This window comes from Corvus moneduloides, chromosome 5 (genome assembly GCF_009650955.1).
Source record: "Corvus moneduloides isolate bCorMon1 chromosome 5, bCorMon1.pri, whole genome shotgun sequence".
NCBI lineage: Eukaryota > Metazoa > Chordata > Aves > Passeriformes > Corvidae > Corvus > Corvus moneduloides.
In genome coordinates, this window is record NC_045480.1 from 41804650 (window position 1) to 42040244 (window position 235595).

Consider the following 235595-nt stretch of genomic DNA (forward strand, 5'->3'; position numbering starts at 1 on the left):
CAAACTTAATTTGTAGGTAGGAGTCTGCTGAAACTGACAGTAATATGTAGTCATATGCAGACATAACACCACACCAGAGAAAATCTTCATGACTGGGCTGGTATAAGAAGTATAAATTGATGGAAATAACCCTGCAGTTAGAGAATTCAGCTGTCTTCCTCTTAGAAATAATTCTTCTGGCTGTAGGCCTCAATATACCTAACACTGTCTTAAGCTGCAACTAGTCAGAGATCAGCACCATGCTCACCATTCCCCTTGTTGTTCCCATCGTTGTCCTGTACAGGTCAGTATCACTGTCTCAAAAGCTGTGATGGCAGCACCATAGCTCAGGAAAAACCTGTGTTCAAGAGTAAACTAGTTGAGCTCAGTAGCAAAGGCTCAGTTGGGTCCAACTAAAAGCACAGACCCAGCAGACTCAGCCTCACCATCAGCAGGCAGAGATGAAAGTGCAGCCACCATGACAAACAACTTGCACCACACGAAGCAGTCCATTAAAACCGCCACAATCCTCACCAAGTCTTATCCTCCCTTAAACTGAGATCTAACAACACAACTCCTGCACTACCTTCCATCCCCATCTTCTCAGCAACCTGTCCTAGATGGTTTCCTTCCAGCCTTGCATGGATCACCCTACACATAGCACCACGGCCACCAGAGGAGAGCCCAGGTTTCGCCCTGGCCACTGCAAGCCTCCGTGCATGCCGTGCGCGTGACCAACGCTTCAGCAAGGGCTCCTTGTGGAGCAGGGCCTCTTGCTTCTGGATTCTGCTGAAGGCTTTTCTTTCTTTGACTAGTAGAAGCCTGCCTGTTGTTTGGTTTAAAATCTGAGTAGAGCAAATAATGTTCTTCCTTTTAGGACTCATTTCCTCAGTGCTGGATCTCAGAATGTAAATAACTGGGCTGTCACAATCCATTTTGTCCCTCATCCTGACACCCAGGACAACCCCCTAATTTTGTTTTGTTTTTACTGGAATGAGAGTTCCAAGTTCCATTTAAATTATTTTTATATTTAAATACATTTATATTTAATGATTGTTTTTCTTTTCATGAATTCCTATTTCCACAGCGAAGATCCTTGCAGTTAAGAACTGTAAATCATCCCGACTGCATCCAACCACATTACCGAACCCATTTTTTAGGAAGCAGCAATTATTACTGCCATGGAAAAATAGTCAGATGCGGTGTTTCTACATGTTTTATCTTTGACATATTGCATCCTCCATTATAAGATATCTCATTTGTGTTCATCCTGCTCACAGTTCAAGACTACTGACACTGTAGTGCTGCATCCCTTGCACCCAAAAATACAGTACTGGAATAAGGTATTGTCCAGATACCTGTCATTTAAAGGAATAAAATCCAAAGGTTAAAAATGAGCAGCAAGGAACAACAGGAGGTATTCCAGGCTCTCTTCCTGATGCACATGTACCCTGACATGATTGGATCTATTCCAGATTTTCCCAGTGTCTGTGTAGCTAGATGTTTCCTCTGTGTGATAGGCCACACCAAGTAAGAAATTCACCAAAACCAGCCACATGTTGGCAGAAGTGACTGAAAAAAAACCCTGAAACATTAATAATAATAATAATAATTATAATAATAATCAGAAGAAGAAGAAGAAGAAGAAGAAGAAGAAGAAGAATCATCTACCTGTGTAATGATAGAAACAGGAACAGCTCAGAGGGTTCAGTTTTCCAAGCAATTCAGCTGGACACAGTCCCTGCAGTATGCAAAATCTTTCCAGAAGTAGTTCCCTCACTGAAGTCCAGCCTCCTGCAATTAGCGGTTTGTGGTTGATTGCAAACTGTGAAGGTTTTGTCACACTAGGACATCTATAAAGACTGCCTCTGCATGAATTTTCCTTCCTCTAATACTGCTTGAATTCATTCTGCAGCCTTGCCTTCAGTTCAGGCAGTCTCTTTATTTTGGACACCCATATTACTGAAACTGGTACATAGCAAATTCACATTTGAGATCTTTAAAACCTTCGACAAGTTTCTCTAAAATCAGCCGAAAAACATAAAAGTTCAGGTATGGAAGGTGAACTCAGGAGTCTAGGTGAGCAAGAAGCACACATCTATGCACAAAGTGGTTTGAAAAGGTTTGCTTCCTTTGAAAACTTATTTCAAAAGGTACTTTCAGTTTTTCTGTAATCCTATTTTGTAGGGAAACACCGGCTCCTTGTGGTGGGTCTGGCCTTTCTTTTTAACTTCGAAGATGCCACCTTGACTGATGTCTCCTGACTAAATTTGGCGGCCAGTGCAGCAGTGAGCTGAAGCATTTGCAGTGTCTCCCATGGGCTGCTTGTTTTGATTTTTTTAGTTTTTGTTTTACTCTACTCTGCGCCACTCCAAAAAATAAATACATGGCACAATATTGTGGAGGTGGTAATCATGCCACACCAGAACACCTGATCGCTAGGGGATACCTCCTAGGTGCCTTTCATCTCTGAGAGGCTTTTCTCCACAGGGTGAGCTGGGCACACTCTTGCACCAAACCCCAACACTCTTGCACAGCTAGAAAGGTTAGACTTCCTCCTCGTTTCCTCCCCACACCCAGGCAGCCTCGGCGGCAGAGGGCTCTCCCCGCGGCTGGCGGGGCGATGCCGGGGTGCGTGGGGGTGTGAGTTTAGCGGAGGATATGGGTGGGGCCCAGCGGGCAGCGGAGCCCCGCGGCCGCAGCAGGCGGGGAGGCCTCCGCGCTTCCGTGCCGGCGGCGGCCGGGACAGGACCCTCGGGCAGGGACAGCGCCCTCGGGCCGGGATTTTGGTGGCTGGGATTTTGGTGGCCGGGACTGCGCGGGCGGCGGAGCCATGAGCCCGGCAGGTCGGTGCGAGGCGGGTTGCGAGGGCGGGGAGGTTCCCACAGGGTGCTGTGTCCGGCGTGGTGTTGGGGAGTGGAGACCCTGCCCTTGAAAGTAGCCCTCAAGTGCAGGCGGTGTCTAATGCATCTCTTACGGTCTCGCAGTACCAACGTAAATTTGCTGAAGAGGAGGAGATGTACCACCAAAAGTTAGGAAATGTAAGAAGAAAAGTTATACGAGCAATATTAATTCGGTCCTACATGTGTATCGACTTAATACATCGATACTATCGATAGTCTTAATTGGCTGATCACATGTTGTGTTATTAATTAGAAATTGATCATCCTCTTGCAGTCTCTCAGCTTTCCATATGGGATCCAGCCTGTAGTGTACCACAAAACTGTGCTAGACTTTGCACAGGAATATTATTCCTTGTTTATGCTTTTATTGGTGTTTGTTGCTATACCTGTGTGCCTCAAAACTGTTCGTGTGTATTTTGTTACTCCCTCGGTAGTGTTGGAATGCATTGTCCCATTGACTGGTGGAAAAATTTGATGAAAAGTTAAAATTACTTACAAAGGCCTCATGTAAATCAGAGGCAGTCCTTAATCTGAACCAGAAACGTGTGACTCCGTGTCCCTGTGCGCATTCTTCCCAGTTGTGTTCCCTAATTCACAGAAATACTGTCTATTTACTGCTCCCATTTTCTTCATGTGTCTTTGCAAGGCTCAGCAACACTTAAATCAAGCCCAGTGACTGCCAAGCTGGGCACTCAATAAAAAAGAAATGAATGACATGTAGCCCGATACCAGAGGTTTGACTTATTTGCTTGCAGGGAGCTTAGCTTTATTTTTGTGATTCTTTTATTAGGTGGGAAAATATTTTATTCTCATTTTCTGAATGAGGAATTGAGAAACAGAAGTCTGAGGGCCTGAGTCTGCAGAGGTGCCTCAATGCTTTGTTTTTCTGTTCTGATTCAGCATTTTAAATGACTGCTTCAGATGTCAAGACATGTTTTTTTACCAAGTACTTTTATGTTTTGCATCATTTTATAACATCAGAGTTACCACATTAGTTATTTAATTATCAAGTGCAGCTTTGTAATGACATTAGCATTGCAAGCCATCTTTACCTACTTCTGTCATTAAACAAATAAAAAACACCAGGAAAGAAAGGCAAAGTGACTTTTCCAGCTGTTTTATAATAAGTTAGTTGTAGATGAAATATCAAAACTCAGTACTGCTTTGCTTTCTACTTAGGGCTGGTGGTGAAATGGGTATGGTTATTTTACTGGTTATTTTCTATCTAGACCCAACTTCCAGTATTGTGAGCTTCTTTAAAGGAAGAAGTCACATATATGAGCAAAACTACATTTAATAGTATTTCCAAATATGCCTGTGCTATCCCAGTTATTAGGCAAACTGATATTTGTAGATGGGAACAGTCGGCAGGGCAGTATTCTGATAATCATAGACGTATGCTCAGTGATCATTCTGTATCAATGACAGGATACAACTCTGCATGACCTGGGGGCATATAGTTTACAGTCTGGATCTTGGTGAATAAAGGCAGTCAAATCCTGAGTATGCACATGAAATAGCTGGAGTAATTGCTGAGTCAATATGTAAGAACACCAAAGAGGGATGGCTGCTTTCCCAGCTGCTTGCAGCCAGTTCCACACGTTGGCAGGGGAACAAGTAACAGTAGGCTTAGCCAGCAGAGGATGTGCTGGCCTTCTACTCCATCATCATTTGCCTCTGTCATTTTTTAATGTATTGCTTTGCCTAAGCCTCATCCACCTACAACCTCCACGCACAGACCTCTCTCCTGCAGGTTTGCCACAGCATCAAAGCTTTCTTTCTACAGTGTATAGAGGTCTGTTTTCTGCTGATGGAACAGTATCTGTGATGTACTGAGGTTGCTTTAGGTGGATTGCCCAAGGCGAGTCTAGCTCAAATCTGAAAGCTGTTTGGGATGCTTGGTGAGACAGACAGGCTTGTAACTGGTCAGTACTTTGTAGAAGACCCTAGATGAACTTCTTTATGTAAATTCCATTAAAGATGCTGTAGCTAGTAGAGCTAAAACATCTGTAGTGTGGGATCTTTGATGACATCTGCCTTCACCTGAGGCAGGAGGCACTGACAGGATAACTTCATTGTTATGCCATGTTGGAGTTATCACTCCTCTTTGCACTCGGGAATGTAATTATCTTCATCGAGATCTTTCACTGTCAGTCCTTTATTTACACAATGTACATTTCTGTGTCTCCAACTGTTTCTGGGTTGATGTTTATGTAAGAGATGTTCTGGGAGGGAATCTAGACAGTGAATAGACACAAGTAATACTTGATTCTTGTTTTTCTCATGAATTAGGGAGTGCTTGAGTTTTTAGTCGTCAATAATTTTTCAGCTTCCTTCACTTTTAGGGAAAAAGAGATCTCAGAAAATTATTTGATTCAAAATGCAAGAGGTCTAGTGGTGGAGTTTTGAAGCAGATTCAGTAATAAAATGATAATAAAAATCGTAATATTCATATTCAATATTAATTATTAAGTAATATTCAAATTATTAATGATTTTTTAGTTATTGGAGTATCAAAGAAGCCAGAACTGAAGTACCTCAAAGCTATCATTTGTCTTCAGAAGTGTTGGGATGCTCATTCAGATTCAAAAGTTGATCCTAACTAGCTGTGTTCCTTACTCTAATCCTCTCCCTGTTGCAAGCAGCAGTTACTGAAGTTTGCATAGAGGCAATTGACCATCCACATTTAAAAAATTGTCTCAGTGGTATCACTGATGATATGATAAATATGAAAGAAAACCGCAATCTCAGTTTCTTAAATGGAAGAACATTTTTGTCCAGGGACTCAAAACCAACAGTGTGACTCTTTCCCTGTCTATATAGTTCTTGAAACTGGTCTTTGAGCATTTGGTTAGCTTATATACTTCTTTATTTGCTTGTAGGTAATAAAGAATGTTTTTATCTCCTCTAACAAGCTTAAGTGCCCCAACGCAAACAGCAGCAATAGGTTGTGATATAATTATAACCCCATGGGAGGTCCAGTGCTCTCTGGCTGTTGTTAAAAAAATAAAGTTGTCCTGATGTTTTGTATAAATCAAAATCAGCCTATTGCATTGTGAACTGTGGAAAAAAAAAAAAAACAAAACCCCTAGGTTATATTAAATGTAAACAAAGTAATAAATTCAGAATGGTATTTAAAATAATTTTTGAAATGACTGTGAAGATAGGAAAGGAGTCATGAATACCAAGATTTAAATTTTAAACTGGAATCTATTTCATGTAATACTGTTGATGTTCATTTCGTGTTTATTGGCTCCCTGCATTGTAAGAAAGCAAGGCTTTGTATTAAGCCACAGTGTATAATTTATGCTATCACAGACCTGACAGTTAAAGCAAATTGGTTTTACCAGCCCCATCATTTCTTTGTTTTTCAATGTTTCTGTGAGTTTTTTTGTACAGATAGGTAAGAAGAGTCTTACACGTTTGACATTGAGACAGTTCAAGCAGAGGTACGGCTGAGTTTGGAAAGCACCCATTTGCATTCAGATCACATGCTTAACAGCTGGAAAGGACTTGAAACTTTACACAGGTGATTATAAATAGCTGCAGTCTGTGGCTAAGGTTCACTGCTTCTTGGGTGGCAAACAGTCATTTTTGTATGACCAGTTGACAACTAAGGAGTTTTCTTTATTGCCAAATACTATATACTATTAAAAACAAATTTACAACAGTAAGTACAGTTCCTCTTAGTAGTATCTTGAAATCGCTTCTGTGCTAAATGAGAACTCTGAACATATCTCTAGGAACTACAGTTACTGTCTGAGTATAGCCTATTTGGAATATCAGTATTCAGTGATACTCAGTTACTACTTTCATCAGAAATCAGTGTTTTACTGGTTTTACTAGTGTGCCATCTGGACATTGATTCAGGGCATTCAAGCTCTGAAGTACACAGTAACATATATAGGGATTAGAAAAGGAAAGCAAACCACTCTCTCCCTTGTTTTTAACTGGGAACAAAACTAATTTCAAAGCCTGTTCAACTTTTTTTTTCAGTCTTTCTGAGCTCTGTGCAGAATTTGGACATAGTGGTGTTTGCAATATGCAATGCAGGGCTTAGCTTTCCTGTCCAGAGAAGTTCTTAAGGATGATAAAGGAGATGGTTTTACAAGCATATGTTCCATGTTTCCCATGGTTAGTGAAGTAGTGGATTCCTCAAAACATGCTAAGAGTACTGGGTTTTTATGAGAAATGCTCTCTAGCATATCCAGCTGTCTTATGTACTGCCCTATGGCTTTTTATTTCTACAGTTGAGATGTATGTTTGTATAAAGTCCAGATTCATTGTGCAAAATTTCATTGTTATTATTGATATCTACAACAGTTAAACCTGGAAATCAAAAAAGAAAAGCAAGTCAAAGAAAACATTTGAAAAATTGGTAAAATTTACTGGTGATCTGTTGGCATTTTAAATATTTCCTTTGCATGTGGTATGATGTGCTTTTGTTTGTGAAAGTGTGTATTTATATACCTAACAATGTTCTTTAGAAAAGGAAATGTGAATTTTCACAACTGCTGTTGCCTCTGTTTAAGGAATAGAGAATTCATGTAAGACTGTGAAGCTGAAATGCAATACCTTTGTCAAGTTTCACAGTTTTTTCTCTGTACCTACTTGTAAACTTACTTCAAGTGAGTTGCTGAAACTTGCAGGTTTTCATAGCTGAAAGAAATGTATGGCTGTGTCTGGTCTTTCTGCTGGAGTGTACCACAGCTTCTGTCCAGCCCTGCATCCTTGGGTTTCCTTTCTGTGGAAACCAACATCAGAAGAGAGGCTTTCCTGGGTGACCAGGTTTTGCCCTCACACCAAGTTAAGGTGCAACTATAGAGCAGCTGGATCTGAGAGCTAATGCCTGATCCTAGATCCCCTACTCCAGACATGCCTAAAAGAGTTTTCTTACAAGAAATAATGTCAGATAAACAACCCCCTGTCCCCAAACCTGACTGAGACCCTGTCATATACAGTTCAATTCATGCCCAAATGTGCTTTATCCTCCACATTTTTCAGTGTTGGGGACATGCATGTATTGTGTCTCTCAAATAAAGCAAGGTATTTTCCTGTCAAAATGTAATGAAGTAATGATATTTTCACTCACTGTTTATTGTTATACTTGTTTCCAGTTAAAAAGAAAAAACAAAACCCAACCCCAAAAAGAAATATTGTTTTTTAGTTGTTCTCTCTACAAGGTGAGTGTTAAGTTGTGAAGAATAAATAATTCCAGTTTGTTTACTGTAGTCAGTAAAAAGTGGTGTTAATATCAGATTAGAAGTACAATAGAAATAGTAAGCATTTCTTTTCTAGTGGAAAATATCAAAAATTCTAGAAGCCTTGGGAAAAATGGAACAATTAATAGAATGACATTTATGAATTAAACTTTTAAGAAATAAGGTAATATATGCTAAACATATTTTCATATAGTATACCCTTCCGTTTTTCATAATTTTCATTTATTTGTGAAACATTTACAGATTAAATCGCTGAAAGGAAAAAGTTATAGTATGCCTGGAATGAATTGAACATGGACAATTTTTAGTCATTTGAAGACTGAAAATAAAAACCTTCATGTTAAGTAGTGCTGTGTCCTCTGTAAAAAGGAAAGGCTAAATACAGAACTTACAGGCTTCAAAGCAGTTTAATGCTAATATGATCGTGAGCACCAAATGAAAACAAGGAGTACTTTAATCAGAAGCCACAAGTGTGGTGTTCCTCTGATTTATTAAAATTTGTGATAGAAAAGACCTGGGCACTTGCTCTTTGTTGAATTATAATATGCATGGGTGACAGAAATAAATTTCTTAAATTAACAAGAGTATATGAACAGCAGAAACCAGATATCTTCTGAGTTTGATTAGCTTCCCTTTAAAAACATGAAATACAGTGGGAACTGGAAAATATGCAGTATTCAGTATAAACCCCTTCAAGAAGAAGTGATTTTCCTAAGGAATTTTGTTATTAAGAATTTTTTGCCATGTTTGCAGTAGCATTCCTGTGATTCAGTTGTGACCGAAGTCTGTAGTGCTGGCCAGGAGTGTATGCTTGAGCTGGTGTAAAAACTCCCAAGAAGGTGGCCAGTGTATCTCACGTTGTACAAGCAGACTGTATCTACCTAGAACAACTTGTTCCCATTATAAAGTCAGTTTAGAGGAGCATTTTAAGAGGGGGGGAAAAAAAAAGTCCTCTGAAAAATGACTATTTGATCATTATTTTTCAAATGCCTTTTGTTTGAGGGAGCTGAAATAAACAATCCACGTGAGTTATAGTCTCAATTCAAGTTCACTTCAAAGTGAGAGGAAAGCTAATGTCTTTACAAACCATTCTGTGGGAGGTGAAGGTATGGGTGTTAACGGGTTAATGGTGTTGAAACGGGTCTTAATGTCTCTACTAACTCTGGGCAGTAGGTTTGTTGCAGAGCCCACGCAGCTTAGCTCCTGAAACAAGTAAATACGTGTATCAAGCCTGAACTTCTGAACTTTGGGGTAAAATAGTAGGTTCACGGGGGGAATATGTGGTAGGCGGTGCGGGAAGGCTGTACCTTCCCGGTACCTCAGCCAGTGGGGAAAGGAAGAGGGGAATGCGGCCGGGAGTTGGGGATAAAAGTAGGCTGCGCCCTCCAAAACCTCGAGGGAGAGCACCCTGCAGGCGTGTGCCCCAGTGGGCTGTCTCCCTTTACTCGAATTAAATTGCAGGGCTCCTCTGTCCCCTTTTTGGACATAAACCTCTGACGTTTGTGGATTTTCCTGACAAAAGCAAGGCCTTCAAGTAAGCCAGATAGACCACAACATCTTTACGGGTATCTAAATGATTCTCGCCTGTCCAGAAAGTAAACTCTAGCAGCTTAATCTTACTTTTATTATCTAAGAGTAATTTGCATTTCAAATTCATCTGAATCTTTTAAAAAGTATTTTTTAAAGGTAGGCTCATATTATGAGAAAATGTTATAAAGATTTAACCAAATGATAGAAGTGGTCGTGCTTGGAAAGGATGTTCTGTAGTATCTGGAAAATCTAATAAAAATGCACAAAACTCAATATACCTTATTTCCTCCACCCCCCTGAGATGTCTTTTAGTAGATATTTCACTGAGTCTCCGGTTGCTGTAGACTTCCTACCTGTAAACATGGAAAGCTAATTCCCCAGCCTAGTGTGTCTCAGAATAGCTCTATTTAATCAACAAAGCCTTGTTGCCGTGCACTATCAAAGGAAATTTTGCTAGTGTTTTTAATCAAAACTTTAAGGTTCTTATACACGCATTCTGGTTTTGTAACACAATAATCTTATCATGAAAACTTTCAAATGTGTTTCTCTCCCTTATACATTCTGTTCCCTGTTCAAGACTAGCTATTTTAGAGGAGGCCAAATCTAATTTGGCCTTGAATGAAACAGTCTGCAATGATTGAATTGGGGAAAATGTATTTCCAGTGAAAGTTGAGGCCAGATCCTACATTTAGCAGTTTGGAAACACAAGAATTTTCTGCTTAAAGGGTACATTCAGGACAGTTTCATTTTAATTTTCTGCTAGTGTTCTTGCCAAGCTATTGTCAGTTGGTTTTCTAAGAGAGTTTAAAAACAGCTATGTTTCATTGGCAAACTTACAGCCTGTATTTCAGCACTGATGCTTATAGAATTCATTGAAATGGCAAGCCATGTTTCTATATCTTAGCTTGCAAATACATAATGTATACCATAGTTTTTGTACTCCCACATGCTGTTAAGTCCATGCTCATTTTGAATGGCATATGTAATAATGCATAGCATTCGTTTTGAACACAACCATGCCTTAAATAACATCATTAAAAGGCAGAACTGTCCTCTCGAACTGTGGCAACTCATTCATTGGATGCAACACTTTGGATACTTTTGTGAAAAGCTAGTCCTTTTTGTCAGAAATCAAGGGTTGAACATTAACTTAAAATACTTAAAATATTGTGAAAGTCAATTATGCTATTTAATTTCTCTCACCACAATTATGTCACAGATGAGCATTGTAACATTTGAATTTCCAAATGTACATGCTCTACCCAAAACAATCTGTTTTGCTTAATAAGTGAAGTTTTCACTCTTGTGTAACAAAAAACCAGTCCAGTACTGGATAAATTATAGTTCAGAATCTAAGTCTTTATTAAAGTTGTAGTGTTTAGAGGAGTGTTTCCAAACTTAAGTTCCTCTGCTTTTATAGGTTTTTATTTCTTACTGCAAGATCAGAGTGGTTAGAAGTCTCTCAAGAGGTTTAAGCAACTGTCATTTTTTGAAATTGACTCTTGAACATGTTGTTTTGTTTGTGTATATTTCACTTCTTGGTATATTGCTAAAATCTGGATCACTGAATTTTGATATCATAATAGCATTTAATTTAAGAAATGTTTCATTTTATTGTGGTTTGCCTGTGGACCACAACAGGCCAGGTACCTGTAAGTGCATTGAACACTACAGGAGCGTATGGCATTGCAGCCTGTACCAGCTATAGATTCAGTAAAAGTGGCCATGTTCAAAAGTTTCTCTTGAGGCACCAGCTTTGGTACAAGTGTGCCTGAGATAGTGGGAGCTCAGCTTCATGCTCATGTTAGTGTATTTTAGCATTGAGTGGTTGTGGTCAGGGAGCACTGTATAAAGACTTAGTTTCCTAATGCTGCAAGGCTACTTCCACACTGGTAAGTAGTGTTCCCTACTAAACAGGATGTGCAGAGGTCAGCAGTAGGGCCTGAGAGCCATGCAGGGTACACTGAAGAGAGTATTTTGGACTTGCTCTTGTCTGGTCCTATGGCCTTCACAGGCAGTGTGCATGAAGTGTGATTCTGAAGATTTAAGATGTTTGTGCAGTTATAACACTAATCTGCAGTAAATGGAAAATGGAACGTGGGCAGAATAAACTCCAGGGGAGGAAAATTAAAACTGTACATTGTGTTTCATACCTTTACCAAATGTGCTAGCAGTTATTGCTGAGCAGCTGGCACTCGGTAGCATGTTAAACTGTGGGATTTTGAGGACTCTTACATTAGACACTAATAAAATACAAGTATAGTGATGATGGTGATAGATCTATGACAGCATCAGCCTGTTTTCTTTGAAGATTTTTCTTTTTCTGAATGTTCAAGAGGAAAGTAAAAACTTAGTTACATAGATTTAGTCAAACAATGAGGGACTTGATGTAAAAAGCAAGATGCTTCATAGTTCTTTTGTCCTGGCCTGTCCACCCCAAGCTTCTGAGTTTTACTGTATTTGAACTACACAGGGTCTCTGACTGTAGTGAGATAAGGTTTAATTTGGTCTCAAGAACTGTTCAGGAAAGATTTGTTTTCACTTTCTTTTCTGTACCTTTCTAACTAGAAATGGAGAATAGTGTGCTTGAAAAGGTAGAAGGACTGGTGAGATACTTTTCTTCCAGAGTACTTAATTCCTCTAGACATAGTTTCCCTGTTTCTATCCCACAGTGAGGCTATACCACAGTGACCACAATGTATGGCAGGTATGTATGTATTGTATGGCAAATCTGTTCACAAGAACCTGAACATACAGAACTGGTTTATTTCCAGGAAGCGTCCCATGTGGTCTAAAGCAGTAGTAGTTACACAAAATCTTTCTGTGAGGGCTCCCCACTAGAGGAGGACCCAAAATTTTTACCCAGGTAACTCTCCAAGTTGTTCTTATATTAGGACCAGTAATAATTTTGGGAATTTATTTTGCAGGGGGGAAAGATAACTGCATGTGTTAAAATCATACCGAAGACATAGCTTATTGGAAAAATGTCTTTTGAATCTCATGCAAGCTAGTGGTATTTGGGCATCATTTGCAGGCCTGTGGTTGAATTTGTGAAGGCAGGTTGGAATTCATTTAACTAAGTTGTTTTCTTTATCTGATGGACAGAAATAAAAGTAGTTTGTTATATAGGTAATTTGTGGAATCTTTGTCTTAAGGCAGTAGAGAGGAAGCAGAGGTGGGTTTAATATAGAGAAGTCAGCCTTCCACTGAGGTTGTTCCTGAGTGTTTTATTTAGCTTGGTTTCTAACTCACTGTTAGCTCTGTCATTGCTCATTTCATGAAGCTGCATTTATGTAATGATTTTCTACTTCATTTACTTCTTTCTGTGTGCAACATTAGCATGAATGCTGTTTAAAAGGTCAAAACAAAAATATAAAGTGGTTGTCCAGCACTGATGAGAGATTTGTCTTGGGTTGTTTTGTTGTTACTGTTTGGGGGTCTTTTAGTGACTGTCATGTATTTGTCAGAAAAGGAGGAAAGAAATGAGCTGAAACTGGAGGACAATTTCTTCTACACCCTCATAACTTTGACATGTTATACATCAAACAAAAACTGCTTCTCACATTTACTTAAATTTCTGGATGAATGCTCAAGTAAATGAGATGCATTAAAAAATGGATTTAAAATCAGCCTGCAAAAGAAGGAGAAGATTGAGCCATCTAATTTGTGGGATCTCAGAAGCCCTCCCTCAGTACTGTGCTGACTTGTGGCAAAGAAGCTGTAGGTTTAGAAACCTAAGAAGCGTAGATGATACACTGGAACAGGTTGCCCAGAGAAGCTGTCGATGCCCCATAAAAGGAAGCATTCAAGGCCAGGTTGGATGGGGCTCTGAACAATCTGGTCTAGCGGAAGGTGTCCCTGCCCATGGCAGGGGGTAGAAATGAGATGGTCTTAAAGGGTCCCTTCCAACCCAAACCATTCTATGACTGCTCTGAGAGAGTTCTACCAGATTTCTACAGATTTCTAGTGTCAATGGTAATCTGTAATTTAGGAATTGTTGGGATGTCATCTATGGTTAATTCAGTGTATTTGATTGCATTAGAAATGCAGGGAACACAGAAATATCTGAGCATGAATTGCAATAAATGGTGCTATTTTTTGATAAACATTGCCTGATGATCAGTGTCTGCCATGTCTTACACATTAAGTAGTCTAATATGTACACTGCCAGGTGTACAAATTAGACTACTTAATGTGTAAGACACTTTTTTTGTTTTGTACATCAGTGTTACAGTGTGACCTTCCCAGACCATAGCAGCTGGAATCACAGCAACTTACCCAAAATGTTACTGTTTGCAAGACCAGTGGTTTTTGTTTCGTTGTATAAGCACTATTTTCTGAGATATATTCTCTTGTGATAGAGGTGAATGTACTGAATTTCATGAGAATGTTTTCCCTATATAATATCTGCAGAATGTGTATTCCATTCTTTGTTTCTTATTTTAAAGAAATTAAAGTTAAGAATTTGTGAGAAACTGAAGTAACAATGGAATCAAAGGGGACAGAGGAAAAAAGTGAGAGAAGGCAAAAGAAATAGCAAAGAAGTTAAATTTAAGTGAGCAGAGTTCAAGTGTGATCATAGATCCAAAATTGCCTGCACTAGGTCAGGATGGGGACATCTAAAGAGATCCTGGTAAAAGAAGCACTGGCAATTAAAAATAATAAAGTAAAGAAGAGGACACTTTGGTCTACCCTAACAGGACACTTTGAAATTAGATTTTTTTTTTAATATTTCATGTTTATACAACCATAGTTATAGTGATAGTGTAAGGGGAATCGTCAGGTGGTGGTTGTTTCTCGTAGCAATAGTATCTGTTAATGCAGACTTGATACAGCTTGCTCAGGTTTTCCTGTGACTTTAAAGATTTGTTCAGGTTTTGATGTGACCTGAAAGACTTGTTCCATAGTAATCATAAAAAAAGTGGTGTATTATTCCAGCTCTTCATGCTGTCATTATGATATATTTTTCTCTTCATGATTTGTTCGTGTCTAAAGCATTTCTGAATTACCTGGTTGTTTTGCTCTAAAATCTACTGAAGGTGCGATTTGCTCTCAAGGAAGTGACTGTAATGACATGAAATTTTGCCTCATTGCAATTGTGATAAAGGAGGAGGTCTCCTTTGAAACAGAGAAACGAGTTCTGACCTCTATATCCCATGTTTGTGTTTAGCCTTGCTCATTAGAAACAAGAGCACCTGTCCATCAGTAGATATGCAGCTGTAAGGATTCATAGGACAGATCAGAGACAAAGGCTTAAACCAGGAAATAAGGCCATATAACTTCATGAGAAAGAGCTTTTTGGGCATGATGTTAGCTTTGTCATGTTTGATAGTCAGGTATCTTTCTGGTCTACCTGTGCCAGGTCCATGCTGTGGAAAGATACCCCAGGAATTTATTTGGTTCTGTGTTCCGTTGTTACTGTAGGGAACATCAATGGAATTTCTTTACATGGAAAACCAACTAGGTCAAGCCTAAACCAATCTCATTTGTATAAAAATGGTTACTCTCTAGAACCTAATTTTGCCCACTCCAGACCTCACTAAGCTTAGTAAGAAGAAGGGTGAAGACATAAGGCTTGATTTTATACAGGTAGAACAAGTATTTGTTTTCACATACAGTTTAGCAATTAGCAGCAGAAGGTACATAAACGATGAAAGTGTTCTTATTACATGCTAGTTAAATAGGCATTTGAGAATAGAAGTGCAGCCACTGCTGGCTGATACAATGAGGGCAGGAATGGCCTGTGTTTTAGGATAATTCCTTTCATTGAAGCAGGTGTGCCATATCACTGCAGCAATTTTGCTACTTTGTGATCTCACTCTAAAGTTTGCAAGTGGCTTCTTATAATTTTCATTTCCTTTACTGGAACATCTCAGAGAAGCAACATAAACTGCCTTGAAAACATTTTCCATTATCTGCAAGTAGTTCTAAAGTTCTGTCTGCTGTCCTTCCCACGATGAATGCATTTTGGTTTGCTTCAGGGGATTTGCCTTGCAGAATTCCAGCAACCAAGAGCTAGAGTTGCATTTTGAGACACATTTACTGGATGTGTGTGAGGTGTGCTGACTGGGAAAATCAATGCTTTCTAGGTGGGTGAGGGGCAGTTTGTTATGCTAAGGCCACTCATTAGTGCTGAATTAAATGTTCTCATTCTGTTTCCAAATGTTAGATTGCAGGGATTGTTTGAAGTCCTAGTGAAACTTTTTCCAGTTTTTATCATATCACTGTTAGTGATCAGGGCAAGCAATGTGAAGACATGAATGGTTGAATCTTTGTAGAAGATTGCCAAGGGGCCAAGAGATTAAAGATCTTCAGATTCTGAAGTCTTATTTGGACTAGTAGGTATGCTTGTCATTCTCATCCTACATACAGCCCAGATGGAAATGAATCTTCTGGAGATTAGAAGAAAAGTTTTGACAATCTCCAAGCAAGGATGGGAGTTTGGGTTACTTTTCACTACCTATCTTTCTCATTCTCCCATTTTTTGTCATTGTGTCATGACCCTTAACTATATCTGCAGTTTTATCCTATAGGGTGAAGTAGAGTGCAGTCAACTTGTAATAGCTCTATCCTGGCACTGCTTGCCTGGAAAAAAATACTGCTGCTTTTTGTGTAAGTTTTTAGCATGAAAAGATACTCATGGTAATCTTGGAGAGTGTAGTCTGCTATTCACAAAAGAATGAAAGATGCAATGGATGTCATTCCGTATCACTTATGTTGCCCAGATTTTTCATCAATATATTATGAGAAAGTGAGCAAGAACTTCTTGACTTTATACTTCTCCTTTGAGATATTTAGCTACTGTACTTATTTTAACAAATTTTTGCTGATGGACAGTAGTTCATTGCATACTGACAGGGTTCATACATTTCTTTCTCAAATGTCTTTCCTTTTAAGTCTGGTATTTTAAAAAAATCAGCCAACCTTCCCTTCCCCAAGTGAGGACATCTGAGACAGGAAGAAATAAAAGGGACAAATTTTATGCTTTCTCTAGCAGTTGATCCTGTCCTTTCTCAACACAATGGTGAAGAATTTGAGAGGGTGTTTTCTTCACACGGTTATCAAAGGCTGTTGGGATTGAGGTGAGGATTGTAAACAGAATTGCATTACCTTTTTCTTAGGGTTGACTGTGGCAGGCTTGGTATGTGGTTATAGGAGTTCATGGGCAGCTCAGTGAACAACAGGGAATGCCGTTGTTAGGCTGCAGTACCCAAACTGGAAAAGACTCTGGACAACCCTGAGAAACAAGGTGATCCATCTTTTCACTAAAACTTGGGTAAATGTTGGTGTTCAAATCTCACTTTTTTTTCACCAAAGCATCCTAAGGTAGTGGAAGTTTAGAGCCAATTTTTAAACCCTACCCTAATTGTAATCAGCCTTACTTAAGTCAAATGAAGTATGTTAGTGCTGAATTTTTGGAAATAACTGTAGTAAAATGCAGTTCAAAGATATTTAGAAGTAAAGAACATCATCTACAAGCCTTTACAAACCCCTACGAACCTAAAATGCCATTAAAAGGTAGGGAATGAGTTGATACCTGTGCAGTGTTATTCTCAAAGATGAGGGTTACCAAGTGCTTCTTGATTATTTCTAAGCACACAGAAATTATCTTTTACAAGATTGCAAGATTCACTAACTGAGGTATCTGTTAAAGAGCCCCCAGTTTTTGGTTTGTTTCCTTTGTCTTCCTGGTGCGTTTGGTGCGTTGAAGAGTTCTTGAGGTTTCCTTTAGCTCTCTAGTAGACTTGCTTTTTTTTCACCCCTCTTCTCCTACTATATACTGTATCCTACTATATAATTCTTGCCGTAAAAGACATGTTCTTTTGCCCTATGTAACACAAATTCTTGATTCCTGCTTGGTCACTGTAGTCTCATAGGATCTGGCAGATTTTTTCAAAGAGCCCTTCAGATGACATGAGATGTGCATGCTTGGGCTGAGATGTGCTTTCTTGGGCAACCACGCACAAGTAACTAGAGAAGAGTGTTGCTTGTCAGAAGAACCCCTTTCAGGTTATGGATGACTGCATAAATTCTCTTACTGTTTCTCATTGCTCAAGTAATAATACATTTTATTTCTACCTTTGAGTCAGTTTCCAAATAGGAGCAGATGAAGCACAGCTTAATTTTGTCAGGATATGATAGTTTCTATTACATTAACTTTCAAGGGAACAAAATTAATCTCAACTTACATTATATTCCAAGTGCAGTAAATTCAAAGAATTATTCCGTAAGAGATGAAAATAATGAAGGGGAAAAAACTCTGGTTGAAAAGTTAAGCATTGTTACTGTACATTCAGTACTGGGTAGTGTTGCATTAAAGCTAGACTTGAGCTTTTTTGTTGTTTCAGGTTAAAATAATACAGTTCTGAAGGCAGAGTTTTGGTGGGCTTTAATTTTCAAGTAAGCTGCCTTCAAGCATATGCATTTTAGTAAAATCTCTAAAGGCAAAAACATTGTATAACAGGAAAAAGCTACTAGTACATAGAGTAGATTTTTGTTAGGGGACATCATAGCTGTTTGTAGGGTAAACTCTAACTCTGCATTTCAAGTCAGGCAAACATTTCAAAATAGTGATACTTTACCTTTTGATACAATTTGGAGTAAGTAAGATGCAAGCCTTACATTCCTGCTTAATATTGAAGTTAACTCTTAGTATAGAAGGAAGATTAATATCCAAAAAAAAAATGCAAGTTTATAATTCAAAACATACCCACACTTGGTTTCCCATAGGTAACTTGATAGCACTTGCTGCTTGCTTCTTTAAACATTGCACCAAACTCCAGTATGAAAGCCCTTGCTCAACAGCATGGCTCTTCCCTCTGTACTTAGATAGAAAAGACAAAATATATAGGGCAACCATATTGAATTAGAGCTTTATGAGATGTGTGTTGCAGAGCCTTTCTTCTATCAAGTGTGCTGTTAGATATATTTCACTCCCCTTTGTTACACAAATGAAGCTTTCTTTCTCATATATAAAAATCAATATAGTTAAGAAAAAATGCAGTTGAGCCTTCAATAAACATTGTAAAACCCCTTTCTCATTCCTGCTTAGCTAAGATCAGAGCTGCAGACAGGTGCAGATATACCATATGGAAGTGAAGAAGACTTTTATGTCTTCTTTTATCCTTTCAATGCACATTTCTTACTTTTATCTTTATAATTTCCTGAGTACTCAAGCCTTGTACTGTTTGTTTGCACAGGGGTGAAGTTTATACCCTGTGTATATTTTTATTACGGTTATTGTATAACTCTTTAGGTCAGCTCAGTAAGAAGAGTCTTACTCTTCCATGTCCAGCACACAGGGAGCTCTTCAACTGTCGGAATGGTTGGTTCCAGCACTTCTTTCCTGCTCCAGTCTGCACAGGGATGAGATGTGCACCATTCCTTACCAATGCTCTCCTTCTACAGGGAAAGGATACTTGGGCTCTTTGCCAAGTGGGTGCTGTGTAAGACACCAGCAGATGCTGTTTCTGCACAATCAGGACACCAAAATTCTGTCAAGCTATAAAATAATGTGTTTCCCATTCAATTTAAATACGCCTTTTTAATCCCTCCCTGCAATTCCACTTAGTTGTCCTTAACCCAAGTCTGTGAGAGATTGGTTACGTGAAAAGGGACATACAGATTCGGGATATACAGATTCTTTGCAGCTTACTGATCTGAGAAGCTGGCTACGTTAGAATGCACCGTTAGGAATATGCATAAAGCCTATTATTGTTAGTATATAAGGAGTTCTGGTACAATCAATAAATCGGATTCCTGCTGATCACTCATATTGAGCGTCTGGGTTTCCCCTCTATCGCGACACAAGTCCATCATAATAGAAGGCAACACAGCTGAGCATGAGCTTAAAATGAGACCTTTAAACTTAAACAGTGAATGTGAAATTCAGTGTTTATGAGTCCATGTGCATATCTAAAGAAATTTTTTTCTTCCTATCAAGGAACCCCTACCCTGTATGCAGTTCTGGTTTTCTCAAAAAGTATTTTGAAAAAGCAGGAGAATTCACTAAAGTGCAGAAAAAAAAATAGGAAGAGTTCTACAATGCCTCTCTTGTGGTGGGAAGAATATTAATCCCAGTTTACAAACTGTAATGAAGGCAAGGCTGAGAGTCGCTTCATGGGAATCTGAAGACCTTAGGGGACAGATTTCTGAGAGCAGAAGAAGAGATGCTGCTTAAGGATTGCAGAAATATATGAAATCATATTATGGCTGGAAGTTAGAACTAAGTAAATTCAAATAAAGTGTAAGGAATGAATTCTTAAATTTTCTTTGTGGTGTAAGTGTTGTGTTTATATCCATATTTTTAAAGAACCACTACAGTGCTGTTAATTAATGGGGACTGAAAATAGAAGGTACTTGGTGATTCCATTTTGGTGATAGGAAACAGCATGGCCAGACTGAAAGAGCTTGTGGCTTTACAGCACTGTTAATGCAGTTTCTTCTTTTGAAACTCTGCAGCAATTCATAGTTTTTTATTTCTACATTGTGCACATCTGTCTATGAGTGTTATGGAAAATCAAATGAGATTCTGGAAACAACATTGCAGCAAGTAGATTTTTTTATCCCAGCACCATAAACTAAACAATTTTTTCTGAGTTAAATGAGAAATCCACTGCTATTTCTCTTATTATTAACCTTCAGCATTTCATCAGAAACAGGTATTTTTCAGATTGTTTTTACCATGGGATATACAGTAGTCACCTATCCAGATACAGAGATATTACTCTGCTCTAATGTACTGGTAAGTTTAGTTATCTTGAAATATCATCACCTGTTCCAATGTGGAGCATGGCCCTTTATGATTTCCTGTGACAGAAAACTTTGTGAAAGGGTGAGCATTCACAAATCTTGAAAAGATGACAGCTGTCCTCCAAGCAGTTTGTAGACATACAATGAGCTCAAGAGACTAAACGACAGTGTCCCTATTCTACAAGTTTCAATCAGCCTTTGCTGGATAGACTTTGTTTCAAGTATCTCCTGAGTAAAGAATGAATGAACAAAATGTAGAAATAATTTCTTCTAAGAGGAAGGGAAGTCCAATAATTAAAGCATTAATCCTGGACTGGAAGTACAGGTTCAGTTTCTTATTTTGTGCAGGGACTTATGTGGGATCCTTGACAAGTTTTTTATTCTCCTTAGCTACATCTGTACTCTGTATCCCACTGTCCACATCCTTTGTGTGCCCAAGAAACATTTTAACTCTGTGTACACCCCCTGTTTCCGTATCTCCTGATCCTCACAGTGCAACAGCAGCTTAGGCACTCAGAGGAGCTGTGGTGCACTGCAGGCAGGTGTCAGTCACCAGGCAGACGCCGTGAAGCGCAGTGCAGGTAAAGCACAGCAGCTGTATCTATTCCTCAGCTTCACATTGTTGCTCCACAGGGCTGTGATTGTGAACTACTCCAGGGCTGTTAGGCTACCCTGACTTGACGTATATTGTTATTGTATTGTTGCTCATCAAATCACAGTTTTTGATGGTTTCACCCAACCCCAAAATGACTGAGGTTGGATGGGACATCTGGAAGCTCTCTTGTACACCTAGAGCCAGGACCATATCCAGGCACCTTTTGAGTAGCTCCAAGGAAACAGATTCCACGCCCTCTCCAGACAGCCTGTGCCAGTGCTCCCACGGTATTTCCTGATGCTCAGTGGCAGCCTCCTGTCTTTCACTTTGTGCCTGTTGCCTCTGTCTTGAACTGTCACCCTAGTAACGCTGTGGAAGAGTATTAGTTGTCTTGCTAGCATCATGTTCTACATCTTAAAGGGAAAGAGAACTGAAAAAATACAGTTCTAGGTTTATTTTTGTCAGGTCTCAAGTAATTTTCTTAAAATAATGACAGTAAAGAAAGATCAGGAATAACTATCCTAACACCATGCTGACAAAATACCCTAAACATACCAATTCATTTTCTAATGAAGTCGGATCATGTTTGTGTGTTCAAATATATATTCTTTCCTTCTGTCATTAAAAGCTAAGTGTTCCATTTTTAATACTACTGCCTATTTGTCAAGACTCTAGGAGTGAGCAGAATGTGTGAATGTGCTCTGCTTCCTACATTGCAATTTCAGTATTTATTCTGAAATACTAGTTATTCTAAACATAATATCCTGAGCTATTTTTCCAGTATTTCTGTGGATGATCTTTGTGCCTTGGTCTTAGAAATAAGGGGATGGTTGTCATTTCAAGGTGATGAGCTGTGATTTCTGCTGAAGGTAGTTTCTTCAGCACTTCAAGTTTTTATTAGGGGGAAAACAAACAATCTGACGTCTGATATTTATAGCTTATTCAAAATGAATTTGAAAATATTTTTTTTAAAATGTTTTCTTCTCTCTAGAAAACATGAAGGATATCCTCGTGATATATGAACAAGAAGCAGAAGAGTGGGCTCTGTATTTAAAATCTCTTTTTGGACTCATAGTTAATGAAGAAGGAATCTTACTCTACGATCTAGAGAATTCATCTTGCAAGCACCAGGAGCTACTCGGTTTACTGTCTTATAAATGTAAACTCCTGATACTCTCATGTGGACTTCTTAACTGCCTGAATCAAAAGAGAAGTTATTTTCTGGAACAAGTTCTAAAACCTCCGGATAATGTGGTAATTCTGCTTTGTGGGGTGGAGAATTCAGAAATTCTTTCTGAGATACTGACCTTAGATGGAGAGAGCAAAGAGATTTCTACTGATCAGAAACCTGAGGAATATATTTTGGTTGTTAAAGGAATTATTCAACCAGGTAATATACTACTGCTTGTTTGTAGTCCTTAGGTCTCTTACCTCCTCTCAGCTCTTGCTATTTAGCCAAGATTTTGTCTACCAAGCAGAATATTGTGCTTCTCTCTTTGTCGCATGCAAGGTGCCATTTTATTGGCATGGGAGCTTGTGCTTGAGAAGGACATCTGGCAGTTCAGGATTTTTACTCAGAGCTTAACCTAGTGTTTGATGCACAAAAACCAAGAATAATCTTTTGAACACTGGTATAGAGAGACCCCATCTGAATCAGAGTGACCTAGCTGGATGTCCCTGATGCCTTGTGCTAAGCAGGTAAGCTTAAGTATACTATAGGGCTTTAAAACCTGCTCAGAATATGTCTACCCATAGTCTGCCTATATCAGATCAGTGTTTTCAAAAGAACATTTTAGACTCCCCCTCCCCAACCATCTTCTTTTCCGTATTGAATAATCTTTTCCTCAGTGTATCTCTCAGAATTTGGGCTCATTATGGTTGTCTGTTTTGGTTTCAGAAGGTAATGTTTGCAGTTCCTGATTGCGTCCAATATGTAGCTTCAGACTGAAGCTTCTTGGCAGTTTTTTAATGGGATGAAAACAGTGGGTTTATACTCTGTGTGTGTGTATATAGGAAGTAACTGTGGTTAGAGACCATCAGTTGACACAGGCACAGGAAATTGCAAACTTTTCCGCAGCGATAAACAGTTTCCTAGAAGACACAGGATGGTTCTTTGCTTAGGTATATGCATTCCCAAAAATACTTACAACCTGTGCCCTTGGGACTTAAGTTACAGTGTAATGCCAGATGTTTAACAGGTGTTCAAATGATCTTTTCTTTGACAGTGATCAGTATCAGCAATTTCAGAGATTAGTGGAAAGCTGAATTAATGAATAATTGAAGGCCTCAGTCTCAGTGAGTACATTTTTACTGAGGATGCATAGACCATGGCTGGGATCAGATAAATTCAGTGGACTGAGCTAGATCCAGGACTTTAAGTGATGATGATGCCTGGTGCTTCAGGGCGTAAGCCCTCCTCCACACTCGTACGTTAGAACTGCTCTGGCCCTGTTTTTTCTGTACTGGTGTGCCCTGGCCATCAGCCAGGCCGGCTTAGATCAATGCTTGATAGGAGACCTCTGCTCTGCTCTCTGTTACACAGTGAAAGGGTTCCAACTAAGAGATGTGCTTTCATCTGAGTGTTAATTTAAGCTCTGAGGAATGAAGATGTGCGTGGTTTGTCATTATTTACCTTTGCTTAAAGATAATGGTGTCTGTATTTATGATACTCTTTTGTAGAATCCTGTTAAGCTCTTAGCTTTTGTGGTATCTGTGACAGAGATTTTGACAGATTGCACATCTGGGAAAAAAGATTTTCCCCTTGTATTTAAAATTATTTGCTAAGGGGTTGTTGAGTATATACAAGGATTATTTTTCCTTTGGAGCATGTTCTTTTGCCTTCCTTCAGGACCAGACACAGAAGACATCCCACTTCTCTTCATATGGATCATTGTCTTCAATCACTTTTATTTTCAGTGCTCATCCCTAGTCCCTTATATTTTTGACCCTTTTAGAGATAGTGATGAAAACAGTTCTGTGTGTATTCATGGCTTTCAGTTCCTTTTTTTCCCCCTGAACTGTTCATTGCTATTAACTTGTTCTTCCAAGCATTTGTACCTTTTTGTCTCCTCAGTATTGAGAAGAGCTGTCACTCTACCAGTCTAAAAACATAATAATGGGCTTTAATTATAATGGCCCCACCACATGTCTTCCACTGCGACTAAATTCTGTTAATCCCTTAGGACAGCAGGCCATCGAGATCCTAGGACTAAAGGATGCCAGGGCTCAGGAGTGGCCTGCAGGTAGTTAGAGCAGCTGAAGATGGATGCTCAATCAGGTTATCTCACAGTCCTGGAGAATGTTAACAATGGCATAGCATAGGTGCTAGTAGTCACCACTACAGATTTCCCCATACTCAGGAAAGCTCATAGGCAAGGTAAGTTCTTAGCTGTCTCCTCTCTCCTAGGTGCTATTCTCTTTGCACTATCCCTACAACCTGAGATGGAAAAAATGTAAAATAAGTCTCATTTTATATGCCCCCACAATTATTTCCCCTACCAGATGGTGCCAGTTTCAGCGTGTTGGAGCAGACAGGGCTTTATCTGTTAAAACTTCCTTCTGGCTCTAAAGGAGTATATATGCCAAAAATTATAGGCAAAAACCAAAACTAATTAAAATGCTGAGTAAAACTAAATAAAACAGAAGATGCAGGGGGGTTTGTACTCAGCAGAGAGCTTGTTTGTCTGTAACGTGCTTCAAACATGAAATCGGAACAGTTTGTCATGCCTGTTTGAACATGTTCTTGGAGGAGTAAAGGGAGAACTAAGACACTGAGACTAGCCTTTCTAACATATATATTTCCAGGATGCTGACAGACTTTATTGTATTCATCTTCTGCATGAACAGGAGCACAAGTATTTTTACTGTTGTGAAGATTCCTTTTGCAGGACTTGTTTGTAAAATATTTCACTGTTTGAAAATGCCACATTCAGATTCAGAGCTGGTTTTGAATTTTGTGGATTCTATGCCTATTGCTATAAGAAAGATAATCCACAGGGAAAGAGGAGAACACTCAGAAATTTTATTATTCTCTGTTAGCATCTAAGATGGCCCAGTGAGACTCTAGAATTCTGACTTTTCTTTATCACCTTTTCCCAATATTTTTGAAAGTAGAATCAGGAGATATATTTTGATTTCATCTGTCTTTTCCTTCTCCTGTGTCTTTCTACTACTTGTCCTTGGTCTTCTGAACTGTGTACCTTCTTTTTTAGATTAAATTGACATATTTTCAATGTATTAATTCAGTATCCTGGGGTACTAAATGTAGCTGGGGTTTTTCTGTTTAGTTCTGAAAGACTTCCACTTCAAATTGAAGCAAGCATGTGTTTATGCCAGGGATTTGTAGATACAGATAGATGTTTGCATCTGTAGGTAGTTAACTTAGATCTTTAAGTGTCCTCAATTTCTCCTGTAGTTGTCCTCATGATTGATGATGCGAAAAGAGAACAGGTCTTATCTAATACAAATAATTTTCTGTGACAGTGTTTCTAAAGTGTGCTGACACTTTTATTAGACTTTCGGTGGGACTTCTTGGTACAGCTCAGGAGTCATAAGTATCCATTAGTCTGCTTGCTGTTTTATTAGGTTTCATTTTTTAAAGCTCAACAAAAGCAGCTCATGTCGCTTCCAATTCCAGCCTTTTCCCTAAGCAGTGGTATCCATTTCTTTTCTTTTAATGCCAAAACATGATGAGAATTTACTTCTACAAAATTTGATAGTTGAGAACAGCTCATCAAACCTACATGTATCGATTCATTATCTGCTATTGTATTAAAATGTGAGAGGTACATAAAGTAACATAACCCAACTAGAAAATGGTATCCAGAGTCTTTGACAGCCCAGGAGAGGTTCTCAGAAAAAATTTGTAACTTCTACCTGAGACAGCAGTATGCCATTAATTTCTGATTGTTTACCTAAAAGGTATTCCATGTATCTGCACATACAATTTTAATGACCAAGAGTAATGTTAAGAAAACTACTTTTGCAGCTAATAGTAGGGTACAGATGTGGACAAATGAGATACCAGCATAGGGTGTTTTTCTCTGATAAGTAAATGTGAGAAAAGCAGGCTGGGAGTCAAAATAGGCCTTAACTCATGCAGATCTTCAAGCCACTTCAGATATTGGGGGGCTATTTTCCATTGTGCAGACCACAGAAAAGAGAAAGGAATAATTATACTTTTACCATAACTTTTATGGTGTCTGTTTCCTGTTTCATTTCTAGTACAGTGGCATCAATTTTATTGGAATTTGGTATTATTACCGCAGGCCTGGTTCCTACGGTATATCACCGTGTCCCGCAGCCATAGGGAGGAGGAGGAGAGAAGATCCAGCAGGCAGGAATTGTGCAGCAAGATTGATTTATCTAATTATTTTGCAAACTCTTTTATAGACTTTTTTCTTCATAGTCTAATTGGACAAAGGACCAGCCACCCCTTGGGGGTGATTGGCCAAAATCCTAAAACATCCATTGTCAAAATATTTTTCTACTATACCATAAACAAGACTTTTCAAGGTTGTAGGTGGCTTGGTTGCTTACATTCCCTGCTACCTCTTCTGTGAGAGAGAAAAGTCTCTCACGGACTTAGAAAATAACAAGAAAATCCTCGCTAACAGCATTTTTGTACCTACATGGTGTAACATAGAATACTGAAGTAATGCTTCACGTTTTGAACCCACTGCTTTTCTTGTTCTCCTGTAAAATCCTCTTCACACTGGTATTCAAATATGAGTAACCAATGCCAGTGGATTTTCTTAGGCTGTGATCAAGACTTATGCTGGTGAGCTAAAACCTTTAATTTAAGCGGGAACATTACCAGCACTTGCTTCAGTGGGCAAGTGCTGCACCTAAACTTTGACACTAACTTGGAGTCTACAAGAAAACGCAGCTAAAGTGCTGAAAAGAGCCAATGTTGAAGAAGAAACTAACTGGCTAGAACTTTTGGTCTTGTTTGTTTGTGAATACTAGTGTGTGTGTGTGTGTGTGTGTGTGCGTGTGCATGTGACCTAAAGTCTTGGTTGTGAAGGTTTCTCCCCTGAACATGCAAGATTGAGTAAATAGAAGAAAGTAGGTGGGTGGTTGTGGCCTCGTTCACTGCCAGGGAGGTTTCAATAGTGAGACCACACGGTTGTGCCTCTGTTTACTCCTTCCCCAGTGTGTTTACATTCAGACAGTGCATACTACTGTTGGTGTTTTAAGGCAGTGATGTCATCTGCTTATTGCAGAGCACCTCAAATGCCAATTAACTTTTTCTTTATTAAAATGAAAATAATCTGTATGACTGTATCATAAGCACAAATGCAGAAGGGACATTTTGTTAGCTGATGTGTGCTGTAGTATAGCTCTCATTTCCATTTTGCCAATGAGTCTTTGAACTGCTCTGCAGGGACTGCAAAAATTACCAGAGTAATACATCTTCCTGAGATGCTGTGCTTCTCCATTCCGCACAGAGGGACGCCAGTGCAGTGATGGGGGTTGGTAATGACTGTCACCAAAAAACTCCTTTGTGTCACTGATTTCTTTCATCTGACATGAGATTCTGGCTGTTTCAAAGCAGAAAAGAAACTGAAGTGACTGTCTGGAGCTGGCAACTACAGTAGGATGTTGGGGCTGTCATCCCCTGCTGCTTAAACTGTTTGACTTCTTTGCTATTTCTTCTCTTTATTTCTGCAAAACCCAGAGAAGACTTTACATGTTAGGGTTAATTGTGAGGTTTGTTAGATTGCTTAGCAGCTCATGTTCTAATCTATGTAGCTAGTCATGGTAACCTGTATCCTTAGATTGTGAAGTACGTGTCACGTAGGTGATTCTTTTTCCTCTTATTTTCTCTTTCAAGGTTTGAAATGGACATTATCCAAATTTATGTATTTTTTATGGCCCAGTCATCAGTCAGTATTTAATTGCAGTTAGGGGCTATTTCTAAAGCTGAAAAATAATTTAAGATTTCTAGCAAGTATTTTTGCAGGTAGTGTTGTAAAATGGCTGTGTGAATCTGTAGTCTTATATGTCCTTCATGTAGTGTATTATTGAGTCTGACTGAGTCTTGCACTATGGTTGCCAGTCACAATTACTGAAAAGTTATCTCTGGAAGGCATCTAGAGAAGAGCACTGTAAAGGTACCCCTTATATATTTTTGTGTACACAACTGTTTTTATAACAAAATTGCTATTTGTAATTTCACCATGATGTATTTCTGTTAAATTAGTGCCATCTTCTTGAAAATGGGATAAAATAAAGGTTGTTTTGCAGTCCAGACTAAAGAAATTGTCACTTATCCCTGAAAAAATGAAGTATAACATCTATTTAAGTTCATACTAGAAAAACAGAATCAGATTTTGCTCTTGGTAGGGTCTCTGTGTACTTTCTCAAAAGGCTGTGAGTCCAGAACTTGGTCCTGGAACTATTAATACAGTATCTTATGGGAGCACAGGCTGAGAGAGTTGGACTCAAGAGGAGACAGCTGAGAACGGACCTCATCAATGTCTGTCAGTGTCTGAAGGGAGGGTGTCAAGGGGATGGAGCCAGGCTCAGTAATGCCAAGCCACAGGACAAGAAGCAACGAGCAGAAACTGAAGTTCCACCTAAATGTGAGGAAGAAGTTCTTTACTGCACGGGTGACTGAAAACTGGAACAGATTGCCAGAGAGGTTGTGAAGTCTCCCTCTCTGGAGATATTCAAGAGCTGTCTGGATGCAATGCTGTGCCATGTGTTTCAGGATGACCCTGTTTGAGCAGGGATGTTTGAATCTCAGTGTCTTAGATGAGGCACAATGATCCCTTCCAAACAGACCCATTCAGGGATTCTGTGTTGGATGCTGTTTAACATCTTTTTTGGTGGCATTGAGTGCACCCCTAGCAAATTTGCTGGTGACACCAAGCTGTGTGGTCCAGTCCACATGCTGGAGGGAAGGGATACTGTTTGGAGGGAACCTTTACAGGCTTAAGAGGTGAGCTCACACGAACCTGATGAAGGCCAGCAAGGCCAAGTGCAAGGTCCTGCACATGTTGGGGCAATCCTAAGCACAAATACAGGCTGGGTGGAGAATGGATTGATTGCAGCCCTGAGGACTTAGAGGTGTTGGTTGATGAGAAGATCAACATGTGCGTTTGCAGCCCAGAAAGCCAACCGCATCCTGGGCTGCATCCAAAGCAGTGTGGGCAGCAGGGCAAGGGAGGGGATTCTGCCCCTCTGCTCTGCTCTGCTCTGGTGAGACCCCACCTGCAGTGCTGCATCCAACTCTGGGAGCTCCCAGTGTATGAACAACATGGACCTGTTTGAGCAAGTCCAGAGAAGGCTGTGAAGATGCTCAGAGTACTGGGGCACCTCTCCTGCAGACAGGCTGAGAGAGCTGGGGCTGTTCAGCCCAGGAGAAGAGAAAGCTCTGGGGACAGGGCAAGGGGGAATGGCTTTGAACTGGAAGAGGGTAGGTTTAGGTTTGATATAAGGAAGAAATTCCTTACAACAAGGGTGGTGAGGTCCTGGAATAGATTGCTCAGAGCAGTTGTGGATGCCCCGTTCTGGAAGTGTTCAAGGCCAAGTTGGATGGGGTTTGAGCAATCTGGTCTAGTGGAAGGTGTCTCTGCCCATGGCTAAGGGCTTGGAGCCTGATGTTCTTTAGGGTCCTTTCCAACCCAAACCACTCTCTGATTCCATGATACTGTCTGTAACCAGATCTATTGTATTATCAAACAGAGCACTGAACAGTTTTCTCTTCCAAACTGCAATGTCTGCATCCATTTCAGTTTCTCACTTTACTGTGCATGATTCTGTTATCTTTCCTCATGCCCAGCTCCTCTCCCATTGTTTGCTGTGTTGGCTTGCAGGTAAACTTCTTCCTCAAGTACACATTTCTTACCATCTGTGGTAAATTGAAAAAAAATCTGTCAAAGCGACGTTTACTGAAATGGGATAAATACAGTTCCATCTAAAGATGTCTCTAGGCTTGTTCCTCTGCACTAGCCCTTGGATTTGTTCTATGATTTACTTCTTCTATCTGAAAAACAATAGCTTTAAAATAGCTTTATCATGAAATAAAAATACATATAGATTTTCATCTAAAGAAAGTGGAAATCAGTGTGATGATATTATCTTCTTTCTTACTTCTTTTTTTTTCCTAGATAAACCACTGGATGAAAATCCTGGAGACTCTGTGTCTTACATCTATGAAGCAGTTCTTGCAGAGGGTGAGTTGAATTCCCCTTGCATTTCACAGGATAAAGCCAGTACTCTTCAGAAAATTAAATTTGTTCTCTTACATCTTGTTAGACATGAAAGGCAGTAAACCAACGCTACCATAGCACACAGTTGTGTAGAGGAACGTGCCTTGTTCTCAAACATCCACCCACACATCCATACTCACACATTCTTGTGAGGAGTGTGAGAAGGGGAGGAGATACAACAGGGTTGGCTTTTTTACTCTGATTTCAGTGTAGAGAAAAAGGAAGGCGTGGAAGGCTTTCCATTCCAGTTCCCAGCATGAGGAGTTTTGCTTGTAAGAAAGAGCTGATTTAAAATTTCATGTACATCAGTCCTACTCATATCACATTTGCAGCATCATTCACTGACAGACAGTGGCTCGGAGAAGACTGCATCACAGCTGCAACCACTGTTGACATTCGCCATGTTGGTTTATTTATAGTTGTGAGAGTTTATAAAGAGTTTTAGTAGGGATAGCAGATTGGCAAAATCTTAACTTGCTTTTAGTAAAGAGCTACATAGCATGTTTCCTGTCCTTGATTCTTAGTTAGAGAAGTTTATTTCTGGGTGACAATGTTGCAAAGTAATTGGCTTAATAGCGCCAGCATGCTTACCAATGGAAAGGAAAATTATTCCAGAATTCCTGGCATAGCAGTTATGTGCTGCTGGACTCTAAGGTTAGTGGCTCTCACTCCTATTCCACCCCCATCCATATTCTGAAAAGGGTGTCTTTGTGAGTCTCTCAGCATCTTGGAAATAATGGTGTGATCTCAAGCAGAAAGCTGCTGTAAAGGTTTATCCCTACAGACCTATTGTCAAGGTTTCTATGGATGTCTCTTTGGGTCCTGTGTTGAATGTGCCACTGTGTTGTCAGTTCATTGAAGAGGTTTTTTGGTATAGAGAAGGCTTTTGGGCTCATCATCCAGGGGCTGAATAAGCTGGCACCACTGTTTCTCTCATTCATGAGTGTTATGTCCAAAAAATGAGACAGTAAAATAGGGAATGATTAGAGGAAACAGAGTCCCAAGAAAAGAAAGGACTGAGGAGGTGGTCCACCAAGCTACTTCTGTTTTCTTATGGCTGGTTGAAGAGCAGCTTTAAGTCCAGGTTTACCGTCAGCTGAATGGTTGATTTGGGGATTTTTCAGCTACGAAAGTCTTGCATTAAAGGCAAAAATTTCACTTGAAATCATTGCAGAAGTTTCCTGAACAGCCATTCTTAATCAGCTTTTGGCAGTCATCCTGGTAGCACTGATTGTCTGTGGCCTTTGCTGGTTATAGTGATGATGATACCTAGTTATTGCTGTGAAGACTAAAGAGATTCTCCATTGCTGTGATGAGTGAATGAGCCAGTTAGAAATGAGGGATTCCCAGTAATTGTATGCTGTATGTGAGGTTATGGCTGGCTCCCAAGTGCGTGTAAGGAAATGTGTGGTCAACATTCCTTCTGTAGTGATGCAGCAGGGAACAGTTATCTGATATCACTGCAGAGATTTGGAGGGAAAAGTAGCCCAAGAAGTGAAACGGTTGGAATTTCCAAGATTCAGTGTGTCAGTCTTTACAAAGCCAAGAAAGATAAGATGGCAGCTGCAAATTAGTCAGTAATTGTGCCCTCCAGAAAGTAGGTGAATCTTAAGGTAAGCAGACAGGGTTTGACTATGGATGAATTGTGGAAAAGTGTTTCCAGGGACTGCCTCTTCTCTCTGCTTCTTCCTAATAAGAAGTAAGTGTGTGCAGTGCTAAATTGTATGAAAGACACAGAACAGAAGTGTGAGGAGAAATTATAAACCAGGAAAGGGTTTTTGCTAGAACCCTATAAATACCCAAAAGAATGGCGCTTTAGGTGAGATCTGAAGTGGAGAGTGGCATGCTGAAAGCTGAAGTTTGTTTTATATATAAAAGCATTGTACAAAAGAAAGGATAAGCTGAAAGAAGATGGAATTTTAGCTTGGACTGGAATGAAAGTTGAACAAAACAGAAGAATAAATCTAAATGAGAAATCTAAAGCAACAAGGGTGGAAAGAACAGTGAGTGGATGACAGGACATATTAAAAATAAGATCACTAAAAAAATAACCCTATATTCATTAAAGCAAAGATAAAGGGGGATTGAGCAGGCGCTAACAATCAATAAGAGGCGATTGACTAAAGTGAATTGTGCAAGGCCGTGAGGGAAAAGGTCACACAGTACATTGGAAAATGGAAAAACAGTATGATCAATGAAATCCTTTGGGGAAATACGAGCTACAAGCAGATGCAAAAATAATTGATTTGCTGCTGAGTGGGGGAAAAGATCCAGTTGTGGAATGATAATGACCATAATATGAATATATGAGGACTCAGTCCTGTAGGTGATAACAGTATAAATCAGCTCTTCAGCCACTCATGAATGTTGTTATGTGTTTACTTTATTTTGGGTTTCTGTGTAAGAAGAGAGGACTTGTTATAATTACTAGGGAGCTATATTTTGAGAAATTCCCTTGTGGTTCCTCAGGAGATTTTCTGTTCCCCAAACAATCACTATTTATAATTTTTACTAAGGTAGAAAAGTGAAGCAATTGTACTAGGAACTGAGTATACAGCCTTGTCACCACACAGATAAAATATGAATTCATTGTGGAACTGGAAAATAGAGCTAAACTCAGATTTAGGTACCCATTAGGTGATACTCAGCTTCAGAAAAGTCTCTTCCCCTTCTGTGAAACAGCTTAACATTTGCCACTAAAGTTTGTGTCTTAGCACTCATTAACGAAGCAATTAGGGGTGGGCAAGTGGAGCACAAAAGATGATTTTAAAGGGTGATAGCTGTCTGCCTATTAGGTTTAACAGCAGACATGTTTTGGTCCTGCCCAGAGGTCTCATCAAACTAAGATGTATGTGCATACATGTGTATCTGTATCCTTTATCAAACTAAACTGGAGAAAGGCCAGCACTTTTTAGCAAAATAAGTGGCATCCCCTCTACAGATAAAGAGCTCTAAGAGTACCTCTGCTATGCTGTTCTTTTCCTATAATGCTATGTAAAGTCCTGTTTTAATAAAATGTCTTTTCTGTTGGATTAAAGGACATTGTCTTAAAAGATGAAGACCTCAGATTACCTTCTGATTCATAACTCCAACAAAGGAAAATAATCAGGAGTTAGAAAACAGGCATGGTTTTCAGATGTGTCCAAAAATATCACTCTTAATTGTGTTCCCAAGAAAGCAGTGTACCTTTTAGCCCACTTTAAGGGTCAATAGATTTTAGCTATTTTGAACTAAAGGTGGGAGTAAATTGCAAAGCAGCCTGTCCCCAGTGAGTCAGTCCTGCTGACAACTCTTTTTTTTTTCCTTCTTTAATACCAAATGTGTCTGGTGTGAGTCTTTCTGCTGACAGCAGCTGTGGCAGCATGGTACAGGAAGACATGTGGTCTCTTAGACAGACAAATCCCATGTAATTTAGAGCTGTACAGATCAAGAAAAGCATCATAAATTTAATCCAGACATTGATAAGAGCCCTGTGCAGGTATTGAAGCTCTGCTGTCATCCTCCGAGTAAGACACTCTCTTTGGTAGATGACCTGCTGCAGTCCAAGCTAGCTTCTGTTACCAGATTGATTTAAAGGATTCTGTATCATGGAGTATATTGTCTTGTGTCAGTACACATTTTGATGTTATTAATGAGTAGGGTGAAGGCTGAGAATGCCAGCTACCGGTGTCTCTCCCCCCAGCCTCTCCCAATGCAGTTGTTAAAGGACTTTTCAGGTATGTTAAACTTCATGACCTTCCATCCATGTCTTTTTTTTGATGACTCTAAAAAATAGTCTTCATAAAGAGAATAGCTTCAAACATGGCCAAGAGGGGAAAGTCTGGCTACTCATTCCTGGAGGAATTTCCTCTTTCTTTGGGGGTGATACCTGTAAAAACTTAAACAACTATTAATCTTGAATTTGGTGCCTCCCTGAAGTATGTTTTGATTCTCAGGCACTCCTCTCTATCTTTGTTCTTTCATATGTGTGTATTTCTAAATGTAGCAGTGTGCCACTTCTGTGTCCAAGCACAGTGTGGCATTTGAGCCAGCCCAGTTATGAGAGGCTTGAATAGTAGTTTAGAGATAAAGGAGCCACTAGGCAGCTGCAGCTGGTCCCTTTGCAATAATAAGGATTTTGCAGGAGCATTTTATCAGGCTAACAAGTTTTGGAGGTCTTCTTACAACCTGGATGCCTCTGCTATCAGTCCTTTTGTCTTCAGTGGTACTTGGAGTCAGTAGCAGGAGGATAGCCTGCTCAGCTCAGTTGCAGCAGCACATCTCAGATTTTGGGCAATGTTCACTCTAACAGAGGTGAGAGGTGTGTGTGCTGATAGCACAGAGAAATGGAACAAAACCACCAAAGTTTTCTTACTGCGGTAGAACTCCAGTAACTCTGAAGTGGATGGAAGGACTCTTTAATAAAACATTAGGCTTCAGTAACTGAGAACTGGTACACACAGAGGGGTAGACTTCAGTTTGCTTCTCCCTGGAGAAGTATGCAGAATGCAGAAACTGGAAATAGCAGGCTTAGGCTCCATCAACAGCTCTGCTCAATACCCAGATGACCTCAGGCAGGTAGTTGTTACTTCCAAATAATCGGTATACCTAACAGAAACTTTTTGGGACAGTCTTGCTATGTGTCTAAAACTCATCAGGGTAGTCATGCTCCTAGTGCTGCTGGTAAAGCTGAAAGTCGTGGATTTCATTGCAGAAAAAATAATAACATGAATTGATATGCAGTAAAAGATAAAAGTAGTCCTAAAAAGCATCTAAATATATCCATCTTAGCTAAAGCACTGATGAAGTCAAATCTTTCTTCCAAATTACAGGCCAGTAAGGAACTAGTTAATTGTTGTAACTTTAGATTGCCTCTAAATATAGAGTTACAATCATATGAAAGTATATGTAAAAAGAAATGCCTACATTTTCATGCAAGTTATTTCTCAAAGATTATCGATAAACTCATGGTAAATACCATTTTGCAGTTTGGGGGATTATTTGAAGGCAGGATCTTTTGTTTTTACTATCAGATCCAAAAACCCTACACTTAATAAGACTTTCATATTCTCTTTAGATGCATTCATGATGAGTCCATTAGGCTACAGTTATATCAGGGTGATAAACTGTTGTGTACAAAAACATACCTGATAATAAAAGAACAGGTGGGCGTGTACCTCCACAGTAAATCAATCTTTGCCTGCATGTATATAGTAACTCAGAAAAAAATAGATGTGGGGGGTTTCAGGGATTGCTGTTATGGGAGAGAAGTAGATGTTAATGAAAATTGCAGCACCACTGGTTGCTAAGATGACATAAACACCAACTTTATATATAATACTCAGAAAAGGAAAAACTGTTCTTCATAGCTTTTAAAGGAACTGTCAGTTTGGTGCTTATTTGCAAGAAAAGTTTTACACCATAAATAATGTAATAGAAATATTTTGGAGACATGGACAAAATAGGCCAACTTACAGAAAGCTGCTCTTTCTGATAGAAGAACTCAACCATGCAGGAGAAACTGGGGCTGAGAATGCTTTTGAGAAAAACAAAGATAACTGTCAGTGTATTTGCAAAAGATAGTTGGTTCAACATAGAGAGAAACATTATTTAAAACTTGTTCACTAATAAATATGTTTATCTTGGTTTGGAATTTGTGTCATAGAAAACAAATGAAAGAAATTAAAACTGAAGTCCGATGTTTCTGTGTTTGAGTACGTATTAATAATTTTCTGTGATTTTTGGAAACACTTTTCATTCCTAAGCCCTCTCTTGCCATTAATAAAAGAAAACTTCAGCAGAGCAGAAATGGGGATTTGCTTTGAAATATCTTAGAAAGTGCCTGTGGTAAGAATGAGTAAATCTCACGTTCATGCAGAGCACAGGCCCTTTGAAGGAAGCACAGTGTGGTGGATGTTTTCTGCCTCCCTGTTTCTCACAGCCTTTCTCAGGTAATTTATAGAGCGATTTGTGAAGTTAGAGGCTCCCTTTCAATCCCACTCTGCTGCACTCTCTGCTGAGCTCATACAGCATTTACAGATACCCACACTTTAACAGGATTATCTTTCATAAATGTCTATAATAAACTTAGGGTGGATTGCAAGAAGAACATGATGTGCATATGTCTTTTTTTCCTGATTTTTTTCCGCATTACAGAAGGGTACTTTGTTTTTTTCTGTATGGTTCTTCTTTAATCCATATTTCTGCTGGCCACTCACATACATGTTTGACCGCAGGTTTCTGAATTGCAAGGAAGTCTCTTACACATGGGAACCTTTTCAGTGATACCTCAATAAACCCAGTGGCACCACCTCTGCCTTTACCTCATGGTGTGCTGGAGAGTGGGCCTACCGTATTACACTGGATGCCTCCTGCACTTAAATGATCTGCTGTAATCCTCTTCATTTTAATCTTTGACACTGGAACACCCTGACATTTCTTTCATGTGGCAAGGTGGCCACGTGCTAAATTACCTTCCCATTCCTTGTCATCTGCCTAGCTTGATTTACCCATATTTTTCATCCTCTTGTATGATATGTGATCTAGGGATAATTGAGGGCCTCTTTTGTACCACAGTTTCAGTTCTTCAGCTGGCATTGCTTTAGCAAAACTTGAGGAAGAACTGAAATTTGTATAGCTAGCAGGCATTTTGCTTTTGTAAAACCAGCTTAATTTTGACTGAGAGATTCATTTCATGGGTAGCCTTAGAAAACACATAAATCTTTCATAAGTTTGTTTTCTGCTATTTTTAATGCCCTAAATCTGTCGCATACATTGTTGACTCAAAACGTGTAGCAAGTACCAAGTAATTGGAGAACACTTCTCATCCTCATGTAGGCTGCAGTAAGGCTAGCTAGAGACTGTATTTGAAAGGTTAGAATTTAGGGGTGAGGGGGAAGTTGGGTATGGCAGGAGAGTTGTTTAGAAGCCATGGTGAAGCATTAGTTGTTGAATACACACGAGACTTGAGATGCTTTATTAAAATTTCTCAGTTTATGTAAAGGAATACAATTTCAAAGTCATGTCATGAATTTAGTTCAAAATGTTAAATTGAAAGCTATAGTGTGTTCCAAAGGGTCTTATATAAAATATACCAAGTTGATGTATTGAAGTTACATGAATTAGGAGAGAACATTGAAGTGAAGCTGAAAACATCAGCACTGTCCCCAGTAAAGTTACAGTAAGTGTGTGTTATATTTTACTATTTAAAATGAACGTAAATTTAAGATCAGTCTTCTCAATGTGACTGTCAGCAGCATATTTGTCAAAAGCAAGCCAACAAAAGTAACCTGATGGAAATGAAGCATTACCCTCTCTAATAGATCCTAATTCCCGGTAGTACTGCCCTGATTACTCAGGGGAAGATGATCATACATTTTTCCTTTCTTTTTAGCTTCTGGCTGATAGTGTTGTCTATGTATCATTAGATATAGTTAATAATTTCTTATACTTTGATCCTACAAGAAAGGTTCTGGTTTTATTCATCAATTATTTTAATTGCTACTGCTACATTTTAAAAACCTCACGAATAGGTCACCATTATATAAAATGATAAAAGAACATATTCACTAAGCAACAAATACCCTTTAATAAGTCCTCCCTCTTACATATTCCAGAATAATGATGATGTTCCTTTTATGTTTCTTTTAAGATAATCTTCGCCCTCAGTTGTAAATTCTGAATTTTTCTGAAAGCCTCATGAATTGGTGGAGCTCCTTAGCCATTGCTTTCAGGTTAAAACCAAGAATGTAAAGAGGACAAATAATGAAGATGTCTAAAATTTAAGTGTTCAAAAGACTTGAACATCTGTCAACACCTTCTGCCTATGTAAAACAAATACAGTCTATCCTTGCTCCATTTGTGTTACTGCAGTCTCATTACTGTAGTATTAATACCTTTATGAGCTACTTTGTTTCAGTTAATGCCAACAAACCAAGGCTTGCTTAATCTCTGGTGCATTCCTTGTTCAGCATTGCAAATAACATTTCATGTGGTTGTTTCATGTTCCACAATTTAGGACAGATCGTGTGCAACTGCTTGTAGGGATTTGAGTGCTGGAGATGGTGGCTCCAAAGTTTGGTGACTGTACTGTAGTGGTAATATTGATCCCTGTGGTTCTTGGACTGTTGTACAGAGTTCATTGATTGTCAGGTAGACCTGACATTTACTGAAGGAGGTCTTGCTGGATGGTTTTTAGCTAGTAAATTGATAGCCACTTTCAGAGTCAGTAGGGGAATCCCTAATCCTCGTAAATATCCAAGTCTTTGATGCAAGAGCCACATTTCTTAATTGTCTGTTATTGGGATAGCTGTGCTATCAGAGTAGTGACTGGGTTGAAGTTCTGATATTGTATTTAGATATCACTAGGCATAATAAAAATATTAAAATGAAATAATTAACAGGGAGGAAAATGTTATCTTAATTGAAACCAACTTGTTAGCAATAGCATTAATGTTCTCAGGAGATGAATTATTGACATTAAAAGGTGAAAGTGACTACTATCATCTTTGATAAGTAGAGTGCAGACTGTAGAAATAAAGTTGTCATGAACTTTACATAGATTAGAATGCATCTACATGATCCTTGAAGAACAATCACTGACAGATGGCTGACATCTGAGAATCCAGTGCCTTCCAGATTTGTTATTCATTCCTTTCATTTTGTCAATCTGATAACGAAATGTTTCTTGTCTCTGTGAGACTCCTTTGCCTGAAGTGGCAGAAAAAAATTCAGAAGCAGCATGTACCTCATATGAGTTATCTTCTGAAGTGAATTCTGTGTACGTAAGTGTAAGATTTATGAGCAACTTAACATGTGAATACATTCCCAAAATATGTGCTCTGGGCATATATAATCACAGAATCATAGAGAGGTTTGAGTTGGACAGGACCTTAAAGACCATCTAGTTCCAGTCCCCTGGCCGTAAGCATGGACACCTTCCACTAGACCAGGTTGCTCAGAGCCCCATCCAACCTGGCCTTGAACACTGCCAGGGATGGGGCATCCGCAGCTGCTCTGGGCAACCTGTGCCGGTGTCTCACCATCCTCACTGTAAGGCATTGCTTCTTAACACATCTAATCTAAACCCACCCTCTTTGAGTTTGAAGCCATTCCCTCTTGTCCTATCCCTACACGCCCTTGTAAAAAGTCCCTCTCCACATTTTTTTTAGGCTCTGTTTAGGTACTTGAGGCTGCTGTAAAATACCCTAACTGTTTTCCTCAGCAAGAGTTCAGGCCTTCCTTTTCCTGAAGGGCAGTGCTAAATAAAGTCTAGTCTTCACAATGATAATCAGAGAAATTACTGTGCTTATATTCTGAGCTGGATTAGTTAAACTGCATTGAACTGTGTGTGGGTTCTCATTAAGAATCAGAATAACCTTTGTTCAGTGTAGCCTATTTAATTTCTCAAGTAAATTAAAGGAGATGGAATTAATGCTACTTCAGTAAAATACATCTGCACGTAGGTTCATTGAAATTTTAGAAATCTACGCTGAATTCACAGCTTAAGTTCAGAATTATTTAGCCTTAAAGGCATGAGAATATAAGCAGGAGTAGGCTGGGCAGATTTTACTGGCTACTGGTGGTCATCAAACCAGCCTAATTTAGATGTTCAAGGAAACTTCAGCTTCCTCAAGGAACTATGGACAATTGACGCTTCTTTTTTCTTTTTTTCTTTTTTTTTTTTTGGTGTGTATATGTGTATGTCTGTACTTTTTATGAGATCTCTCCTAACAATCAAAGTGTTTGCCTGGGTAAAAAAGATTCTACATCTGACATAGAATACCATGGCATAATTTTATTTAGCAGGCACATTTATTACAGAGGTACTTTATTAAATCTATACCTTAAGCAAGGCAAGATTGGTAAGGAAAAGAAACATTCTGTATCAGATGAACTGGTGCATATGGGGGAAGTAAAGGCAGGCAAGAAGTGAGAAAACTAATTCCAAATTGCCAGTACTGACACTAACAGGAAAGGTTTCTGTACCACTTCGGGGCACTGTATGGTTTGTGTACCTCAGTCTTTTCAAAAAAACTCAAGAGGGCTGTGGTACTTCTTTGAGCAAAGCCAAATTGCTGCTGTTCTGTATTCTGCCCATTGCTAATTTACTTTAATATTCTATATCCATTTAAGAGGAGAAGATGTGCATCAAAAGTTCTTTGTATCCTTGAATGTAATTGACTATGAGTCTTTCATAATTTACAGTAATACAAGGTAGTGTGGATGTCTCTCAGGACATTGCCTCACCAGCCAGTCAAGATTTTTTAACTGTGAACTGCATGAAATGATATCAGTAACCTAACTGCAGTATACTGAGTAATCCTCCATGATGAAGAGCTGCTGCAGTCCTTTGAGATGGGTGCCAGGAGTGTTTTGCACAGGGTAATAGAGTGTCTGGAAAGGAGGAGTAATGGTACAGCTGAGACATAGCAGGTAAAGGATACCTTTGCTAAAACACAGGCTTAGTCAGAGCTCTGCAGATTCAGTTTTCAGTTCTATTTCATGATTAAAATTCTGTGAAGCGATGAAGGATTCACTATATTCACTAGAGGCTCTTGGGCGTTTTCTGGTGCAGCAAAACAGAAAAGAAACTGATTGCAAGCTACCTGTATAACTGGCATAGCGTTTCCAAACACAGATTATCCTACTAAAAAATGTATGCCTTCCATCCATCATTTAGTCCATTAAGGCAGGCAAATACTATGGAATTTGTGTCAAAGAAATCTGTGCTTACTGTCATAGTACCATGTTACAGGTATCACTGCCCTCGTGTAAGCCCTTCCTGTAGACAGGTGGGTTGATGTTGTACATTCAGCGTGTGCTTCTTTACATACAGAGAAAGGAAGAGTGGTAAAAATCCCATTTCATCCAGTGTATGAGAGTTCTGAGACTACAAAACAACGATTTCTGTCTAAAAGTTATGTCCCTTTTTGTTTTAGGAAGACAAAGCATATGTGCAGAGCCTGTTCATGTAAATCAAGGCTGCAGGATCAAAACTTCAGGGGGAAGCTCTTTATCAAAGGACGCCCCCTCATTACATTTATATTAAAGGAATTTTGCCAGGCTTTCATGCGCTGTCCTTAAGGTGACTCCAAATGCCATATGAGTAATACATTGGAAACCACATCATTGCCATGTTTTGTTGATTTAGGATTATTAACAATGTTCTCATTTCACATTATTTATTTCAGATCACCAGACTATCTCTGATATTAACTTGTCAGATGTCAGGAGAGCATCAGAAGAAACAAACCTCACTTTTAAAACAGAGGTACTCTCTGAAAGATTAGAAAGTAATGAGCAGTCAATATTGGTGCTTCCGAGAAGATTATCATGTGAGGTAAGACTTCTAAAATCTTTGGGATAACAGTCATTGTACTTCTTCTCTTCCTGCTGCAATCTCATTCATACTATATCTGCTATTCGTTTCCAAAAATTGTCAAGGGACCAAAATGAGAGTACATCAAGACTGCAGTGGGATTAATTTTGCCTTTGTGTTGCATCCACACTGCAGTCAAAAGATTTGCAAGTAGTTTGGAGACAGCTCTATTAGAGTTATTTAGCAGCTTGAGTCGAAGTATTACTGTCATTTGGGCCTTATACTTTAGAGGGAGCAAGTAATCAGGCAGTTCTTGAGAGATACGGAGTTTGTCTCGTCAAGAATCCAGGATGGGTGTATGTATACATGCATATGTGCCCATACCATGAATTACACAGGGCTTGTGTGAGTGATGCCTGAGGTTTTAACTTTTATATTTTTCAAATTCTGTACTGCTTAATGTGTAACTCTGAAGTTTCTTGTAGCCTGTAAACTTCTGCTCTCTCATGCTATGTAGACATAACAAAGCCTCTCCGGGCCTGCTCTTCAAGGACACCCAGACCGTCCTAGGCCCAAAAAGTATAAACCAGAAGCCTTTGAAAGGGGGTCAGGCTGAGGGGAATTACATCATTAAACTGAAGCTTTAATTGGACAATTAACCCTGATATGCAAATGAACCAAACCTATAAAAGTGTGAAGAACTTGTGACCTGTTGTCCATCTTGGGGTCCATCTTGGCAGTAGCCTCTGGCTCCCCAGGGTGTACCTTTGAAGGCCTTTCAAATAAATACCTACCTTTACTCCTTTACTCCTGTCTAGTCTCTGTTTCTAGGAGGCCTCTTAAGGCATCATGAGTATGGACCTAGGCTGAGTTTAAATTAAGTCAGAAGTATTTATATGTATGTATATGTATGTATCTGCATGCATATGAAGTGGACATAAATGTTCATGTGTGTTTTTAGTCAGCGTGGCTGTGAGAAATATGTGACAGCATAAACAGAGGAAGTACGAAATACAGTGCTGCATTCCTTTATATAAGTGAGTGGCCACTTATATATGTATGGAAGTTGCATTGTACCTGGAATCTCACAGATTTTATTGCTGTCTTTTAAAGATGACTTGCAAACATTATTTCATTGTTGAGATCAGTACAGTTCTAGGGGAATGATTTTCCCCCTGATTCAGGAGGTAGTAGAGGGCTATTGTCTCACATCACCTGCTGCTTCTGTCTACTGTCACCTCACTGTAAGAGGTTAAGTGTGTCTAAAGTATTTTAGATTATTCTTACTAGGATGGATGTCATTCTTCCAGACTATAAAGTAGAGGGGCCTTAGAAAATGTAACAATTCACCTACATATGCATTTAAAATACTGTTTTGAAATATTCTTATGTAAGCCGAATTTAAAATCCTACATTACTTGTGTCATTTATGTAAGTAAAAGATTAAAGGAAGCAGTGAGATACCATCATATTTTGGTAGTATGATTTTTTTTTTGCATGAAGCTGTTGGTAAAGGAAAGTTCTTCCAATACACTTTCAATATAATGTTACACTTCCAGTATAATTTTCTGAAGGACTAATGAGAACACATTTTAATTTTGTAGAACCCTGGTGAAATATTCATTCTGTTGAAAGATGAAATAGATGAAGAAACTCTAGAAATTGAATTCGTAGCAGATAATCAACGAATTAGAACACAGACAGCCTCTTGGAACAAGAAGGTCAAATACGTGAAAGCCCTAGGTACGAAAAATATTCTTTACCTTTAAGAAAAACTGAGAAGTTTCAACTCCCTTCACTTTTTCTGACAAGTAGTTTCCCTTTCTGCTATTTTGTGGGTGTTTCCTGTACATGAGTTTTGCACACATAACTTTTAATGATGCCGAGAAGCAAGACCTTGTGATTTATGGGAACCTAGGCTCTATTAGATTGGTTTTGTGTGGTTAAATGGCAGGTGGCAGTCTTAAAATGCCATTGATTAGTTACAGATTAACATTCTTCAAAATTACATCCATAAAATGCAAACCTAATATTCTTTTCTTATTACTCCATTACTAAATGTTTCATTTTATATTTAATGCAGTAAATCTGGTGATATTCCTCTCCATAATTCTTACGGATGCAGGAAATAATTTCTTTTCTCTCTTCACATTCATGCCATTTCTCTGTATCACTGGTCTTTGCTAGTTCCCAATGATTTTTTCTGGTGCTCCATCCGTAACTAGTTGATAACAGTTTCAACTATTTAACAACAGTTTCTCTTAGAAGATTTGTGCAGATTTAAGGGCCACACCTATCCCCACTCTTGATGTGAGTTAAGAATTAAAACATTTCTCACTTGTGTATTCATAGTTTGCTATTGGGCTGCATGCTGTGAATTCCCAGAGGAGCTTACGTAATATTTTATTCCAAAATGATTGCAGTATAACCTTGGATAGGAGGAAATACATGCACATAGGCTACAATTTCCCACTGTGGCTTCTTGGAGCTATGTTTTGGTAATTCTGTGACCTGATGATTTCTGTGACTTGGCACTGGTGAGACTTGCACCAGTCAAGTGCTGTGTCCAGTTCTGGGCCCCATGCTTTAAGAAGGACACTGAGGTGCTGGATTGTGTCCAGAGAAGTGCAGTGGAGCTGGAGTTATTAGAGAATAACTCACATGAGGAGTGGCTGAGGGAGCTGACGTTGTTCAGCCTGGAGAAAAGGCTTGTCACTCTCTACAACCTACCTGAATGGAGGCTGTGCTAAGTGGGGTTTGGTCTCTTCTCCCAGGCAACCAGTGACAGGGCAAGAGGACCTGGCCTCAAGCTGTGCCAGGAGAGGTTCAGGTTGGACATCAGAAAGAATTTCTTCACAGAAGGGTTTGTTAAATATAGAAATGGGTTTCCCAGGGAGGTGGAGGAGTCACATCCTTGGAGGTGTTCAAGAAATGACTGCATGTGGCACATGTGCCATGATCTTGTTGACAGCTTGGTGGTTGGTCAGAAGTTGAACTCAATGATCTTGGAGGTCTTTTCCAGCCTAATTGATTCTGTAATTTTCATCCTGAACACTGTCCTGAGACGATGGCTATGTATGGCCTGAGTTCTTTATCAGATGGTGCAGAGAGTTTGTTTTTAGAAACCTGACTGGAAAGAACGTAATGAACAGGGAACTTCCATCTGTAACTGGATTTCAGAGAGCAAAAGCTGCACTCCTCATGCACAGATCTTAAAAGATTCTTCCAATTTTTTTTTTTTTTGTGAGAACACTGTTGATCACAAGAAGGTTTCTGTAGTGGGTGAAGAAATAAAATGTGAAAAGTAAATGAAATATGAAAAAATTGGCAGAGAGCTGTAGCCCAAGTTTAACTGTGTTTCTTATATAATTTGTGTTCAATGTTTCTTTCTGTTTCAAAACCTGGAAAAGTGGAAATTTGGAAGTATCCTTTGTCGGTCCACCTGATGTGATGTTATAGGAAAAATGTTGTATTTTGTTGTTTTTTTTTTTTTTTTTTTTTAAACCCACATTTGGGCAGTTTCCATTTAAGTGATTTAATGTGATGTACTATTAGTCTAGTTTCTCTGTCCCTATTACTCTTCTCCATTTTCAGAATTGCCCCTTTTTTGACCGTTTTGTGAGCAGGATTAGTATTTTAAGAACACTGTGCTAGTATGGTCCAGCAGAATGGCTGGCTCAACAAATACTAATGGATTGGGAAATGTGCTCATAAAGTAGGCTTGTGCTGCATGCACAGAGCGAGTCCTACTTAAGTAACAGACTACAAGTGCCTCTCTCCTTGGCTTTTACGAGGTAAACAACTGGAATGGATTAATTATACTGCAATTTCTGCAGCCTAGCTCAAATACGATTTTGAGAACCTTGACTGCAGTTAAGGAAAATGTTTCATAAGATGAATAGCAATTGCACTATTTGTGATAAATTAACTTTTCCTTAGCATGTAGGCATAAGGGAGCTGATTATAGGTCATCAGTCTATCAAAGGGCCGTTGGAAATTTTAAGCATTCTGTTTTCATCTCCTTTCTAATGTGAAGCAATAGAATAGCTTTTCTTTATACAGATTTAAAGATATGTATTTTCTTTTGTCAGCTTTGTGATGTTAGACTGAAAGACCTGAATAAATAAACTGACTACACTGAATCATCTGTGAAATGCAAATCCAGTCAGTTCATCAACTCTGTTTTTTCTGTGATACTCTCTGTTCTTTTACTCATTCCCCAAGATCTCTGGTCTGGGACTGTAAAATGTTTTCAGCTACTGTTCTGATTTGTGTTTTATAAGATTTTCCTGCTGGCCCTGTATATGTAAATGTCTACTGTGGGGGAGTCATTAAGACGACAGCACAGATTGAGTACTATACTGCACTAGAGGAAATTGAACCCATTTTAAAGAAAGTGGCTGACCCAATAGCTTTCACTTGTCAGGTAAGTTGACTTCTCAAATTTTAATTAAAGAAAAATAGAATGTAAGTGCCTGAATGAATTAAGAGATAGTATGCAGTCTTTTGATTGCACAGTAATTTCTAATGGCTCAGTAGTAGATTAAGGATTAAGAGGCCTGTTTCTTAGATGTCTAGTTGCAAGCAAGTCAGGCAAGAGAAAAAAAATTTTCCATTTTCTTGTTTTGTTAAGAGAGTGATGTAAACATCCTTTGTGCTGTATATGCCCATTGAGCAACATGCTGCATTCCAAAGGTTGAAAATGAGAACACATATTAGTAAAGTCCCTCTCCATTTAAAGTGTTATTTTTCTGTATGTTCTGAAACCAATAGAAACAAGTAATCTTAAACCACATTGCATTTGGAGGGTTATTATTCGCTCACCATCAAACCAAATTTTTCTGGCATAGCTTGTATGGGAGGCAGTAGGTTGCTCTTCATGTAGAGTCCATTTACAGCTGCTGAATTATCATTCATGTGATTTGCTGGTTGCCATGCAGATTCTTTGCATATATTTAGAAAAAATCAGGTTTTGAGCTGTGTTTCAGATCAGCACGGCAGACTGCAGTGCTCTGCAGCCTGTTCTTTGCCAGTGGCACATGAAAAATAACAGGAAAAGAAAGCATATATTAAGAAAGGATGGAATCTCGTTTGTTTGTATCACTGTATTATTTGCTGAATGGTCGGTAGCCCAAGCAGACCTTTCATGATCTCTATATTGTAATTGCAAAGCCAGAACAGAAATAATAGTCTGTGTTTCCAGTGCAGACAGTCTCATTTTCCTGTGACAAATATACCTTATCTGCCACCTAAGGCATTACACTCATAACAAAAGCATTAATAAAATATGATATATTACATTATTAGTGTTCTATTAAGGATGAGGCTAGATTCCTTCCGAGTATGAGTTACTTCTGTTCTAGGAAAACAGGCCATTGCACAAGGAAAACAGTGCAACTCAAAGAACAAATGTATTCTTAAATTCTTTATGGTATCCATCATTTTTTAGCCTGTGTTTTGAAGTATATCAAAGTAAGCTTCTAACAGGTCTCATTTAAACTTGTATGCATAAGAAATGTGCCATAATGATTTAAAAAATTTTCACTAACATGGTAACCTAGATACCTACAACACACAAGGTATTTCCACTGGAGAGTTATTTGTGTTATTCAAGAGTTTGGCCCTTCATTTAACCAGCATGACTTATATATAGTAAAGCACATGCAATTCAAATCACATTCAAATGCAAAAATAATTCTGTGCAGAGCAGTAGTGCACACCAGGAAATGCAGCTGTAATGTTATGACCCCGAAGTATGTTTAACAATTCCTCACCTTTACTCATCTGAATAATAAGCAAGGGTTTAAATGTGGTGACACTGCTATATGCTGTTATTTTTATGGTTTTGGTAACTGAAAAACGAACGTTGAGAAAATGTTTTCAACTGGGTAAGCTTTACGGTCCACACAGTGTCACAGCTACTCTGTGGCAAAGTATACGGATGGTAATTCTTTTTTAAGTGTACTATATGTTGGAAGATTTGTCTCATTTAATGGTACCTGCTGGGCCACAGGGGGAGGTACACTAACTAGCTAGGTAGCTAAAATTTTTCTGCAAACTTTTAAAATGGGCTCCTGATTTAATGTCAACAAGCTACATCATAAAGATGCGATTTACAGAACATAATTTAATTTAATCTTTAAAATATGTTCACAAAAGGAAAAACAAAACAGGCTTGATACTAATTAGAATTCCCATCAAGTAGCAAGAGTAGTAGTAACTTCTCTTTAACCAGGATAATTAAAACCTTTGAGACTATCAACTTATTTGCAGAAGTATCCTGGGGCAACAGTCGTTTATCTATGCAAAGTAACAATCAAACACAATGGAAAACAAAACTGATATAAAACAGAAAAGCTTACAGCAATTATTGATCAAAGCAGTATCACTCTGTGGTTCGAAGGAAAGTTCAAGATTTTCACAAGTACTTGCAATCTGAGAAGTATCTCCTTATTAAAATTCTGTGATGAAAGCAAATGGCTGCATTAGTTCATACCAAAGACACAGTGCTTTGGTAAAATGCTTACACTGTATTCCGTATTGTCTTGCCAACCTTTCCAGCTCCTTTGAGATGCTCCACTTTGTCCCCCAGTAGAGCCAAAGAGATAGACAAAACCCAGCAAATAGGATTACAGAGATCCATTTTTTTTAGTGATGGTCAGGTGAATTCATGTATCTTAGTGGGAGACTATCAAAATATGGTACCACGGCATTTATGAATCTGTTTGTAGAGAGCAATTAAAGACTGACATTAGCTAAGGTTTTGATTAATCATAATCTAAGATTTTACAAATCATGGTCTTGGATAAAATTCTTCACTCTATCTGATGGATTGCAATTTTCTGTTCCAAATCTTTCTGAATTTAAAAAGCATTTACCAACATCAGCAAGATATTTTAAACAATCAAATAAATATTTCAAGTGTAATTGAAGAAATAAATAAAATTAAATAAGTTTCTTTGCATGAGTTTTGAAAGAAAAAAATTGAAATGTTAAAGTAGGAAGACTTGGGATCATAATAACTGAATCATAATGCTGAATGGATTTGCTATGAGAATAAGAGTTGGCTAAAGGTCATGATTCTTGGTTCTCTCACATAATTCTGCATTCAAGAAACTCTCTTAGGGAGTTTATGTTGTTACAGTAGCCTAATGTACTGACTGATTTTAAGGTTTTTATAATTCATAATTAAACTTTTTCATATTTCATGTTTTACTTTACATCAACTAATCTTTTCAGCATTCTGCTTGATTTATATGCTGTATTGATTTTTCTCTCAGAGTTCCTACCAAATGGAATTATTGATTCAAACATTTAGTGTTGGGGTTTCCTGGCACAGATTTATTAGGTTTAAAAAAAAAAAAAAAATTGAGACTAAGGTCATATCCTTATTACTGAAGTTGCTGAGTCCATGTTAGTTTGAGTGACTTAGAATATCTAGAAAGATTGAAGAAGTCTTCATGACAAACTTTGGTTGAATAATACTCCTATGATTCTGAGATGCTTGGTATATTAAAAGGATGTTTTTATCATGGCCATTAAACAGGATTCCAGTTACAGTGGATATTGGAAAAAAAGAATGAAAATAAACTGCAGCCTTCTCTCTGAAAACATGTAAAATAGCTGTATGACTTATGTGGTGGTATGCATCTCTACCTGATTCCCAGAGATACTTCCTTTGAAACTGTATTTAATATTTCCATCTTCTCAGCCACATCAACAGCTGTTATTTTAAAATGTTTCTTTCTTTTCCTCTAGGTATGAAAGCTGTCCATATTCTATCACTGGCTAAAATTGTCAGAAATGCTTGAGTGATTTTTAAACTTAGCCCATTCTTTTTGGCAGAAGCAATCGAGATGTGGAAGTGCATATAAAGTAGTGTCTAATATGTAAGAACTACTGAAGAAGTTCATCTTTATGTAAATGTAGCCTTGTTAGTGCTGCCAAAGCCTGTGTAGAATATTAATTTACTGGCTGTGGATGCTGTGTTTCAGTGGCACACTTTTTCAGGGCTTGGTTAGCAGTTTTTAAAGAATTTAAGTAATCTTGTTCACAAAAGTAGCAAAATATGTACTTGGTGGTCTCCTCTTTCAAGGATGTTTTTGGAAGCCCAGGTGTGATGGTCAGCACTTGGGGCTTTTCTGTTCACAGCTGTGTCCCGTTGCTCTGAGAAGCGTTGAGGGAATAGAGATAGTGCCTGTGGCTGGGAAGATGGGATTGGGACAAGCAGTAGTGCTTGCTGAAGGACTTGGAGTACTGGAGCAGAGAACAGTTGGCTGTGCTTCAGAGAGTATGGGAAGAATTGCCTACAAACGCACTAGCTTAATTCTGAGGGGCTGCAAGGACGTAGGGGGAAACTAGCACTGTTGCCTATTTTCTCCAGTGTTGTAAATCTTTATTTGGATAAAATGTGGGCTTTCTCAAACTCCTGAGTGGCTCAGAGTTGTCTGCAGGCTGCTTAATGTTAAGTACAACTTTAAATACAGTTCTGCTTCTGTTGGCTTTGGTGAAGCTTCAGCATGAACTTCAGGTTTGTAATGTTGGTGAGATTTCTTGGGAAGATTTCATGGGCCTATAGAGATCTGTATAGGGTGCATTAAAATACGTAAACACAGCATACTTTGAGTCTGCGCATGCTGTGGGGCAGGAATGGGCAGTAAAGTAAAGGTCTCTCAACAGAATTGTTTCTTGGGGAGGTGACATTTATGATATGGAGCTGGGTAATGCAGAGCAGCCCTATTCCTAGTTCTGTTTTGCTGTTGTTTTAGCTGTTATCTTCGCATAAATGCTGGAACAGGCCCTCCTGTATGTGAGATAAAAGACATAGCTGCCTTTTTTTTTTTCCTCTTGATTAACTAATCCTTTTATTTCCTTTTGTATCTTTGTTGAAGAGCAGCAAAACAAAGCTCCTCGTTCCAGTTTAGTTAACAACATAGCTGGTTAAATCATTGCTTAAGCCTTCAGATTTTACGTCCCAGGAGTAAGATGAAAACCAGAAATTGAGGTGGAAAACTTGAAGCAAATTGCACTGATAACTTTATATAAGAAGTGTATTGTTCTTGACTTGTAAATCATAGAAATGGATAAGCTGGTCATTGGAGTGTGAGAAATTTTGCTGCGAGTTCTCTGTTCAAGAACTTGTTCCATCTCAGGTTGTGAAACATTGTTTTATTCCATGTAAATTTGGTTGTCTCAGAGTGAAGTAAGAGCTATGCATTCATAAGGTATTCCTTCCATAGATTTCTGACTGACTAAAATGGATAAGGAAGGGTTTTGGTCTCAGCTCATATTAAAAAGTAGAGGAGATTTGTAGGCAAGATTTCCCGGAATGATTGCTGAAAAGAGACTATGGAGTGCTTATTTATCTTGGATATACAATACAGTCTGAAATGGATTCTGTCTGAAATTGCTCCTCTGGAATTTCAAGACAGAAAATAAGAGGCAGGTGTTGTCAGGGTGGATTTTGTTTGTTTGTTCATTTTCTTTTGAACAGAGAGGGTTAGATAGGTAGCACAGCGTGTAAGGGGTATCCCTCCTATTTTAAATGGAGATAAAAAAATATTACTTCAAGTTTAGTTTGTCTAGAAGCCCACTTAAATTCTTATTCTCTGCACAATGTGATATCTACTATACAGTTGCTTCAGTGAGTACCAGTGGTTTTGAGCCTCTTTTTTCAAGACACAGGATCTGCCACATACACTCATCTGAGCTAGTTCCTGTGTTGTTACTTGGTTTTGTCCTACTCTAGATCGAACTCTATTAAGGTAGTGTAATGATAACATATCTAAGAAGACCTACTTGGAATAAGACAGAATAGTATGGTTTCCTAACTGAATTTTGATTTTAGTCCTCTTAATAACTTGTAAACATAGTGTTGTTGTTCACGTTAATAGTTTGGAGGTTTTATAGATACTTGGGAGGTTTTGCATGTGCTTTCTGAATTCATACTAAATTTTGTACTTTGGTTAGATCCTTATTCTAGAACAAGCCTCAAAGATCTTTTTTTCCTAGGTGGAGTCTTTTTTTAATGCTTATTACTTTGCTTATTGAAGATTAATGTATGTATTCATAATTATTGAATAAAAGTACAGAGAATATAATGTGGTAGCACAGAAAGGGAGTGAATTATGAAAAGAAATGCAACGGTTTTTATCTGTCTTAATATTGGAAGGGCCAGGGTTAATTATGGGAAAAATAAACAATCATATTGTTAGCTTCCTACCTGCATAAACTTATCTTCTAATTCTTGGTAGGAGTTGGATGAAATTATATCCTGCCTCTGCATTCAACATTTTCTGATCATGTCATACTTACTTTTCTTACTCCCTTTTAACAGTCTTGGGAATTAAACTTCAGGTTTCATAAGTAGACCCCTCTGTCCTTTTCTCCTCAGCATTTCACTCATAGACATGTTTTTTTTTTTCCAAGTTCATATGCTAAGCATGTCTGCAGATATTCCCTTTTAGTGATCCCAGAATTGTCTTGGCCAGCAACAATCCAGCTTTCGGAAGGCAAACTCAGGGCTGCTGGCCCTGAGCAGAGTAAAGCAACTCCCCCTGAGCTCTTCTCTGCTGTGGCTGAGCTCCTTTTGGTGCCCGGTGCAGCAGACTGGACTAGAGCTGTAGTACTTGGTGTAAAATATTCTTACTCTTCAAATCTCCGTAGTCAGGCTGCTCTTGTCAGGCCAGGCAAATAAATGTTTAGTTATGGCTACCTTGAAAGTTGTTAGGCATAGATCTTGACCTTCTGTCCAGAAAGAGGCACTCAAAAATCTCCTGGCAATCAGTGAGAATTTCCCTTGTCTAAAGACTACCTGTTTAGTAGGAAGCCGATCTATCTGGTTGATATCAGTTTCTTGTTCTGTCAACAAAGTTATGTGTTGGCTGATGAAACTGAAACTGTTTCCTACCTAAGCAAGTCCACAATCTTAATGTACAAGTTTTGGGTAACAGAGTGCTACTATAATCTTTAAACTCACCCTGAATTACTGCTGTAGTAAAACAAAAATCTTCCTGTCCTTACACTTCATCCAGAAGTTTTTAAGTCATGGCTGGACTTCATACGTTATAATATGTGTTTATGTGCAGTTGGGTCATATTGACATGATTCTTTTGTATTAAAATTTCTCTTCTATAGTTCTCAAAAATTGAGTTGCTCTTACTAAGAGAGAGTTTGCCATAATACTGTTTTGAGTAATTTGATTCACCAGCACTCTGAGTATAAAGTTAAAAATACATATGCAACAAATGCCCTAACATTTTTTTCTGGTTTTTCTTTCTTTTAAGCAGGCATTGAAATTTTCTTCTGTAGAGAAGGTGGACAATGTTCTGACTTCATTATTGAAAAGCAAGATATCTAGTTATGAATTCAGCCCGTTCCAAAGTGAAGAAGAGCACCATCAACAAGCTAGTGAGTCACTTGTTCTATGTATTGATTTTTATTACTGATGCTATGGTTATTACTTATAAATGTTAATAAGACAATCTTTAAGTATTGAAAGCTTCTCATGAAATGGAAGAATGCACAATAAAGACGACATAAGAAGGAAAAATGGGAGAAAGAATTCTGTAAATCATTACTTCGTGACTCAGTACTTTGTATTTTTACAGTACTTTTTATTCTCTGGATTTTTGATCAGCTGCAAATTGACAGCTTTACAGCTGAGCAAAATTTTACTTACAGAGAAAATGGGTAATAAGAGTCATGTGGAGATGCCTGTACATGATATGTTTTTTAATAATTGTTCTTCTGCAATGCAGGTTAGACTTCACTTTTTCCAAGTCTGGAGAAAATCGGGGAGATTTCTCTATCTGAAGAGCATGGATGGCTTTTGATCTTAGAACAGTACTAAACTTCTACAGTCACTTTTAGTACCTATGCACTTAATAGTTTTCATTAATTCTGGCAAAAGGATAATTTTATTATTTTTAATTTTTAAAAGAAGGCATCCCAGTGAGTTAGAATTGGATTTCTCTATAAAGTGGACACATTATATGCACAATTCAGTCATGCATCAACAGAAGCTACTGTTAATACCGAATGGAGGGCCCTGGTTAGGAATTAACTTACTAGGGATTCAGATTGGTTTGCAATATACCAAGAGTGCAGTTATTTAGCTTGTGTTTTGAAAGCATTATTATGATGTTATTTCAAATATGTATTAAACCTCAGCTTTCCTAAGAAACTTTTGGGGAAAAACAATACTCAAGAAAATGTGTTTCCCTTCTAAAATACTTGAGGAAGATATGTTCAGGATCCTGCTTGACCTCTGCTTTGTGCAGCTGGACTGTGGTTTTGAAAGAAAAATAAGCTCTCTACAATCCGTACAACATACCACTTCTCATAACTAAATACAAACAAGTTTTGAAGGTAGCTCTGCTGGGATTACCATCATCTTTCCTTTCCTTTTTTTGTTGATGCAGTTCACTCCTCTGTATTAGATAAACATGATTCAACTTGTAGTGTAAAAATGAGCTTAAATGTCAAAGTTAGTGGAAGCAAATAAATGAGGCACCTGTCCTTGGCATTTTCCTGTGCAAGACTGCAGGATGGGGGTGGATAAGACACATTCAAGAGTCTTTCCCAATGTGAAATGTTAATTGATGAGCAAAAGATTTTTCACTTCTCTAGTAACTGTTAGATCTGCTGATGTTTTTTGCATATTGAGAATAATGCTAACCAACCTGCTATGGCCCCAAAAAAGGCCTGTGTGGTTGAAGAGCAAGTTGACTGCTTGAGCCAAGTAGTGACCTTAAAATGAACTGGTTTGATGTATGGCCTGAAAAGTAGGTGCAAAGTTAGATGCCCAGATTCTTCATGAAAGAAAGATGCGTTTGCAGAGCTGGAAGCACTCAGAATGTGGGAGACTTAGACTCTGATCCCTCTTCTGCCTGAAAGTTATATAAACCTGTGTCTTTGCCTCCCATGAAAGCCTCCCAAACAGGCACTAGAGATGTCCAGTAGCAAATGAGAGGAGGTCAAGCTTTCAGCATGAGGCATAGATAAGAGAAACCTTCCTCTGTATTGTTCTACATGGATGTTTTATTTGAACGTTCTCGCTGGCACATCAGGGTACAGCTGATAAATTGCTGCACTTGAAAGATCTCAATATGACCTCAAAACAAACCAAGAATGAAGACCTTATGATTAATTTATTGGATAACTAATGAATTGCATGGTTTGACTTCTCACAAAGTGTTCATCTGTGTGATTAAAAACTTGGGAGTGTAAAAGTAAATATAAAAGGCATGTGATGTAATTAAATTAAAATGCAGTGTGATGCTTTCCCATACAGACAGTGGTTTGGGTCAAAACATCATGAGATGCATGTTTGCTTATGTAATTTTTTAGGAGCCATTCCCATCCCCAAAATGACTGTTCAGTATTTTTTTAGCATGATAATGCAGTACTTGTGAGCAGTCAGCGTGTAGGTTGGTAAAGTCAAGATGGGTGGCAAAGGTGCAAAAGGTTAACTGTGATACAGATGAGAAAGCTGAATGCAGACTGAATAGAAATCACTTGAAAATATTGTGTTTAACAAACAGAATTAACTGAGAGACAGAGCCAAGGCTTGTCTGGGAGTTTTAGTGGTGGTGTCATCCCTTGTGGAAGGATGTAACTAAAGGTGGAAGTACTGTGTAAAATATTGTACATTCTGTACTGAATTGATTTCAGAGTATATTGTATGTAAATTATTCCTTTATATTCTGGTAATAGAATCCAGTCAAAGCATACTAACAAATCCAAACTCATATTTCAAAAAACTTCTTGAGAAATATTTTTCTTCTAGGAAAGCCCTGATTCTGCTCATGAATCCTCAGATTTGGGAATTCTTGTTGCATTGATTCCTGTCCAAGAAATAACAATTTACTTGAGGAAAACCTGTTTCATTTTCCACTATTAATTAATTTTCATTTTTTACAAGTTAGCTGTTACTATTTCTCTGATTAAACTCAACTATTGATGCTTATGGAAAGTCCTGAACCTGCTTTGTAGAAAACAGTGCTTTTTGTCACCTAAAACCGGTAGCAACATAGCAAATCCTATTCTGATTTCTGTAATTTTTTTTTCAAGTTGAAACATCTCTCCTAAAAAAAGAAATTGAGTCTGGGTTTTCCGCTGCTAGCAAAATAATGGGGGGGGGAGGGGAAGGTAGTGGTATTAGTGCTGTAGAAGTCATCTTAGGTGGCTATTTAAATTGCTCAAAAAACAGAACGTGTCCTGTTTCAATAATTTGGGAAATAAAAGAAGTATGTCTTACAAGATGTGCAGAAATATCACTGTAGGTTGCTCTGTTTCCTTACTGCAGTTTTATGAAAATTCCCGCAGGTTAAGACAATGCTACAATACAGTAATATTAGATTTTATGCTGTTTTATAGCTGAGATTTTCCAGAGTTCTCTGCAGAGAAGAGACAGGATTATGACAGGACAAAACATACAAAAAAACCCCAGCAACTCCCTCTACAGCCTGTGTATGTCAACTAGAACTTTAATTAAAAGCAAGCACTGGCCTCCATGTTAGTTGAAAGTTGAAGGAGCCACCTTAAAGCACTTAATGTGCCACTTGAGTACTTTGTCTTTAACCTTTCCTTCCAGCTTGTGATCATCAGCTAGCTAGTTCTCACTGTCGGTGCCAAACAGCCACAACTTTTCTCTGTTAACATTCTCCATTAAAGGACTGATACTGAGTACAAGCTGTTCACTTCCAGTTACCCTAATAACTATTACTTTTGTTCAGTTCTGTATAGTTAGCTGAAGTGTACCAGTTGTTCCAGTTTCACAGCTGACGGAATTTCCAGCAATTTTCACCAATTCAGTGTGACAAACTTGCAAGTTCAAGAATGGTATTTTCTGCCTGAAGCACGTGGGCTTTCAAATAATTACAGCCTCTTCCTAATGTGTATAGTACAAGACTTCATTTAAAGCAGTTAAACATGGTATTGGATGGAATTTTCTTTACAGCAGAACATCTGTCTTAAGAGTTCACTCAATTTTGAGAATTGGCAATTAAGGAACAGTTACAATTTAAAAAACAAAAAAGCCACAAATAGATCTTGCAGTGGGCTTTTCTTATTTTGACAGTGGTACCCATAGTCATCATTGATTTCTGCTATAGAACCTGGTGGAAAGAGAGAAGTTCTTCACCTTTTCTTAGTGACTTGGGAGGGGTTCATACAGCTAGTGGTGTCTCTTTTCAGAATGAGGGTAAAAAACAAAGACCAGGAGGCTTCAATCATCTCTTTTGAGGTCGTTAACCTTACCATATTTCTTAATTAAGTATGTATTTGGGGGAGAAATTTCTGTGAGGCCAAGTCCAAGGAGACTTCCCCTCACTTCATGAGAGGCAAAGCTATTAGCTTATATTATTAGCTAATTATTGTTAGCTATTATGAGCAGAGAGTGACTGCTGGTACCGCAGCTGCGTACAGAAATGGTCATTGAAATGTTGCTGAGGTTGCTGAAACAACAGCAGCCATCTCCACTGTCTGTATAGCATTTACCAAGACAGCAGTCGTGCCAAGGTGGCCTCAAGAAGTTCAATGCTTTGGGGGGTTTTGTCAGCAATACTGGGAAAGCTTGGCTGTTGAAGATTGCATCCTACTTTGTGTGAGTGCAGGGTGCTGCCAGTTGAGTGCCTGAAAATCAGGGTATTGAAAGCTGTCTTAAGTTAGTGGAGCTAACTTAAGAGGGTCCTCACAATGATTTTTTGCCTTTTGTCACAACTTCATGCCACCAGGCTTCAGGTTCATGAGTGGAAGAGACTAAAACTGTCCATTTCAACCACTTATTTCCTTTTTTAGTATTATGTAAAATATCTCTCTACACCACCAGTATCGCTTTTAAAGTTCTCATGTGTGACAACAACCTCTTTTTTTCTGCTTACTACAAGGAGCGATATAAAAAAGGTTTGTTCTAGGAAATTGATTTATTAATTTAATTTTTTTTTTTTTACCATCCTTCATGGCTGGCTGAGGTATTTAATTTGTTAATGATGTAGTTTCCTAGTGTTCAAAGTATATAAGTGTAGGAGTCCTGCCTGAATGTCAAACTCAGCTAGGGAGGAGTTGAGTGGTGACCAGAAAAAACAGCTCAAGTGCAAGGAGCTGAAGGGGTTTTGGAATACCTGTTTTGTGTTACTTTAAGAATGCAGGTATGTATTCTAGGCAGGTATATGCCTGCCTAGAGCAGGCTTATGAGTATCATCTACTCCTCTTTCTATTGGTGAAGAAATCGTAGCATCCAGTCCCTTGGTAATATGGACTTGATTGCCCTTTCAGATTTGTGACCAGTTGTTTTGGGTTTCATTAGTATGAGTGGAAATTCACTTGGAGCATGTTATTAGTACTGTGTTAAGGCTCTTCTTACTAACTATATTTGACCTTCCAGTGTCTCCTAACAGGGTGCAAACTATTGAGTAAAGTTCATAAAATTTACTCTTCTTTAAAATCACTGCTCAATGCCTATTGCATTGGTGGACATCTAAAAAAATAAATAGCAAGTACTAAGAAAAGCAGTTTGATGATTTGTGGAAGTTTTTCTAAATATTAGCTCAGGTTTGAACACTTTTTTAAAGAGAATCCTTTTTTCTCCTACATTTAGAAAAGTCTAGACAGAAATAAGAAGTCAAATGCATATACTCTGCACTAAAATTGATAGTTCTTCAAATGACAGAATCAAACCCAGTTTGTGAGACTTTAAAATATTGAGCAATATTGAGTAGAGAAGTTGTGTAGCATCTACTTGTCTAAAAAACCTTAGCTGCTATGCAGTTTTAAGATTGCCTGTTGTAGCCCAAAGGATTTTAAAGCACACTGCAAATACAGGGGAATATAAGCTATAACACATACCCTTGTTGATGGAAGCTCAACCTGCCAAGGCTTCTAAAACAAGTGACTTGATTTACACAGGTGGTGTGTATTTACATTTTCTTGATTAGATTTTTCTTTGCCTGATGGAAATAAAAGTCAGGCAACACTCAATTTGTTTAAAAATCAGTTTTAGGGTTGTTAATGGGACTTTTGACTAAAATGTAGCCCACTCAAATACCTTGTGTCAAACTAATATTGGACGGGATAGTGGTGGAATATTCTTTGTCCAAAATGCAGTCAAGAATTGTCCTAACGTTGTTTTTCTCAGTTAGTACTTAGCTATGCCTATTCCAAGAACCGCTCTTGTCCCTTATATTTAATGATGGGGTGCGATTTTACTCCCTCACATATTATATTCTGCAGGAGCAAAAAGGGTGGACAGGAGGGTACACAAATTTGTCACTGCTGAGCCAAATTTCACTTTGTAGAGGAATGTAAAAATTAGGAACTTTGTTAAAGACCAGCAGCTAAGAGATTTTCCAAAGGACTCATAACTTTTTCCAGCACGCTATGGGCTGAAAATGTGCTGGCTAACCTGTAGGACAGCTGATGACAGGGATATAAAATGAAACTCAAGAAGGCTAGAAGAAACTGTGTAAATTCCCAAGCTGTAGTCCCGGATGGGCGACACATTAAGAAACATTGAGACTGTCTGGAGTTGAAGGAATCAGGAAGCTATTGCAAAAAAGGGCAGGTTGAACACAAATTACCAGGACTATCTGGCATTCATTAAGAGCTCTGAGGAAATTTTAAAGTGGAATAGCTAGGTTTCTAACAATGCAGTTTTTCAGTTTTGTAGTACCAGGAGGTGTGACTCTGATGCCAAAATCCAGTTTCTCGGGTGACATTGTGACCTAGAAGCAGGTTAATGTGTTATCTCTACTGGACAAACTAATAGAGATGTTAATAAGATAAGTTTTCTGTAATGTGAAGTCTGGCTTTATGATTTTCTTGTAGTTTTTTGTAAGAGTCAGCAAACCTGGTTAAGTCAGTAACTGATTAGGTATGGATGAATAACTGATCAAAACGAGGAGGCAGGCAATTAGGAAAAATCTTTCTTTGCTAGTGATACAAAGTATTCAGGATAGTATGGAAAAGGGCTAATGGGGGGCGGGGAACGAGAGATTTAATAATTATGCAGTAAAATGTCAGATGATATTCAGTAGAGGTAAAACCAAAGTGATGCAAGTGGAAAAAAGCAGTCCTATGTTATCATCCAAAATGAGAGGATTTGAGCAGGCTGTTAGTGCTAAGGAGTAAGACTGCACAGTTCCATGATAACATCAACTTGTTGCTAGGCAGCAGATCAAAAAGCTAAGGAAATACTAGGAATTGTTAGAAAAGGAATAGAGAACAAAACAGGACATAATTATGGCAATGCATAAATTACATGGCTCATCCAAAAGTTGAGTATCATGTGCAGCTCTTCTCGTGTCATCTCAAAATAGTTACATTAGAGCTGGAAAAGGTTGAGGAGAGAGCAGTGTGTGTGGCAGAGCTGGTTCTCTATGGGGCCCAATTAACTAGACTGGAGCTCTTCAAGAAAGAAATTCTGGGAATGAGTAAATCACTCGAAGTGCATAGAGGGCAGACAGGGATGGAGAATAAGATGAATTAGGGACTGTCAGTTGAACCTAGCAGGAGCCAGGCTCAAAGCAACCTAGGGGAAGCATTCCTTCATGCACTGGGTTGGAAAGACCCTCAGAGTGCAAAAGGTTGATGGTGCCTGGGGCAGGCTGGATGCATGCTTGGAGAAGAGATACACTACATGCTGATTTATAGACGAATTGGTAGACAGCAAACTATAAGTGATCAGAAAGTAGAGTATGAATGCAGAGAGAAGTATTGTTTGTGCTTGAAGTCTTTTTCTTTGTTGTTGTTGTATGTAACTTGTGGTCACTCGTAGAGTTAAAATACAGGAAGATGCTGAAATGATAAACTGAATGTCCCAGTTCTCCAACATAAAAATAGTTTGTGATAGAAATTAATATCATATTATTTCAGATACATCCTAAAAGCTGTTACCTAATACACTCGTCTTTAAATTCTCTGATTTTCATTACAGGGATAAGCAAATTTTTGCAAGTCTCTGGTAGTCATGTGAATTTTCAGAAATGATTTTTAATATCAAAACATAGCATCATAACCCTATAAAAATGTCCCACTCAAAAATATTCAACCTAAGCAAAAGCATGTCTTGGCTGTAGAATTTTTGCACTTTTTAAGAAAGCTTACTTCTCAATAGAACTAAAGTGCTTTGGAATCTGTCAGGATAAAAATGAGATTTTTCAGTTACACCAAAAGCTCCTTCATTGATATATGTATAGGAACTGTAAAACAGTTAATTGGAGAAATAATTCTTTGGGTGTTAGTTCAATATTGGCAGCTTGATGACTGTGATTCCATAGGACTAATATTCAGAAGACTTTTATAGAAGAAGGTGTTCTAGAAAAGCAAAACTTTTGTTTATTAAGACTTTGTTTCCATTATACAGATAGCCATTTGGAAGAATTTCCTACCCTACTTCACTGTGCAGCCAGATTTGGCTTGAAGAACCTTGCAACATTTCTACTCAGTTGTCCGGAGGCCACACAGGCTTGCAAAATAACCAATAAATATGGAGATGATCCAGAAAGTATCGCGAAGAAGCACGGGCACAAGGAGCTAAGAAAATTAATCAAAGAATTGTCAGTAAGTCCCTATGCTTTCCATATGTCATCTTCAGCTGGGGGGCTATGATAATGTACTACTGAGATTCCACAGTATCACTTCTTGTAAAGACTAATATGCTGTAGTCCTTCTGTCTGAAAATATTGTTGTACCCCAGTCTCAGAAGGAGGGGTCAAAATGGGGTACAGCCACTTTCTTTGTGCACTGTCATAGTGAAGATCAGAGGCTTTGCACTGCTTGAATTTTAGGCATGTAAGGGAAGGAACAGTGAGCCAGAAGTACCTTATGTGGCATGGTTAGATTGGTGCTTTCAGCACCCTAACAATGGTTATATTGTAAGTAGTCTAGACCAGCTGTCTAGAGTAGCAGATAAAGACTTCTTTAAAGGTCACTTTAAAAGGGACTATGAACTCTCTTAGCATTGCCATTTTTCACCATTCAGAAAAGAGTTGTTTCCCTGCCTTGGGAAAACTGTTCATGCCACTGTGAAGGAAGGGTAAGTTTTATCACCCTTAGATGGAGTAAATCTTTCTTCAGCTGGGTATGCAGGAGGGGTTTGGGGCAATAGTTGCCTTTTCACATGAAAGGTAGTAGTAAAATAAGGGTCTTTGCATAGTTCTACCATGCAAATTATTGCAAATAAAACCTAACAAAATTGCAGTAAAAAAGCTATGTAGTATAGTGACATTTGAGAGCTTTGACCTACTTTAACTCTTTTTGTGCTGTTATATGTGCAGATATGATAATTCTACAGTTTTCTATACTGCAGTTGAGATCAAATTTAACTGAAGAAAATACCATCCAGCATAAAGCTGTCCACAAAACTGTGCTGTCTTCCTGGATCACCATGTTAGTAATTTCACATTTAACAATTTCTAACTGCTGTAATTGTCTCACAGTCATCCTTACACTGGTCAGAAATCTCCTGCCAGTAGCAGTCTGATGTGTAAGGTCAGGCTTTTCAGTTCTTGGAGTTTACCAGTTTGGCTTGAAGAGACTAGGACTGTATTCCCTAACCTCCCCTGCCTGTGTATCTGGCTAGGTTCTGTCTTTGCATGGTCAGAAACTCCCAGTAAAGCTGTAGGCAGAATATAAATAAGGTGATATCTAAGTCTTGGTGACATACCTTGATTTCTTTTCTAAGACAGTCATAGGAGTTGAAGGGTTGAAACATGGATGAAAAACCATTTTGGGAACATGGTTTCTGTTGATAATTTTTCATGTTTAATGATAATGATTAGTTCCATAGGACATTTATTTTTTACACTAGTGTTGTAGAAACTCAGCTTCTGATGTGTCTTTGTTGTGCATTCCACATGGAACTGGAAGCTTTGGAAAATGGGTCATTTTGTTTTTATCCTAATGCACTCATGTGGTTTGGGGCTTCTGCAAGGAGAGACAAGTAAGCATGGTACAGACTCAGCTGATACACGGAGAGTTGTATTGCATTTCTACAGTCTTTTCACATTTTAATAAACTTCATCAGTGATGGAAGGCAGTGCTTGTGAGGGTGATCTATTTCACTCTAAAAAGCGTGTAAAATGTGTGCATACCTTTGGTTAGCTTTTCTGTATTAGTAAGATTATTAATTGTCCTAATGAAGTCTAAGTATAAATTTGTCAGTCTAAAACATGTATTTAAAATGGCAACTGAGCTCTACTGTGTAATTTTTCATTAAAACACTTCTCTCACGGCACATACCTGCTACTGTTTGCACATAAACAGTTAACAATAATTGTTCTGTGCTTTCCCAAGTCTAAATACTTAATACCAGCACTGAAGTAAAAACTAATCTATGGACACTGTAAATGTGTGTAGTGTGGATAGGACGTGCAGTTGTACTACCTGTTTTCAGTTGATTCAAATGGTGTGGCTTAGTAATGCAACACAAGTAAAAATCTGAGCATGCTTCAAATCTGCCAAATGTGTAATATGATATTTTAGAAATGGTACCTCCAGCCACTGGAAGAAAAATGGCTTATTTGTGTCCCCTGTAATAGTGCACTTAGGCACAAAAACACTTACTGTACCTCTGTAATTGATGGGAATGTGGAAAAGAAATATTTGCATGGCTCTGAGCCAAGAAGAATTTAACCATGTTCCTGTAACTTCCCGTTACAGCTATAGTATTGAAATTGCTTATTTGTTACAATAGAAGTACTTTTTCGTTTGGCATACCTCTTACTGTTTTAAAAGCGTTACTTGTGTTTGGCTGTTCCTTTAAGGAGTAGCCCCAAAAGGCACACAGTAATTCATTGCCTCTATCCTAAAGAGCAAAAGGGTTCCAAAAAAATGAATGCATTAAAACATACATTCAGTTGGTCGGAAATCCTGCAAAATGTCTTTCATTTGCTGGAAAAAGACCAAAAAAACCCAAAAGTGTCAATTTGGGCTGGAGAATTCTTGGGGAGTAAGAATTCCCTGAGATGATTAGAGAGAGAGCATCAAAAGATGAAGCGGTAACAACTCAGCTACTATTTCTGCCTTCAAGCCCCAGGGGGCTGTGCAGGCCTTTGTGGTGTCTGCTGGGCAGATCAGCGCTCGGGTTTCTTCGTTGCTGCTGCTTTGCTGGTGAGGCCCTCCAGCTTCCCTGTCCAGCAGGCTTAGTGGAAAGGTGCTCAGGGCTCTGTTGGCAAAGGTGAGCCATACGAGCTGGCTGGCTTGGACACTTGGTCATCTGAATGACACAAGTTCCTTATCCTTGTTTAAAGGGAAAACCTCTTTCCTGGAGCCGGACGCTGACAGTGTCGGTGTGTGGAGTGTTACAGCCACAGAAGACAGATCTGGAGTGCCTGGTGGGAATGCTGGGAGCTGATGTGTGAAAGCAAAGCATAGGGGAAGGATCCCACATCATGAGACATGCTCCTCAGCTACGTGAATGAGGAGGGAAGAGATTTTTATGCTTTTAGTACCAGAGTTAAGTGCAGGGTTGTTAAATGCTAAAACCTCCCACCCATTAGGATCCTCTATATATCTGTGCTTCCACCATGGTAGGATCTGCTTTCTCTGTCAGAGATCCTGCATTTCAAACGCTCCTTGAAAATGTCTTCTCTGGTGAGGGAACACTACAATACTTGCATGACTTGCATTAAAGGTACTAAATTGGTGAAACTGAGTCTAAAAGAGTCTTTAGTGAGGATTTTTAGTGAAACTCAGTTTCAAATATGCCAGCAGTTTATTAAGCAAATAGATTTTTTTTGCATTTTAGCACAAAGTCACCTCAATGGGCATTCCTTTCTAATTTCTGCATGTTTCATTATAGTTTAGATGAAGTAATTCCCTCTTCTGTAGCATAAAAGAGGGACATCACTTAACATTCTGTGATAACACCCTGAATTTAGTCTTTTGATTTTTATTGCTCTATACCTTCAAATATTTGAATGTTTTCCACAATTGCTTTCAGGCTGAATTGCTTGAATCAAGTGTGTCAATTTAAAACTAATAAGAGACATTTGGTAGGAATACTGTCAGGAATCCTTGTCTCAGTGTATCTGAGCCTTTTGAGGCTCAGTTGATCCAGCTGAGGCTCAAATGCCAGTAAGAAATGCTTTCCATTAGCCTCAGGCCAAAACATATCTGCAGTCAGCTGTTATGGTACCTGTGACAGGTAGTACCTTGTTAAGTGACAGTAGTTTTCTGGGATATCAGGAGTCTATTTCAGATGTTTGCCTTCCGCATATGCTCTGTCTCTGAAAGCTGCTATGACGTGAGCTTGTTCTTCTGGCCACCAGCTGTGGCTTTGTAAGTCTATGTAAAAATTCTACCTCCGGGTTATAAAGAAATCATTTAAATTATGTTCTTATCCAGCGCACAAAGGAAGAACTTAAAAAATAATGCTTAGAAATGTTCTCTCATCTAGGTGAGTAATGAGGGGAGTCTGTTCAATTTGTGACCTGATTATTTAAAATTGGAGGTCACACTGGTAGCCAGTTTAGGCATTTGTGCTTTGGCATGGGCGTAATTCTTTGTTCCAGTGCTTTGGGTTTCTAGTTTCTCCCTTCTTTTAATAAGAGCTGTGTAGCTGCATGTGTCATAGTCAGGAAGATTACTGTGTACCACTGTAGTATACATCACAGGTTCTAAAAAAAACACAATTCAGAAAGTGTTTTATTGGTTGGTTAATGCAGATACTTCCTGGTTGCTGGCTTCAGCCTTTAAAATATGTTCCTAGGGTTGGCATAACTAATATTTAAGTATAAAAATTGAAACGTCATTTCATGTTGTCACCACACAGTTGAGACAGCACGAATTAATTTTTGTTTTTAAAATACCTTCTGACATTTCAGAATTGGTTACCAGAAGTGTAAGGCAGAAAATGCAGGTTAATTGAACTTTTTTTAACCTGCCCTGTAGCCAGGCCTGTAAGTCTGCAGCAGGACAGGAGACTGATAGCAGAATCTTCTTCCTCTGCCACTAGCAAAACTCTGTCTGGATTTCTTGTTTAACGTAATTTTCTGTCTGCCTGCTTGAGGCATCCCTTAGGCAGCTGTTGAAAATATAATAGGTATTTAATTCTGTACATATTGGTGGAAATTCCTGTAGAATGGCATAGACTGAGACTGCCCTGCATGGCTGTTCAGAAGAAGCTTGTTTTCTTTCCAGAATGCTTTCAGATTCTTTCTAACGCTTTTGAGGTACATCCTGCACAGTCTAGGTCCTCAGTTACTGAGTTCACTGCTCTTAGAAGTTCCCTCAGTAGCAGAAAGAAACACAGTCTTACAGCTGATCATAATTGTCACTCAGAGCCTGTTTTATGGAAGATACATGTTTTAGATAGCGGGGGATAGAGGAAAGAAATTTTTCTTCCTGAAAAGCCAAGCTTGTTTTTATAAATCATAGCAAACTTAAAGGATGGGCAGAAATGTAGGTTGAGAAGTAATTCATCATTGTACACCTCACCTCTTTCATCTCTTACTTTGAAGTCCATGGTTGAACCAGAATGCAGAATCTCTTGAAGTATCTTCAACTTTATGAAATAGAAAACAGTCTACAAAAACAGGCTATTAATGACAGGAAATCTTTAGATTGCAGGATTCTCATAATTTGCTAGGGAGTTATAGAAGCTCATCAGGAATCAGCATTTTCTGGACACAAAAGTATTATTCTTCCATTTATGTTTAGCTTTGTGTTTCTGTAAAATGCTACATAATGTGGCAGAGCTCCTCAGCAAGAAACAGATTTTTACATCTGGTTGCAACATCTTCCTGAGCTATTAATTTTCTGCTGGGAAAGGATCACATGTAGAAAGATGAAGAATCTTAAATGAATCTGATTGCTGTCAGTATTTCTCTAATTACTTTAAATGCTATCGCAGTATTGCACTGGCCCATAGCTCATTACTTTCACATATCTGGTAGAGTATGTGACACAGAAGAGGATTAGTCTGGTTTCTGAAATTCCTTCTAATCCACCAGTGAGTCCTTGGTGAAGCCTGCTGGGATTTAATTCTTGTCACAATATTTTAGTGCTCAGAAATGTCAATTACATGCATTCTTTGGTACACTGGAAGTTACCTCACTGAAATGAATAAGTGACTGACTGTGTTCTTTGATACTCTTCCGTGACTGGATAGTCAAAAACCAAGTTCTTAAAGAGAGGCTTCCTATTGTCAGGTCTTGGTGTTTCATGTTTAAGATTTGGTTTGGGGAATTTATTTTACTAGGTGACAAGATTTCCCTCTTTTCTTTTTCATGTGTTCTCAGAGGATGTGCTACATGTAATAATAACGTGCTAGCATATACTGCCTTTTGAGGTCAGGCAATTTATGCTTTAGTGAAGAGATAAGGTATAGACTGAGTACAGAAAATTTTGGCTTCAAGTAGGAAAGGCTTGATTTTTCATATTTAGAAAACCAGCCATTACACTAAACACATTTTTTAAGTTTCTGTGTTGACTTTTATTCAGGCTAGAACCTTGCACCTTAGCTGTGATTACATCTCCTGTCAATAAGTATGCAATTGAGTGCAACCTTCTTGCAAAAAGAATGATAAGTGGAACTGCAGATTTGGAAACCTTACTTTTGTATAAGATGCCTATTGAAATTTGTGTGTAATTTAGAATGAATGAGAATTTTTTTCCAAAGAATTGTCTGGTATTTTGTCTCATCTTTTGATAGTCTGTAACTATAGCAGTGACACAGTGGAAGTCAGTTATTTGCAATTCACTATTTCTAAAAGCTTTTACAGTTTTTAATGGAAACTTGAATACTAATGAAATTTCATGTAAAAAGCTTGTGAATTAGAAGTAGGGAAAATGCAAAAGTATTCTGTGATGATACCTCTGTTCTGAAAAGTATTTAGGATTGTAAATGCTAAAATACAGATTTTCACAGGTTTTTCTGACTGTTTGTTGACAGGGTGACATCAGCAAGGATACTTGGCTAAGGGACCATTTTGGAAGGCGGGATGTGGAGTATCCCATTTTTCAGAAGTACTATATAGGCTGAAAAGAACCATTCTTATCATTTACCTGCATTATTAAGCTCTGAATTTGTTTGAACTCCTGAAAAACATTTGGCTAAGCTGTTTATGTTAATGAAAAATGCAAATACAATACTTTATAGGACAGAGAGAAAATAAGTGACCATGTTATGTTGTTGTAGAAATCAGTGGCATGCCTATGTCAAATCTGGCCTCTGCATCTATGAATACGTGTGGAAATGACAAGCTGAGGTAGATAAAGACTCTGCATTAGCTTGAGGACATGTTAGAAGGCATATGGTAATGATATGTAGAATAATGTCTGTTTTCAGAGAAAATGAGCTGCTTCTGCTTAATCTCTGTCATGGAAAGTGAACAAATTGGACATGAAATACTGTTGTGTGTAAGGTGTCATTTTTCTATTCAGCTTGTTAAGAAACTGCTGAAGCTAGAAGCATAGGAAGTTTGCAAAAGGCTAGAGATTTTTGTAGGTGTTGAGAACTTTTAGTCACTATGTAGTGTGTTTTCATAGTGAGGGCATGAGTCCTCTACCCAAGTTACAAACCAGTCGCATGAAGTTAAGCAAGAAATTTTCCCAGGGAGAGAATGCCCCACAGTTTTCCATTTTAACAAATGTTCCTTGCACCTTTCAGTCAACCTTCCTGCACTGACAATATCAATAACTGTATTATTAGGTGTGGAGGTCTTCTTCCTTAAATACAGACATCTCAGAAGCCCTTAAAATGCAAAGAAAAAAATTTAATTATATAAAATTGCCTGCTAGCTGGTTTACTGCAGAAGGAAGGATTGCTGAGGCATTCCAATGGGAAGTCTAGAAGCAAGTTTTAGGTCTTGTCTCTGTCAGCTGAAGCAATTTGAAGTTATATGCATAGCTGTCAAGAAGCAGTTTTACCTTTACGTAGCATGTGCTGCCAGCCTGATTATCTGGAATATGCCCTTTGGCTCGCTCCCAGTGATCTGTGAAGAATCAAACATTGTCGTATCTTGCAAGTTGTTGAGCGCAAAGAAAGTATATCAACAGTGCCTTTCTCCAGCCCCTCAGAAGGGGGAAAACCAGGATTTTAAAAAATACAAATGAAAAAAGACCACCACAGAGAAAAAAACAGTAATAAGGGGTTTTCGGCTTCATGGGGAAAATGAAGGAAAAGTAGGAGAGGTAAGGAGCTGTTAAAATTATTGTGGTAAGTATAGTCTGTGAGCCAAAACCACCTACATTTTGAGTGACATTGTGAGATCTGAGGGAAGCATTTTGATCTCAGAGCCCTAAGAAAAACTAGGTGGAGATGCAAGAATTAATGAGTAAAGTTAGGTAAGAGGCTTGCTGAGTCCTTAGCAATCTGAAGTTTCAGTGCTCCTTACAGATCTAATAGTGACTTACCAGGCTTTGCTACAGCTGTAATTTATTGCTTAATTAGAAAAATTGTCTTTGGGCTTTACATCAATAGAATGACCATTAGGGAAAGGCATTTCTCAAAGCTACCAAGCCTATTATATGGAAACTACTTAAGAAAATGCACTTCTGTCCTGCACAGTGCTAGTTCTGTTTAACACAGCCCTCCAAGGTCTCAATTTATAATTCTGTCTGAGGACCCTGCACAGAAGGCACACTCTTTATTTTGCCTTCGATTCTTTCTGCCCCCGTATGTTCTACAATAAATGATTCAGTATTTCATTGCCAGAACTATAGGGTGTCTAGTAATACTCATTTTCATTTCTTCTGTTTGATGAGAGCTTAAAAATGTTTTTTGAGTTCCCACGCTCTACCAAACTCAAAAGAACACGCAGCAGTTGACACAGAGATGTCTGCTTTTGTGGTATAAAAGCCAATGTAACTGCTAATAGATTGCTTTGTAATACATGTTAAGTAACCATCACTGCAGTTGAAATTTATGCTGTGTATGTAGCAGAGATGGGCAGACCTCCTCAATCCCATGAGTCACATGCCAGAATCTTCATCTTCACATGTCGGAGGTTTGGGAGTTATTCTTGGGCAGTTGTTAAAGGCTCCCCACACCCCTTACTGTGAATATGAGGCACATAACTGGATCTTAGCACTCTCTGCTGATGCCAGCCTTCAGAGCCATGTTGGCTTGATTTTACTTGCTCCTGAAATTTCAAGTTATTTTGCTGCCTTGTGATAGCCTTGGGACGTGACCTGGGAGCCATCCTTGAAATATTAGAGAACTGCTTAGGACCTGCCACCCATGGCCTTCTGAATTCCAACTGAGTTCGTCTGCTGTTAATAAATACAGCTTTCTAAGAAGCCCAAGAATAAGAGTAGGCAGAGATTGCTCCTGCTGTATGGAAGACACTAGCAAGTTCCCCTTGGGCTACTGAGGAAAACAGAAATCAGCATCTGTACCACCATGGAAGTAATAGACTATGTGTGATTCCTAATTGGATCACTCAATCAAACCTTCAAAGATCTTTTTTTAATGAGATGTATTTTTTAAAAATGCTCCTGTTGATAGCATGTACTGTCTTACATAAATGGGTCAAAGGATTGAACAAAAGTTTCCATGGTGACTTTATATGTCTGCAAAGTGCTTTCCAAATTAATTGAAGTCTTGTGTTGCAAGGAAAAGAGGTTGAAAGGTGACAAAATCCAGTACTGGTATATAGATCTGCAGTCAGTTCTGGCCACTGTGTCCTAGGGACACCAGTCATCACTGACAGCACCATCAGGGAAGTCTTAACTGTAAAAACTAGTGAATTTCATAGCTTTCTTCTCTTCATAACAGTTAAACAAGACAGACCCAGGTGCAAGCCTGAGTAAATCATGCATATACAGAGCAAGACAAAAACCCTTCTTATGGAAAATCCAGAACACATAATTTCAGAATTTTGGGGAGCAGTCATGATTAGTGAGAACTGTTCACATGATTTTTTCTAGATTATTAATTAAAGAGTAGGGTATTCATTTTTAACTTTTTTCTTTTGTGCATATTAAATGCACCGATGTAATGCAGAGAGATTATATTTCTTACTAGTTTTTTAGTAAATAAAATGACAAAGAAGCGAGTTTGCATATACAGTACATTGGAGCAGCATTGTGTTCATTATGATTCAGTTAACATTGAAATGTTAATTGAATACTGCTTATTTGTTTAGATAGTAACTGTAGATTAATCCATAGATTTTTCTAATTGGAGGAAGTTTCATGTTAGATTGGTACACAAGTTGTTGTAATGTATTATCAGTGGGTTTGATTGGTATTGGTACTACACCAAGCTCATAACATGATAGTATATAGGATAGAAATGTGGTTTAGAATGGCCTCTGAGTGAGTTGGAGAGTAAGTATTTCCATGGTTACTGATGTCTTCAATTTTTGATCTCAGCATTGAGAGAAGATACATGTGGACATCCCTATATCTGAATTAGTGTCAGTAGTGTGATTTAACAAAGTTTTCCTGGTCTTTGGCTCATAACATTTACAATTCTGTTTTTTAGCAAAGCACTTTGTAATTTTAAAGATGTTCTTCTTTTTATCCTTTGAGTGTTGCTTTAGATGTAATATTCACATATCAGTGTAGCTTATATGTAAAAGTACATGGTGATCAGTGTCAGATACACTAAACTTTATGCATTAAAATGTGATATTATGAATAACAACTAGAATTGTCTCACATTACACAAATCTGCCAGTATTTGTCATCCTGTACATCAGTGGATAATTGCTGAACTGTATACTAAATTTTTATCCCAGCTTCTGCCTCTTCTAAGCATTGCATGCTCAGAGTATACTAATTTTTATAAGATTAAAGTTTGAAGTTTATTTGGTAAATACACAAATTAGACAGATGTGTATTAGACAGAACACCCTCTGTTCCTGTCACCTTGAATAGTCTGCAGAAATGGCTGGAAATCTAAGTTCAGAAATCCCAACAAAATTATTGCCCCTGACCCATTAAGATCGTTTATTATGTCTGTGTACAGAAGACGAATAGAGACAAATTATTTTAATCACAAATTTAAGACATGTTATTCCACATTTTTTGCTGCCTATAGATACTGAGAGGAGTGAATGTCAGAGCAGTGCCTATGGGGCCATTTATTCATAAGAAAAGGATCTATAGAAACTTGACCTTTCTGATATTTGCAGAATACCAGAGTATTCTCTGAGTCTGGATCTGGCTCTCTGTTACTCCCATCGTAGCTAATCTCTGAAACAGGGCAGAGCCATGAGGATCTAACATACCTGCCTCAATAAAACGTCAGATTCCAATTGTGCTTTTTAATCTATTTCTAATTATAATCACATTTTTTGATATGCTGCTGATTAGGGGTGAGATGTGGTTTCAGCGTAGGTTTTTCCCATTAACATTAGCGTAGTGTTTATTTTAACATCATCTGTAAGAACTTTATTCTACCCAAAAAAACCCAATACCAACAATACTCAAAATAATAATGGTGGTGGGCAGCTTTTGAATAGTGTTTGCAGAAACACAAAATCCTGTGTCTCTGTTCTGATGGTGGATCCTCTTTCTCTTTTTCAGTCTATATGTGATGATTAGACATTATTGCTAATTGAGGTTGCTTAGTCTGAGATGGAAGAGGGCTAAATGTTGTTCAGGAGAAGTCTTTATGTTCTGGGAGAAGTCTTTAATAGGTGTAATTCTAGGTAACATGATATTTTGTTGAGAACCCATTTATGTGAAAAAGCTAAACTTTTCCTCAGAGTGACTCTTGAAGGCACTTGTTTTATTTTTTGTCAGTTCTCTTCTTCTGTCTTTTTACAATTACTTTAACTTCATGCACTGGAAGCTGCTGAAAAAATTGTTAATGTGTCAGGCATCTTTAAACCATCCTCTGTATCAGCTTAGTCTTGCACTGTGCTTTGCACTCTGGCTCTGGCTGACTTAATCAGTCTTTGAGACTACTCAGCGAATGGAGTTTTAGGACCTCTGAACAATCACTGATTCAGTGAATGCCACTAGGCCTTCAGAATGGAGAAAATCTCCTTCAGAAAAGTTCTTCAGTCCTCCTTCAGAAAAAACTTCTTTTCCTAACCCTTTTATATGAAAAGGACCGGAGTAAGTAAAACAAAATGAAATTAAGGCAAAGAAATGATTAGGTGAGAGTCCTAAGATTATTTGCAAGGGATAGGACAGTGCTGAGCAGAAGGCAAAATGTAAACATGACACCAATCCATGGGCTGTGCCAGGACCCACGGGAGGAGGAGGAATCACTGCAGAAATCTAATATTTACTGATTTCTATGCTATCAACCAGTTCTGCTTCACAGAAATTATGTATGTAAAATTTAGGTTGGTAATTGACCATTTTGTTTTGTCTTCCCCACACCAAGATTACTGATTCTTTATCTGCTAATGGAATAGAGATGGATTTGTGAGCATCTACCCAATTCTTTATAATTTTGGCGAGTGACGCGGTGCTACAATTTGCCTGTGAGTTTATGTTCTTTGGGCTGGGCAAGTAGATTATTCTGTCCCAGGAAACCTGGTAGATAAAGAATCAAACCCCCAGTTGAATACAAAGTTATCAAAGCAACTGAGTATTTTTTTTGTTAGACCTTGTTGCTATTTTCATTGTGAACAATTGTTTTGGTTTTTTTAAAAGATCTATTCAGTTTATCAATTTATTCACAACTACTGCATTTTGTTATGACTTTGTTCCATAGTTCCAAACCCTCGACAAAAATTCAGGTGCTTTCACTGTCGTTTCTTCTTTGTCACTTCTTGTCTCAGTCAAAATTATGTTCATTTTTCTCTTGATTAGGGTAGTGCAACACTTATTAAGAAAAGGATGAACACCTTTGGGGCTGTTAGATTTTATTTTCTACACAGAAGTAAAGGAGGGTGTTTTCTAGAATTTGAGAAAAATAAGCGGAGTAGAAGTCTGGAACTTTGTTGTATGTATACATATAGATTTTTATGTATGTAAGTTTTTTGTTTAGTGCTACCTAAATTATGTATGGTAATAAAATGATGGTGTTTGTATAAGATGCTGTTGTATTAATTATGTATGATGTGGATATGTTAAGAAGGTGTAGAGCTATTTTAGTCTACTGTTAATTTTTTCTGACTTAGTAGTGCTGACTGGTGGAATTGGAACATGACAGAGCTGTTGTTCAGCCTTGCATGTTCTTATTCCACATTGAGAAATGCTTTATACCTTTACATCAGCAGAGTCTCTTTTAGTTTGAGATACGGGTCCTGACTTCTCTTTCTCTTCCCCTTTGTAACTCCACTTAATGCCCTCAGTAGGGTTCACAGTACATCTAAAAGATAATACCCTTGGAAAGTGCCCCTGAAATAGCTTCTAGGTCTGGAAAACAGGCAGCAAATCTACCCTTTTGAAATGATGGGTTACCCTGTCCAATACTGCTTGTGTTGATTTTCAGCACACAAAAAGTGGAAAAGCAGAGATTGGAACATAGCTTCACCTGACATTTTCAGTGACAGCAAGCCACAGTGATCTGCTCCTAGAACAACTGAATTTCTATTTGCCACACCTCGAGGAATATCAAGGTAGCTAGGGATTTGATGTTCCGATCACAGAGACCTGATAATTTTTGAACACAGAGCGCTTGGCCTAGGCAGTTAGCTAATTGGAGGGTAATGCTGGTTAGAGCATTATTTCTGAAGAGAAGGAGTCTGTTAGTATGACACATGCCATCTATGTCTGTCTGTGGAGAGAAAAGCAGATAATGCTCTGGGAAAACAATGCAGCTAGCCTAGAAAATGGGGAAAAAAAATAAAAGGAGGGATTCTGAGGTTAATAGTGGTGGACAGAGAGGGATAAGAGCATTTTGTTGTGGTTTTGTATGCTAATGTGGGTGTTGTCAAAAATTTGCAACTGAATGCATTCTCCAAGTGAATAAATGTGTTGTTCAAGAAAACAACTGGAAAGATTAACCAACCTCATAGCAAAGGAGACATAACTGCTAAATTCAGAATTAAAATTCAAGTCTTTCTTTCTTGTGAGTTCACGGAAAAAGTAGCCTTTTTACCCGAAATTCTTCTTCCTTGTTGTAGACGCACTTTTTTGATCATACTGATCTTCTGAGTTAAAGACGTTATTCTCTATGTGAACAGCAGCTGTTCCACATACAGGTCTTGTGATTAAACTTCTGTATCTTCATATCCTCACTTAGCTAAATAAACATAATATCCTCAAGAAATTATCTCTGGCATGTTGTAGCTGGCAGTGCAAGGTGTTCCTGTGTCTGTATATGTGTATCCTGTACATGTCCTTTAAAGAAACTTGAGCACTTATATGACAACATGGAAAATTAATTTTAAGCACTATAGGTAAATCTGCAGTATTAAAAGATGGCAGACAGGAAGACATTATTTGACAATCAGTATTTTTTAGGTGCTTCCAAATCTTAGTCCTGCTGTAAGTCTAGTAGTAGATTGGAGATGGACAGCTAGAGATGAATACAGCTAAAATTACTTATGTAAGCCTCTGTTTGCAGATCAAATATATTCAAAAATGATACCTGTGCGGGTGGGCTCAGAGATATGAAAAGTTTCAAACTTCTAAGTGTGAAAGACTGAGGGAGTAAAAACTGTTTTTACAGAAGTAAAATTTGTTTTGTAACTTAAGAAGTCTAGATAGACTTTCCTGTTTGTTTTGGTGTGTTTTGCCTGGTGCAATTTCTCTTTGTGCTTTTCTCTCCCACAAAGTCTGTGGGACATGTAAGTGGTTTAAGGACCTATAGAATGAGGTACCACTGTTTAGTACAATGATAGTTTGAAAACATTTTTTAGATTAATAGTATTAAGTGTACAAAATTTGCAACTTTATTACAGGAACAGAGTAACTTCAGCGACAACTGAGCTATGTTATCTATTTGCTTACAATTAGATGATTCGTTATATATTCTGTAATGTGCTGTGGCTTTATCTAGAAGCAAAGAGTAGCTAGATCTAGGTGATGAAAAACAGTAGCAATCTATGTACAAAATACCAGAAGGAAGTACTTCTGAACAAAATTAGTCCTGGAAGCTGTATTTTGCATCTGGTGGAAACAGCATGACAGGGCTCCTCCTTGGTTTTTGTACTGCCATGACCAATAAAATGTAGTCAGTAGAGAAAAATTTGCACCTTTTTTGGCTTCTGAGTCGTGTCCAAAATTGATTTGCACGTTACCTCACCTCTTGTTTTCATAAGGAACTGTAGGCTTTCTTCACAAAACTGGAGGAAGTGGCTGGTGTGTTGCCAAGTATACAGTGAGGTGGCAGGGGTTTTTGAGAGGTCAGACTGCATTTGAGGAGAGGTTATCACTCTCCAATCTCTGTTCTACAAACTACTTGCCTATGAGGGAAAAAGTAAGGCAAAGGAAAGGAGTTGCTTTCCCCGCCACTTTTTCTGCGTTGCCGCACTTCTCTTCCTTCTCTGGATGGTTTTGAAGGATCCAGAAAGCAGCAGATTGTGCAAGTCTATTTCCATGTTTGCAATTCCCAAATCTTGCAGTATTACCAAGATGTTTTGATTGGGACTTTCTAAATGGTGTTTACTGTAGCTGATGATTCAGTCGCAGCTGTTTCAGTAACTGTTACTGTATCGTTTATACATTTCATACTAAACAGACAAGTTTGGCAGGGACTCATGCAGTAGGAGCTGAAGGTTTGTAACTGGTGCGGGAGCCCCTCTGTCTCTCTGGTGAAACTGCAGGATAAAGAAGGGGGTTTGACTTCAAGGAGCACTGTGGTTTTAATTTCTGATATTGTGGATCTGCCATGTCTCCTACCAATGGAGCAGTGGAGGGAAGAGTGTCCCTGCCCTTTTCCTGGTTCAGTGTAAGGGGAGGAATGATATGCTATAGATCTGTGCACAGCTGTCCAGACCAGGTTCCCTTATGTTGTAGCATATGCTCAGAACATCCTTCTTGTCTAGGATCATGGGAAAAGGCCAGCATTCAAACATTGAGAGAAATTTAAGAATGCTTGCAAGTAGGCCAGCAGAATTTTTACCACCCTCTTTTGATGCTGATAAATTGCATAACTGAATTTGTGATTTTTATACTGCAGCAGTTTGGAAACTTAGACTGATACACATGTTTACTGAGGATTTTGGAGTATTATCATGGGATTTGTTAGTATCAGAATTGCTGGGGCTTGTGCAGAAGGCTCTTTCTGGCTCCATTTTTGCATGGTAGTATGTGTATTTTTAATCTAGTCTAGATACCAGTGCCTATCTGAATTTGCTAATCTGATGTTTGTTAATCCATATTTGGGGGTTGGGATTCCCCATTCTGTTCTGGGTTACTCATTCCACGAACAGAGATGAGTCATACTCTTCTTGTGAGACTATTAAGACTCTTGGCACTAGAAATGGAACTAAATCACACAGGAGGTTCTGCAGAATCATATGATAAGGAGAATGCATACTAGTTGTCACTGATTCAGTTGCTGAGGGGAATAGCTACATCACTTAATGGTTCAGAATTGAGGAGGCTGAGAGAAAAAGAAGCTTGACAGATGTGAATTTAAATTCAAATTACTGGGTTTTAGCCTAACAGTAAAAATTACTGGGGTTTCTGAACCCACAATGATTTTAACTAATATACCACCATATTATGCCCATTCATTGCTAATATACTCTAACATTAGTGATGGTGATAATGTATTATCCTTATGCTTTATTATTCATCAAATTAATCCCTTAGATACTTCTTTTAATTTCATTTCCCTTACTCCTGGACTTAGTCTCTCTTTAGCCCATTGCATGCAGGAGATCTACCTACCTGTAGCAAATTTTACTGATTTCTCAGTTACAAGGAATTAGGTTTTGCTTTTCCAGAAAGGCCTATGTATTAGTAGAGAACTTCCTCTTTAGAAGACACTTTTTAAGGGAGCTGAAATGTTAGACATACAAACCTGCTACAGATACATCTCTGAAAACAAAAAAACCCCAGTATTTAGGAAGAAAAAAATTGACTGTGGTTCTTTATGAAGTGTTTTGTGTTTTCTCCTTTTTTAATTTTTCTTTTCTGTGAGTATTGCAGAAAATGCTTAAACACCAGAAATAGCTAGAACTTCATGCAAGCAGAGTAAGGCTTTCACAGGGTGAAATATCCCATTATGGAGTCACCAACATTATTTGCTACGGCCCCTTCATGGCAGATTTTAGTAGTGACTCTGGTTTACACCCGTGTAAGAGATTACAACCAAGGCAAGCAGGCTGGTAAGGAGTGTCTTCTCTGTAAAGCCCTGTTATCTCTCTCTACTGTATAACAATATTTAACAAAATAGCCTTTCTCTGGATACTTTAATAATTGCTAGTTGAAAAACTTCACTCGCAGGTGTTGTATATTTGTTCATTGGGGCTTTTCTCCTATTCCTTTATTTGTCTTAAGCTGTGAGCAAAACTATGCAGAGCTTCAGTAAAGACAATGCAAAAATGACACTGAACTTGTAAGGAATAGGGGAGCTCTTGGAGAATATGAGGGTGTTCTAATTTTAAAGGTATTTGGCATTTTTTAAATACCATTACTCATTAGGGCCTAGTTCCTTATTTAAGATGTTCTATGTGCTTATGCATTCTTAAAATGCTGTATTAGCTGTGATTTTGAAGATGGCTTCAGCTAAAAAATATTTGATTCTGACTGTCAAAATACTGCTGAGGAAGAATCTGATTTCACAGGACTAGATGATGCTTTCTAAGCAGGTGTTTCCATATTTTACACTACTGGTGATCTTAGTTCTAGCAACACAGTCTGAACTGGCCCAAATACGTGCAGATGGCTTATGTATGTGGGAAGTGGTTTTGTCAGAATGTCTCGAGCATGCTTGTTCAAGAGATATGTACGACAGCAGCTCAGTATTCATGGCTGAAATACATTTCAGAGCATAGATTTAATTTGATTTGATAAGTGGCAGAAGACATCTGTCATCTCTTGTTTTTGTCAACAAGGGTTTGTCTTCCCCTACTCCTATATTTTTTAAACAATAGGAAAATAGGGGAAAATTAGTATTAAAACTTTGCTGACCAGATGTTGTCATTTTACCTTTTAGCCTTAGTGCTGATTTCAGAGAGCTTTGTTCAAGCCCTTCATAATTATTTTCATCTTCATTTTATTATTTTCACTTACTGAAAATAATTGTCTGCTTTTTGTGACTCAAGCATTGATTAATTTGATCCTAATTGTGGAACTAATGCCAGTAATGCAGTTCTTTGCATTCCATCAGACAGGCGAAAATATTGCCATTTTCTGCATTCTTCTTTTTATTGTTTTAGTAAAGAAGAGCAGTTATTACATTTCTCCAATTTTTAGAAGTAAAAGGATTTCACAGAATCTTTCAACATTAGCTGAAGATATTTCTCCTTTGGAGATGAGGAAGTTCCTGACCTGAGTCAGAAGTTATCTGAATAATGAAATAGTTTCCTCTAACCTCTGCAGAAGTTGCAGTATGGAAAGAAATGCATATATAGCAGAGTATTGGGGTGCAGATAGAATCTTATCCTCTTTATTCACGTCTCATCTCCTTAAACTGGATCCTGTTCATATAAATATGTCTATGGTTTTATCATAAATATTCTGGATACATGGCTGAGTCATGCTTGCTCTGTATTGGTTACAGTACTGTAAGTAGCCATGCACAGAGCTGGAGAGAGACAAGCTGTACTCAACTTTACCTGCTCTCACTACAACGATACCAAAAGATAAGACTAGGGAATGTGTTTCCTGAAAAAAGCTTGATTTGGTGGTGTTAGACTCAGGAGTATAAGGATGTGAAGTTAGATATTCTCCAGTGTTTGGAATCAGATACTAGGTTGTTCAAAGCCACGCATCCATTAGGCTACAGCATGGTTCCCCTGAACCTCTGTGGAAACACTAAAGCAGAGGTTTACATGTGTGTCCTCTGGCCATGGACTTGTGGGCTACTCAATCTAGATGATGCACTGAGGAGTGTGCAGGCAATCTTCCACTTTACAAATGTCGTGATTTTCTGGGAAATGTATGCAATGTACCCCAAATGCAAAGGAGGAGACCTCACCCAATCACCCAGTGGATACGAATCAGACAACATTTACCTAAGGCAGTAACTTAATGGCTATGTTGTGGAGGTTTTTTTTTGGTAGGAGTGTATTGCCTGAATTCATATTTGAAGGTTCAGAAGAGATAGTGTTCATTATATAAATACCCTGCATTGTTTATTCATCTTGTACTAATTCTGCTGTGCTGACCTTTCAGCTCTGAAACTGATACAGCCCCCAGGGTTAAGGCAATATACTTTCTCCAGTTTCAATTGTGTCTTACAGAAATATCTGTGCTAGAGCAGTGTTTCCCATAAAGCCTGCAAGTCGAAGGAGAGGATTGAGGTGAGATGGCTGAATTAAATTGCTGAAAGCATCACTGTCAGAGGTATTAGCAAAAGTGATTTTAATATGATGATGTAGGACTGCAGCTCAATGGCAAGGTTCACGTTTATGCTACAGCACAATCATTTGAACAATTATTCAAAACTACTAAGGCACAAATGAAAGTTACTATACTACAAGGTTATATGTGATATTGGTCAGTTAGCACTAATCTGCTGTAGGGATAAGGTCTCTGACCTAAGGACCAAACTCGAGAGGTGTCCCAGTTCAAGAGGAGATCATCACCATGCAGCCATGGCTGCCTAGTAGGGAGAGCTCAAGGAAGGCTCATATGGGATAAACTGGTTGCCTTGCAGTCAAATTACATGCAATGGGAGAGGTGTGCATGAGCCTCCTTGTAACCCACAACATCCTGTGCTCCTTGATGAATGAGTCTTGGGAAAGTCACCAGCTATTCTTGTGTTACATGCATGGTCAGTGTTCCAAGCCCCCATATGTTGATGCTCACAGCGTCACTCTGCTCCTTTATGTCTTTTCAAAGAACAGATTGAAACTAAAGGAGTTGTTGGCCTGGCTACAGCTCAGGCCTTTACCAAACTGTTGCTGGCTTGGTTAAGGCTTCAAGTGCATCCATCACACAGGGTTTTATGAAACAGTGTATTTATTCCCTTTCTCCCCTCCTGAGTCCCACAGAGGATTGAGTAGCTCCGAGCTGTGGCAGAAAAAAAATCCTCTGAAGTCAGAAGATACAGAAGGCAGAAGTTGAGGCAAGAAAAAAAGCATCATAACTGCTTTGGATACTTTCAGATTTCATTCCTCTGAAGTCTGAAAATGGATGCTGGCAGGGAGTTTCTTTCCTTCACTTTTGAGTTTTGTAGGTGGAGAGGGAGCAGATGATGGACAGCAGCAGCTCAAATCTCTGTTCTATCTAAGCAGTATAGCACAGTGCTGGGCACTCATCATCAGTGTTGACGGCAGCAGCGATGGGGGTGGACAAATGATACAAGAATAACATGTACATAACCAGGAGGGTGTAGTCCAGCAAATCTGGGAGCTATTCCTGCTTTTTGAGATGCTAACTAACTCCTTACTTTTAATTGAGATTGGCTGTACATTACCTAGGGGGTTAAGCTGTTCTGTGTTCAAGCCATCCTTTTACACTACTATAGGAGAGTAATTGTCTGCATTGCACGGTATTTAATTTCCTTGCCTAATTAAACTAGAAGGAAAAGGAGTGCTGTTGTACAAAGAGTAAATTCCTCAGTGGTTTACTTCATGTTAAGTAGATTTATGTAGAAATTCATGTTTGTGGTATGAAGTGAAATGGTTCCTACCTGCCGTGCCATCTGTCTAGGTTAGCCACTCATGTCGGCAGAGATCAGCAGAAAGGTGGCAGCTAGAATTTAATTTAGCTTTTGTTCTTTTTATTACTTTTGCAGAGTACTGTCACCAGTTCAGTTACTTGATGTCATTGTTGAACATCTCAGTGGAAGGGCCAAAGCATGTTCTTTTGGGTGATGGACTTCTGATCTGCAGTTTACAGGCAGAACAGGGAGAAAAATCTGTACAGTTTCTCTCTCCCAGCTAAACAAAGAAATAAAACAGTTTCAACTGATTATTTACTGTCTCTGTGAGACATGCACTGGATGTTTTTTCAGATGTAAAAAGAACAAAGTCTAACCGTGAAAATGCTTGAAGAGATTACAAGCAGTGCTATATCGGGATGCTGTAATTAATTTTTATTAATATCAGATTGTATATATAGAGCAGCTTTTCAGAACGTTATTTGCCTAGTAACTTGACTGAAAGGAAAAATGCAGTTATACAGCAGAATTGTAGGGAAAGACAAGAGGCAGCACTGAACTGAGGAAATCACCCTGTATGGACTCATGGATTCCAGAGCAGAAAAATGTTTCTAGTCTACAACAGCATGTAGGGCTCTAGAGTTCTTGTCCATGGTGAGGGATTTGCAGTAATATGTGTTAACAGTATGGTTTATTTTCTACTAATTTCATTGGGATTCTTACTGTTCAGCCTGATATGTGGCAGAAAAGGACTTTCCTGTTTTGCTTTTCTTGACAGTAAATCTCTGTACTTTTCTGAAATTTCTGTACTCTAAAAGGCTTTGGAGCCTTTTTTACTTAGAGATGGTCCACACTCGCTTCTGCTTATAAATGGTAGGGGGGGTTATTAAAGAAATAATGATAAATACAAATACATGGAACTTAGCCTCTAATGGGTTTATGTTTACTAAACAAAAACAGAAAGCAACAAGTTTAATGCAGTTCATGGGTGGGGGAAGCAACTGGGAAGGAGTTTTGATACATGCAGTATTTTAAACTCATGCCAGAAGAGTGAGAGTGTGATGCATCCAAGCACAGCATTATTGCTAATTAGACAACGATGTAAAAAGAAATCAGTGGTGTCAAAATGTGGACTGACTACCGTGCTCAGAGTGTGCTACTCCTCTAAAACCATAATTAGATGACTCAGCTACAGAGTTGTTTGGACAGATGGTCCCCATGAATTATTCCAATAACGACTTGGTAAAAACTTCAATTACAAGGATTCCTTCTCTGAAGAACTCCACGGGTGCCAAGTTCTGCACCCGAAAGGCACTTGTGTGCTTGTCTGCTCCCATTCATGTCTGGATGAAGGTGATTAAATTAAGACACTGATGTAGCTGCTGTTCTGAGTTTACTTGGTATTAAAAAGCAATTGAATAAAGAGATTTGCATTACCTCCACCTAGTACATTAAGAAAAAAGAACATTGATCTGCAGTCTGTTGAAGACTAGTAGACTTAAGAGAATTTAAAACATTAGTTGATAAATTGGGTAAGAGAAGAAAATTTTAAAAATGTTTTAAAACTGTCACTTTTAGCCAAGGGAGTGAATTTGGCTTGCTAGAGTTGTCTTTTCTCTTTCAGAATAACCCAAAACTAATCTCTGCTTCACAAAATGATTATATGATGATTGCATAATTTTATTACATCTGGAAAACCTTTTATCAGTTATACTAGTGTGCTTTAACATATTGAAAGTAATGTTCTTCAAGTCAGAAGGGCATGGGTCAGATTTCAGGGTGATACATTTCACTTAGATACCATTAGGATTTAAATAACAGGCTTGACTTTAATCTTCTCTTTCATGTATTTGGAGGGCTTGTGAGCATTGATTTTTATGCACAAACACAGAACAATAAGCTGGCTGCCAGAAAATGATTGTACCTCCAGTTCTTGTTCACTGACCGCTGAACTCTCAGTGTATCTTAGTTCTATGTACAGGTTAGGGCTTGCTTACATTAATTTAATTTTTCAGTTTCCCATTCTGTCTTTAGTCTTATGTTTACATCAGCTGAACTGGCAACTGCTAACAGGGAAATATGAGGTAGAGAGTAAACAACTCCAGCAATCCCAGTGGAATCCCAAGTACTGGCACTTCACTGTTTTCTCAAAGGTAAACATATGAAAAAGAAGAAAAAGTTAAAAGAATAGCAAGTTTTGATCACTGGTTTGTAGAAAAATACATTCATAAGAACAGCTTAGTTTGCAGAAGAGTATAGATTTGGCTTTTCAGCTTGGACCTTTGCTCCCCTCCATCCTGTTTCTTTGTCTTGGATGATAATTACTTATATACTAGGTCAGAAAAAGGTATTGTAAAAAGACAGAAAAAAAGTATGAAAATGCGTAATATAAATTCGCCATCTGTCATTTGTTCTTTTTTATATTTCTTCTGTGAGCTTTATTCAAAAATAAAAAATGGAGAGCTTCTAGTCGTGATTAAACAGATTAACCATAGAATTTAACTTTAGAATTTAACCATTCACAGAACACATAGTCTTTTCTCATAATCTGTGTCAAGGGCTGATTCAAGAACATTGTAGAGATCACACATCCATTTGGCTGGATTTCCTAATGTGTATAGATAATTCTTTTGGCCTGTATGCATTAGGTAGCAGTGAGTGATCAGTGAATGCAAGGAGAACACTTCCTGCTAGTTTTGTATTTTGAATATTGTGTTGTGACTTTTATTTGTCTTCGTAGTCTTTTGAAAGCTCTGCTTGCTGAGTGTTGATGTGGCAGGTGAACATATTTGACAAGCACTGACTGTTCTACACCTCTGTGATAGGACTAGGGGTGATAAATTTGAGGTATCTGTCCATTGATAGATGAACTGCATTATTTAGGTTTCTGCCTTTGCATGTTATTAATGAGTGATAGATCTTCTAAGTTTAAAACTCTGTAGAATTTAGTGGAAGGATGTGTGGAAAACAACCTGTTGTGAAACCCCTTTGTATGTTATTAACACAATCCTGTATTTGCTCTACTCAGTGTGAATAGTAGTATCTTTACTGATGTTAGTTTAATTGAATTGTTACAAAACCCTTGGGTTACCAAAACATTTTAGGTGGGACTTATTTGAGAGGTGTAACCAAGATTTAGGTATTCAACATCGTTCTCCATAAGCACCAAATAGTTGCTTAGTTTTCAGTGGAGCTAGTTTCCTCTGTCAGGTGCTTGCAGATTGCAGCTTTGTGACTTAATTGGAATCTGAAAGGCAGAAGAATAAAGTCTTGAGAGGTTCAGACAAATATCTAAATGACATTTTCCGAAGATAATATGTACTGAAAAAAAATAGCAAGTATTATAGATGGATTTTCTCAGAATCATTTCTTGTTATTATTGTGTAGAAAGGCAAATGCTTCACTGGTGTTAGATAATCTAAAAAAAAAAAAAAACTTTTAAAAAAATTACATCTTACATATTTTACAGTTACTTGACAAGCAGTTCTATTGTACAATACTTAGAAGAAAAGCAAGTCCATTTTGGATTGACACCAGAAAAACAGGCTAAAAAATAAAATTCATCTTTAGATCTTTTGCAAAGAAGGCATACATTAGAGAAACAATGCTGACCTATCCAAAAATTATAATTGCATCTACCTTTTTAATACACATGAACTGTCAGTGTTGTGAATTAAGTTGTTCATGGTGTGCAGAGTGATAGTTTTCCACATCAAAGTAAATCCTAAAAGCCAGGTCTGAAGAAGTTGTCACTGCTTTGACAAGCCTCTTTGTGCCTGGCTGCATGGAGGAGCAATGCAGCACACCTAACCAGTTGTGACAGAGGAAAGCTAATGTGGCATGCCTTGTTTGCCTTGATGGTGTGAGAAGTGTTTTCTCCTTTATAAAATGCAGAGCTGAAGAAACAGGAAATGTCCTACCACTATTAGCGCTTTTACATGCATGAGAACTTTTACTTACATCTCACATTGTTATTGCTTAATGCCAACCACATTTAAGACATCAGTTTAGAAAAAGAAATTTGAACAGCTGAGCTATACAATAGCTCGGGTATTTGCAAAGGTAGCATAGCAAGAACATAGTGTAAGAAATTGGTTTTAGTCATGTTATTGTAATGTACTACCAGTGAATAGGTATTTCTGGAATCTTATTGTATTCAGCTGAAAATACGTAATGGGATGGTAGCCACTTTTATTGTTGTATTATGTGTATTTCCAAAGTTCTTCAGGATGTCAGTACAAAAGCTTTTTTCTGATCATTTTAACAATAGTTTACATAGTTTAATCAATAGTTACGTAGATGTTTTGGTAATCCTGAGAAAATGTATGAGCATAATCTTTTCCATGCAAGTTTCACCATGGCTGTAAAAGCAAACCTGGTCTTAGGTTTAGCAGTCCATTTCCAGCTGACTATGATGAAAGGTTTAGCATTTGGTGGAAAGGAATTTGACTACCATTACCTTGTAAAGATGTTTGCTTTCTGCAGACTTTGTAGGAAGCAATGACAAGTGTGGAGCAGAGACCTTTGGGATTGTGCTCCAGGGAGGAATGCCAATGTGAGGTCATACCCTGTTACTCAACACACAAGTGAATGAGGAAAAAGCTTTGTTTGGAGTTTGACTGTACCAGACAGCAGAAAGTTCACTCCTCATTCCAGCTGTCTCTGTTTCCTGTTATTTGAGGCCAGTTCTGGGGCAGGTTATGTATTGGTGTGATTAACCTTACCTTCAGGAGCAGAGACCACAACTAAATCCATTTCCATTTAGTATGGGTCAGGTAGTCATGTACATAAACAGATCACACACCTTAACCTGAGACCAAGATGCACACATACAAAAAAGGGCAGTTCTTACTGCTTCCCTCACCCCCTGGTCGATATAATCTCACTAAGGAAAGCTAAAACCAAATGTATTTACTGTACAATGTAACAGAGAAAATAGAATATAAAATACATTAATATGAACTATACTGAAATATCACCTTTTCTAAGGAGTCCTTTTTTTCACTCTTTTGTGACCTATGGGAAAAAGTACATTCTAGTTTATGTTCATTGCTACTGTTATTGCCTTAGAAATGATAAGACAGTTGTTTGTTTATTTGTATGTGGTTCCTTATCTAACTTTATTTCAAATGGAGTCCTTCAATCTTTAGGTATTTCTTAAAATGTGAAATAAGTCTATACAGTGTCTCCCCAGGATAACTCCAGCAGTAACGAACCTTGAAAGTTTTCAGTGGAGCAAAATTTAGGTTCAAATGTTGAGCCTCTTCAGTGGTAATTCAAAATAGTATTTTGAGCTGTTTATTCGGTCTGAGTTGATCAAACCAAATGCAATAGAAGGATGGTGTGACTAGAACTGATTTTGCACTTAGCATGTGTGTGTGAAATAAGTATCTTAGCTGGGGGATCAAACTCAAGCTCTGAAGTGAGCAGCGTTCCGTGTAAATGGGTGATGAAAATGTAGAATTCACAAACACAGAAAACACACAGGTGCAGCTTATCTCCTCTTCTACTTCCTTACCCTCTGAATGTTAGACCAGCTCAAGACTGCTTATCTCACACCTGTTTTCCACTAAGTTCCTGTTCATATTTACAGCAATACTTATTTAGCCCAGTAATTTTCACAAAAGTTTGTTTCAACTGGATTCCAATGCTTTCAGCAAAGTGGCTCAAAGTAGGTGCAGCTTCAAAATCTAAGTCTTAAATTACCGTGATTAAAGGCTGAGTTGATGTTAGAACAGCTTTGCAATTTTGCTGCTTCTGAAGTGATCTCCCATGTGACTAAAAGAAAAACTAGAGAAGAGTCAAATATTGACATTTCCAGGCCAAAGATTAACTCAGATGGCCAGATCTGTCAGGTGTTGCGATCACGGTGACTGCGTATGTTGTCAGCCTGAAGTGGTATTTCTATCCTTAGATTCTTAAGCCTATCAGAAAATTGTGAAAGAACTGGAAAGCTTTGAATAGTCCACTCCCAATTCTTACCCAGTTACTTTATAGATTTGCTATCTTGGGAAATAGTGCAGTGGGAAAGGTTAAGAGACCATAATGTAATCATGTAATCATTTGGAACTAACATTCAGAATCACCACCACTTTCATGCCACGCAATTAAGGGTTTTTTTTTTTTTTTTTTTTTTTTTTTTTGTTACACCCTTCTCCTGAAAACACACTCCAGTCTAATTATTGGAAAGCCATACATTCATTTCTTCAGTTGCAAGGACAAAAGTGGTTGTCAGAGATTAAAACTAACAGCAACATGTCTGTTTTGAATGTGGCCTGGCTCTGAAAGCCCATTTACTCATTTCACTCCTCACAATACTTGCTCTGGCCTCTCTTATGGTGATTTCTGAATTCATTGTGTATCCCAGTGCTTCACTTCGTTGAAGGATGACAAAGACCTGAGCTTCTGATTTTCTGGATTCAGGGAGCTCCTAGCTGTAAAATCCATTTGCTGATTGTTCTATCCTCCAGGGCCAAACTGTACTAAATGTATTCTCACTGAGTGTCATTTCACAACAAAATGCTAAACTAATGCAGTGCTCTATTCTAGTGGACTGATACTTAATATTGTTTTGTGTACTTCAGCAGAAGAATGGGGTGGAGGCATACTAGCACCGAAACACAGCTGCATTGCTCACAGTGGTTTTTAATAATGGAGCTCACTCCCATTGTCTCAGGGTCACAGCAGGTCTCACTGTGGCAGGTATTTGCTTGGGCTGCTGTCACAAAGTCTGGACAGTGCAATGAGAAAATGAAAACAGGATTGCCAGCTTCCACTGTGCTCATTTGCAACCTTTTAACTGTCAGGCATGTTTTAATGTCTCACTCTCAAATCCTGGATTTGATGCTGGAAATGGTTGGGCATGTTAATGTTTCATGGCTTTCTATGTTATCTGGAACAAAAGAAATTGTGTACCTTTAAATGAAGTTATGGTACCTTGCTTAATGGCAGCTCCAAAAGTGTTTGTTCCTGCAAAATGAGGAGTCCTGATTCAGCAGAGGGTCTCTGTCCCAGATTCATTGCAGTTCACCGCTGAAATGGAAAGCAAAGCATGCAAAATTCATAGGCTCCTGTCTAGCTGCATGCAGTGGGGTTGCAAAAGCATCTATGATTCTAAAAATTGTAAGTGTTTTTGATGGGACTTGAATATTTAAGTTCTTTGAATGAGAGTGGTTTTTAAAAACTTTCCCTGATTTCATCCCTATAGCTGAGCTGTAACCTTTGTATTCTTTTTAACTGATAGGCTGCAAATAAAAGTGAAATCAGAATTAATTAGATGTTTTACCTTAAGAGGAACTCCCAACCTTTCAGAGTGGAATTTAGAAGAGAAGTCCACTGACCCTTACACACAATGATGGCAATTGTGATGGCGATATTCCTGGTTTATTTCATTCAAATTTGTGGGGAAAATCGGGTCTAGAGAGTTTGCTGCATTTTCTGGACATTCAAAGGTGAAGAAGCAGACACTGATCCTGCTTGACAGCTCAGTGATGTGAATTGCTAAGGACTGTTGTTGACTTCATTTTGGCTTTTTGGTCTGCAGTGAAATTGCTCCTCTGTAAATCAGCTGAGAGTTAGGCTGAAACAACATAGGCACGTTCAAGCCACAAGTTTTACTTGACAATAAAAGCAAGTGCAAACTTAACACATTATTTGTAGACAAACATTGAAATTGTAATTTGCCCTATTCACTACTACCATGGAAATACTAAGACATAGATTCCAAGTATGAGCTAAGAGGGCAAAGCAACCAAAATAATTCTGTGTTTTGTTTTTATTACCCTACATCACCCTATTGAAATAAAAAGTAGAATTTTCTGAGGAGTGTGTGGCATAATATGATAGATTTGCTGCTGTTTATGATGAGAAAGTTTTCAGTTAGGTGAATTTTAGTGACGAAAGACCGTCATGCTGCCAAAAGTTATTCCATGATTTTATGACTTAGAAAAAGTTGCTTTATAATCTAGGTCCTGGGAAAATAATTTATTACATCTTTTGAGGAGGAATTTTTAATGTGGATAGAACTGAAGAATGTTGTTTGCATTTTTATATTTTATGATTCAGAAACAGCCAGAAGGATTTTTATGACTTTTTTTTGAAGTTCACATGAATAAAATACAGTTTTGTCAAGTACTTGACAATTCTGTCAAGAAGCGATTTTAGCATACAGTAGTATTGTTATGGATCTTTTTATTGCTTGGTGCAATTTACTTAGGGAAGTCACATCTCTCAGAGCAGGATATTTGTGTCAGCTAAAGAGTTTATAGTTTATTTTGGAAAAGGAGATACTATTACATGAGCACTGAGCCAGATCTTTTAATTAATTTTTAATCACAGTAAAAACAGTGAGTATAGGTAAAATTATTGAGGCAATACTGATGCAGTTTTGTCAGAATATGTGCTTTTGGAAGACCTTGCTTTACATAAATAGTGTTTTTCAGCAATGCATCTGTAGGTGGGGAATGGAGGCATGTTGAGGGGCAGGGAGTGGGCAGGTAGCCATCCCTCCATCAGCATCTCTCTGGTGCAGGAGCTAGGGAGCACTGGGTGAAACCAGCAAGAGCTGAGTTAAAAACATTGTTTTTCACAGAGCAGGTATTATAATTCTGAAAATTATTCCCACAGGGTGTTGTGAATGCTCAGAGTTTAAAGTGTGTCCCTTAGGTCAGTGGGAGGTTGGGTTAGTACTTGGAAGAGAAAGTCATGGTGGGCTAATAAGTAGAGGGAAACAGGAAATCTCTTGAGCTAAAAATAGTTGACTTAGAGAGTCAGAGGTGCTTATGTGCACTGTTGGACCTGGGTTGAACAAATCTATTCCTTTTGGTTTTCTAAAGAAATTAAATGTTCTAAGACCGTTTGTTTGCCCTGGAATGCTAGATGAGTTGATGAGTAGTAATTGTGTGAAGGTCAATAGTACATGGGGGTCTAATAGGGCAGTGCATGGGGGCCACGTCAGGCTTCCAAATAAAGGACGTGCAACTGGAGCTTATATCAAAACCTTTCTGATGCTGGCCCTTGACTGACTTGTTGGATGGAAAAGGAAAGTGGGTTCAGACTCGTTAATATTCTTTGTTTCCAGTGCTCTAAAAGCAGAATTTTCTTGTATGGTTTTACCTTCATAATGGTGATAAATTGATCCTCAAACTAAAAAGAAGCAAAAGCACTTAACAGCATTTAAATTTCAAAAAGCAGAGCAGAATTATGCCTCTTGTTGTAGGATACCAGTTCAGTATTTACAGTGATATTCTTTGACAGTCATCCAGAAACAAGTGCTAGCTGTGGATTTTCATAAAGTACTGTGTCTTTAACCACAGGTCTCCTGTGGTTAAAGTTTCTTCCTGCTTTATTCAGGTGACTATGTAAATTCTCTAGCTGGGCCAGTTTGCTGTGTAGTTTAAGATCTGGGGCTTTTCTGATTTCCATATGTACAAGAACAAGAAGTGAAAGATAACTTTATAAACAGCCATTTTTTTGATCAATAAATTTTGGTGCAACATTACACTTGCAACATAATCTTTTGAAATACGTAGTTTATTATCTATTACCATTGTTGTGATTTTAACTTTGCCATTATTTCTTCTTGTCTGCTGTTTTTATGAAACTGTCAGATCCCCAGATTAGAAAAACCTATTGGCTAGAATCGTCCTATTAATCATATTTTGCTACTTGTTTCATTGTGTCTGTTAATTTAGCATGGAATTTATTATTACAGATCAGAAAACTTAATTGAGCTCACATCTTGTACTATATGTCTTTCTTGTTAAAACTATATTAAAAATAATTCCCTCCTGAAGAAAATATGTCCACAAAATTATAAACATGAAAGCAATTAAAAGAGTTGTAAAAGTACTCATTATCAGTAGATGACACAAGCTCTGTGGCGCAGCATTACTTGTACAGAATTCCATTTTGAGTGTCATTGTGTCAAGGCAGAGATTTGCATTTTAATAGAGAAAGCATGAAATGAAGGTCCAGTATCTGCTGGGTTGTTATTTAACAAAGGGGCTTTGTTCAGAGCCCAGAGTGTTTTGCTTTAAAGAGCTGGTGGCAAAGAAGTGCAGGACAGGTCTATGCTTTGTTGCTGCAAAGCAGGACATGAGGGTGTATTTGTGCTTCACACATACATGCACCTCTTAAGATTTACACGTTTCTTCAACTGTTTGCTTTAGCAAAGCTGAATTGGACTGTGGTGTGTTGAACAGAAATTGCTTCAATCCATGAGAGAAGCAGAAAATGCAGGTTCCCTTGCACATCGAAGTAGGCATAGAGGTAGCCAGAGTATTCTGCAGAAAGTCGCCCTGGGAGCTACAATTTCATCTCTCTTAACCTCAAAACGGGAGAGTGGCTTTTAGTTCCCACTTCTTCCTTTAACAGTCCCCAAATTGTTCCGTGTAAGGTTCAGTGTTTCATGTCTACCTACCCTTTCCTGGGTTTTACTACTCTTTAGGTTTGGAGACGGGGGGTTGGGGGGGGGTGTGGTTCACTACTCTGAAGTGTTTTTAGGGAAATGAGGCAGCTTCATTTGGGGGAATTGAGGCAAACCTCATGCTCTATTTGCAGGCTTTGGGAATGCTGTGTTAATCTCTTATGTCCAGTCACCAGCCAGACAGGGAGAGCACGTTGGCTGTGTTTTGGACTGAGATGCATAAGCATTCAGTGAGCTGATGTAGATGTTTCTGTGCAGGTGCGACACTCCCATGCCTGTCTGTGGCTACTTCACACTGATTGTGAAGTTCTAAGTGGCCTTGATTGTAGACAAGGCAAGAGCTTAGTAGAGACTGCTTTACATCAGATAATATTTGCAGTTTCTTTGAATATTGAGAAAAAGAGACAGTAGCTTCTCTCTTGCTTTAACTAGGGTGCCACTTTTCCTCCCAGTACACTGAATTGATATTTTGGTAAGAGGGGACTCTGAGCGTGTGATATAGCTCAATATGTAGGCTGAATGCAAAGATAATCTGAGATCAGAAGATAATGTAAACAGAGCTTTGAAGCAACTTCAATTGATCAAAACCTCTGAAACTAAACACAAGGCGTGTTTGACTGCAGCTCTGAGACTAGTTGCTCCCAAGAAGACACACACACCAATCTTTCATGGAGTCGTTGCATTTGTTTCTCCTTGTTTTCCCTTAAGATAGAGTAATTTGGGATAAAAGTGCATTTTTCACAGGGAACAAAAAATTTTACTGGCAATGTGAATGTTATTCCACTGTGTCAGAATTAGCAGCCTGTGCATCAAGGAATTAATGTAACCGGTCATGAAAACAGTGATATGTTGGGACAGTGGGTTATGCAACCGCTTGTAGAAATTGTGTTATGTATCTCAGTTTAAAATCAGCTAAAATAACACTCTGAACAATATCAGTAGCCATGAATATAGTCCAATAAATCCCTGAATAGTAATTGGACTTCTGTTCAAGAGGTACAGGAGTAAATAAGTGCATTGGTATTCTCAGTTTAATAAAAGTGTCAGACTCTCATAAGGCGGCTCCTCAGATGACATCAATTGATTTCAGGACTCCAAATCGCTATCTGAGGATAGCCCCACAGAATATAATACAGTCAAGGGTTGTGTGCACAGTCACAAGCATTCAACATCTTTAAGCTATAATTGTTGCTTAGAGAGAGTGTTCTATTTTAGGTTTATATAGTATCACTCCTTACTGTGTTAACTTCCAGCTTTCAGCATAAGAATTGATAGCAATAGTAAGGTCCCTTGTGGAATTTTTATCTCTTCTCAGTGAAAATCCTGATGGCTTTTTTTTATTATTATTCCTTTTTTTAAAAATGCTTTATTGCAATTTCATTATTGTTTCTCTGTGCTAACTGAGGTGGGATTTTGAGAGGTGGAAGCACAGGTACAACAGAGACATAATGCAATGTGTTGAATGCTCCAATATAAATACAGAAATTCATTTGTTTTCAGAAGGAGAGCAAACTTTGAACTCAGTAAAAGCTCATAAATCACACACACTTTGCTGCTCCCTACTATCCTTTTTAATGTCATCACATTGTTGGTAATCTTGAAGAATCCTAACACCAGTTAACAGGGAAAAATTCCTAGCCTTGACCTGAATTCCCACCTGGCATACAGTTCCTGCTGATGGTGGTGTGCTTGCATGCACACGGTGCCTCATGGCCCTTCACTTCTAGGTAATAAATGGTTTTCCAATCAACCTGCAGACCTTATTCCCTTCTACCGCTGTGGAGACATTAGTGACAAACACATGGCTTCCAGAATAAGAGTCTCATGTGAGACAGCATCTGAAAAATACATCGAGGCTGTATTTACATTACAGGGCAGGTACCCTGCAGGGTGTGTCTCAGTCTGTGTTCCCAGGCAGGGTCTCTGGAAATCCTCTTGGTGGGAAATGTGGATGTCTATGTGGCAAAGGAGCAATTGTGCTTGCTGGTCGGTCCCCTCTATGGTCACTGGAAGTAGTCTAGACAGATGACAAAAACTGCTTTCCAGACAAAAATGGCCTCTGGAACAACAATCTTGAAACAATTTCATGTGCAAGTTCATTCTGTGTCCTTCCATCTTTTTTAGCTATTATAAGTTGCTTTTGTGTATCTCTATCATCTAGATTATTTTTAACACTGATGAGACCAGAGTTTTCATGCCTTTATTCACTGTCAGTAGTCTTTTATCCTGCAAACACTTGCATTGTAAAATACAAGAATATAATACTATCTGTTGTAAATGAGGCTGTTGGAAATAGTTTCTACAGTAAAGACTCATTTTTGAATCTTGCACTTATATCATGGCTCAGCTTATCGCTAAATTAATTTTCTATTCCTTTTAAATTGTCTTTTTTTTTTAAGGTCCTGACAATATTTTCTCCTAAATTGTCTTCTAAATTCATCTCCTGATGCTGTAGGAGTGACATCAAATTCCTGCTTGAAGACAGTTGAAAAACCCCTATTAGCTTATTTGGTAGACAGGGAAGAAGCAAGATTTTTGCCGCATATCTTTAACAAGGAGCTTTCTGTCTTTGTTTTGTAAGTTATTCCATGTGCTTAGTTGGAAAAAAGAAGGTAGTGATTTCCATGTGGTTAGTTGGAAAAAAGAAGGTACTGGCTTTGTGAGGAATGCTTGTGTTGGGTGGTGTATCTGCCAGGTAAACTGGCGGCCAGTGTTCTTGCCATCCCAAACAAGACAAAAATGTGAGGAATCAAAACAGTTGTAAAACTTCAAATCAGTTGTAGAATTCATGGCTGGGCATAGGGAGGAGTTTGAAAAATGTTTTTTTTCACAGTCTGGAACCACTCACAACCTCTCTAAGAACACAGACTGAGATCCAAGTCTGGTGCTCATCAAACCTCCTGTTGTAGACAGTTTTTGCCTGCAGGAATCAAGGAAGAGAAAAATTTTCTCATTTTCTCTTAACTTCTCAATATGCCACTTGTGGATGCTCAGGGACTCTAGAATAATTCAGGTGAGACACGGGGAATTAATGGGGCTTAAATCTAATAACTGGGAAATAAGTATCAGGCTGTAACTGCAGATTTTGAGGAAAAAAGATGTAAGATCTGGGAAACCTTAAAGATGCTGCGTAAGGTCAAAATGTAATGTATTTGAGTTCTGATGGAAGCATCAGAACAAATCCATACATACAAGTCCACCCATTTGCTACAGCAAAATACAGCTGGCCTGAGTAGCTTCATGTAAAACAAAAACACCTGCTCTGAACATGGTCTCCAGGTTTGTTTCATGCTATTAAAATGAGAGGGAGAGGGTGGGCTTTAGGTCCAATTGTTGTGCAGCATGGGACTTCTCTTCAGTGCTGGGAACAGAGTCTACAACAAGCCTGTGAACATGGAGCTTGGCCTCTTTCTTGGCAGTCTTTTGTTCCTGTATTGTTACAAAATCTACCAGGGAGAAGAGGGAGAGTATCTGCAATGCCAGAGAGCAAAGATAACAGGTCATTTTAACTACAGTGAACATGTATTTGGAAAGATATTTTACAAAAAGTTGGCTGTTGCCCCAGACAGATCACTTTTTGAGTCTGAAACACAGAGGAGTAGTAACTTAGCAACAGATCATCTGGTGGTACTTGGCTGACCTAAGGAAGCTGATGGAAGAGTCCCCAGGTGAAGAGGAGGGGGTTATTAAAAAAAAAGTGCTTTAAGTAGCAAGGTTTGGAGAGGAGAAGAAAAAGGGAACAAATTACCTTAAAAGGGGGAAATTGGTGCCCTTTTCTAAAGAAAAGCTGTGTGTTGAACCTCTGACCTAGCCCCAAGGAATGCTAAAATATGGCAAGGAATTTGAAGTGCAGTAGAGTATGCCAGCATCTGTTGTTTCACAGATATTTGTATTTTTTTTATGTGACTTCATTAGGTAAAGAGTCTAGACTCCTTGAAAGTTCGAGAGACTGTATGAACTCTAAATTGTCCTCTAATGCACTAGGTTGGATCTTGTGACAAATGAATGCCTAAAGAATTACGGGGTCTCAGGAGCCAGCCCTGCTCCTACAGCCCTCACACTGCAGTCCTTGGAAAGGTGTAATAACTAGTCTCTACCGAGCAAAAGCACTAGAGAAAGAAACTGGAGGATTTGCAGGGATCTAAAAAATTCAAACAGCCTAAACATTGAGGGACACCAAAGAAAAGATGTGGCTGTCTGGCGTAGGATATAATTGAGACCATATAGCACCTTGTATAAACAACTAAGAACTCTAGTTTTCAGAAAAGGAGCAAAATTTCATTCTTCTTTTGTTTATTAAGTTGTGGGTTTTTTAGTACCACACATTTCAGCTTCAGGTTTTTTTTAAAAAATCATCTTAGAATATGAGAGGAGTAGAAAAAAGCTGTTTTCTCTCTATATTTGCCAGAACCATTTTTTTATATATAAAAATGCAGGAAGATGGTGTCTATATTGTGAGTCTGAGTAGAAGACAGCATGCTTTTCTTCACCACTGAAGCAATTTTCCAGTGCTAATTCTTGGTTTCGGAAGAGGAAGTTAAAGCGGTGATGTTTGTGGTTGAGAGGAGATAAAAATGGCATCAGTTCTCTGTGCAAAACTTGTTTGCTTCAGTGGGTGTTGGTGCATGACTTGTATACTTCTCTGTATTTGTAGGAAGTTGCCTCCCTGTGTTCATACCACTGCTGGTTTTGTTGGTCACGGAAGGTCTGCTGCTACCTTTTATTTTGTGTGCGCTGTATTTTCTTCTGCATCAAACTTAGTCAGTACATCAGGATGGCTCCCACAAGTTCTTCTCATTTCTGGCATTTCCAGCTCTTTCCCAAGGGTCACTGCAGCTATCTCCAGATACTCTCAATGCCTTTTTTCTTTTTGAACCCCACAGAAGAAACAAAAAAAGCTTTTCTTCAGCTTGGTCTGCTAAGCGTAAAGGACTGGAGATGGCTGTGCTGCTCCACCAATGTTTAAGGAATTGCTACATTTTCGAAGTACTGCTTGGAACATAGCAACTGTTTACCTTCAGCCACAGGTGCCACAAGTGGTGTCATAAATATCCCGTGTGTGTACAAACAAAGCTCTCTCTTTTCATATGAAGAACATGAACTATCTAACTTGAGTTTAGTTTGGCAAGTATCTAACTTGCCAAATTTGAGGTTTGAGGGTTATCTTCTCTTAGACTGCCTAAAGAGAAGGCATAATATTCTGATTATTATGTTGAAAAGCAACATAGCTTTATTTGAATGTTATTTTTCCTTGCTTTATAAATTGCTTTCTCTTTCTTAATGGTTCTCCTTTTTGTCTCTCTCTGTTTCACTTTCTCTGGTTGTGGTGGCTAGCTATATTTTTCTGGTAAATCTCTGGTTTGGGAAACTTTTTTCTCTTCTTTTTCTTTTCTTGTTTTCCTTTTTCCTTTTTTTCCATTTTCCTGTTTTTCCTTCTTTCCTTTTTCCTTTTTTTTCTTTTTTGAAAATGCCTGTTGTGTATTGACTTCTGTGTTTAAAATATTGCAACAGTTGATAACAGTGACACCTTTACTACTGAATATAAAAGAGAATTAGGCTTATTGATATATTTTTACGTTGTGATTCAGTGGAAGTCTGTTCATATACACCCTACAAGAGACTTGTCTGTGACTTGGGTATTCAACAAGATGTGTTGATGCAGATGAACTTTTGTAATTACAGTGCATTAATACATTCTATATGTTATTTCGGAGTATGCACAGGATTTTGTGATAGCTATATTCACATGGATTAATTTGACAGAAAACTACAGTGAAAAGCCCAATGCCTTTCAAAGACTGGCACACTTGCTAGGTGCTTTGTGAAACAAAAGATATACATGAAGAATTTCTCTGGCCACTTTTTCTGTTCTGGTTATATAGGACATTGCCTTAAAATCTGCTGGGCTGGTAAAGGATATTCTGGTACATGGATTACATAAGAGACCTTCAAGGCATTAAGCATGAGACAAGAGATAGGTCATTCCCTAAAATTTCTTTCTGTTGCTCTTAATAGGTTTCTCCTAGTTATTTGCCTCCATTTTAACTCAATGGGTGCATAATTTGGGTGTGAGTTTTGGGATACACAATCCTGCACTGAGAACTGTGAGGGCAAGTTATTTGTTTAAGGTTCTCAAGCTGTTTGGAGGCCAAAGAGCCACTCCCCAAGCCCTATTTGTGACAATGCTTTGGAGTTCTGCAGAACTCTAGTTTACATGGGCTTCTACTTCCTTTTTCTTACGTTACCAAAAGCAATTTGGATGTTGCATATTTTTTCTAAACTGGGGATTTGCATCTTGAACCTTGAGAGTGTTTTATTATATAAGGCAATCAAAAGTTAAACTGGTGAAGAAGGAAAATCTGAATGTCCTAACTGGTTAAACAGCTGAATATGTAGAGCAAAATTAAGTGAAATATAAAAATGTAAGTAAAAGCTGTCCCTAAAGCTTCTAAATTGTGTACTTCACTGAATCAGGCTGAAGAGTCATAGTTGCTATTTCAGTATGAGGACATGGGTTATGATGAAGAATGCCATCATATTTCCTTAAATAATCTCTTCAGGTAACATTTCTGTCTAAAATGAGTCTTTTGTGTTAACTTTGGCAATTTCCTTGGTATACTACAATGTAAAAGTAGTATTAAGTACTAAAACTTCCTCTCCCTAGAAACATCAATGCCTTGTCATAGAAACAAGGTTGTCATTCACCTATTTTTTAATTGAGTCAATAAATAACCATCCTGAGTTTCTACAATGGAGGACTGCTGAAGTGTAAGAACCTCGGTTCAGTCTCTTATGTTGAATGATTTGTTGTTAGACACTGAGTTTGGTAGCATGTGTTCATCTGTTCTCTCATCCTTCTCTTAAACATTTTATTGCCTCCTCTGTTCACTATTATCACAGACAAACATAGGTCACCGAGGACTCCATTGTTTCCAGAACTGTGCAGCTTGAACTGCACAGGAGAGAGGTATTGTTTTATGATTTTTTTCCTACTTTACCTCCTCTTATGGGAAGGAAAAATGATGTGAGGTGTGTGTCCCTTGGGCTATAGAGTCCCATTCTCTGATATGCCTTTTGGCAGCATGCTGGCAGGTTATGAGTCATGTACAGAGCTTGGGAAGAACATCCCAAGCAAGAAAATCTGCTTGTATGTCAGTTCTTTTCTCCTTTCTTCCAGATGTGCCAAATCACTGTCATCGTTAGTGAAATGGTTTTTATTGAAGTGTCAAAATTTAACTTATTCTTTTGGTATTTCCATTGCATCAGTCATACAAAGCACTTGTATGACTGCCGAACCTGCTGTGCTGAAGGGAAGACATCCCATTTGAATTGATAGTGAAGAAATGACTCAATCAGCTGGAGTGTGCTCGGTACTCGTGAGCTTGTTTTCCTTTATTAACCTAAGCTCTCCTAAAGTGCAAGAAACACAATTGTAATAGTCTGCAACCATTTTGAACAAAGAAGCATGAAAAAATTGCCCATGGAATGCTGAACTGCAGCCATGACCAAGGGTCAAACCACGTATCTTCTGTGTTGATGATGTCTCTTCCTGGCTGGGGTTTGCTGCTTGCTCGTTCAGCATGAGTTAGCCAGAGCCTGGTGCTCCACACTGTAGCAAGTCAATGAATTCATGACTCAGGCCCCAAGGTCCTTGTTGATCTGTCAATCTGTATCTCTCTTCTGTCAGTCTGTCCTGACTACCTTGCTGCTGAAGTAGAGACAGCCTTGAAACTGCAAGTTGCATATTAATCTGTGATGTGACTTCCTATTTTTCAGGAATGTTTAGGTGTTTTTAACCAGTTTGTTAAAACTAGATATTTGGTCTTTTGTATCTCTCTTGCCCCTTAGGTCTCAAAACAAAGCAAAAAAAATTACTTTTTTTTTTATTCTTGGGTTCTTTAGCACTCACCAGTGCAACAATTCAACCAGCACTCAGAGAATACAAACCTGTCAATCATTTTAGGCAGGAATGGAAATCCCAATATGAAATACACTTGGATCTTGCTGGTTTTCATCTTCTTTAAACTGTAATTCCCCTGCAATAGCATTGTCTCTTCTTTATGGTTTCACTAAAGCTTTTGAATTTCAAAACACTGAATTTTAAGGTTTCCTATTCTCACTGCGCGCTTATTCCTCCTTAACCAGCAAGGTTCTCTCAATGCTCCAAAACTGCCTGCTGTGACAACAACCTCTCTTCTGCATTAGAGATTATTTTAAAATAAATCCACAATAAATCCATTTTCCAAACATCCTCAGCATCACACACTGCTGCATGAAGTTACACGTACTGTGAATTTGTTCAGTGAAACGTGAATATCCAAGATTTACCCATCACAGGAACTGCATGACAGACTTTAGATGCCTTATTAAATTTCCACAAAAGGGAATTTACACTCTAACAGAGAAACAAAAAGATAAGGCAGTACACTAAGCAGTCAGTTGCAAAACAATACCAGAGTGCTATGGGCAACAGGTAATACAGTGCCATCTCTTTTTTTTTCTTGTTTTTTTTTAATTCCTGCTTGTCAGGGTAACCACATTTAATAGGAGGTCAGTTACGACAAGTGACCTTCAAGTGATAGTTGATAGCAGTAGTCCATTTGTAACTCTTATTTTTCTCCACAGATCCATTTTTTTAGGTGCATTGTATAGATCTTTGGATTCAGACTTTCTTCCTACACTGTTATACATATTTAGAAAAAAAATGGGTGGTAGAGCTTCATGTAAAATGTTACAGTCCCTTTGAGGCTGACACACAATTCACTACATATGAGGATCTGCCCCAAGAGTGTTGCCCAGCATGCACATGCAGCAGAGTGTGGACTGCATGACTGGCAGAGGCCCCAGGGGAAAGAATAAAATGGGATTCCTTTTGTAACTGGCTGCTACTGTTCTTTCCATCTGCTGCTTGGGTCCTTTCAGCTCTCAAACTCTTGTAAAGTTATCCAGTCTCTACACTCATTAGCTACTTTCTATTAAAGTGCTGCTGGGGGCGGAGAAGATGAAGGGGAATGAGCTAGTTAAAAATTGCTGTATGTCCTGTTGGGAAAAAACAGAAATTCCCTTAAAAAATTGAAAGTGAAAAGGTAGAATTCAATTTCTTAATAGTAACTCTGATGCCTCAGCTTGCTTATATTGCTTTTCTATTATATAGTGTGGTACTATTAATAGTAGTGGCTACAAGGTGTCTGAGAGAGAGATGGGAGCAGGAAAAAAACGCAGTCCACTAATGCATTACATCCCAGGTTCATTAGCATCTCATTTTACTCTTATGCTGCAAGTATGTCTGCATAATGCAAAGTTTGGCCACTGCTCAAAATGATAAACCTTGGTAACTATGCTTGTGGATCCTGACAGTGGATTAGAAACATGTAATGGACTGAGCAGGTAATTGCAGCAGACTAACATTGCTGGTGTTAAATAAGAGCATGATGCTGTAGGAAGCCACACACTGAGTGTAAGATGTACGTTCCTTTGCACTTTTTCTCTCATGCTTTAGTCTTTTTCCACCTTGGCTCTTTTTTGTCATTTGCTGCTTCTTTCTTGTCTTGAGAACTGAAAGTGCTCCCTGAAAAGGTAATATTTGAGATCTGTATTCATACCAAGTTATAATCTTGTAGCAGCTGCCATTAAAACAGCTGTCAAATATGGTTTTAGTGAGCTGTGCTTGCTAAGCATTTCTCAATACTGATGTTACCAGCATAGAAGCAGGCTGATTACTCCAGTTTGTTTGGCTCCCCTCACCTTAAATTGAGAAGAAAAAGTGCTACATGCTTTTTTAAACAGAAATTACATGGATCCAAAAATACATAGTTATTTGTCTTTACGTCTCTCTTGAAGCAGAAGTAGGTCTCAATGCATGTCATACCATCAAAAATGATTTTTATGGCTTTTAGCAGGTACTCGTTTACCTTCTGCAAGCAGCAACTAACTGTATTTGAGTCATCAGTCAGGGAATGTATTTCTTTCGGATTTATACAAAACACTTATATTTGTTTAGCTTTTCCTCAGGTAAGACAGATTTTATGATATATAGCATGCAATTCAGTGCGTTGTGTTGTTCAACCCATATTTGTTAATGTAAAATTCTGAGAAGATACAATGCTGAATATATGAATGTATCTGTCTATCTGTCTGCTTCTGGGGATTACATGGAAAGCAGTTAACAGCTGAAATCAGGCTGTGGTAAAGATCGAAGGAAGGCAACACCACAGGTCAAGTAGGATGGTCTTGTCTAGGGGCAGGGACCCCATTCCACAGCAGGTTTCACAAGTATGTGTGATCCCAGGTACAAATCACATAGATCTGCTCTCAGAAAGACTCTGAAAGAACAGGTGACTGACTGCTCCCTGTAGATCTGCTACTGTTCACTAGGCAAACAAAGCTAAGAGGGCTAGGTATTTTCTTAAGATATGGGAGTATTTCAGAGAGAATTACCATATAAAATTAAGGCAAATAAACCTCTATTTCTTTCAGTAGCATCTTCTGTTAACTCACTTTTCATGTTGTATAATTTTTTGCTCAAAAATCAGGAATTTCTCTTCATAGCCATCAAGATGGTTAGAGGAATGGAGCACCTCTCCTATGAAAAAAGGCTTGAGAATTGGGATTGTTCAGCCTTGAAAAGAGAAGGCTTTAGGGTGGCCTAATTGTGGCCTTCCAGTGCCTGAAGGGAGCCTACAAGAAAGATGGAGAGAGACTTTTTACAAGAGCATGTAGGGACAGGACAAGGAGAAATGCCTTCAAACTGAAATAGGATAGGATCAGATTAGATATTAGGAACAAATTCTTTACTGTGAGGGTGGTGAGGCACTGGCACAGGTTGCCCAGAGAAGCTATGGATTCTGCATCCCTGGAAGTGTTCAAGGCCAGGTTGGATGGGGCTATGAGCAACCTGATCTAGTAGAAGGTGCCCCTGCCCACAGCAAGGGGGATGACCTTTAAGGTCTCTTTCAACTCCGTCCATTCTGTGATTCTGCAGTGGAAATATTCAGGTGAAATACAATGTGACTTTATATTACATAACAGATTATTGAACAGAATTTGTGTTTGCTGAGTTGCAAGTACTTTGGTTTGGCTTTTTAAAAATAAGCTTGGCATTCTTTTTCTCTACTGCTACCTTCTTTCCTCTGTTTGGGGGTCTGGATTTTCAGAGGGCTTGTAGAAGCCAGGAAGATGAATTTCATATTGCTTGTGTGCTGTATGCAGAATGGACCCAAATTAGACTGGACTTTTTGTCTCTTTTAGCTGTTTTCTGTAAATGCAGGATGTATTTCTGAGACAATGGATACAATTTGAAAGTAGTAAATATACAGCCATCAAATAAAACCAGCTGTCACTGAAATATGTGAAACCAGCAAAGCACCTTAAAATGAAATTATTTGTCTGAACGCAGTAGTGTGGAGGTCTCTGACCAAATGCATAGATTGTCTTTTTGGGAGAGAGAGAAGGGCTTTTGCTTAAATTGAGGTCCAGAGGTCTCAAAGTAGTTTGCCAGCTGTTACCAAGTCCTGAAACTTGCTTACAGAATGAAAAAATTATCATCACTATTTTAGGAAGAGAGGAGATAGGTTCTGCCAGAAACTTCACCTTCTCATTTGCTTTCTTAAACTACAGTATCACCATCCTTCAGTTCATACGTTGCAAGATGTACCTGAACTAAAAGAATAATGCAGAATGGCCATAGTACTAGCAGCAAATTTATAGTAGGTGAATCTGAAAGCACTACATGCACCAAGTTTAGATCCATTTCAAGTCAAGCAAAAATAAGAGAAGGACCTTATTTGGATTTGAAAACAAAATTCTACAGAGGTTAATTGTTTATCTGATTGACTAGGGGTGTCATTTACATGATACCTGTTTTAGAGGGAAAATTGTCTTTTACGTTCTTCCCCCTTTTATTTATTACAAAGTGCCTGATGTTACCACATACTGCAGCAGGGTTTTCCCACAGAAGTATTTCCCTAGATAATTTTTGCTGGTGAGTATATGCACAGCCATTAGAATAGTAGTTTTTTAATAGACATAGTTAAATGCAGTACAGGTAATAGCTGCTATTTCAACTGCTTTTCTAATACTTTAGCTTAGCTGTTGTTTAGGAATGCAAAGATTTTAAGAACCTTAATATAAAAACCTGTATCTGAAAAGTCTGACAGTTGTTAGCACATGTATGTGGAACATATTCTAGAAATACCATGGTATTTCACAAATTTATGCACTTTATCCTATTCTTCTTTAATTCAATATATTTTTTAAAGTTGCCTAGATAGAGCAAAACTCCTGCTAGTTTCTGTAAAAGAAGAAAAATTTCTGAGAATTTACCAAGATCCAGAGCAGAAGATCTGAATCTCAGAAGTCACCAAAGAGCTTAAAAATTTCTTTTACTTGAGTTCAAATGGCAAACAATACCTTGACTCTTGGCATCTAAAAGGTAGTTCTCATGCAAAATACAGCAGCTGCTTATATGTTAGGGTAGCACTCTGCAGTGTGTACATAGAGTATAGGGTAGAAAATGAGGAATGATGTATTGGTGCTAGAGAGCCTGAGACCAGTGATAGATCCCAAATGTTCTGCCAGTAGCATTTATGCAACTATCTTAGACTCCAGCCCATGACATCCTTGTCAGTAATCTGGAGCACAGGGCTTTGAAACAAACAGTGCTGAAAGACTGAGGGTTCTTTTCCTCAGCCAGACCATGTTTTCCTCATTACATGAAAAGGGGTTGAAAGTTGCCTGGGCTGTGGGCACGTTTAATGCATTTACTCAGTGCCTTCTGCATCCTCTTCCTTTCCTTCCAGATAGAGTCACTGATTCTTTCAGGAGCCCAAATCCTTGCTAAATGCCATTTGTTTTCTCTTCTTACTTAGCACAACAGAACAGCTAATGCTTAATCTTAAGCTTTCCACAAGTGCTGCTCTTCCATTAGCTCATTACCCTTTCAGGTGTGTTTCTGTCTAGCTGTTATTTACTCTGCAGTATTTTAAACATTTCACACCCCTAGATGATACTGTGGTCATCTAAAATGTAATTATGCTTTACAAAGGCAAAATTCTTACCTGCTTATATAATTTGCTAAGAGAATCAAAGAGATTTTCAGAGCCAATGATTTTTTCTTGTTTTGGATTTCAAAAAAAAAAAAGCTTTTATATGTGCTATCTAGGGGAAACAAAAGCAGAAATACAAAGGTATGAGATGTAAAATTCTGTTGTATTTCCTATCTGTCAGTCACTTAATGAATCTTCAACATTCTCTTCCACTTCCAGGGACCTGAGCATCTGTGAACTCTCCTGCAGCTGAGTGTGTATCAGTGCTACCGCTGGTTCCACCAGCAGTGCTCACCAGCAGATAATTGCTGCTTGAAATTAGTATTTTAATGAACTGATCTCAGCAAATGTTAAGCAAAATCTCCCAGGCATTAAAGAAATAAGTGGGAGGGAAAATTAATAACTGTGTAGTTCAACAGAGACGGATGGTCAGCAGGTGCTGGCTTGGCAAAGGAGTGGAGCTGGTTCAGGTTTTGGTCCTGCAAGCTCCCACCCCACGTAGGGACAAGGCCTATTGGGACTTGGCAGTGTTAGGTTTGTGGCTGGACTTGATGATCTTGGAGATCTTTTCCAACCTAAATGATTGTGTGATTCTTTCTCTGCTACTGCTTGATCTGCTGAGGGAGTGGTAATTTAGTAACTACTGAACTGAAAGTTCAAACAGTGTAATCACAGTCAAGTGAAAGAGAAGCTCTCTGGAGAATGGTTATTGCCTTGCCCAGAAAAAAAAAATCAGAAAAGCAAGAAAAAATTCTTACCCTGCTAGATTGAAAAAAATTAACCTGTATGAGAGATGGGAGTGCTTTAGTGCTTTTGTGGAGTTTGCAATGATTACACAGCCTGTCAAACAGCAGTGGATATTTTGTTCAGCAGAATCAGTACTCTACAAGATTTGAAAGTCTTTCAAAAAATTGTGTGGGTGTGTGATAAGTGAAGTAACAAGAATTGTCATTAAAGGAGAAATGAGCTAAAATGAGTCTGAGGAGAAATTTTATTTTTGAATGTTCAGAAGAAAAATCCCTTGATACTCAGTAGCTAGATTAGAGAACAGCATAAATGCTCAGAAGAGGGAAACTGAGCACAAGTTCTTCAAATGGAGACTGCAGAAATGTGGTTTTAAAAAACATATTTTTGTATATACCAGTAAATTTAGTTGTGTGATTAGAAGTCTCTTTTTGTTTCTCTCTCACAGCCATAGTCATGAAGGCTGTATAATAATAAATGAACAGTTATCAACACACCAAACCTTTACTTACTTTGGGTCTTTTTTGTATATTTGTTTCCCAGTGGCTGTGAATTTCTACAGAGAGAAGGCTTTTTTTTTTTCAGAAACTCAGTGAAAAGCAGGAGTTAAAAAAAGTTGCAGCAAGTTTGCTGTGATTTGATAGACAAGCATACAAAGTAAGTGTGAAATGACACAAAATAATTCTGCAAGTAGGGACCAGTTCAGGGATACTGGCTGATATGCAGTGCAGTAAATCTGCTTGTAATGAAGTTAAAGCAGACATGCAAATGAAATGGTTTAATAGGGGCACCCAGAATTAAATTACTTAAGATTACTGTAGATTATTTCAAATGAAACAATTCCTTTTTGCTGTTATTAAAATCTCTGAGCCCAAAGTTGGGTATTCATTGATGTTTTAATTTGTTTAGTTTCTTAATATAGTATGAATCGCTTGTTTCAGTCATACATTTGCTCCAGACTGATCACAAAATCATTAGATTTTGGCAGTGGAGCATTTAATTTCTCATTTATTCTATGTAATCTATCTTTAGTGGTTATGTGCATTTTATGTACCTTTAGCATATTGGAATGGGAACTCTAACATTTTGTTATCTTTTGGTATTGCAGAAAACATGGTACCAGTTGAGATGTCTGAGAAATTTTATGCAGAGTAAATTTTACAAATTACTGTGAATGTCACAGTATTATTTTTACTGTCATTCTGTGTCCTTGCTTGGTTTTGTACCTTATTCTGTATGAGGTTTTTATGTTCTAATTTGTTAGGATTAGTGTAATGACCAGAGAAGTATGCTTGTCCACCAGATCATGTGATACTCTTGATTTGAATTAACATGAAAAACGTAGTGTTAAACTGAAATCCATACAGATAAGTGAAGCAATTATGCACACACCTATGACCCCAGAAAATAAATCTGTGCTCTGGGAATGATAATGCTGCAGTTTTACACAGCAGGAACATGCCTTTGAAGGATTCAAAAATCTTGTGTCCTGCTCAGGTAGAATCAGAGGGTCAAGAGGGAATTTTAAAGATCATCTAGGCCACCCCACCTGCCACAGGCAGGAACATCTTCCACTAGATTATGTTGCTTGAAGCCCTGTCCATCCTGACCTTGAACACTTAAAACTGTTGGAAGTTAAAGGCATAATGGATGTATGTTAAAAGCATAATGGAGGTAAGGGTCATATATATTTAAGATTCAACAACACTGCTGTGTTTATTATGCCCAGACGTCTAACAGAAAGCCACATGGTGTAAGCAGCTGAGTGAGGAAGGCATGAGGGGTTTGCAATAAATTATGATTGCTTGCTACTCTGAGAAGTCATTCTGAGTAACAGACCAGTCATTGCCTTTTGTTCCTCAAATGAGCAGATTTATTCAAAAATAGTTACCGATGTTAAATACCTGTTCTTTTTGTGGTCTAATTTGTGTGGCACACACAGGTTTAGGTCAGTTGCCTCTTGCCCAGCTGGCTAATGGATGTTAGTGACACTGAGGGTTCTGTCATCTGGTATTGATATTGCAAGGCCTCAATAAGGCACAATAAACTGAACGGAAATAATGGAAAACATAGTGTGGAAAGGCATCAGTGAGAAAAATCCCAGGGACTTTTGATGTCCTTGCACTTTTCCTGTAAACATTTAGAGCAGGGAAGGGTCTTCTAACTCATTTCTGGGAGTTGGATGTGCTGATCTCTCTGGCTCAGCCATGCTGCATGTGCAGCTCCTGGGCACAGCCTGAGATGTGCATGAGTGTGAGACATGGTGTGGGGCTGAGGCTCTGTGTTCTCACCTGTGGTGAAGCAGAGAACAAAGCTGGGGGCCCAGCTTGGGCAGCAGCCTGGAGTACACGGGGCTGGCCTGGCCATGCTCCCTGAGAGGGCAGAGTGCATGACACATGGGAAGCAAGCAGAAGGCAGTAGCAGTTTTGGCTGGAAGGATAATATATGCTGTTCTTGGCTTTTTCTAAGACAAGTCTGGCTTAGGTCAGGAGGTCGAGTTCAAGTATTTGAAGGGCTTGATTCAGCCCCTGGGCTGTGCAGCCCACACTGCTTTAAACTTTAAACAGCCCACAGTGCTGTCTTTTTCAGCATTGAATGGCAGAACATGTGCAGCGAAACTTCCTTCCACCACTGTTCTTCCACCTGCCCGGCTTTACAACCAGGTTGGTTTTTGTCTTGGATTATAACACTATATTGAATGTTTCATTGCCCTCATAACCCAGAGAAGTCTGGGTTTTCTCATGGTTTTTTGCAAGCCTGAGTTATCAAGCAAGCTAATGGGGTAGTAAAGGTGTTTGACATTAATAAAGCTAATGAACAACAATGTTGGAGCTGTCCTCATGCATGCAATCAATTTTATGAAGCTCACTTTTTCAGTCATTTCTCCAGGTGCTCATACAGAACCCTGGGAAAAATGAGTCATAAATACTTAAACACTTCCAGTACTTTGATGAATATTTTACATTGTAGAATATGTGAATATTAGTAATTAATGCAGACTTGAGAGTTAGAAAAATTTTTATAACTAGAATGGCTGGTCACTAAGGCTCAGGGATGCAGTTGGAACTGAATGAAAGGGAAGTGTTTGCCAAATTGTCTGTTTGCTTTTCATGAAGATCTGAGAATGCAAATGGAAAATATTTCCTATGGTATACTAGTTCTCACCTTTGCATTCTGGAAAGCTCTGGCAGGGCAGTGATAATGGGCATAGTGTAGGCTACACCACAGTGAGGGTGAGACAAAAAGAGCAAAAACTGTGAGGATGGATGCCAAATGGAAATATTTCCCTTTTGCTTCAGTTGCTGCACCGAGAGTCTAAGCAGACAGTGCTGGCAGGTCTGAGGAGCGGTACAAGGAAATCACCTGGGGCTGGGAAAAAAAAATCCAACTGCTATGTTTCAGTCCAGTTTCTCTGAAAGCAGAAACATGAGAAAGCAAATCTGGTACGCCTGTGACAAAGAAGTGGGGGAAACATCCAGCCAAGGAAAACAGTTTCTTCTGTCTTGAGGTCCTGAAATTACTTACCCTGTTTACATCCCGTTTTCTTCTGTGCTTAAATTCACTCCGGGTGAGAGGACATTTTCAGTGTGTTTGTGTACCAGCACGTAGGCTTTCTCTGAGATCCAGGTCACCAGCATCTGCCTGGAAAGGAATACAGCAGGAGACATTATCCAACAAGTTTTTAAATGCATTGATAAGGTTTTGACATTTTAAGCAAAGGAAACGTCTAGAGGGCTCTTTTCTGTGTGAACAAAGCAGAGGAAATCACTGAGGGTAATCTTGGTGAGAGCGATCTAAGATATGTTATTGTATCCAGTTTCTATGACAGGAATGAAAAATAACAACATAATAGCAGCAATTTTTTTTTTTAAAAAGCATATCCAAGTGCATGGTTACCTCATTGTGAGGGAAAGGTTGAAAGAGTAGCAAGAGAACGTCCCCAAGTAGGAGAGTAAGTCCATAGGAAGTAGAAGCTGTATCAAGTTACTAAGGTCAGGACATAATTGTAGCACAGACGCTTAAGAATACTGTGAGAAAGACCAAGGCACAAAATGAAAGGCAGCTATCAGAAGTAATAAGAAATGGTTTTATATGGGTATTTTTCAACGATTCATTGTGAAAATGGAAAGGCTTATTCATTAGTGTCATCCTGGTTCTTGTACTATTCAGTACCCTATTAGCAATTTAAATAATAGAAAGATTTTTCAAGTTCTTTCCAAGTCCATGATGCATTGTAGTGATTTATGAGTGGGCACACTCCAATACAGTTACATGAAATTTTGAAGTGTTTGCAGTTCACATCAACTCCGAGGTTTTCAAAGCTGTTGATTTTACTTTTCAGAAAGGACTGTTTGCCTCATTGAGATCTGCACTGAAGAGAAAAAAGAAACAAAAGATACTGAAAGAAAAAGCGCAAATGAGACCATCTTCTCTTGGTTTTCTTCTCTAATGATATTTAGAGAAAATACTTACTTTCTTTAGGATGCCCTGACTCCAAAGACTTAAGACATCCACGTACCTGCTTAGTTGATATCAGATAATTTTAAAAGCGCTGCTGTGCTTGAATCTGGGCTCTCCATGCTCTTGTAGCCTTTCTAGCAAGCCCATATAGACTGTGGTAGCTTTAACCAGCATTTGACAACTTGTTTCTCAAAATCCCAGGAGGATCAGGGCTTCAAATGAGCAGAGGGAGAGGGCAGCTGCTGGAGTCTTTCAGACTGGTGCATCTCAGGGAAGTCACGTGGTAGAAATTGGTGTTTTCTGGTGACTGGCAATGTTATCTTGTTGCTTAATAGCCAGAAGCAGATGCCTAAGGCTGTGCCTGTAAGACAGCCATGCCATGGTTGTCCTCTGCTCTGAAATGCTGAGCTACAGAGTAGCAGGAGGCAGACTCATGAACAATGCATCTTGGCAGAACTGCAAACTTTGAATGTTGGGAGTGGAATAAGAAGGAATGTTGTGATGACATGTTAGAAACAAATCAGGCAACCAGATTTGTCTCAGCCTTGAAAGAACAGGCCTTAGTGGGACTGGAGAGTATTTTTGGGATGTCTGCTAGCAAGCCTGAATTCTATCCAACAGGCAGCTGGAAATGCCCTAGAATCCAGAAGATCAAATTGCCCTAAACAAATCAGAAGTTCCTACTTGGTTTATAGAAATATAAGGTATGGATATACTTTAGATGTAGCCATTTATATCTTTTACATAAAGGCTAATGTGAGCTGTGATTGATATGTTTACCTATCAGTAACTGTTTATAAATGAAGTGCTAATGTCCAGATTCTTCTCACTCTTGCCATAACTTGATACAATATCACTGTTGGGTTAGATTCCTCTGCGTTCTTTAATGCTTCACTCCTCACTATCCAATAAGGTTAAATGCACCTAATTTCAATGGTGTCAGCTCTTGCCAGAGCGGATGGCTCTGTCTCAGTTTAACAAGGAGCAGATCTTTCCAAAATGTGCCTTTAAAAGATGACTCTTCAGAAGAGCATTGTAAAAAACGCTGACAAGATGGTTGTAATAATTTTGCTAATGAATTCCTGAGTAAGGAACTGAGATAAATCAGTTCAGGCTTTGTATAAGAGGAACAGCTTTGAAGTTATTAAAAAACTTTACCTTTTTGAAAGTCAGTTAATCAAGACAGTTAAAATACAGCAGTGAAAGAAAATTAGGTATCTACCTTTTGACTTTGAGAGGTGGCATTTAAAAATCTTAGGACTTGAAGCATTTTCAGTCTCTCAGAGGACTTTCAATGCATGCCAGCATTCCTGTTGTATCCTGAGGTAAGGAAATTACTTTGCTAAGTCGTAAACTGGTTTCAAACATTCAGAGAGACCTTTTCCATATTCTGTTGCGAGCAGTTTTATGCTGACAGCAACAAATTTTTTTACTTCTTTTTTGTTTTGTTTTTGTAATGCTGGTTTCCAGGTAAGCTAGTTCTTCCTTTGGAAAGTGGCTTTACATCCATAAGAAATCTCTAGAGTAAATCAAAGACCCATTTTCAGCCAAACAGGCTCAAACAACTTGGAAGCAGCTATGCTACTGCATTCAAGTTACATGACCCGCCCATATAAAAGACACTTCAAACCTAAAAAGCAATGGGCATTCATTCAGGGCATCATGGCAAGGTTTGCAAGCTGAGTCGTGGCACTATTCCAATTTAGTTATGTTGTTTTGCATTCTTAAATAAGGACACTTTCCACTGCCTTGGGAGACACTGCACGATTTTTAGCTGCACAGTGTCATCATGCCCAGTGTCAGAGGAGACTTCTGTCAATAATTTATTCATTATACAGAATTTTTTTCTAGTGTAAACATACTTAGTTAAAGACTGTTTCCATCTGTTCAGCTTTTCTGTGTCTCGCAGGTCCAGGAGTCTTTTAGAAAGTGTAGTCAGGGGCTAAACTTCTGAATTGCATCCTGAATTCCCTACGACTCAGCATTATCAGTGGAGCAGCTGTAAACTAGCAGAACAGCTGACCTTCAGTCTTCTGAAACATTGAAGTTTCAAAGATGCATACTAATCATATCTATTCTATTGTTTTCGTGTGAGTCACCAGGTTTCCTACAGCTGAGAAATACCTATGTCAAAGAAGAAATTCAGAAAGTGCCATTTGTTTCTTCTGCTTATCCTTTTGACCTCGTTCTACCAACTGCATAGCCATGAGTACTTTACATTCACAAAGATAAAAGTGGACACCTTGAAAGAATTTCCTGGGTGTGGTACTCCAGTGTCATAGCAGGAGAACTTAATATATCTGGAGCTCTCCTTGCTTGATTTCTTCTACGCACATCTTCTCTTCACAGGAAACATATCAAAGTCCTTTTTTTACTCCCACAATGTACACTTACATTTAGCACATGCAGGCCTAAATCTTCTGAAGATAAATATTCTGAAAAGCTCTAACTTCGGAGTTTATAAGAGGTATCCTGTTCCTGTGAAGCATAAAAGGAACTACAGAAATAATAGGGAAGTTTGAGAAAAACAAGTTTCTCTCACTGATGCGCACATTAGCACAGAAGGCAGAGATGAATCCTCTGTTGTTGGAGGCAAGTGTAGCTGTGTAGAGATCCAAGTGTATTTGTAAAGCAGCAAAGCAAAGCAGGCCAGGGAGGCACCTGTTCCACAGTCTGGTGGCTGCACTGTCTTCAGACTGGTATTCCGGAGATAGCTGTGTACAGCAGCAGCAGGGAAAGGAGGTATTCTCAGTTCCCCAGAAAAACCTGCTATTTCTCAGTATATTTTCCTCTTTCATGCAGTGAGAACTCTGTCCCTGAGGCAGTGGCTGTGGGTGCCAGGAGGCAGCAGGATACTAGGAACAAACTTCTTGAGAGTACAGCATGAGCTCCTGAGAATCAGTTTCTGTGCCATGCAGAAGGGTGTAACTGCTTATCAGTTCTTCCTCTTGACTTCACTGTCCACTATTCTGCTTGTAATTAATCTTGCAGTCTGGATGATATATGGACTATGCTGTTTCCCTACCTGCTTTGGAGTTGGTGTATTCAAACTCCCGGAGTTAACATTTTGTGATTCAAAACTCCTGTTTAATTATTGAGGGCTCCCTTGTGTCTTTGGAGGATAGTTTTGTATCACACTTACGTGGGAATCAAGGTCCTGCTGGGTTTCTTTAAAAAAAACTGACACTCTTTGAAATTCCAGTTGTTACTGAAAATCAGCAATTAATAAATGTGTGTTCAATATTCTAGACAGCAGAACTGTCTGTAGTTGTGTTACAAGTTTGCTTTTAGCTGCTGTGGGTGAGCAGAAGTTTGTACCTCTTCTGCTTGAGGAAATACACTGATACTGTTTTAGAGAACTGATTGTTCTGACCCTCCTTGGGCTAATTTTGCATAGCGCTGTGTGAACATAACAGCTTTCTAGAGGAACAAAACACCACTCTGCCACATTTGGTCACTGAGGTAGAACTCCAAACATGCTTTGCAGTCCCATTTCTGGCTTTTCAGAGCACACATGGCTTTTGGTACAAACCACTGCTTGTAATGAGCTCCCCAGAGATTTCTTGCACAGCGTGCACCCTTGAGCTCTTCAGTCACGCCCCCTGGACTTCGTGTTTTTCTGTTGCTGATCTTTCTCATCATCTATGACTGCTTCACAGTTGGGAGCAGAGTTGGGAACTGTCTGGACAGCCCAGCAAAGTGCTAGGGGAAGATCCATGAGCTTCAATGCATGCTGTGCAAACTTGGTATTCCATGTCAGAACCTTGTGTCCTTGTAATGTATCCAGATGTATGCATTCCTTTTGTCTGCAGTATGTATACCACGACATCGTTGCAAAAGCATGACGTTTCTGTCTTCACTTTCCTCCTAGCAGGATGTTGTGTATTATATCAACAGCAAAATGTGAAGGCAGGAGATGATGCCACTAAAACAAATACTCTCCTTTATTTTTCTTTCTAGAATTATGCAGCAAGTGATTTCACTAATTGCAAGGAGGAAGCAGAAGACAGCAACACTTACGAGATTATGTTAGGCTCAGAAACTCCACCAGCCATGGGTAAGTCATGTTGTTAGACAGCTTTGTTGCTACTGGTATGCGCTGCATTAAATGAGTGAGTTTTATGGGCAGAGAGGGCAAGTTATTCTAACCCTTTCGATTTCCTCATGTTACTACAACTTCCAGGAAGGGCAGATATCCTAAGAGGAGAAGGCAGTTGAGGGATCCAGTTGGAATAATAAAGTCATTGCTCAGTAAGACAGACCTCAGTGCAACCACCCCTCCTTTTAAACTCTGGAAATTTGTGAGCTCCACTCTGAACCTAGAAAACTGCTGAATTCTCCAAGCTCTCAGAGAAGAACCTTCATAAAAGGGGAGGCACTGCCTACTGGTGCAGTCAAGTCCTGTGTGGAGGCACAGATAGTTGACATTTTGCAGCTTGATGTTCCTACTTCCAAATATAGATTGATGACAAGCCTGTTGATAATCTGTGTGTTTGTATGCATTGAAAACTGCAAAGTTGCTTCTTTGCATTTACCGATGGCATATATTTTGCATATATCTTAGAGTATCATGGATCTATGAAACTAAATTTAATCCTCTTTTTATCTTGTTGACAATTTTATTTGTTCAACTGTCTCATACATATGAAAAGGATGTTTCTTACTTGCTAAGTTCAAACTGGTTGCTTTAGCACATATAGGTAGATGATAGACACTGTGAAAAAACAGGTTTGCTCTGATAAAATTTTCACTGTCTCTGTCACATTGTATATGAAACACCTCAGGGTGAACACATGGAAGAAGAACACAAATTGTAGCAGCTGGCCACATTAGCCAGGTAAATGCCCTAACCTCCCATTTGAATCAGTGGTGAAAGGTAGCCATCACCAAAGGATAACTCAGAATGGAAACCTACCTCTAGGGCTCAGTAAAGTCTGCTGACAGATTGCATAGTTTACTCTGGTACGTTACTGAGGTTGACTACTAAAATTTTGATGCTGTACGTAGTGATTAAAATGTGCACTTTTCACATCCCTCCACTTTCTTCCTGGTCTGTGGGCCACTAGAGACAGAAGAGCTCTGTTTCCACAAGTCTACAGTCATGTCTCCCATGGACAATGTTTATTTCATTTTAGAGAGATTCAAATAAGCACCCAAATCCTGCTGTACAAAAAGAAGTAACACAGATATGTGAGCTATGACTTTATTTTGCCAAGTGTTGCACTGTGCTGCATTGAAAGTCAGGTAGTAAAAATTCTGGAGGCAAGGAAAATGTGTGTGATTTCATTCTGACAGCAGCTCTAGAAAAGTTTAACATTGCACACATGAAGATGGTGTGTATCAGAGTAGTAAGGTACAATCAAAACTACCACTGTTGATTTAGTAAATATTTAAAAAGCTGTTCACTGATGGTATGGATTTGATAGCTTTCCTGCTGTATCAGTTCATAAAAGTTTTATTAGCCATTGTGTTGCTTCTGTAGGAATCCTTGAAACAAGAAATGCTTCCAGATGGCAATTTTTAAATGAAATAATGCTTTTTTTAGTATTAAAAGCCAAGCAGAACTCAGGAGATCGGCATGCAACTGGATTGAGATGCCAACAAGAAGTCGAGGTGGATGAGGAAAAGAAGGATGACCTAAAACCCAGCAGAGAGGAGACAGAATATGAAGATGAAGAAGAGGAGGATTCATACAGCTTTCACAACAGTCCTAGCAGTTTGTATGCCAACATAGGGGCTGAGCTCAAAGAGAGCAGAAGAGATTGCTTTTTCTGCAAGAGGCCACCCCCTCCTTCCCCTCAAAATCTTCCTGGCATCCAAAGACAGAACAATCTGCACAATTTATCACAAGGTATGATCTTGGGAGGAAAATAACCCCAGATACAAACACGTGCAAGGGCAGACAAAGTACTGCTGTAGAGATTGTGTATGATCACTTCTAACAGCAGTATCTGGGCAGGATGGCCCTCATGCTACAAAGCAAGAATTGGCATATGAGTCCCTAATTCTGCAAAACAAGCATGTGCATATGACCTTTGCTGCATCAGAATACTCATGACTGGTTTTGTCAAGTACATACTGTGGTATGGGCTGCTGGGTTCAGCTTTTCCTCACTCCACCTATCTCAAAGAGCTGCCAAATAGTGCGTGGTGCACTGGATTTACAAGAGAGGCTGGAAACAAAAGGTGAAGCCTGTATTTTTGTCATGTTGACTTCATTATTTACCACTTTCAAACATTAAATGCTATTGTGATTTAATACAGCTTCAAATTTTACAGGTAGAATTAATAGAAAGTGACCGTGCAGAGAGAAGTAACGGTATCTTACTATATTTTAGCCAATATTGTAGTTACTTTGAAGTAAAAAGTTATATTGCAGATTGAAAAGACAGGCAGAAATTTTGACAAATGCTTTTCCTTTTTTTTTCCCTTTTTTTAAATACATCTGCCCCAGAGTAAAAATCTTAAATTTCGTGTTGTGGTTTGATTAAAGTGGTGACAAACTCAAAATACTATTTGCATCTGCTTCAGGAGGGATGATCATCAATTTTTCTCATTGGGAAAAACAAGTATGCAAAATAATTCAAGCTTAAATACCAGTTTTAAATAGTTGCATAGGGAAAAAGAAAACAACTCTTCTTATTTGTCATAGACACTACTGGTAAGTGTGCACACAAATTGCTTCTCAGTTTCTCCACAGCTTACTACTGTTAACACTGTTTTCAAACGTGGTGTAACCTATTAGAGTCTTAAATTACCATCACCAAGTACTCTGAATTCACATAATTAGACAGAAATAGCTTGCTATAGGTAGGGTTTTGTCCTGTGTTCTGCTGTGCAAGAAAAAGCTGGCTATATGGAGAAAGTCATAGGTGAATTCTAAGAGAAAGAGGGGCAGAATGAAATTAACATTGAAGGTGTGTTTTGCTTCCCACAAAACACTCAACTGCATCTCTATGTGTGTATAAATGAGAGGTCAGTTTTGGAACACAGGATTTGTTACTGTAGGTTTGATATAAATGCCTGTCTTGGAATAGCTCTTACATGGCTACATCACCACAGTAACGTGACCCTCTCTGCCAAGTGCTGTCTGTCTGCATGTGGGTACCAGCAGAGAAAGTTTCCTGGTGTCCTGTGCCAACTCCTGTGCTGGTAAAGCAGAGTTCATCTAAAAGTGCTGCTGTGGGAATAGTACATTTAAAATGTGCTCTGAATTATGCTGTGTTTAGCTGTGGTTTTCACCACTGGGGAATGGGGTATCAGAATTCCTCTAGAGGGGGATGATGCTTCCTTTCAGAGGGGAGCTCTAATGAGTTACTGCTACATATTTTCAGTCAGCTGCTTGCTTTAGGAGTTGCTGTGGAGTACCTCGAAGGCAAGTCCCCTCTTCTGCAAGTCTGTGTGTTGGCAGCGGCCTGAGGGTGCCCCCTGTGGGAGTTAAAAGAATGTCCTACAGAGAAAGAAACACAACTTGTATAGTGACATGGAAACAAAATATTATTCATATTAAACATGGCAGGTGTATTAACACCACTTGTGGTTTTAAAACATTTTATGTCTTTGCCAGAATGCACGTTGATAGTACATACTGTTATTAATACATCCCATTAACAAATATATCCCGCTTACAACAGTTGTTTAGCTCCACTGAACCCACAAACAGGTAGTTCTTTAAATAGCAGCCAAAGGATTGAAAACACCAGTAGTGACCACAGCAGAGTTTAAGAGACACACATATGTACAGGCAGTAAATTACAACATAAGGGAAACGTGAGTCAGTGCCAAGAATTCCAGGCAGGTCTACTGTTTTTGCAGGAAAGATGGGTAATCATGCCAAGGTAGTTACCAACATTTATGGGAACACCAGCCTCAGTGACAGCTTCTAACTCTTAGCAGTTTGTGGATGCTTTAAGGCAAATCAAACAAACCCAGGTATCGGGAAAATCATCAATGACCTTTAATGCTGTAAAAGGCAAAAACTAAAGAAAAACAAGTCCTGAGTAGTTGTACTATGAAATATATGAAATTAGGGAATACAGAGAGACATGGAAGTTATTGGAGTGGGGGGGTTGGGTGGTCTTAGCATAGATTCTAAGAGGTCATAAATTGTACCTACATTGTAAGAGGCTTTTCAGTTTTTTTTCCACCTTGGCCTACAGTAGATCTGTAAAGCCCTCAAAACCCAGTGGGATATTGAAGAGGTAGGAAACACAAAATCCAACATTTCCTAAATTAAGTTTCAATTCTTAAGTCATTTTTGCAATAGGTAACAAACAGCTTGACTTTCCAGAATGCCATTGCCCACAGGTACCACTTACTTGGTTTAACCATGAGTTACATATTAGTGTAACTCTCGTGAGAGCAACTGGGGCACTCAGTACTTCTGCAAACAAATCCATTTATTTTGTGGCTAATAGCTAAGCATCTACATTTGATAATGTGATGTGAAATCATGAGGAAGCCCTGAAGCTGGAATTATTCCTTGGGGACATCCTCTCTTCTGAGTTAGATGATCAGAAGCCTCTGAAAATGAGAGCGCTTTAGTTTAGAAGTGAAATTAGGTCTCTGAGCTACTTTAGGAAACTCTCAAGCTTTAAGGTAAGTCCTAATCTCCTTTCTTTACCCTGTATATGCAACACAATTCCTTCCTTTTTCAGAGAGGAATTTTATGATGGACAGGAGTAGAAGAGAGCACAGTGATGGCCACACAACAGCATGCTGCAGAGAAGACCCAGGTACCTGTGAGGACAGTGAGGAAGAGCACCCCTACACTTGTGTGGCACTGGATGAATGTGTGTACGATTTCATACTGGAGCAGGAGGAGCAGGAGGAGGAGAAAAGGAAGCACTGCAGGTCCTTTATCATGAACAGGCCGCCAGCCCCTGCCCCCCGGCCCGTGTGTTCGCCCAGCAGAGAGGAGAACACTCCCTACATAGTACAAGGTTGGTGCTGCTGCCTCGGAAATACTTTCTGGGAGAATGTAGATGTCTCTTCTCTTCAAGGAGTAGCGTTTTCTATAACGCAAAGATCCCTGTTCAGTTGCCTGCAAACCAACACGTTGTTTGTTTCAGTCAAGCTATTCTCACCCTTCAGATGAGCTGAGAACATCTCTGAATAATTTTCAGTTTTCATCTGAGATAGTATCACAGTTTTTATTTAGCTTTTAAAAAATTATGACAATATGATGGAAAATGAAGAATCACTGAGCTAGCTGTGAGTGTATCTGTTACAGCAATGCAATACAGAATGTGTTATATTATTTGAATTGCCTTTCTTTTCAGTTTCTTTATCAGAATGGTTTTACTTAAGGCTGAAATCTCTTAGAATTTTTTTTTTTTCTGTTGAGAAGAATTCTCTTTTCTGGGAGAAATGCCTGTATGAGGATTCCTCTTTCAAGTATCTTTTCTCCAATTCAAGATGCTAGAAATGGGCCTTTCTAGGTAGGATCATTGTATTTCTAGAAGGAAAGATTATGTCCTTTTACCAGTTCTATGAAAACTGGGAAACTTTTTTGAGCTATTTCATGGAAATACAAGACCAGAAGGGATTTCAGATATCTTTGTAGTCCAATTCAGACTGAAACCAAATTTGAAAGTAACAAAAGGAGTTCAGTGAACATACTGAACCGGAGATCTCTGTAAGTCCCAAAATCCATCCTGCCTGCATCCCCAGCCTCTTTTACAAAAGCCTGCCAATATATAAGAACAAATGGTAAAAAAATAGGCTGACAAAGGACACCATTAGATTGCTTACTTCATGCTGTGCATGTTTTGCACTAAAACAGAATTAGTACTATCCAAAACATGCTACCAGATACAGAGGAGCACCTCCTTTTTCATGCCTTTCTCAGTCAGTGATTTCTTTTATTCTTCCTAGCTAGCTCTCTCCCTCCAGGCTGTGTAACTCCAGGTTAGGGGCAGAATGCATAGGCTAACGCATTCATCATTTAGTTGCTCTTTCTTCAGCATATTCAGGAGGTGTAAGTATGAATCATTACAGTGTAATCCAATAATGGGTGGGTACAGTGGGACTTTCACAGCTACAGAAGTAATGAAATGGCTGCTTTTACTGAGGTTGCTAGAGCAATGTCTCAAGTCTCAGTCCACCGTCATCACAGACAGGCCAATGACTTGGAAACGCTTAGTGGAGATGCTTTATTTGGAAGATTGCTTTTACTGTCTTTTAATTGCACTGTGGTGTTTCTGCTCTGTTCACTAAGGCAGATACTATCAGAGGAACTGCTTTGATGGAGCTGTGGTTCATCATGTATATATATTCATATATACACACACACAAGTTTTTTACCTTTGCTTTTACAAGCATGTAGTGGTAGAACAGTTATTTTCCTGTAGTTCTGTGAAAGCAGCCTCTGGCCACATTCCTTTGCTTACACAATGCATGAGGAAAAATAGAAGCACTTCAGGAAAGCTTCAGCTGACCACTCAGGTCTCTGTTTTCCTACCTGTCCTGCTGGTTCTAGACCTAGAATATCTCATTTTTGTCCAGGTATTCCTGAGATAGCTAGTGAAATTTTAGACAGAAGGGATATATCTTCAGATGAAAGCTTTTTCTTGCTACCTGGTTTGGCAATTTTTGCCCTCCACATTGGTTGCAAAATTCCCTCTCCAGTCCAGAAACATCCCAGTTTCTAGTTTATTATTTTAGAACTGCTCATATTTAATAAAAAAAGATTGCTTCATCTGTATGAACCAGGAAACTTTATTTCAGTCCATCATTAAAATCTGCATTTGTTTGCAGCCCTTCTTTTATAATTTAAATAGTATAAAATACTCTAGTTATGCATATACACATTTTTCATCCAGCAAATAAATTGATGATAGTTTTGGGGTTTGTTTTCATCTAGTATATTAAAAAGGGCATTGCAGATGTTGCGAAGTCAAATAATCAAAAAGTTAGAATTGAGGTAGTTTTACCCTTTCTCTCTGCCAGGAACATTGCAACACAGTAATAAGTAGGTAGCCCTATGCAGCTATTTATCTCAGGTATTTTATTTCATCTAGTGTTTAAAGTGGGTGAGCATAAAAACCTTCAGTGTTTTTCACTCTCATTTTGTTTAAAATATAATTCATGCTTGCCCTAGGGCCCATGTACTGTTTCAGACCTCCTGTTGTAAACCCTTTGATTCTGCATCCACTGAGATTTTGGATGCCCAGTACAAAGTAACTAAGATTTTTGAGATGAACAGCATTACACAACACTTGGCTCATTCAAAGCAGAGACACCATTGATTTCAGTGGCCACTATGAGTTCTCAGAACTTAAAATTAAATCCTTAGCGTGTCTAGTCAGTGCCCTGATGTCAGGCATTCACAAGCCTGTTTGCTGCCTTAAATGACTCGTCTCACCTTTGGCTAGGGCTTTGTTGGAAAGAGCATCTTCTAGTTACTTAGCTGAGCCATCCTTCCATCCTCTGTATTCACTCTCTGTTTGCTAAATCCCTTTTAACTTACAAAACAAATTATTTGAAATTCCTGTAAGAAACAGATTGTCTTCAATGCACAATTCTGGTTGATCTTAGAACTGTTACCTTCTGGCATGCTGTAAGACACAGGTCCTGTGGAAAAATAGAGGGAATGCATGCACGATGCACAGAGGGGGGCTGTGTTAAGGCTACGTGTTTGCCCACAAATGGATCCCCATGTACTTTGGGAGTTCATGGAAAGCTCCATGCCCCAAGGATTGCAGAGGCTGCTGTGATAGTGCCATGCAAAGATGCAAGAGGAGGATTTGGTTTTGCCCTTTATGTACCCATAGATGGGCTCATTTATTGGGGGGGGGAAAGGTAAGCATTGCATAGCAGAAATGCCTTTTGCCTCTTGGACTGCATGCAGGTGACTCTTTTTCATTTATTTTAATATCCATCTGGAGAAATCAAGTGGCTGAATTCCCATAAGTGCTTTCACCACACGTTGAATGAAGGCCATGATGTTACAAAAGAGTATCTTCTCCTTTAAGCGAAAGTGGTGATTTTATGAGAATAGCAACAAAGAGGAAAGGAAGCAAATAGCTTTCTTTGCAATAAGCAGTTTTCAAATGCATGGAATCTCAAGTTACAGTGGGCAGAAAGCTTGCTCCCTGTAGATTACCCGACTTGGTGTTCAAGTGGGGTAATCAAGTGAACAGGATAGGGAAACTCTTGATCTGTAGAAAGCAAACATGGGACTTGACAAGAGTCACTTTCCGAGCAAGATCTACACTTCAAAACTTAGGCAGTAAACACTTAATGATGCAAGTTATCATAACTGAACTACCACAATTTACAGTTTGAGCATCTGCCTTGAATTTGCTGACAAATAAATTCTGGGAAACATGGGTGTGTTGAAAGATTTAAAACATAAGTGTTCTAATCTCTTTTACTCAGTTTCATTTATAATAATTTCAAATTTTAATGAACATTCAAACTGCTGTATTGAACAGTGGTAAACAGACTGCATTATTAACAGAGAGTACATTTGTTCTTTAATTTAGACCACTGCAAGAATTCTGTCTTGTGTGTGAAAGGCTCATCAACCAGTGGAGCTGCAAATTGGTGCCAAGTAGCTCATTGTCCAGATGGTGTGCACTCTTACTGTGCTCCATTACCATTCCTTAGGTGCTTAGTATTCCTCTGTAGGTTATTTCAATGTTTTGTTCAATTGTGTGCTGCCAAAACAACTGTTAAATAAACATTTGAAGTTGGTGTGTTTTCAGTTTAGAGTGCAATTTTAATGTTCCCCATTGATACCAAGTTTGATTGAGTTGGAAACCAAAGTTCCCAGTGTAGTTGTAGGACAGGTGCATGAGCTTCTCCAGTGTCCCCCTACCATTTCTGAAGCCTGACCTACTAGGACTCCCTCAGGGTTAAGGATTATGTTAGTGTCCTGATTTAATCATTTACCTCTCATCACAAACCACTAGTATGAAAGGGTTTCTCTGCAGCAAAGATACCTGTCCTACAACAGCATAAATAAAACTTCCTATGCTATAGCCTTTATTTCTTTGCAAAGCTCTTACAAATCCCTAAAGGAATGTATTTCCCCTCTGTGCACTGAAAACATTTTGCTATTTAAAGATAGCTGTCTGTGGGACCTCACACTAGGGTTAAAAATTAGAAGTGGAAAAATATGTTTTCCAGTTACTGTTCCAGAGGAGAATAACATTCTCATTGCTCATCAAAATCACAGGGTATGCAGAAGTAGCATCCAGTGGATATTTTTAGGGAGGCAGAATATCTCACATACAGAATAGACAGCATAAACCCACTGAAGTGAATAAATAAAATCCAGAACAGAACTGTTAGTGTCTTGGAAACTTATCAGGCTGATTACTGGGAAATACAGTGATCACATCCTGAGTCAGTAATTCTTATTCTGCCAATTGCTTAAATGCTCTAAAGCAGAGGTTTCCAAAGTGTAGCCTCAGAGCCCATGCAAACTGCAGAACAGTTATGTCCCACAGAGGGATTTTGTAGTACTCTCCTACAGTGAATATAAAGTACTGCACTGCAGATGAATTTCATTATGTATTCCTAACTTAAGGGTGTTTTTCCATGAATGAAATACTAGGAAGCCCTGTTTGGCTGGTAGTTAGACTGTTTTTACAGACCTGGTTGGGAGTGGTACACCAGCTTCACCCACTGTATTCATTCAATCAGATTTTTTGTTATCTGAACTTTGGTAGGTTGAAACAAGTACTGAATAAGGTGCACAGAGAAAAAAATATTTATGCTGCCTGGTTGCAGACCAAACTGTTCCAAAAAGCGTATTTGTAGTAAAAACAGATATAGAGTCCTTCCCTTTTTGCTTTTCTCTACTCAAGAAAAATGGGACTAAAAAAGTATAGTCAGGTTTTACATGCTGGAGCAAATACTATTGAGTATGTCACTAAAGTCCTTCCAACTTCCATGATCTACTAAGTTAAAATTCTGACAAGAGCAGAAGTGTGAGAGTTCTTTTCATTGTGTGTGGTACTGTGGTATACAGTACATTGACACCACCCTCTGAGCAGCACCTTAAACTAACCACTGGTGCCTCTTCTTCTCACTTGCTCTTTACCCCTTCTGTAAGAAGGGGGTTCTGGTATTATTTTTATTATCTTGCGTCAGTGTAGGGGAGTCATCTCTGTAGAATTTCCTGAGATACTTGCATGACCAAAGTTGCTGGGATTCTAGCAGATTTGAGCTCATATTTGTCAGACTCAGAATCTCACTGCAGATTGTGAAGAGAATTGCTGGTGAGCATATGTTTATTTTTGGATTAATATTTTCACAGTCATTACACTGTAATTCCTTTTTAACTCGTTTTGCTTTTGGTCTGAGAAAATGGAGTGGTTCATTCTCAGGCAGCTAAATAGGTGTGGAAGGTAGAGGCTGGCAGTAGCCTGTATAAGTTTGGATGAGTGGATGTGATGCTGTCACTGGAAAGCCCTGGCAGCCCTGGGCCGCTGCACATAAGGTTGGTGTTTCTGCGGGTGCACTTGGCATCACCCAGTCTTCATTCTGATGAAATGACTGTTGTGTGTGCTCAAAAATGTTTTAAGTGTCAGGCTGCACATGTAGACCTGATCAGAATTCCTGTACCAGTTCAGTGGTCACTCATTTTCCTGCACTGGTGCATGAGAAACTGCTCAGTCTTTTTCCCTTTGCCTTGTCATGGTGTACCCAGACACCAATGCTGCCCTCACAGGACAACTTCTGGGACTTTAGCCTTTGTTACCTTTCACTACACAGCCATCCCTTCTCCACAGTGCCTGGACCTCCTTAGATCAGATTCATGAGCTGTGCTGATATGCTTTTAATCTGTTCCCAGCTGCCTTGCCGTGGAAAAAGAAAAAATTCTGTTTACAAGGTCCCATTTCCTTAGTTGATTTCATGTTATGAGTCACTGGAATTTTTTGTTTTCATCTTGAATATGTGAAATATTTTGTATAAATTTTGGGAGTGGTCATTAATCATCTCTTACAAAATTTACTGGTTGGCATTGCACTGATGACCTCTTTCTAGTCCTCCTGCTGAGTGATGTTCAGAGTGCTAGCAAACAAAACAGACAAAAGGAAAATGAGATCTAAAAAAATGTGAACAAACATCTGCAGAGTTCTCATCTCCTGAATAATAAGCATCATTCTACTATATTCCTTCCTTAGTATCCCCTGTGTATTTGTCATGTCTTGCTGTGCTACATCTAATTTACAATCTAATCCCTACCAGAAAAAAAAACTCGGTTTTATTTGCCTAGGTACTATGAATACCAGTTTAAATGTTAAAATGTTTAAATAATGTGGAAAAATTGAATGGACAAAGACAGGAGTCTCTCCCTGCAACATATCCTAACCAGCAATTCCCCCCTTCTTCTCCATTCTTCCATTAATCACGAATTAATTACATGATGATTCTAAAATGAATGAAGCAAAAACCTACTAAGAACAAGGAGACAGCTTGAAAACCCACTGTAATTTGCAACTGAGTTGTGTTACTAAGTGCAACCCAAATGTACTAATTAATTTGAATTATCACTTAACCATGTGTTCATATAAAGATTTTGTTTTCCTGTATTTTAATTTTGAATGTTTCCTAAGGAAAACAGTCATAGATAATTTTGTGTGGAACATCAGCTCAATGAAGCTGATGAATAAATGTATCTTGAATTTACTAAGCAAGCTGAATTCAAAATAGTGATATTTATTGATGGATTTTATTAACCACTGTGTCTTTTCTCCTTTGTGTTTGTTCTACTGAAAGTGTCAAGTAAGTACGTATTGGGTATGATTAGATCATGTATTCTTCCGGATGGAAGGTTCATCAGTCTAGCTTTGTTTGAATCACTAGTGCATAGTGGAAACTCTTGTTTGATTTTTAGATGTAGTGTTGCCAATACACCAAAGCAGGCAACATCCCTCATCGTTTAGATGAGTAAAGTAAAATATAAATTAGAAATCATATCTTGGTTGATCATTGCTTCTTAGCTGATATGAGTTCTTCTCTCCCATGATCTAACCCTTTCCATGTTTTGATTGCCTGTGTTTCTAATTATATCACTATGCAATTTTTGAAATGTCGTAGTTCATCTGTGACTCCTTAACATTACAGCTTTGTGTTAGAAATTCAATTAATTCTGAAAATCAAATTCCTGTTCCTTTTGTCAACCTGCAGCTACTGTAAAAGCTTTCATTCTCTTTTTCTAGACCCTTTATACTCATCACAGTTTCTTGCACAATTTGTGACCATAAAATGCTCTTCTTAGTTCAGAATTATACACAAAAGATGTAGATTCCAAGTGTTTCTAACCCTTCTGTGGTGCTAACCACGAAAATATTAACCAAATTTCAAGCCTCATAGCATTATTTACCTGCATGTGCAGGCAGCCTGAAACAGCATCTCTAGTTAGTCTGAGATAAAACAGGCAATTCAGCATTCCTTGGATCCCACTCACTTTCCAAGACTTACGTTAGGGATTTACCCAGTTTTGTCACACTTCTTAAATGTTGTTTTCTGGTTTCATGTCCTATTAGAAAATATTGCAGTAGTTTCATTCGCTCTGAGTTTGCTTTGCTGGAAGAATATTGAGGTTACATTATATTCCTAAAGAGAGATTTTACTGCCTGAAATACAGAAGTGTATTTAGGGCTTGCAAAGAACTTCATCTGTAACCTGTAGCAGCCGAAGAGAGGAGGGGGGATGAAGCGGAATTACTTATTAGTTCTCTCAGCCTCCTTCAATTCTGAGAAACTGCAAAACAAGTTTGTTGTAGACAAAAATTAAATGGCATGTATAGGGTCAGGACATTTAATATGTAGATTTTGACGTACAAATATCTAGGGGTACTTTAGCCAGGCACAACATGATTAAAAATCCAAAAGGACTCTCCTTCTGATCATAGAGATGTTATTGAAGGGTGCACAGTAAGTATAATAGAAGTACTGCAACATTTTAATCAAATTATCTGTGGCAGAGAGGCCCAGAAAATAAAAAAATGTATGTCCTTACTTGAAGGATTGTGGCACTCTGACCCTTTAAAAAATTGCTATATTAATATTGCTTTTCTGAAGGAATATTTACTTTATCTTCCATTAAAAAAAATAATGGAACATATCCCTGTTCAAGATTACCTGTTTCTTTTATTTCACTGCTGTATTCAAGTAGTTCATAAGTAATTGGAATGTGGGAATGAAAGGGGAATTTCCAGAGTTCTCCCTAAGCCTATGGCAGTTGTACAGCGGAGTGTGCCTGCCTTTCCAGGCATTCCAGAAACAGGCGTTTGTTTTCATTGACCTCACCCACACTGAAGACTTACTGCCAACTAAAATCACTTCAGCAAGATGCGAGACATAAAGTGGTTTTAACAATTCTACTTTTCACTGGAAGAGTAATACCATTTCTGATTACTCCAGCCCTGCAAAACTCAGCAGAAATTTCAAAGCCTATCAATTAAAGTGCTTTTCAATCAGGCACATTGTTGGGTATGTCCCTTCTCCTCCTTATGCAGTAAAATTCAGTCTGCCTGCATTACCTCTGTGCTCTCATTACTTTAATTTCACCTTTAAAAGGAGAATACTATTTCAAGTAGAGAAGAAAACACTGCGACCATACTTAGTCAGATTCTTTGATAATTATAGAGAAAAGTATTTAAAAAGTTAAGATCTGTCAGTATTTGGCTGAACTAGGGATGTAACATCAGCATCTTGTGCTGCCTGTATAGTTCTTTCTCTCTCTCCATTTCACTGGAGAACTTTTTAAGGAATATCAAGTCCCCCAGCTGTTTTCATTTAGCATCACCTTCCATCCAAGCCTACTCAGGAGTTAGCATAACTACTTTATTCTGCAGTGCAGGAATCGCTCCTTCCTCACCTCTGCGTGTAGCATGTGCTGGGTTTAGGTGTCACAGTGGTCTTGATCATCCATTTTACAAGTTCCTCTGAGAGAAGAGGGCAAGGCAGCCTGAGCAGGCAGACAAGGAGCAAACTCCACTGGGTTTCCCTGGTCAGCAGGAGCAAGGAGCCAGGACTCCAGGCTACCACACCGAGTGTGCCTGCTCTGCTGCTAGAGCAGAGCTCTCTTGGCCTGGGCCTTGGTCTCCAGGAAAATATTTGCTCCATTGAACTGGCACATTTGCTGCATTGCAGTGATGACAGAGGATTACTTAATTGGCAAGAATTGTTCTAGATTCTAGATTGTCAGTTTGTTTAGCGAAAATCAGAACTGAGACTTGAGAGAAAGCTACTGCCACACAGGCTAAGTCAGAAACTGAGCAATTCCCACCTTCTGGGTTTCACATATGCTGCCAGCAAAAGTTTGACTGTAGCATTTCATGGTGTATCCGGGCTGGCTGTACTCTGGGCACTTCACAGGAATGGGAATGATGGGCTATGCTAACAGAGGGGTTGTGCTTTGCTGTTTCTAGTGCTTGAATAAAGTAGACACAAATATATACACACACTTTCTTTAGCAGTGTCACTATTCTACCTAGTATTATTGGGGTTTTTTCTGCCTTAGCTTTCCCCATAAAGTAAGAGACAGGCTACAGTGACTGTACCATGTGAAGAACGGCGAGATCTTGCTGTTTCTTCTAAACAAGTAATATGCTAGTGTGATGAGTCCATTTTATTTTCTTCAAAGCGTCTTGTAATGGTTTCTCTAATATCAGTGATCCTGCCATTCTGTGCAACAGAACAATTTTTCAAGTAATTAACATTAGAATGACAAGTGGGTTGAAAAATACTCCTAGACTAGAACAAAAAATGTATTTCAGCTGGCTTTTATGAGTCTCCTTCCTTCGTTCAGAATGTGTGATGGGTTTTATTGCCATTTTTCAACTTCCTTATATTCTTAATTTTGTTGCAGTGTTTCAGCAAAAGGCCACTCGAGCGACCAGTGACAACAGCAGGACATACTGCGAGGCCAGGAATCCCGGTACAGAATTTCATTTAGCTTTTTAACTGCCTTGATATTTTTCAGTGGAACTAATTGAGTTTTGCTGTGACTTGATTTTGGGTGATTTAGCATCTGTTTTGCCACCTATTATTTATATCCTTAATGGTATTGCAGCACTAAGAGATCAGATTAAAGAAAGAATACTAAAAGTTACAGTCTTGTAGGAAAGATTTGTAGAGTCAGAGTTACTTTACATTTTTCTGTTTCCTTTCATCATTGTGATTAAAGCTAAGAAAAGGAAGGACAGGAGGGCTCAGCTGTGCACTAATTCCAGCCATGGAAAGACAGTAGTAGGAGGAGCAACAGTTTCTGCCTGCATGCCCCAAGATCCATGTAAAATTAATTACTTGTGGTAGTCCAGTTGTTATTTGAGTTGTAGCAAATTACAATGTTGCTACTATAAATTCCATTAATGGTACCCTAAAATAATTAATATTATGTACAAAATGAATAAACACTGAGTGAAGATATTTCCTCCTGCTTCAGTTATCAAGTAGCAGGTCAGGATTAAAGCATACAGAGCAGCATGTAATCACTGATTTATTACTGCACTGGGGAACTGCAGTCTCCAGTGCTGCTGACACTGCTTTGCATGAATGAATACAGGACCTTCTAGATCTTACTGTGGTGGAATATTGGTAGCACAGCTCCACAAACCAACCTCGTGGCCTTCTTTGATGGAGTGACTACACGGTTTTATGGGTCTGAGGAAATACACCCCTTTTGCTGGTACAAACAGTGCAGTTTTACCTAACCTGGTCTGATCTGCAAATAATCCTGTCAGATGAAAGGTCATTAATCCATCAAAATAGAACCAATTAGCTGAGAAGCAAAAGAGTAGAGATTCATGCTCACTGTGTGCTGGTATGATCAGAAAGAGTACTGGGAGAAGCCAAAGTAGCTGTTTATTGCTTTCCTTACTGTATTTCCCTTTGAACAATCATTCCTTGCTTGAAATGAAGATAGTGGTAACAGAAAAACTGACCCAAATCATGTTCATGGTTTAAACTTCTATCCTGGCCACACTCCCCATGCAGTGAAGGAGGTGCAACAGCCTCGTAGAGGGCTCAGAGACCCCCGTTGCATGGCTGCTCATGTGTTCTGGATCAGCCATTCCAGTATCAGTATCCTGGAGAGAAGCAGTGCTACATCTCCCTGGACCAAGCTGTGAATCTGATAATGCACATCTCCCTTTAGCTGTGCACCTGTATCATATTCTCCAGGAACACTGGGCTGCAGGGTTTTCTTGTTGCTGCAGTGTGTTTAATAATTTGGAGGAAGAAAATCTTGTGAAATTTCAAAATGCTTCCTTACCAAACTTTTGAGATATGCAATGTAGGACGTTGAAAAGGATAAAAAGGCACTGTGGATATTTTATATAGCAACCATTTCCTTTAAAATGTCAGTAGTACAGTGGTAGTGCTAGTAGGAAATTCTTTTATGAACCAACGCTAATGGAGAATCCATGGACCTGGGCAGTAGTAATGAACAGAATGTTTGGTATGCAGCTCTGCTGCCAGAGAGTAATGGTAGAATCCACATTGATTTGTTGCATTTCTCACTTTGTACATTTTGTTGTAGCAGCACACAGAGGCCACACTGAGACAGTAACTTACAGCACTGTGGTACACAACATCCCTCCTGAACAGAAGGAACTCATCCACTTGCAGGAACAGGTGAAAAAGGGGGAAATTTCTGTGGATGAAGCCCTTGGCAGATTTAAGGAGTGGCAGAACAAAAAGCAGAGACTACCATTCACTCAACAGGTATGAGTTTGAAATTTTTTCCTTGATAGGAATCTTGATCAGAATTCTGAAAACAAGATCTTGTGTTTTGGCTCCTGCATATGAGGTCAAAAGTAATAATCATGATTTACACTCAAATCGGCTCCCAAGGAGCTTGCTGCTTACAGTTCTAATTCTTCTAGAAACCCATTTCCACTGTTGTTTGATTACTTGAGAGGTTTTCTGAATTTGGTTAAAATCCAGAGTTAAATATGTTGGTCTCATAAGACTTGTGTTTTAAACTGTTGGGTGATGTGCATCTTTCATGAAGCCTTATGTCACCAAGCAAGCCAAATGTGCTATTGAGCAGTGTCAGCTAACAGAAACATGACTATATCAAACTTACATTTATTACATTCATTTAATATTTATTAACTTACATCAGGCTTTATGCCTGTCTGAAGGTGTTGAATATACTTAGTGAAATCCACAACTGTTGGCAAGGCTCTACAGCTCCTTTGTATTCAATGTATGGAGTAAATTGAGGTGCACAAAAACAGGATTTACAAAAGCCCACACACTGAGTCACTGAAAGAACTGCATCAAAGCTGCGAGCCATGGAGAGGAGGTCTGTTAATTGCTTCTAAAAGACACATGGAGAAAGAGGTTATGCCCTCATTTTATTTGAGGTCATGCATTAAGAAAAATAATTTCTTGTTGTCCTTTAGGTCATTTAGTAGAAAGAGGAAAAGCAAAGCTAATTTACTGCTTTTCAGAGTGGGAGAGCTATCAGATGCTGTCAGCAAGGAGAATGCTCTTTGTGTTTGCTTCTACTTGAAAGTCTGAGCTTTGTCATCACAGTGGAACATTCAACAGCAAAAATGCAAGGGCCTGGAACAGTTTGGGAGCCCATTTCCCAAGCTGGGCACCAGCAGCACAGCACTGGGAATGTGAGGGATGCCCCCTTCCAAATCCATGGAAGCCAAGCATGTGGATGAATTACTGGTATTGGTCTCTCAGTCAGGGGCATTTCTTGTGGAGGAAGATGGTATCTAATCTGTGCCATGATAGCAGCACCAAGTTGTAAGTCTTTTTTTTTTTCTTGGTGAACTGTAAGATGCCTGTATTTCAAGGAAGATTTACTTGGCCTGTTTTCAGTGCTTCAGGGAAAAAGCTACTTTGTAGTGGTGGTTTATACTCTGCATTGCATGTGTGACTTTTCTTTGGTTTTGTTCCATAGAAAAGTCTTTTCTTCTTACTCCTCTTATAACCATGATGAACTGACTTCATGCTGTCACTGCAGTTGTTTGTCCTTCAAACTTGGATTGGATTTTTGAGGAAAAATTGCTTGTCCAAAAAGAAACCAACCCCAAAACAAAAAACCCCAAAGAAACAAAAATAGCACACCCAAGCCTCTGTAATCTAATGCCAGAATCATTGTAACTTAACTGCTGGCGGGGATAACTCCGCAAGACTCTTAGGTAAAAATGGCAAAATTAGCATCATAAACGGTTTTCAGTCCTTTAAAATTATTTTCCAAGAGAGAGATGCTTGGTGTTCAGAATGCTAAAGGATCCAGCTTTTTATATTGACTTATTATTTTACAATAAGCTTCCATTCCTTATCTCTGCTGCTGATTTTATGCTTGTTTTTTTACTTAAAGGAAAAAGAGCATCATCTTAGAGACACCACTATCAGGAACAGACAAGAAAATGAAAACCTGAATGGTAGGTTGCACTTTTTCTGCTTTTTAGGACTCTGAAGCCTTGAACTGTAAGTATAGTGCAGAAGTCTGATCCAACCCCTTTTGGATTGGGCACTGAATTTGTAATGACCATTTTCTGTATCTGACCACATTTATTTTAGCATAATCAGGCCTTCAGCTGTATCAAGATTTCATCCCAAAGATTAAATCACTATGAGTTAATGGGGCAGAAAATTTACCAAGCCTCTGTGGCTCAGCTTTTCTGTAGCCTATTTCCTACAGCATCATCAGAATTTGGGTAGATGGCTTCTTGATGACTTCAATATTTTATTTGTAAATCAGCCATCAATTTGCAAATTCTTGATAACCTTTCTACTGGTACAGCAGGTTTTTTTAGTATTATGGTCATTATGTAAAGCTGTACCATTGGTGATTTAAGATGCCTTTTTCCCTTTTCAGGGAGAAAAATGGGATTTTTGGGGTTGTCCTGTGCTGGGCTAAGAGCTGGACTCTGTGATCCTTGTGGGTGCCTTCCAACTCAGAATAATCTATGATTCTTTGTGATTGAATGTCATCTGCAATAGTATAGGTCATCTGCTTTTCCTGCAAATGATTTTCTCTCGTTGTTACAAAAAGAATCTATTAGATGGTATTGGTTTTAGGCCTGTGATTTCTGTAAACTTCAGTACATATGCTGAAAGGAAAATCAGTGCTTCTTTTTCACATTGGACTTAGTGCCATTTGTATATCTCTATTTAAAATTATCACCCCAATGTGTTATTTCCTTACTGCAAGAGAGAAAAATAATGACAGTACTGCTTTCATTATTCTCTTAGACAGTGTTGTGTTTATGTGAACTTTTGAGATATTGTGATTAATTAAGGGAAATTCTTGCTGGCCCGGGGGCTTCTTTGCAGTCCAGATACTTCAGTTTAATATCCTCTGTGGCTGGTGGGGGTGCAGTGTCCTGAGCTAAAGTCTTCACAAGGTGAGGGCTTGGGATCACTGCAGCTCATGGTAACATGAGGGTGATTCTTGGGAAGTATTTGTCTGTAGGGTTTCATTTTAAGGCCACAGCAGCAGTCCTGCCTCTGTAGCTGTCCTCCCTCTCCAGAGTTCATTTATTGGATCATACCAGCAGAAATGTAGTATCAACACTAGAATTGTTAATTTTGTGAAATTATCCAGTAACTCAGGTAATGATCCTTATATTCCCTTCTGATCCTAACCTCTCTGCCCTCTGTTACACTATCATATGTCCTGTGATGCATATAAGTCAGCAGCTTTGCGCTGCAGAAATGCAGTGGGAAGAATCATTATGGTCTGTGTCCAACAACAGAAATCAAATATTTCAATGCTTGAAAATAAGGATTTCCTCTAGAACTGGAGGCACATCGATGGCAAGAGTGAACAAGGATCTCAGAAGGCCAGTATCTATGTCCAGACATAAACAAATTGCCTGAAACAAAAATGACAATCACTTTCTTTTCTCCTTCAAGGTTCCTAAGGAAGGCAGACCAGAGAGCATTCATTTGAGAGACATTTTGTTTCACATGCCATTTAGTAAAGTGGTATGTGTGAATGTCAGTAGTCCTCAGGTTTGTTCAAAGAATTCTAGTTTTCACATGTATACACAGGCTCTCCCTGCTGTACCTTTAAAAACATGGGCCTCTCTCTCTAGACTCCGTATTTGAAACCAGGATTTGGACAGTCTTTTTCATAGACAGTTTTTGAAGTCGTGATTGAGGATTTAAAGAGATCACATCTGAAGTCTGTTAGAAAATGAATTTGATTTTATTTTAATGAGAAAAAAAAATATCTCCTACAAACTAGTATGGAACATAATTTTTAGTTTCTTGGTAATTTTGATCTTGCTTCCACTGTAATGAAGTTATTAATGAGGGTGGCACTCATTTCAGTCTTGCACTATAACATTAGATGCTGTCTTAAAGTTCATGTCTCATTTTGTAACAGTTTAGTATAGGACTGAATAAAACCTAAAAAAAAGAAATCAACTGCAAAGCAAAAGGTTCTGCCACTCTTGGAGTGCAACATCGACAAAACCCTATTTTAAGAACAATGAAATAAGGCGTAGGCATGTAGAACATTCATTTGTAGAAAGTACAGGCACAGACAATAGTTTAGCTCAATATTATATAACACACATATGGTCTGGCCTGTAGATATTGATAATACTTGGTTTTTTTCAAGATGTTAGCCAACAGACCAAAACCAAGAAAAAAAAATACCTGAAATAAAATTTCAGGGAAATACATAAAAGGTTTGTGGACAGAAACGCCACTTTTATATCTGAGTAGCCCAGATTTTTCAGGGTACACCACCAAAGTACTGAACTAGAAGTAGCTTACTGCCCATGGGAGACCTCCTTAAGCATAGGGTAAGGCTTGAGAGTCTTGGGTTTCTGCATGTCCACTAAAAGCAAATGGCAGCAGCTGAGACAATATTTAGGCAAGGATTACTAGACAAGTTTCCTTTAAAGTCTTAAAAAAACGCGCAGCTTTCACGTGCATCCCACGTCCTTACTTCCTAGCACATGGGAATATTTAAAAACCTGTGTGATGCCTATCTACATCATTGGGCATTTGAAATACCTATGTGAATCTCATTTAGCCATTTCTGAACATGGAATTTCAAAATCTGCCTACTATTGCAGTTACATTATGGCACCTTGTGTGTCACATCCCACAGCTTTAGTCATCCAGCACCTAAAAATATGCACAAGATTGCAGAAACTACATAAGAAGGTTTGAGTTGCTTGTAGTTAGCTATCTCGTCATAGCTAATCTCTGTAGAGCCTTGAACTTGTTCATTAGGGACGCAGAGTAAAGTGCCAGGTTCCTCATCAAAAGTGGGAATGACTGATGCTCTGTTCTCCAGGCCTGGCACAACAGCAAGAACTGAATAGTAGGTGTCCCTGCTTCATTGCTGGTAATGAGCAAGACAGAGGCCAAAGAGGACAACCTATAACTCAGCTGGCCTTCAGGAGACAAATACTGCATTAAGCAAATGTTAAGCTTGATTTATTGTTATTGGTGGTGGTGTTACTACAACTATAATTATTTCAATGCCAGCAACTTCTATAATGGTTGAAGGTAGGTCTTGGAAAAAATGTTAGATGTTTTAGTAGTCCTCCAATGACAAATATACCCATGGGACAAATGAGCAATTCAGTCTTTGCAGCTGTTCAGTCTTGGCCTCCCTGGCAAGACTGGCAAGGTAAGTGGCTTGCTGTGGAAAGGTCAAAGCTTCTTCCACAGGCTACTCAACTGCAAGCATTTATTTCTTAGCTGTTAAAATCAGTAGGTACTGACACTGGAAGAGGCCTTCCTATCCAAGAAGGGCAAGCTTACTAGCTGTAAGTAGCCAGGTCATCCACTGCAGTAAAGGCATCCTCCACAGAATTTCTTCTTCCAGATTTTGATTTCCAAATCTGTAGATGCCCAACTTGCTGCCAAAGACCAAATCTCTTTCCCATCTTGATCCAAAAAACACCCAGAAGAGCACTGTGCACATTCTACAAACTGGCAGGTTATTGATTACATTTGCTATCCAAAATGTCTGGCTTCATTCCTCAGCCCTCATCAGTGCCTTGTTTTTAGTCCAAGTTGCTAACAGATTGCTTATTCATCAGTTGATGCCTCTCCAGCTTGCAGGTTGTGACTAAGTAGAGTTCCCTGAAAACTAAAAAAACATCTCTCATTTTTGAGCACAACCACCAATTTCTGTTGTCTCTGCTAAGGTAATAGGACGATGAACAAAGACAGAGCCTAATTTTGGCATTTGGATCCACAGGCACTAAAACTACTTTAGTCAACCCAGTTAGCAAAGTTGGAATACCATGGGACCCTGAAGCACATACAAGCTTTTGTATGTTTGGACAGTGAGGAAGTCATAGAAAAGCTGCTTTTTTCTTCATGACTTCAACAGTATTTCAGTCAGGACTTCTAATCTTGAAAATACTTGCTTGGTGTCCACTGGACTTGTGAAGGAACATCTGTAGCCTGGCTTATTCCCAATTTCTTAGCTTCACATGATGCTCAAAGTTTAAATCTAGAAAATAACAAAAATCTGTTTCCTGCCTTTTTGTCACCAAGTCAGGTCTTCATGAGGCAAGTTCACAGTCCCACTGCTGACAGGAGTTCACCAAGACAATGAATATCCATGTAACTCTTGCCTCTCGTAATTGCCACCAAGAGAGACCAACCTTGCTGTTGGGAGTAAGAGTTGTACAAAATCTACCTCATGTCATTCTCCCACACAACAACTGCTTATTTCTGTGAATGTCTCTTGCTCCCCTGCTCCCAGGGACATGTGTTGTCTTCATATTTGAAGTAAAGCACATAAGAAGTGACTCATTGTAGAAATGTGTTTTCTGAATTATTCAGCTTTGAAAGATATTCTGCACAAGCCTAACATTGATTTCAATTATTATTGATTGCACCTTTTTCTTTTTAGTCTACAACTAGGAGCCCAACAGACAAGGAACAGATGCCTAATTACGCAAGGTAAGAACAGGTATATGAATGCACACACACACACACACACACACTCATGCACAGACGTTGTTTGTCATGGAAACGAACACTTGTGGAGGAACTTTGCATCAGAGTGCACTTGTGTAACAGGAGGAGGGGAGTGCATCTCAGAGGCTCTGATTTCACAAGATAAACCATTATCACTGGTCTGATTTGGACTAGAACTTCTGTTTTATCAGCTATCAATCTACTCTGGTTTAGCGCAGGGCAGATTAGCAAGCAGTGAGGCACTCACTTGTGGGTGCAGCTGAAGAGAGCTCCTGCCAGTTATTGCCACTAAGGCAGGGTATGCACCTAAAAGCTGTATCAGAGTCCAGCCCTACATCCTGATTTCACAAGTAGCGTCAACCATATTGAATAAAGTTGAAAGCCATAGCTACAAGGATGTGTGCAGATTAAACATGAAACCAGTGGTCATTTCAGTGCTGGGAGGCTTAGAGGTGAGGATACTGTCTCCGCAAACAGCAGAATTTTCCAGTGGTTGTGCTAGTGAGTTTCTTGGGTTTGGGGCATCTAATGAGCTCTTTAATAGTTGGGGGGTTTAAGTATTACTGTCTGCTACCTCGTCATATTACTATTACATTAATCTATTGTTATAGTATTAATATTTTTGCTATTGTTACATAATATTATTAATTTTGTTAAATAATGTTTGTTCACAGTAGCAAATTGAAGCAGTTTATTCCTAAAGACAACTGTAATTTTAAAGGCTTTGTTAGCTAAGTTACTTTGATTCAATTTCCCTCTCCAACTTCTCTGACTGAGGGGAGTGCAGTGTGCTACTGTTGTAGCATTATTTTTTGGCATTGAAAATGGATTATCTTCAGTGGGGTCTCTTCTGCCACCCTACTCTCATGTAAAGGAGAGGGAAGTTGCTTCTTGCAACAAGTGTGTGTCCATGTCTCATTTCTGGAGCCAACTGCTCACCTGCTCACTGGAATGCAGAGTCCACACCATAAAACCATAGGTACCTCCTCTGCTGCTGCTTATCCTCTGAATCACTTGTTCAGGCACCCCCCCTTCAAAAGTTCTCATAAGAACAAAAAAAAAGGGTCTTATGACATGAGCTGAAAATGAAAAATTAGTGTTCCTTCTTCAAGGGGCAGCTTGACTCCTACATGGGCATTCCTAACGGAGCTGTTTCCTTGGCTGGAGATGAAGTCACCTATACTTAATGAGTAAAAAAGCTTTGAATTTTGAAAGCTCATAGGCTGGAGAAAACTACTACAAAAAGCTGGGTAATATCAGAGATGCTTATAAATTCCAGATTGCTAAAGGGAAATGAATCATGCAAGGGGAGAGGGGGAATTACCCCTGGGATCAGAATAGGTGATTTCTGTCACTTTTAGAAAATCATTATGTGGGAGAGAGAAGGTAAATTAGAAGTGGGAGAACTTGCAAATACAATTTATCCAGAATGTTCAATAAATTCTGTTTGTGAATTATGCACAGCAACCTCCAAGATTCTCCTCTTCTGCAAAGTGTAGCCTCTTCATCGTTTTCTTGCTCTTGTCTCTCTTCAGATTGGTTCAAAGAAACCACAGGTTTTTTTAAGACTAATTCTGGGAAGATTTTAGAGTGTTTGACTGTTACAAAAAATTGCAGATAAACATTCAAGATCTACCTTTCTATTGCTCATGTTTTGACCCCCCCCAGAGAGTTGAGTCTTCAAATCCAGTGCAAAGTTCTTAGCTTACTTAGCTAAGAATCACATTTTCCTTACATGAGGTGGGAGGAGGGTAAGGGAATTGATATCCAGCTGGTGGACCTGAAGGGATAGAATGGGTTTGATTCTTTCATATTCATTTCAACAAATACAGTTTGATCTTATTCTAAACAAACTTGACCAGTCTATTGAATAACAGGAATTTTTCATCATTGCCTACAGTGAGACTCCTCAGCCAGCTGCCCATCAGCTTCCTCTGCTTGGCATCCCACACGTGTTCCAGATGTGCCCTGACAGCCTCGGGCTCCAGCCCATCCTGCTGCAACACCACTGTGGGGCCATTGCTGCACTTCCAGTGCCTTGGAATCTCTCACCTGGACCAACTCTGGAAGATCAGTACTACTAAAGCAAATTAATAAGATTTCTTGTAAAGTCAGCATCGAATTTTACACCTTTTCTTTGCTTTTTCTTTTTCCAAGATGACAGCTGACAATTTCTGTAAAGATGTATTGCGTGCTTTGGTTAATAATTTTTAAAGCCATTTCAGTTTTTCCATTGTGCTTGATAAATTGTTTAAAAGTAGATTTTATGCACAAAAGAGGAAGATTGTAAAAGGTTATGAAGATTACAAAGTGAAAGTAAATAAAATTTAGCTTTTACTGTTTGTTAGAACATTTTTATATTAACTTTATGTAAAAATTTGTCTTTCCTTGAAATAACTATTTCATCACCAGTTTAAATACTTGTACTCACATCAAAGCTAATTTCTTAAGCCCAACTATGTCAATCAGTACTAATTATCTACTAATGCATTAAAGTGATTACAAGAATTTGGTTTACAGGGAAATTGTGTTTTGTTTAGTAAGTTGACTAAGGTAAATTATATCCAGAACAAAACAAAATTACTTTCTATTGCATTAACACAGCAAAAGTAAAGGAATAAATATGGTTAATGGGTATAATGGCCTGCATTCCCAGAGTGTTCCACAAAATTTTTTGTTCCACAAAATTTAAGTGAGCATATGATGATACAAGAGTATGCAAGATGAGTTGCCCTATTTCATGCACAAAACCAAGGAAAAAACCTCCTTAATAGAAATACATTTTGCTGCTTGTTAAAGTGACACCCAAATTTGGAAGAGGGGAATGGATTTGAAGTTCAAGCCCTCAAGGCTCATATTATTTTTCCAATCCCAATAAATTATTGTGCCAAGTGAACTTTTAGGAATAAAAATAAGCCAAAAAGCCAATGTTGGGATTTGAAAATAATGACAGAATCTTGAAAGCATGTAGACTTAGAGTAATTAAAAATCTATTTTCTCTTTTAAATGGGTTGATTAAACATTTTCAGGAAATTATTTGTTCTGTGGGGAAAACCTGCATTTCTGTTAGAAACACTCCTGACAAATACTGCGGATGTATTGCTATTAAGTCATAAATATTCAGTGACTGCTGTATGAGTGTGGTAACATAGCTTTGTGTACCATACAAAGCTATTTGAACCGCAGCAGAAGCCCTGAAATTTGTAATGCATTCCAGAGCTGGAAATAGAGTCAGTGTCTGTGAACTGAGGGGCATGAGACTGTCAGGCTTTATAGGAGAGAAGCTGGGATGTTTTGAGACTCACCTGGCTACACAGAAATGGGAGTGGGGAGAATTATTTGGAAATCCAAATGAGCATAAGCTGTTATATACCCCTTAAGAGGTCCTTCTTTCTACCCTCAGAAATATTTATATTCTTACAAACCTAGCTAGTCAGTGTATCCCTGGCAAGCATTCCTGACGGATTGACATGTAAGTGGAAAAGAGAACATAAAAAATGAAAAGGTTCTTCATGTTGGTACCTGAGGTCTTTTCTGCCATTTGTTGCTTGTTTCTGTAGCAGAGGAGATGAAGGGACCTTTCCTGGGAGGAAAGTCCTCCCAAACTTTCAGGCAGGATCCGGGTGCTCTCTGTGCTGCCAAGGGAGGGGCTGTGGCCCAGTGGCTCCTGTGCTCCAGTGAGAGGGCACCTGGGCAATGCAGGGAGTTGTGGTCAATGGTAACAAACTACAGAACGGGAAATTTGCAAGAATAAAGCACAGACACTTACATCAAGGAAATAGTGTGGTTTTTCTCAGGGAAAAATAGAGTGTGACAATACAGCAACCATGCCAAACACACAAAGTTGAAGCCTGAGGGTAGCTCCCCTCAGGAAATAGAAGTTCACTCTATGTGCATGCATGTGTTTGCATCTCTAATGTGATACTCCACAGTTTCCAGCCCAGGGTAGTTTAGGATTACCCATAACAAAGCAACTCCTGTTCTCTGCTTTTGCTGCTTCACCCAAGCCCTGCTCTAGATGGCCCAAGTACGGCAACATTACAGGTTTGGGCAGCCCTGTTTTACAAAAAGCAAAGAATATTTTCAGTTCCTGCAGCTGGGGCAGCTACTTCTGCCCCGTCACAGATGTACAGTCTCAAAAGGATGCCAGCTAGCAAGGGAAGATGGGGAAGACATGCAGTGTCACTTCAATGAAGAAGTACTTCTGCTACACCACAGATTTGTTTGTTTTATCACTCTAGTCTCCTCTGACTCTTGATACTATAATGTAGAACACCAAAAACCTAAACCAAAGAAAATACACCCTGCCAAAACCCAGATCAACTGTTGCCAGTCTACAAAATCTTCCTGAAAAATTGTGTGTAATCCATAACAATGCAATTTCTATGGTATTAAATTCCACAATGGCTAAGCAACAAGTTGAAAACAGGGCTGTTGTTCATTTGGGTTTTGTTTACACACACAGAATTCCCACCCACCCATACTTTGAGGTAGCAAGCCAAGGCCCCAGAGGAGAAGTAAAGGGATGGATGTTTTGTTTTTTTTTCTTTCTCCAGAGGGAATTTTTTCATCTCAGTGTAGTTAATTATGTTCAAGCTACAAGTAAAATCATTACACTTCTACAAAAATAAGAGCATCTGTTCCCCACCCATCTCATACTCAGTATTCACGATGTTTTCTGCTGCAGGATTTCCATACATTTCCTCAAGGTGTGCCACTGAACTTCCAACACGTTTCTAAAAAGACATTCCGACACAAAGGAAGTCCTGAAGTTTTGCTAACCAACGTGCTTCACCGACAGGGAACATCAGCAAGTGCCTGTTAGGCAGTGCATGAACAATTAAGTAAATCACAGGAGCCTGAGAGCCTAACAGAGGCAAGATCCCTGTTGTAGGTGCTCTAAAATATTAGCTAAAATAGCTGAAATATTAGTTTCATTGTCAGCTAGGGGATTCAGTAGCCAGCCCATCAGCAATAGCACCACTCCACACTTCCAGCTGGCAGTATGTATTCCAATGAACTTGAACCAATAATTCATTGAAAAATAAATGCTTTTAACAGTGACATCCAAGAGAAAGGAAACAATGCAGGGGGATCCACAGTGACTGCAGTTATCAGCAAGTTTGATCTGCCAGGAGCCTCATTACAGGAGAGGTTTCAGTGAGTCAGCAGTGCTCAAAGATTGTCCACTCCTTGCTGAGGTAACTCACCATTTGGATGTAGCCTGTCATCCATGAGGGGGTGGCATGGCCTTGCTGGATGTTCACCCTATCAAGAAATACTCACAGCATTTCAACACCAGTGTAACATGCAGCAGAGTGAGAATAAATATCAACTCCTACCTTCTTTTATTAAAGAAGCTATGATCCGTGCAGGAATGTAAATGGTGCTGAAGATACATTTCAGTCTTCATAGGAAACATCTCCCTGTGATAAGAGCAGGAGCAAAATGACAAGAGTTGTCCTGACAGTGCTCGAGGGGGTGTGAATAACAAAGAGGAGGCAGAACCATGCAGACTGACTGCTCATCCCCTTGATTTACTGTAACCAACTTTCTTCCTGACAAACTTCAGAGTCATAATTCAGTAATGCTGAAGTGAGTCATTCCAGAAATAGGCCCCAAGACAAGCCATCAACAAGCAAGGTGGAGGGACATAATCAGCCATTCTAGACACACTGGGATGCAGTAGCTGAAATTAAGAACTGCATCAAGAGAGCAGGGAGAAGTTTAATGGAGGCAGAAAGTGGTCCCAGGGAAGCAGCAGTCACTTTATGCCAGACTCCTAGTACAAGAAATCAGAAGACATGTACCAGCATCACTGTCAACTCTCAACAGTAATTTCAAAGGCTTGGATCAGCCTCTTCTTACTGGAAAAAAACCCCAGGAATAAAGTGCCCAGGTCTCAGCTCACTTCTGCAAGGACCCTCCATACACACAGACAGTAGAGGTCCAACAGAGGTGAAAAATCCATTGAGGCTGCCCAACACTGTAAAAAATACACACATGAGCTGCAATTGTTTGCAGATGCAAGTGACATACAGTACTAAAATGCTGACCGGAAAAAGTTTACTGTTACTATCTATACAGAGAATGCACCTAGCCTGGTAAAAAGGGAAAAAAAAAGGCTCATCAATTGTAATGCTAAAATGCCTCATTATGAACTTGTGGTTTCAGCCCTGGCAGAAGACAGGCCAAAATATTTCACCCCAGGGCACTAACCTATGAAGCTTGTTTGGGTTACAGCAACTTTTCAGAAAGTAACCATGGATCCAGTGCATTTCAAGGCAAGACTCATGGGTCTAACAATTATCTGAGGGACTTTTTCCTAGCATGGATTTGGGTAATTCAGTCACCTTCTCTGGTGCTTGCAAAGCCTTTCTCTGCCAGATTAAGTGCTGTTATCAGAAGTCTTTCCGTACGAAGATATTTATAGATAAAGAAAAAACCCCAAACTTAAACGGAGATCACAAAGCAGACTTGTCAAACTTTGTTGTAGATTTTGAGGTTGCCATAAGCACTTCTACCTGCAAGGCATGGGCTGGCACACGCCATTGCTGTTTATTGCACTACAGGAACACCCACATGGCCTCAGTCTGGAGATGAGGATCCCATAGATGTAACATACAGGGCCCTACAGCTTAGATTTCAGTCACACTCAGAAGACGAGAGTCAGGGACCACAAGGAAGCAGTAAGTAACGGAACATACAGATTACGGCAGGTAACCTCATCCCTCTCAATTTACCATGTTAGTAAGTTTATATGCCCTTTTCTACCCAAATCTGATATCTGACTAGACATCAAAATCTAGACAAAAACCTAAACATCAAATCCTAGACAAGCAAATGCCAGCAGCTGCCAGCCACCAAACAGAGCCCACATCAGCTGCTATTCTCCCAAGTCATAGTTCTGGCGAGAAAATTCTGCTCAGTTTTACAGAGGATCTTCCTCTTCTTAATGCATGGAGTGAGTTTTAAGTTGCCTTTATACCATACCTGACTCACCCTAGTTTATGAAGAGGAGGCTAAAATCACAATAACTCCTGTGGGAAAAGTGCCTTACGTATTTTTATTTCTCAGTATCAGACATCTGTGGTAATTCCAGAAACAAGAGAAAGAAAGAGGTGGCAGCATTCCTCCGGTCTGATAATTTCATTGCCATTTGAGCATTGGCACATCATTTCTTATTTTCTCCTGCCCACCTAAAACAGAACATTACAAGATGTGAGCACACTGTAAAAGGATTTTCAGGAAAAGATACATTATAACACTTCTCAAGCAGGATTTTTTATTTTCTGGATACTTTTTGTTACTATTTCCTGCAATGTGAGCTTGAACACTGAACTCAATTGCCACCACACAGTATGTGTTTCCTCAATTTTTATGGGTTTGTTTGTTTGTTTTACTCAAGTGTCATTAACCAGATCTTGCATTCTATTTCTGACTGGTGATCCAAACACAGTTCTTATTTCTTTTATCAGTTTCACATATTAGATGTCAGATTTGTGCCTGATTGTATGTGGAGGGCTGTGATCCCTTGGCACAAGAGCCCTCTGCACTCCCTTGGAGGAGAGAGGCCTGAGGGCAAAAAGACTCTCCCAGAGATAAGCAACCTTTCTCTGGGTCATGGTGACAAAGTGAAGCACTCCCAGCACACCTTGTTTCTATATGGTAATAGTCTGTACCCAGTTGGCTCATTGGTTTCTACCCCACCCCCTGCCTTTCCCATAAAAAGCCCCTGTTTCTGCCCCAGACTAGGGAGCCTTTGTCCCTGGCCGTCCCTTCACAGGGGCTGCTGGACAACAAAAGCTGCCTCTGTGGAACTGCCAAACGAGGCTCTGTCTCTCTGTCCCCGAGTTCGCCTTGGGTGATTTCACAAAGAGCTGATATCACTTGTAGCAGAGAAGTTGCTGCACTTGCTGAAATCCCCTGCTGCCCAGGGAAGCCTGCCATCCCCCCGGAAGAGCTGTTCTTTGCAGGACGCTCTCTCTAGGAAGGTCGTGGCACACCGGTGCTGACCAGCATCGGACCCCCTGCGATAATTGTATGCGTTGCAAGATAAGCAAAACTGCACACTGGAGGCATTTCAGAGTAAAAACACAAACTGCTTGCAAAACTAAGCTGAGATCGGGATACTAACAAAATCAGCTCTCCAGAGCATGGGTCAGCTTCGCAAAACAGTCTTTTTGAGAAAGCTACACTTCAGCTGGTGCTTGAAACAGTTACTTCCTACAGCCCAGTGCTGTAAAATACAATTATGCCTTGTAAGGGAGGGTAAGGTGTAGTACTATTTCACAAAACAAGGTAAGCAAATAATTCTGTGGATCCAAAGCAGGCTCCCTTCCTCCTCCCAAGTGGGACAAGTAGCTTAAGCCCAGCACGAGAAGTGGTGTTTAACCATCACTTGTGCAGGGGTATTCCCTCCAGGTCTACCTTTCCCAGTTCATCCAGAGCAGTGACTGAGCTGTCATTAGTCCCCTCTCAGGATGAGAGTTAACCAGATAAAGGCCGAAATTCAGTGACAAATTTCTGATGTTTGAGTATCAGGAAGATCAGCTTCCCACTTGCAGCACAGAACAGCTAATAATTCGGAGGAGACATTTGCCTGTTCCAAGTGTCATGTCCACAACCACAATACTGTCAGTTTTCCAGGCCTGATGGTCATTACCACTTTGAGATCCTTAATTTCATGGGGTGACTACTCTCTAATTCACTTTTGAACGCAAGATGTCCGGCTTGCACCAAATAACCCAGATTAAGAGTTAAGATTGTAAAAGCTCATAATTTAGAGTGTTTATGACACTGCTGAAGAAAAAGCAGAAAATTAACCTGCACAGCCTCTCTGATCACTGTCCAACTGAAGTCAAAGATAAGTTATAGCAAATTCTGTATTATTATATCAAGCTCCACTGCTCCAAGCTACTTTAAACGGTCCCTTTGTGTTTCAACAAAATACTGGAAAAAATTGTAATGGTGTTCCTGAGGAAGGACATGACTTGAATTGCATGTGTAAGAATGTGTGCATACTCTGTGACACCAACAACAGGGTGAAAAGGAACTGTTTTACCATGGGGAGGAGACTGGTTTTGTTCACTTACAAGTTATTAACTCTAGGGTTACAGACTAAACTCCAATGAAGAGCACAAGATAACTGTTTTAACAGGCAGTTGACAGAAGGCATTTGAGATAATGCACCATTTTCCACAGAATACCAAATTTACATAAACTAAAATCAAAGCAAATGAGATTAGATAGGGCTAGAACAAGTTATGCACTACAGGAGAGCATGTGAGTCCCCTAGTTCAAAGGAAGTCACACAATAATGTTTGTTTCTCTCCTACTCAACTTCTCTCGAGCACTTCATGCATCTGTAGGAACAGCTGAGCCTAGCACCCCCTCCTCCCTCTATTCCATCCCATCTTATCTTGCTATATGCCTTGAGGAAGAAAAGCTGATAGATATCCACCCACACACTTCTTACACCTCCCTTCTGCTTGGTTTCCTTCCCAGAAGGCCAAAAAGGACATGCTTTTTCCCCATGGCATGCCAGCCAACCCTTCTGCAGCCACACAGAAGTTTCCTTTTTTATTCTTCCTTAAACTTCTGCAAGCTTGCTACAGCCAAACCACAACATAGCCCAGAGAGAAACCAGCTCAATGGTGGGAAACACTCTTTCTTTTTCTCCCCATGAATAAGTCACAGATAGCATCAAACTGAACAGACTAATGAAACATCCGCATGTCTGTTTTGCTTCACTGACCTAATCTATTTGCTAAACACTTCGGGTTTTAGGATATCAGAAAATCCCATAGTCAGTTGCTTGCTCAGTCTCACGCAGCCACACTCTCCTTATCTAGCAGCTTTCCATGGAGCATTAAGTTAAGCAAGACTCCCTGCACTCACCACAGAAGCTGCAGTTTTATATATTCAGGAAATTTAAGTACATTTTTAAGAACATTGGCAACCAGGGTATTTTTCCCATTCCTAAAGGGAGCATAGAAGCTAAAATATATCCAAGACAAAACCACATTGGATTCCAACAGCTGGGGGAGTAAAGACCCTTCCACCCTCTTCTTGCTTGTATACCTCATTGTAAAGAACATATTAAAGTGGTGGGTGAGCTGACTCCAAACCTTCCCTTTCCACCCACAGCTTTTGTGGTGTTTGCCTTTGTTCAATCATTCATTCATGCTCCCTCAGCCACTCGCCCACATCTGTCCCTTGCTGACAGCCCAGCTGCACACACACATTCCCAATTACAGTGACAGCTCCAGTGTTCCAGTGCTGACAGAACAAGAGGAGCAGTAGGGAGAGAAGGCTCTGAAAGGCCTCAAGATGGACCTTCCCAGTTTTGTAGCACACACACAAGCTGCATGGCAGTGCTCAAGCTCACTCTTGTAAAGCCACTGAAGCAGCCCCCAGGGGACTATTTGCAAGATCAAATTATTGCTGATTTTAGATCCAGAGGCAGCACCGGTAACCATCAAACATGGAAAGAGGTGTTTCCAAAGGAACTGAAGGCAGCTAAGATGGAAGAGCCTGAACTTGAGGAGCTCAACCTTAACAGCCATGGAAAAAGCATCTCCCCGTTACAGTCCCTGGGTTGGAGGTAACCCTGCTCATCCAGCAGACCCTTTGTACAGGAATATTGTGAAAATGCTCACCAGCCTTTCCAGAGACAAAAGCAGCTGCCAGGTTATCTGTGCTCAGCTGCTGCCCACTTCGCCTGTGGCCCCACCAGCATCTCACAGAGCACAAGCCTTCCACTGCTGAGCCCAGAGAGCTACATTGAACAGCTCCTCCTACGGCAGACCCATGCTGATAGCACCTCCACTGCAGCTCCCTGAATGTTATTCAACAGCCCAAATTCATGAGCAAATACAGGCAAAGGGAGAATCACAGAAGGGTTGGGGTTGGAAGGGATCTCTGGAGATCATCTAGTTCAATCCCACTGCTACAGAGGTTCACCCACAGCAGGTTGCACAGGATCCCTTCCAGGCTGGTTTTAAACATCTCCAGAGGAGATCCCATAAGCTCTCTGGGCAGCCTGTTCCAGTGCTCTGTCAAAGTAAAGTTTTTCCTCATATTCAGATGGAGCTTCCAGTGTCGCCACTGGACACTACTGAAAAGAGTCTCACCCCATCCTTGAGATATCTGTATGCATTGATAAGGTCCCCTCTGTCTTCTCCAGGCTGAACAAGCCCAGCTCCCTCAGCCTTTCCTCGTAAGAGATGCTCCAGTCATGTGATGCTTCAAATTCTAATCAGTCATGTGATGCCTCACATCCTAATAAAGAGTCATTATTGAAGGAATTCAATACAACAAAAATTTAGGAGAGAAAGCATTCATCTTCTACAAACACCGTTAGAACTGTGACACCCAGGCATATCTGGGCCCACACTTTTCTGCCTCATGTTTTTCTGGCAGTATTTTCCCCCTTTTCCCTCAGGCTTCAAGGCAAGCTTCAAGACAGTACAGTTGTGCCTCACACAGCAAAGAATTCAGCCCACCCAGCAGTGGGCTACAAGAGCGGTCCTGCAAGGAGTACTTCAAGCTCTCAGAGACCCTCTTGAAACTGAGCATTACTGGCACAACATGATGTATGCAATAGCAAAGGAAAGACATGATAGGGCACAGACAAGGAGCATAATAGCAGGAATGGCATCATTCCCTTACTTTATCTTCATTATCTGGCAGTTCACTCTCTCTTCAGGATGAAACCCACAATCTTATCAGCTGATGTGCTCAGCTGATTGCAGTGACACATGCTACATTAAATTCTCCATCAACCAGAGTGTAATAGCCCCCATTGCTGCGGCAGATTGAAAGTGCCATTTTAAATCTCTTTGATTTTCTCAGTAGATATGGGTTTCTGATGAATCATTATGTCTCTGTGTAGCAGAGGGGATGGGTTACAACCCAGCTAGAAAACCAGCAGTGAACACAAAAGATTGTATAGCAACATGATACGCAAAGCATGGAAGAATAACGATCAAATGAAGGCTTTCAACCCTGAATGGATTACACCAAGTTTCTAAATTATACAGAGCATTAAATAAGTATGTCTATTTCAAATGTGGTGACTACCTGCTAGGACTGTATTGCAACATTTACTCTCACTTTTAAAGAAATGAGGAGGGAAGAGAAGGATGATGCTGTTGCTGTTCAAGCCCCAGCTGAGACTTGGGCAGCAGGTTGCGTTATCTGAGCACAGCAGCTACTGCATGTAGCTGAAGTCTATACTGGGGTTGCAAGAGGCCACCTGGACTTTTTTTTGGGGGGAGGGGGGGCACAGCCAGTGTGGCTGCCACCACACTGCCACAGGTGCATACATAGAACAACTTGGAAGATTTTTGTCCTTGGGAGTAGTGTTCTCACAAGGACTGAGATGCTAAGCTCAGAGACTCACCCCAAATCCAAGCACTGCACTTGAAGCCCAGTGGACATGTCTGCCCTCTAACTTGAGTGCTTTGGCATCACAGCAGCAATTCAGGCCCTCTCAGGCACTGAACTCTGGCTGTACTGCAGGAAGGACTAAACACCCACTTGTAAGGAATTAGGGATGCAACACCTACAAGCTCAGTTCTGGGAAGCTGACCATCATCAGGCCTACAGTCATTTGGAAATCCAGCCCTCTCAGATCTCTTCAGCAATCAGCTGTTTTAAACTTCTAAAAGCCATAAAGCTGCTCAAATAGAAAGCCTGCACTTGCAAGGCTAAGACTTAAGAGCATTACAGCATATGCCAGATGTCTTGCCAAGGACAGAGAATACCAGAAAGCCTGAAGCAAAAATTAAAAGCTTCATTTTATGATTATTCTACCTTAAATCGTTTACTTGCTGCTGAAATGTGTGGCAACTTTTCAGCTGAACAGCTGTGTTGCAAGGATCACAGAATAAGCTGAGTTGGAAGGGACCCACAAGGACCATCAAGTCCAGCTCCTGGCCCTGCACAGGACCATCCCCAAGAGTCACATCCTGTGCCTGAGAGCATTGTCCAAACACTTACTGAACTCTGTCAGGCTCAGTGCTGTGACCACTGCCCTGGGGAGCCTGCTCCAGTGCCCAACCACCCTCTGGGTGAAAAACCTTTTTCTCATATCCAACCTAAACCTCCCCTGACACAACTTCAGGCCATTCCCTCAGGTCCCATCACTGGTCACCACAGAGAACAGATCATTGTCTGCCCCTCCATTTCCCCTTGTGAGGATGTTGAAGACCACATGGAGGTCTCCCCTCATCTTCTCCAGGCTGAAGAGGTCAAGCGACCTCAGCTACTCCTCATAAGGTTTCCCCTCCAGACGCTTCACCAGTGGCCCTTCTTTGGATGCTCTTTAAGAGTTTAGTATCTTTTTTTAATATTGTGGCACTCAAAATTACACACAATATTTAAAATGAGGCCACCCCAGTGCAGAGCAGAGTGGGACAATCCCCTCTCTTGCCTGGCTGGTGATGCTGTGCCTGAGGCATCCCAGGACACAGGTGGCCCTCCTGGCTGGATGGGTGAATTCTTATTTCCCACATCCACTGCGGACCTCCCGGAGTTTAATTTTTCACTGCAAAAGGCATCTAGCAAATATAAGATATTTCTGAGCAGCAGCAGGGGAAGTTAGTAATGGGGAGAGCACTCTTCAGATGGTTTAAGATATTTAAATAAATGAAGCTTAAAAGCCATTCATTTTGAAACTACCCTTGCCAGTGATTAACATATTGTAACAACTCAGCCTGGCGTTAATCTCTATGGGCAGACAAAGAAACATTAACCTACACTGTTTGTTCATAATTTTTAAACTGAAATTTCATAAGATACTTTGGGATGCAGTAACCTCTAGAGGACCCCTGTGAATTAATTTTTTTTTTTTTTTTCAAATATCCACAACCTAAGGAGAGAGGGCTTTAAATTAGTACCTTGCATTAGATGAAATGGCTTCTCATTGTATTCACTGCAAAATGTGAATTAGCAGAGAAACATCAGCAGCTGTTCTAGCAAATTATTTTATAATAAATCATATTGTCAGAAACACCCTTTGCTTTCTCTCCCCTACCTTCACACAACTGCATTGTAGTAAAAACAGCAGAGCCTTGCCCCATCAGAGGGGCCTGTGCCTTTGAAGGCCATGATAATGAATGTATCAGGATAATTCAGACATACACAAGGTTCAGGCTGGAGCTTGGGAGGAGAGGAAGGAGGACGGAGTTTGAAAGTTAGGGAGTTTTAAAGCACAAATATATGAGGAAGTGGAGTGCTTCAGCAGTGGGAGCAAACAACAGATGATGCAAGAAGTTCTCCCAGTCTTAAGGGCAGTAAACTAAAGCCCCAAAATACTTTTTATAAAGAAAAGGAGAAGGCTTAACTCAGCAGATATAACTGCACTTGTCAGTCCCAATACTAGATGTGAAAGCATAATTTATGATTAACATTTCAGCTGATACATTCTTTGTTAGCCTCAGTATTCATCCAGATAATGTATCTGCTCAACATTCTTTTGTAATTTTGGCAAATTGGTTTTGATCAATGGCATTCTTGCTAATAGCCCACTTCTTAATTGGCATCACAGCACAACTTCAGCTTCTCGTCAGGCTTGGGATGGAGAGCCCCTTCAGCTACAGCTCTTGTACAAAGTGCTTGCAATGCCTGTCTTGAAAGCCAAGTGAGGAGTCACTGCTTGTCCAGGCCCCATCTGCAGAGAGTGTGGCTAACACACACAGAACTCAGCATCCCATAAGCATGGGCAGAACTAGCTGGGCTATGTGGGGCAGCCTAGGAGTGTTGATTCCAGAGACCCAGCGAGCTTAGCTAACTTCTGACCAGCACCGAGATGTGACGTGTTGATAAACCAAGTCACACAGTAAGCCTGGAAGAAAGATGCTGACAAGCTCCAGGACTAAAGTGACAAGGCAACAAAATGCCAGGCTGAGTTCATGCTCTGAAATCAGGTGCATTTTTGTTTCCAATCTGAGTAAACCATACATTCTCCAGGAGCTTGGATGAGAAATACTTGGCAATCGCTTTAAGTAGATCAATGAGAGGGGTCTGCCGAATCTGCAATTCTTGCTAAAGCATCAACAGAAATCTTACACTGAAGTAAGAAAATGATGGAGGCTAAAGCTGAAAACACATTGTTATTTATAGAAAGAAAAAAAATTAGTTGTTTCTTCTTTGGATAACATGGTTGAAACCACCCCCACAAACAGAGCCTTCAAAATCTGTTGTTCTTTCCCATGTCTTTCATGTGCAAATAACTTGCACGATGGGCAGCTGTGAAAGACTGGGAAGGGTTTGCTACTCCTAAAATTAGAAAGTCAAGTAAAAAAGAATAACACCAGAATACATCTAAAGATACAGAAAGTATTAACTTGACATGCCTATCACCTATAACTTCAAAATACAAAGAGTGAACCCAAAAGGAAAGATTGATGGAAAGCAAATACATATAAATTAGTCACTGCCAGTGTTGCTAAAAATATAGCTGATGCCAGGAATTCATCAATTTGAAAGCATATTTGACATGCATACACAGTAGGAATTACACATTCATAAACAGACCTCAGGACATGCCTCAGCCACTGGACTTGGGGGAAAAAAGTCATCTCTAATGAATGCTTACACCTATTTGCATCACCGTTCTTACGTTCCTGTCTACTCTTTAGACCAGCCATGGGATCAGCCTATGGTTATCACCCCACCTCACAGGATGCTAATCCCCAGCTATCAGTAGGAAAAAGCCACTTATGTCAGCAACAGGGGCTGCAGTACTCTGCTCTCATTTTAGTCTGGGACCAGATGTATACGAGCAAACAACTATAAGGAAGGAATCCCAAATCTTGTTTAAATTCAACCACAGGATTATTTATGACATACATCGTGTTTCAGCCTGATTTCTTAAAGATAGGGGGAAAAGCGTTTTTTAGATTAAAGTAGAATTAGAAAGAAAGGGAAAAATAATGAAAGAAGAAAGGAGCAAATGAACACTACAAGTCCTGGTACCAAATGCAAGCATTCAGATGCTCTTTTGAAATCCATTGGAAGGTCAGGAGCAACAGGTGTCTTTGTAACCAGGGATCAGTGCTGGGAGAGGCATCTTAAAAACAGCAGGAGCTTAAGCTCTCCTCCTGCCCCTGCTGAATTAGCAAAAGGAAGCCAGCACTGCGGTGGCAGTGATTCACAGAGGGCTCCAGGATGCCCTGCTCCACCCTTTGGAAAGAATGGACTAGCCACTCAACAATAATCAAAGCAACTTTAAGGAAGCCAAAGAAAAGGCATAGCAGAACAGCACAAGCAGATCCCATTCAAAATAATTGCAGATTTGCAAAGCCACCTGCCCATTACACTGGATGCTTTATTGGCCAGAATATGCCTACGTTGGAATTTCTTTGCCATTTAATTTTATGGGTCATGCCCCAGAAGAAAACAGAATCAGAAAATTATTGCGATGAAGCAAATTAATTACAAGTTACAAAGAGTACCTGTTAAGCATTAAGGCTTTTGTTTCTTTGGACTTCATGCATTTGTTGAGCAATGCACTCACACTCAGCCCCCCTACCTATTCTCCAGCATTATAAGACCTTGTGAGGCTGTACTCATGCCACATCTCCCTTAGAGCTACCCAAGTTTGGAAAAGGAGTAAAAAAATCCCATAGCTGTGGTTGACAGACGTTCTTTTTGTTTTGACATGCTTCATCTAGATCCCTCTTCCTTCCACTAAAACAAAAGGAAACTGTATTGTTTTCACCTCAAGAATAAAAGACAGATCCAAATAGCTGTTCTTTATGAAAAAAACTATCATTTTCCTCCTTTTCAACTGCCATTAGAGCTTTACTAAGATTTCGGGTATTTAATGGTCACACTTACAGATACATACACAAGGAGTTGACTGATATTCTAAATAATCCATTACACATAGCACAGCACCAGGTTTGTGTCATTTATTGCTATAAGGAGGCATCAGAGAAACTCACTGTCTTACTCTACATCTCCAAATCATGCCTGCTCTGCCAAGAGACCAGGAAGTTAGGACAGATTAGTAAATCTTAACCTCTTTATAATAGAGAATCTGGCTGCTTGTGTACCAAAAATGCTACACTGTTTGTGTAAAAGTGCTTTCAGTAAGACTTGATGTAATTCATACCCATTTTAGCACCCTTTGACAAGAGGTTTTTTGGGGTTTTTTTTAATTATGCAATATATATACAAAAGTGCAGCTCTGCTCATACCATTTTTTCATGTAAAAGTTTTTAACTATCCCATCCCCAAATTCTTCATTTTTTGTTTCTTTCATTGCCAACTAGATTAGTCCTGGCATACCTGCAAGCTCTGCTTTTTCATTTACCCCAATGTTATACTTATAATTCATGTGTTACAGCAACGCAATATTGCAAGCATGCCTTCCCTTTTAAAGGGTCTGTTAAGCACCAGCCAGTGCACACATGGAAGTGTCTGACTGGAGCCTTAATACCAATTGTCCCCATCTTACACTTTGAATATTCATTTGTAGCTGTGTAGACTGGCATAACAATGTGGCTGTTTTTCTTTAATTTTACTGTTGTATATGAACAGTAAGGTATTGCTCTCTTTTACTCTTTTAAAGAAGATGACAAGTTGGAGACATCTGCCTAATTACAGTGGTGATTACGTACTTCAGCATAGGGACAAGACCATAAGGACATGGTCCTACCTAATTTTATCTGGTTTAGAGGTTGCTTTTTTACCTAAGCAAGTGACTAAAATCTCGGCATCATCCTGCAAGTGACGTAAGTACTCGATCCAAAGCCAGTCATTGATACCATGGAGTGTTACTACTGGGATCAGACTCCACCAGACAGAGCTGTACTTCCAGATCGTGACTCTCAGTGCCTAAAGCAGTTGACAAGGGAGAGGGGAAGTGTTATCTCTGCATTCACACAGCTGCCTTCAGGGAAAGGTAACATGAGAACACGGCATTTATTTACATTAACCAGAACACAGGCTATGTCTGCAAAGGTAGATGCAAACTCTCACAGTGCATTACAAGTTTCACTGGTTAGAGGCTTAATTCCATTTTCAATACATATTTAATTTTGCTACAAGTTGTCTTATTTTCTTTCACCTCACAGTAAGAAGTAAGATTACAGCAGGTTTAAAATCAAGCACACTTGATGTCCCATCAGGAGAATTTTCAAACTCTCCATGTTGGAAGAATAACTGATAGCAAATTTTGTTCAATATCAAAATCCCTGTCTGGAAAACAGAAAGATGCCTGTACTGTATGAATATGCCTCACTTGTTTGAGATTACAGCCTGCAGACCAGAGTGCAAGCTATCTCTCTTTTAGATTCACAGCCCCTCAGCCAAAGCCATGGCACTAGCTGTGTGCCAGCCTTTACCCAGCAGTAGCTGAGGAACAAGTGATCTTTCATTTGCCAAGCAGTAAAACCCACACAGAATAATTACCGAGCAACAGCCAACGTGCTGTAAATCAAAAGTTGTTGCAGAGCCACCCTCTCAGAGGCAGCAAATTTTCTGGTTTTGTATCAGAGATCTGAACTAGTCTGAATTTGGAGGAGACCACATGATGATACAAGCACGGGTCTCGAAGAATGTGCCTGCTTGCTAGGCACCCTGGGTGGATAGGAAGTTGAAATGAATGGTCTTAAATCATATTAAATCCCACTGCTCTCCGTAGCTCCCAGGCATTTAAGAATAATGTTGAGTTCTTGAGCAAACAAATTTTCCCTTGTCCCCTTAGGGTTTTCCAAGCCTGTCTGCACTAGTGATAACAGAAGCCACTGGAAAAGGCTAGGAAATGGCTGGGAAGGGGATGCCACAAGAGAAGGCAGCTCCCAGACAAATCTTCTTTTCCAGGATCTTCACTTCCATGGGAGCTTATCACTAAGGCCACTGAAAACAAAAGTGTCCCACTAGACTGCAGACTAGGACCCTGCTATCCACACAGCTCTGCTGCAAGGTTCTCAAGGAATAAGCCTTATTGCACAATCTACTCTAAGCAACATGAGCCACAGCATTCAGTATCCTTTCAAAAAGTTTGACCATCCGGTAGAAGACAGTGCTTTGAAAAAGTAACTAAACTCACATGGATGGCCCCAGTGAGAAATGGGAAGTAAATTGGTCATGTGAGAAAATAACCAATTCCCCAGCAGCAGGTCACTTGGGGTAGGTTCAGCAGGTTTGCTCATTCCTCTCCCCACCCCTCCCAGGAAAGAGCATGGGCCTAGCTGGGGTAACCCTCCCCACACAGCCAAGTACAAGTTATGGGACACAGCAAGTTACAACTGGCTTTTAACAAGGACTGCTTAAGAGTCCCCATGCCAAACTTTCTTATCAAGAAAGATGCTCTACTTCATGAATTATTGTGTTCAGACTACTTAGAAATCAGAGAGGTGGATTGAGAGGTACTTCATAGTTACAATTTAAAGAGATCCTATCACCACAGGGTGTGAGTCATGCCAGGCAGGCATAGCAAGGTGGCGACTGAATCCATTTTCCTGTGGTGGTCAAAATGCCCTAAACGTCTCTGATATGAACCACACAGAGGCCACTGCTGCCATAAAAAGCCATATTAGTTTGTATAACAGCCTTTATGTAAAGCTATAAAAGATGGAAGACTACTTCATGCCAGAAGTTTTCCATCACCTCTTCCACAGCCTACGTACTCTGATATGTACAACAGAACTTCTCCATCTTAATAGCTGTAAAGGAAGTAAACCCATAACTGATACTAAAGTCTTCAACAACTCCATTATATTTTTACAGGGAATGGCTTCACTTTGCTGTTAAAAAACTACCTGTGACTGAAAATGCCACTGTTTCCAGATAAACCAGCGTTATTTTTCAGAGACAAATTAACCTCCAGTCTAATGAAATTCACTGACTCTGCTCTTCAGTGAGCCAAATTACTCCAAAAATTCATCTGCCTGTAACGAGCACTGACTAATGCCCTCTCAGTACAAAACAGAAGCTAACTTGCAGCAGACGTTACTTTAAAATCTCTTCTAATTTTGGCCAGCTCAAGACTACTCAGATCAATGCACAGCATGTGCAGGCTCAGAGTGCTGATATGCTCAGCCCTTTCTACATTTTCAGCTTGGTATCACACATACACACGTGGCTCACGTTCACTCTGGAGTATTTATCCATTAAAATCATAAAGAGCATTTCTCCTTGCACTTATTATTCAATTGGCCAAATTTCTACAAGCATATGAAAAAAAGTTGATAGAACACTCCAGATTTAAATAAAAGTAATCAAAATGGTTTGGGGTCCCTTAATCAGGATATACAACTATTTGCACAGTTAGTTTTGCTTTTAAGAGCAATTGTTCCATATTTCTCTTAAGAGTAATAAATTACAAGGTTCTTTCCTTGCCTTTGCAATCCAATTTCTTATTTTATCTCTTGACTTTTATTCTCTCTCCCACATGTTCCTCCCTTAATTATAACTTCAAACATTAGAGGAAAAAAACTGTCACAATGAATCAGATGGTTAGTCCATGAGGTGTGATATTCTATTTAATACTGATGTCAGACTGGCAGATCACTTGGAAACAACACTGCACTGCAAGCCAGCTGAAGAGAAATTCACGTAAGCTTTTTCAATAGTCAGTTCCTTTAGCTGATCCCATAGTGGATTTAACCAATGCAAACCAAAGGAAAGCCAAAGAGACGGCCTGCAGCACTTGTAGCACCTGGGTTTCAAACAGGTGTCATTTCCTATAGAAAAGTCACAGCAACTGGATCTGCAGATCATGTCCATACACAAAATTCAGCTTTCTACCACGGCAAGGTACTTCCCCTATAGCATACTATTCTGTATGCTCAGGAAGAAAAAAATTACATTTACACATTTGTCCTAGCAGAAAGCGTTCATCCCTTGAGAATCACATTTACACTATCTTTTCAACTCTCTGCTTTTCAAGCAACAGTGTCTCCTAACATTTCAGGGATGTGAGAAGTTAAGCCACAGAGTTAAGGTAACCTAAAGGTCAGCAAGTTCTGCCTGAAGTCAGAAGTAGTGCCAGGTTTGATTTAATCCTAGGCTGAAAAAGCTCCCCAGTTCCAAGTTTGCAGGCTTTGAGTTTGAGTAACTCTGGCCAGAAACTTCAGTTCAAATCTATTTCAGTGTTATCCAGTGTCAGTAGCTTCCCCAAAAGATTCAAGGAGCTAGACTTTTCAGATGAGTCTCCTTGTGTGTTTCATGAAGGAGCAAGTGTAGAACTGCAGCCTGTATAACTGGCTCTACAGTAACTCTCCCTTCAGTTTCTGACTTCATGCAAACTGGGTATTCCATATGTTTTTTTGAAAGGTAAATGCACACGTGAGAAACCTGAAGTGAATAAGACATAAGAGAACAAAGAGGCAGATAAGAATTCCCACAGAGATTCAGTCAAGACAAATATTGAGTCTCACAGTTCATAATTCTGCAACCTCTTCTAAATATCCTGTCAGATATTCAGCGTGATCTCTCGGAAAGGTTTTACATAAATTAGGCCTTAGTGCAGCATCAGGGAAAGCATCTGCAATCAGCAAGATGCTTCCACTCACCTCCATGAGAGCAAAATGAATTTTGAATAAGCCTTATTGTTTATCATTCAGATACACACTGTTTACTTATTTAGAAGACTGTTCTCTCCTTCCTGCCTCGATAGGTACTCAGCAGTCGCTGTGCTCCTTTAATACAGTTGGAATATTTGAAGCATGAATCAGAAGGTAATACTGCACACAGTGTTTTGTTAGGTATTTTATGATAGATTACACTCATTAAACCTGTGATTACTATTTGTATTTATTGTGTTCCAAGTAAGGATTACACAACCAGTCTTACAGACCTGCTAGAAGGCTTAATTGCATATTTCCTGTGTTTGCACCAGAAATTAAAAGGCAGAAAGTTACATTCCTTAGGCAAAATTAAAGTTTGCCCACACATACATAATTTTTTTCTAGTTGCTGGATTTCCCCATACTTTATTATAGAGTCCTGACATATAAAAGGCTTTATTTCTATACTCTAAATGATGCCTCGGGGATTAGAAAAGGAGAAATAAATGCAATTGCACAAAAGCTTAAAATTATTCACAGCAGTAATAGTCACTGGTAGTGGTACCTTTACTTATGTGAGTTGTCTTTTTTCATTTATTGATAGACTTGAGATCAAAGTCCAGCTGGGTATTTCTACTAAGTTTTGGAAGTGTTGCAAGGAATTATTTGGCTCCAATAAAAGAAAAAAGTAAACCAGCTTGTTATCATGTGAAAAACTTAAAGGTAAGGCAGGATGGGGGCTGGAGAAAATATATTATAAAAAAACCCCCACCAAACCCAACCTTTTCTTCAGCAGCTAACAATTTGTCTTTTACATGTCAGGAAGTCTCAGGCATTGTCAGATTTCATCCTTTTGAAGGTTGGTGCTATTTATTCAGCACTTCAAAGGGATTTGACTTCGTTTCAGTCTCCAACTGTGATCTCTCAGATAACTGGAAGAAAACCACTTCAGATTTGCAACAGATTTTAAGCTTTTCTCCCTAGCATAGAGATCTTTCTATGTCATATGAGAAGCATGGAAATGACCACACTAGACAGACAGGGACCTATAGGACTCCACTGAAGGGAGCTCTTCAGCAAGAACACTTGTAACACCATCATTTTTCCTGTATCAACTAATACAGCCCTAAAGCCATCCTCCAAGGAAACAACAGAGGGTTGTTTCTAGGAAACATACATGAGCAACACCAAACCCAAGTCTTCAAAACAAACTGTGCAGTATGTATGCACTGAACATCTGCAGCCTACCAAATGCAGAAGTATTTTTCCTGACATATATCCGGCCATTGTTTTAATTGCTGGCAAATTCCCTGTCAAAACTGTAAGCTGGTGCGAATTATGACAACAAATCCAGTTCCAGTTATTTCCAAAGGGTATTTTTCAAGAGGGTATTAACAGGAACTCATCATACATGTGAAGATAATTAATGTATTTTTCTGTATGTGGCTTCCTTTTGAAGGGAGGGAGATAGTCACAAAAGGAGGAATCTGACAAGAGAAAAATGAAAGCTGCCTTTATGTGACAGCCTTATGGAGACAGCAGTCCGACTAGAGGGATAAAGACCACTGGTCTCATCTCACAAAATCCCTCTGCCTCAGTTTATGAAACACACACTAACGACTAAGAGTTGGGGTGATGCAATTGAGAGCGTTACTCTTCTCCAATACAGGCAGTATTTCTCGGAGGGATCCTGCACAAAACCTCAGAGCTGCTTTGAGCCCAAGCTGGATTTAAGTCAGGCGAGGAGCTCTCTCTCCCATCAGCCCATAATTGTGCACAGTTTCATGATCAATGTTACTTTTCTGTGAAAAAACCACCTCATATGGAAACCCAAAATGCACAAGCACTACAGACGTGAACCAGGTATTTCAGTGGCAATTCTCCCATGAAATCATCAGCTGAGTTGCCAGCAGCACTAAAGGCAATGAAAACACAGCAGCTATTACAAAAGCAGCAACTGATCTGTAACACAGACAAGCATTATTCTTTGTTTGCCACAAAGATGAGAAAATTGCAGAGAAAATGGAGTTTGAAGCTAGGAAACGAGTTTCTCCAGCTGCTATATCAGTCAGCAAGATCAGAAAGGCTTCACTCAGAGTTGATAATAGCACTTTGCTTCTAGACATTCCTTGGAAACCACAACTAAATGGCCAACTGTGGGAGGAAAAAGAAATTCATTATATTGTTCATTATTTCCTATATTATTGAGCTAAAGGATGTCTCATGAGCAAGGAATTTTTACCTCTATAGAATCCATCCAAGTTTTTCAAGACCATGCTGAGAGTTCTAAGTTTGCCATCATAAGCAAAGTTTACATTTCCTTTCTTTCCTTCTTGTTACTGCGTTAAAGGGAACACTAAGACAGGACTTGCCTTTAAAAACACCCCTTGATTTTTGTGAAGAATGTGTGTGCAATCCCGTCCAGCAGCAGCTTTGGGAAAGACATCTCAAATAGAAAAAGTCTCCAAGATGCTCCAGTAGTTTCTCTTTCCATACAACAAACAAGAGCTTTGAGAGCTTCAGCTGGCACAAAGAACTCACAGCACTTGCAGTACTCTTTCCTGACACAAATATTCCCATGGTGGATGAAGTTTTTTTTAATCTTAATTTCAGTCAAAAAGTATGTCATTCAGTTTGAAGAGTAAACAGGGTAAGAATGGCACTGCTGACTTAACCAAAACTTTTTGCACCAACATTGAGATCAAACAGTTCCCACAAAGGGAACAGATTAATAAATAGTCAAAACCCCCCAGTTTGTTTTACCAAAGGGGAAAATGACATTAGAAGCTCAAGGATACACAAATGTAAGTCTTCAACAAGACACTCGCCATTCCAATTTCCTCTGCTCCTATTTATTTTGCAAATGTTTGGTAGAGCTCTGGAAGAATTTTTAATAGGAAAAAGAAAGGGAGGTTGCAGTATTTATTTTTTCAGGCTTAAGTACAACATTTATGTAATAGGGCTAGGCTCGAACATATCCTCAGCCCTTTCTGCAGGAAAGCACAGTTGCATCCTGCTGCTAAGGCAGGACAGAGGAGTTGTCATTTCTTACCAGAAGACAGCCTCAGCAACCACCAGCAAACTGGCAATCTAACTAGCTCTGCTTTAAGCCTCCAGACTCCAAACTGTTTCTCCAACTTGCTGTCCCCAAAATCACCTGCTGTCGGCTTTAAACAACTTTGAGCTCTCAGCTGGGAGCAATATGGTCAAATGTCATCTGCTCTATTTCAGTCCAGGCTGCCTGTTCAGGTCCTTTATCACAAATATCCCAGTGCACACATCTTTGCTGGGATCTGAGCTTTCTGGTTTATTCCGCAGCTCACCCGTTCCTGCCCTATCCGCTGCTGTGTGACTCAGCAATCATTTCCCCCACACCTGCAATCCCTCTCTAGCATTTAGTACCTTGGCTCAGTACTCAGAAGCTGCTCTGACCCGCAGCCCACACAGGCAGGTTCTGTTGCCAAGGGCCTGGATAGCCCAATTATCCCAGTCTGCAGGCACCAACAGCCACTCTTGGAGACTGGACTTCCAACTTTTTTTAACTCAAAAGGGCACAACCAAGGTCTGATCTACTCTATGAAAAGGAAGTGTTCAAGGAAGCCAACAGAAAGTGCCATAGAGAATATACCCTACATAATCTTATAAGACTTACAGAAATTACATTGATTCCAGCCTTCAAGTTAAGTCTTTGTATTTTTGATAGAAGGAGATTTTTAACTTGGCTGGATTCAGCTGTGAAATATATGGTCTTGCTAAAAAGGAACATTAGCTCATTTACCCTGACCATGATATGAACCAAATAATCAGTCTGGACTTGGATTTAGATAGACAGGACAGCCTTCCAATTTTGCAAAGCCAGTTAGGACTCCTGCATTTGTCTATTCAGGTTAAGAGGAGTTCTATGTTCTTTATCTCTTCTTTGAAAGAATAAAAAGAACTTAAAAATTCAGCCTACGCTAAGCAGTTTACTTTCATGACTAGATAAATGCCACCCTGTCATCTTGGATCTTAGTGTCTGGAACAGAGAAGACACTTCTAGTTAGTTTGCCAGACAAATTAATTTTAATAGCAGCAGTCAGCCATGCTAAATCCTACTCCTGGGGGAAAGACCCGGGATCTGGCTGCAACTGCTCACTAAAGTAGCAAACACTGAGTTCTGACTTTCAGAACTGTACCACATCTGTGGAGGGGTATTTCCTGTCTGGGGTAGCTAGGGAGAGCTGTAAGAAGTCAGGTTTATGAATTTCAACAGACAGGTTTTTGATCCCAACTAGTAGAAACACAGAAGGGCTAAACTATGAGAGTACTCAGTAACCTTTATAGTACCTTTCCTTACCCCTCACCCCTTTGTTCCTGCTGGCTTCGAGCATATTGCACATTGTTTTGCTATTCCCAAGTCTGTACACAGAGGGCTCAAAATTTTATCTCTTTTTTAATAACCTGAGAAACTTTGCTGAAACTTTCCGGCCAAGAAGACAAGAAGCAAAGCAGTGTTTTGCCTCCAAGGTTTGAAGCACTTTGGATTGATTTGTGTATTTTTTGAAGAACAGACAGCAAGTAGCTCTGCTGCCACTCTTATGAGTCACAAACTGCCTCCCCAGGAGCTGGCCTCAGCATTGTCAGGCTTGGGGTCAAAAGCAGATCTGAGGCCAGTTGACACTGACATGCTTTTATTTCTGTGGCAATAGCAGAGTGGCAACTTGATCTCACCCAAGATGGCTATTCATTTTCTAAGTGTTTTATAAATATTAACAGTTTGCAATGCTCTAAACTGACACACAAGATGGACCATTATTCCATTACTGCCATTTCAGGGAGCCAGAGAAAATTAAGGGAGACAACAGACTTAAGTGTTCTACACAAAACCACAGCAGTGCCTGAACTCAGACCCAGCTTGTAAACCTCATACTGCCTTTGTCTGAAAGTCAGCAAATGTGCAGGTGGGATCACATGCCATCACATGGACTCACCAGTGTGATTTGGGGACTATTGTAGCCAAGTTTTTATTGACTCATACCTCATTTAACCAGATACTGGCTGCATTACCACATGAATACAGTCAGCCTTGTTACAGGCACGTGCCGCTGCAGACCTGGGAAACTTGGGCATCTCTGAACTATGTCCCAGGCTTCCATTAAGGAATCACTACAAACCAAGCTGAATGTTTCTTTATCTGCAGTGTCAGCAAGTCACAGGGTCCTACTCCTCTTTGATGTCTTATGTTCCAGAGGTGAAAACAGAAAACATTTGAAATCATTAAATTTAAACATTACACATTATTTTCTGCATTATGGCCACTATAACATACATATATTTATGAATTTTGCTCATACCACTCCTGAAGTGTAGGAAATTTTCAGCTTACAGATCAAAACCACAGAGAGCTATCAACAGTTCTTGCTTCTCCCATCTTAAATACAGTATCTTCCTTACTATTCATTCTTTTTGTTAATTAGTTTTCAGTGATTTACTGCTCCCCATCCCCCCCCACCCCCCCCTCCAGCCAACAGCAAACAGAGAGGAAGTGATAAAAGCTTTTTCCTAAACCTCTCTCCAGGAAATTACATTCACATCCATTAAAGTTAAGCAAATACACTAACATTTTAAAGGGATTCAACTGTTTAAGCTGGCAGGCACCCTTGAATGTCCCCAGACTCCAGTGGTTTCATTCCCCACAATAAAAACTCAGCAACTCAAAGGTGTCACCCTCATGGCAGAATCACAGAATCAACCAGGTGGAAAAGACCTCCAAGATCAAGTCCAACTCTTGAACAATCACCACCATGTCAAGTAGACCATAACACTAAGTGCCACATCCAGTTATTTCTTGAACATCTCCACGGATGGCGACTCTACCTTCCTCCTGGGCAGTCCATTCCAATGTTTAACAACCTTTTCTGTGATGAAATTCCTTCTGATGTCCAGCATGAGCCTCCTCTAGCATAGCTTGAGACTATGTCATTTCATCCTGCCACTGGCAGCCAATCAACCCAGCCTGTCCAGATCCCTCTGCAGCGTTGAAACAAATAAAACAAAAAAACCAACAAAACCCAAAACAATCTGGACACCTAACAGGACATAAAACACATAAAAGAAAAAATAATGACATCTTCATAAAGCTTTGTTACTCTCAAATTAAAGCAACCAAATACTCATTAACAGTTCTCAAAAATCACGGTTCACGCACTCTTAAAAATAACAAGCCCCAAGACAGAACAAAGATAGGAAATTATAAGCTAAAACAAATTGCTTTTAATTAGCCCAGACAGAGGGGCATGGCAACCCCACTGTTTCACTAACCCCATTCCTGAGACAGCTCCAGCAGCAGGCATGTTGTGTTACACCCTGCCTGCTCTGCTGAGCAACCCTCTGGCATTAGCACAGCCGTGGCAAGCAGGGCAACACATTTGGATTCAGGTACTCAACCTCATCTTGGACTCAGCTGTACTGATACATAGCTGAACATGTGGACCTGGAGAAATACAAGTGATCTGCAGCTACTTCCCCTGCCATGATTTTTATGGTGCTCACAAATTATACCCCACAGCAATCACAAAACTTCCAGCTCTTTTTGCAACAATTCAGAGCAATGTTATATAAGGGCTTTGTTTCAGGATTCCCCAGAAGCACTACATGCAGCAGCTACTACTCTATTACACTTGCTCCTGGAGAAACCTGCCACTAGTCCCTTTGCCTTGTGTTTCCCTTGGGTTTTCCACATGCTGGGCTGGAGCACAGCTCTCTAGCCAGCATCCTCAGCGTTTCAGAAAAGCAGCAGCACCCAGTGCAGGTTCAAAAAAGCAAAAAATCACAACACAGCTCCACACCAACCACAGTGGCAGAGGCTTTCCTGGTTCCCTACCTCACTGTTTCCACCAACACCACCACCTTACCTCGTCCTCAGCTCAAATCTACACAGGAGTCTAAAGCAGTTCGACCTCCTCTCCAAGGTCTTCTACTGTGATGCAGATTCCAGTCACTTTCTTTTCAAAGCCAAGTGTTCTGTTTCCTCAAAAGCCTTCAGGTAGCAAAGTCTCTCTTTGGCTCACATTTAATCCCAACAGAAGCATGAGTGGCAGTGAGATGCCAGTAAGGCCCAGGATGAACCATCTGTTCTATTATAAACATCCTTAAGAGTGCTTCTTTAATCCACTTACGGTGCATCTTCTTCAAATCTTTGAAGTTTTACAGCAGGTTGTCTCCTGGTCCTGCAAAAACCTCACTCAGCCCTGCTAGAGAAGCTGTGAAGTCAATTACCACAGCTAATGGCTTTGTGCACACCACCTGGGCTGGGGCATGGCCTGGCATATGCTGCCTTCCACAGCACTGGGAGCCTCTTCTGTTGGGGTATTGGTCACATCTGCAGCCCATACTACAGCACAGATATAGGTACTTACCTCACCTTGCTGATACATCCCAACATGGTCAGTCTTTCATGTGTCAAATCTTTCCCACGTGAGAGGGGATCTCTTATGCTACTATCATTCAATTCTTTGTAGCATGTGCTTCAAATCCACCTGGGGCTACCAGAAATCAGAGGGTAGGCATGACAAGCTGTAGTCACCTACCTATTCTACCTGCCCTTTTCCAGTCTATATAAAGCATCAGCAGTTTTCCTATTTTTCTTTCCCCAAGACACCATCCATCCCCCATATTACCCATCCCTGCTTTCTCAGTATACCTGCCCCCAAATCCTCCAGCTGGCTCTTCTTAAGGAGAAGTGTGCTTCCCTCCTCCCAGAAGCACACTGCCAGGCCCAAGCTTTTTCTTCTCTTCATTATTTGGTTTCTCAAGAGCTGGCAGCCTTCAGTTTTCAGTCATAGGATCATTTAGGATGGAAAAGGCCTCTAAGATCATCAAGTCCAACCATTCACCTAACACTGCCAGGTTCACCACTAAACCATGGCCCTAAGCATGTTCTCCTCAATTCCCCTTGCAACAGTAGGTGCTCTGCCATTCCATTCCCATATTGACATTTCCTCTTCTTCCCATCCTTGTACCCAGTGCTGGGGACTTCACCTTTTGGACTCTGGCCTGAGACTGTTATTTCCAGGAGCTACATCATGGCTTCTGTTTACACAGTGATCAGTTAGTCCTCAGATGATCAGCTGAGCAGGCCTGTCTCTCCATTGCCCTTAGTGAAGACTGATCAGTGCCAGAGGGGCTACTGCCTTCCATATGCTCCCATCCTTGACTGAGCTTTTAAAAAATCTGATTACTCTTGTTTAGAGTATAAAACTACAACATTTTGTAACTTTAAAAAGGAAGTCACTGCTCACCACGCAAGCAGAAAGCTCTCTTTGAACGGTCCTTCACTTCACAAGCCACAAATCACAATGTGTCCATGACATTAATTACAGCATTTAGTGTAGAATTCAATTAATGTAAATAAAAGTAATTACAATAATTATTGCTACTGTGGTGCAATCATATTACTAATTGTGCCCTCTCAAATTATGATCGCCCTGACTTGCATTTCTGGTATCAGCTCTGTCTTTATACACTCCCTACCCCCTTCCCCTTCAAAGGGAGAAAGACCAAGAAATTTCCTCCCTCACACTCAGCATTCCACCACCTACCAGCAATCTAACCAAGCTGTCCTGTTCTGACCTGCTAGTACAGATACACTAATCTTGTTAGGTTTAGTTGTTCAGGAGACAAATAGAGCAGATATAGCTGGGGACAAAGCAGAATTTGTAGCTCATGGAGTGCCTTCTATTATGTAGTTACAGATCACATTTTTCTACCAACAACAGTATTTTCAAGTTTCTTGTAAACCACAAACTGGGATGCAGTTTCACTTCAAAAATACAATATAATAATGCTTCCTGAACCCTCTAGGCTAGGAACTCTGCAGGTATTTCACACCCACACAGGACAAGTAATTACCAGTCAAATGTGGCTACAGCTTCAATTATTGCTCTATAACTATGTTTGTATCTACGTTTGTGTCTAAATCACAAGGCAAATATGCTCTGGAGAGGAAATCACAGTCCCTGGTACACCACTTGCCTGAAGCAAACAGTTATACATCTACCCTTGCTAGGAAGCCACTTTCCTTCCAGTGGAAATAAGAGTGGACGCAGATGAGAGGGTGGAGAAATGATATTACTTATGTGGGTGACATCTCAATACAGCATCAAGATCTGGACACCCACCCAGTTGCCAGCTATGAAGTACTCTGAAGCTGCACTGCTGAGATCTGTGCTATAAATAGACTGACACCTCTCTGTGGTGTTTTACTCTGTGAGCTTTCTCCTCAGCATGGCTAAGCAGACTGGGAAATAGGATGTTAGTCAAAAAGTCTTCAAGAACTGATGGCATATAAAGTGTTGTACAGAGCACATTGAAGCAGTTACTTTATGGTGTTCCAAGTGCCAAAGGTTATAATTTTTCAGACAAAATGTAAAATGCAGGTTCTGTTTGATGTGACCATTGTCAGCTTTTCAAAAAGCAGAAGCTTTACTTCCAGCAACACAACAAAAGTTCCTTATGTCACCCATTTTTTACTGTTTTTGTAGAATTGTTTCATACTATCTTGTAGCTGCATTTTATGCATTCTATGATTTAAAAAAAAAAAAGAAAAGCCAAAAACGTGAGCATGCAAAACCAAGGGGTGAGGATGTCCTATAGTAGGTCTATAGTAGTTTTTATCCCAAATGTGTTAGAATACAGTTACAACAGAACAATTCTGTAGTGCAGTGGCATCCAGCACCCTATACATTTAAGAGAGAAAATCCTGTGCCTAGAACTCACCATGCAAATATCTACTGCTATTACTTCATGGAGATACACCATCACTGTGTCACAAGCAGCTGCTGTAATTTCGTGACAGAGTAGAGGTTTCTTATTAGGATTGACTGCCTTATCAGTGTGGCTGCACACACTGTGGATGAACACACACTGCTGGGTTTATCTGAGCTCGTACAGATCTCTCCCAACACAACCCTTCACTGTGTGACACAGACAACCCGTTCAACCTGTTCTGCCCCTCGAGGAAGAAGTTACACACAGGGCAAGCCCAGCTGTACCATGCTGGTTCCCAACCTCACAAGACAATCTTGGAAGAAGGCAGTTCACATATAAAATATTGTGTGTATGCTCATATTTAGAAATCAGATCTGCGCTGCCTGCATACCCAAAGCACTCCCTGAAGTACAGAAGAAATTTGTTACAAATGTTCAGTGAACAAGGCCCTTTGTTATTATCAAAGGATGTCATTCATTTAAGCTGCTACGTGATTTTTCTTTATGGTAAGACAAGCAACCACAGACTTAGCTACAACTGGAAGAGTAATAAAAATAATAATTAAAAAAAGAGTCATTTTTACAGACTTAGTTTTTTACAAATAAAAAAGGGTCAGGGAACCTCATCTAATACCTTGCCAATTCATTAAAAAGTCTGTATCTTTGATTTCTCTAATATACCAATGAAAAGAAAAGTTAACAAATCTCTACTGAAAGAGGACAATTCCTCTGCTGCCACAGAGAAATATGCTCTTTAATATACCATGATTTAAGAGTTTTTTTGCACTTGGGTCTGCTGTTTGTAAAAGGAGTTTTAAAATCACATCATAACTTACTTCTTATGAACACTTACCTATTTGAAATCACTACCAGGATTTTTTCAAGCAAAAGGGCATCTGTATTATCTTACTACTAGCTTATTTAAATGGTCAAGAGCTTCCTGTAGAATAGAAGTTACAGAAAATAAGTGAGGAAGAGAGACACTGGGCTAAACCTTACAACAGTTAACTAATTTCAGTATATGAAAATCCTATAAATTATTTCAAAATCTTCGCAGCATCACACACAAATGGGATTCTCTCAAAAATAAATGTTCTAAAATATGTTTTTATTTGCAAGTCATTGCAAGGACAAAAAAATCTACAGATCAGTGACATAGCAATAATTTATTTTTTTGTTCTACAGAAACAACTTGGCAATTATTTACCTTTCTCCAGTCAGTTTTTTAATGTTGTATTTACTGTGAGACAAGCACTTCATTAGCTTTTACCCATGAACTGGAAAAGTGCATTTTAGTGCAGTTTCTGTATCCTTTAGGCCAATGCCATCAAAGCCCTTTTGTATTCTCTAGATAACTAAATCTGCTTGACTCATATAATCTCATTTCATGTTTCTTCTGATTAGATTGCTTTTTTCACTCTTCAGCACTAGGGGAATGCTGCTGCATGTCTTCTTCTCAAGAACCAGCCCAGCCAGAGACAGCTGCTGCTGTTTCTCCAACTGACTAAGGCTAGCTGGATATAAATAAATTTTCTTCTTGTCTTTGATTGTCTACACCACTACTGTTCTACATAAGAAAATACCTGGTATAATAACAAAACACTTTTATTGAACAGGACTACTAGTTATTACTATTTTCATTTTAATAACTCAGGCATTGCCAAGACCAACTCCACAAAACACCATGAGGCTAATTCTGGCAACTTCACAGGTCTCGCAATTTAAAAGGCTGAAGATAGCCAGAAAGCAGTAGGAAATTAACAACTATCTATGGAGGTAGCCAAGATAAGGAAGAACATTTAAGTTTTTTGTCCTCAAAGTCAGAAACTATTATTTCTCTAAAGGAAATCAAATTGGGATCCTATGAATCCTTCACAGTGCTTTCACCCAGAGCAGCAGTTAATAGCTGTATTATGGAGAATTACATTATTGCCTAAATTCATGAATTCAAGCTATATCTTCCTTGTAGCTCACTTCCTATGACATTCTGTATCTCCTATTTTTACCTCAAACCTTAAATGCTGTAGCACTTACCTTTAAAATGGAAGAAGATGCAGAAACTGTGGAGGGTATTTAAATGAGAATGAAGCATTATGGTCACATTATTGACCACAACACATGTAATTACATGATCTTCTTCAAAAGCAGTGTAATAAGGGGGGAAAAAAAAAAGGAGACAATATATTGGGTACAAAAGAAGTGTAGTAGGGATTAAACCCCCAAAATACAAGGTAACCTTGCCTTTGACAGGTGAATTACATCTACTTCCAGTAGATTTATGGCTTTCTCTCTAGGCTTCACTCCAGCGGCCTTTGTCAGCTTGACAGACACACCTGTACATTTTGAATTGAACTGCAAGACAAGGAGATGAGTTTCTTCTTATATTGTACAGAGATGATTTGTGCATCAAGTGTTGTAAGAGCTGTTAAGGCACCTACAGAATTCCTGGGAAGTATGGGATGTTACAGCAAAATAAAAGTAAAGAGCTACACTAGGCACTTGGTGCGTATGCACATGAGAAATTGTTTGCTTGCACCCATCAATCTAGAGAGCAACAGCCTGCAGAAGGAAATCCAAGTCAGTGCCCTGTTCTGCAAATCTTGGAAATCATTGGGAGTCCAAGAATTGAAATAGATGTATTTTATATATACTGGACAAGGAAAATAGCAAAGATATACAGATAAACTTGCTCATAAAGAAATCGAAAAACTTCCTTATGTACTAAATATCCCACTAGCAGAAAAGGCAATTTGGTTTGTGACTAAAGAACTATGCTCAAAATCAGACTTTGTTCCATCTCTGGTCTGCTCTGTGATCTAAAAGTAGGTTATTCCAATGACTTGCTTGTCTCAGTTTTTCCTCCTTAGAAAATTAACAAAAATCAAGTCTCCTTTGCAAACGTTTGGATTTAAAGGTGAAAAGTACCATTCAGGCATATTATTAAAATAATCTGATGAACTAGAAATGGTCACATTATTTTAGGAAGTCTATGAACATTCATAGTTGCTATAACACATTATTGTAATACACAAGAGTAACATTTACAAACAGCTTATATCCAAGAAATCAACAAAGAAAGAATTAAAGGAAAGACACAGAGTGGGTGGGCTCTTCACAGAAACTTACAGGGCACAAAATTACTAAATGCTTTTTCCATACAGCAAGTATCATTGGCTGCTAAACTTACATTTTAACATTTATAGCATATTTTAAAGTATTATTTATAACACCTCTGCAGTTTGCCTTACAGCTTTTATTGAACAGACACTTAGAGAGGTTTTGGGGGGTTTTTTTGGTAATTACAGATGAGATTCAAATAAAATATTAAAATAAATACGTTACCTGATAGAAAAAATATTTTAATAGAGAATTAAAAATAAAATATTTGTACCTTCCTACAGCAAGGAACTACATCAAAAACCAGTATCTCCTTTGAAGCTGTAAAACTTGCTTAAAAATCAATGAAAAAAAGTAACTTAATAGAGAATAACAACATTTCCTTCAAAGCAAAGTGGTGACGGAAATGGAATATTTTTTTAACGAATTTTCTTGGGCTCATCTTACAACAGAGTAGTTATGAGTAGACGAATTGTTTATTTCAGAAGAATTTATACATATAAGCATGATTGTATAAAGTTCACACGCAACAGATTGTGATAAGAATTTGTATATTTTATTATCACTTACTTCCACCTAACTACACACAAAGAAATCATTCAAATTATGAAGAAAGCATACTGGAATGTTGATTTTAGCAGGTTTTTTTTTCTAAATTCCCCTTTGTAGGACTAAAATATTGATTTTTAAAGGGGATATTTCTGAAACTTAAGTAGGAAACTATTATTTTCATAGAATACACAATTCTTGAACATTTTTAAAGTACTCAATGTTTCTAAAATGTTATGGAGTTGATAAACAGTCATAAATTTAACACAGGTTCTCTCTAATTAAAAAAGTGGTTCTCAAAATAAATCAACAATTCCCTAGTGCACTTATAAAGAGAAAAGATCAAAAGCAGGAACTGGTATCTTTCCTTCCAGTGTTAATTAGTAATTAAAAATCTTAGCTTCATTAGTACCTACTCTGAAATGGTATGATTTTTTTTTTTCTTCTTTTTTGGTGGGGAATGGGGATGTTACACAGACAAATCCTGCAACAAAAGTCATGAGAATTAGCTAGTTTTGAAACTGCTTGCCTTCATCACAGCTAAAAATGGATATGAAACTGTATTATTTTCTTTTAAATACACATCCTGCTTGTAGACCTCAGCTTTCAGTTGGTCTTGAGTTACATGTATTGCATAATTCTACTGGCCAAGTAACACCCTTTCTCTATGACAGTTCAGATATGTCTGATAATTTTAAGTAGAAATAAAAATATTAGCATAATTTTTTTGGCATCATACAGAAGCTGACAGCCTCTACTCTTTGGATCAACAGGAAGTCCTAAAGAAGAATTTCCTTGTATTTGGGGCAAGAAGGACAGGATGGGCTTTGCCACCGTTTCAAAACCGAGTAGATTAAACCAATGTCCCTGTATGGATTTCAAGTGTCTTCCATTTGCAATTTACTTCATGTCTTCAATACTGATTCCGTTTTCACAGCTCAATATTTCCTGCATACAAGGTAATCATCAGGATAGCAGTAAACCCCGTTAGTAAACCAGCATTCTGAATAAGGAAGAATGTAAGATCCGTCTTCCTTCCCGTCACTTTCTCCCGCAGCATATCATTCATCTCTGGGAACTGAAAAAAGGGATATTTTTAGGTAAATATTGCCATCTCGTGGTAGCATGCTTAATTTAAGGCATTAAGAGCTGAATCATATTGCTGCTCTGGACTGAGTATTAGAACTAACAGAGGGTGAAGGCAGTCACAGGAGGAAGTCACCCTAATTACCCTGAAAAAACACTCCACCAAGGATGGTAAAATGAGATGGTGTTTTGCTCCTCTCTACTGTGACTTCATCTGGTTGTGTCTCATGTAAATTTTCCCTTTTTGATTCCAGCAGCCTCCTAGGTTCCAATTGTTGGTCCATGTGATGCTAGGAGCGGCTGCCCTCATACTGCTAAAGGTTGTGTTCTTCCTTCACTGGTGTAAACAGAGAAATCCTTGTTTAGGAAACGGAAGATTAGGATTCCTCTGCTTTATCTAAAGGCAAATGGAGTGAAGATGAAAACACAGACAAACCCTCAGAAATCAGAAACCTTTTACATGTGGAATGTCTGGTGGGCTCGTGAGGTCAATCAAGGAAGAGGAGGAAGATGACTGGTGTGAAAGTGGTGGTAACACATGCCGTATGACATTAGAGTGCAGTGAAGGGATTCTCCATTCCATAACATACATCTTAATGGGTAGCACAAGAGCAAAGGGTGACTGATCTGCTGCTACTGCAGAAGCAAAGACACTTCCTCTGGAGCCAGTGGAGGTGATGGCAGAAGAGCACAGGCATGAAGTTCCCTGCATGGGATGATTCAGGGTATGTGTTTGCTGCAGGTAAAGCCATCTAGAGTGGCTTTTGAGAAATAAGCCTTAAAGTACTCTCCTGTTCTGTCAAGAGTAGTATAACCAGAATACAAGGAAGACAGTTTATTTCAGCCCTAGTTAGAAAGCCTTTAGGCTGAGTGACTCAGAAACTGTGTCTTTCTTTGATTTCACAACAAAAACAGCCATTGAAGGTAAATCAATCCTTGAAGAACAGGCTAAGGTTAGCAGGAAGTGCCCAAACCTTCCCAGAAATTGTTCCAGAGCTCTGTCATACTCTTGCACAAGAGTGCAAAACCAGATTAACTTCATGCCATACAGCAAGGCTCATGTGTGCACACACCTCTGTGTACATTCCCACCTGCCCACAGCCTCCCCACACAGTGATCCTATTGGGAGAGGTTGGACTATGCCACTACAGGAAGAAAAAAGAACAGCAACAAGAAAAGGAGGAAGGCATGACATTCCAATTAATCCTACCTGCTTCTGGACAAGCAAACCAGAAGTGTGTGAAAACCGTAAGAAAGTGGAAAGCCAGATCTCTGTATAGAGCACTTCAATACCCTATTTCAGACTTTTCAAGGGGAAGAAAAATTCAGATAGGTAACTGATACAATCCAAAAACCTATAAAAAGAAAGAGAGGAGAGAGACAGGGAGAGAGACAGATAGAGAGGAATAGAGAGAACAGAACAACAGATAGAAAGAAAAGAATGTTACCTACTTTGATGGATTTAATAACAAATTTGAGGCACTATAAATTCATGCCATGAATTTTACACGTCACAGTTCAGTACATTACTATTCATTATATGACTAAAGCTAAACGAAAAGCATTAGCAATTAAGGTACTGCAAACTTATAAAATAAACTACTTATACTGTTTATAACTCTAACAACATATTAAAGCCTATACTAGTACCTAAGCTGTAACAGTATTTAATGAAATAGTCACTATAAATACATGACAGTTCTTAAATGCACATAGAACCAAACTGGGGTCTCAAATCTTTTCAGATTCAGGCCTCACTCTTTCAGTTCTGCACTCAAATGGATTCTCATGTGGCAGATGTAAACACCTTGGCACCTGTTGTATCTGTTCCTACAACACTGAACTAAACATAATAAAACTTAAGACTCTTGAAAGACCTCTCTCATTTTGAGACAAAACATCATCATAAAAGGAAATTTTGGAATATTGCTAAGTGCCTGTGAATCCAGATTTTTTTCCCCAACGTCTAAATATGATCTGGATTTTAGCACAATTTCTTTTCCTTATATCTTCTAGCACACTTTGAAAAATAAATGATAGACAGACTATTTTGAATAGAGCTCAGCAAGGTTTTTTTTTTTCTGAACCATGAAAATGAGGCTGGCACTCTTGAATTTAAACCAGGATAGAATTTAAATCAGGTTTTTCACTATCATGGTAGTTACACAACACCTTTCATTCAACTCAAAACTTAACTTCATGCTGTTTACATTTCTTTTTGCTTTTTTTTCACAACATGGCTTAAATAGACAAATGAACCTTTTAAAAATAATAAGGTGAAATACTCCAACACTTTAAAATGCTGAAACAAAGTGTTTATACACTTTTTACTCTTCGATTAAACCAGGCCAAATTCATGAAAAATTTGTCTCTGTCTAAAACCCCTTCTCAATAATAATATGATGAGGTGAAAGGCTTTAGTGTTTCATGAATAAACATAATTATCTGTGCACCTCCATTAAGGGTTAAAGTGATGATACTTTTATTATTATTATTATTATTATTATTATTATTCATTGGCATGAGAGGGAGAAAATACTAAATTCTACTGCAGAGGCTTAGTGGAGTATTTGGTTTTTTGTGGAGAAATAAATAACTGAAAATGAAATTATATCTCACCATATCGGCCAGAGAGATGTACAGGAACATTCCACCAGCTATAGCAAAGATGATGTTAGGAGCAAAGTTGTTGCCTACTAATATTCCAAAGGCCAACCCAAGGTAACAAGAACACGCAGATAGGAAATTGAAAAACAGAGCCTGCCGAGTACTCATTCCTGCATTCAGCAAGATGACAAAATCCCCTAAAAGAATAAAAAAAGAAAAAACATCTTCATAAAACGATACTGTGGTTATTTTTTGATTCCAAAGGAAGTCTGAAGAAAACACATGATTTGTATACACATTATAGCCAACTCTGTGTTTTTCTTCGTTCAAGTACGTGATGAGGATTTCCCTTCAATACTAAGGAAACTGAAATATTTTAAACAAATAGTGATGCAAGATTGAGGTAAGAGCACAGGAACTTAAAACTACCTATGATCATTTTTTTGGTTTAAAAATTAGTTTATACAACACGATATGCATCATATATTAACAGGATAATTAATACCTCTCCAATATACAGCCCCAGCTTCCATCCACCTGCATTTGGGAACTTCCTGTGCCAGATGTGGATTTTGGTGCTTGGGAACTTTTCGATGAATACTTTTTCCACTCATTTGTCTAAACTTTCTTTCAACCTCTGCCAACTTTATGCCAGCATGACCACCTACAACAGTGATTTCCACAGCAAACAACATGTGCAATGAAGTTCCTTACCCAGTTCATGAGGAAACTCTTCACACAAGATGGCTATGGAGGTGCTAAGCCCTTGAAGCAGAGACAAAGTGAAAGAAGCCCCAATAGCCAAGCCATCTATGAAATTATGTACAGCATCACTCAGTGTCACCATCCAAGCAATGGTCCCAATCTTTGACAGTGGAGGCCCCTTAAGACACTTGCATAAGCTGCTTTGGATGGCTTCTTCCTGAAAAAAAATACAATAAAACAATTACACAAAACACTGTGAAGAAGCCAATGAATCACGCTTCTGTCTTTAAATGAGTGCCAAGTATAAACTAAAGCACTACTGCATATGGAGACCAAATTGCTTGGTCCAAGAAGCAAATGGCACAGCAGCAGCACCAAATGTTTTCTGTTTCAACAAGGTAACATGTAGGGCCCAATCGCCCTTCTAACTGCAAAGTGTCACCTGGATGCCCTTCAGCTGAGACAGGAAGCAGTTAAGGCCACAGTGGTCTGAATGTCTCTCTGGAGTCTCTGTCAGATAAACACAGTCCCAAGCCTCCTCTGCCACCTCTATATAAGCATGTATAGTCAGAGGGATCTGATCTCAGTGACTGGCGGCATCTGTATTTAAAACAACTGGCAAGAATTCTATCTATGTGATATATAGAATGTGTTTATACTGTAGAATGTGTCTACAGTATAGAGACATTCAGATATTCCATAAAATTTATTTCTAATTCTGGGCCATGATAATCAAGTCCAGCTATTCAAATTAGCTTCTACAAAGTGAATGTTTAATACAAACATTGGTGGCTAATTTTGACTGCACAATTAAAGGCTCAGAGCGCAAAATCAACAGGCAAATAATAAAACTGCAGTGCACATACACTCAAGGGATCTCACTAATTCTTCCAAGAAGAGGAAGCAATTTATACATGCATTGCCAAGAAATGAAAAACCTGAAGCACATAAGAGAAACTGCCATTTTAACTGGGAACACAAACAGACCTCCCCTAAAAGCTCCTGGTGATCCATTTGATAAATTTCTGTACACACACACTCTACTTATAGAATATTTGCAAGCATTATAATATTTCTCCCATTAAAAAAAAAATTACTTATAAAGCATTAACTAGTGCTTACTTACTGGAATACATAAGCAGTAATATATACATCTGTGTGCCCACAGACAAAGGTATCACAGAGTAGGTAAGGTTGGAAGGGACCGCAGTGGCTCATCTGGTCCGACCTCCCTGCTCAAGCAGGGTCATCCTAGAGCACATGGCACGGGATTGCATCCAGATGGTTCTTGAATATCTCCAGTGAGGGAGACTCCACAGCCACTCTGGGCAACCTGTTCCAGTGCTTGGCCACCTGCACAGTAAAGTTCTTCCTCATGTTCAGGTGGAACTTTCTGTGCATCAGTTTCTGCCTGTTCCCTCATGTCCTAGTGCTTGGCACCACTGAGCAGAGCGTGGTTCTGTCCTCTTTGCACCCTCCCTTCAAAGGCTTATAAACATTGAGGTGCCCTCTCTGTTGTCTGCTCTCGAGGCTGAACAGGCCCAGCTCCCTCAGCCTTTCCTCGTAAGAGATGCTGCAGTCCCCTCATCGCCCCTTTTGGCCTCTGCTGGACCTGCCCCAGGAGCTCCATGTCCCTCTTGCGCTGAGGACCCAGAACTGGACACAGCATTCCAGATGTGCCCCACCAGGGCTGAGTAGAGGGGCAGGATCACCTCCCTCAACCTGGTGGCAGTGCTCTTCCTATTGTACCTCAGGATACCATTGACCTTCTTGGCCACAAGGACACACTGCTGGCTCCTGGACAGCTTGTTGTCCACCAGGACATCCAGGTCTTTCTCTGCAGAGTTGCTTTCCAACAGATCAGCCCCAGCCTGTGGTGGTGCTGGGGTTATTCTCCTCCAAGTACAGGACCCTGCATTTGCCTTTGTTGAATTTCAGATGCTTCTTCTCTGCTCACCTCTCTAACTTGTCAAGGCCCTTCTGAAGGGCTGCATAGCTCTTTGGGGTATTGGCCACTCCTCATAGATTTGTGTCATCAGTGAAATTGCTGAGGAGGCATCTGTCCCTTCATCCAAGTCCTTGATGGATAGGTAAAACAATACAATATTGAACCTTGGGGGACACCTTTAGTGACAGGCCTCCAATTACACCCTGACCCACTGAGATCTGCCATTCAGCCAGTTTTCAACACACCTCACTGTCCACTCATCCAATCCACCTTCCTGAGTTTGCCTGTGAGGATGTTGTGAGAGACAGTGTCAAAAGCATTGTTTAAGTTAAGGCAGGCAATATGTACTGCTCTCCCCTCAACCACACACTTCGACGTAGAATGATATAGAGGAACACCTCCTTGCTCTTATGAGAAGGCCAAAGAGTATTCCAAGAAATTTTCTTTAGTTATTAAAAACAACATTGCAAATTGTTTTAGTTTTTCCATATGCAAAGGCTACCAGGCAACTGAATTTTGAACTTCAAGGAAATAAAATGATTAATAAATTCTTGAAAAATCTTTAATGACAGAGCTACAAGGTCTGTCTCATGATTTGCTCACTGGACTCTTATCTGACTACATTCTTGTATGTAGGAGCTGCCTTGGGACAGGAAAAAAGTTCAGGTCAGGAATTTCTGAGTCAGGTGCCTATTGCACTGCCTGGAACCAGTAGATAATAAAGCCTTGGTTGAGTAGTGCCAAAACTGCCACAAAGCAGCTCCTATTCAGTCCACAGGAAGTTCTGAAATTATACTTCTATGATGCAAAAATGAGCAATGGTATCAAAAAGTCAGGAATTTCCCTGCTGGCTCAAACACATAGGTTTTAGACTTGTGCTACATGCTTGCCTTTAGTTTTTGAAGGCTTTCCTCTCAACATTTCCTCTAACACAAGCAGTGCCAGTCATATTTTTGAGATTATTAATTTGTACCGGTACTATTTCCATTTGAGATAGGATCACTTGTGAGTAACAGACCTGTCTCTTAATCCACAAAGACAAGCTGAACGTCACTTTATGAAAGAAGTATTACAAAGCTAGTCACACAAAATACATAAGTATAAGAAAACCCAAATACAAATAGCAAAGCTCTTCCACCAATTCATCCAGCTTCCTGAGCTAAAGATCTGTTCCGTATTTTCTTCTGTTCCCTGGTGACCGTCCTTCAAGCTGACTGCAAAGTGGAGGAGGCATTGTTGTGTAGATCATCCTGATTTCTGCCTAAAGCACATCATCTTTCTTGGACATGTTTCTAGCTTCCCTGAGGACAGGGAATTTGATATAATGCACAAATTTTCATTTTAAAGAATTCATCCACTTCTTTTCCACCAAAAAGAACATTTCAAGTAATTGCAATTAATTTAGGGTACCAGAATTGATTTACTTCTAAAAATTACTTTCTTAATCCAAACTTTCAAAATGCAGAAACAGTTTCTGAGAGGCTTCTGTAATATATATATATATTTACTGTGTAGTTCTGAAGTATCAAAATTCTTGCATGTAATCCATTCTAGACAATGTCTTGATGACTTCTCTAAATTATATAAAGTACAATGAAATTGCTTTTCTGGATTTACATTCTGAACTTTGCTAGATCATGTATCCAGTAGATGAATGAGTAATACATATTCTTCATGTTTAAGATAAAGCACACTACTGACAAAAATACCCTACAAATACATAGGATTTCAAAGCAAAAAATTAACAATGTCTGTCTCTGCTGGACTATTTCCACTTTCCCATAGTAGTTTAGCAGACATCACAAAAGAGATGCCGGCTAAGGAGCTCTCTAATACCCAGCTAGACTATCAGGTTTAATTTTTATTAATTATTAGTGCAATTCTACCTCATTTGTATCTCCACAGTTTATGGTAAACCAAAGATGTCTTTGGTATTTTTGCTCTTCTAAACACAAAGGGTTTTTTTAAAAGTAATGTCCTCTCTTTTGTTCCCAAACTTAAGAAATTATACAGAGACTCTTATTTTATCCTGCGATATCTCAGATTACTATTGCTATTTCCAATGCATCTCTGATTCCCTCAGACATGAACCTGACATGTCCTCTGGAAGTGCCCACAGGACCAAGAAGGAATCCTGACACTGCCTCCAGGCAATAAAGAAAGGCGCTGTAAAGTTTTGTTATGCAGCTCTAACAATGTGCACTCAAGAACACAGACGTTTCAGCAATTTGTCTCTGAAATAACTTTCCTTCAAAGTTTCTGTTGTCAAGACATATTTCAATGCATAGTAGGTACAAACTTTGGGTAGAGCACAAAGGTTTCCAAGGTTGCAGTTACTGCTGCAAGTGAAAACAGAAAGTGGGAGACTAATTAAACATTTACTCTGGCAGTCAATCTCTTTTTGCATTAAAGGAGAGAATACAGCTAGATCCCCATGGCTGAAAAGTTACCACACCTTGGCACAATCAGGCTTCAAACTCCCTCCTCAAAGCTTTCATTTTGATTTCTGACTACACTGTATTTGCCCTCTTTAACAAGCTGTCAATTATGAGGACACATTAAAATTATCTTGGATACACATTAGCTTATGCCAAATGGTTTTGTCTTAAATACTACATTCTTGTAAAGTTGAATGAACCTACCCTCGTGTCATTACCCTAACTGCTCCAAAGCACCTCAGCTACGTTGGCCCTCCCCTGACCAGGCCCCTTTAAATCTCACTGGAGGAGAACAAGAGTAACAATGGCTTTTTTGTTGCTACCCACAATATCATAGAATTGTTAGGTTGGACCTCTGAGATCATCGAGTCCAACCATTAACCTAACACTACCAAGTCCACCACTAATCCATACTCCTAAGCAACACTTCTATGCACCTTTTAATCACCTCCAGAGATGCTGATTCCACCACTTCCCTGGGCAGTCTGTTCCAATGCTTGACAACCCTTTCTGTGAAGAACTTTTTCCTAATATCCAATCTAAACCTCCCCTGGCATAACTTGAGGCTGTTTCCTCTTGTCCTGTTACTTGTTACTGGGGAGAAGATACCAACCCCCACCTGGTTACACCCTTCTTTCAGGCACTTGTAGAGAGTGATAAGCTACCCCCAAGCCTCTTTTACGCCCGGCTAAACAATCCCAGCTCCCTCAGCTGCTCCTCACAGGACTTGTGCTCCAATTCCTTCACCAGCTTTGTTGCCCTACTTCGGACACGCTCCAGCACCTCAAAGTCTTTGTTGTAGTGAGGGACCCAAAACTGAACACAGGATTCGAGGGGCAGCCTCAGGAATGATCACTTCCCCAGTCCTGCTGGCTGCACTGTTTCCATGCAGAACAGGATGGCACTGGCCTGGGTTCATGTTCAGCCACAGGTTATCTGACACCAAAATTTCCCTGCAGCCAGCCTTGGCTCCAGAGTGGCTTTTACCCTGTTACTTTCAAGAGGATTTAGTACAACATATTCTCTTCCTGGATTTTCAGAAATGGAGGAAGTGAGAGTGAAAGGTGTGAATTTTCATAAGAACAGTTAAGTAGAAGAGAAGAATCTTTGTCAAATTTTAAGCTCTTAAAGTCAAGGCTGCATGTAAAAGGAGAAGTGAGGGTATTCCAGAAAGGATCTTGGGGTGACCTGCAATACTTCATGATCATGAGCACCACATCTAAACTAGCTGCTAGAAATGAATCCTACATAGTTACATTTTAATACTATAATACATGGTATGATTTTTTAATGTTTGCACCATGTATAAGCAGATGCCTAGCCAAAATGTAATACTGGAATAGGTCCAGATAAAACTTCTGGAACAGAGGACACCAAAACAACATCCATACCACTGGAGCTGACTGTCTCCGCAGAGAGCAGAGGGTTCTTTTATTTGTTTTATAAATCTACAAAATACAACTTACAGACACTCATAATACTAATTCCCTCCTGGTGCCCATGAAATTTTAATAATTAAGTATGTTTCTTCTAGTTTTTGAGATGTCCATTATCCACCACACTTCACAACATTTCTATAGTAAGGACAACTACAATTTTGGTGCTTTAACTGTGTGCATCAAATGCCCTGTGAGCCTGCAGGGTCAATGCAGAGCTCCCAAGTTTTCTCCTGGTTGTTAGGGACTGCCTCTGGCTTTCTCTCCTGTTTGCTCCTTTCTGCTCCCCACAACCAACTTATGGGCTTATAAACATGGGTGGCAAACCAAAAATCTCTACTATGAAAAAGTCTGCCTTAAGATATCCGAGATTTTTTTGTATGTGTTTTTAACTTTTTTTAATAAGGGACAATACTGCTCCTCCCTGCACAGGACTGCTCCTCTCTGCACACAGAGAAAGACTAAAGAAGCACAAAACATTCTCTTCCTAAATCCATTTTCTTCTCAGACATAAGGAAGTTGTCTTTGCAGTATGAAAACAAACACAAAGAAATACAGAGAAAAAAATCTGAAAGATAATAATACTTAAACCAGGAGGAGTGGCTTCTGCCTCAACATATGACCTCCGTGATTCCCACAGTATCCAAATACACTGAGTTATCACAAGCAGTGCTCACAATACACTGCATGAAAGTCACTGTACCAGTTTTTGTCTCTAATCATTGATTCAGAGGAATCAGGTTCTCACACTTAACAGCTTTATGTATTCAGGAACAAAATACAGATCATTTTGCATGATCAACATTACCGCAACAGTGAAACACACTATCACTCTTTAAGCAAAACAGCAACAACAACAAAAGCAAAATTAACCAAATTGCCTGATTTAATACATCTCTCCCTCCAACCCATCCCAACACTGATATAACATAGCCCTTTCTGTTGGCTACAAATTGAATGCATCATTCAGCTTTTTAAAGCTTGGCCCAAAACCCTCTATTTTTTTCATATGGTTCAACCAAATTATAAGATGTAAGTTTACAAAAACTTGACAAAAGCAATAAAAATTCATATTCACTCTCCCCTCAGATATGCCTATATAATTGGCAGAGATAAAATAAACAGACACAATTTTCATACCTGTGCTGAGACCACACTGATGCTGTCAAAACCAAGATTTCCATTGGTCTCTATGACAGCTGAATTTGCATAACACGTGCCCCCATTGCTGGATGATGGTGGTTTGGGTGGGTTAGTCTTATCCTGAGAATGATTCTCTTCTCCATTTTCAAAGTAATTATGGCCAGTCTAGGTGACAAATAAATAAACAGGTAGCTAATTAAAACAAAAGCAAAATAGCAAACATAAGAAAATAATGACAAAAAGGAAAAAGCAGGGGGAGATCATATTCATGCTGCCTTGCTTTCAACACCAAGTGATTGCTGAAATGAGAAGCATTGAACGTTTAATTTTTTAAATGAACTCCAAACATATCTATGTTCCTAACTTATCTCTTACTTTTAGCTAATCAAAATACATGGGAGACTTTTGATTTTTATACCTTTATGTAGAGCCTCCCAAGCCAACCTGACCACAAGTGACCAATGTTTGCTGGTTATTCATGGTTGCTCGTCAAATAGAGCTTATTAGCCTTTGTCAACTGTTTACATAAGTAAAAACAAATGCATTTTTCTATTTTTATCTATTACAAATAAGGGACAGTTGATCATCATAATTTTCAGTATCAGCAAGACTTTGGGAGGAGGAAACTTAAGAGAGGTTAGAGTAGGAAGACAGGGCAGTTTCCTTTCACAAGTAATAAGCAGGGAGGATCAAAAATTTTGAGGCACCCTTCTCTGAGACAAATTCAGCCTCACTCATGTGAGCACACAGAAGACAAGTACTCTGACACAGCTAGAAAGAAGAGCCCTGGGCAATAGGAGACAACTGCAGTGTTCACTGAAGCAGGTCTGTGTACCAGGGCATGGGGAAACACAGAGCTGAAGTTACTGAAGGTCAAAGGCCCTCTCAGCAGAGCTGCACTTTGCAGATGACCAAGAAGGTGTATGTGTCACACTGATTTCTCCAGCCCAAAGGGGAGCTCCACTGGCAGACTTCATTCTCTTCACCTCTTTCCACGTATTTCCATGTTTTTCTGATGTATTTAGCTACCACAGCAACAACGTGGCTGTTGAGACCAGTTGGAGCATATACCAGTGAGAGCAGACCACACTCACGACTGGATTCCATTCCCAGAGCAGCTTGTGACTCCCTCAAAAAAGTGAGATTTCTTCCCCTATTCATATGGATTTTAAACAGATATATCAGAACACAGAGTAAGGCTGAATTCCTCAGATAAAATAGAAAAAACCCCACACATTTTATTCACCCAGCAAGTATCTCACAAAATATGACAGGTGCTTTAAGGCAAGGCTCATTCAGTTAGTGATAGGTTTCATTACCTGGTTATAGAGCTTTAGTATCACTTTAAGAATCCTTTCCACAAAGAAGAGAATATAGAATCCGCCAAACACAGCAACTGCTTTCTCAACATAGTTATCTACTTTTGGGTCAAACCCAAATGCCTAACAGTGAAGAAAAAAGCAATGCAAATCAGTCTGTAATCTTAGTACATTTCCAGAAAGACAAACAAATGTCACACCACACAGACACCCCGATATTATAAAAACTGCCTCTATACCAACCATTGGTTTCCACGAGATGAAATAGTGAAAGATCTTGATCTTGTTACATTTTTTAAACTTGGATGAAATGTTAACAGTGTAGCCTATTAAAGCTCACTGCAATTTTATCAAATGTATTTCTCTTTCTGTCTAGAGGCCGAATAGCCCTTGGTCCTTCCCAATGAACAACAAGACATGGATCTTGATGGCTCTGACACATTCCAGAGAGGGATCATAACTAATGGCACTGAAACCCACACAAGACTCTTTGGAGACTGCAACCCACATACAGAACCCCACTCCTGCATGATTTTAAAATGAATACACTTTAGAAACTAGTATGCAAACCAAATAATGATTTCCCTTGCTTACCTCTGGAATGAGCTGGAAAATTGCATTAGAAAAGAGAGTACCAATGGCCAAGCCCACAAAGTAAGTTAAAACCTTGGGGAAATATGACTTCTTCAAGAGAGGAGTTAAAATCAATCCCAGAAGTGATGCCAAGTTAATGATAGTCACAGCCAGGAACCCAAATCCCCAAACTGTGGATAAAAAAAGAGAAACACAAAATATTTTAGTATAACACCCACTTCAGTCTGCTCGTGATTTCTCTAATCACTAAATTGGCATGGAACTGGTAAAAGAATGGTTCCTTTGTTGAAATTAAAACTCACAAATATAAAATTCTTAAAATGCATAGGCAGTTAAGATGCATACCTGCAGAAAGGAAATATTTGAAAACACTTTCTGGGACAACCATATTAAAAATGGAAACCGTGCTAGTAGAATATATGGGCTGGCCTGTCTGCTGCTAATAAAAATGAGGTCTCTCTACAGTCAATGAAGAGTAAAAATTAAGGATTAGGCCACTAAGTGAAGCAGCTATAGCATAGAGAAAAGGCAAAGCTTCTTTCTAGTCCCAGAGTCAGATCCAATTGCCATTTACTTCTAAGAAAGTAGAATGACAAAAAGACTGTTTGTCTTGGCTGTACTAGATATAAAAATCCTTCCTGAAAAAGGATGACTCCTTCAAATCACCCTGAGGTGGTATCTCAGTTGCTCACACTCCTCCCTCCTCCTCTCATTCAAAGAAGTTCTGCTGGCTGAAAATGCTGCCCATCACTGTTTATCAACAGGTGAGGTGATAGATAGCTGATAGTTGAGACAATTATAATAGAGAAATGAAAGTGCATAAAAAAAGAGGTTCCAGGTTCAAAAAGAAGGATATGTGATTTAAGTACACAATGGGGAAAACCTTTCCTAAGAAGCAGTAAATGCCCCAGGGTTCAGCATAATTTTGTTTCCTTCACCATAAGCATAATCTCAGATATTTAGTGTTCAGGCACCAGGACTTGTACAAATCCATACCATAATTATTCTGGAGCCTGAACTTTAGGTTGGAGAGGTGTGGTGTGGTTGTTGTTGTTGTTGCTCATAAGCATTTACAAAGTTGTGCCTCTATGGACAACTTTTTCCTGGTGACATCGCAAATCCCTGTGAGTACACAGAAAAACTTCAAAAGTTGTACTAAAGGGGCCTACAAGGGTGCCTCAAGTGATGCCACAGAACTACAAAGTAATCCACACAGACAGAGGGTTTGTCTTTCAAAATTAACCACAAATAATAATCAATGCCAACACAGTGCTGCCTAGATGAGACCAGTTTCGTATAATCCAGAAAGCTGCATCATTATAAGCTTGTATGTATGTAAAGAAGTTACCATAAATTCCTCTCTGCAGAGCAGAAACCAACAGACCAGATTATGATCTGATACTGCTTTCTGGAACACAACTGGCAAACATACCAAACTAGATTCCTCACCTGCAACTGGGGTGGCCCTACTCAGTACAGTGTCACAATGTTTTTATGAAATGAATTTAATATTATGTCAATAACAGAAAGCATTAGAAACATTCAAAGCAGTTGCAGATGTATCAATGCCAATTACAACATTAATTTGCCAATTTTGAGAGAGCTACACAGGGAGAGGGAAAAACACTAAACTAGATATGGGGAGGTTCACTGAGCTACATAGACTAATTTTTATTAAACTAAATTACAATTAAGCTCGTGACTATATTTTTGAAATCAAATTTATAATAAATGGGCTTCCAATGTCATCATGAGTCAGAACACTGCCTACAGTTTGGGATTACTACAGAAGCACAAGAGTCTTTTAGTTTAGTGCATGGACATCTACACATATTCTGTGCAAAAATGTACATTTTAAACTGAGTTGACAAAATTCCAAGACAACCAATGTTGCCAAAGTTCCTGCATTAAGGACTGTATTTCACAATATCATGTATGAACTGCTGCCTTTAAATGGTTTTATTCATTAGGACTCCATGCACACTAGTCTTTTCATGAGTCCACGTGTCTCAGAAAGCTGGTTGGTCTGACTTTATGTACCAGAGCAGGGCACTTGGACGCAGCATTACTTCTTCCCCTGAGACTGATGGCTCAGTCAATTTTTGCCAACTCCCATTATTCTTTCTGTCTCTAAACTGTAGCCCCAATAAAGAGACAGCCAAGATACCCAAAGGCACAAGAAATCCAAAAAATAAAACTGCAGGTGCGCAGGTAAGATGCAGATTTCTTGTGCTGCTACCAAGGGAGGGGCAGGGAGAAGGCTGCCTTGCTTATCTGGCTACTGGACATTGCTTCTGAGCTGGCCAGATAAAAGAAAAACAAGAGGGATGGTCTAAATAGCTTAGGAGGTTAACTGGAGGTCAAGGATTCCACGTACAACCTGAAAAAAAAAGAGAACAACAGCCCCAGCTCTCCAATGCAGATATTATGGCCTTCTTGGCAATATGTGTCTCCATATGATACAAGCAATCTAGAACAGTCGTGCTAAATTGGTGCCATGGTTTCAGTGATTACTCAATTAGAATTCTAATCTTTCACTGACACAGCAAGGTGCTATGTTTTAGGAATGATCTCTAATTCTTATTAAAGATGATCACCTATATTAATCAGAATGTTATTAATACCAGTATTTCAAAAGTTATGAAAAACACTTCTGTATCTCTTCTTACAAATACTGACACCCTAACTTTTAACATTAATTCAACTGACTCCCTTGGAACAGTAAATTTATTTGGAATACTGACTCGAATAAACGTCATTATACATTTGATCCTTATTAGTGCAACAAGGGATTTCTTTAATCAGATAAATCTTCCCTGTCCAATGCTTTTTACTGCACTGTACAGTTCTGTGCACAATAAATACAGAAATAATAGTGAGAAATAGAAGAAGAAAGAAGATTAAGGCTACTTACCATGTAATGATCTTCCTCATGGAGGAGTAATCACAGATGACATGAAAGCAGGAGTCAGAATTTGGAAGGAATATGAGTATTTTTCCTCAGCAAATCAGTTACTGGCTTACCTGACAGTCCCCCTGCAAATAACTCCACACAAATGCAGCCCAAGTAATTTTACCTTGACCTGCCTCCACATACGCAGATTCCACTAAGTCTCATTTCCCACTGCAGATCATCTGGACAAACTTCCCTTCTGTACTCCCATCTTCTGTCCTATTAACCAGCTATTAGTGAGAGTCCTTATGTTTCAAGACACAAACCATTATCCAAACAAAATGAGTAGAAAGGCTCTTCCTTAAGTGGGCAAAATATTCCATAACTTGCCAGTCAGTTCTTTTACCTTTCTTACAGCATTTTAAACAGATCACTGTCAAGAGATACCAATTTTGTTTGGATAGCCTGCTGACCTAAAACAGCAGTTTATGTTCCCACTTTGGAACCATATCCTCCAAAACAAGACACTCCTGTTATTTACAGATAAATGCTTACTATTCCTCTAAGAAAGCCCCACTCCAGTTGCAGCATTAATGCAAGTAATAGTAACTAACCTTGAAAAGAATGTGGTTTAGATGTGTCCACGAAGATTTCCTGATGATCACAGGGGTGAAAAATTAGCTGTTGCAAAACAGCAGGACATATTGTAGAGAAGCTGGAATTTGATACATGACTGTTGTTCGGTATCCCATGCAAAGAAAAGATTTCTTCACTAGTCAAGCACTGAAACAAAAACGGGTTTTGACAACTTAATACATTAATGCAAACCAAAATATTAAGACCTACAGCAAGAAATTCAAGAGTTACAACATGGAAATACTGTAATGCATTTTCAGGGAAGTCTACACAGCATACGTTGTGCATGAAAATAGTGTGACTGCTTGATGTGAAGCAGAAGTGATTCAAAGTACCTTAAGTAAGATAAATCACAAATCAACTGTGAACCACTTTTTTAGAAGACATTTAGCCCTATGAACTCAGACAGTTAAACCTCACAATATATTTGGAAAAATAGCTCCACAGTACTTAAAACTTCATGTAATTACAAAATGATTTAAATTTAAGAGCAGACTAGATACAGTTAAAATCTCCATGACAGAGTATGCCAGAAAATGATTGGTAATTCAGTGACAGCTTATTCATACAATTGACCACTTCTACTTTACAACAATGCTTCTTATTTATCTCCCCAAATTAACTCCTTAAAAATGGTCTAAAGCTAGATATTTTTCATTCAGCTTACAGAAGTAACTCTTAAAGGCAAACATTGTCTTGTAAAACCATGAGATAAATTCTCAATTAGGATCTTCACTTTGCCTTTAGCTCAGGATATAACAGTGTCTGATGGGTCAACAATAAATGTACTTGGCAGTGCTAAACCAGGCCAGGGGCAAGGCAAGGCTGGTTCCTCTGTTTGTGATTTTCACCCAAAAAGATAAAATCCAAACCATGAAATATCATAAAATACACATCTACAGAAAAATTGAGTGTCTTTATGTGAAATGTTTCAAACTGCTGAAATCCTTCATCTAACACTTTCTGTTCATTTACACTCTTTATGTCCTACAATGATAAGGGAAAGTGTTCTTTTTTTGGGTGTAAACAAAAGCTTTGTGCAGTTATTGCTGCACAACAAACACATACTAAGGTTGAGTCTCAGGACCAAAAAAATCAAATGTTTTCTTCTATTTGAGACATCAATTACAGCATAACTCTCCCTGTAGCAAATCTCAGTGTGGTTGCAAGCAGAGAGCGCTGGAAGCCTTAGCAAAATAAACACAAATGGTCACTCCCTGCTCTTCTCAGTTTTGCTAGCCTTCAGACTCCACAGCACCTCTCCAATAATTCACCATTATTATTTATAAGGCAATTTCCTCCTAGAGATAAGCCAGAGCTATTGCAAGTCATTTATTTCATCAGAGCTGCTTCCGCTCCTGTTAATAAATATTTTTGTTACTGTCCAAAAGGTGAAAGGCATGCACTCATCACCTGAATGCAACTTTTTGATTTGACTGGAGGAAGAGAATATGCAGGCCCATTCAAGCAACTTGAGCTAAATTACATCCAGAATGTTTCTGTCCTTCCTCTTTAAAGACCCAGTCTAGCAGAGCACTCAAGCACATGCTTTAACTTAAACATAAGTACAAATTTTGTTAAGGCCATGAGACGCTGAAGACTTAAATATACAGAAGCAAAGTGCATATAATTTCATCTTTCAATGTCAATGCTAATGTCAAAGAAGTCTCACAAATAAAACAAATATAGCTTATAACAGAAGATGGTTTTTTGCTTTAAAACAATGTTGCTCCATTTAATCTACGTGAAAGTAGTGAATAAAGAAATCATCACTGAAGATGCAGTCTTTAACAGGCCAATATACAAACCTGTGGAGCTTTCTAAACTGGTTATGTGCCTAATCATTTTACTATCAACTCTGCATTTTGGCATAATTCAAAATACATGGCTAATATGCCCACAGCAAAACAAAAGAAGGATAGATGTGGTTTACAGGAACAGTTCCAGAATGGTGCTTAGTACCAGCTCATAGTACCATTTCTGGACATCTGTGGTGAAAAACAAGCCACTAAGAGCTGACAATTTACATCATAACTATCTCTAAAAGAAATCCCCATTAACTATTTCACTCCTAAAATACAGAATAGATTATTAGCATTTTTAAATACCAGTACATTAGAATTAACATGAGTTCACAAAAATCCAGACAATGTTGTAGGGAGGAAAACAGATTATGGAGAGAAAATAAATCAGACACAGCATAAATTAATAAACTTGACACTTGTAACTTTGCCTATACACAAACACGGAAGTGACAAATACCATCAGAGAAGAGCTCTTTCATGTGAAATTGAGAAACAGCATTGTATTTAATTACTATTATTATTTTGATCAGGGACAAACCCAGAGGATAATGATTCTTATAAATGATTCATTGTTATAAGTCACCTCATACTGTCAGTAAACTCCTACATACATCCAAGAGCTAAAAGGCAAGCTTGCATGAGTTCACAAGCACAATTAAAGGATTAGTTAATAGACTGAGTCTATTGGAAGCCTTGGACTGGAGCAATGCATGTTTGCACACTGCAAAACTCTGCATTTATCTTTTCAGGACAAATAAATACATTAACACAGCTGCACTGCTGTAAAAGCATAAGGTATTTACTTTGTAAGACTGATGGATCCTCTCATCAGAAGGAAAATTTAGCCTCATGGAACAGGGGACTGAAAATGAAGTTCTGACTGAAAATGAAGTCCTGACTCTCCAAGTCTGCTCTTGTGTCTGTCCCCTGCTGTGCAGCAAGACTTATCACAGCAATTACATGAGGGGATTGGCTCTAATGTGACTGTCGGCCAGTGTTTAGCAAACAATTGCAAAAAACATACAACATAACTGATCATCCCTGAACTGTTATAAAATAATTTTTAAAATGCTTTCATGAAAACTGGGGAGGACTTAAATCATACAATTTACACAGTTACAAAATATTGAGATTTAGAAAAAATTAAACCATCAACTAGGTTATTCAAACAGATGTTTACTTTTATCCTGGTAAGGCTCTTCCAAAAATGATAGACCAAAATGGGATTCCTCTAACCAGAAAAATTAGCAAAAAATGCTACAGCAATAACCACCTTTTAAATGCAGTCCCTTTTCTGATCTTCTGTTGTGTTCTTATCATTGCTCCACCTGTTTTATCTGTAGCATTCCACATGTGAAGCACTAAAATACCCAACAGCATCCTGCACTGCAGTTTCTAGATGTTGCCAGATTAAATACCAGCCCAGCCCACCCCAGGGCTGAGCACTGGGTCCCACAGTAGCAACAGCAAACAATAAATGCAGTGAATGCCTATTTAACAAGCTTTTTATTTTCCTGGTGGGTTGGGTTTTTTTTTGTTTTGTTTTGTTTTTTGTTTGTTTGTTTGTTTTGTTTTGTTGTTTTTTTGTTTTTTTGTTTTTTTTAAACTTAGTCTGAGCCTGAATAAGGCAAAATAGAGACATACAGCTGTGCCTTCCTCAACTTACTAGTAAGAAAAGAAAGCATCTAATGCTGATGTGATAACACCTTTGTGTCACTTAGGACAGGTATAAACTGGATGATACAGATGATCATTCCTTCAATAAGCAGCACTCCATGAGAAAAAGTCAAAGCAGATGAAGCTGCTCAAATGCACTTGTGTGCTTCAGGGATTTCACACACCCCATGACATGTGCAAGGCACCTGTCCATGCTGGGAGCTGAAAACTGACTACAAATACTGAAATTTGCTGGAAATATTGTAGAAACAAGACACTTAGAGGGTACAACAACGAAGCCTATTTAGCATCTCACTGGCCAGGCAACATCAGTTCATGTCGTTGGATCAAGACCCTAAGCCACACTCTGTCACTCTTGTCTCCATTCTTTCAAAAGGACAAGTTGTAACTAGTGAAAAACTACCAAAAAAATCCTCAAATCAAAGAATATCCTAGCCTGGTTCTAGTCTATCTACTAAAGTTACTAGATTTTTACTCATCCTGAGATGGAAGTTAATTCTATCTGATTGTGAATATTAATAAAAATTTTAATTTAATTTTGTCCAAATATTTTGTTCAAAGAATAAAATGCATTACATTAAACCACAGTATTCAGGTATAACATCTAGATGGGCATAAATATGTATTTAAGAAAGTCAAATAAGGAAATAGGAGAATGATTTTAGCACCTACCGATTACATCAAAGCACAGATAAAAAGGTTATGTTAACAAGCTTGCTTTCCAATGCCCATCTACCTTTCATGTACTTCTTGACCAAAAATTTTGAGCAAGTCATTTAGTCCTTTGGCACACATGTATATATATATATATATATACACCACACTACAGTGAATCCAGTGACGGAAAATCAAGTGTGGTTTCATGGTTTTTATATCTTGCTAATAATGTAAAATACAGAGCGAGTAACAAGCCATCGTGTATTAGACTGCAATTGCTAATTTCACCCCTATTAGTAGGACTAAAACATGCAGCAATTCCACTGTAAAATGGGAAAAAACAGCACTGACCAGTATTTGTGCTTGCTCAATTACCACTTATTTCCCTGACAAGAAGTCTTCGCTTACATATTAAGAAAAGGTGATAACAGAAAAATTGAAGAGCAAACAAAATATAAACACAAAATAAAAATATAAAAGTGCATGATGAAAGCAAAAGAGACCAAAAGCACAAGAAATTGGTGACAGTTCAAGCCAAAATTCCAAAAGGGTGATCCAAAACATTGGGGTTTTTTCTTCTACATAAAAAACCTAGCATCTTTACAGACATCATAGGACACAAGTTACCACAAACACCTACACAAGTATACACTCAAACACTATCATCAACAAATTAAATCATGTTTTACTCTCCCTTTTCTTTGCAAGTCAACCTGGCATCAAAGGAAAACAGAAATCAATCCATCTTCTTCTGGCTTACACACCCAGACTTTCAATCTTTGAGAAAATGGATTAACTTCTCATGGATCTTCTCATGAGATTAATAGGCTTACCAAAATTGCTGTGAATGAGACATTAAAACTAAACACTAATACTGGGATAAAATTACAGAGACTGTTCCCTCCTGCCAGGTGCTGTCCCTTACAGATCAGCTCTGCACTGAAAATTCCTTCAGGCTTGGGATGAGGGACTCTCTGAAGCGCAGGGGTATGTTATCTTGATTCAAAGAAAGGCCTGGAAGTCTTCCCACTAGCTCTGGACACAGAAGTTAAGAAATGAAAGTCTAAGATAAACCTTGTGCCCTCCTACAGTCAGACACCACTTCTGCAGCCTGAATGGATTCAGCCTCCTTGAGGAAGACCTGAATCACTCTCCAGAGGTATTCACTTTCCTCTGTCAAGAATCAGTAGAGCTTAGGCCTCTGATGCCTTCCAACGCCCAACTTGTATTAGGCCACTTCATGTCTTCTGTCCTAACCAGCAGACACTCTGAATTATCAGCTTGTAAGCACAAAGACTCACAGTGTTTAAAAACAATCACACAGGATTTACGTGGTGCAGGTACACTTTTGCATGCACCACCTGCCCAAAGTCATGGACATACCTGACATCTATGAGGGCTCAAAATGCACTTGCTTTAATTGTTCAAGGTGATGGAGCAGCCACAAGGCCAATTTTAAGAAAGAAGACAATTAACTCAGCAAAATAGTATACACATTCCAGTATGATGCCCTAGATATTCTTCAACATGAATGCAATTAAAACAGGCCTGCAAAAAAAAATCTTGTTGCAGTTAAACTTCAAGTTGCTTAGGAGGAAAATGCGTTTGTAGTAATGAGAAAGAGCATTACTTCTTTTTCCCCTCTGTACCCTGTGCCAATGCCTGTGTACGAGAGCTACGTGCTTTTGCAGATGGAAAACCTGGACTGAAGAATCCACTCATTTCTCTGCCCTTTTAAAGAAAGCTGCTTTTCACAGCCATACTCAATACTGCAAGCTTGTATTTAGCATGTGTGGCTGGGAATGTTTATGTTTGCAACACACTGAGTTGGAACAGTGTCCAATTTGTGAGATTTGAAAGTGGCAACTCCTGCAAATATTGCTATGCTTATACTGAATACTACATTGATTTCAGGGAAGTTAAGTCCCAATTAAACCCTTCTAAAACAAGGAGAGCTTATTCAAGGTTTGTCTCCTTCACAGAACAAGCAGAAGAGCTACTACTCCATGTTTAAAAACCATTCTCAAAGCCCCTAGAGCCATCCCTCTTCTGCTTGTTAGGGATTGAAATCAAACCAGAGGAAACAGTCATTCCTGCTTTCCTTTCATTTTTGTGACTAACTTTGTGTCTCTGATTTCTGAGCATATGGAAATCTCCACCAATCTCAAAATTTCCCGTCAAGGAAATAAATTCAGTCCAGAACGGTGCAGGTAAGTGAAATTACACAGACTTTAAAAGTAGCAGTGAGATCTGAGTTTCATATGGACACATTAAACAGAGGGAAAAGGTTTTAAAGATAAGTAATATTCCAGTGATATTCAGTCAGTAAATAAACATCAGTTTAAAAAGCTTTGAGTGGGTTAATCGATGGGTGCACACTTTGCACTCAGATAAAAAATGCCAAAATTTCTGGAAAAGTTTCTTTACACAAGCAGACCTGTTTGTATAATCGAGTTTGTGCCGTCTCATGACAACTGTATTTTAACAACTCCTGAAGATTTGCTTATTCAGCTCTCGGAGGGAAACACTAGCTGGTTCTCACACACTCCTTGCTGTTGGACAGATGCTATTACCAGGAAAAGTGACAGTTTAAGAGCCGAGCAACGAGGACGGAGAGCTAATCCCGGGGCAGCCCGCGCCGCAGCATCTCCCTGAGGGACGGCAGCTTCTCCCGTGCCGCAAGCTGCTCTCACCGGCGGACCGGTACCTCCACCCGGAACCCGAACCCAGAGCCTCTACAGACGTTTGCTCCCTCCCTCCCTCCTTCCCGGCTTCACCGTGAGGAATCACGGCGGCGGCGAGACTTTAGACGCTCCGGAGCTGCCCAGCCGGCCCGGCGCTCCCGCGGAGCCTGTACCTGGTTGTGGTGCAGGTGGGCGAGCGGCAGCGCCGAGCCCAGGGCCGGCGCGGCGCCCAGGCGCTGCAGCAGCGCGGAGAGGTGCCTCGCCGACAGGCTGTGGTTGGCCCCGAAGACGCGCAGCACATCGTCGGCGAAGCTCGTCGCGCTCGCAGCGCCCGGGAGCTGCCCGTCCATCCCGGCGGGACGCGGCGACTCTGGCGGATGGCGCAGCCCCGCCGCGCCGCCCTCGCCCCTGCCCACGGGCTCTGCGGGGCGGGAGCGGGGCCCGCCCGCTCGGCCCCTCCCCGGGGGGCGTAGTGGGGACACGGGGCGGGCGGCAGCGCCGCGGAGCCCCCGCGGCGGAGTCCCCGGCGGGGCGCGGTGCCGCTGCTCGATCTCCGCTGCGCTGTCGGGCCGCTTACGGAGCGTCACCTTAGCCCCGCCGTCCGGGGGCTGAGGCAGCCGCGAGGCTCCCCCGCCACCCCGGGTCACCACAGAAGGTGCCGCGGGGCTGTCCGAGACGGCCCCACGCGCGGGCAAATGGGCAGGATGCAAAATTCCCGCCTGCCACCAGCCCCGGTCCGGGTCCCGAGGGTCACACGACCATCAGGGTCATTGCCCCCGCTGCCGTTCCCAGACACAGACCCAGCCTGCCCCACCTGCCATGCAGCACCCTGCCCCACACCCTCCTGCCCTGACCCACTGAAGGCCAGAAGGGATAATGGAGGCCAAGGTCCAGGCGCAGCCAGGCACACAGGTATGGCCCCGCTGCACACACCTCGCCAACACTATCTCCAGAGCCGAGGCTTCTGGACCTTGGAATGAGTCCTTCGGTTGGCAGCCAGTTAGGCAACCTGGTTCTCTCAGGCCCCCTCCCTCCTACAGGTTGAGACACGGATTTTTGTCTAGTCTACCTTTTTAGGAAGGATTAATGCACAAAAAAAGCATGTGATTTCATGTATGCTTTTTAACAAACAGAGAAAATTGTGGCTGGTCACATGTATACTCCTGGGGGCTATTGCTCAAGTGGTTTAGATAAAAATGCTCATGTCACAGGACAGCAGCCCCAGCTCAGCAAAGATCTGTACTATTAAGTAATACTGTAACTGCCTTTTACAAAATTCTTACATATCCATGAAGTGAGCAGAGACGGCATGTTTTTAAAGGGCTTGGGGTTCTCATTTAGATCACTGTGGAACTGTGCTGAATCACGTGAGCGGAGACATTCCAAATTTTCTGAAACCAGAATTTTGTACTTTCTGTGCCAAGTAGTTCAGGTAACAGCACTATGAAGGAGGCATGGTTAAAAACATACTTCACAAGCAGCAGAACTGATTTAGATAAACCCTTCACAAAAAACTTCTGTGCCACAATGCACAAAGCATCCAGCAGGAAAAAAATTGCCAGCAGCATAACCTACTACTGGGCAGAGGGAAAGAAAGTCTACAGAGCTACAATAAAATTCGTTCTAATACTGAAAATCCCGTCACTGTTTCTGTATTAAAGCCTGAATAGCTGATATACTTTCACACTTCCATCTTACTTACTGGGTTGGTGGCAACTACAACAGCCCGGGCAGCACTCAGCTACACGTTGTTCCAAATGTGCCCATCTGTACCGGTTCTACCACCAGCCGTGGCTGAAGATGCTCCACCCCACCCACTTCTCTAGCTGCATGTGCATTTTGGCTCTCTTCCAGAGAAAACAGCACAAGATTCTCTTGCTCATGACAGAATTGCAACATTCTTTCGGCAGCAGCTACGTTTGTAGCAAAATCGGCACCCCCTATAGTTCCTTCTTCAGTGTGTCTATTTCTAAACACAGATCTAGTAACAGTTGATTATTGCATTCTTTCTGAAATTTTAGAAGTCTAGATTTGAAAAGTGCCTTTTGACCAGCAGATAATTCGGAACTAACTGCAATCTGGCTATAACAAGTAAATCAAAACAGGTTGCTGGTCGCATCAAGATTTGTCAGTGCCCTGTTGTGCGAGGCCAAAGAGTTAATCTCAAAATTGATTATTTTAAGACTTCCTTTTTTTAGCAGAAATATGAAAGATTATTTAAATTAGTATAATTAAACTCATATTTGCATATTAGCATATATGCATATGCCCATACTTGCATAATGCTGAAAAATTCAAGAAATTCCTGGATAATTCCATTAAGAGTTATTCTCTGTTGGCAATCCTTGGTAGAATGAAAATCCTGCTTTATTTCTGAAATACAGCCAAAATATTTCCTCCAGGAGTGGTGCATTTGTACTGCTCTAGTTTAAAAGAAATACAAAGTTTCTAAACTGTCAGTGAGAAAGCCTGCAAGAGCTAGAAGGGCACACCAACAATAGGACAAGAGGTCATGCACCTTTCAAACTGTATGCACAGCACATGAAGAATAACTCCAGCTTTTGTGTATATTTCTGTGATGTACAGACCTAATCAGAAAGTCCGATCTTTGTTATATCTAGTCTGATAAATCTTAGGCAAACACTAACAGAGCCAAATTCTCCTTCTAAACCTGAAAGAACAATCTGTTTGTACACTGCAGACCAGGTATTGCCCAACAGTACTTCACGGTCCTGATTTGCTATTGTTTTGCTCCTGCTTCTTTTACACCTGTGGGATGTTGCTGTTACATTGAAACTACCACAAAGTGCCAGGGCACCAGAGGGTGACCGGCAGTGGGCAAGATGACACATTAATCACCTTCTCCAATCTTACACAGGGCCAAATCCTCTCTGAGGTGGGTTTCTTGTAAGAAATTCACTGAAGCTGTAGCTAATTACATCAAAGCTAGTATGATTTGTAATCATACTTGTTATTTACTTACCACAAAGTCAGAAGAACCCTCTGTGTTTATTGTCATTCAAACTACTGAAAAAAATCTGTTTGAAAGGAGAAGTCATATTATAATTCTGTCTACTGACAGGCAAAATAGACACACCCATCCCTTTTACTAACATTTTCATCTTTTTTCTCTCCACTCTTAGTTGGATTAACTATTTAAATGGGATTTAAAAATTACATCCTGTAACTAAACACCCTTTAATGAAATGGCATATAGCAATGGATATCTACCCAGGTAGATAAGACTGAAACCCTTTTCCACATATTGTCTCTAAATAATTCTCTCTCTTCACTGGGGTGAGTGAACTCCCAGCAGTTTCATTTGTTCATTTTTAACTTGGCCAGGGAGATTCAAACTCTCACAGCCACTACACTTTAACTTCCAGAGACTCACAGTCATAAATTACAGATGAACAGTATGCTAAGATAGATACTCCAGTATTGCCAGCTCAGGAATCTTGCAGTTCTCCTCAGTTGTATGCTCTTGCAAATACTGAAAGGAATTCTGAGATTAGAGCTCTAGAAACACAGTCCAAGTGTACTGCGAATACTCAAAAACACAGAAGCCAAACAAAAAAACTGGCTCAAAATTCTTAATATATAAAAGCCTGAATCTCATTGATCTGCAGATCCTGAGTCATTTTTGAAAGCTTGGGTACATGGACAGGCACCGGAAAGATGTCCTTTTAGATCATAGCAGAAAAGTTTCTGAAGCTAGAGAATTAGAAGGAATCTTTACTTTGAGGCACAAAATACCTCGTACTGTACAATTTTCAAAGGAAAATGTGGGATCTCAACTTTTACAAAATAGTTTGACTCTGTGATTTAAATAATTTAATAGTGAATTACAAGTGCTTGGGGCACGATATGGACCTCGAAGTATGAGAGGTATAATGGCATTGCTATGGTAAATTAATCATAACCTGCTTCTTTTCTTAGGCTGCATTATCAGTACCGTTTGTGTGCTGTTTACGACCCTGAGAAGCTTGGCTCCCACAAGAGGTTAACATCATGCAAGATTCAACCAGCAAGAGGTATTACTTGTTCTACCACCTACACTAGGCAGTTCATTAGCTCTCTCTGTGAAACTGTACAATACACTGTTTCTGATAAGAAACATGATACATTTGCTCCTTAGGACTAATTATTGTTTAAACAAATATCTTTAAAAACAAAACCTCTGTAATAAAATAACTATCTTAAATTCTTAAGTGTTTACATTTTCAGTTATAGAGATATTTAAGGATCTTCAACCACAAAGATAAGAATTGTCTTTAATGGAGATATGCAGACGAAATTATCTTCAGTTCATAGCTGCTCATTGGAAAACTAAGTTTGTAAAATTCCACTGACACTTTAGAAATATTATCTGTACTCATCTTGTTAGCAAAGGGTCAAGATTATTTAGATGCTACTGCTACTGTGAGGGCACAAAGGTGTTTGGAATCTGAAGTTTTAGCCTAGGGCCATCTCTAATTTTCAGTTGGTAAACAAGCATCTAACTCCCAAAGCCAGTGGCTGTTGGGCTACAGCTCTGGGTGGTATGAAGTGAGATAGTGCCTGCAGAGCTGAGTCAGCCTATAGCAGCTGTAGGTCATGACTCAAAGTACCCTAGATGGGTGTGCAGAGAGATAGGAAGTAATAACCTGTCTTAAAAATACAGCAGTATTCACCCTGAAGATGAACACTGCTCATCTCGCCTCACATTGCTCAAATAATCTTTACCAAAGAGTTGTCTTCTGGGAAAAAATACAGGTCTTCTGCAAGTTTGGGGGGAAAAAAAGCAAAAAGATACTACACATTTTTATCAGTTAAACTTCATCTTGTAAGAAAAGGCAAGTTCAACAGTTTGGAGTTCTTTTTCAAACCTTATTTTAAACTGTACCGTTATAGAAAAGAATTTTTACATTTACATTTACAAATTCAAAGTGAAACCTTTCAGCCTAATCTCCCCAAGTCTTGCAAACACACATTTAAATTTAAATTTTCTATTGTTCTAAAATTAGCTTTAACAAGTTGAAAGTCTCAAAAACGCTGATGAAACAATACATGTTTTGTAGGATCATGACCAGTAGTGACCTCTTACCTGCTGATGACCTTTAAATCCACCAGAGGATCCCAGGGGATGGTCAGAACATGACTGAAAGCTACAAGCTCAGATTATACCAACATATCTGCACTGAATTGCATGTGTCTAAAGAACAAGGGTTACCACAGAATAAAGGAGAAGCGGCCACTTGTCAATATTAGTTTGATTAGATAAGCGCAGCAGTGTCAGCAGGACTCCCGAGACACACCATGCCGGCGCTGTCTTTCACAGGCTGGATTCTGCAGGGATCAAGATGACCCCTGTGGCACAGCAGTGCCAAACCAGCTGCAGGAGTCCTCTAGGCTTTTCCCTCATAATCCAGTAGGATGAAAGAGTAAGTAGAATTTCTGGGGAGGGACCAGAGCAGCCTTTCCAGCTCCCATCACAGGATCTAGGTGGAAAACAATTGTTTGGGACACTTTTCTAGATAAGTGACCTTCAATACATCAATCCCTCCCTTTGTTTCTTGGAAATACAGCTGCTAACATGCTTGAATAAGCAGATTCTTACTGAAAACATGAACACACAGCTCTGAGTTGGTGTCAGTAAGCTTAGCACATCTACAAAATAGGTGCTATACCAGTCCCTGGGATTGGCAACTGTGCATTGAACCCGGCTTAAGTTTTCAGTAAACACTAAAATGAGAGGGCAGAAAAGGTGCTGCAAGGTACGAGATATCTTACTTCAGAGGAAAACCACAATTGCAGACAAAACCTTCCTAGTTTGGGATGCAGTCGTTGCCATACAGCATTAGGCCTTTCAGTCACTTTTCTTCTACACAATTAACACTGACATTTTTAAAGCTCTAATGAACAGACACTACTCCAAGCCTGCATGAGTTCTTAAGTACTGTCACCACGCCAAGTTTAAATTCAGGATATACCTAAACTGTGGTGCTTTAACCTATGCAAATAATAGCCCACAAATGACAAAGTATTTAATTTTGAGACATGACTTTTAACCAAATATTAGTTCAGTCATTTTGGAGATACCACCTACTTGAACACAGAAAACATCTGTTTTAACTCCATCCTGAGTGTATTCTTTTATCTAACTGCATGTATCTGCAGATAATCAAAGTTAACTTGACTTCAAAGATATTTAGCATCATTTTGCTGCAAGACCAGCAACATCATCACAATGGAGCACCAGAGTTGTGTGCAGTTCATGACAGCTTTAGAATTCTTTGTGCTGTAAGGAACTTAGATTACTAATACTTGTAGCCTACATTAGTACTCAAACTCTTCCTGGCATGAAAATAGGTTTTGTTTTGTTGTAAATTATTAGAAAATAGGTTTTCTAAAACTCTAAACTTCACAATACCTTTATAGAATACTGCCATAGGATGCCTTCGAGACTAGTTAAGAACTTGACAGGATTAAATATTCATACATTCAAATCAAAATATTCAGCTACATCAGACAGGACTTAATAAAATGAAATAGAAAAGGGTGTGAACCCTTACATACAGGTATAATGGTTAGGTATGAGGTCACCTACAGACAACCTTACCAACTTTTGCATTTCATTCACACCAAGGTGACGTTTCTAATACCATATACAGAAAGAGCACCCTAGATCAACCAGAGGCAGCTCCTGTTTCAGCTGAGGTTATTCAAATCTGAAGCATTGAACATATGAATTATTATGGAGTTAACTGACACAACAGTGGAATTCATTTTCATGCTTATTTCACAAAATATGACTGTGAATAAATAAACACAAATAAGAGAGGTGTTTAGCATATTCTACAGCTAATCAGTTTACAGGAAAATCTTTAACATATGCAGCCAGAGGTACAAGGACACCTGTAGGCTACACTCAGCATTTGAAAACTAGGTTCTGAAGGGTCTAGTAAAGAAAGAAGAAAAGAAGATTATATTCAGTATTATCATAATTGGAATTTGCAAATTTTCCAGAAGTTATCTTAGGAATCAGAAAGCTATTAATAACTTATGCATGTCAAGGATTCTCAGAATGCTTGTCCCTTAAAGTAAAATACACACAATTCAGTGAAACAGAGAGCTATTGTTGCTTTGATGTTCTGTACACTTTCACAAAGGTCATGGATGCAACCAGCTTCAGGGATTTAATTAAGATGATGCTTATGTGCTAAAAATCATGGAGCGAAACAAGCCCTGCCAGAAGGGTAATCCTGACACTAGGTCTTCCTTTAGCAATTAGAGCTGAAGCACCAGACAAATACTTGTTTTGGTTAAATGTGTAAAACAATAAATAAATTCAACTTATGTCAGCATGTTCTAGAGCTCAGTAGAATTTATGGGGACAAGAGCCCCTCTGTGGGGGTTCCTCACCTGCAGAAGGAAGCAGTACTTCCAGTAGCAAGCAGCTGTTCATCAATGTTCATTCACTGGCTTTTCTGTTCTGTCCCCAACAAGTTTCCTAGCAAGTAGAATATATCAGCTATTTCATCTACCCACAGTGCTCTGTTTTCCAAGATCTGTCACACTGTTGAGCAAAGTATGAGAGGATATTCAAAATTCATATATTCCCTTGGCATTCTCACTTACGAGTAAAGGAAAGTTGTGTACATGCAGAGTGGCATGTCAGTATTACTCAAGTGATTTGTCTGCAACAGCAGGAGCAATATGAAGTATCAAAGTTTGAACGTTCTCTCACCAGTACTTAAAGTTACAAAATGTTAATGAAATAGTTACTCCTGACAAGCAGGTATTTAATGTGTATCTAGCTAGACAATTTTCAGATTTCAGAGTTTGCTGTTTATGTAAGAATTTCTAATGCCATGTGTAATTGGCATGGCACGCCTGTTTTAAGAGTTTTATTTAGTGATGGAGTTGGATTTTACAGTGTGAGTATCTGTGTGTGCGCTTTCAGGTATTTCTCGGGGGTGGGAGTTGTTGAGGAAAACCATTTGTAAGTGACAGCAGATTATCATATTCGACTATTTTTGCTTTAAAACCTTGCACTCTCTTTTAGGCCTAACATGATTAAAACTTGCTGAGGCAGGAGTACAGCCAGCCCTGCTGAGTAGTCTCTATACACAGTGTGTACAGAAGGCCAAGGCTGAAGTCATGAATGTAGCACAGCACTGATGCTATTTCTGTGAGTTTACAGAAACAAAAAGGTTCTATGACTAAAAAAACACTTTAAAAAAAAAAATTGGAAGATGGACATTAACGTCTTCAGGTCAGAGTAGTAAAAAAAACCTCCAAAGAACAACCACCTTGAGTTGTTTACTGCAACTCAAACATGGAAGTGAGTGATTGAAACCTCCAAAAGTAATTTAAAAAGTGAGGAAGACACTCCAAATAAACACAAAACACCAGCCCTCCAACGTGTATTTACAATCAGTTATGGAAAACTGTGGAAAGTGTTAAATTGCCTAAAGGATAACACAGTACAAACATTTGACAAAGAATACCCCCTGAATAAGTTACAGATTTTTAAAGTTACAGATTCGCAACTGCAGGTCCCATGAAAAAGATCCCTAAAGAAAATCAGAGGTTCAATACCATTAACTTAAGGAAGCTGGCTGTAGAAGTGTTCAATTACAGTACAGCTCAATTCCCACACCGGATTCTAAACATCCTAACCCTAAAATGCTGTAGAGGATTTACACAGTCAATTAACACTTTGAAAGATCTTTCAAGAGTAAATACACTACAATAAGTCATTTGTATCCATTTGTGCTCTTCTAGTGTAAATCAGAGCAGAATCTCTCTGTCAAAGCACAACAGAGGATGAAGTAGAAACATGATTTATGTCAAAAATTAAGTTTCTCAGTCTCTTATTTGCTTGGCCAACAAAAGGAGTTCCCTTAAGCAAGCCTAAGAAGGAGAAAAGAAACATAAGAGTTCAGGTCAGCTCATTCCCTTTTCTTGTGAGCTAGTGAAGTTAGTCTGTGGACACAGCATTTTTCTAAGCTCTACACTGTAGAAACAGATAATAAATTGCTACAGATGAGGAAGTGACTTCTCTATATCCCTTTGTATAGCTGTCAAAGTATACCAATATGAACAGATTATAAACTTAATCAAAAGTAATTCTTATTTTTAGCAGAACTGAAAAACTCTGTGAGCAAATGCTTATAACTGTAAGAGAACCAATTGAAAAAAATGGCCTTAAGCAACTGCGTTACAAATGGTTCATTTTGGGGGGGGGGGGGTGCAGACCACCACATGATAGAGCAGCACACCACAAGCAGTGAGAAAGCTTCCTAGTAAGCAATTATCGGTCTAGTGCTCAACACCACACGTTGTTGAGATTCCTAGCATAGTTGCTGGTGGTTAATTGTGATCCCTTAGGAAAGAAAGATTCACCATCTAATCCCTGCAAATTGTCACAGTTCAGTCCTCACTAAAGAGCAAGGAAGCAACAGTTTGATAGCAGTAAGCACCTCAACTGTGACGCTCATCTGAGAATCTCAAGAACACTGAATTTAATGAGCTCATCTTCCCAAAACCTGTGAATGAAGGAAATATTACATTAGTTTGTCCTGACTGGGAAATTTACAAACAGTGAAGTTCACTGACCTAAATGCAAACAAGTGCATGGAATCCACTTTTTTAACTCTTCATGCACATCACCCCCTGCTGCTCTACAGAACAGGTCTTATGCAAACACTTTGACAAGGGCAAGGCTGTGTATAGGATTAAATGCCTAAACAAGAGAAGCAGGAGGTATGAGCTCCAAATTTGAGAGGCATGTTAAGCATTTTACCAAGACTTTCTAATTTTTTTTAAGTAAATACAACTCAGGATGCAGAAAATAACAGTATTTAAGGAAATGCTGTAATTGTGTTGTTTGGGAGTGAAGAAGCAAAGTTAAATATTGGTTCACAATACCATGGGAGAAGCATGTCTATTTCTAGCAACACATTATTTAACTGTGGAAAGAGATGACGCTCTCTAAATGATCCAAAGTTTAGCTGATCTCTTTAGTATGGAATCACTAATGATTAATCACTTAATCACTAATCTCACCTGGGAGATAAAGGACAGGAAAGCGCTTTTATGTGTGACAAAGCTTCCATGACACTGAAATATCTGTCATTAGAGAAATATCTGTCATCGGGTCAAATGGCAACTGCCAGGAGGTCAGACAAGTTTTCTTCCAAAGGCCAGCTGAAGTAGAGCATTTAAACATGATCTTTTTATTTTACAGCCCAGAAGGAATAGGAAAGGGAATATTTGGAAAGCATCAAGTAACAACTGGGGGAGGGAGGGGCCAGGAAGGGAGTTCTGAATCTGTAACTACATTGGGAGAAGAATCCAGCATTAAATAAAGAATATCAAATGTGCTCCTGAACTTAAATTTTTTCATGCTTTTGTCACTGCCAACATCTGTATGACAGTAAGAAACATAATGATCCCAAGTCCTGACTTAACCACCTACATAGTGTTTGAGAAATCTGAAGCCATCTCACACAAACTGATAACATCAGAAGCTGTCAGAAACAGAAGTGTTTAAGGGAGCAGAACCAGGCAATTTATTCCTGCAGTGCAGGTGATTCCAGCTCAGGCCTAGTAAGTTCAGCATCATGTACAACCTTATTCTGCTCAGATGTCTAGAGAACATTGCTAAGAACAAATTCATCTCTGTGTATTGGTATATCCTCCAGCACTTTGAACAGTATTGCTAAAGTATCCCATAATACAGCACTAAAGACCCAACACACAGGTTTTGCATAGTAACATCCTAGGAAATGTGACATTTTAGGAATTTCCAAGGCCTAAACCTTTAAAGTGCCATGAAACATTGCATGTGCTGCATCCTGTGAGTATTTTATGGCATTTTAGTGTTCTAGGGGGGGCTTTTTACTGAAATGCTTAAAATTTTTGTAGTGATGAATAATAATGCTCGGTTTATCTTTCAGCTATTAAACGTACAACATACATTCAAAATGGATTTTCCTACAGCCATTTGGTTGACTGAAAATAACATAAGTAAAGTAAGTAATTTAGTGATGAGTATACATACCTTTGTTTACGGAGAAGAGATTCCGTCACAGTGTCAGCCAATACATATTATGACTATGTACTCAAACACTTCTCAGTGCTTCCATCTTCTCAGACACGCTATTTCCTTACTGCTTATAAAGTAAACCTCTCCCCTCTCTGTCCTTCACTTGACTTCGTAATATGAGAGTGTTTGAAATTTGAACAAAACCTCCTTGTCCTGGGAGTACAAGGGGCGGAGGAAGATGCAGTTGGAGCACTAGGTGGTTCTTAGAGCCTTACACCACCCCCTTTGACAAAAGCCAAAGGACAGGATGCTACAGAGGCCATTCCAGGGCAACTATTCCTGGGTCGCTTGTCTCCAGCTCCTTCTCCATACTTTGTTATGGAGTTTTCTGGCAAGTGGACTCTAAACTGAAAGTTGCTTCACTGCTTTTATTTTTTTTCAAAACAATGGAAAAATGCAATGACTGACACCTGCCCTAACATTACTCACATTAAACTGTGTGAATGTTACCAGACAAAGGCTGTACATATACACAAGTTCCCTTTTGTCTTTTTATTGAAGCAATAGGGTTTGATTTATGAAATACCTGGCAAGGATAAGGTACTACTACACAAACTGGAAGCAGATTGGGGTGATCATAATGCTAAATGGAAGGAGAAATACCTTCATCTCCTGCTGCAAGATTCAAGGAATAAATAACTTAATGTTTCCTGTAAAGTCATTCCATACTCCTTTATGTGAAAACAACTGTCAACACTCAAGAAAGATTGTGTTAAACAGCTGAAACACTCTCAAATGATTTATCCAAAATAAACTTCCATCAGAAAGCTACCACAAATTCTTATTCATCTTAACTCTTAAAAATGAACAATTGCTCTGGTTTTAAAACCATTTCACATTCTCGAATTGAAATTTCAGAATTTACATTATTTTAATATCACTAACTACTACTGTGTCTAACACTGAACAGAACTAAGGCTTTGCATTACTAAAACCAAAGAAAAACTCTTCCCGTCTTATGAAGACCCAGGATTTTGTAGTTTATCTCACAGGAAAAGGACTGGACAAGGATAGGGTACTCACTCTCTCCTCTGAAGTTTCTAAGGAGAAAGAAAATTGTTTAGATAACAAAGCAACAGAGCTGCTGTGTGAGGCCTAAACCAGTTCCATTATTTCTTGCAGATGCACAGAGACAGCAAGCAGGCATGGATCCGGACAACAGAGCAGTCACAGAGGGCTGTTAGAACACAAAGGGATGGAGAGGAACCTCAGAGACAAATCTCAACAGAAGATGGGATAATCAAGTGTGATGCCAAGGAGGGAACTGACATCATGCCAAGAAAGTCAGTGCAGTGTTACCTTAAAGAAATGCTTGCTCCCTATAAAGTTGAACAAAATCAAATTCACTTCATGCAGTAAAGGCTCATGACTATATTGCATTTTTCTTTTAATCGATATGATTAAAACACTTACTTGCTTCTTTTAGTCCTGTTACAGCAAAGCCACAGTATCAGAGAATCCACGGCTCAGCTCCTGCCAAGAGGAGGAGATTTACAGCTGTCCTCTTGGCCTGCCCCCATCCCTGAATCCCAGCACCCCATGGATGGACGGCGGGGGTCATGTCCCTGCAGTGTGTCCTGCTCTGACAGATGCTGGCATTTGGCAGCATTCCCAGCAAGCAGGCAGTTATGAGACAGGAAGACTTGGCTGCAAGTCAGAAAGCCAAGCTTATGGAAAGCACGGAAAGATACAGAGGATACAAAGGTGTTAAACCCCTTCTGTCCTTGAACAGCCAAAGTCTGCTCCAAACAATGCTGGCTGCCAGCAGTTGCAGGCAATTGTTCAGAAACTAGAATGTGAACAAGAAAAAATAATTTTAAATTAGGCATAGACAAATATTTACCAGAAAATGTAGTGCATGTCCCTTAGCTCTTCATCATCTTCCAGATCACGACACACTAAATTATTTGAATAGCTCAAATCATGCTGTCTGGATTAGTTGCAGCTTCAGATCTGGCTTGAAGCAATACACCTACAGTTTTTCCTCCAAATGAAGCCTAGCCTCTCCATCCTCCAACATCACTTACCATCCCTCCACGTTCTTCTGCAATTGCAAGGGCTGTTCTGCTTCCACTGTTTAACAACAGGTAGGACTCCCTTAAATCTGCTAAAGACATTCCACTTGCAAAACAGAGCTTGCTTTCAATTCATTGTGTTTAAATGCCAAGAATTCTTCTGCAAGCAGCACACAGAGCAGAAGGGCAATTTATTTTTCTCTTTTCCCTCCCTCTCTCTTATCACACATTTCCAAAACATCAGCATAAGAGCAATCTCCAAATAGTAAGTCTCAGCTAAACTTAAGAAAGAAAGGATTGTTGTCAATTAAAATTGCTTTGTACCTCAGCTTACTAAACTAATGTTCTTAATTACACATCAGCAGAGATGCTCAAAGCATAGTTACCATAGTCAGGGAAAGAGGTCAGGAGAAGTTAGTTCATGTCTTCTCAGCCAACTTTATCTACTTTTAGCACACCACCTTCCCCTGGACTGATGCTATTCCTGCTTATTTACCTTACACTGAACAGTTTTATTACCAGGAGACCTATGCATGTAACCTACCAAACCAGAGACAGATTGATTCTCCATAAAGGTCTATTCAAAAATCTGCTTTAAAAATATCATGATGCTGTCACCCTACATGAAGTTTCAGCTTTGTCTTTTTGGGCAGGGTTTCACCATAGAAAATGAGCATTGTAATGACAGAGCACATTGCTGCCAGGAAAAGCATTTTATACTTCTTAGGTTGGAACCACACTAGATTATTTGCAGCTACTTGAAAATTCTAAGGTTCATCGAAGCAGAATGATTTTGTCCTTCAAATACACATAGATCAACACAGACACTTTTCTTCCAAAATTGTACATGTACTTTGCACAAATGTTAAAAGTACAGGAGGTTTAGGACAGTATAAACATGGGACTTCAGTTACTTTAAAGGTATAGAACTGCATACAGAACAGAACTTTAAAAGAAATCAGGGTAAACACAGACAAATTGGTAGGACTTGAAATATTTGTCCTTAGCTATGCAAATTAAAGTCACAACTTACAACAATAATGGAGGCCTTTTATCAATGTATATTTGATGTATTTTCAAGACAGAGTTTGTCAAACACTGATGGACTCATTCATAAAACTTAAAATTTGTTATGGAAGTTAATGAAGTCTATCCTTACAGTGAAAAGATAAAATACATTCTGGCAAAGTTGTTCTTTTTTTACAGTATGGATACCAAATGCTAGGGGCTTTTTTCTGTTTTTTTCAAATACACTGAAAACAGTTACTCAACACTTGCTGGGCAAAGAGTTAATACATCTCATTTACATTGGGGTTAGACATAGCACAGTTTCTAACCCACAGAAGCTATCCTTAATTAGAGAGTAAGCAAACTACAAAGTTACATTAGAATCCACTAATCCATTCATTAGAATGAAAGCCTTCAAATGTGAGTGGAGCATTAGTTTATTTTTAGCACAGTCTACAGGACTCATTTTAAGAAGTTCAACCCAGACTCTAAAAGCATATGTACACTGTGCAAAGAACTACCCATGCCAGTGTGCTAGTGAAAAAATACATGCTTCCTTGGGGAAGGACTGGCAGGGTAGACAAGGCCTTTGCATTGCCATTTTATCCCCACATCAGACACAGTTAAGAATGCACGTGAGTCCTAGCATTAAAGTATAGGCACAAAGGCAACCATATTTGCTGAGAAACCAAGGACCTAATGAAATAACGCAGCTACAAACCCAGATCTGAGTTTCTGCCACACCAACAATGTGTCTTTCAGTCACTTGCAGGGAACACCCAGTACATCAGCCTTTCATCAAGTACTTATTAAGGAGCCATTAATTACCATGTCTCCAAGTGCTAGAGTATTTCGGTTCCCTCTGCTTTGATACAAGTACTGTTGTTCTTGATAAACCAGAACTGTAAATGATCCTCTGGCTTCATGCCTGACTGTATATTTGTTTTAGTGATATAATCTGACTGTGCTGGATGTTTTATAAGAAACATGCTGTTAAAAGGACAATTTGAAACCTTTTTATTTATTTGCACAATTGAAAACTTGGCTATCCCCGTTGTGGCCCTCTCTGCACAAACAGCAACTCTGGGGGTGAAGAAAATTATTTTCACACTATAAATCAGGCTTTTCAGTTTTGTTGTGAGGATTTAATTCTGAAATTAGGCAGTGTGATGTGGTTCCTCTAGTCTAGTTCCCCAGCACTCTTTTTTTTCAGCCCATCTCCTTCTCCTGGCACCTCTTCTGCATCCTTTTCCAACATAAACAGGTTTTCTAATTCATACCATCATCAGCTCCTCTCTTCTGCTGCTGTTTCATTTCTCCAGCTCCTACTGAGGGCACTGAGACCAAACTGACAACCCAAGCTGACTCAGTCTACAGTTGCTCAGATGTCCTTAAGCTATGCTCCTCATTTCGGAAGCCAGTAAAGATATGCCAGGACTTGTGCATGTAGGCTCCAAGCCACGACTGCCTCACCTATGACACAGTTATATCTCAATCACTCGGAGATACTTTAAAGGTTGCATAAATATAACAACTTTCAGACACATTTTATGAATGCCGAAGTTTAGAAAGCATTCCTTCCAGGTTAAAGTAAATGAACCTGAGATCTGGCTTCTGGATTTTCAAGAAGAGATACCTGCTGTGCAAGCTTATATAAGAATTTAGCAGTTCATTCTTATGCTGTCATCAACCAGTCTGTCACTACAGAACTGCACTCAAATTAAACCTTGGTGGAAATTTAGCTGCAGAGCAGTACCATTCTAGGAGAGAGGGGGTTGTTTTCAGGCTTTTTTGTAAGTGAATATGACAATTAGCTAGAATTATATATTACATAGATATACAGAACAATGCTTTTCTGTATCTCATGCTGTTGAAAAAGTAGGCAACTAACTACAAAACACATAGCAAAGTAGGCAGCAGGGACCAAATCACCAAGTTTGGTTTCAGATCTTCCTTCTTCACTAAATGAATAGAAAAAGAGGAAAATCCATACACTTCATACCTCAGCACTGTCTTCCTACACTGAAGGGTCAGGCTGTGCTCCTGAGTTCATATCATAGGATCACAATGGACCTGTCTGCAAACACAGTAAAATTTTATTGCTTTCCCTTTTCCCAATATCTAGCTATTGCAAGCAATATTGCCCTTAACTACAGAATGGCTTCTTAAAAGTAAATATTATCAGATCAACTGCTAAGTACCAGTAAAGACTCAAGAGGACAGACAGAACGAACCAGTTCTTTTGTGCAGTCAACAGAACAGCTGCAATTACTGGTAGGAGGCTTTCCAAACAATTTCACTGCTTTACTGAAGAAGGTCACCATTACCAGACAGCTCGGAGGCCTGGCTTCTCTACTACCTATCTCCCCCAGTTCAAGGATTGATCCTTAAATCATCCTGCTAAAGCCAGTGCTCTAGATTTAGAATACTGGATCCCAATGTCTCACTTTCCTCTAGTCCTGCTATAAAGGACCAGAAAGCTTTCCAGTCTTTAACCTGGGGAAGGAAAGAGATGCATGTACTTAAACCTTGAAAGCAGCATCACTGAAGTAGAAGCCAGAGAGGTCTTGACCCATGTCTGTCTTTTTCTGCTACCACCAATGTTCTACCTCAAGCCTTTTTCTTCTTCACATTTCAGATGCATCTAACCTGACCTAGTTTTGGAAATGAACAGAAAATTCAGTAACAAAGCCACATAATGTGCTGTGAGGCACACACCTGGCTCCTTTAACAGCTGAAACAGTAAACAGCAAAGTTTTTTCTCAAATAACTGGACTGTTTTGTTGTGTCTTTCCAGCTGGGAAATACAATCAAATAACTGTCAGATAGTTCAGAAGTTTAGATTGAGAATCCACTAGGTATTTAGAGTTTGTTGATTGACAAAAAAACATTAATGTTTTTAGTACAACATCCTCAAGAACAGTGAACCCTCACAATCCAATCAATTAGCAGAGATAAGAACACATGAGGTCATGGGGAAAGATTTTGTGCTACTATATTACATTATTTTTACATAGACATGTATTTGAATGACCAGCGTCTCTTCATTCCCATTTTCTTTCTGAATGCTCTGAAAGGTACAAGCAGCACTAATTTATGCCTGCTTGTGAAACTAATGGTTTGTTAAGGAAAATGCCAGAAAAACAGAACTGGTTCTCCCACTAGAACTCTTTGACCTGTTCAAATATGAGTCTGTTCAATGGCTGAAGCAGTTGTCTTGTCCAGCAGTGGCCTTCAACAGGACATGTAATCAAAGGTTTTCTGAAATGTGAACTGAGAAAACACTTCTTGGCAAGAAGAGGTCTCTTTTGTTCACCTTGACAACCTTGAACTTAAAGACTGTAAGTGAATGCACAACATAAGTAATAAAAAAATGCAATCAGTTAATTTATAAGATTACTTCGATGTCCTCGTAATTGAAGTGTAACAAAACATGCATTTTGTTAAGAACTATTGAGAATTGGACTATAAGACCTTTGCTCTTAATAACAAACACATGTAAACTTCTATTTAGCAACTTTTGAAGTCTCACTGACATTTACAAACATAATTGGGAGCAAATATACTCTGAAAATATCTCTGCTATGAGCAATACTATTTCTGTTATTGTTTATTCATCGCACCTTTTTCACCCCTCTGTGAATTCTTGCACTGTTTTTTCAGTACCACCACTTCCTATGAAGCACAGTATAGTTGAATCAAATTAGCCATAGGTATCTCTAATTTCTTCTTCTTTCTGTACATGAAATAGTTTGGTTTCTGTTCACAAGATAGGTTTCAAGAAACTATTTTATCTAAAAGCATGGAAGGTCTTTACTTCAGCTAAGCCAATCTCTACATTAGCAAATTTTAAAAGTTTTTCAAGCTTCCTACTTTATAAACCAATTAAGCAAAGACATCTGCAGAACACATGCTCCATCTTGATACGTACTCAGGTTTTATAATTCAGTCATTACCAAAAAACCCCCACCAACCTTTGATGGTCGTTACTGTGGTTCAGAGTTTTCTGCTTGGGATTCGTGAATAGATATTGCAGAGAAGTAACTCAGTATTAAAGAGACTAACTCATACTGAAAATTCAGTACCAACCATGCTGATTGTCCTTAAAGTTAGATGTAATGCTTCAAAAACAATGTTGAAGATGAATGTTTTAATTGTGATAACATCATGTGTTAGGTGTTGAAGAGACCACTCAAAAGCATGTTTACCACTCCCTCACATCAACCCTAGCAATATCCTCAAGTGCTTTTACCAAGTTGGGGATTTTAGCAAACTTCAGGTGAAAGATGCTTTCTGGAAGTAAGGAAAATACTTAGGATATAGGAAATACTTCAGATAATGATCATTTCTGCTGAGAGTGTTCTTAGGCTAGTTTTGTTTTACCACTGTTTCACTGACTGCTTTACCTTCCTCATCTCATGGCAGCATGTCCACATGTTTTTCTTTTTACCAACTACAAGAAATGAATCATAGAATTCTGGAATGGTTTGGGTTGGGAGAGTCCTTAAAGCTCATCTAGCTCCAATCCCTCTGCCACGGGCAGGGACACCTTCAGCTAAACCAGGTTGCTCAAAGCTGTCCTCTGATAGCAAAATGTAAATCCCAAACTACAACCCCATCGTGCTAAAAGCTGGACAGAGCAAGGCCAGCTCCTACCCAAAAAATCACATTTGAGTCACAGCTGCACTTGCAGTGTAAAAATACCCCCTAACATCAGCACACTCTTGCCTGAGTCATCCCATACAGACTCCAGATTCTGGTCTCAGTGTTTAGAGCCACCGGCAGCAATCGTGAGCAGGCACAGAGGGCTCTGGCTGATACGGAGGCACAATGAGATAACAGCAGCAGTCCCCTGCCCCAGCTCTTTATCTTGCCCCTAAACACCCTACCCAGAGTGCTGAGCTGCTCACAAAACAGCAATGGGAGCTACTGCAGTTTACAGACGGCCTGTGAAAATAAATCAGCTCCACTTTTGGTTTACTTTATTTGTGTCCAACTCTAACTTCCAACAAGTCCTGTATCACTCCACAATACCAGTGGAAGAGTTACAATATGTCTTTCTTATCCATTAGGCACACAATCCTAAGAACTACCATCACTTGCAGCCATTCAGTTAGGAGATACTCGGCTGCAGTTCAGAGAGGACCCCTGTTCCCAAGCACTGTGCTAACATTCCTTTGTAAAGACAAAATGCCACTATAAACTTAGTACCACTAGTTCTTCACTTCCCAGTAATCAGCTTGGAACCGTGACATTATTGAAGTGTTTGCAGGTAACACCTACTACTGTGAAAGCTTGCAGATGGTGAGAGAATGCCTCAAGTGTTTGGCTTTCACTCACCCAGGAAATAAAATAAATGAGATACGAGATGAAGCCAATGAAGTCCTGCTGTAAATTTCTACTTTTGTCGTATGTTTCACCTGGGTTTTTTTTAGATCACCCTCCCGAGATAGAAATATTTGGTTTGTGTCACGTGTTTTCTGAACATACAAGAAAATTTCTCGGAAAGAAAAGCCTGTGGACTACCATGAGTCTCCTAAATGAATGAAAGGTCCCTTCTGGGAGATTCCTATATATGATAAAATTTAGTCCAACATTTCCGGAGTTTATTAAAAAATTACAAAGCTCCTGTTCTATCAAACTTATAGTAATTATATTCTGTTATTTATCTCCTAGAACAGAACATGAAGCAAATCCAGGAACCCCTCAGTGTAAGCCTACAGCCCTGGACTGGTTTAAGTATTCTAGCCAATTGGTGCATGAAATAGTCATCAAGGATCACACAGTAGCCCAGCTGTCTGCATAAAATGTTGTCACTGAGAGAAGACTCTTAATGACTTCTGCAGCTGATCTAAGTCAGTGTGACTAATTATGGTGAAGCTACAACAGCTTCACTGGTGTAGAATAAATTCAAGTTTTGAAGCACAACAAAAGAGGGGAAATACCTCATACTTTCTTCCCTAAGTAACTCAGCTGGGCTGAAGGAGTAAAATTCCTTTTTAGTAGAATCCTCTTTATGATGTAGGTCTGGGAATGGCATTAATGCATACTCCTCTGTAAAAGGTTACTAGCCTGTAACCTATTATCACAGAATCACAGAATCATTAAGGTTGGAAAACACCTTCACAATCATGGAGTCCAACCTTTGACCAATCATCACCTTGTCAACCAGACCACAGCACAAAGTGCCATGTCTAGTGATTTCTAGCACGCCTCCAGCGACAGTGATTCCACCACCTCCCTGGGCAGTCCATTCCAATGCCTGACCACTCTTTCAGTGAAAAGATTTCTTCCTGATGTCCAACCTGAACCTCCTCTGGCACAGCTTGAAGCCATTTCCTCTCATCCTGTCACTGGTTGCCCAGGAGAAGAGGCTGACGCCCACCTGGCTACAACCTCTTCTCAGGGAGTTGTAGAGAGTGACAACGTCTCTTGTGAGCATCCTTTTCTTCATTAAAATTATAATACATTAAGATTAAAGACAATGGAGTCTGAGTGTGAAATGTTAGCTGTATCAGTAGCAGGGAAGGTGTGGTAGGTGCCACTTCCAGGTGTCTAATAGTACCACCTGAAACAGAGATCCCTTCCTTCCCTCTTAAGGGATTCATAGTACGCACAGCACACCCAAGCAACAGCTCCAGCAGGTCAGGTTCAGAACTCGCTCAGCAAAACTCCCACGCACTGTCTCTCATTCACAGGTTTATGGCAAGGCTACATTCTGAACCCAAACACAAATACATCACATTCAAACACTGAGCTTTTTTCCCCTTTAGTGCATCTTTCTGGTATCATAAAAAGCACAGAAAAAACATGCCTTAAATTCACAGACACATGAAATCAGAGTTCAACCAATCAACTCACAGACGTGTTTTGCAGTTTGCATCCATTTACAGTGTATGTCTAATGAAGAATATAAAATGCTGTGGTATTAAAAGTCTGACTTTGACTCCTCTCAAATGTCAAAATATGGAGTCATTAAATGACACGGTATTTGTCAATTTTGGCAGGAACGACTGCCACTCAAAGGACGCAGTAATGATCTACAGAGGAAAGGAAGCAGTGGCTCTGCCATACGCAGGCCTCGGTGATGCAAGGTCTGAGAGAGAGCTACAGGAACAAATCATGCTCTGCCGTGCCACCAATCCTAGAAGCTTTCCATCACTGAAGACACTGTTAAAAACAAGCAGGGCTTGAATGGATGTTTAAAAAAAATTACTTAAGTACTTAAGATTTAAGCTTTCTGCAGGATCTATTCAACTTTTCACTCAGCAGAAAAAACCAAAGTGCTATGGCAAGGGCAAGACTTTTTTTTAGATAAAACTGAGGCAACTGATGCAATGAAATGTCCTCAATGACTTATGCACAGTATGAAACACCAAAATTCAGCCTCCTGAAATTATTTTTCATTCATTTGGCATCATAAGAATTCAAAAAGCATTCCTGACTTCATTGTCTTCCAGGAATCATTTGTCAATTGATAGAAACACAAGAGATCTTTGACACTTAAGACACCATCAAAAGCTATAACAGGTTTTTAACAGTAAGGCATTCCTTTCCAAGAAAAGCATGTTAGTCTAGTTCCCCCTTCACTCCTTGTCAGTGAAATAAATATGTTTCAAGAAGAGAACAGAAAGCTCTTAACTCTCTTCTGTGTCTGGGTGTGGTTACTATCACTGCTCCTACAGATTGTTGTGCATTATCTCACTGTCCATTCAGACCAGGCTACTACTGCTCTCTTCCCATAGTAGTGAAACACAGTCCTAAATGAAAAGCTTACACAATTAAAAAAGGTAAATCTGCAGCATGGGAGAGAAATACCAACTTTATCTCAGATTAAATAATTGGACACAGATTAAGGAATAAATCTGCAATGAAATTCAAGTGTCTCATAATCATTAAACTCTAACAGGAGCTATGTATAAGCCCTTTTATCGGCCTTGGGCTGCATACTCCAGGTCACACAGACTGTCCCAGAGTTAGGAGCTGAACTATCCAAATCCTTCGGTAGCACATTACCCTCACAGAATCATCCTTGTGCTTCTCTATAAAACCACAATGATTATTTAATTGCCATAAAAGGAGGATATAGGCATGGGTTGAATCCATTCCTGCAGCTAATTCCAAAACTAATATGACATTTTCTAAGTTTCTATCTTCCTAACAAATCCAGGGCCACGAGACATTTCAGTGCCACAGATGCCTCATCTGTTGCTACCAGAACTGCTCAAGGCTTTAATTTCTTCCATCTGCAGCCAGTCACAATCCTGCAGCATGTGTTTCTAGATGATGGCCACAGCAGCTGCTGCCAATATTGTCCTGTTGATTTACTTTTCATTTCCAACTTCTATGCTCAGGTTATGTCTAAGGCCTTCTTCATTTTGCAAAGAATATATACAAGTAATCACTGTCCAAACCCAGTGACAAATTCAAGCCTAAATGACTAATTAGGCCCGTATGAGTTGGATTTGACTGATAAATATCTTTCAGACACTGAAAAGAAAGCTACAGTGTGACAATAAACTTTTTAAAAAGCTGAAGCTGGAGCTCCTATAATTAATAGAAAACTAGCTTGTACTTTTTATGTGTTGCTATTAAATGCAATTAAGCATCCTACTACTGTAGCCTAAAGCCTGAAAAAAACCTCCCAGGCTGTGAAACACAGGTTTAATAGAAAGGCTTTGCAAGAAGTTACATTTGGTACCAGATTACCAATGAAACATAGGTCCAAGCACAAGTGTTAGTTCCAGTACAGGATGGTACAAACATCACCACTGAACACATCTGCACCATGTTAGCTGGTTAAAGATGAGGGTGAGGGGGAAAACAGATAATGCAGCTGGTCTGAGTGGTTTTCAGCATCTTCTTTCCATAAAAGTGAGTGAGTTTCCCAAAAGATAGGCTATATTCTGCCCTTTTTGTAGAGTCAATCCTTTGAAATTGAGCTATCATCCTCTGGAAAATAATGGATCAGAGGGAGAAGAAAAACCCCTGTCTTTTACTGGCAGTAACAAGGCACTTGAACAAAGAGTACAGCTTTAAATTGCCACTCTTTGTAAGTTTTTTTCCATGATCTATTATGAGTACTTCTGGTTCATCTCTTGCTTCAACCTTTTGCTCCCCAAGTGTCAGGAAGATCAGAGACAGCTACTTCAGACCTGATCATGATCCCTTTTCATGGGTTTTTGGAACCCTCATGCTTCTTGGAACACAGCTCACATCTGCTCACCTGGTGCAACAGCATTCATCTCTGTGGCATCAGCAGTAACTCATTCCTCTTTATACCTGGTGTCTATTAAAGTGGTTCATTCACCACATAATGGGGGGGGAGAAATGGCTTTAAACTGACAGAGGGTAGGTTTAGATTGGATATTAGGAAGAAAATCATTAATGTGGTGAGATCCTGAACAGGCTGCCCAGAGAAGTTTTGAATGCTCCATCTCTGGAAGCATTCAAGTCCAGGCTGGATGGGGCCTTGAGCAACCTGATCTAGTTGAAGATGTCCCCGTTTATTGCAGGAGGTTTGGACTAGATGACGTTTAAAGGCCCCTTCCAACCCAAACTATTCTATTATTCTATGATTAGTATTTGCAAGAAAAGTCAACTATCACATAGTGAAGGCTAGGACCTGATTAAGAGCTCCGTCAGAAAGACATTTCAGGATAATAGGTGAATCCTAAATCTCCTTTAAATCCTTATATTGTAGTGTCCTCTGGGTGGACATTTAAGACCCGATTACCGCTATGCTGCTATTTCTCCCGAGGCCATTTTTCAGTAAGACTGTAGGTGGCAGTAGCTCTACAGTTAGTTGTTTTCCCTGTTGCCTCTTGCAAACACTTCTGGCTGCTAAAAAAACCCCTGTCTTCCTTTTTGTGAAACAGGTCGTGGGAAGACAGTCAGAATAAAGACAAAAAAAAAAAAAAAAAGCATTCCCGCTCTGGTTGTCACAATTTTAGGATGCAAAATGTGCTCATTTCCAAAGATTCCTCTTCCCCCCGAAAAATTAGATCAGGTTCCTGGTCTGAGGGTAAAGTTAATGCTCTTCAGGGCATGTTGGAGGGAAGTAAAGGAGATGGGTTGTAGTCCTTTTAGGACATAACTTATGGTTGGATTTTCAATAGTTATACAATCTTAGTTTGATGTCTAAAAGCAAAACTGTACAGTTTTCCTTTAAAACTACATCATGCAACTTAGTATTTTTTTAATATTTGCCAAGTAGCAGGGGCTAAAATAGACATTTTTTAACCCAAAAAAATCTCTTGAAACCTTTAAAGTCACTTTTACAGATTGTGATTCCACATTCAGGATAAAGACGGTGAGAAGTCCAGATTAGTGGTAAGGACACTAGAAATAGCAGGTTGAATTTCTGCTGGTTACCCAGGTTTAGCCTGGTTGCCACAAGGTTGGAGCTAGTAAGACCCAACTGAACTACCCAACTAAAGGATATGAAGTCCTTTATCATTTATTTAATGAGTTTAATGCAGTTAAGGTGCATTTTTTTACATGTACTTCTATAAAGAACATTATGGTTGTGCTATCAGGGACAGCCACAAGGATGTCAGCATTCGGGTAGTCTGCATATCCTTATTTCACATATCAACACTTGTACCCTATCCAAATACACCATAGCTACCTTTATCTATATGATACCATCTTTTTTATTGCTCCCACTCCAAGCCACTGTTCACTAAATGAGCAATGATACTTTGTTCTATCTTCCTTGCTCCACCTCTATGGGTTCCCATACCTTTGTCAGTGAAATGTATTAGAATTTGGGCTGGATTGTTGATTTGTCCAGAGCTCTCTTTTTCTTTTTTTTTTTTTTTTCTGCTTTATGTTCCTCAACTCTACAATAAATTAAGAAATCCAAATACCAACATTCTTAGACATAACCTCACAATCACCTTTTGAGTTGGTCCTCCCCTGCCAAACAGAATATGAGGTCAAGGCACAGCAAGGTTGAAAGCTGCAGCCCAGCTATATGAACTCCTAATCCTACACCAGTGAACTGCTTCCCTTTCTCCCGCACATATACACTATGCACTTGACCAAATATCTGAAGATGCTTTTTAAGAGTTAGGCTTGGTATCAGTGTCTGTTATGAAGACACTATTGATTTATTAAGAATTGGAAGTAATCTTGAGGGCAGCATTTTGGGGACCATTTTGCTGTTAAAACTGGTTTCATATTTGTCCTGGGTTGCAGTGTATTCTATTACCATCCCCATCAGCTGTTGAAATCAGGTGGGGCAGTGTTTCCTTGCCTCCTCCCCCCGGACTATCTTTCTCTTAATGGCCCATCATTGTCCTGCCGCCTGACTCAGAGATAACTCCCTCCGAACTATCTTCTGTTAATGAGCCTAATCAACACTTTGCCTCATGACTCGTTACCCCATTGTGAGATGCTCCACCCAGAGGGAGGAACCAAGCATCCCATCGTGGATATAAGCTGAGGCTGAACACCAGAGAGGCTGGCTTCCCACTGGATTTCCAGAGGACAGGAGCTACACAGCCACCATTGGACTTCCTGAGGAAGAGCAGACTGTTTTACTACAGGATCACTACTTCAGAGGACTGCAGCCACCTTTCTACCAGACTGCTACCACCACCCTGCCTAACAGGGTGTCAGGTTGTACCTTGACTCTGTCAGTTTGACAGTGTTTTCTTTTACCTTTGTTTTTTCCCTTTTTCTTTAATTTCCATTAAATTGTTATTCTGACTTGGTGCCTCCCACTGGTTTGTTTTCAAACTAGTACATAATTTGGCGCCCAACGTGGGGCTTGCTCTGAGAAAAAGTCAGAATTACAATTTTGTATAAACAGAAATCTATTCACCATGGTGTTCAGCTGGTCTGCATGGGTACTGTATCTTGCTCTCTATATTTTTCCTCACATGGGGAACTACCTGCCTGTTTTATTACTCCTGTTAAAACCAGGGAATGGTATGAGAATTGCTTTATTGGTTTATTATGTCTATAGCATAATAACCTGCGAGGCGATGAATACCATTCGGAATATATATTCAATTTTGTTTGGCTGTCCTAGTCTGGGCTCCTATGTCTGGGACCTCTTCAACAATCACAGCCAGCCCCTGGTGGGAGGAGTAGAGAGTGGTTTCTTCCAGCCTTTCAGGCCAGGCACAGCAGTTTTTGAAAAAATTGAGTTCCCTCTGGATGTTAAGGATAGTATAATCTTCTTGTCAGTTCTCTTCTCTTTTTTCTCTATGGCCTGCATTGTGTACACCATGCTTAGAAACAAAACACTACTTAGTGTGGTGCAACGTCTGCTTGAGGAGGAGGTAAAAAGGAGCAAAGCAGCAAATACCATGTCTACACAGACTGTCACACAGAAAGGAGCCAAAAGCAAAGCAACCGCATCCATTTCTACGCAGACCGTCACAGAGGAGAAAGGAACCAAAAGCAGAGCAACCGCATCCATTTCTACGCAGACCGTCACAGAGGAGAAAGGAGCCAAAAGCAAAGCAACCGCATCCATTTCTACGCAGACCGTCACAGAGGAGAAAGGAACCAAGAGCAAAGCAACTGCATCCATCTCTACGCAGACTGACACAGAGGAGAAAGGAACCAAACAAAAAGCAACAGTGTCCATCTCTACACAGACGGTCACAGAGGAGGAAGGAACCAAAAGCACTATCAGCGCCCCCATGCAAACCATCACTGAACCAGAACAGCCTAAACCGATTGCAGTTGCCCCCGTGCAGAAGAAGAAATCAAAAAGCAAATCAGTCCGCATAGTGACTGACGAGGATGCAGCAGGACCTTCGCACCCAGCAGAAGAGGCAGAGCCAGAGATCATCACTCGGTCGCTATCCCTGGGTGAGCTGCGAGACCTGCGGAGGGAATTCACCCGCCAGACGAACGAGTCTATCCTGACCTGGCTGCTCCGCATCTGGGACGCTGCAGCCAATGACACCATTCTGGACGGAAGTGAGGCCAGGCAACTGGGATCTCTGTCCCGGGATGTGGTCATTGACCAGGGGATCGGGAGAACCCAAGAAACCCTCAGCCTCTGGCGGCGACTGCTTACAAGTGTAAGGGATAGGTACCTTTGTAAAGAAGACCTCCAGGTGCACCAAGGAAAATGGAGCACAATGGAACAAGGTATCCGGTGCCTGAGGGAATTGGCTGTGCTGGAGATCATTTTCTCAGAAGATGAGAGATTTCCTAAGAGCCCAGATGGTGTCCAGTGCACGTCACAGATGTGGTTGAGGTTCGCACGCCTTGGACCAGAGATATACTCCCGTTACCTGGCAACGCTGCAATGGAGGGAAGGCGAGGACAGGGTGGGCGTATTGGAAACCCGAATCGCCCTGGGATTCTAGAAATTATAACAAACTGGCCTGAAGGTGAGACTTTTGGATTATCCTCTGAAGAAGAGGAAGAGCAAGTGACTCGTGCTGAGGAAGCCCCACCATATAATGAGCTACCGGAGACTGAAAGACGTTATGCCCTCTTCACTGATGGTTCCTGCCGAATTGTAGGCGCTAACCGGAAGTGGAAAGCTGCAGTATGGAGCCCCACACGACGAGTTGCACAAGCTACCGAGGGACAAGGTGGATCGAGTCAGGTTGCAGAGCTTAAAGCCGTCCAGCTGGCTTTGGATATCGCTGAACGAGAGAAGTGGCCGAGGCTCTATCTCTACACCGACTCATGGATGGTAGCTAATGCTCTGTGGGGATGGCTGGATCGCTGGAGAAAAGCCAACTGGCAGCGCAGAGGGAAACCCATCTGGGCCGCTGAGATTTGGCAGGACATCGCCGCCCGAGTAGAGAAGCTGACCGTGAAGGTTCGACACGTGGATGCGCACGTACCCAAGAGTCGGGCTAATGAAGAGCATCGCAACAACGAGCAGGTGGACCGAGCTGCCAAGGTGAAAGTATCACAGGTGGATCTGGACTGGCAGCACAAGGGAGAATTATTCCTAGCTCGTTGGGCCCATGATGCCTCTGGTCATCAGGGGAGAGATGCAACATACCGATGGGCCCGTGACCGAGGGGTGGACCTTTCCATGGACAGCATCTCACAGGTCATCCACAGTTGTGAGACCTGTGCTGCAATCAAACAGGCCAAGCGGGTGAAGCCTCTGTGGTATGGTGGACGATGGTCAAAGTACAGGTATGGTGAAGCCTGGCAAGTTGACTACATCACCCTTCCCCAAACCCGCCAAGGCAAGCACTACGTGTTGACCATGGTTGAAGCAACCACTGGATGGCTGGAGACCTACCCTGTGCCTCATGCTACAGCCCGGAACACCATCCTGGGCCTGGAAAAGCAAGTCCTGTGGAGACATGGCACCCCTGACAGGATCGAGTCAGACAACGGGACTCATTTTAAGAACAGCCTCATCAACACCTGGGCCAGAGAACACGGTATCGAATGGATATATCATATTCCTTATCATGCACCAGCTGCCGGAAAAGTTGAACGCTGCAATGGACTACTTAAAACTACCCTAAAGGCACTTGGTGGGGGGACCTTCAAAAATTGGGAAGTGAACTTAGCAAAGGCCACCTGGATAGTCAATACCCGAGGGTCCATCAATCGAGCTGGTCCTGCCGAGTCTGAACCCTTGCACACAGTGGATGGAGATAGAGTCCCTGCGGTACACCTGAGAGGTATTTTAGGAAAGACTGTTTGGATTAATCCCACCTCAGGCAAAGACAAACCCATCCGTGGGATTGTCTTTGCTCAAGGACCTGGCTGCACTTGGTGGGTAATGCAGAAAGATGGGGAAACCCGTTGTGTACCACAAGGAGACCTAATCTTAGGTGAGAACGGTGTGTAGGTTTCACTGTGTATATATATATATATATATATGTATGTGTGTTTTAGAGTTTAAGAAGGTATTGATTTGGGATAATGTAGATGGTAATAGAATAAGGGGTGGATAATGTCCTGGGTTGCAGTGTATTCTATTACCATCCCCATCAGCTGTTGAAATCAGGTGGGGCAGTGTTTCCTTGCCTCCTCCCCCCGGACTATCTTTCTCTTAATGGCCCATCATTGTCCTGCCGCCTGACTCAGAGATAACTCCCTCCGAACTATCTTCTGTTAATGAGCCTAATCAACACTTTGCCTCATGACTCGTTACCCCATTGTGAGATGCTCCACCCAGAGGGAGGAACCAAGCATCCCATCGTGGATATAAGCTGAGGCTGAACACCAGAGAGGCTGGCTTCCCACTGGATTTCCAGAGGACAGGAGCTACACAGCCACCATTGGACTTCCTGAGGAAGAGCAGACTGTTTTACTACAGGATCACTACTTCAGAGGACTGCAGCCACCTTTCTACCAGACTGCTACCACCACCCTGCCTAACAGGGTGTCAGGTTGTACCTTGACTCTGTCAGTTTGACAGTGTTTTCTTTTACCTTTGTTTTTTCCCTTTTTCTTTAATTTCCATTAAATTGTTATTCTGACTTGGTGCCTCCCACTGGTTTGTTTTCAAACTAGTACAATATTAAAACACAAGAAAAAGCAATACAGCAAATAAAAATAACCTGCTCTTGCCATAACTAAAACAACAGTTGCCAATGGTCTATCCATACTGGCAGAAACGAAATGGTTTGCATCAAGTTGTAATGAACCCTGTAGAAACTGTAGAAACCATACAACAAATTGCACCAGTCAAATCAGTGAATTGCAGCCCTCATAAACCTATGGCATTTCATATTCTGTAGAAAGTAACTGAAGTTATAGAGTAATTTTAGGTCTCTCCATAGTATTATGTCCATTTGAAAAAAAATGCACTGATTTTTTACAAATCAGTGAAAAAAGGTGAATTTAGTTGTCAGAGTTTTAAAGGAATAACTGTTGCCTTCATCTTCATAAAGTAAGGCTTTAGGAGTATAAGCTTTATAAAGAAACACAATGGTACAACTGTGATTCATTGCCCAATTTGTGGGTGATGGGTCACATCCCATGGTGTCCTGACCCTACACCAATTGAAGGATCAAAATCTGCCAGCTTCTGGCATATTTGTTTCTGTGGCAAGGAAGAGCCTGGGCAGATCCTCCACTGAAGCAACTGGAGGACAAGGATCCTTATGTACTGTGGGGCATGCACTTGCTGTAACACTGTATTTTCACATGACCACTTCGCAAAGACTTTCAAACTTTCCTTCTGATGTCATTTTCTCAGCTGGATATGGAAGCTAGCTCTGCAAATCTGATTGGCGCTATATATAATACTAGGCACATTTCAGAAAGTCACCTATGCAAGTTCTGCTTTCTGCTTTTCTACATCAGAGTCTAAATTTGATGCCATAACCTCCCCATGTCACTGTGACCCATTTTACCACAAGAGTCAGTTCCTCTCTAGCATTTCTCAAAAGCCTGTCCATATAGCTGGAAACGAGACCCCTGCCTTTGATCCTACAGACAACTCATAATACAATAATACAGACAACTCAAAATTTTCCAGATTCTCAGTATGTGTTTGCCCTGACAAGAAAACTATCACCTCAGTCTGCTCCACATTGCTCCTGCTATCACTAAATATCCTCTAGGCTCACTTAGTTCAACTGCTCTGCTCATTTTCTGTGCAGAGGCTTTCCTTGGACACAAGCCGGCTGTGCTTGTCATCTGTTCTTCACTTCTGGTGAATCCTTTTGAGGCACAGCCTAAAACCCCTCCCAGGGTAGAGATGTTGTCTTCGAGAAGCCAAGCTCATAATTCAATGTTCTCTCCACAGTACATAGCCCTAAATCCCTCAGGAGCTTAAACACATTCCTTCCCACAGAATCACAAAGTATGTGAGTTCTTCAGAAACAGAATGGTTCTGCAAAAGATTTCTCATCACAGCACACTTTTTTTCTGAAAATGAAAAGGCATTTACAGTTCTCCAGGGGGGAAAAAAAAAAAAAAAGGAAGGAAGAAAAAAAAAAGGAGCACAGTCCATAAACCCAAACACCTTTATTTGAACTCATCCTGTTGTCAACTGTCTCAGACATTTCACATATAACGAAGAAAAAACCCCAGATAGTTTGTATTATTACTATCCTCCTGATACACTATACACTGTAACTGCTAGAGAACACTAAATTTTCAAGCCCTCTTAGAGTTCTTCAGGCTTTCTGTCAAATGACTGAAGTAGCCTCCTACCAGGTGATGCGATCTTCATTAGGTGATCCAAGAGCCAATATGCCTTTACTGATATGTCCAAACATACTGTTTATTCTCTGTGCTGATCTACTTAATGTCTAGAAAGCTATTATTTTAACAGTATTTCCTTAGCTCTATGACCTTCTGCTTGTACTATGGCTCTTTGACATTTAGTTCTTCCATGGAAAACCTTCATGCAGTGACAGGCAGAGTACTGTACCCAGGTGTCTGTGCAGGTCAGTGTTTAATGCCATGGATTAGCTGGAAATCCACTGGGGATTTTTTTGTTTGTTCTGTGTCAAGTTTGTCTCCTTTCTTGTGTGGCCAAGACAGACACTGATAAATACTGACTCCACTTGCTCAGAATTTCCCTCTTTATTTTTTTCCCTCCAGTCTCTGTTAAACACATTTAGATGTAGGAAGTCTGAGATGCTGCCTAGGTTTCTTCAGATCTACTTCAGCAAGTCTGGAGATTTCAGAGCTGCTGTTCACAACTCAGACGTACTTACCTAATGAACGCCTGATGTGAATATTACCAAATTTGGAAATTTTGGAGATGGTTCAAATTGTCAAATGTCTTTTAAGGTAGATCTTAAAAGCACAGTATGTCTATTTCTTTGACAGATTTCAGGGCAGGACTACATTTTGGGTGGTCTCCATTAATGAGATGCTACCTTTATGTATGTGCCACTCATTTAATTTCCATAGTGTCTGTTCTCTAATGCATCTTTCAAGTGTTTCCACGCAAAGTGAAGTAAAAAAGATTAAAACTCAAAATCAATGGGAGCTTTCCTTTCTAGAAATGACCAGTGATAATCTGGCAAAGTATTCTGTTGATGACACACTTTCTACACAGAAAGGTCTTTATAGCAGTCCTGGCACAGAGCACATGCAGGAGTTAAAAAGAGTCAGAACTGATTTTTAGTTCTTTTTTTTCATGTTGATATGGCTTTGATATACACATGGAAAAAGAGACACTTTGCATAGCTATTAGAAGAACTTAACAACAAACATAATAAAATGCAATAGCTGTTTTTTCTGTTAAGGGGTCAGGTGACGAAACAGAAACGCTTGTGGTTGGTTTTGGCCCCTGGTTAAAGAACTGTAACAGGTTTGGGCATGTACTGCATGTGATCAGGCTTCTCTACTGGAATCTCTGACCTGTTCAGTTAAAGACATGAATCACAGGCTGAGAAACACTGCAGGAATCCTCAGAAAACCAGGAGGCTCCTGAGAGTTTGAGACAACAATGTCCTCATTTGTGGTGCTGCTTGGCTATGTCACGATTTTACGGTATTTTATGACAAGTAAGGAAATGTGTATATATACCTCATATTGTGGGGAGAGACCATCACAGACTTCAGAAATATTTCTGCTCTAAAAGGGGTGAGGAGGAGGAGAATTCTTCAATTTCAGTAACACCAAAGACCTAATAAATGCCTGAGATGCAATGGTGCCTGACAGTTTCAGGTCACATTGGATGAAAGATAGTGGGGGTAGAGTTTTTATATAGGTTATTGAGATAAAAGGCATCAAGAGTTTATAGCTCAGTAGTCCAGTTTTCAGATTTACCTTCTTGCTCAGCATTTTTGTTCCAACGTGTACTGTTCTTAAACAGAGTGTGTTCTAGAAAGGAAATCAATAGCTCCATTTTCAGCGAGGCTGTTTTATTCAGCTAGAGATGCTGCTCATGTGACTTTGTCACAAAAAACATTGATAAAGTTTGAAAGATGAGTCATACATACTTTGATTAAATCTGGCCCTGTCTCTTTCACTTTCAAGTTTAGGTAAGACTTGTTCCAAGGTTTTAAAGCTGCTCTTCTAAAAGGCACAGCTTAGTGAAACTACTGGCAGATCAGGAGACTGACCTGTGGCATTTACTCAGTTTTAATGCTTCACACTATGGGTGTTTCATGCAACCAGCAAAATCAGACTGCTGCATGCCACTGGAGAATCAAAGTAAGTTTTTGCTATCCAATCGAGCAAAATCAGGATTTGGAGATTTGTTTGCAAAGTGGAAATAACTTAAGGGTTACATGCAATACTAAATAGGAATTAGTCACTGGCTATTACCTTTCTGGCTCTTCCCTCTCCCTCCAGCCTTAACATAAATGGTTACATTTCTCTTCTCTGAAGTTACACGCGAAGTTAACACAGAGAACCCACATTCTTTTGCTCTAACCACAAGTTTGTCTTCATATTATGAATGGGGCTGATTATTCTTCTAGCACCACCAAACCATCGATGGGGACTTTTAATTAAGAGGCCATTATTTTCAGTTTATAACTTGAGAAACATTTCTTTCCTCTGTGTAAAAGTTGCTACTCCTGGGCACATGTATCAAGCTGAATTGTTAGGGTAGAGCTGCTCTAGACAAGAACTGCACATTAAAGAGACTGCTTTCTACAGGGCCTTCATTAATTTCCTGGGAAAAGCTGGGAGGATTATAACACACAAGCAGGTAACTGCTGTAAGAGACAGCATCAGATCCTTCATCCTGACCAAGTGAGCTGTAAATTCTCCTGTGCTAGAGTTCCTGTGTGATGTTAGTCACATCACTTAATCCAAACTTTTTACAGGTAGTCAGTGTTCCTCATTTTCTAGGTGCCTGACTTGGACACTGAAGTCTGATCACAGAAGTACTAAAATCACTCACATCTGCAAATGAAGTCAGCAGTTGTTTTGAAAATCGCAAGTACTACACCAGTGTGTCCAACTTTTCTAGTCAGGCAGGTCCTGTAGTATCATCCAATGACAAATTACTTTCTTCTAATGACACAACAGCCTCCTCCAAGTATTCTCATGGGATGGGACGACACACAGTGAGCCTCAGAGCCAAGTGAATTGTCTGAGTGTGGCACACAGAAATCAAGATAGGGTGGACATAGTAATCTATGTAGTAACAAAACCTGCAAGGGAAATGAGTCTGTTTCAAATTCATCCTAACACTCATATTTTCAATCTTCATTTCTTTGGGCTTTTGTTCCCTATCCTTAGAACAACATTATTGTCACAAGAACATCATTCTAACCTGTCTAGACCACTGCCAGAATCCCAACAGACCCAGCTGGACCCACCCAGAAGCACTCATAAAGTCACCATGACACACACCATACCTTCTTGCAGAGCAACACACACCTTGCAAAGCTAAATGCTGCTTCAAGAAAATAGCACAGTTTTGCAGATGCCTTACTATTTGCAACCAGACGAGCCCACTGTCAGAACGCTTTCCAAGTCTGTAGAGAAGGCAGGGATCCTCCCTCAGCCGCCAGCCCTACACCCAGGTAGGTCAACAAGAGTTTGCTGTTGATCTGAACACAAGCAGCACAGTTCTCACTATGCTGTCAAAGGGAGTGTCTTGGGCACAGCCAGTTGTTGGCAGCACAGCGCTGAAAGCTGGGAAGAGCTGTTGTAAATACACCCAAGGGCTTAAACCGTAGTCTCATATTCTTATTTGGACGTCTAGGTAAACAGCAACATTTGAAGACTTTGCAATTCCATTTCCCTGCCCTCAGGTGAGAAAAGTCACATGCACTTTCAGGTCAGGTCTCAGCAGGGCAGAGACCCTGAGCCCATACAAGTTCACACACTGAATGTTTGAAGCACTGTGTGGGGTTCCTTAGCCTTGAAAGCAAGGCAGGCCACGGAGGCATGACAACGTCTGAGACAATGGGCTTGGGAACAACAGCAGAATCACATGGTCATACAACTCCTAGCTGTGGTGCTGGGATCTTTATTTATAGCTTTAAAGTTTCTGTACCGCGCTTTCACTGGGCAGAGAAAGAATCAAAGGCTGTCCTGCTATCAGCCAGGCTTCCGCTTCCAAACAGTAAATCACAAGGGGAACTGAGAAAGAAACTAGAATAAGGAGAACACTCTGCTTCCTCCACCTACTTCTTGTGTACAGTAAAAAACAGGTTGAAGTCCCTCTACACTCCTGAGACTCTGCTCTATCACTGGGCTCTTTCTGTCATTACACTGCATACTGTCTTGCTTTTCATCAGCCTGTTGCATCTTATCACAACCTTAGGTAGTACCTGTATTGTGTCTGGTGTTGCAGCTTTGAGTCTAGAAGACTTTCCTAAAAAACATTTCAAACCCTCATAGTTTTGGAACAAAGGTTAAAAAAACATGAACTTTTGAGGAACCAAATCTAGGAGACAACCTGCCTTTTTTAGTGCCCTCCAAACAACCCTTTTATAATCTTGTATTTTTTGGAAGGCTTGATCTAGTGATTTGTCTCACTTCACCACTCACTGTTATTAATCCCCCATCATTACAAAATTATAAAGTCCACTAAACCCACAGGATTTGCCTAAAGAGAATCACAACAGTTTAAAAAATACCTTTTGAACATTAACACTTTTGGCTTTTTTAAACATAAGGTTTAAGTTTTCATCAAAACCTGAGAAAAAAACTAGCCATATCCAGATATTCTAGGATGGGACTTTTAAGAAGAGTATCACTGGTTGTGGTAAAAGCTTAAAACTTGAAACAGAAACAGTTCAGGAAATCAGAACTTACTTCTACCAACAGTTGAGCAGAAGACTTAATCACTGCATGAGTTCAAACAGTAGTGAATGTCACTTTCAGCTTTCATAATCTGTTTTCTGTTATATATTTAGATGTTGAAGTTTCTGTGGCAGAAGAAATCTCTTCCCTATATATTTGTAGAGTGCTTAGCTATCTGGAATTTCCCTTGAGCTGCATCAATAAAATAGCAGCAATAGAAATCCAGTTAGCTAAATTCTACTTTCTATACTGTGTTACCATTGGTCCTACTCAGTACACCTGACCCAAAATGACCTCATAAATTGAACTGAGCATGTATTTACTGAAAGTGACAAAAGAAAGTGACAAAGACAACAAGAATCAAACAGCTGCTTTTGTTTGCGTTAGCTAGCTGGGTGCAACATTGCTGAGGCTCTAAAGCTGCAGTTACGTAATGGGAAGAACCTATGTCCCTTGGGAAAACAACTGGCCCCTGAACTGGGTTCTGATCAATGTAATCAGATAGGAGTTAAAAGTATGTATCATTCAGATGCACGAAATACTATGAAGAGAAGCCAACCCACTCATATATTAAATACTGACTATAGCACAGGATATAAATCATAACACGGGGAGGTGGGAAGAGAAGGGAGTGAAGGCAGTGAACTGGTAAGAACCTGCTGCCACTGAACTCAAATGGCAAAAAACCATCCCTCTACCTTCAGTGGCCAGCCAAGGTGTTATACAGGTGAGTGACAGATGACTGAATAACTCACAATCTGAATTAGGCCCAGATTCTGGAGAACTGACTGGTGGTTCATTAGATTTATTACCAGACAGCACAACTCTTGACTGTAACACCACTTGCTGGAGCAATTTGCTTTTGGCTCTAAGCTGCATGTCCTTCACATTGCTACAGTGCTACATACCACTAATGGTTCTCTAAACAGTTTCTATGAACAGAACCATTTCTGTTCTGTCAATACATGTACATACTGTTGTACAGTGTTACACTGCTCAGCCACTAAACCTGGACTGCCAAGTAGGACCAGCCTAGGCAACACTTTTGGAATGTATGCTCTGCATGAAGCAGCTTCAAGGCTCTGATGAACTGTTCAGTTCACAACTTCTCACAGCGGTCTGGGCAGCTCCATTGAGAGCAGCTACCCTGCAGCAAGTTCACAGAGAATCTACAAACCACCACTTTTGGTGTAACTGGGAGGTTTGCTATGAAACTCTCTTTACTATCTGCCAGTGTAAAAGAAAAGGAAGAAGGCCTAGCATTACACAAACTGAGGGGAGGCTAGGCTAACCATTCCAAAAATTATACACATCAAATCGCCTTCTCTGTTTGGTTCTTTCCATGTCTTTTAGGAAGTGATACCCTATATGGTATCACAGCTATGAGTAAATGTTGAGGAGTGTTCCCTTTCTTTTTTATTTCTAGCTCTCTCCAAAGGTTCCCCTTTCTCTATTAATTGTACACATCAGCCATGTCTACAGCTTTGTGGTTCTCTCATTTAAGTCTACTAAATTAACTCCCCTGCACCTGCCCCTCAAGAGCTGTTCACTACTGAAACCTCCTGCTTCAGCTCTGGCACCCTTACCCAAAACACCAGAAATCTAGTCTATTAGTAAAGTTACAGGTCTGAACCACTGTGGAGGTATCATGAGATCCCATGTCTGATTTGTGGCTCTGGTGGAAGCAAGCAAGATGTGCATTTGGGATGTGGCCTGTGTAGCTACAGGAGACACCACACTGTTTGAAGCCTTGCAGGGTGTTGCTGTGTCCATCTAAGTCTGATGAAATATATGATGAATTGAGGCCAGTTCGTCATCCACCAAAAATGACAGAGATGACAGAAAGTACTTCTCATGAATGCTGCAACCTGGGGATTCAGCAGTGTTGTTGAACTCTACACCCTGCGAGCTGCCATTCAAATCATTGGCTTTGCACATGTCCTTTGGCTACTTAGAATGTTATTTTAAATACAGTTTCTATCGTCAGCTTCATTAGGGCTTCATATACATTCTCAGAATGATGACACCATCTTAAAAATACAACTGGTTTGGGTTTTTTTACCACATTGTCTTCCTGTGTTAGTGTGGATTCAAGCTATGGGAGACAATGGTAATGCCAACAGCAAATGTTGGCTGAACACCGACAATCTCTGTAAGACTGGAGTGTGTTACGATGATCACTGGCCACTACGTAAGGCAAATCAGTTCTCAAGTTAGAACTTCTGGGTTATCTGGATGAAAAAGAAATAATGGATTGACCAGAAATAGATTTGGATAGTATGGCATAGCAGTTCAATTAAGATGGGCAGCTGAAAGCTTTAAAAGGAAGTGTCTCTCAGTAGCTATTTTAGACTTTCCCTTATCTTTTCCTGCTTTTGCATCAAACCTACTACATCAAAGGGAGTGAAAAGAGCCTATCCTTATTCCAATACATACCCCAGAAGAAAAAAATTATAAGAGACTTTAATGAATTTTTCCAATCCAGGCGTATCAATTAAAGTAAAGATGGATTATTTTAAAAAATCTCCGCTTGTCTTCATTAGTTACAGGATTAAAAAGAACTGAGGCCAATGATTTCTGACCTTGGAAAGGGACCTGTATTCCCAGAGCAAACCTAGCAGAAAACAGACTCAGCTTCTAAATTGCATCTGCATATCAGGAAACTTAAATGTACCCCACCTGACTAAGGTGAAACAGCCTGGTGAAGTGTTCAGCTAGAAAGCCTTTTCTTCGATGCATCTGCCCAGCTACCAGAGACACGGCTACAACCATTTCACAATGCTCCCCTCAGCTCAACAGCACACATTTGTTCCGTTGGGTTCAGGTTTAATCACCTGCTCTTCATCGCTGAGCTGATACTGTCCAGGTACCAAAGTATCTTGACGGTAATAGTGGAAACCAGTGTTATTCAGGAAATAGGCAGCACTTCATCACTGCAAACCACTGACTCTGTATTATCTGCCTGATTTCCTCAGTGGCTGGAATAGGATTATTTGGCTCTTCAAGTGGGAATCTTGTGCTATAAAGCAGTTCATTTATCTAGAGTGTCCTGTGAAGATAATTTTACCAGGCTTAGAGCCTGTCACTACTGTGGGTTTCAGCAGAAACAACATTTCTATTATGGTACTAAGCTCTTAAAAAGGCAAATTTATGCTTTAAATATAACCGAAGATTTTATTTTAAAACCTAGATGTTTCTGGAAGCTGATTAAGATTTCACAGGGAAAGCTGAGCCTGAGTACTTGAATACGTGTCCTTTTAAAATAAATCCACCAGGTAAGTCTCCTAAGCTTTGGAACTTTTCCACCTTGTCTGATTTCCTGGTACTTGTTCATACAGGTTTTGCCCTGTGAGCACACCTTTGATTAGCTGTGACATGGCACCTTTCCTTTCAAATGAATCTTATTTTGAAACTTCTTTGTATTTAAAATCCATCTAGTCTTCCTTCTTCAACGGCTTTGGGACACAATTCTTTTCTCACTTGTCCTATTAATTCAGTGTATTTGCATCCATAGAAAAGATTAATATTGGGTCTTGAATGTCACGGAGTATCCCCATATAATAAGGAAAGTATGTTTTACTCGGAAATGCTGAGTCATTCTCAATTCCCGGTTTGTACTGGGAAGAGAATGGGGGAGTACATTTTTAGAATTGCACCACAGAGCATGAGTGGCAACCCAAAAAAAAGGAAATTGCTCTCTCTTCATACATATGTATGCATAACCTGTAGGAAATTTCAGTTCTCTTGTCAAAAAAGCAGAGAAAACCCTTTGGATTTCCAAGCTCCCTTTTGCACTCTCAGCCCTAATTTCAAATGAGCGTATCTCTGCTCCAACCCAGAGATGTGGCACGAAATGTAACATCTGAATCTGCTCCCTTTCTGGTAGAAGTACCCCTTTCATTTTGTTGCAGTCAACAGGTGGCTTATGATTTGACCCTATTTCTTTTGAATATATTTTTGGTCTAGGTTACAGTTCCTTGCTTCAACATGAAAAAGCAACAGTCATATACCTTGGTTCCTTTATATGTTTGGGGGTTTTAAAATCCTTATAAATGATGACTTTCATTAGTCTCATTCGTGAAGCCCCATGTCATGTGGCCTTAGCATAACAAAATCCTCCAGAGGTGTGCTGCTTTCTGGGCTAACACACATTCGGTGAGCTCTGCAGGATGCTCATTCGAGGCACTCTTCACCCTTAGCAAACCAGACGCTCATTCAGCATAAAGATATTTCAACTTGTTTAACATAGCATTTGTGCCAATTAGACGTGCCACTAGCTGACTTGCTTCAGCCTTGGTTACATGTGTCTGGGAGACCTGGTTACTGTGCTGCAAACCTGGATTTTGGTATTAAGAAGCGTATTATTGATGGCTGGCACTGTTTAACGGAAGTCACCTGGGAGCCTGCTCTGCCAGAAGCGGTGTAAATCTATAGAAAAAGGGTGCTGTGTAGCCTGTACTCCCTGTTCAGGGATGTTTTCAGGCATCGGGTGGTAAGCCATCGGGAAACTTCCTTTAATGAAGTGCCTGGGAAAGCCAGCCAGCAGCCAGGCACTGCGTGAGGGCGGTTAAATCCACTCTATGCAGTCTCTCTTCCCTTCCAAACTTTACATTTAGAGGTAAAAAAAATCATTGGCA

General features: G+C 39.5%; 2 protein-coding genes across 4 annotated transcripts; one reads left to right on the forward strand and one right to left on the reverse strand.

Annotated features, from left to right (window-relative positions):
* Positions 1-2648: 2648 nt before the first annotated feature.
* Positions 2649-140419, forward strand: BANK1 (B cell scaffold protein with ankyrin repeats 1). Of its 3 annotated transcripts, none has more exons than XM_032109898.1 (16): positions 2649-2825; positions 21973-22371; positions 30098-30163; positions 41371-41519; positions 43103-43241; positions 45782-45924; positions 52784-52907; positions 60862-61058; positions 113710-113806; positions 115295-115600; positions 118406-118690; positions 128583-128651; positions 130254-130438; positions 132060-132123; positions 136578-136627; positions 138546-140419. In XM_032109898.1, exons 1-15 carry the CDS (start codon positions 2813-2815, stop codon positions 136586-136588), a joined length of 2247 nt encoding a protein of 748 aa, XP_031965789.1. In that variant the 5' UTR covers positions 2649-2812; the 3' UTR covers positions 136589-136627; positions 138546-140419. The 3 variants fall into 3 exon arrangements, with proteins under 3 accessions (XP_031965789.1, XP_031965791.1, XP_031965790.1); XM_032109900.1 differs by having other exon boundaries at positions 130257-130438; XM_032109899.1 differs by having other exon boundaries at positions 52787-52907.
* A 28585-nt stretch (positions 140420-169004) lies between these two features.
* On the reverse strand, positions 169005-195615 carry SLC39A8 (solute carrier family 39 member 8). The gene is made up of 8 exons (XM_032109749.1): positions 195385-195615; positions 188367-188535; positions 184860-185029; positions 184266-184388; positions 182944-183111; positions 175991-176198; positions 175289-175473; positions 169005-172661 (listed from the first exon to the last, which is right to left on the reverse strand). Exons 1-8 carry the CDS (start codon positions 195559-195561, stop codon positions 172515-172517), a joined length of 1347 nt encoding a protein of 448 aa, XP_031965640.1. The 5' UTR covers positions 195562-195615; the 3' UTR covers positions 169005-172514.
* Positions 195616-235595: the final 39980 nt, after the last annotated feature.

Excerpts from the sequence above, each read along its gene's own strand:
- BANK1 (XM_032109898.1), top strand. Across the intron at positions 61,059-113,709 it reads AATTAATCAAAGAATTGTCA|AATTATGCAGCAAGTGATTT; the intron begins GTAAGTCCCTAT and ends TTTTCTTTCTAG. Across the intron at positions 115,601-118,405 it reads TCTGCACAATTTATCACAAG|AGAGGAATTTTATGATGGAC; the intron begins GTATGATCTTGG and ends TTCCTTTTTCAG.
- SLC39A8 (XM_032109749.1), bottom strand. The coding sequence starts at position 195,561 with ATGGACGGGCAGCTCCCGGGCGCTGCGAGCGCGACGAGCTTCGCCGAC. Across the intron at positions 185,030-188,366 it reads TAAACCACATTCTTTTCAAG|TTTGGGGATTTGGGTTCCTG; the intron begins GTTAGTTACTAT and ends TTTTATCCACAG. Across the intron at positions 184,389-184,859 it reads TTTTCCAGCTCATTCCAGAG|GCATTTGGGTTTGACCCAAA; the intron begins GTAAGCAAGGGA and ends CTTCACTGTTAG.